At 41.8% G+C, this 285,366-nt stretch overlaps 10 protein-coding genes, 1 long non-coding RNA gene and 2 other non-coding genes across 49 annotated transcripts; 5 read left to right on the forward strand and 8 right to left on the reverse strand.

The window, feature by feature from the left end:
- Positions 1-3,375: 3,375 nt before the first annotated feature.
- ECM1 (extracellular matrix protein 1) lies at positions 3,376-9,352 on the reverse strand. The gene is given in 11 exon segments (XM_072769342.1): positions 3,376-3,671; positions 3,674-3,851; positions 4,263-4,350; positions 4,516-4,736; positions 5,250-5,624; positions 5,894-6,216; positions 6,918-6,995; positions 7,092-7,172; positions 7,335-7,436; positions 7,510-7,572; positions 8,740-9,352. Coding segments are annotated over 11 exon segments (1,629 nt in total). The 5' UTR covers positions 8,810-9,352; the 3' UTR covers positions 3,376-3,621.
- A 268-nt stretch (positions 9,353-9,620) lies between these two features.
- On the reverse strand, positions 9,621-23,482 carry TARS2 (threonyl-tRNA synthetase 2, mitochondrial). 4 transcript variants are annotated; one of them, XR_012004051.1, is made up of 18 exons: positions 23,334-23,482; positions 22,842-23,038; positions 22,408-22,531; positions 20,943-21,067; positions 19,881-19,998; positions 19,703-19,767; positions 19,360-19,438; positions 18,173-18,319; positions 17,916-18,014; positions 17,426-17,643; positions 16,777-16,939; positions 16,415-16,552; positions 16,164-16,241; positions 14,402-14,502; positions 14,096-14,193; positions 13,871-13,943; positions 13,174-13,288; positions 9,621-9,987 (listed from the first exon to the last, which is right to left on the reverse strand). XR_012004051.1 is itself a non-coding variant. In XM_072769341.1 (18 exons), exons 1-18 carry the CDS (start codon positions 23,397-23,399, stop codon positions 9,839-9,841), a joined length of 2,157 nt encoding a protein of 718 aa, XP_072625442.1. In that variant the 5' UTR covers positions 23,400-23,482; the 3' UTR covers positions 9,621-9,838. The 4 variants fall into 4 exon arrangements, 2 of the variants coding, with proteins under 2 accessions (XP_072625442.1, XP_072625441.1); XR_012004050.1 differs by having other exon boundaries at positions 23,325-23,474; XM_072769341.1 differs by having other exon boundaries at positions 14,096-14,197.
- On the forward strand, positions 16,723-21,537 carry LOC140600966 (uncharacterized). Of its 2 annotated transcripts, XR_012004053.1 has the most exons (4): positions 16,723-16,923; positions 17,184-17,260; positions 20,957-21,079; positions 21,402-21,537. It is a non-coding gene; the product is annotated as an uncharacterized lncRNA (long non-coding RNA). The 2 variants fall into 2 exon arrangements; XR_012004052.1 differs by lacking the exon at positions 21,402-21,537 and having other exon boundaries at positions 16,730-16,923; positions 20,957-21,362.
- Positions 23,483-28,485: 5,003 nt separating the features above from the next.
- RPRD2 (regulation of nuclear pre-mRNA domain containing 2) lies at positions 28,486-119,441 on the reverse strand. 7 transcript variants are annotated; one of them, XM_072769338.1, is made up of 12 exons: positions 118,184-119,441; positions 85,747-85,876; positions 60,755-60,855; positions 59,828-59,905; positions 58,480-58,532; positions 57,353-57,479; positions 55,591-55,766; positions 44,518-44,800; positions 42,106-42,366; positions 39,336-39,536; positions 34,761-35,180; positions 28,486-33,858 (listed from the first exon to the last, which is right to left on the reverse strand). In XM_072769338.1, the coding sequence occupies exons 1-12, from the start codon at positions 118,386-118,388 to the stop codon at positions 33,770-33,772; spliced, it is 2,124 nt and encodes a 707-aa protein (XP_072625439.1). In that variant the 5' UTR covers positions 118,389-119,441; the 3' UTR covers positions 28,486-33,769. The 7 variants fall into 7 exon arrangements, with proteins under 7 accessions (XP_072625439.1, XP_072625437.1, XP_072625440.1 ...); XM_072769336.1 differs by having other exon boundaries at positions 33,999-35,180; XM_072769339.1 differs by lacking the exon at positions 59,828-59,905.
- TRNAK-CUU (transfer RNA lysine (anticodon CUU)) lies at positions 109,875-109,947 on the forward strand. Its single transcript has one exon. It is a non-coding gene; the product is annotated as a tRNA-Lys (tRNA).
- A 9,279-nt stretch (positions 119,442-128,720) lies between the features above and the next one.
- On the reverse strand, positions 128,721-161,979 carry PRPF3 (pre-mRNA processing factor 3). Of its 4 annotated transcripts, none has more exons than XM_072769296.1 (17): positions 161,932-161,979; positions 149,553-149,742; positions 148,646-148,776; positions 147,288-147,383; positions 146,507-146,653; positions 142,013-142,096; positions 141,603-141,823; positions 140,469-140,775; positions 139,466-139,632; positions 138,627-138,706; positions 135,936-136,079; positions 134,929-135,028; positions 134,643-134,756; positions 133,439-133,557; positions 133,074-133,157; positions 131,954-132,015; positions 128,721-129,077 (listed from the first exon to the last, which is right to left on the reverse strand). In XM_072769296.1, exons 5-17 carry the CDS (start codon positions 146,522-146,524, stop codon positions 128,931-128,933), a joined length of 1,647 nt encoding a protein of 548 aa, XP_072625397.1. In that variant the 5' UTR covers positions 146,525-146,653; positions 147,288-147,383; positions 148,646-148,776; positions 149,553-149,742; positions 161,932-161,979; the 3' UTR covers positions 128,721-128,930. The 4 variants fall into 4 exon arrangements, with proteins under 4 accessions (XP_072625397.1, XP_072625396.1, XP_072625394.1 ...); XM_072769295.1 differs by lacking the exon at positions 161,932-161,979 and adding an exon at positions 153,098-153,156; XM_072769293.1 differs by lacking the exons at positions 147,288-147,383; positions 161,932-161,979 and adding an exon at positions 153,098-153,237.
- On the forward strand, positions 157,969-158,076 carry LOC140602055 (U6 spliceosomal RNA). Its single transcript, XR_012005094.1, has one exon. It is a non-coding gene; the product is annotated as a U6 spliceosomal RNA (small nuclear RNA).
- An 82-nt stretch (positions 161,980-162,061) lies between the features above and the next one.
- MRPS21 (mitochondrial ribosomal protein S21) lies at positions 162,062-171,023 on the reverse strand. Of its 5 annotated transcripts, none has more exons than XM_072769320.1 (3): positions 170,884-171,023; positions 170,335-170,449; positions 162,062-162,911 (listed from the first exon to the last, which is right to left on the reverse strand). In XM_072769320.1, the coding sequence occupies exons 2-3, from the start codon at positions 170,415-170,417 to the stop codon at positions 162,731-162,733; spliced, it is 264 nt and encodes an 87-aa protein (XP_072625421.1). In that variant the 5' UTR covers positions 170,418-170,449; positions 170,884-171,023; the 3' UTR covers positions 162,062-162,730. The 5 variants fall into 5 exon arrangements, with proteins under 5 accessions (XP_072625421.1, XP_072625424.1, XP_072625425.1 ...); XM_072769323.1 differs by having other exon boundaries at positions 170,656-170,899; XM_072769324.1 differs by having other exon boundaries at positions 170,522-170,886.
- A 5,208-nt stretch (positions 171,024-176,231) lies between these two features.
- CIART (circadian associated repressor of transcription) lies at positions 176,232-180,678 on the reverse strand. 3 transcript variants are annotated; one of them, XM_072769297.1, is made up of 6 exons: positions 180,541-180,678; positions 179,423-179,839; positions 179,177-179,252; positions 178,869-178,947; positions 178,638-178,749; positions 176,232-176,887 (listed from the first exon to the last, which is right to left on the reverse strand). In XM_072769297.1, exons 2-6 carry the CDS (start codon positions 179,786-179,788, stop codon positions 176,363-176,365), a joined length of 1,158 nt encoding a protein of 385 aa, XP_072625398.1. In that variant the 5' UTR covers positions 179,789-179,839; positions 180,541-180,678; the 3' UTR covers positions 176,232-176,362. The 3 variants fall into 3 exon arrangements, with proteins under 3 accessions (XP_072625398.1, XP_072625400.1, XP_072625399.1); XM_072769299.1 differs by lacking the exon at positions 180,541-180,678 and adding an exon at positions 180,389-180,486; XM_072769298.1 differs by lacking the exon at positions 180,541-180,678 and adding an exon at positions 180,095-180,186.
- A 1,534-nt stretch (positions 180,679-182,212) lies between these two features.
- Positions 182,213-191,393, reverse strand: C12H1orf54 (chromosome 12 C1orf54 homolog). 7 transcript variants are annotated; one of them, XR_012004047.1, is made up of 8 exons: positions 191,166-191,301; positions 189,151-189,233; positions 188,701-188,765; positions 187,470-187,519; positions 186,745-186,803; positions 186,238-186,343; positions 182,985-183,810; positions 182,213-182,299 (listed from the first exon to the last, which is right to left on the reverse strand). XR_012004047.1 is itself a non-coding variant. In XM_072769317.1 (8 exons), exons 3-7 carry the CDS (start codon positions 188,744-188,746, stop codon positions 182,988-182,990), a joined length of 396 nt encoding a protein of 131 aa, XP_072625418.1. In that variant the 5' UTR covers positions 188,747-188,765; positions 189,151-189,233; positions 191,166-191,292; the 3' UTR covers positions 182,213-182,299; positions 182,985-182,987. The 7 variants fall into 7 exon arrangements, 4 of the variants coding, with proteins under 4 accessions (XP_072625418.1, XP_072625417.1, XP_072625419.1 ...); XR_012004046.1 differs by having other exon boundaries at positions 186,238-186,348; positions 187,436-187,519; XM_072769317.1 differs by having other exon boundaries at positions 182,985-183,083; positions 186,238-186,348; positions 187,436-187,519; positions 191,166-191,292.
- A 115-nt stretch (positions 191,394-191,508) lies between these two features.
- On the forward strand, positions 191,509-195,152 carry APH1A (aph-1 homolog A, gamma-secretase subunit). The gene is made up of 7 exons (XM_072769315.1): positions 191,509-191,848; positions 192,392-192,562; positions 192,739-192,812; positions 193,047-193,169; positions 193,322-193,449; positions 193,881-194,004; positions 194,336-195,152. Exons 1-7 carry the CDS (start codon positions 191,736-191,738, stop codon positions 194,398-194,400), a joined length of 798 nt encoding a protein of 265 aa, XP_072625416.1. The 5' UTR covers positions 191,509-191,735; the 3' UTR covers positions 194,401-195,152.
- A 312-nt stretch (positions 195,153-195,464) lies between these two features.
- On the reverse strand, positions 195,465-202,309 carry CA14 (carbonic anhydrase 14). Of its 8 annotated transcripts, none has more exons than XM_072769300.1 (12): positions 201,656-201,813; positions 201,171-201,272; positions 199,215-199,238; positions 198,139-198,318; positions 197,615-197,757; positions 197,286-197,381; positions 197,036-197,102; positions 196,703-196,875; positions 196,487-196,607; positions 196,231-196,251; positions 196,047-196,131; positions 195,465-195,926 (listed from the first exon to the last, which is right to left on the reverse strand). In XM_072769300.1, exons 1-12 carry the CDS (start codon positions 201,672-201,674, stop codon positions 195,863-195,865), a joined length of 1,095 nt encoding a protein of 364 aa, XP_072625401.1. In that variant the 5' UTR covers positions 201,675-201,813; the 3' UTR covers positions 195,465-195,862. The 8 variants fall into 8 exon arrangements, with proteins under 8 accessions (XP_072625401.1, XP_072625402.1, XP_072625406.1 ...); XM_072769301.1 differs by having other exon boundaries at positions 196,718-196,875; positions 201,656-201,810; XM_072769305.1 differs by lacking the exon at positions 201,656-201,813 and adding an exon at positions 201,505-201,635.
- On the forward strand, positions 201,645-245,117 carry ANP32E (acidic nuclear phosphoprotein 32 family member E). 5 transcript variants are annotated; one of them, XM_072769309.1, is made up of 8 exons: positions 201,645-201,752; positions 223,365-223,537; positions 230,942-231,091; positions 231,855-231,977; positions 232,715-232,880; positions 234,417-234,592; positions 241,388-241,442; positions 242,595-245,117. In XM_072769309.1, exons 2-8 carry the CDS (start codon positions 223,412-223,414, stop codon positions 242,663-242,665), a joined length of 867 nt encoding a protein of 288 aa, XP_072625410.1. In that variant the 5' UTR covers positions 201,645-201,752; positions 223,365-223,411; the 3' UTR covers positions 242,666-245,117. The 5 variants fall into 5 exon arrangements, with proteins under 5 accessions (XP_072625410.1, XP_072625411.1, XP_072625415.1 ...); XM_072769310.1 differs by lacking the exons at positions 201,645-201,752; positions 223,365-223,537 and adding an exon at positions 227,868-228,302; XM_072769314.1 differs by lacking the exons at positions 201,645-201,752; positions 223,365-223,537 and adding an exon at positions 229,087-229,223.
- The last annotated feature ends 40,249 nt before the right edge of the window (positions 245,118-285,366 follow it).

Consider the following 285,366-nt stretch of genomic DNA (forward strand, 5'->3'; position numbering starts at 1 on the left):
GTAAAAATATAAAGAGAAAACAAGTAAACCTGAAGTATTTTAAAGCAGTGAAGTGGCCTGATAACATCAGTTAGCAGGTCATTCTGCCTGGAGAATGGATTGTACAGCACTAGGAAACTAGGGTTGGTAGAAGTTTGAAGTAAGTGGAGACTCTAGAGAGGTGAGGAATACTGTGTCCTTGGGCCTTGTGTTCATTTAACAACTCTGTTCAACTATATGCAGCACTATCTTTTTTTATGAAGTTAAAAATATCTTAACGTCCTACTGTTTATCCTGTTACATCCTGCAACCTACCATATACATATAAACTTGTACATACATTTTTTTGTACAGAGTTATGTACACAAGACTATGGCCACTGTCTTTTCTGGATACTTTAAGAGATTTCCAAAGGTTATGTTAACTATGTAACTTTTGTCTTATGTACTGACTTTAGAACCTAACCTTGGGGGAAAAAAAAAGAACCTAACCTTGGTGTAAGGTACAACTCCACTGTTGATGGTTTTAAGAGATATTTAGGAGATTTGGTGACTCACTGGAATAGAAGGAAGAGGGAGAAAGATTAATTGAAGAATGATATCCTCATATCTCTTGCCTAAACAACTGAGTAGATGGTGGGTGGGTCAGTTTATTGAGATGGGGCCCACTGAGGTAGGAACAGATGGAGGGTAGAGATGATTCCTTATTTTTCTCAATATTTTATGAAAAATTTCAAAAATGCAGAGAAATTGACAGATTATATAGTGGACACCCACATACCTACCATCAAATTTCTACAACTCACTTACTGTTATATTTTCTTTTTTCATATCTTCCCACTTACCCAGAGGAATTCATTTTTGAATATGTTGAATTTGTGGTATCTAAGAGGCTTCCAAGTATCATGTCTAGTAGGCTACTGATCTAGATAGAGTACAGAAGTACATTTAGAGAGCAGGCTGGGGTCACCTAGGTGGCTTGGTCGATTAAGCAACTCTCTTCAGCTAAGGTCACAGACCCTATGGATCTGGGATTGCGTCCACAAGGAGCTCCGGCTGAGGAGGGAGTCTGCTTCTCCCTCTTCCTCTCCCCTTCCCCATGCTTGTGCTCTCTGTCAAATAAATAAAATCTTTTAAAAAATAATAAAGAGGCTGCACAAGCTGCCATCTCTTCTTCACCTCCCATTCATATTCAATTCCCTAGAATTGGGTCTTAAAAAAAAAAAACGGTACTTATTTTTAAAGTAATCCCTACACCTAACATAGGGTTTAAACTCTTAAACTCCTGAGATCAAGAGTCACATGCTTTTCTGACTGAGCGAGCCAGGGGCCCATAGAATGCGGCGCTTTTTTTTTTTTTTTAAGATTTTATTTATTTGCGAGAGAGACAAAGAGCACAAGCAGGGGAGAGAGGGAAAGGGCAGAGGGAGATGGAGATGGAGGGGTTCAGGCAGACTACCCCGCCCAGGAAGCCGGACATGGGGCTCGATCCCAGGACATAGAGATCATGACCCAAGTCCAAATCAGAGGCCCATCTGACTGAGCCACCCGGGCACTCCTAGAAGGTGGCTTTAATCTTCCTTCTTAAGGTGCTTTCACTAAAGACACCAGCTCCTGAAGATCCAAAACTGAACTCATTATCATCCTCCTGTTAAAACCTGCTCCTCCTTTCGTTCGTTCTACCCAAGCCCTGATCCCTGGAACGAATTACTTCTTTGAACTCTCAGCTCACGAGGCTTACAGTCTAAGCGCCCAATACTCTTTCATGACCGCTGCTTCTGCCGCTCCCCCGGCTCCCTCTCAGTCCGTCCCTAGACTGACACCACTTAGGAGCTGGGAACATGGCCCTACCTTTCCGACCCCCCCTTCCCCCCCCGCCACGCAGCTCTTGGCACTGCGCCTTGCAAGTGCCGCCGTAAAGCATCTCCGAGAAGCTCCCGAAGGGAACGAGCCCTTTAGAGACTTCCCTGCCGGCAGCGCCGCCCTCTCCCCGCCAGCGCCAGTCGGACCCCCGGCCCGGTGCGCAGGCGTACCCGAGAGGTGAGGGGAGCAGGGGCCTGCCTCTCGTGCCTGGTCCCGGGTCCCGGAGGAGGCCGGAAGATCGCGAGACTTCCACGGACATCTGCGCAGGCGCAGTGACGCTGTTCCAGCGCGTGACCCCCCAGCGCTAAGGCCGCAGGGGCGGGACCCAGCGCGGCTCTCGCTCGCTGATTGGGCCTCGTGCCGACGGACAAGGCCACGGAGCGGCTGAGGCGCAGCGTGCCTAGAAGCAGTGTTCCGGCAAAGTATAAATAAAGTAGCTGAGAGGCTCCGAGGGAGCGGCGGGCGCCTGGGAGCCGTTGGGTTTCTGCCTGTTTCAGGGTGGGTCGGGACGGCGGTCTCTGCCTCACCCTCCTCCGCCGTGACTGGGGCCGGGAAAGCCCCACTTTCTGGAGTCTTCATTTCGATCCTTTCAGCTCTGGTTTCTTGGGGACAGCCTCCAGGGGCTGAAGAGTCCTGCCACCCTGTGGCCCAGCCCCCTCCCCTCAGGCAGGGGCCCGATACTTTCCGAGCTGGAGAGTTGGCTGGCTGTCCACTAGAGGTTGGAAAAGGCAAATCTGCTTGAAACGACCAGTGCTTCTGTGGGCGCCAAGATCCACTTTAAACCCTTGCAGATGAGGCATTCGTAATTACATCCTGCTTACGATGCCAGCTACATCTCCAGAGGAGGCCACCAAAGCCTCAGGTCCTCTCAGGCTTTGTGCTTCTCTGCCTGAATGGTCCTTCGGCCTGGACTGTCTCTGCCATTTGCACTTTGTACTTCTGGAGAAGCTCCGACCTCAATCCCACAGCTTTCCCCAGTGTACTCCTATTGCCCTCAGCCCTGCTCCCACTTCTGGACCATCTTATCTGGTGCCCCGAGAATACTGGCAATCTGACAGCCCTATACAACACACCTGCTAGGCTCCTGGGATTTGAGCAACTTGACAGAAGGAGCTGTTTTCTGGATGTATATCCTTTGGTCTAGCACAGTGCACACTAAATGTTCAATAAATGGATATCAAATGAATCAAGGCATGGACTATAAGGATCAAAAATGGAGATTTTAAAATGTTAGGCTTGGGGGTGCCTGGGTGGCTCAGTCCGTTAACCACTGGAGTCTTGATTTCATAATCTCAGGGTTATGAGATCTAGCCCCACAACCAGCCTTGCTCTCAGCAGAGTCTGCTTAAGATTCTCTCTCTCTCTGCTCCTCCTCCCCCTAAGTAAAACAAAGTAAAAAATATTAGGCTGGGCTGTGGTACTTTTGGAGCTCACCAAAGACACAAAACCATATGTTTTTCTTTAAATGATGATAGCTAGCTAACAAGGTGGCTCTCCTTTTGAAGTATGTGAATAAGTTCAAGATGACAAATAGTGAAGTTAAGCCGTTTAGTTATGGTACCATCATAGCCTATGGAATGGTTCTGCTCAGTCAGTAGGGGCAGGGCAGTGGGCCTCAGGGGCCAGTCACTGAAGAAAATCCAAGCAGGCTTAGGAGGGTGTGTTTGTATGTGAGATGTTAAAGACAATGAGGATGCCAAATCCAAGAGGTGTTTACTGTAATGAGTGTTCAAGGAGGGTGGGGTTCCCCCAATCTGATCCTCCAAGGCTCTGGGGTGACTCATTCTTCTTTGGGCTCAGGGGTGGGGCTGATATTTCTTCCCCGAGTTGGCCCTTCTCCCCCTGACCCTTGGCATCCCCATTGTCTCCAGCCACTAGAGCCACATTCCTCAGATAATAAGTGTTGAAGCAGTTGGTCTGTTCATCTCCAGGATTCAGGTTACAGCAGAGGGCAGAGTCTCGCCAGAAGTTACGTCGGGAACCACACAAGTCTGCAATGAAGGCCGATTTCTGAAAGAGAAAAGTAAAGCAGAGATGATGGGGTGGGAGGTGTCTGAGGTCAAGCATCAATACTTCGGTGTTCAAAGTTCCCCTTCCCTCAACTTCTAGTGCTGCCTCCTTGGAGCCCAGAGAGAGTGCAAGGCTGCCTTGCACAGCTAGATTCCTTGTGACAGATATAAGGGCACATCTGGAAATGCCTGAAGCTTGAGGCCCAGAAAAAGTGTAATAAGAACCCAGAGGTGGGGAGCAGATCAGGTCAGGAATGAAGATTTCTGGAATCAAGAAAAGATCTTCTCCACTAGTTCTTTCTGTGGGCAGGTCTGAGGTATTAAAGAGAAGGGGTAGCCTGCAGTTCTAGCCTTCTCTCCCCACTCCTCTGCCTTTCTTTGGAAACTATGACCTCCTGCTGCCCCCACTCACCTCCTCCTCAGCACAGCAGGCCTGCTCTGGAAATGGCAGGTCACAGCAGTGGGCAGTCATGTTCCGGATCAGCCCAGGAATCTGTTTACTATATTGATGGGAAAGAGGAAGGGGTCAGGGTCTTTAGGCATTCCTAGGCATCAAAATGGTGGAGATTATGGTTTTGCTCCTAACAAGAATGCCCCAGAGGGTGCCCCAGAGGAGAGGTTTGGGGGAAGGGAAGAGAGTTGAGGAAGAATTGGGCAAGACTCACTGCTTGGTGAGAAGTCTTCCATTTCCACAGAGATGTTGCATGAGGTTGGGGGTAACTTGGCTGAAATCAAGGGTCAGGATGTCCCGGTCATAGTTGGGGTATGGCGCCTGACGGGCAAAGCACTCATCGCGGGCAGGGCTAGGAGGGTGGTGGCAACAGGAGTGGTGGTGGGTCTTTATAGCCTGTTCCCGATCACAGTATCCATCAAGGGCTTCCTCCCACTGTGGGCCAGAGAAAGGGAAGTCAGATGCCTGCACGCTTGGTTCCTTCTCTTCTGACCCTCTGCTCCCCTTACTGCCCTATGCTATGAGATGAGGGACCTGGCCACAGGTGCCTAAAGGGAAGGGCAAAGAACCAGAGGGCAAGGATTTGGCAGCTGTGGATGTACGGTGTTGGGGAGGCAGAAGGATGGAAGCACAAATGAGGCTTGGAGCTGACCACAGGAGATGAGCTGGGATGGTAGACAAGGGGGTCAGATAAACCAGAGCTGGATGGATGGGTGGCACATGGGTACATGTGTAGGATCACGGGTGGATGAGGCCAGGAGTACAGGATGAAGGCTCAAGATGAACAGACTTAGATGACCAATACAATGGATGGACGGACACTTGCAAGAAGATGAACGGGCAGACGTGCTCACATGGGGAGGCGCATGGATGAACGGACCAGCAGGATCAGAAGTCGGAGACAGGCAGGCAGGCAGACAGGCTCTTGGGACTGGGACACCCACTTACAGCCTTCCATGTACAGGTGTGGTTGTTTCCCTGCCGACAGCAGCGCTGAAACTCCCCCTCTAGCTGGATCAATGTCTGCAGCTGTCTTTGGATGGGGTCAGTAGCTGGGAGGTTGCGTGGCACAGAACGGAAGCGTCTTAGGTGGCAGATGTTCTTGATGTTGTCCAGTGTGGGTACCCCCGGGGGGAAAGGCAGCTCAGGGCCCGAGGAAATACCAGGCTGGTGGCTGGGGCAGGCCCGGAGCTGGTAGTGTGGCCGGGGGGCTTCCTCCTGGAAGCAGGAGAATCGAGCCTCCCCCTGCTGTTTGCAGCACCGGTGGGGTCGGGTCTTGACCGAGAACTCGGCCTCACAGAATCGGGTCATTGCGTCCTCCCACTAGAGCAAGAGGGATGGATCAGCCCAGCAGCCCATTGTCCACATTCCTGTCTTCCTCCCAGGTTCCAGAAAAGGACCCTGGACAGGTAGATAAGAAAGACACAGAGGCTGTCCTCTGCCCTCCCAGCACACTGGGGAGGCCCAAGGGAGGGCCAAGAAAAGGGACCTGAGTTTCCTACATACCCAGGCCTAGGCCTCTAGTCCTTCAAACACACACATACCGTCTGGAGGTTAAAAGACACCCTTGGCATCAACAGCCCAATCCTTACCACGAGTTTTGCACAGTCCAAGCGGTTTGTGTGGCTGTGACAGCGGCAGCAGCGGGAATATCTAGTCTCCAGCAAATTGAGGGTTTCACCCTGGCGAGTAAGGTGGGAGAAGCCAGACTGTGGCAGGTTCCAGGGGCCATATACCACACGCTGACGATTAGGAAGGCAGATCTGGTCCACGTTGTCTGGAGATGGCTGCCCAGGGGGGAAGCCATCCAGCCGGTGGCCCCAGCCCCCTCGGGGTCGGCCCTGTTGGCAGTGTTGGGCTGGATTCCAAGACTCAGGCTCAGGAGAGCTCCAGTCCATGGGAGGAGCTGGCTTTTCTAGAACGGGAAAAACACCATGGAAAAGGGAATGAAAAAAAAAAAAGAAAAGAAAAAAAAAGAAAAGGGAATGAGTAGGGAGGCAGAGAAAGTCTGAATGAGCTGGTAGGATTAAAGGAAATTGGGGTTAATGAGAAAGGGTTGGGAAGATATGGGGGAGAAAGACATAGAAATGAACTGGTGGCTTTAACCTTCAGAATGACTGATGGAAAGGAAAGAGAACTGGGGCAAGAAACATGTTACCTTTATAGCCCCTACAAGACGCACCAGCTCCTGCCCTCCCTCCCCAGGATCCTGAGCACTAAAGCAGAGGGATGGACAGACCAGACAGGAGCTGTCACTCACCCTCTCTCTGCTTAGATGGGAAGGTCATTTCCTCTTGAAGTGGGAAAGGTGGGTCTACTGGGATAGAAGGGGATGTGTAAGCAGAAGCCAAGTTGGGATGGGCTCGAAGAGGGGGACCTGGCCAGTTACCACTCATGAAGAGGAAGTCAGTACAGAAGCAAGTGAAAAATAAATGCTACTTTTATGCCATTTAATCTCATAACTTTATAAAATAGGTCGTATTTCCTCATTTTTACAGATGAGGAAATTAAGGCTTGGAGAGGTGACTTACCCAAACTTACACAGCTAGTGAGGGGCAGAGCCTACAAAGCCCATGCTCGACAGGCAGGAGGTAAAGAGGAGAGGGAGTCACTTACTTTCCTCCTGTTCAACAGGGACCTGGGGACGGGGCAGCTCTTCTTGGGGGATGGCTTCCTGAGGGAGAGGGGGATCCACTACAAGACAGGAATGAAGGCACGAAGAAGCAAGGATCAGACTGAGGTCAGTAAGATGGTTGTGGGCTGAGAGGGAGGAAATGGGCAAGAACTCACCTTTCTTTTCCACAGGGAGCTGGCGAGGGGGCAGCTCCTCCTCTGGAGCACGGACAGCTTCTAGAGAGGGAAGGGGCTGCACTACAGAAGGGGAAGTGTGTGAGCAGACCACCCCTTCTTCTAATCAGGGCAAGGAGTGGGCAGGGCCTTCTCCCGCTCCCCACCTGGAGAATAGGAAGTGGTCCAGACTAGAAACCTGGGAGGGGTAACTGGAAAGGGTGTGAGGGTGCGTGCTGGACTTACCTTCACTCTGTCCCACAGAGTGAAAGTCATGCTGAGGGGTGGCAGGGTGATCCAAGGAGAGGGCTTGGGTCCGGGGTGGGGAGGGGGGTGCTGCATAGCCAACTAGAGGTAAGAGGGAGATGGTCAGAATTGAGCTTCTCCTGGTCCCCCATCCCATGCTCCCCCACACTCTTACCTTCTTGAATGTGATAGGCAAGGGGCTCAGGCCCCATCTCCCTCTTCCCTGGAGCCTTGGAGCCTGGGAGATGAAGGGTGAATCATGGGTGGTTTTGAGGAGCCCTTTCTTGGCTCCAAGCACAGGATACAAGGACAGTAGATGTCAAGAGTGTAGACAAGATGACTAAGACACCAGAAGCCCTTCTGTATTCCTCCTATCCCTTGTCTCCGGATGGATCCACTCCACCCAAACCGACCTAGGCATGACCAATCGGGTTCTGAGACAGCCTCACCTCCACCAGGCTCAAAGCCTTGGGTCTCCTGAGTCTAGACTAAAGGGAATGGGACATATTGGGTTAAGGGTAGGGGGTGTGGGGTGGTGGAGGCCCCAATCTCCTGTCAGTGTCTCTCCCTCAGGGCTTCTGGGCTTGCTTCCTCTCAGCCTCTCTCTGGACTTTGAAGTGGTTGGGGCTTCCTTTGCTCACCTCCTTAGGCCCTTTAAACATCTGTGGGCCTCCTGATAAGGAGCCCACCCTGAACTTTGTGCCTCCCCTACAGCTGGTCTCAGATCCTCCTTAGCTTAGGTCTCAATTTAGGACCTGGAGAGTGGGAGGACTCAGAATTTCTGAGGCAAATCGCCCCATAGCCACAGGGAAAGGAATCGTCTGTAGCTGATCTGTCATAGAAGACTAGCATGTAGGCGGGACAATGACACGGGTTTTACAGAGATACGGACCAAATATCAAGTTTCCCTTGGAAGCATTTTGTCCAGCATCCAGCAGAGGTGTCAGTGACTGCGTCTGATCCCCTGTGGATGGACACCCTCTCAACTCCTCTCCTAACCGGGCAAGGAGTCAGCCAAGGCTCTCTGGGTCAGTAAACCAGTTTTGAGCCGCCTGGGGGTCCCATTCCTTCTCCCTCCTCTGCCTGATGGCCCTGTATCTATCTTCCTGAGGCAGAACCTCCCTCACTCTGGGAATCCACCTGCCTACTGAAGAGCTGTCCATTTGACTTCAATTTCATGTCTCCCGGCAGCAATCTCTAGGAACTGCTCTCCTTTGGTGCACCTGCTCCCCTCCCTGGTTAAAGGCTCTAGGGCCCAGGCCCACCCTAAGTCTGCTCAGAAATGCAAGGCCAAGTATACAATCACCCTGCTGGTGATGAACCATTTAGGGGATGACTGGCCCCTGGCTCCAGGCCCACACTGGCCAGGGCCTCTTCCCAAGAGCTGGCTCCAACCCCAACTCACCTCCTGCAGAGGCTACAGAAGTAACAGCCAGACAGGCCAAGACCAAGGCTGCTCCGGACATGGTCCCCATCCTGGGGCAAAGACTGGCCAGTGGCACCCAGGAGGTGGGTCGTCTCAGGTAGATCTGGATTTGAAGGGCTGGGCTGCTGGGAGCCTGCTTCTCCAGTTGCTGTTACGGCTGTTGTGAACCTTAGGGCTGGTTCCTTCTCCTTTTATACGGCTATCTGGGGATAACTCCCTCCCTCCTATTTCCTGCCATGACTCAGTCCCAGCTGCTCCTCCTCTGGCAGCCACTCCTCCCAAATTCACCCTGCAGCCTCCTAAGAGGACTGAGGAGAACAGAGCTGAGGGGAGGAGAGCATTCTTCTGATCCCCAGAGAAATGGATTCTGAAACTCATGGAGTAAGAGATGGTGAGACATGGGGCACCTGGGTGGCTCAGTTGGTTAGGTGTCTGTCTGCCTTTGGCTCAGGTCAGGATTTCAGCATGCTGGGATTGAGCTCAGAGTTGGGCTCCCTGCTCAGTGAGCAGTCTGCTTTCCCTCTGATCCTCCCCCTGGCTTGGGCACCCTCTCTCTCAAGTAAATAAATAAAATCTTAAAAAAAAAAAAAAAAAGATGTTGAGATGTCATTTTATGCCTCAGTTCCTCTGTGCATGCTGCCCGCTGTGGAGCAGTACAACCTGCTAGACTGGGGTTGAGGAAACAGGGTACGAAGGAGTCCAGGGTGGGGGACAGGACAGCTACCCCAAAAGCCCCCTACTGGTGAGAGGCCACGGCTACCTCCTCTCTGTTTCGCCAGGGCCCCGGGACAAAAGAGAGAGGCAGAGTTAAACTCCCTTTTATCCTCTGCTTAGGAGTCAGAGATGAAGATGAAGACACATACCTGAGAGCTTCAAGTTTATTCTTTATACTTTCACTCTCCCCACATCCAAACAGCTACAGCATTCCCCACATCAAATGACTTTCCAGGAGAGCCAACTCATGCCTCCACATGATTCTGAGGGGGTTTGGGGGGGGGTGCCTCTAGATTCTGGCAGTGAGGTAGCTCTCCTGCATGGAGGGAGGCAGGCAGCTCCTGCCGCATCCATACACAAAAGCTCAGAACACTTCCTCAGCATCTGAGACCCTGGTGTTCTGGAGCTCCAGCAGCCGTTGCACAGCCTCAGTCAAGTCCCGCTCCCCGAGCTGGCGGTTATCTCGAGTCCGAATGTTCACTGTTTTCTTACTCTGCTCTTTCTGGCCAACCACTGCAGGAAGAGGGGAGGTGTGGGATTGTCAGGGTACACTTATCCACATGGAATATGCAAACATTCAAGAGACCTGAATCTTTAGGAAGAGTGAGAGCACAGCCCAGATATAGTTCAGGAAAAGGAGATACTTAGATGCCTCCTGCTCTCCAGTTCCCCGATCATCCTGATGAAATAAGGAAATGTTCCAGACATGCTCCACATGCCTTAGCACTTTTAGTAAGGAGCCTAGGGAGTACAGATAGTGGGGTAAGCCAGAGAAAGACAAACAGACCAAGAAGCAGACTCAGAAACTGTATGTTTGGACATTAGAGAGAGGGGAAGGTGGTAGGGGCACAAAGCTCAAGGCAAGTCCAGGGGGTAATGGGGCAACTTGCTCTAAGTGCCATTGGGTGAGTGAGAGTGTAAAACGAGAGAACTGAGTAACCTTAGTAAGAGGCGTTTCTGTTCCTTGTCTTCAAGACAGAGCTCTGAGTGGAGAAATGAAAAAAAGGAACAAGGTGGCCTGAGTTTACTCAAGGTCTTTCTCATCATTCCTTAGGGTTGACTCCCTCTGGGTGTAGAATAAACAAAGCTAACTAATTAACACCTTATTAATTTGTCCTGTCCCTTTCTCTGTAATGCTCCTTTGGTTAATTAACCTAACAGACATCAAAAGCTAGGATGAAAACTGTTTTCCTGGGATCCCTGGGTGGCGCAGCGGTTTAGCGCCTGCCTTTGGCCCAGGGCGCGATCCTGGAGACTCTGGATCGAATCCCACATCGGGCTCCCGGTGCATGGAGCCTGCTTCTCCCTCTCCCTGTGTCTCTGCCTCTCTCTCTCTGTGTGTGACTATCATAAATTAAAAAAAAAAATTAAAAGAAATCTTAAAAAAAAAAAGAAAACTGTTTTCCTGAAACCATAAAACTCCTAGAAGAAAACATAGGTGGTGATATCTTGGACACCGGCATTAGCAACTTTATTCTGGATGTGTCTCCTCAGGCAAGAGAAATAAAACCAAAAATAAATTACTGAGACCACATCAAGCTAAAAAAGCTTTGCATAGCAAAGGAAACTATCAACACAATGAAAAGGCAACCTATTGAATGGAGGAAGATATTGGCAAATGATATACCTGGTAAGAGGTTAATATTCAAAATATATAAAGAACTCCTACAATTCAACACCAAAAAACCCCCAACAGTCATAGTTGAAAATAGGCAGAGGGCCTAAATAGACATTTTTCCAAAGATGACATACAGATGGCCACCAGGCACTTAAAAAGATGCTTAACAACACTAATTATCACAGAAGTGCAAATCAAAACCACATGAGTTATCACCTCACACCAGTCAGAATGGCTAGTATCAAGAAGACAAGAGGGGCAGCCTGGGTGGCTCAACGGTTTAGTGCCGCCTTCAGCCCAGGGCATGATCCTGGAGACCCAAGATCAAGTCCCATGTTGAGTACCATGTCGGGCTCCCTGCAGGAAGCCTGCTTCTCCCTCTGCCTGCCTGAGTCTCTGCCTGCCTGCGCTGCTGCCTCTCTCTCTCTCTGTCTCTCCGTCATAAAGAAGACAAGAAATAACACGTGTTGGCAAGGATGGGGAGAAAAGGGACCCTTGGTGGGAATGCAAGCTGGTGCAGCTACTACAGAAAACAGGATGGAGGGTTCACGAATAAACAAATCTTAAAAATATATATTGCCAATATATGGAAGCAACCCCAAGTGGCCATCAACAGACACATGGATACAGCCAGGTACCCTGTATGATTTCACTTTTACATGGAATCTAAAACACAAAACAAATGAATACATACACACACTCTCCCAACAGAAACAGTCTCATAAATACAGAGAACCAAAAAAGTGATGGTTGCCAGAGGGGAGCAGGGTAGGAGCATGGGCAGAATAGGTGAAGGGGAATAGAGATATAAACTTCCAATTATAAAATAAGTAAACCACAGTGATGAAACATATAGCATAGAGATAGTCAATAATATAACATTATATGCAGATAGATGGTAGCTACATTTATTGTGATGAGCACCTAGTAATGTATAGACGCATCAAATCATTATGCTGCAAACCTGAAATTAACGTAACATTGTGTGTCAACTATACTACAATTAAAATTTTTAAAATTTAATTAAAAAAATAGATTAATGGGGCAGCCCCAGTGGCTCAGCGGTTTAGCGCCGACTTCAGCCAAGGGCGTGGTCCTGGAGACAGGGGATGGGATGGAGTCCCACATCGGGCTCCCTGCATGGAGCCTGCTTCCCCCTCTGCCTGTGTCTCTGCCTCTCTCTATCTCTCAGGAATAAATAAAATCTTAAAAAAAAATAAGATTAATGTTAAAGTTACTATGTATATAATTAAGAATAACCAGCAAAATATACAAAAATTAAAAGGATAAAACGTGAGTCTAAAAAGAAATGCTATTTTTGCAGCAAAATGCTGATAGCTTTGGGCAATATCCCCAGAGCCAATGTGGTTCACACTATCCCAGCTCAAGATTAAGGGGCACTTTAGGGCAGTCCCAGTGGCGCAGCGGTTTAGCGCCGCCTGCAGCCTGGGGCGTGATCCTGGAGACTCGGGATCGAGTCCCACATCAGGCTCCCTGCATGGAGCCTACTTCTCCCTCTGCCTGTGTCTCTGCCTCTCTTTCTGTGTCTCTCATGAATAAATTAATAAAAAAAAGATCTTAAAAAAGGGGGGGGGGGCACTTTAGTGGAGATGTCTGAAAATATGGGCCCAGCAGGTAAAATTCAAATACTGGCTGGCTACATAAAAACCCCAGCCTTAGTCTTGAAGGTGCTCACTATTTACCATATGTTGTAATAACCTAAATCTCATCAAATGTTTTCTCAAATGTCTGTGATTTTATATATATTTTTTGTTCTGCTGAGAATATTCTATACTACGTGTTAGTAAAAAAGTGCTTTTCGTGCCTGTGACATAATTCTCTATGACTTGGCACAAATGCAAAGAATAAATCAGTAGTAGGAAAAAAGAAAAATTCTTCTGAGGATTAGAACTGGTTGCCAGGGCGGTGAAGGACCCTAGGGTCCAAATGGCTCAGGTGTCCTGAATCCAGCTCAGTAATTAACCCAAATATGCAGATGACCAAATTTAATAGGAAAGAGCAGTGCAAGAGGCCAGTGGGAGAGTGCAGGGCTCCGAGTGCATGTGCTGTTGGTTTCTTACCGAACTGAAAGTTGTAGTGGGCGAGCTGAGCCCGGCGGACTCGCCGGCTGAGGGTCAGTCCTGAGTCGGCGTCCAGGTCACAAACCAGTCCTGCAGCCTGTAGCCTCTGCTGTGCCTGGGGCAGAGAGGCAGAGGTTTGATGACAGGAACTGAAAGCTGAGGAGCTAGAATAGTCTAAAACCAATCTTCTCCATGCACTGGATCTGTTCCTCCGTCCTCTGCCTTAAGCCTCTCATTTCCTGTGGACAACCACTCCTTGTTCATCTCTACACCAAGGCCCCTCCCTAGCCCTGTAGTTTGGTCTGCCTCCTTCTGGAGGCAAGCTTGTCACCAATTCCCCAATTCTGCCTGCTGTAGCCACAGAGCCACCCAACCAGCTACTTGACTCTGGTACCATCCATATTCTTACTTCTCTCTAGAAAGCAAACACAAAACCAACATTTCTCTAAGCCCCTTTTGTGCCAAGTACTCTGCTGTCAGAGTTTAACATTTGTTAATTTGTTTAATTTTCACGGATCTCCACAGGCATCTCTCGATGTGGAATTTCTAGCATAAAGGCTGGCAACCATTTGAGCCCAGCCTTGGGCTCCAAGTGCTAGTCTGTGTGAATAGCCCACCCCGGCCTACCCATTGCTCAGCCCTGGACTACAGCTAGTCCTGCTTCAGCGCCTGTGCACACAGCCCTGCTTCCCCTCACCTCCCTGGCATATTCCTCTTGCTCAGCTCCCACGGGGATGACCACTACCTGGAACGGCGACAGCCACAATGGCCTGGTGGAGACAAGAGGAAGGTAAACTATTTACTCTGGCTTTGACCATGAGTGTGGCTACAGAGTCGACTTGAGAGGAAAATGGAAGAGGGAGTCTGAGGAGACCAGGATCTGGAGCATGCACTAACAGAAATCTGGGGCCAGCGGTCTCACCATTTTCCCCCATAGCTTTCCGCCAGCACTCCCAACATCCTTTCCACAGAACCTAGCACTGCTCGGTGAATGAGGACTGGATGCTCCAGGACTCCCGCCTGCCTTGGAGGGAAAAAGGGAGATGAATGGAATAAAGAAAGTGCACAAAATGTGCACCCAAAAGGTTTCCAAGAAATATTCAGGTTTCCAAGAAATATTCAGCTCCAGCAAAGGTGTAGAGGATTGGGGTTTCATTTTTGGGGAAAGTTGATTTCCACCTATTCTGTTGGCAGCCAAGGGAAAAGGAGATGGGGCAAGGTTCTGTACCCCTTGTACTGGAGGTCAAATCTCAGAGGCAGCTGGAAGTCAAGCTGGATTGTGCCACACTGATGAGGCCGGCCCAGGGCATCATGGAGGTGCACATCAATCTGGAAGAGACAGACGGGAGGGCAGAAGAGCAACCAGAAGCAGCATATACCCTCTACTGAATGTACCACCCACCCTCTACCTACCCACATCCCAGGCTGTTTAGGGAGACTTATCACACAGCTTTAATATACTCTAATTCACTCATTGGGCACTCCAGCGGTGGCTCTTTCTACTCAGTAATGGCAGAACTTTAAGGGACATCAACACCGACATGAATGACCCACCCACACCCTGGCCTCTGAATTCCTTAAGCTTGTCATCTCAAAGATCTTCATGTGCACTCATGCATGGATACAGCCTTCATCTTGTCATTGCTCAGAATGGCTGCACCTCTGCAATAGTGCATCACACACCCTGCTCTGATTACTATCTTTTGGTCTTTTGGCTCTGACAATTATTCCTACCAATGGCTCTTCAATTTCTAGGTTCCTTAACTCCTCTTTTTCCTTCCCATTCACAGCCCCTACCCACCTTTCTTTCCGCATGCAGATGGAACCTGGTTCCCTTCTACCATTGTTCTCCTGTCACATCTCCATGGCAATACCCCAACCTGGTGGCACTCTTGCCTCCCACCTCCTTGGCCCTGCAACAGAACCCCTCAGAGCTGCCCAACATGTCCTATACCACACAAATGCATAAATGGGGACTGCTGCCACCATGCTAGTCCCTGTTTTGAACCTCAACTGGGCCCTCGCTATTGTTAGCAATCCTCTGCTGCCCAAGTCAGTTTTGTGTCCTGTTCTCAAGGATTTTCAAGCTTTCTCTTCTTCCTATTGTCATTGCCCTCACTGCCAACTCCCCCTCTGCCCTACTCCCATCTCAGCAAATGATCCTGTCTCCTATCTCACAGTGAAATCAGATAATGATGTCACGAGATGGAAAAATGTCTCCATTTCCTGTCACCACACCTAGACTTCCTTGCATGTACCCCCACCTTTCTTCCTGCCTCCGGAACAATGGCAAAGGTGGTCTCTTGAAGGCTCTCAATCCTACTCCTCAAGCCTCACCAGGAAATTCCCTCTACTGAAACCCCTCTACAACTTCTACTTCTCTTAGACCCAAACAGATTCTCTTTCATCTGAACACTTAAACATTCTCAAATTTCTCCCTTTATCAAAATCTCTTTTGACTACCCAGGCCCCTTTGGCTACTCTCCTTTGCTTTTTCAAGAGCCAAAATTCTCAAAAGAGTTAAGTTCATTTTTCACCTCTGACTCCCAACTCCAGCCTACTTTACCAAAAATGGTCCTTCAACATCTAACAGCCTTTTCACTGAACCTAGCAGACACTTTCCAGTCCTTTTTCCCCCTAACTTCTTCCAGCTTGCCCTGCAAGTTTTTACCCTGCCCTCAGCCTGCTCTGGAATTTCCCGTACCTGGCCAATAATGACCTTCCAGGTTATTATCCCGCAAGAAGCCTTTCCTGACCCTCCTGAGTGACATGCTTCCTTGATACCTATACAGTGTGGATTCGGTGGCCCCAAAATGCCTATTTACCTCCCACACCCTTCACAAGATCATAAGCTCCACGTGGGCAGGAGACATACTGCTCTTCTTTATATCCTAGACAAGTTTAAAAATACTCCTTTGTGCCTATTAAATATGTAATAAAACAAAACAAGAGATGAATAAATAAAACTCTTAGCAGGGTTCCCTACATACCTTAGGCCCATAAAATGCACCATCTCCAGGTTTGAGGTCCCAGGGTTCTCCAAATTCTTCCAGGGCCCGTTGAAGGACCTTTCAGAGGGAATGAGATAAGAGAGGAATGTGTCATCTTAGAGTTTATGAGCAATAGAGCCTTCCAGTCCCCAACAAATGACCTGCTTAGCATATGCCCCTAAGGAGGACCCTGATTACTATCTCCCCCACCCCTATGATGGAGTGGTTTATCTGCCTCTTCACCTGCTTACCTGCTCAGCCTGGTCCCAAAGGCAAGACTCTCCCAGGAAGCCAGACGGCCGGGTGGATAGTGCCAGGCGGAAGGAGAAGCCAAGGACAGCATAGACAGAACGCAGGAAATCAAGACAGCCTTGGATCTCTTCTTCAAGCTGGAGGCAGAAAAAACAGTGGGTGAGCTGTACACTACCAAGTGCAGGAATGATGGGAGTTTGGGGGAGGAAACACAAGGCAAAAACATAGAGAATGGTTAGGGCTCCCATGTAACCAAGTTGTAGTATACGAAGAGGGCGACTGGCAGTTGGGAATGTTGGCAGTTCGTACGGAACACAGAAAGTGGCTTAGAACTGCTCTGGTGGAGCTGGGGAAAGGTCACCTGATCTGGTGCACAGAAGATGTGAGCATCATCCTGCTGGAAGCACCGCAGCCGGGTCAGTCCCCCCAGACTACCAGAGGCCTCGGCCCGGTGCAGGACCCCAAAGTCTGCCAGTCGCAGAGGCAGCTCTCGCCAGGATCTGGGCCGGTGAGCGAACATCAGGCTAAAGATGGGGTATGGGAGGGTCAGGGCCACAGGAAAAAGTAGCCCCTGCAGACCGTCCCTCTATGTAATGTGCTTGCTTCCTCTCTCTGCCCCTTATTGAACAACCTCTCCAGCCTTGGCATGCCCTCCCACTGAGTCCTGTCCACCCCACTCAGCACAGTTTGAACCTGACCTGTTTGAAAGTTCATTTCTTAGAAACAACAGTAGCAGACCTCATTTACTGTGCTGCTATTCTGTTACAGCGACTGAGGTGAAAGAGGAACTTTGGACAGCAGTTCCAAACTCCAGACGTTACACAAAGGGACTAAGACTTAGGGAGGTAAGATGGTTTTCCCAACTCCACATGGTTAGCTGAAGGGCAGATTCAGAACACAAATCAGGTGTCCCAGGGCTCTGCCAAGGTGCTTCCTCTTACTTCATATTTGACAACTTGGTTGCCTATCCCAGCCCTGGGAGGACCTAGACCTCCTGACTCCTATCTCACCAATGTGCAGGGCAGTTCATGGGCTTGAGGGCAAGCGTGTCTGTGGAATGGCTGGTAGAGCAGACACTCAGGGAGCTGGCAAGCCTGTCAGAGCCTGGGGGCTGCAGGACAAACATATCTTCCTGATAATGTTCCCAGTGTCCTGACAGTTCCCAGAGTTTCGCCGAAAACAGTGTGGGGGTTTTCACTTCTGAGAAACCACGACGGGTGTACTCGGCCTGCAGAGGAGGATATAGACACAGGTCAGAGTGACTGGGGGAGGAGGCAGGGTGGCAGGGATATGATTCTCCTGAGATCTTAGCCACAATCTGTTAAGTACCATATTCTCTTTCTGCACTCCCATCCTGTGGACCACACATTCCTAGGACCTTGTTAAAGGTCACCTGCACTTTACAATGTTTATGTTTAATCTCGCTCTTTTAACACTTGCCTCTTCTGGGCCTCAATTTCCTCCCTGGACTTCCTTCTTCTCCACGTGGGTCCCCCTTACCCTGATAAAAGCCACCAGTGCATTATACACCCTTGTCCCTCGAGGCAGGAAGAAGCAGCTCCCGGGGCTCAGTTCATGAAAGAAGAAGAGCTCCTGTGCCTGTGCGCAGGAATGGCAGTGTCACTCAAGGGAGAAAGTGAGGACTTTGGAATCCAGAAGAAACTGATGGAGCTGCTCAATCTCTTGGATTTGGAATCTGCTCCCAACTTTGCCATCAGATTCCCTCACACCAACTCCCCTTCTCCCAATCTCTGTACCTTCCCAATGCGTCGGTGGTCCCGTAACTCCGCTTCCCCCTTCCATTCTTCCCAGGCCCTCAGCTCCTCTACTGTGGGAAAGGAGATCCCTGACACTCGTTGCAGTGTCTCTGGAGTACCCGAAGACCTCCACAGGGATGAGGAGTTCTATGAGAGGACACAGGGAGTCAAAGGGAAGATGGTGGGGGGGTGGGACTGCAGGCACCTAAGCTCTCCTTCAATGATGCTAATCTGATACTGAGCTTAAGCACAATTGTCCCGTCTCAGTGTTCACTCCGTTTCCCATTGCCTTCACCAGACTACTATCCCCCCAGACTCCCTGCCATGTTTATAGCCTTAGAGATGCTCCCGCATCCCCCAACTTCTAATCAGTGACTGCTCATGGGAGTAACTCTAAGCTCTGGTCAAATGTCCATCTATCCATCCACTTATCAATCTCCCACACTATGTCCTACTCTTCTTAGCCACATGAAATTCAAATGCCTCTGCTTGCTCTTTTCTTGAACAATTTAATAAGAAATTGCCTGTGTTTTATAGCACTTTTAGTTTTTCCTCACACTTTTTCCTGTGTTAACTGACTCTGTCTCAGTGATGTGGATTTATTGGCAGGAAAAGAATAACAATAACCTTATTTTGAGATGGGGAAAATGAGTAAGGAGATTCACCCAAGGCCATATACTTCACTGGTGGGAGAGCTAGGACTAAGCACAGATGGCTAGGTTTTCAGTCCAGGGCTTTTGGCTGTATATACCTGCCTCTCCCCTTGCTCCCAACTCCCATTCCACCTAATAAATAACTTGCCTGACCCAGGAACAGTATTTTCATAAAAAGCATGCCTTTAACTTACGGTATACTCCCTGCACCTTTCAAATGGTGTTGTATATACCCTCTCTCCACAGAAGCCTCCCCTATGTGACCTTGTCCAACTTGTTCACATATTCCCTCTCTATCTCCCTACCACCGAGGTCCAACTACAGAATGTGAATTGGCTTCTGGGCCCCAGCAGGGTGCCCAGCATCTGCCTTCAGACTGGGAGTTTGCAGAAGGTACGAATGAAAAATCTTTCTCCTTCTGGATTCCTCATTCAGCTATAAGAGGAAAGAGGGGCTAAGAGATCATCTTCCCTATTCCTCAGCTTATCCCAGTGAACACAGGAGTCTCAACCTAACCCTGCCCTCACAACTGACCGTTAGCAGCTTCAGTCCTCCAATCTGTCCAGTATGCCGAAGGTGGGGGCCCCGGCAAAGATCAACCAGCATGCCACACCTGGGAGAAAGAAGAGGCCACTTAGTGGTTCTCAAATTCTTGAGCTTCTAGTCTTCTCCCTCTCACGGCTTTTAGTAGACAGGAAAGAAAGTAAAGAACTATTCTACAGAGGGAGCAAGAACAATGGGAGATAAAATTATTTCTTGTTCCTATTCCTTTTCTGGAGGAACAGATTACTTTCTACCTTCTTTCCCTCATCCCATCTCTGGGCTTCTTTGGTGCATCCCGCCTCTCCCTCTTTCTGTCCATTTTGACAACTCTCACCCATATACTGTTGCTGTGGGACCTGTCACTTTCTCTTCAATCAGGCGAAGCTTAAAGGGGTTATCCTGGAAAGAGAGTGAGGATAAGTCTTTATTCCCATAAAGATGTCCTGGAAGAGAGCTACCTCTTCCCTCATGCTTCTGGATCTTCCTCCTAAATGTGTGCCCCTCTACCCTACCTTGAATAGCTGGCGAAGCTGATCCTGGGACACCTCTAACCTCCGGAAGGGGTGAGCAGCAGCTACAAGTTCTTGGCAAATCTGCTCCAGAGCAGGCAGCTCTGAGCCCCGGACTGTCCTGAAAAGAAGATAGTTGGTTGGCCTGCATCTGCTGAAAAGCATCACCTGGTGCCAAACCTGCTGATCGGAGGTGAAATCCTGCTCTCCAGAGACATTCAGAATTATTGGCAAAGAGAGACAAACTGAGAGAAAACATAATTAGGAAATCAGGTATAAATTTTCCAGCAGGAGCAAAAGCTCTATGTATGAAATTAAAAGCTGGACGCAGGCAATATGAATGGACAAAAATGGAGCCACAGTAATGAAGGATGAAGTAAAATTAAAGAATTCATAAAGACTAGAGAATTTCAAGCAGAGCTAGACAGGAAAAGAAAGGCACAGACCAGTGGAGAAAATGGCACCAATGTCACAGCTGAGGCCTTTAGAAGCCTTTCCCCAAACGTTCTCCTCCAAACTGAACATGCCTGACACCCCAGAAAAAGGGGGCAGAAACCACCCCTGTGAAAGGGTACACACTCAGTTATAAAATGAATCAGGTTTGAGGAGTTAATGTATAGTATGGTGACTATAACTGATAATTCTGTTTTGTTTATATATTAAAATTTATAAGAGTAAACCTTAAGCATTTATACATACACACACTTAATCAACCCAATTGTGAGAATCCTTTCACAATGTATACAAACATCAAATTATCAGGTTGTACACTTTTTTATATTTAAAATTTTGTTTGTTTGTTTGTTTGTTTATGTCATTTCTACACCCAACATGGGGCTTGAACTCACAACCCCAAAATGAAGTTACATGCTCTTCTGACTGAGCCAGCCAGGTTCCCCTCACATTGCACACTCTAGTATAGGTGCTATCAAAGTGAGCACTATACACTTTAAATATATTACTTTATGAATTATACTCTAAAAAGTTGAAAAATTAAATAAAACACAGTTAAATATCTAAAAAAGAAACCACCCCAGAATCATTCTCTTTTCTTGCACTACTCACCGCTCCTTTCCCAGGAAGAAATCATGGTAGAAGCCACATTCTGTACTTGGACCTCGGCAGAGGACAGCACCAAGGAGTTGTTCAGCTGCTGCCCCAAGGACGTGGGTGCTGGAGTGCCAGAACACCTGGGTTCACAAGTAAGGAATTCATACCCTCCTCCCTCAAGCCCTCAGAGAAGCTGGTGTGAAATCAGTATGGCTCTTCTACAGAAAACCCCCAGCGCCACTCCTTGGTGCTTCCCAGTCCTGGAGCTCAAAAGCACAAGCCGAATCTTCTTTTGTTGGTCCTATAACAACCCCCTTTAGGGCTTCAGAGTAAACTACCTTCTTAAGATAGGGCTCTGTTTGGTCTTTGAGTTCTATTTTTTTCTATCCCAGGAATCAGGTGTGATGCAACCCCTTTTCTATGGTTTGTCACCACTTGTAGGTGACAAAATTCCATTTTTCTGGATCCTAATAGATGAGGTCCATATTACCTAAGCTGACCTGAAGAAGACAAAGTGGGAAGGAGGTCAGCGGTGGAAGCCAAGTTAGAATTAAAAAATATATGCTACAGATAACTTATAATGTTTATGTCTATAAAATCAAATGGACTGAACTGGCATTATATCCTTCTATTTTCAGCTTATGATCCCTCCTCTCTACTAGCACAAATGATGTCTACTTAATAGACCCAGTCTGAAAACTTTCATCATAAGCTGTTTTTTAAGATTTTACGTTTTTATTTGACAGAGAGAGAGCGTGAGCAGAAGCAGGCAGAGTGGGGAAGGGGAGAGTAGGCTCCCTGCTGAGCATGGAGCCTGACTTGAGTCCTCAATCCCAGGACCCCGGGATCATGACTTGAGCTGAAGGCAGACACTTAACTGACTGAGCCACCCAGGCGTCCCTCATAAGTTTCTAGCTTAGGCAGGGCTAGTCAAGACAAGCTATCTGTGGTATGTCTCCCTCCTAATTGCAAATGGAGAAACTGAGGCAAAAGAAATACTAGAAATATGTCTACTTAAATATCACTTAGTTTAGGTACTCCTGAGTGATGCAGTTTGTTAAGTGTCCTATTCATGGTTTGGGCTCAGGTTGTGATCTCAGGGTCCTGAAATGGAGCCCTGTGTCAGACTCTGTGCTCTGCGCAGAGACTGCTTGGGATTCTCTCTTTCTCCCTCTGCCCCTCTGTACCTCCCCACATCTCTTTCTCTTTTTAAAATAAGTAAACCTTTAAATTAAAAAATACATATTGGGGCGCTTGAGCGGCTCAGTTAAGCATCTGCCTTCGGCTAAGGTCATGATCCCAGGGTCCTGGGATCAAGTCCTGCATCAGGCTTCCTGCTCAGCAGGGAGCCTGCTTCTCCCTCTCCCTCTGCCTGCCACTCTCCCTGCTTGTGCATGCTGTCAAATAAATAAGATCTTTAAAATATACACATATCCCTTAGTTTGGTTGTTATGGCATTCCCAAAAACAAAGAAACTTACTGCTTTGCCCTCTGCAGAACTAAATGTCAGAAATTTGAGGTCAGAATCTGTCTCCAAGGGTCGCTCCAGATCATAAAGCTCTCCATTCACCTGAGCAGCCACTACAGTATCTGCCACTGTTGAACTTGGTGGAAGGGAGGGGTGAGGATAAAGAAAAAGACATGGTTACAATCCACAGGGGAAGAGAGGGACTAATCTCTCAACAACTCCAAATTTGCAAATGGGGAAAGGTGTAACCAGAGCAACAAAATCTATAATTGCTTTTCCTGATGGATAATAAATGAAGGGTAGGCACTCTGAAACTAATGCAGATAAAAATGAAAACTCAGGAAAAGGCGATCTTGAGAAGAATGGAAGAGAAACAAACAGAATTTTCATTCCCCACTCAAGTCCTGCGAAGTACAGAGACAGGATACTCCTGGTGGGTCTGGTACCTCATCTGCTGGGCTAGTTGGTAAGGAGTCGTGTTCCATGCCACAGCGTCCACCTTTTGGCCTCCAGGGAGGGTTATCTTAATAGTCTGCCGTTCTTTCTGTGACCTGCTCGCTAACCTCTTCACCTGAGCAGTCCATAGCTCCTCAAAAAGGCCACGCCGCTCTGCCAACCAATGTGGAGGGTTCGGCACCGTTGCCTGGAGGGAAAGATGCTAGGAGGTAACAGGGTCCATCATTCCTTTTTGGGCTTGGGGCTGGTGGGAGATGAGGGCATGGAAGTGGTCTTGGTCCCGATCCCTCGTCTGAAAGAGGACTGGGTGACACAGGGCTGGGAGCCCTTGTTCCGCCACCCGTTGACCCTAGGGAAAAGATGGCTGCACCTAAGGACTTGGGAAGCCCGTCCAGGGGTAGGGGTGTCCGGCTGGGCTGAGAGCCTACATCTCCAGCTGGGCTGGATTCGAGCGGTTCGTAACTTTTGGGTACCTCACGCACCGTGCGTAGCCCGCAGATCTGCAAGACCGGGAGCCGGAGCTGCCGCCACCTGCGATACAACCCCATGTTCCTTCAGACCGGTGCCTACATCCTTAAACAAATTGTCGCCGTTTCTCCTTCACCGGATTCCTCATTGGCTGCTGGCCCAACACCGCCCATGCCTATGGGCTCCTGAGGCTGCCACTCTAGTCTGGGCCCGCCTTCAGGAAATCCGCAGAGGTACGCCCCACACAGAGCGAGCCGCGGTGCGGGTGGTTCCGGGTGAGCGGAAGACCTAAACTGTTACACACACCCGCAATCCCGAAACCTGAAATCCCAGCCCAAAGTAGCAATAACGTATTCTGCAACTTTGAGGACAGGGGCAGGAAAACGCCTGAGAAATGACAGTGGGAGAAAAACGGACGGGAAAGAGGAGCTAGTCATTTCCTTTTAACCATAGGTTTTTACATAGTCTTTACTGGCAGGTAGAAAAGAGGTAAGAGCATAGTCCTTGGAACCTGACACTGTAAATCTTAGATCTGTCTGCCATTCACTGTGGAATTTTGGGTGGATTGTTTAATTTATTCTAAGCTTCAATTTCCTCATCTATAAAATGGGAATAATAATAAAACTTCCAACTGCTGAGGTTAACTTTATGGAAACCGTGCCTCGCCACAATGGTGACAAGCAATTAGAATAAATGAATTCAACGACTTTGGGGCTGGGGCAGAGAATCTGCGGGGGGCACTTGTTGGAATCTCTTCACAGTCCTAGTGTTTATGAGGGACCTTAAAGACCTCTTAATCTTACAGATGGGAGACTTTAAGGTCAGAGAAGATAAGTGACTTAAGGTCAAAGAGTAAGTGCTGGTTCAAGATTTTGAATCCAATTCGTACACCCTTCTATCACACCATGCTTTCTCTAACAGTAGGGTTGATTTCCAATGTACTCCCCATCACTTCAGAAAGAGATGCCTGACCCCAGAACCTCAGCTGTCTGCTTCCTGCACAAGACCTTGCCTCTCATTTCCATCCTAGCTCTCCACTTCCTTGATCTCTTCTCTTCCCACTCCCTGCAATATCTAGCACAGAGGACTAGGCATGTTTGATTTATTTTGCAAAGTAAAAACTGAAACACGGTCACATTTGTGGTAAAGTAGGAGGGGAAATGGACTTGGGGGGCAGCTGTAATGTTCTCAATAACTCCCCTTCATCCCCTCACCTGGGGGTGGGGATGGTTAGAGATGGTTCTCAAGTTTCCAGTGCTGATAGAATCAAGGATTGTGTTGGAAGAGCTGTCAGAGAAAGCTGTTTAATCTAGGCTTCCAGAGGCCAGAGGTTCTTTCTGGTGAAGGCAGCAGTTGACTTGAATCACAGGCACCACTCTGGATCTGGTTCCATCTGCTGACACCCTGTAATACAAAAAGAAATAGACAAGACTGTGGAAGAGGAAGATTACTTGTGTGTGGGAGGGGTGGTCTGGAGGGTTGGTAAAAGGCAGACAGGATTTAAAATGACATTCAGAAAGTGTAACAACAGGCAGAACTTTTCCGATGGCTTTGCACCCAAAAGAATGGGAATGTTATATTGCAGGTAACAAAGTGATAGGTTCTCAATAATTATTGAATTAAGAATGTAACAATAACTGTATTGACCTAAAACTCCAAAGGATACATTTACTGACACATACATTCTTTAATCATTGTCCTCTTTTAGGATAGTAGAAAGATGGTAGAATAAATAGGCTACACAATCATGGCAGCTCCCTGTACTCATCCCTCAAACATGTACTGACTTACTGTGTGCAATGTCCTGAACTGAGGGCTCATAGGATGCCCATCAATCAATGACTAACATCATCACCTATGTAACTTGTGTGGCAGTGGAGGAAGGAATGTTAGGAGTTATTTTATTCTTCTTGTAGCAACAAGCCAGCCAGCCATCAAGGAATAGCAAGCTAGCTACAGCCTATTCATTAATCACCAGTTCTTTTACAATTTCTGACTTCTCACTGACTATCATGTGTCAGCCTCAGGAATTTTAACCCATTAGTCTGTCTGGAAAACGTCTATCCCTAAAATTGCTCTTACCTTCCACCCAGAATATCACTGAACACCTACTATGTGCCAAGTGCTACACCTATCATATTTAATTTCAAGAACAACCCTGACAATAGCTCCTCCTATGTTCCCTTTAAAACATGGAAAATGATCCTCAGAGAAGTCAAATCCTAGCCCTAGCTCTAGCCCATCTGAATCCAAAACCTGCGTTATGCCATGCCACCTTTCAGCAACTGGAATAGTCCTAATGCATCGCAGAGCTCTTTTTCTGCAAGGTACGTCACTTGGAGGGCCAAAGAGGCCTTAAATATACAGGGAGAAGATAAGCCAAGAAAAGCATCTAACTAGATTTTCTCTAATCAAAGTTAAGGAAAAGTAAGTATGAGAAAATAATGCCAGCAGATTTCAGAGTCCAGAGAAAAGGCAATCCTCAGTTAAGGGTATCCAAGAGCACTGGTCACATTTTTAAAAATTCTCAGCTTTACTCTTAGAATCAGCATCACAAATTAGCTAAAGCTTTGGTTGAACAAGTATTATTTTTGTATACCTAAACTATATGTAAGAATACTCTCCATTGAAGGTAAAGTCCAATTCCTCTTGTCATCGGCATATACCTCCAAGTCTATCTTAGCTCTTCGCAAAATTTCCCTGCACCCAAGAAAAGATACCAGAAGTGTAAAAAAAAAAAAAAAAAAAGGAAATGTAAGAGAGTCGAATATATAAAGAAAGGTTTATGTCATTGTCACTAAATACTTTTGAAGCCCAGAGAACTAGCCAAGTGGCTAAAAGTGCAGTAGGTGGTGTAGAGAGGTTAGATTTATTTAAAAGCAAAAAACAACCCCCCCCCCACACACACAAATTCCTTAGTGATGAGATGTAGGATGGGGACAAACTTTTAACTTTGCTTTAAGACGCCAAAAACAAACAAACAAACAAACAAACAAACAAAAGATGCCAAAAACAGTAAGTCCAGCCACATTTGCTGATAAAAAAGGAGGGTGAAGCTTCCTACCAAGGCACAGGGATGAGCCTTTGGCTTACCTAGAATCTCTACTACACCTTCCCTTCTCCAAGACAACTCTATTTGTCTGGCACCAGTGCAGGGATGTCAGCTTAGGTTGATGTTGAGATAAAAAGGCAAGCACAAAGTAATGTGAAAGGTCTTAGATACAACTCTATAAGGCAATGTACAACTAAGGCCCATTACCCAATAAAGTTTCAGATTAATCCTTTACTAATCTCTAGTGCCCATGACAATGATTGGCTATCTGGAAGATAGAGGATCTTAAGTGTAAAGGATTCCTAGCCAGGGAAGAAACAAGGAACTGGATGCTGCATCTCATTTCTTTCTACCCACTGCAACCAAAATACAGCTAGTAAAATGTAGAATGTTTCAAGTTCTCTGAGCTCCTTTTTCCCACAAATTATGCAGCAAAGGATTTGAGTAATTCACAAAAATAAAGGGGACAGAATGGGGATGAGGAAGTAAAGTTGCTGGAACATCGAATTTGCTATGACCCCAACAGACCCAGGGCCGACTGGTTTAGCCAGCACGCTTTTGAATCAAACAGAAACCTGCAGCCTGCACTTGTGTTTTCTGTTGGCCACTGCTCACTAGTCCCTCCACCCACATCTGTATTTTCAACTTTTGACTCTTGTTACAGTATGAACAAAGGGAGATAGAAAAAAGAAATAAAGGTATACGATAAAGTGCCATAAAGTAATTGCAGTATCAATTCCTAAATAGATCCCAGGCTTCTTACCGGCTTTCCTGCAGACTCTTAAGCATAAAATGTTTTCCTCTCCCCCTAACAGCCAGATGTAATTAGCACTTTGCTCCTTTCCTTTAAAGAGTGTGTGCTTCTCCTTACTTGTACAAGGGGGAAGGGAGAACAGGATGTTTACTTAAGAGCTGCTATCTCACTTGCAGGTGAATCTCTTGTGGCTTTGTCTATGAAGCCTTAATGAGTTATTACTCAGCAATTGTGAACAGCAGGGGATGGGACTCGTCTATACAGTTACTCATAAGCAAGTATGAGAAACGCCCCAATACCCCAACACCCATTTGGATGGTGTTTGTTACTGTCTACATACATGAGGGGTAACTCATCCCTCTTATGTAAGATTGGCTTAAATAAGACAATTTAGGGGGATGAAATTAGGCATTTTCAACACGCCCAGAAAGACCACTATAGAAGTCTAAAAGCTGTGGCTTCCTTGGAGATGGAGAAAGAAATCAGTTGGGCAAGTCAAGGTTCCAAGTGGGGACAAGAAAAAGGGTGAGCCAGATTCCAGAAGCAGCCAGTACAATTGTACACCCTATATATTGGGCGTGTTCCTAGGCTATTTCCTAAGTGTCTGGTGACACACACATGTAGCTTCATGTAACGAAGGCTGCTATTTAAAGCCTTCTACCCTGCCACTGACCCAGGTGGGCTCTAGATGTGGTGACTCTTTCTTTATCCTTTAACACCAACATTCCATTTATTAAACCTCACTGGGGTATGAAAAAGGGATGGGGCAAGAGAGGGGTTAAGTGTGGCTTATGTATGACAGATTGCCAACATACAGCAAGATGGGTAGATGTGGGCAAAGAATTGACCAGAAGGAACCCCTTACTACCACCACCCCTGCCAACTCTATGCGTGCTTTTAATCTTTTTTTTTTTTTTTTTGAGGGAGGTGGGCAGAGAATCTTAAGCAGGCTCTACATCCAGTGTGGATCCCAATGTGCGGCTCAATCTCAAAACCCTGAAGATCATGACTTGAGCCAAAATCAAGAGTTGGACACTTAACCGAGTCACCCAGGCGCCCCTTCTATGCTTGCTTTAAAAATGCTTCTTTGCTGGCAATTGTACAACTTTTTGAAGACATACACAAATAATTATCCATACAGTATTATCCCGCCTCATTATCAACCACTCCTTGAACATGATTTCACCCCACCCACCATCCCTTTCCAAAAGTGAGTTACACAAAGGATCAAACAGAAAACCCACAAGGTCATGGAGATCTGAGAGGCTCAAATTGCCTTCAGGAACACTGAATGCTGAAGTCAAAGGGGACACCTGGATGAGATCAATGTGTGTGTGTGTGGGGAAGCCAACCACACAACAAAGGAAACCATACTTTATTAAACTGGAGAACAAAAACATAGTATTGGGGACAAAGATAAAAAAGAAAAAAGGAAGAACGGCTGGAAGAGAGGCAAGGTCACAAAGAAGGGACAAGGGTGGTCTGTGGTATCTGTGTGCCTCAGAAATGTGCAGGCACACACATGGTCCCCTTGATACCCCTCGCATTTAGATCAAAAAGCTAATACAATCAGATCTTCAGAGATCTATCCAGGCTTTCTTTCTGCATCCTGTTGTTGGTTTCACCTTCAGCCCTGGACAGTCATGTAGTAGGGTCTTTGCCGTAGAAAATTTAAATTTTCCAACCATAGGCCCGCTCCGCAAAGCAGCAGTTTCAGCTTCCGGAGAAGTTCCGTTCTAGTTGCACTCACCACAGGAGCCAGGAGCCCTTGGTCAAAGCCCCAAATCTCAAAGAAAAATGTCAAACCTTCAGAACTAGTTATTTTATTAAATGATATTAATACACATTTCAAAAGGATTTCATTGTTGTTGCCTCTAAAGCATGTACTTGTTTTGTTTTCCACACTGAACACGTCGAGAGTATCATCCAACATATCTAATTTTAATCTTAACAGGCATTCCCGCCCATTCAAAAAAGGGGGGAAGGGAGGAAAAGGGGGAAAAAGCAGTAATTTACAGCGGCTTCAAAACAATTAACAGCTGAAGCTTAATTCTGCATGAACCGGTAACTTCAGGCTTGATAGTGAATATTCTGCAATTAGGAAGTTTAGCATATTCACATTATCTAGATAGGTTAGCTGTACCATATATATATCACAAACATTGTATTCCTGGGATCGGAAAGGATCAAAGTCCTACTCTCTGATCATTTTACCTTCCCTGGCATCAAACCAAATTCTATTTATGCTCACCTTTTGGGAGGGGAAAAGGGAGCAGGGAGAGAGGGCTCTCATCTAAGCTGACTTAAGAGTAAACTCTTATACAATACTTAAGGACTTGATTTCTGATAGTATCACTGAGCTTTAAGTGGTACCAGTGTATTCACGACCCCCCGACCAATTCTCTGTCTGTGATTTTACAGTGAGCACCAAGGACCTTAGTAACAACTTTGCATATTCTGCTTTCATATATATCATGTCCTTGCCAAGACACACTATATTATGCTTTCTTTAAAAAAATCTTATTTATTACATTTTTAAATTCAGGTTGAAATACAAAAGTCAGAGCATGGGCATGGAGTTTTAAATCACAGACACAGAAAGGATAAAACCCCTTTGTTTCATGTTATGAATACCAGAATTGTCTTTTTTGTTTCACTATATCACATATATACATTGTCGTCTTCATTTACTGCTGTAGACAGACTTAAAGTTAACAGCTGACAGTCACATACAAATCCTCACTTCCATCCCGAAACAAACTCAATGAGGATTTTGTAGCTTAAAAAACAAAACACCTTGCAAAAAAACACCAACCCTTTAAAGTCCATCTTTTAAACTGTACAAGGTCTTCCTTTCCATGTATTAGTCATCATGCTTTTGAGGACAATTACCCTGCCCCAACATTCAGGAAGCCACTTTCCTGACATCCCCACATTTTCTGATAAAATCAAATAGAGAGCCTTTTCAAGTAAACACTACTTTTAGCTTAAACAAGAGCAGCAGAAGGAATTCACATTCTTTTATTCTAGAATGAAAAACATCCCACTTAATTTCTGCAAAAAAAGTTTCAGTTTTGAGTCAATTAGAACTCCCCTCCCCTCCCCCAACCTTTACCCTTATTCTCAATCACACTTTCCCCTAAACAAATGTCTCAGGACTCAAGATAACTATATTGTTTCTTTGCTTTGCTACACTATATACCCCATCCCACACATAAAGTCATGGTATCATGCATTTTTGTGGGGAGAGCTAAAGGGCAGAGAGGCTGGAGAGGGTCAAAGACAGAACAGTTGACTTAAGACCAGAAATGCCATCAGGAAGATGAAGGACTTGCAGCCTCCTGACCACAGAACACATGGCAAGCCCAAATAAATAACATGGAATAAATTACACAAAAACTCCCAAACTAGGACCCACAACTGGTTTAAGCTGCTATCTGAAACCAGGTTTATTCTGACACAAAGAATCATCTTCTGTTGCTGTATTGTCCACTCTCCCCCATCTTTAAATATTTCACTAGAGGAATCCAAAACAATCCTCATACTTCCTACAGTTAGTTCTATGCTCCCTTGGAAGAAAATATGAAACTTGCTAGGATTCCCTAAAAAAACCCCACCACATACAGTTTTATTTATCTAGTTGGAGATTACCAGTGTGTATACCCTGGGGTAAGACAGTAAATAATACAAAATAATAGTAAAGCAATCTTTGCTTTTCAGTGTTCTTAAAGTTAACAGACACTAAAAGCATACTGATTGTCTTTTTTCCCAGTTTTAGTTGTAGAAATACAAAGAAGCCTTTCTGTTTGGGGAGAAGGAAAGCACACCCTTCTCGTGTAAAATGACTAAGGGCAGAAACATTATTTCCTATTGGGAGTGGAAGGTGAGGACAAGCCTTGAGCCTTAAAATGTGACAGATTGCTAGCTGTAGAATGGGGTAGTCTGGGTTTCTCAGGCCCTCCTGGTTCTCTGTAAAGATATGCATAGTAATACCCACTTGTCATTAAGACACACCTAAAGAGGTGTAAAGCACTGGAAGAGGCTATTGAACCTCCTCCTTTGAAATACGAAGAACAGGAGTAAATCCAGGACTAGGGCAAGGAGGAAAGATACAGACCAATAGTTCCTTTCCCCTAGTAGTTAACCTTTGCTAAAAATCACCAACAAATATCACATTAGGGAGGCACCATGATAAAAATGTCTACTTATTACATTAATAAAAAAATTAAGAATAATTTCAGTTGTGCCTCTGTATCAGTTGTCAACTTACATGGCTTTCTTTCTGGCCAAAGCAGAAATGAAAACTGAGAAAAAGTCATTCACAAAAAAAAAAAAAAAAAAAGCAAAAAAACAAACAAACAAACAAAAAAAGCAGGAAGCAAGAGCTTGGTGCAAGACATGTCAAACTAACTCAGAGTTTCCCATTCTCATTTATGAGGGATGGGCAGGTCACATCACACGGTTGATGGTTCCTTTCTGTAACTCTGTATTGGAGTTACACCTTATTTTAACCTGGAGATTATATCCAGCCACCGCTCTTTCATTCCAAGGATAAAGAGGAATAATTTTTACCGGGATAGAATGAAATCTGTATCTCCTCAAAGTTAGTCACTGATGGTTCTTTAGAAGAAGAGGCTGATTTTTTTTTTTTAATTGGGATTTTAGGAGAAAGGTAAAGAATCCAATTTCAATATGTCTTTAAAAACAAAACAAACTTGACAGGTCTATGGTTTCCCACCTATCCTCCCTTGCAACATCTTTTGGCTTGTCAGCAGGGCACAGAGCATACAGGAAAAGGAGCCACACTGGTCACAGTAGTTACTTAATGGGAGAGAGAAGGGGACAGGAATCCTTCTATTGGCTACTTGATAAGCCAAGCCCAAAATAACATCCCAACATAGCACATGTTATTCTCTGTACTGATGGAAATTTTATTTCAAATGTAGTAATACTCTTCAATAAATGGGGCAAAATAAGATTTGTTCCCCCACCCCCACCCCTCAAACCCCCAGCCAATGAAGTGGCTTTGGTTGTGTTTCTTTGCCCGCCCCCCATCCCTTTAAAATACAAGTAGCTTGGGGAAGGTTGGTAAGTGCAGTGGGAGGGAGGACTGAATGGAATAGTGAAATGTAAGCATGTATGACTTTTTAATTTGGAAGGGAGGCCCTTTGTCATTAAAAAAAAAAAAAAATCAAAGGTAGGAAAACAAAAACAACAATAAACCAAACTCCTACTTCCAATGCTCTCTAGACTGTTCAAAATGCTTTTCCCTTGGTTTCCATCAGTACCTGGGAGGGAAGAATGGGCGTTTTGGTGCAAAGAACGGAGGGCCCCTAGCAAAAGGTGGCCTGGGTCTCTTTAGACTGTGGAACGGGTCTCTGCTGAGAAAAGGTTCCCTAGGCCGAAAGTCTGGCCGGGGATTCCGCAAAATCATACCACTCCGGTTGATAGCGTCTCTGTGTGAGGGACCCAAGTGGGGGCCACTGCTGTTGTTGCTGCCTCCCCCACCTCCTCCTCCATGGGCTGGGCCCAGGTGTTCCAGAGAATGGGAGGGTAGGCTGAGGCTCTCTCGTACACGGCTAAGGCCAGGGCCGTTGAGGTCCCGTTGGGTGGGGCCCCCATGGTCCCTAGGTCCTGGGAGCACCCCAAAATGCTCAGCCAGGGTCCCTTGAAGGAGGGAACTATGGTCCTTGGGAAATACTGCCACAGCTCCCGCCACTCCGTGCTCTGCCAGTGGTGGGGCTGGGAAGGGTACAACCCCAGAGTGGTCAACAGGGGGTGGAGGAGGAGGTGGAGTAGAAAAGGGAACACCACTCCCACCGCTGCTGCTAAGTTCCCCAGGGGGTGGAGGAGGGGGTGGGGTGGGGAAAGGAACTCCGCTGTGTTCTCCAGGAGGAGGGGGTGGGGCAGCATGGGCCAGGGCCGCCTCCTTTGTGAAGGGATTCGAAAGATCCACAGTGGGTAGATGAGTGGGTGCATCTCGAGAGAAGATACCACCATGATCCTTAGGAGGGGCAGGTGGGGCAGATGACGGCCCCACTGGCTCTCTCTGGAAGGGTGTCCCATGTTCCAAGGGGGATGGGGGGAGATGATGCTCAAATGTTGAGTTGAAACTGTTGGAACGGAAGCTGCCGACACTTTCCTGAAATTGGGATGCCCGTTCCTTGTATGGTGCCGCTTTAAAGCCAGTGAGGCCTCCGCTGCCCCCACCCCCAAGGGATGCCAACTCAGAGGCACTTGAGGGGCCATTGTCAAAGGAGCTGCCTGAGGTGCTCAGATCAAACCAACCCACCCTTGAAGCCTCGCGCCCGTGTCCTCTATTTCCCTTCCCAGGAACTCGGACGGACTCTACGGTCTGTATGGGCTCCCCTGACATCCTCCTATTGGCTGCATTATGATAACCCAAGGTTTCTATAGGGGCCCCCTTCTCTTCGGTGCTATCAGGCAAGTCTAAGCAGGAGGACGAGACTCGGGTTTCTATGCGGTAGTGCTCTTCTTGTTGCTGCTGATCAGTGGCTGTCAAGCTGGGCTGGGTGAGGTTTGAGAGACCGCTACCGTCACTTGAAGTGCCCTTGCTGGGGGCCTGGCCAAAATGCTTATCATCTGAGGGCTTTCGGGAGGCGTTTTTAAGCATATTCTTAAACTCAATCGTCGACGTGGTGGAAATGGTGGGGGCCAGGACTTTCTCCACGCCTGGTGTGGGTGGGTGGCCCGTGGGAGCGGCAAGGGTATTCTGCGGAGAGAAAAGGGAACGATGTGGGACTGGGTGAGGAGGGTCTGGGTACTGCTTCTGTGGCAAACCGAGATGCCCAGTGGTAGACTGAGACAAGCTATTGTGGTTGGAGTCAGGGGTGAAAAATGAATCATTCTTACTCGGTGATGGCGACCGGTCAGCCCCCGGTTCACTCCCTCTTATGCTGAAGGCACCAAATAGCCCAGGGGAAGAGGAGAGATGGTCACAGTTCTCACTAGAGTCCAGGAGGGCCCTTACAGATGGAGGGAAGGCAGACTTTACCCCAAATTCTTGGGCCCTGTGGCTATAACTGGAGAGGATTGGCTGGTATTCGGTGGCATCAGAAAGCTTGCTTGACTTCAGGATAGACTTGGCTGGCTTCTTCTCTAGGTTCATCATGGCAGAGGGTGGAGGCCCTGAATACTCAAAATCTCGGTAATCCTCATCTTCCTGGAAAGAAGTATCTGGATAGAATTTTTCCTGTGAAGAGTCCATCAGGGAAGATGGTCTCTCCATTCCATCAGAAGGCTGCTTATAGGGTGATTCACTGCCCAAACCAAAAGGTCGATATGTAGGTACAGAATTGGAGAGTTCCCGGGGGTAGCTTTCCTCTCTCCCAGGGGGTGGTGATCTTGTACTGCTGGGTGTTGAGGAACCAGGGCTAATGATCTTAGAAAGCAGGGACATGGTGTCTACACTGCTGGATGTGGGCTTGTCCATCATCTCATCCTGGGTGGGTGTCCCACTCCTTTCATCCCGCACAGGGGTTCCATCAATGTTGTCGATTGACGTGCTAGTAGGGCCACGTTGGAAGTCTGAGGGGTGGCTTTCTGCTGGGGCACTGGACCCCAAGCTGCTCAGGATTGGGATGTTTAAGTTTAAGCCACTGAAACCAGGATTACCTTTTAAGAAGTTGTGGATCTTCATTTCCAGGCTTGGAGAGGTGGACTCGGACTCCAGCTTTGGCTTGGAGATCTCTGAAGATTGGCATATGGCAACTTCAGTAGGTGCGGCAGCCGGGTTTGCACTGTGGGTTCCTGTAAACCCCATCGAGTTGGATGGTAGCTTAAAAGTAGTGCTTGGAAGCCCTGGGCTTTGCCCAATTGAGGCCTTGCTGGCTGATGTTGAAGAGACTTCAGAAGTTGATGAATTAGGAGAATAGTTGAAGCTTTTGGGAATAAAGGATTGGGTATTGGAGGGCAAATTTCTTCCTTTTACACTAGAGACCGTGGTGTTGGCAGGGGAAGCAGAAGTGCTCTGGGATGCAGCTTCACTGGCTGGGACTGGGTTCCCAGTAACACTCTGAAGTAAAGATGACAGGCCTGTAGAAACAGATTAGAGGAGTTAAAAAGAACAACTGCCTACCTTATAATAAAAACAATGTAGGCTGATTAGATATTCTCATTCATTCCAGTGGGAACCAGACAGACATTAAAATATGAGGCCAACGGGAATCTAGACCAATCAACCAATGGTGAACTGTCATAGAAAATACTGGACCTATTTCTCAATATAAAGAGAGCAAATTATTGAAATGTTTGTAGTACAGCTATTAAGTAAGTTCAACGTGGCACAATAAAGGCAACAGGAAAGGGGAGATTTTCGTGTCAGAATCATTCATGTTTTAAACAAGACAAGGCAGGAAAAGAAAGGAGGCAAAATTATCCTTAAAATAACACTTTAAGCCAGTATTTCTTAATGTTTGATCTGTGGAACTGTTTCTCTAAGTGCAAATAGATATTCTGTCCAATCCTTCCTTTCCAGCCTCTGCAATTATCTCTAATAAGTTAATGGGCACTGTTGAGGGAAAGAGGGAGAGACCGGGCGGGGGTGTGTGGAGAGAATACGCATCACTGAAATTTATTTCTTTTTTTTTAAATGTCTTTTTAAAAGATTTTATTTATTCATGAGACACACACACACACACACACACACACACAGAGAGAGAGAGAGAGAGAGAGAGAGAGAGGCAGAGACACAGGCAGAGGGAGAAGCAGGTTCCATGCAGAGATCCCGACGTGGGACTCGATCCCAGGTCTCCAGGATTACACCCTGGGCTGCAGGCAGTGCTAAACTGCTGCACCACCAGGCTGCCCCTGAAATTTATTTCAATAGGGTCATTTTATTTCAAGTATCTCTTGCTAGACTTTGGGGAATCAATGCTTTTACCTATCATTTTTGGTTGTAAAATGTAGCAATAGTAAACATACAAACACACACTACAAAGAATTATAAAGCTAGACCACCTAATAGCTTAGAAAATTCACAAATTATTCATCTACCCAGGTTGACACTGATGAGATTCAACCCTACTCACTGATAAGACAAAACCTCAGAAGCTCTGAGAAAGAATTCTTTGGGGCAAAGGCTGAAGTCCCATCAAAGCAAACTGCTCCTGTAGAAAATTTTTTACAAAAATACTTGACAAAGTGTTTTGGAAAATTCGTATTTTGGAAAATTCACCCAATTTCTGGTTATAAATGAAAACTTTTTGTGCATACTTCACCAAAATTTATAGCTTTTAGTCATATACTAAAACTATTCCTTCATAATGTTATGGTCAAAGAAAATAGTATTTCATAGGATACTTTAATAAACAAAGAAACACTTCAAAATTTTAATTTTAATCCGATATTTACTAAGAGACTCAAGCTCTGAAGAATTCTGAGATCATTCCATCCTTGGAACAGTTTTTTTTTTTTTTTTTTTTTAAAGGTTTATTTATTTATTTTAGAGAGAAAAAAAGGAGGGGCAGGGGGAGAGGGAGAGTGTGTGCTAAGTGAGGAGGCTGACACAGGGCTTGATCTCACGACTCTGAGATCACCATCTGAGCCAAAACCAAGAGTCAGACACTCAACTGACTGCACCCACCTGGTCGCCCCCAACCTGGGAATATTTTTTTTTTTTTTAATTTTTATTTATTTATGATAGTCACACACAGAGAGAGAGAGAGAGAGAGAGAGGCAGAGACACAGGCAGAGGGAGAAGCAGGCTCCATGCACCGGGAGCCCGACGTGGGATTCGATCCCGGGTCTCCAGGATCGCGCCCTGGGCCAAAGGCAGGCGCTAAACCACTGCGCCACCCAGGGATCCTGGGAATATTTTTAACTGCCAACTACTTCTATATAATAAGTGCATGATTAGATATTCACTAATATCTGAATAATTGAAATATCGTTTATTTCAATTACCCCCAGAAAAAATAAAATCCACATTTCATTTCCAAAAAGTTCTCTGGCTATATAACTTTCCACCACTAACAGTTTCATTTAATTCTTAGTAGCCACTGTTCATACCAAAAACAGAAGTCCTCACGTACTAGAATGTGATATATGATGTCATATGATTTTTAAAAGATATTTTAGCTTATCTTTCGGATGTTGTGGGATGAAATCTTGTAAAGATAGACACTCTCAGATTTCTGGTAATAGGTGAGATAGTCTCTTACTACTAAATATTACTTTTCTTCAATCTCAATCATACTCTATGGACCTTTTGCCAATTGAACTCATTCTTTTGTATTAAGTATCTGTGAATAATAGCTGTGGGTGACACAATCAGATTGTAAGAGATCCCTTTTATAGTCTTTTAAGAATGCATCTATTTAAGCTGCTGGGCAAATTCTTTTAAAAGTCAAGAATTCTACTTTCCACAAGGAAATGAAAGGTGATGAACTATGCTGTTACTCCACAGAGGTTGTTTTCTGGGGTCTCCAGAAACACATTCTGTCAGAACACACCTAGTTCTGTTCAAATGTTGCCTGATGAGAAAGTCCACATAACACTGGTACAATAATCTACTGAAAGGAAAAGCTGTAAATATTATTATATCTATGTAAGAGGCTAATAAAAACAAATGAGTTCAACATTTTTACCATAACTGCAGGATGGTGACAGAAGAGGGCCTTGAAAGGAGAAATCAGAACCATGCCAATCCCTCAGACTAATTAACTCTAAAATTCATACTATTAGCTATGCTGTAGTACATCATTAATCCTTTATTGCTGGTGCCAATATATGGCAGCTGTGGATTACTAGTTAATAGTATTTAATTCTGTGTAACAGAATTCTCCAATATCTAAAGGCAAAGTTCACTATAATCTAGTGTGATCCATTTACAGAATGGATATATTTTATATTCATATAAAGCAGAGTTTTTCAACTTTAGCACTACTGGCACTCTGGGCTGGATTATTCTTGTTGTGGGGGCTGTTCTGTGTAATGCAGGATGTTTCATAGCATCTCTGGCCTCTACCTACTAGATGCAGTAGTACTCCCACCCCCACCCCAGCTGTGACAAAAGATGTGTTCAGATAGTGACAAATGTCCCCTGGAGGCTCCTGGATGAGAACCTCTATAGAGAGTTAAATGGCTATATATATATATATATATATATATACACACACACACACACACACACACACAATACATATATATGTATACATATATACATACATATATACATATGTGTATACATGTATATATATACCGCTCTGCTATATGAAATTCATTACGTAATTATACTTAGGTGCTAAATAAAGATTATGTCGGTATTTGTAGGGTCTGAGAAGAGAGAGCAGATAAACTTAATGAAAAAAAGTTAGAAGCAGACAGTTTTAGACACAAAGTACATAATTAGCAAAGGTGAATAGAGAGGTTCAAATAAGGTAGATATTATAGGTAGGTGAACACAAAAAAGATGTGCTGTACCTATAATAGAGGCCTCTATAAAACATTAGGATATGAAAAAGGAAAGTCATGCCTTATATATTTTTTTTTTGCCTTATAATATTTTTTTACATTTATTTGAGAGAGAGAAAGGAGGGAGGGAGAGAGGGGGAAAGAGGAGGGAGAGAGGGAAAGAAAAAAGGGTGGAGGGAAGAGAGAAAGACAGTCTTAAGTAGACTCTATGCTAAGTGCAGAGCCCGACACAGGGCTTGATCTCACTTCCCTGAGATCAAGTCATGATCAAAACCAAGAGTGGGACACTTAACAGACTGCACCACACAGGCACCCATCTCATAAGATTTTTGATAGTAGAGTGACCTTTTTAAACTTTCTTTAGATTTGGTTAACACTAAAAATGTAAATCTCAACATAGCTCCATAAGAGCTTACATAAATGCAGCCCCTGGGCAGGGGGGTGAGGGGTCATGCTGTAGGTCAAAGAATACTGTACTCCAGTCAAAAAACCTGGCTTTTAGTCTCAGCTCATCACTGAATAGATAAATGTGTGACCTTAAGCAGATCACATCACCTCACTAGCCTCAATCTCCTAACCTGAAAAAGAGGGGATTAGACTAGACAGTATTCTCTTTCAGCTTTGACATTTTCTAATTCTATCAATGCCATAATAAATATAAAGAAGATAATAAACGAACTGTACTATACATTTCATGGCTTTGGATTTTTCAGAAATGGAATCCAGGGTTAAGCCAAGCATTCACAACTCCAGTCCCTCTGGCCCATGTCAGTTTACCTTGCAGCGCAGGGGCCGACTGTGTCTGGGTTTTAGAAAGAGCAGACAGAATGCTCTCTGGGGTGATCTCCACCTTCGAGAGGATATTTGCCAGAGGGTTGTGAGATGTTGTTGGGGCAGGTGCAGGTGTTTTCAGGCCACTGCTGAGGTTGCTGGGACTTGTTGGAGTTCCTGGAGAAGGTCTTGATGCAGGACTGACCCCTGGTGGCAAAAAGAATAACTCAAGAAAATGCGACTCAAAATGACCATTAAATTTGTGATACTTTCCACTCACTCAAACAGGAATGCTTCTGTGACAGATCCACAAATAAGGCATATCATGGCTTGTACAAAGGAAAAACTGAAAATTAATTAAAATCTGCTCCTGTTGACTTGGAACACCCTTAAAATAAACAAGCTCTTTTCATACATATTTGTTTTAAAAGTCAGTAGAAAGAGACTAAAGGAAACTTTTCTTTTTTCTATACCAAGAACCTATACTTCAGAGGCCTATAGGAGCTCAATAAATCTTAATGGCTGATTATGATCAGAGCCATTACACCTGTGTAACTGAGTCACTGCATAATTCTATGTGATTAATAAGTTGTTTGCTTTTGAAATGACCTTTAAAATGAGATTATTATTTTTTTAAAGATTTTACTTATTTATTCATGAGAGACAGAGAGAGAGAGAGGCAGAGACACAGGCAGAGGGAGAAGCAGGCTCCATGCAGGGAGCCTGACGTGGGACTTGATCCGGAGTCTCCAGGATCACACCCTGGGCTGAAGGCAGGCGCTAAATCGCTGAGCCACCAAGGCTGCCCTAAAATGAGATTATATAAGCAACTTCCTTTACACCTTTACATTTTAATTTTTTTAAAGTAGGTTCCACACCCAACATGGGGCTTAAACTCACAACCTCGAGATCAAGAGTTGCATCCTCCAGGGACTGAGCCAGCCAGGCGCCCCTACATCTTTATATTTTAAAACACTGGGTTAAAATTTTTTTTAAAATTTTTTTCTGGGTTAACTTTTAATTTAGAAAAAAAAGGTATATAAAAAGATGAGAAAATATTTTTTGAGAAAATAATTTTTGAATGATCAAGAATATGAGCAAGTATTTCACAAGGAAAACTAAATGATAAATGAAAAAAAAAAGTTTAACATCTTAATCAAAGAGAGAGAAATTAAAACAAATGATGTTTGGAGAGGGGACAAGAGAGAATCTTAAGCAAGTTCCATACTCAGCGAGGAGCCTGACATGGGGCTCAATCTTATAACCCTGAGATCATGACCTGATCTGAAATCAAGAGGACACTCAACCGACTGAGCCACCCAGGCGCCTGACTTTTTTTTTTTTTTTAATTTATGATAGTCATACAGAGAGAGAGAGAGAGAGGCAGAGGGAGAAGCAGGCTCCATGCACCGGGAGCCCGACGTGAGATTCGATCCCGGGTCTCCAGGATCGCGCCCTGGGCCAAAGGCAGGCGCCAAACTGCTGCGCCACCCAGGGATCCCAGGGCGCCTGACTTTTAAAAGTAATCCCTACACCCAACAAGGAATTCGAACTCACGACTCTGAGATCAAGAGTTGCATGCTTGGGGCGCATGGCTGGCTGAGTCATGGAGCGTGTTACTCTTGATCTCCCCCATGTTGGGTGTAGAGATTACGTGTTTAAAAAAAAGATTTGCATGCTCTACCGACTGAGCCAACCAGGCATCTCCAAATAAATGACTTTTTAAGAGTGAAGTTGACAAAGTATTAAAATAAGACAAAATAGTGCTGCAGAGGTGAGGAACAATGAGAACTTTCATGTGTTTGGTACATAAAGTGGTACATTTTTTTGGTGATCATTTTAGTTATAACACAAAAAGATTAAAAACCTACATGATTTTTTGTCTCTATCTTTTAGAAAATTATATTTAAGCTTTTATAAAAAATGAAATTATAGGGATTTTCTTCCAAATAATCAAGATTGGGTAAGGCAGAGTAAAATAGGACTGGTCATGTGTTTTCTACTGTTGAAGATGAGTGAGGAGTACATGGAGGTCCTCTATTTTTGTATATTTTCATTAAAATTTTCATGAGGGATCCCTGGTTGGCGTAGCAGTTTAGCGCCTGCCTTTGGCCCAGGGCGTGATCCTGGAGACCCAGGATCGAATCCCACGTTGGGCTCCCGGTGCATGGAGCCTGCTTCTCCCTCTGCCTATGTCTCTGCCTCTCTCTCTCTCTCTGTGTGACTATCATAAATAAATAAAAATTAAAAAAAATTTTTTTCATGAATGGGGAGAAAAAAAGCCCTATATACTCAACCATTTAGGAAGGATTGTGCATAAAGTTTTAGCATCAAGGTTGTTCAATGTTCTTTATAATAGTGAAAACTGGAAACATACCAGATGCCCAGTAATAAAGGCTTAAATAAATTCATATATAGTATACTTAAATACTTCAATTATTGAAAGAAAAATTATTACAAATATTTAATCAACCCCCCCATTCTCTCTCACACACACACACACACACACACACACACGTAATGTTAGGCACAAGTAGTGTCCTTTGGGGGTAGCAGGACTGCAGATATTTATTTTATTCTCAATTTTTCTACAATGATCATGTATTGGTTTGATTTTGTTTTTTTATTTTTTTATTATTTTTTATTGTTATTGGTTTGATTTTGATTTGAAAAAATACTTTTAAGAAAAAAAATCAACAACAACAAAAAAACAGACTGATGGTTCAATTAGAAAGATGGAAATAAGCTTTTTATTCTCTTTATGGAGCTTACTTACCAGTATTTTTCATGACTGATGTTAGGCTGCTAAGGATGGAACTGATCTTTGCCAGATCCACATTAGCCAGGTTTGGCAAAGCCAATGCTGGAGAAGAGGACAGGAGAGAAGTATTCACAGGCTTTGGAAGAGATGGGGTTGCTGTCATGGTCACAGCTACTGGGGTACATGAAGAGGCCTTTGAGATACTTTCTGTTGGCTTTGTAGGTATAGAAGTAGATACAGCTGACTTCTCCACAGGTTTTTCTTTCCTGTCCTCTACTGTTTAAAGAAAATAAGTGATACTACATTATTGCTTTCCACACTCTGTTTCCAGGATGAAAGATTTCCTAATATTTCCTGATTTGGGGGTATAAAGCACTATGCTTTCAAGAAAAATCATTCACTTCATGATTTTAAAGAAGTCATACTCTTTATGTTCCTTCTCACCTTCAATATTGAATTAATTAATTCATTCATTTATTAAAAAGATTTTATTTATTCATGAGAGATAGAGAGAGACAGAGACAGAGACACAGGCAGAGGGAGAGGGAGAAGCAAGCTCCATGCAGGAAGCCCAATGTGGGACTGGATCCAAGGACTCCAGGATCATACCCTGAGCCAAAGGCAGACAATCACTGAGCCACCCAGGCGTCCCTATTAATTTTTTAAAAAAGATTTTATCTAATTCTTTGAAAGAGACAGAGCATGAACAGGGGGGAGGAGCAGAGGGAGAAGCAGCAGCAGACTCTCTGGGGCTTGATCATGACCTGAGCTGAAAGCAGTCAAACTTAACTGTGCCACCCAGGCACCCCTTAATACCTGCTTTAAATAAATTTTCCAGGGGCAACCCCGGTGGCGCAGCGGTTTAGCGCAGCCTGCAGCCCAGGGTGTGATCCTGGAGACCCGGGATCGAGTCCCACGTCAGGCTCCCTGAGTGGAACCTGCTTTTCCCTCTGCCTGTGTCTCTGCCTCTCTCTCTCTGTGTCTCTCATGAATAAATTCTTTAAAAAAATAAAAATAAAAATAAAAAATAAAAAATAAATAAATAAATAAATGAAATTTCCAAATTCATTTTTTTATCTTTTCAAAGATTTCTTTGCATTTTCTTACTGTGTATTAAATTTAGACATTTCTGGGATCATATTATTTGGTACACATTTGTATTCTTTTAGTAATGATATTTATAGTCATAAATTATCCTGTCTTTTCCTTTCATTAATCTTAAAGCTTTCTAAGACATAGGAACTGTACATACTTTACTGTATTTTCCTTTGACTTCCTGAAATTGACCTAATTGTGGGATACAATTATAAGCATTAACTTGAAACTGCAATAAATTGCCTTTGGAATATATTCCTTTTAATACTGTGGCTTTGGAATCTTGAAGGTCAAGAGTGACAGAGGTAAGGAATTCCAGTGTAAGTGCCCCTCTCTCCAGAACAGCGCTGTTCAACAGAAATGTAATTCAAGCCACACACATAAATTTAAATTTTCTAGTGGCTATATTAAAAAAAGTTATGTCCCAAATATTTTTTTCTTTCTTTCTTTTTTTTAAAATTTTTATTTATTTATGATAGTCACACATTGAGAGACAGAGGCGGAGACATAGGCAGAGGGAGAAGCAGGCTCCATGCACCAGGAGCCCCATGTGGGATTCAATCCCGGGTCTCCAAGATCGCGCCCTGGGCCAAAGGCAGGCGCTAAACCGCTGCGCCACCCAGGGATCCCCCAAATATTTTCACTTCAATATGTTACAAATACAAAAATAACTGAGATATTTTTACTTTTTTGGGATACTAAGTTCCTAGAATCCACTGTGTATTTTTATTTTTGAAAATATTTTATTTGAGAGAGAGAGAGAGAGAAAACACGTGACTGGGGGGATGGGCAGAGGGAGAGGAAGAAGCAGACTCCCTGGTGAGCAGGGAGCAGTCGATCTCACGACTCTCAGCAGAAGGCAGAGGCTTAACCAACTGAGCCACCCAGGTGCCCCTCCTCTATATTTTTTTAAATTAGAGCACATCTCAAGTTGGATAAGCCATATTTCAAATGTTCAATAGTCACACGTAGCTAGTGGCTACCATACTGAATAGAGCAAATCTTGAGCAATGATTCTCAGCCCATGTGGCATACCAAATCCTGAACCAGGATAATGATACCTTGCTCTTCTAATCTTATAAGGATTGATTTTTTTTAAACTTTTTATTTATTTATTCATGAGAGAGACAGAGAGAGAAGCAGGCTCCATGCAGGGACTTGTGGGACTTGATACCAGGGACTCCAGGACCATGCCCTGGACTGAAGGCAGGCACTCGACCTCTGAGCCACCCAGGCAACCCTGAACTATCTTTTAATACCAGCCTGTGATAGATTCATTGGTGGGAAAGCAAAATAAGGAGTAAGTTGCCTATTAATCACATAATGACATACCAATGATTTTTGACCCATCATCTTCCACATCTGAGAGTTCCATGTCTTCTACATCACGATTATCTGTGACAGGCTCAGGTGTGGCAGATTTCTCACTCTCCATGGCTGGTGATTGGGATTCCTCACCTCCCATTCCCTGAAAAGGAGACTCAGAACCAGTTGGAGAAGGAGCATCCATGCTTGGGGAAGGGACTGGTGATTCTTCAGGATCAGGAAGGGTTGACTTCAATTGATCCAGCTTTTTCTTTAAATTGTTCACTCGATTAGCGAAGGTCTTATATGCCTGAAAGAGGAAAAGAAGAGTTATTTCTCTGAGAAAAGGACAAAGATGCTACCATTCTGACTTTGACCAGGTTCTCTCTTTATTATTAACTATAATCTCTGGTAACTATAATCTCTGGTACAAAACAAAAAAATACCGTATCTGTCAAGCATGGAATAGCTTCCAATCTCTGCTTTTTGTACTTTCTGAATGAAGTATTACCATCCATGAAGTTGCCCAAGTTAGAAACTTAGATCCTTAATCCTCCTTGGCTCTCTTCTACCAATCTAACTAGCCCACTATTTAATGAGAGCCTAAATGTTTTAGCCCATCTTCTAGGTACTGGAGATATGGCAAGGAGCAAGCATACAGACAAAAAACAAATCCATAAATAAGGTACAGTCTGGGAAGTCAAATAGTATGGATTTTTTTAAAGAAATAAACTTTTGATTTTAGAACAGTTTTATATATAAAAAATTACTGTGAAGATTATACAGAGAGTTCCTAATTATCCCTTTTATTAAACTCTAACGTTAGTATGACACAGTTGTCACAATTAGTAAACCAATTTTGAAAATTATTAACTAAAGTCCATATTCTTCATGCAGATTTCCTCCGTATTATCCAATGTTCTTTTTCTATTTCAGGATCCCATGTGGAATACCACAGTACATTTAATAGTCATGTCTTCTTAGGTCTCTCTTGTTTGTGAGCTTGTTAGATTTTCCTTGTTTTTAATAACCTTGCTGGTACTGGTCGGGTATTTTGTAGACTGCTCCTCAAATTTGAGATTTGACTGATGTTTTTTCATGATTAGATTGGGGTTATAGGTTTTGGGGAGGAAGACCACAGAGGTAAAGTGCTACTGTTATCATGGCATATCAAGGTTACATATAATCAGTATGACATACCATTGCTCATGTTAATCTTCACCACTTGGCTTAAATCCTATTGATCTGATTATCTTAGTGTCAATACCTTAAAACTGTGTGTCTTTTTCTTTTGGTTAAGAGTCTTGGACCATTATATTGTGAAATCATTTTGGGTGGATGAATAAGAAACATTATTTATTATTTTAAAAATTATTATTATTATTATTTTTTAAAGATTTTATTTATTAATGAGAGACACAGGCAGAGGGAGAAGCAGGCTCCTCACAGGGAGCCCGATGTGGGACTCGAGCCCAGAACTGGGATCATGCCCTGAACCAAAGGCAGACACTCAACTGCTGAGCCACCCAGGCGTCCCTATTTATTTTATTTTTAAAGATTTTATCTACTCATTTGAGAAAGAGAGAGGGAGCAAGAGACAGAAAGCAAAAGTAGGTGGGAGGGGTTGAGGGAGAGGGAGCAGCAGACTCCCTGCTGAGCAGGGAGCCCAATGCAGGACTTGATCCCAGACCCTTGGGATCAGGACCTTGAGACAAAGGCAGACACTTAATCAACTGAGAAACATTATTTTAAAAAAGGAATGGAACAGGGCAGCCTAGGTGGCTCAGTGGTTTAGCGCTGACTTCAGCCCGGGGCGTGATCCTGGAGACCCAGAATCGAGTCCCACGTTGGGCTCCCTACATGGAGCCTGCTTCTTCCTCTGCCTGTGTCTCTGCCTCTCTCTCTGTTTCTCATGAATAAATAAATAAAATCTTAAAAAAAAAAAAAAAAAAGGAATGGAACAGAAAAGAATATACTAGAGTTGAGCTGTTATTTCTGGATATACTTGAGTAGCCTGAGGTAGAGCAATGCTCCCACCAAGAACAACTAGGAAAGCCAGGTATATAGACATACATACTTGCGTGTGCGTGCACGCACACACACATACATGCGCGTGTGTGCTTCAATGTGCTGGGTAGTGCTGATGCAGCCAAAACTTAAGTGGCAAATCCTACAACAGGGAGAAACCATGAGAAAAAAAAGCTAAGCTGACATTCTGCAGCTGCCTTTTCTCTCAGGGTTCTGCTGATTTAGGGAAGCCAGGTAAGAATCTGAGAATTCAGGTAAAGGACAAGGCAGAGGGCCACTACTAAATATGAAGAAAAAGGAGAACTTTTTAACAGTCTTGCTGGTCTATAGAGATAGAAATTAGAGACCTGAAAGGCCAAGATTCTAGTGAAAGAGAGAGGACAGAAATGGCTCAACATGTTACTTTATCCCTTCAAGGTATTTCTTGAATTCTGAAGAGGGAATTAAGAAGTTATGCAGAAAACTTCTGAAAAGAGTAGTTTAACACAGTCTCATGTACTAAGGAGACAAGGATTAGAGTTCAAATCATGCAGTAGAAGAGAGGTACTCTCTTCTCTCACCCCAGCCTCTCAGTCTTGGAAAACTCTTATGTTCTAGAAGCTGGGAAGAACCAGAAGACAAACTCATGCTCAGGGTACATACAATTCAGCCCAAGTCAGTTCAGTTTCAGATTGGATTAACATAATCAGCTCTCACAGATCTACACTCTAAAGGAAAGAGTTTTTATTTTATTTTATTTTTTTTAGGAAAGAGTTTTTAAATCATCCAGAGACTCTATAAACACTTTCATATACAATGTTAGCACTCGATACAAAATTAGCCAGCACATCAAGAGACAGGGTCAAATGACCTAAAAGAAAAAAGACACTGGAAACAGACTTATAACAAGTGAAGCCAGTATTGGAATTAACTGACAAAAACCAAATAGTTACGTTTCACATGTTCAAGAAAATAGAGAAAAATCCCTTCTTGAACACTTCACTCTGAAATTCATTAAGACTTGGTAGCCTAGAGCAAGATAATGGAGCCAAAATGGGGTGACGGAAATATATGCATGGCAGGAAGGCATTGCATGGGATGTTGAAGCCTAAGCAAGATACAAAGAAAGAAAACCCAGAGGTAGATAAGGAAAGGAAGTGCTAGGAGTCTGGCTACACACAGGGACTGATCAGATAAGTGATTATGTTGAAGATAGAGGAACAAGGTTGGGCAGCCCAGGTGGCTCAGCGGTTTAGCGCCACCTACAGCCCAGGGCGTGATCCTCCCACGTCGGGCTCCCTGCATGGAGCCTGCTTCTCCCTCTGCCTGTGTCTCTGCCTCTCTCTCTCTCTTTCTCTCTCTCTCTCAATTAAATAAATAAAAAAACCTTAAAAAAAAAAAAGAGGAACAAGGTTTTGCATTGTTAGAAAAAGCAATTACAAACAGGGAAAGAGAAAACCCGAATGAATCCTGTGTGTTGGACTGGGATTGGAGAGAACAGCATGAACTCATGGTTTTCAATATATACATAGATACAGAAATTAATATAGATGTAAATGTGTATGTGCATTAACATATAGATTAAAACGTATATACATATATCTATTTCTTAGCTCTGTATATTGATATGGTCTGGCACCTGTGACATCCCAAGATCAATGAGTATACCTAATACTCAGATGATTTCTTTTTTCTTTTTGATTTCTTTTTTTAAAAAAGATTGAGAAATTAAATCATGGGTTTAACAACAGATAAGGTCTAGAAAAAGAGAGAATTAATGAATTAGAAGATTAATAAATAAATATTTATTTATTTTAAAGATTTTTATTTATTCATGAGAGACAGAGAGAGGCAGAGACCCAGGCAGAGGGAGAAGCAGGCTCCACGCAGGGAGCCTGATGTGGGACTCGATCCTGGGTCTCCAGGATCACACCCTGGGCTGAAGGCGGTGCTAAACCACTGAGCCGCCTGGCTGCCCTAAATAAATCTTAAAAAAAAATTAGTCTGGAGGGAAAAAAGAATAAATAAAATAGCAGAAATCTAATACCACATGAGGTATGTAATTAAATCCTAGAAAGAGAAGAGAGAACAGAGAAGAAATATTTTAAAATATAATAGTCCAAAATTATATGAAAGGTACCAAACTTTTTTTTTTTTAAAGATTTTATTTATTTATTCATGATAGTCACACAGAGAGAGACAGAGAGGCAGAGACACAGGCAGAGGGAGAAGCAGGCTCCATGCACTGGGAGCCCGACGTGGGATTCGATCCCGGGTCTCCAGGATCGAACCCCGGGCCAAAGGCAGGCGCCAAACCGCTGCGCCACCCAGGGATCCCGAAAGGTACCAAACTTTAAGATCCAAAATGCTCAGTGAACCCCGAAGCAGGGTAACTACAAAGAATACATCCAGGCACAGTTGAATTCCCATTACAAGGGAAGCCAGATTAACATTTTTAGGTAATAAAAGAAAAAATGACCAATTTAGGATTCTAATCGAAAGAAAAATATTTCTCAGAAATAAATATTAAAAACATTGTCAGATAAACAAAATGTAAGAAATTCATCAGAAGTCTTACTCTATAACAAAAAATGCTAGAGGGAAATGATCCCAGATGGAAAAGTGGGTCTGTAAAATGGAATGAAGAACACCAAAAATGGGGCGGCCCAGGTGGCTCAGCAGTTTAGCGCCACCTTCAGCCCAGGGCCTGATGCTGGAGACCCAGGATTGAGTCCCATATCGGGCTTCCTGCATGGAGCCTGCTTCTCCCTCTATGTGTCTGCTTCTCTCTCTGTCTCTCATGAATAAATAACTAAATTTTAATTATTTTTAAATTATTTTTTAATTTTTATTTATTTATGATAGTCACACAGAGAGAGAGAGAGAGAGAGGCAGAGACATAGGCAGAGGGAGAAGCAGGCTCCATGCACCGGGAGCCCGATGTGGGATTCGATCCCGGGTCTCCAGGATCACGCCCTGGGTCAAAGGCAGGCGCCAAACCGCTGCACCACCCAGGGATCCCCAAAATTTTTTTTAATAAATAAAATCTTAAAAAAAAAAAGTGTACTGTTTAAAAAATTATAAACTATATAAAATATATGTAAATAAAATGATAACAAAGCACAAAGACTTGGGGAGAAGGAAATGCTATTATTTTAAGGGTCTTCAACTGCATATGAAATAACAATATTAATTTAAGATATAATAATAAGTTAATATTAAATTAAGATAATCTCATTTAAGGAAATGTTCGGGATGTATATTATAGTCCCTAGAGCAACCACTGAGAGTGAGAGGTGAACAGGGAGGAAAGGAGAGCAGGAAGGAGAGAGAGAAAATAAGGGAAAGAGAGAAAGCAAAAGAAAGATAAAATCAAACCTAAACACTTGATTAATCGAAGAAGAAGAAGGAGAAAAGGTTTAAAAAGGAAGCAAAGGACAATAGGATAAATAGAAAACTAGTCTCAAGATGATAGACTTAAATTCAAGCATATCAATAAATGCCATAAACACTCCAATGAAAAGGTAAAGATGGTAAGATGTAATTACATTATAAAAATTAAAACACAACAATAAAAAACAGGATTAAAAAACAACAAAACAAAAAGAGGATCCAACTGCATGCTGTTTTTAAAAGACAGATATTTAAAAAAATTTTTTTTTTAGGTAGGCTCCATGCCCAACATGGGGCTTGAATTTATAGCCCTGAGATCAAGAGTCAAAGTCTCCAGCCAGCTGCCACCCCCCCAATCCCCCGTGACTCTTAACTATAGAGAACAAACAGCAGAGGTGAGGTGGTGGTGGTAGAGGGGAATGAGTGAGATAGGTGAAAGAAATTAAAGACTACACTTATCATGATGAGCACTGAGTAATACAGAAATGTTGAATCACTATATTGTTCACCTGAAATGAATAAAAAACTGTATGTTAACTATACTAGAATTAAAATTTACAATTAAAAAATTATGGGATACAGCTTAGAGGGAAATTTATTGTATTAAATACATGCATACATTTTTTAAAAGCTGAAATCAATTACCTAAATAGCCATCTTAAGAAATTAAGAGTACAGGAAATAGAAGACTCTCTCAATGTACTGAACAAAAAAGGGTTAAATCTTGTTTTATGAAAACTTCTGCTGTATATATGTACATGCATGTGTGTACAGTTCTCAGTTTCCATGTAAAATCTTCCCTTATTCTGGATTGTGATAAAAAATCTTTTCGAAAATACTGCATAGAGGTTTCAGCTTTTCAACATAAATCAATCTGGATTATTTCAATAACCTCCTAACTTGTCTCCCTGCTTCTAATACTCTCCTATTCTCCATTCTGTTCTCCTGATTCTAAAATGCAAACTTGATCACATCATTAGCAAAGTTAAAATCCTACAACTGCTTCTCACTGCTTTCAGGGTAAAATTCTAAGACCTTATTTTTTTTTTTTTTAAGATTTTATTTATTTATTCATGAGAGACACACAGAGAGAGGCAGAGACATAGGCAGAGGGAGAAGCAGGCTCCATGCAGAGAGCCTGATGCGGGACTCGATCACAGGTCTCCAGAATCATGCCCTGGGCTGAAGGCGGCATTAAACCACTGAACCACCTGGGCTGCCCGAAATTCCAAGACCTTAGAATGAATACACACCATTCAGCACGATGTTCCTAAGCAATGCTCTAGTTTTATTTATTACTTCTGCATACATGCCCAGCTATAAAAAATTACTCTCAGGTCCACCAATTTTGCCATACTCTTATGTTTGCATGTTTTCAACTCTACTCTTCAGAGAATATGGCCTTTCATTTTTTTTTTAATTAAAAGATTTTATTTATTTATTCATGACAGAGAGAGAGAGAGAGAGGCAGGCAAAGACACAGGCAGAGGGAGAAGCAGGCTCCATGCAGGAAGCCTGACGTGGGACCTGATCCTGGGACTCCAGGATCACGCCCTGGGTCGAAGGCAGGTGCCAAACCACTGAGCAACCCAGGGATCGCCGAGAATATGGCCTTTCATTTAGCTAATTACTGTAATTTCAGTATTTAGTTCCTCTGAGAAATTTTTCCCCATATCCTCCATCTTGACTCCCAAATTAAAGCACCTATTCAATCTATTCACAAAGCATCTTACAGGTACCTCTATTATAGCATTTATCATACAGAATTGCAATTATGTGTACTTAACAAATCCTTGCTGGATAAACCTATCCCAGCCATTTGTTGAAGATCCTCTAAAGTAGCCTAAATGATTTCCTAATTAAGAGATCACAGGTCAGTATTCAAAAATTATTAAGTGGTCTTCTGGGTCAAAATGGTGAACTGACCACTCCCATTCATTGTCTCTCCCCCCGCCAGGACTCTTATAAAACGAACAGTTAAAAACAAAAACATGGGGATCCCTGGGTGGTTCAGCGGTTTGGTGCCTGCCTTTGGCCCAGGGCGTGATCCTGGAGTCCGGGGATGGAGTCCCACGTCGGGCTCCTGGCATGGAGCCTGCTTCTCCCTCTGCCTGTGTCTCTGCCTCTCTCTCTCTCTATGTCTATCATGAATAAATAAATAAAATCTTTAAAAAAATTAAAATAAAATAAAAACAAAAACAAAGGGATAAACAGGGGATCTCTGGGTGGCTCAGCAGTTTAGCGCCTGCCTTTGACACAGGGCACCATCTTGGAGTCCCGGGATCAAGTCCCATGTCGGGCTCCCAGTATGGAGCCTGCTTCTCCCTCCTCCTGTGTCTCTGCCTCTCTCTCTCTCTTTCTATCATAAATAAATAAATAAATAAATAAATAAATAAATAAATAAATAAATCTTTTAAAAAACAACAACAACAAAGGGATAAACAAATAACCAGAAGCATACCCAGGAAAAATGTTTCTATGAATTTTTAGAAGACAAAAGGAGGTTGGAAGAGTGAAAAAGAAGGGATGAGTCAGGGGAAAGGAAAATGAGGTTAGGAATGTACAGAGGGGGAGCTATACCTAAGAAAGCAGCTGATCTGACTTGCAGAATCCCTGAGCAGCTCTCATCTAAGGCATGATGAATATAGAAGGGTGGAGTGAGTGGTGGGGTTGAAATCAGGAAAATTAATTAAAAGCGTCTCTACCAAACAATACTACTTCTCTTGCAATCTCCACACTTGGCAGCCAAGGCACTATGCCTTGGGCAAAAACTGTGACTTTTCTAAAGAGTTAAAATAGTCTGGTAAGAAGACTCCAGCCTTCTTTTAGGGCTCCCTCCTGCCCCAAATAACGCTAGTTCCTCACCTACACAGACTTTACTAGTCAAACCCAAAAGTAAATAGTACCTACCTATGTACAGACAGCTTCTCAATTTTTTCATACCTCATTCTTAAATATGAGTGGACACAGATATTACGTAATTCTTAAAAAGATTTTATTTATTTGACAGCGAGTCAGGGAGCACAAGTAGGGGGAATGGCAGAGGGAGAGGAAGAAGCAGGTTTCCACTGAGAAGGGAGCCTGATATGGAGCTTGATTCCAGGACCCTGGGATCGTGACCTGAGCCTAAAGCAGACTCCTAACCAACTAAGCCACCCAGGGGCCCCCATTATCTGATTTTTGATGAAAGCCAGAATTATAAAAGCCAAAGATGGAGATAATGGGGGTGGGGGAGGAGGAAACCCTTAAGATCTTCCAGAAAGCAGTACAAAAAGATCAAAGTTGAGAAAACATGAGAACATAAAAGAGAAAGAAATTATTCCACAACTGAAGAACTTTTAGACAGAAAGCCCTCCAAGTAATCCATAATAAATGAAAAACAAAACCTCATATATAGGTACATCATGGTAAAAATTTCAGGACACTATAATGGGGTCCCTAAAAGCTCCCAGGCAGAAAAAAAAAAGTCACCTATAAATGATCTTGCAAAGATTTCACATCAATAATATTAAAGACAGGGCAGCCTGGGTGGCTCAGCGGTTTAGTGCCACCTTCAGCCCGGGGTGTGATCCTGGAGACCCGGGATCTAGTCCCACGTCAGGCTCCCTGCATGGAGCCTGCTTCTCTCTCTGCCTGCCTCTCTCTCTCTGTCTCTCATGAATAAATAAATAAAATCTTAAAAAAAAAAAAAAGAAACTTAAAAAAATAATAATATTGAAGACAATGAAGTAATGCCTTTTAAGCTGTTAGGGAAAGTGATTTTCAACCAACTAAACTACAAAAGCAAACGTGAAAACAGAATAAAAAGATTTTGAGATCCAAGGACTCGGAAAATTTATCTCTCCCATAAGCCCCCTCTATGGGGAAATTAACTGAGAATGTGCTCCATCAAAACAAGAAAGAAAACCAATTAAAGAAGACCTAGACTCTAAAAGAGAGTACTCAACTCAATATCAATAAACAGCAGTCCTAGAGTGAGATCTAGACACAAAAGGCTATGAGAAGGCAAAAAAATTCTAGGAAAAAATAAAAAATTATCTAATAAAACCACAGCTATCATAAGACTGTATGGTGTTCAATGTTTACACAGTTGTACCATAAGCTTTGTTTATAAATTTTCAGCCTTTATTATTTTTTAAAAGATTTATTTAGTCATGAGAGACACACAGAGAGAGGCAGAGACATAGGCAGAGGGAGAAGCATGCTCCCCGTGAGGAGCCTGATGTGGGACTCGATCCCAAGCCCCAGGGATCACGCCCTGAGCCAAAGGCAGATGCTCAACTGCTGAGCCACCCAGGCATCCCAAATTTTCAGCCTTTAAAGCAGGAAGTAACATTTAATTATGATTATAGAGTGAAATATAAATATTGTCAACTTTGATGATGTAAAAGTACAGTTTACTGAAGTTGGGAAATTGAAGGGATAGATGAAAACTAATAGTAAAGGAGAAAGATGTAAATAACCTCATTTTATAAAGTGAAGAGTCTAGAGTTAGTGGTCAAAAAATATCAAATATAGTAATCAACAGATTTAAAATAGTTACATAAGGCTATTGGGAGGAGGAGCAAGGCAGTGGAGTATAAGTTAAATCCTCATTTGTCGTACCAAGAAGTTAGTAGATATTTCTTAAATAGGATAAATCAAGAAAGAAATATAAGGCATATTATTCAGAAATATGAAGGCTAGGGCATCTGGATGGTTCACTCAGTTAAGGCATCTGTCTTCAGCTCAGGTCTTGATTCCAGAATCCTGGGATTGAGCCCCACACTGGAATCCTCGCTCAGCAGGGAGTTTGCTTCTCCCTCTCCTCCTCCTGGTGTGCATACCCTCTCTCAAATAAATATAAATAAAATCCTTTTTATTTTCCTTAAGATTTTATTTATTTATTCATGAAAGAGACAGAGAGAGGCAAAGACATGCAGAGGGAGAAGCAGGCTCCTCACAGGGAGCCCGATGCGGGACTCAACCCCCGAACTGGGATCACGCTCTGAGCCAAAGGCAGACACTCAACTGCTGAGCCACCCAGGCATCCCAAATAAGTAAAATCTTAAAAACCAAACCAAACCAAACCAAACCAAACACGGAGGCAAATGCCAAAAAAAAGGAGTTAAAACGGATTGCTTCTAGGAAGTGGGGCTGGTGGGATCTACTCTACCATCTGCTTTTATGACCATACACAGTGATTAAAACTATTATAAAAAAATCCAGAGTGCCTGGACAGCTCAGTCGGTTAAGTGTCCTGCTTAAGATTCTCTCTCTCCCTCTCTCTCTACCCCTCTCCCACCCACTCCTTCTCTAGAAAAATAAACAAAACTATAAAAAATTTCATTATAAAACAGTTCCTTTCTGAGCCCACTAGTAACAATGTTTCCATTCAGTTTTCTGGTAAGACAGTAAAGTATGTATACTTCTGCCTAATTCCCATATCCTGTAACAATAACCAGGCACCCTCTCTTTGAAATGCTATGACATAAGGCTTTAGTATAGATTAATGGTCATGGTACCCATGAGCTTTAGTGTCAAAAAGAGCCAGGTCTTAATTCAGACTCTTCCACTTGCTGGCTCTATTACCTTGTACAAGGCTACTTACCTTTAAAAGTAATTTTTTCATCCATGCCCTCACTGAGTTAGATAAATCATATAAACAGTCACTGATTTATAGTAAGTAATTGATATAAGATAGGTTTAATTATCACTTACATTGGCCACCACTTTTACTTCTTTGTACTGTGCTTCATAGAAAATTCCAGCATTTTCCAATGCTTCTGTTAGTGAAGGCCCATTTTTCACCTGCTTATCTAATCCATTCACAAATTCCTCAAGCTTGGAACTTGCCTCTTCAAATTCTTTGGAGAACTTCTTTCCACCTGTCTTATCTAAAATAAGAGGAAATATTCATTTTAGGATAAAACAAAATGTAAAAAAATTTAATGTTTTAAAGAAAACCCCTTTTACATAATCTGTGAACCTGTTCTTGCTGCCTTAGTCTCAGTTTCACCTTAAAGGAGATTCTCCAAGTTATAAAACCCACAAAACAGATTATTAAAACAATTCATGTGAATCTGCTAGGGTGCAGCCAATAGTATATCATGAAGTTTATCATTAAGGTAAAGAAAACCAAGCTCAACTGAAAGAAAGTCTATTAACTGGTTTTCTTCACAAATTGGATATTGAGCTGCTAATTAGGAGTAACAGGATGAGGTTCTATTCTGTTCCCTTAGATTCACGGTTGAATGTGAGAAAATGGGAGGTTCAGAAAAGTAAAGATAAAGTGACCTCTGTGTGTATCATACTCAAAATTCTTCTTTCCTCTCTGAAGAAGATCCCTGATAAGAATACAAACCATGAACGGTTTTTTCAACAATAGTGACATTACAAACTGTTACTTAACTCTCCCAAATATACATCTTTCCCAGTGACTACTGGATGTTAAGATGTGGGTACAAATTTTGGCTTTGCTTTTTATCAGCTGTAACTTGTGTAAGCTACTTATCTCTTTATGAAGCCTCAGATTTCTTATGTACAAAATGGAGGTCTTTAATATGCTTTTGGGTTGTTGTGAGGATTAAATTAGGTAAAAACTGTTAAAGTACGGTGCAAGAGCAAAACAGGCACCCAAATGAATAGCGGGCACCAAATGAATAGCGGGCAAATCGTTTATTCATGATTTAAAAAATATTTATCCAATGCCTATTAATGTATGTAGCAGGCATTGTTCTAGGTGCTAGGATACAGCAAGGAACAAATCAAGGTAATTTCTACCTTCATGAGATTTACATTCTAATAATTTATTGATACAATTATCATTTTTATTTTTATTTTATTTTTTGTTTTTAAAGATTTTATTTATTTATGATAGACATAGAGAGAGAGAGGCAGAGACACAGGCAGAGGGAGAGGGAGAAGCAGGCTCCATGCCGGGAGCCCGACGCGGGACTCGATCCCAGGACTCCAGGATCGCACCCTGGGCCAAAGGCAGGCGCTAAACCGCTGAGCCACCCAGGGATCCCCCAATTATCATTTTTAATTTACAATTAAGGACGAGAGCAACAAGCAAATTTTATAAGGCATTACAGTGATCTTATTAAAGAACATACCCAAACCACATTATCACACATGTGAAACACATCTGTCTATATGTAACCCAATACATTAAGAAAGCACTAGAAACAAGGAAAAGGACAAATTTGTTTTATTTTTTTTAGATTTTTAAAAATATTTTCTTCTGCTTTATTGAGATACAATCAACGTATAACATTGTGTTAAGTTTAAGGTGTGCAATGTGAAAGACAAGAATTTACTTATGAAATTTATATGCATGAAATTATGACCTGAAAAACGAGAAGTGCCACAACTGCTCCTAAAACCTAAGGTTCTCTTTATGGGAGAAGCCAGTCTGATGACTTAAAATGACAGGTCTGGGAAGAAAATCGGAGTTATTCTATTTAAAAAGAAGTATTACCTTTTAAACATTTGAGAGTTTCTGTGCTGCACACATCCACCCTCATGGTTGACAGCTGTTTCTCCTTCAATTCTATCTGATCTTCTGAGCGCTTGTACAGCAACAGTTCTTCAATGAGGGCCTGGGACTGAACACAGACCAGAGTCTTACTTTATTTTTGAAGTTATTCACTTATTCCATCATCCTCCGTTAACATAAAACATGTCTAAAACCTAGTAAAACCAAGGGGAAAGAAACCCTTTGCATTTCCTCATAACTGGGGATAGCAATATCAATATTCATGTCAAGACCATTGTTTTTAGTTACATACTTTAAAATATCCTTTCCTTAGTTACTCAAAGCTAATTGACCATATAAGGTTAAGACTAAGACAAAGATCTACTTATTCTTTAAATTTTAGTTAGATAAATATAGTCTAATTATGTTAACTCTAAGCAAGTTCTAATTTAGTAGGACTTCACAGAAGGATGAACATCTCGTTGGGGGGGGGTGGTTTCAATATAGAACTTGGCGGGTAATAGATAATCTGGAAGAAGGTTGATTCTTCCCTTAGGGGAACATATAAAACTCCAAGTAATCTGTCTCAATCTGGATTCCTTCAGAATAGTTTAAAAACCTGTTTAAAATATAACTGATGAAGGGGTGCCTGGGTGGCTCAATTGGTTAAACATCTGCCTTTGGCTCAGGTCATGTTCTATTCAGGTCATGTTCTGTTTGGCTCCCTGCTCAGCAGGGAGTCTGCTTCCCCCATCTGACTCTCTCCCTCGCTTGTACTCTCACTCTCTCTAATAAATAAAAAAAACTAAACAAAAAAAGAAGTACTTAAAACCCATATAATTGATGTACAACTGAATAAAAATTAATCTTTTTAATAAAGATTTTATTTATGAGAGAGAGAGAGAGGCAGAGACACAGGCACAGGGAGAAGCAGGCTCCACGCACAAAGCCCGATGTGGGACTTGATCCTGGGACTGTGGGATCACACCTTGAGCCGAAGGCAGAAGCCCAACCACTGAGCCACCCAGGTGTTCTGAATAAAAATTAATCTTACTGGACTATACAGGGAACTATAACAAAAGGGATGGGTGAATAAAGCTTTGGCATGTTAAATGTATTCTATAACTTACTCGAAATTCTGCAACTATCTTAGACTTGAGAGCAGCTTTTGGATTCGTGGATGCTGTTGAATTAAACAAAAAGTCATTAAGAATAAAGATACACAAAACTGGCTAATATTCAGGTAATTTTTCAGCTCTATAGTTAACGTGAACACTTTGAACATATGTCAAATATGTACATTTAAATAATAATATAATTCCTAGAATAAATACTCCTATAATATGAAATTTAAACATTCCCAAGGGTGGCCAATATAAAAATATACTATTTAGATAGGTCTAACCTACTTACCTCCAAAAAACCCTTTAAGTCATCAAGTCCTAGAGTTACTGATTTGGAGATACTGAGATACATGAAGTACCCTTTTTTCCTAGTCTGACTGAGTTTAAGAAGATCTCAGTATCTCAAATTAAGAGTGTTCAGGAGCAGGGCATCCAATTAATCCTGAGCACTGGCTGAAGAAAATTACTTATAAACATCAAGTCTATTCCTATGATTTAGCTTTGGATTTCTTTTTTCTGCTGACTCAATTCACAGCAAAAATAGGCAGGGAAAGTTCTAAGTACATTACCACTGTAGTTCAACTTTGGCTGAAATGACGACTCTTGCTGTTCCTAAGCATGCAACTTACGACCAAAGGATGTCAGAGGACTCCCTGAATCATGATGAATATCATATGAATATCAAGTGTCTTGTTTTATCTCCCAATTCTCACTGTCTTCTACCTTGTTCCCTCCACACCTTCAAGTCTTTCTCAATATTCCTCAGTTTGGCCCACAGCAGCCTATCACATGCAGTATTCCACTCCCTTGATCTCATGCTGGGTAAACATGATAAACATAAAAGGAGCTCCTGTTAGAGAATGAGCTTCTGGCCAGGATTTGAGGCCCATGTCTAATCTGGTAGAGGGTATCCCCAAATCTGAAGGATTTCATGGCTCCCACAGAAATGCTTCTTAATGCCTAGTCTCCTCTTCAGCTCTGTTGTTTAATGTCAGCTGCCTCTAACTTCATATATATTTTTCAACCTAGGAGTTAGCCTGGGCACTATCAAGCATTTGTTTTCTTCTTTCAATCCCCCAACTACTCTTGAATCTTCACTCATTTAAACCCCTTTTCTGCATTTTCTTTGTTTAAAAGTAGGTTTTTTTTTTTTGTTTTTTGTTTTTTGTTTTGTTTTTTTAAAGAAGTAACTCCATGATGGCTTGTTTAGTATAAGTCACTGGGTCACTCTCCCAGGCCTGGAAAACACAGGCTTCCCCATGGTTTATGCCAGGTACGATGTCAAATGGTCTACATTTTCTTCTGCTCCAAAAAGAGGAGGTAATTTTATATTAGTTGAGATTTTGTTCCTTACTTTGTGATTTCTTCCACTGCTTATTCGGTTGTTTGTTCAGATTTTCTTTCAGCTGCTTCTGAGTTTTGAAAGTGGTACCTGGAAAACATTTCAGTTTTTGCAATCTGGCATTATGGGAAGCTGTTTTGTCTGTCCACTTCAGTGTCAAAGTTGTAGCATTGAAAAAAGGCAATCCGAGACTGTGTGTTGTTTCTTTCTTTCCTTTTCTTTCATTTTTTTAAAAAAATAAAAACTCTCACCAGATCTAAGAAGCTGTCAAATAAACGTGATTTCTATAATCAATAAAACTACTGATTTTGAGAAGAACAGGGCAGGAAGCTTAAAAATACTAGTTAACACATTCAAAATAGAATTTAACAGCTTCTTAGAAGATGCTATTTTTAAAAGCTAATTTCTAGTCAAATAAGAGTCATGATATCACCAACTTATATTTAATGGCTCAACTACATGCATCTAATACATAGGAAATAAATAACTTTTTAAAAACAAGTACACAACTTACTGGAAATCTAAACCAAGAGATAAAGAATGTCAATATATGCTTAATATTAAATAACTTAGTGGAAACGGAAACCCCATTAAAAAATTCTCCAACAGTAATAGGACAGGGCAGTAATTATTAAACACACACAAAAATGAGTAGTTTAAAACACTCAAAGTAAAACAAATGCAGAAAAATAATCAGATAGCCACCATTCTTTAATATGCTTGACTTTCTCTAGTTAATATGAACAAAATCCAATCCTCCACAAACTAATTCTAATTAAATTTTAATTCAAACAGATTTTATAAGTACTTAATTTTAAATAAATAGGACCCAATCCAGAATTATATTTTTCATTATTAAGCAACAGGACCAGACCTATAAAAATATATATAAAGACTCAAGACTCAATTTTTTTCTTTTAGGAGAGAAAATACACTTACTCAAAGCTTCTCTCAATGCCATAATCATTTCTTCTGGGTACACATTTCTATCTTCCCAGATTTTGAAGATTCGTTCTATAGATTTAGAGACAGATGGATCCCTGAGGAGAAAAAGTGACAAAGACAATATAAAAATGTTAATTTATGTCTCAAACTAGAAATCAGAAAATAAAGTGGTCAATAAAATTATTTTCCAAATGTCTTCTGATGTTTAAGACTTTTTTCCTAGTGCCTAGCAGGACTAAAATCTTAAACACTCTTCTAAAAAATTTTTTAATTTAAAAGTTTTTAAATTGAAGTATAGTTGACACACTTTATTATTTTTAATTGAAGTATAGTTAACACTTTAGAATCTTAAATATTCTGGGGTGCCCGGGTGGCACAGTCAGTTCAGCATCACCCTCTTGGTTTCGGCTCTGGCCATAATCTCGGGGTTGTGAAATCAAGCACTGAGTTGGGATTAGCATGGAGTCAACCTGAGATTTTCTCCCTCTCCTCCTCCCACGCTTGTGTGCATGCTCTCACTCAAATAATACAAATAAATAAAATCTTAAACATTCTTATTTAATCCTCTTTATCAATGACATACATGAGGCTATGACAGCACACCAAGCTTTCTGATGTATATGAAGTTATGAGGGTTAGTCAATAAGCTCATTGATACAACTGGGATACCAAAAGGGAAGGTGAATTTAATAAAATGAAAAAAACTTTTAAATATTTTACTCATTTATTTGAAAGAGAGAGAATGCTCAAGAGAGAGCACAAGCAGAGGGGAGGAACAGAGGGAGACAGAGAAGCAGACTCCCTGCTGAGCTGGGAGCATGATGCCGGGACTGATCCTAGGATTTTAATTTTTCAAAACTGAAGTACAATTGACATATTCTATTAATATTTTTAATTGAACATTAAAACTTTCTTAAATGCTTCAAAGCTGTCAATTTACAGTTGTTTTTTTTTTAAAGATTTTATTTATTCATGAGAGACACAGAGAGAGAGACAGACAGAGGCACAGGCAGAGGGAGAAGAAGGCTCCATGTGGGGAGCCCAGTGTGGAACTCGATCCCAGACCCTGGGATCACACCACTGTGAGCCTGAGCCAAAGGCAGATGCTCAACTGCTGAGCTGAGCCACGTGGACGGGAGCTAAACCGTCCCACGGATGGTTTGTTTGAATCGGGATCCAAAGAAGGTCAACACATTGCATTTGGTAATGTCTCTTCAATCTCTTTTAATCTAGAGCAATTAGATTAAACTGTTCTCAGTTTTTTTCCCATGACATTCATTGATGTTACAGTCCAGCACAACATTCCACATTCTCCAGCTTTACTTATTTGCTTCTCTTGAGTCATTGAGCTTATTCCACTAATGCCTCAATTTTCCTCTGAAAATCAGCTGGATTTTCAAATTTGGGGGAGCAAATATTAAATAAATGATACTATATCGTTCATACTGCATCCCATTAGGACATACACAATCTCTTGATATCCTACCTTTAGTAACACTAAGCCTGATCAATGGAATAAGGCAGTACTTTCTCTTACGAACTGTGCCTATCTACTCACTAGCATGTTAGTGTTTATCTGAGGATTAAACAAGTTTTATACATAAAATATTATTTTGCCAACATCGCAAGTATCTTTTCTCCACTTTGCACTTTAATTTTTTTTTGCACTTTAATTTTTAAGTTACATTTTAAATCATATAATTTTAAAATGTAGCCTTGTTAAAATAAAAAGTGCTCTCTAGTGCCACTTTTTAAGTATAGGAAGCCTACCAGAAACTAAAAAATATAACTTATTTTCTTTTACTTTTCTTTTAACGATTAACATTTATAAAAAATTAAGTTGTGTAATTCATTTACAATCTACTGGGTACAGGGACAAGTGGATGGCTCAGTGGTTGAGCGACTGCCTTTGGCTCAGGTAGTGATCCCAAAATCATGAGATCGAGTCCTGCATCAGGCTCCCTATAGGGAGCCTGCCTCTTCCTCTGCCTGTGTCTCTGCCTCTCTCCATGAGTCTCATGAAGAAAGAAATAAAAATGTTTCTTTTAAATGAAATCTAGTTGATACAGAATGTAAAGCCAAACTCTAATCTAAACAGATTTCCTATTAATAGTTCCAATATCATAACTTCTCTTTTCCTCATTGATTTACTGCTTCCTCTAGCATATATTCAATATTAATCTTTTTCTAGGCTGTGAATTCTGTTCTATTAATCCATTTTTAAATTATACAATTGATCTTGAACAATGTAGGGGGGGTGGCTAGGGGCACTCTGACTCCAATCCCCCATAACTGAAAATCCACACATAACTTTTGACTCCCCCAAAACTTCACTAATAGCCTACTGTTGACTTACCAATGATATAAACAGTTCACGTGTTTTTGTACATTATATATTGCATTCTTATTAAACTGAAAAAAATATTACAATCATAATGAAAATACATTTACGGTACTGTGCCAAATAATAAAAGAAATCAATGTATAAGTAGATCTGAGCAGTTCAAACCCATATTTTCCATGGGTCAACTGTTACTGTATTATCTTCAAAACTGTAGCTTATCTTCTTCCCTCATTCCAATTGCATTTCAAAACATTTCTCATATTCTAATTTGCTTATTTTTCTACAGTAAATTTAGAATAACGGTAAGTTACAAAGAGGAAATTTTGGTATTTTTAATTTGGATTATATTAGGCTGATATATTAATTTGGAGAAAGTATTATCTATTAACATGATATAACGTATCACCACATTATCCTTCACTGCAGCAAAACACTAATATTTATGAATTTATATTCAACATTCCCAAATATAATTTATTCATATAGGTTTCAACATAATTCCTGTTAAGGCTTTTCCTAGATGTTTTATTTTACTGCCAGTTTGATTCACCAACCCTCCCTATTGCTAACTTCTCAGACTAAAACTGATTCAGAAGTCTGTTGATGGTGAATTATCTCAGCTTAGGTTTCTCTAAAAATATTTTTATATGATTTGAATGGTTCTTGAAAGGTTTTGCTTTGTATGCAAATCTATATCGACAGCTATTTTCTAGAAATGCTATGGAATACTTTTCATAACTGTCATCTGGCTTCCACAATTGCTGTTGAAAAGTGTGCTGTCAATCTAATTGCAGGTTTGTGTATGTATGTGATTTGTCTTTCTGTCTTTTCTCTTTGGCATTGCTTTTTATTTTTTATTATGGTAAAATAAAACGTGCCATTTTAACCCCCCCTTTTTTTTTTAACCATTTCTTAAAAGTACAACTCAGGGGTATTCATTATATTCACAATGTTGTACAACCACCACCATCTATTTCCAAAAATTTTTATTATCCTATACAGAAACTCTGTACCCATTAAACAATTAACTTGCCACTACCACCTCCCTCCAGCTCCTGACAACTTTTCATCTGCTTTCTATCTCTATGGATATATACATTCACATACAACATTCACACTGTTGTATAAGGACTCTCCACAATTCTCTTTACCTTGCAAAACTCAAACTCTATACCCATTGAACATCACCTCCCCCATTCCCCTACAACCACCACTATACTTTCTGTAAATTTCACTACTGTAGTTTAAGCAGAATCATACAATACTTACCTTTTTTGCGACTGGCTTATTTCACTTACATAATGCTTCAAGGTTCGTCCATGTTGTAGCATATACCAGAATTCTTTCCTTTTTAAGTTTAGATGATATTCTATTTTATGTATATAGTACATTTTACATATCCACTGCTCTAAAAATTGGTACTTGGTTTGCTTCTACCTTTTGGCTATTGTGAATAATGTTGTTCTGAACACTGGTGTACAAGTATTTGTTTGAGTCCCTGCTTTCATTTCTGGGGGTACATACCCAGAAGCTGAACTGCTAGATCATACAGGAATTCTACATTTAATGTTTTTGAGGAACCATCAAGTTGTATTCCACAGCTATGCTACCATTTTACATGCCTTTCAGAAACAGAACTTTCCCCTCATCCTAACACTTGTTATTTTTTGGTTTGGTTTGGTTTTGTAATTTCATTACAATGATTAGGTGTGAATTTCTTTTTAAAATTATCCTGCTTAGTACATGTTGTGGTTGCTGTAACTGCAGATTCATGTTTTTCATCACCTTCAGAGTCATCAGCTATTACCTCCTCAGACAACCTCAAAGGTTCTCTCCTCCTGGAAGCTAATTTGATGTTAATTAGGCCTCTCATTCCAATCTTTTTTTCACGTCCTTCTTCCTAATTGCTGCATTCTAATTTCTTCAGAACTAATTTCTAGCTTAATCTTTTTTTTCTTTCTAGAATTTTTTTTTTTAAGATTTTATTTATTTATTCATGAGAGACAGAGAGAAAGAGAGAGAGGCAGAGACATAGGCAGAGGGAGAAGTAGGCTCCATGCAGGGAGCCCAGTGCGGGACTCAATCCCAGGATTCCAGGATCACGCCCTGGGCTGAAGGCAGGCGCCAAACTGCCGAGCCACCCAGGGATCCCCTCTTTCTAGAATTCTTGTTGGTTCTTTTTCAAATCTGTCCAAACATCCATTGTTCATTTTATTCTATTAATCTCTTTAAAAGATTTTATTTATTTATTCATAAGAGAGAGAGAGAGGCAGAGACATAGGTAGAGGAATAAAGGGGCACCCTGTGGGGAGCCTGATGTGGGACTTGATCCCCGACTCTGGGATCACGACCTGAACCAAAGGCACTCAACCAGTGAACCACCCCAGTGCCCTTTTCTCTTTTTTCCTTTTTTTTTTTTTAATATTTTATTCATTTATTTGAGAGAGAGAGAGAGAGAAGCAGAGGGAGAAAAGGATAAGCAGACTCTGTGCTGAACACAGAGCTTGATGTGCGACTCAATCCCACCACCTCAATATCATGACCTGAACCAAAATCAAGAGCCAGACACTTAACCAACTGAACCACCCGGCACCCCTCTATTAATCATTCTTTAAAATTTCTTATATAGTTGTTTTATATATTCTGATAATTCTAACTTCTGAATCTCATGAGGGTGGGGGCAGATGAGCTAAATCTGCTGATTCTCCTTTATGGTGGTTTGTTTTCCAATGTGTTTGGTGATTTTTTTTATTGTAAGCACATATTTGTTTGATCTGGTGGAATTCCAGGTGATCTAAGTAGGTAATGTAGTCCTTGTGAGAAAATTTTATCAGAAGCCAAGGGGTTCTTATGACTCTGAGGAAACCCTTTTCTCCAGTCTTAATCTAACTGCCAGACCACAGTAGTACCACATGGTACTACTGACATAGGCATATTGGTTAATGTCATTCTTTTTTTTTTTAAGATTTTATTTATTCATGAAAGACACAGAAAGAAAGAGGCAGAGATATAGGCAGAGGGAGAAGCAGGCTCCATGCAGGGAGCCTGATGTGAAACTCGATCCCGGGACTCTGGGATCATGCCCTAAGTCGAAGGCAGAAATTCAACCACTGAGCCACTTGGGTGTCTCTGGTTAATGTCATTCTAGTATGTCCACTGTTGCTGGTGCAGCTTATTATTTTGTCAAGAATGTAACTGGGGCGCCTGAATGGTTCAGACAGTTAAGCGTCTGCCTTTGCCTTAGGTCATGATCTCAGGGTCCTGGAATCAGCCCTTGCATCAGGCTCCAGCGTGCCTGCTTCTTCTCCTCCCTCTGCCTGTTGCTTCCCCAGCTTGTGTTCTCTGTTAAATAAATAAAATCTTAAAAATAAATAAATAGTAACTGAATAAATGGCAGCTGGATCTTGTTACTGTCAAACCAAACTATTCTCTGTGTCCTTAAGTAAAATATGCTGGAAAAAAGAGCAACTGCTAGAAATTAATTCTAAACTCTATTGTTGACCTACAAATAACAAACAATTGGCTGACCTTGGAGAATTGCTAAGATATTCAATAGATGCTTCCTCAGCTAGCACCCCCGCCCCTTTACCTTTAAAACAGCAAGGTATTAGCAAGTTATTTCAAAGAGTAAAGCTGATGAAGAGTACAAGAGGAGGTGCTCACGTATCACTGTTAAAATAAATAGAGCTAAACAGCATAAGCTCATGCCTCACTCAGGGGAATAACTTTTCTTTATTAAGATCTTATTCTGGGATTCTTACTAAGTCATGTGCTAAGTCTTATAGATTCTTAGTAAATATTTGCTAACTAAATGGAAGACTAAAAAAAAAATAAATAAATGGAAGACTAAATAATAGGGCAACTTAAGGAAATAATCAACATTTAATAAAAAACCTTGGAGCTCAGAAATTGGATAGATTTTTTTCTCTAAAAACTTGCTATTCTGTGTCTCCTTAATAGTTCCTATTTATACAACTTTTCTTTTTCATTTGCCTATAACAAATATCTTCCCTAGCGTGTTACCTGTCTTTATTTTATGGTGTTTTCTATAATGCAGAAGTCTAATTTTGATGTCATTAAATCTGTAAGTATTTTCTTTATTGTACTGTTCTTTGTGTCTCTCTAAGATTTTTTTTTTAAGAGAGGGAATGCAGGGAGGGACAGATGGAGAGGAGAGAGAATCTTAAGGGGCTCAATCTCACAACCCTGAGATCATGATCTGAGCTGAAATCAAGAGTCAGATGTTCAACTGACTGAGCCACCAAGGTGCCCTTTAAAAGAGTTTTTAACCCTTATAGTCATAAAAACATATTTGTTTCTAACATTTAAAAAATTTCGTTTTATACACTAAGTAATTTATTTGGAATATATTTGTGTGTATGGTATTGAAAAACATTTAACAATAAATTGTGTTTTTTCTGGACGGAAAGCATATGTCCCAGACATCTGTCCCAGTTCATCTTTTCCCCCAGTGATTTGTAATGCAACTTCTCCCATATATGTATGGGTCCATTTCTGGGCTTTCTCTGTTTCTTAAATCTACCTTATACTGATACCAAATTCTTTTATAATTACTATAGCCAAATAATAAATCTTCATGTTCATAGGTTAGGTTCTACTTACTGTTTATCAAGTAGACTTGGCTACCTGGCTACTCCTAGACACTCTTTTATATGAATTTTTTAAAAAATATTTTATTTATTTATTTATTTGAGAGAAACAGAATGGGCAGAGGCAGGGAGACGGAGAAGCAGATGCCCCACTGAGTAGGGAGCCCAATGTGGGGCTCAATCTCGGGACCCTGGGTTCATGACCTGAGCCAAAGGCAGATGCTTAACCAACTGGGCCACCCAGGTGCCTCTTCTATATGAATTTTAGAATCAGTATAACAAGTTTCTCAAAATGTCTTGTTGGGATTTTTATTAAAGTCCACTATGTTTACATGCTAGCTATTACCTTTTTTGTAACAGTTTGTAATTTTTTCCAGACAGATCTTTTTTTTTTTCAGACAAGTCTTAATATGCTTTTATTCTAGACACTTTACTTTGCTTTTGTTGTTACTGTTAATATCTGTTCTTTTATTATATTTTTTGATTGGTTATTTCTGGTGCATGGAAATGCTCTTAATTCTTAGACGTTGATTTGTACCCCGCAACCCCGTTAAATCCTTTTTAGTCTGAATTCTCTGGGGTTTCCTATGAAGATGATTGCAAAATCTCCATATATCTTTTTACCCTAATAGGATCCCACTGATTACATTCTATTCTTCAACAACTACAAACTAGAATTTACTAATTAAATATAAAGCAAATACCATTCCTACTGACATTAAAGGGACTGACTTTGTTGAAACAAATTATAAATTACAATGTGAGCAAGACAATGTATACATTGCTTTTAATTTACCAACCCTTACTAATTCAATTATTTCACCATCTGAACTACTGGAAATATTTTCCATAGTGTATGGTGAAATCATTAATGTTTTCACTTGATGCAAACAATTATGTATATCTGTCCTCATTAGTTTCTGATAAAATACTGCCTCATGCCACAATGCAATCATAACAAAACCCCCAAAAACCAAAGAAAAAATGCAATCACAAATACATTAATACAGCCACTGAAAAGGAGTTGCAGAACTGTTCTGTAAGATAATCATACAGCTGATACTAAATATGCTTATAATTACTTTTGAATTATTACAAAATAAAATTTAAAAATTTCTTTCTCATAGACTAAGATATTTATAGACTACATCCTAGGAATAACTGGGGGGCCTGTAGTTAAAGACACAAGGCTTTTCAGCACTCCACAATATCTCCATCCCAACCAATCATCATCAGTCATCCATTTTGCAGGCATTTACCAATCACCTAGGAAGTGCCTGGCACTTCTATGAGCAGAACCTCAAAGTCAGAGGAGCATAAACTGGTGATAAAAAGCACTTGTATCAATTATAATGTAATATGTTAGGTGCCAGAATAGAAGAGACAAGGTATAATGGTAGCAAAGAATAAAAATTCCTTAATCCAGGGCAGCCTGGGTGGCTCAGCAGTTTAGCGCTGCCTTCAGCCCAGGGCGTGATCCTGGAAACCCAGGATTGAGTTCCATGTCGGGCTCCCTGCATGGAGCCTGCTTCTCCCTCTGCCTCTCTTTCTCTCTGTGTCTCTCATGAATAAATAAATAAAATCTTAAAAAAAAATTCCTTAATCTAGACTGAAACAAAGAAGTCAGGAAGGGAAAATTTCTTGATACTGAATCTCAAGGAGGGATGGAGTGAGTAAAATCTCACAGAGTTTATCACCTAAGTAGGAATACTGTACTGCTCTATGGGTTATTATATAATTTGTACTTACAGGTTGCCAATCCAATTTTTAAAAGGAATCAACTTATTTTATTTATTCAATATTGCAATTTAAAATTCATGTTTAGGCTGTAAAAAAAAAATCATGTTTAGGGACGGCCTGGGTGGCTCAGGAGTTGAGCGCCTGCCTTTGGTTCAGGATGTGATTCTGGAGTCCTGGGATCGAGTCTCACATCGGGCTTCCTGCATGGAGCCTGCTTCTCCCTCTGCCTGTGTGTCCCTGCCTCTGTGTGTCTCTCATGAATAAATATCACATATGTCATACCATACCATATATGTATTCTTTTATACTTGAAATTAATAATTTGAGATTTATCTATGTTGTTGCATATAACTGAAATTAATATTCTTTGCTGTCTGATTATTCCAATATGCCACAACACACTGATTTTCTTAAAGATTTTATTTATTCATGAGGGACACAGAGAAAGAGGCAGAGACACAGAAGGAGAAGCAGGCTCCTCGCAGAGAGCCCAATACGGAACTTGATCCCCGGACTGGGATCATGCCCTGAGCTGATGCTCAGCCACTGAGCCACTGAGCCACCCAGGTTTCCCAACACATTGATTTTAATGCAGAAAAACATTTGGATTGTTTCCAAATTCTTATTACCACAATGTTGCTATGAATTCTCTACCAGTGATCTTGCTCTATGAATGCAAGTTTCTCAGGAGCAAAAGCCTCTAGGTAAAATACTAAGATCACAGTGCATAAATAACAAACTTTTCAAAAAGGAGACTGTTTTATACCAATCATATCTTAAACCAACAGTATACGAGAGCTTCCACTGTGCCACAGTCTTGCTAATGTTGGTATCGGTAGACTTTAAAATGTATGCCCTATCTGGCAGCTGTATGTGCCGGTTATTAATATATTTCCTCTCAGTTCTAAACCCACCCTTCTTTGTGATAGATGAGCCAGACTGCAAACTCTTATTTCCCCTTGGTTCAATGTTAATCTCTGCCAATAGAGGTCCCTGGAGCCACACTGACAGGCTGAAAGAAGTGGTTGGGATTCTTTTTGGTGTTCTGTTCTCAAATGGATCATCATATAGGCATCCTGGCTGGATCTGAGCACAGTGCAGTGTTGTTGTTCTTGCAGTCAGTGATGAGGGCTCCCCAGCCAGTCTCTGCTGCTACAATGGCAGGTAGCATATTCTTGCAGAAATCCACCCTTTCCTCAGGTCTGAATCTCAGTTGGCAGCAGAGGACCCTTTCTTCACTTTCCCCTCAGGTCCAGAAGTAGCAGCTGCTTTCAGCACATACTATCCCATTACACCTTAGAGTTCTCTTATTCCTTCTAGTAGTAATTTACATTTTACCTACTTAGCAACTCTCTGTATTAAAATTTCCTTGCTTGGGACGCCTGGGTGGCTCAGCGGTTTAGAGCCTGCCTTCGTCCCAGGGCATGATCCTGGGGTCCCCAGATTGAGTCCTGTGTCGGGCTCCCTGCATGGAGCCTGCTTCTCCCTCTGCCTGTGTCTCTGCCACTCTCTGTGTGTCTCTCTCATGAATAAATAAATAAAATCTTAAAATAAAATTTCCTTGCTTAAATTACTGGGGTGTCATTTCCCTCTCTCTCTTTTTTTAAAATAGATTTTATTTATTCATGAGAGAGAGAGAAAGAGAGAGAGAGGCAGAGACATAGGCAGAGGGAGAAGCAGGGTCCATGCAGGGAGCCTGACACAGAACTCAATCCGGGGACCCCAGGATCATGCCCTGGGCCAAAGGCGGAGCCAAACTGCTGAGCCACCCGGGCTGCCCAATAAAATCTTAAAAAAAAAATTTTATCTTAAAATTTTTAAAGATAGATGATTTTGCTGTTTAAAATTGCCCCAAGAGAATATAAAAATTAGTGAAAGGGAATAAAGGGAAAGGAGAGAAAATGAGTGAAAATACTAGTGAGGGTGAGAAAACATGAGAGACACCTAACTCTGGGAAATGAACAAGGGGTAGTGGAAGGGGAAGTGGGTAGGGGGTTGGGGTGACTGGGTGATGGGCGCTGAGGGGGGCACTTCGCGGGATGAACCCTGGGTGTTATATGTTGGCAAATTGAACTCCAATAAATTTTTTTTAATTGCCCCAAGCATAGTAAAGTTCTTCTGTCAAAAGTTCCTTAAAAAAAAAAAGAAAGAAAGAAAAAAAAAAGGTTTTATTTATTTGACAGAGAGAAAGAGAGCACACAAGCTAGCACAAACAGGGGAGGGGGAGAGGGAGAAGCTGGCTTCCTGCTCAGCAGGGTTCAATCCCAAGATCCCAGGATCATGACCTGAGTCAAAGGCAGATGCTTAACTGACTGAGCCACCCAGGTGCCCAGGTGTCCCTTCTGTCTAGAGTTCTAAGCATAAGAAGGCTGTGATGTGCCCTACAGAAAACATACATGTATTAGATAAACTTTGAGAATTATGGTGCTGTTAGCTATGAATTCAATGTTAATGAGCCAAAAATATGTTAATAAATATATATTAAATAAGATAGCTGTATATAGAAACCTACATTAAATAAGGTTATGTACTGATCAGTTGATAAAAATATTATGACCAGGGAGTTTGCAGGAACCTAACTCTGTATCAGCCCCAGGAACAATGATTCAGTATTCACTGATTCACTGGGCAAGGCAACTTCATGGAACATAATTATTGTGAATAATAAGAATCAACTGTATCTCTCCCCCACCTCCCCAGTATAAAGAATTAAGATTTTTTTTTTTAATTTTCTTACTTTGTTTCTGGTATATGTCTAAAATAATTATCATTGATTTGTGTTCAGCAACCTTGCTCATCATATTATCTGCAGTTAATGACGATTTTCGTTTTTTCCTTTCCTAATCCTTTCTTTACACACTTTGCTCCCTCCCTCTCTCCCTTTTGCCTTACTATTCTGGCTAGGAATGTCATGACAAAGTTGAACAGAAATGTTGATATTGGGCATTATCCTTGCTTTGTTCCTTATATAGATAGCATGTTTGCTATAGGTTTTTATATTTGGAAGATACATGTTACTAGACTAGAAAAATCCCTTTTGGGGATCCCTGGGTGGCTCAGCGGTTTAGCGCCTGACTTCAGCCCAAGGTGTGATTCTGGAGTCCCGGAATCGAGTCCCATGTTGGGCTCCCTGCATGGAGCCTGCTTCTCCCTCTGCCTGTGTTTCTGTCTCTGTCTCTCTCTCTTTCATGAATAAATAAATAAAATTAAAAAAAAATTCCTTTCTATTCCTGGTTTTTATATGAATGGACTTTTAATTTACTTTTTCTGTATCTTTTGAGATCATCATACAATTTTTCTTTTTATTTTTAAGCACAGTGAATTATGATGAATTTATTTTCTATATTAAACCATGCTTCCATTCCTGGGATAAACCTCACATAGTTATGATGTACTATACTCTATGTTCCACTAGACTCAAGTTGTTCAGTAATAAGATCAGTTTATAATTTTCTTTCCTCGGGGATCCCTGGGTGGCTCAGTGGTTTAGCGCCTGCCTTTGGCCCAGGGCGCGATCCTGGAGTCCCGGGATCGGGTCCCACGTCGGGCTCCCGGCATGGAGCCTGCTTCTCCCTCCTCCTGTGTCTCTGCCTCTCTCTCTCTCTTTCTCTCTCTGTCTATCATAAATAAATAAATAAATGAATAAATAAATAAATCTTTAAAAAAAATAATTTTCTTTCCTCATATTTCCTAGTTAAACTCTGGCATCAAGGTTATGCTAGTCTTATTAAGGTAGGCTAAGGAACATCTTTTTCTTTTCTCTGAACAAGTGTTGATTGGAATTACTTCTTCAATATCTGGTGAACTTGTTGGTGAAGCATCTAGGTTAAAGATTTTGTTTTTCTCATTAAACTGTTTTAATGGGTCTCAAAATTCTGTGACAGATTTTTTTGGTCAGGTTGTTCCCACTGAAAAGTACCGATTTTGAAAACTAGTAACTTAAAACTGCCACACACAAAACAAATTGTCTACAAAATATTCTCCCTTTATTCTGAAGGTTTTATGATCTACTGTTACCATTAATCAGTACTTTTTCTTTTGTCCTGTCTTTTAGCTTTTATTACCATATAAGTGATAATTTAATTTAATAGACTTTAAAATTTTTATTTTATTTTTTAAAAGATTTTATTTATTCATGAGATACACAGAGAGAGGCAGAGAGACATGGGCAGTGGGAGGAGAAAGCAGGCTCCATGCAAGGAGCCTGATGTGGGAATGATCATGGCCCGAGCCAAAGGCAGACGTTCAACCACTGAGCCACCCAGACGTCCCTAGACTTTATTTTTTAGAGGCATTAAATATTAAATTATTATTAAGCTTGATGGCCAGCTGAGACAGCTTTTTTTTTTAAGATTTTATTTATTCATGAGAGACAGAGAAAGAGAGAGAGAGAGGCAAAGACACAGGCAGAGGGAAAAGCAGGCTCCATGCAGAGAGCCTGAAGTGGGACTTGATCCAGTTGAGCCAAAGGCAGATGCTCAACTGCTGAGCCACTCAGGCATCCCAAGACAAACAGTTTTGAGAAAGGTTTTCTACCACTGATTAAGAACAGGGTGGCACTGGGGTGCCAGGGTGGCTCAGGTCATGATCCCAGGATCCTGGGATTGGGCCCCTGTGTTGGGCTCCCTGCTCGGTGGGGAATCTGCTTCTCTCTCGCTGTCTGCCCCTCTCCTGTTCATGCTCTCTCCCTCTTTCAAATAATTAAAATCTTAAGAAAAAAATTAAAATCTTAAAAAAAAATAACAGAGGGGCAGATATTAGGGATAATATTCATTTAGCCTCCTGAGCTTTCTAGACAGAGCAGACTGGTGATCTTGCCAGTTCTGGCAGCCTTCTTGTTCACTGCTTTGGTAACACCCACCGCAATGGTCTCATACCACAAACAGCAAAACAACAACAAAGACTATCTCAGAGGAGGATAGCCAGAGAAGCTCTCAACATACTGGGCTTGCCAAAAATAGTATCAACAATTTCAAGAGTTTGGGTCCATCTTCCAGCTTCTTACCAGGATGGTAATCAATCTTCTCCTTCAGCTCAGCAAACTTATAAGCATGTAAGCTATGTGACAATCTGGCACTAATACACAGCCAGTTCTGATTTGGACCAGATGGTTTGGAATAACTATGTGAGCCATGAAAAACATCTCTGACAGGCACATCCTTGACACTGAACCCCACACTGTTCCCAAGAAGAGCTTCACTCAAAGCTCCATGGTGCATTACAAAAGATTTTACTTCTGTAACACTGACCAGAACCAAGAAGACCACTATGCTGGGTTTGAGAATACTAGTATCTAGTTGGCCAACTGGGAAAGTATCAATACCATCAATTTTGTAGTCACCCTAGAGTGGCAGACAAAGGGCTTATTAGTTGGACAAGCTGTGACAGAAGACAATCCACAGCTTTAAGTTGTGTGGTTCCACTGCATGGCCATCTTCCCCAGTGACTTTCTATCCCTTGAACCAAAGCGTATTAGTACTTGGTTCCAGCATATTGTCACTATTCCAACCAGAAACTGGTACAAATGCTACTGTATCAGAGTGGTAGCCAATTTTCTTAATGCAGGTGTTGACTTCCTTAATGATTTCCTTGTATATCTTCTAGCTGTGGTGTGGCTTGATGGAATCTATTTTATTAATACCAAGAAATAGTTGTTTCATATCCAGTGAGCAAGCCAAAAGGGCACGCTCATGAGTCTGCCCATTCTTGGAGTTACCTTCTTTGAATTCAACAAACACCAGCAGTAATAATCAGGATAGCACAGCTGGCCTGAGATGTACCTGTAATCACGTTCTTGATAAAGTCTGTGTCCTAGGACATCACTAAGGGTCACATAAATTGCTGGTTTTTAATTTCCACAGGGAGATATCAACAGTGATACCATGCTCACATTCAGCTTTCCAAAACCCAGGCATCCTTGAAGGAGCCTATTCCCACCTTGGCAGCCACCTTCTCAAATTTTCTGATCCCATCACATTTGTGATCAAATGGCAGTGAGTGGTGGACTTATTTTCCAATGACAATGTCGATATAAATATTTTCCTTTATGCTCTGGTTTGGCTTTAGCAGTGACTTTCACAACACTTGTGTTCTGGTGGCAAACCCACTGCAAAACAGGGGGATTTTTTTTTTTTTTTTTAAAGATTTTAATTTATTTACTCATGAGACAGAGAGAGAGAGAGGCAGAAACATAGGCAGAGGGAGAAGCAAGTTCCATGCAGGGAGCCCGATGTGGGATTCAATCCCGGAACTCCAGGATCATGACCTGAGCCAAAGGCAGATGCTTAACCGCTGAGCCACACAGGCATCCCCAGGGGGATGTTCTTATGGGAAGATTTCTGATGACTGAATGAATTTATTCAATGGTTATAGGATTATAAGGTCTGCAGTTTTTAATTTGAGCCATTAAAAAAATATATTTTATTTATTTATTTATTTATTTATTTATTTATTATTTTTTATTTTATTTTATTTATTTGACAGAGAGAGAGCCCAAGCAGGGAAGGGGCAGAGAAGCAGGCTCCCTGCTGAGCAAGGAGCCCAATGTGGGGCTTGATCCCAGGACCCTGGGATCATGACCTGAGCTGAAAACAGGCGCTTAACTGAGCCACCCAGGCACCCCTAGTTCGAGCCATTTTAGTTACTTATATTTTTGAGGAACTTTACCATTCTGTCTATATCTTCAAATTTATTGGAATAAAGCTGTTTATATTATCCTTTCATAGTCTGCAACATCTGTAATCACTTCTACCTTCTACATTTCTAATACTGTTTATTTATGCCTTCTTTTTCTTGGTCAAACTCATCTAAAGTTTATCTATTTTATTATTTCCTCAAAAAAGAAAAACAATAAAACATTTTCCTTTGTTGAACCCTTCAATTGTATGTTTGTTCAGTGTTGTGGTTATGGTTTTTCCCCATTTTTCTTTTTAATGTGGTAAAAGACATACAAAATTTATTATCTTAACCATTTTTAAGCAGCTTGGTAGTATTAAGTATATTCATATTGGGCAACCATCACCACCATCCATCTCCAGGCCTCTTTTCATCTTGCAAAACTGAAACTCTATAACTATTTAACAATAGGTATTAAACTCCCACTTCCCCTCTTTCCAGTCCCTGGCAACTACCATTCTGCTTTCTTTACAAATCTGACTATTCATTGTGTGTTTGCTTTTTTTTTTTTTAATTTCATGAGCTTCTGCTCTTATTGTATCTTCTTCCTTCCTTTGTCTTATTTTGTTCTTCTTTTGTGAACTTCTTGAGATACATACTTAGAGCTCACTAATTTTTGGAGCACTTTTGTGATCTAGATACTTTTAGAAGTGCTTTCCATATATTAGCTTATTTAATCCTCACAACAGTCCCAAGATACAAACTGTACTATCATTTTCATTTATAGGTGAGAGAACTAAAGCACAAAAAAATTAAACAGTTTAACATGTGGCTAACAAGAATTTGAACCTAGGCAACCTGATCCCAAAACTTGGATTCTTCTAAGTTTCACTGCTTCTCAAGAAAGGAAAAATATTCCAAGAAGAAAAATTCCCAAGCACTTGTATTAAGACACATTGTATGAGTGTTTGGCTGAGCAATGGTCATTACTGGAACATAGGAGAGCTGGTGACAAGGATATGAAGTTGACAACTGACTGTAAAGGGTTTTAAGTGCCTTCCCAAGGAGCTTGGAAAACGGGACTGCCCAGTAAAAAAACCCTACTAACATGATCTCACTCTTTCTTATTTTTTTAAAATGTTCAATTTCTTGTCTTGAAGTATCTTTTTGTCATTTACTTTATTATCAGTATCCTTATCTGTAAAATGAGAATAATATTCTTTGCCCCTACTTATATTATATAGTTGGGTTTGACAGTCAAACAAAGTAACAAACATGGGGGATGCCTGGGGTGGCTCAGCAGTTGAGTGTCCATCTTTGGCTCAGGGTGTGATCCCAGCATCGAGTCCCACATCAGGCTCTTTGTGGGGAGCCTGCTTCTCTCTTGGCCTATGTCTCTGCCTCTCTCTCCCTCATGAATAAATAAATAAAATCTTTTTTAAAAAAAGAAAGAAAGTAACAAACATGGAAAGGAATTTGTTAAATTATATAGTAATATAAAAATATTTTTAAAAGAATGATCAGAGCAGTGATTTGGTAACATTAACTTGTTAATAATAATTGTAGGAGTAATTGTCATTAATCAACCTCATTATCACAGCACCAGCTAACATTTATTAAGTACTCATTATATGCCAGTTGCTGTTCTAAGCACTCATTTTATCTTGTAGTATTAACTCATTTAGTAGTTCTTAAACTCTGTGAGGTGGGTACTGTAATAGCAGATATTTTTTTTTAAAGATTTGATTTATTTAGAGGCAGAGACATAGACAGAGGGAGAAGCAGGCTCTCAGGAGCCTGATACGGGACTTAATCCCAGAACGCTGAGATCATGACCTGAGCCAAAGGCTCAATCATTGAGCCACCCAGGTGCTCCTATTGGCAGATTTATACAGATTAAAAAAAAAAAAAGCTAATTTAAATTGTCTAAAGTTATATACCTGGAAGGTGGCAGAACCGGGATTCAAACCCATGTACAGTGGTGCCAGAGCCTATAATCTTAAATCATCATATCTCTAAACATCAATGTGTACATAGCCTGAAGTGAATGAAAAGGATATCAGACTATGAGAAAGTAGTTAGAAGCTATCTTAATAATATAAATATATCAAATAGAAATGATAATGGGAAATTTAAAAACAGAAAAAAAGAGGAAGAAATAGGCAAAGAATCAGCTTCTGCTAAGTGACTAAGAAATGAAGGGACAAGAATTTAAAATTACCTAGCGGCCATTTTAAGATCAAAACTGTAAATTAAGTTTAGGCAGACTCTATTGTAAAACAGAAATAAAAAAAAATAAATAAAAATAAAAAAATAAAACAGAAATAACAGGAGACTAAGAGTCAGAAAAATCTTAGTTCTATTTTCACCTCTCTTTTGGTATTTTACTTTGGGCAATTTCTTTTTTTTTTTTTTTTTAAAGATTTTATTTATTTATTCATGATAGTCACAGAGAGAGAGAGAGGCAGAGACACAGGCAGAGGGAGAAGCAGGCTCCATGCACCGGGAGCCCGATGTGGGATTCGATCCCAGGTCTCCAGGATCGCGCCCTGGGCCAAAGGCAGGTGCCAAACCGCTGCGCCACCCAGGGATCCCTGTTTGGGCAATTTCTTAATTGCTCTGGGCTTCAGTTTTCTCATTTTGTAAGAAGAAATAATGAAATTCAATTTGCTTACCTGCAAAGTTGGTTACCGTGGGTTTCATATAACATTTGTATAACAATTTCCCATTTATAACCTATTTTCGCATAAACTGGGGAACAGGGCTTTATATGAATGTAAGATATATTATTGTAGATGTTCTAAGCCGAATATCATCATATAATAATGAAGCAGTAATTCACAAAAAAGAGACTGAAGACATGGTCAAGGGGGGGTGGGCACATGGCTGGCTCAGTTAGTAGAGGCAGGTGACTCCTCATCTCAGGGTTCTAAGTTCGAGTCCATGTTGGGTGTAGAGACTAGGTAAAAATAAAATCTTTAAAATCATAACAAAAGGGACACCTGGGTGGCTCAGCGGCTGAGTGTCTGCCTTTGGCTCAGGGCATGATCCTGGAGTCCCGAGATCGAGTCCCACATCAGGCTCCCTGCATGGAGCCTGTTTCTCCCTCTCTCTCTCTGTGTGTCTCTCATGAATAAATAAAATCTTAAATAATAATAATAATTTTAAAAATGAAAACAAAACAAAATCCCCAAAATCTAGATAGAGAAATATAGTAGTTATTAGTACATGAGTAAAAGTTAAGTCCATGAGCAGATAAATCTCCAAGAGAATGTGTACAAAGAAAGAAATTGCAGCTGTCAGTTTAGTTAGAAAAATGGGGTGGCTCAGTCAGCTAAGTGTCAGATTCTTGGTTTTGGCTCAGGTCATGATTTCAGGGTCCTGAGATCAAGCCCCAAGTCAGGTTCCCTGCTCAAAAAACAGTCTGCTCGAGATTTTCTCTCTTTCTCTCCCTCTGCCCCTCTCCTCACTCACACCCACATGCACGTGTGCTCTAAAAATGAATGGGTAAATCTTAAAAAAAAAAAAAAGAGACAGAGAGAAAGAAATAAAACTGTCCAAATTCAAACTCCCAAGTGGTTTCAAGACTTTCTTCACTAACCAACAAGTAGCCATAAAGTCATAAGAAGCCCTTCTTATGGTGCTTTATTTCAAAGTACCAAGCTCACGGTTTCTCCCAAATATGTTATGACATCTTTTCCCAACAAAGGTCAGACATACATGCAATTTTCTCTACACCCTGAGAGTCAAAAGATATCATTAAACTTTAATAATAATTAGTATAAATTCATTTTTCAGTTCAATTAAGAAGAGAATTTTAAAAAACAAAAATAACTGCCTTTTATGAAAGCTTGGGATAGAAATAGGACTTAGGTAAGCTCCATCCATATCAAAGATATAACCCACTTTCACACGATCCTGGCGTAATACAAGTGGACCTTCAGTTTTTATAGGGATTCATCTACATATAACATGTATGCACACACACACATGCACATCACTGCTGGCGGCAGAATAGGCTATAGTTTTCCAACTCAACTCTGACATTCATAAACACTCCCTGTGCTTCAAAATGAATTTTCTACTGCTCTGTTCCATGATGTACATGTTCAGATGAATGGTATTTTTGTCCTTAACTGGGAGCTCTAGGACACAAATGGCAAAGCAAATACCATCAGGTTGGTTTACCTTCATTTATGTCTGGCCCTCTCACATATAATTTTCACTAGAATAATGACTAGTATGTCCAAAACAAAATCTCCAGGTTCTCACTCTATGGAATTTCAGACCAGTGAGGGAAGAATAAACTGAAATTTAATTTAAAAAGAGCTGGAATAATTAGATAATTATTTGGAAAGAAAAAGTTTCCTAAAAAAAAAAAAAGTTTTTAACCCATCTGAAAGCACTAATTTCCCTCTTTGGTCATCTCTCTTAACATAAGGCAGGAGTCTATTCCATACCAACTTTCAGTCAGGTGAAACCAAGGAATCCTTAAAGCGATTAAAGAAATAAAATGAATGCCTTAATGCAGAAGTCTCTAACAGGCTGCCTGTTGCCCTAGTCAACAGATATGTTTTGTTTGGCTAGCAATAACTTTTTTAAAAAGGTAATTCAGATTCCCATGTTTTAAAAACTGAAAGACGGGGATCCCTGGGTGGCTCAGTGGTTTAGCACCTGCCTTCGGCCCAGGGCGTGATCCTGGAGTCCTGGGATTGAGTCCCACATCAGGCTCCCTGCAGGGAGCCTGCTTGTGCCTCTGCCTCCCTCTCCCTCTCTCTCTGTGTCTCTTATGAATAAATAAAATCTTAAAAAACAAACAAACAACAATTGAAAGACTTCATATAAAACTCCAGATTTTGACCTAGCTTAAAAAGTGAAAAACTCCTGGGGCACGTGGATGGTTCTGTCGGTTGAGTGTCTACCTTTGGCTCAGGTCATGATCTCAGGATCCTGAGATCCAAGTCCTGTGTTGGGCTCCCTGCTTATTGGGAGGTCTGCTTCTCCCTCTCCCTGGGCCCCTCCTTCTGCTCCTGTGCTCTTTCTCTCAAATAAATAAAGAGAATAAAATAAAATAAAAAGTGAAAAAGTCCTTGGAAGGTTTAGCAGTACGTGTTAACACTGAATTCCTATTTCTTTATGGCCACGGGCTAGGCCTGAGTAGCGGCTGCTCCATTTATGTGGGTTCTTCGCATTCAACCCACCTCATTCATCTATGTGACCTGCCTGAAACTTTTGGTCATTTGCTTCTCCTGAATTAAAGGGATTAAAACAATAGCCTTAAATTAGGGAGAGAATTCACAAGACAAATGAATCTAGAGTCTGTGAATAGAAATTTAAAGAGGGTAGTAGTGTTTGGGATGGGATGTTTATGGAATACTAAAGCTCGTATCTTACAATCTCATCATATACTGTGTAACTAATTTCTTTATAAGCAAGACTATATTGTTTCACTGACACAGTCTTCTGCTTCTATTAGTTTTAAAGTATATATTACTAACTGATAGGGGAAATCTAGCCTTACTACTCTTTATAACAATTATCTATTTTATCCTTCCATATTAAACCCTATTGAGATTTTGACTGGGATTACGATGAATTTATAAATTACATACTGGGAATCTATTTTTTAACAATACCAAATCTTCCTTCAAAATGGTTACATATGTATCTTTTCATTTATTCAAATCTTTAATTCCCTTTCGTAAAATCTAAAAGCTTTCTTTATAAAAGCCTTAACATACCTCTTATTACCTTCACTCTTGAGTGGACTCTCTTTTATTCTGGGGCGGGGTGGGGAGAGTCCAGTACTTTTGTTACAAAAGGAATCTTTTCTCCTAATTACATTTTTAAATTGGTTATGGCTAGCACTTAAACTTGAATCTGACTATTTAACTTACCTCTCTTACTAGTTGATTCTGTGTGGGCTGGGAGTCAGCAAACTATGAACCACAGGCTGGCTGCTTATTTTTATAAATAAAGTTTTATTGAAACACAGTCCCATCCATTTGTCTACCTGCTATCTATAGCTGCTTTCATGCTAGAATAGCAAAATTAAGCAGTGGTGTGCTCACTTCAGCAGCACATATACTAAAACAGAATTAAGCAGTGGCAACAGAGATCCTATTGCCTACAGAGCCTAAAATATTTGCTATTTGCCCCTTTACAGAAAAAGGTTGCTCACCCCTGATGAAGGTAATCATATTATCTGCAAATAATGAAAATCCTCTCTTTTTAAATGTAGTTTTTGTTTATTTATTTAGAAACGAATGGGGGGCAGCCCCAGTGGCGCAGCAGTTTAGCACCGCCTGCAGCCTGGGTCGTGATCCTGGAGACCTGGGATAGAGTCCCACGTCAGACTCCCTGCATGGAGCCCGCCTCTCCCTCTGCCTGTGTCTCTGCCTCTGCCTCTCTCTCTCTCTCTGTGTGTCTCTATGAATAAATAAAGTCTTAAAAAAATTTAAAAAAAAAAAAAAAGAAAAGAATGGGATCTCCAGCATAATAGCAAATATGAACGATGTCAGAAGGCATCCTTGTCTCGGAATGCTTTTTCTAGTTCACTGTCAAGTCTTATGTTTATTCCAGGTTTCTGAAGGTACTCTCATTGAGCACTGGGGACACCTCAGTTGGCTGAGGATCTGCCTTCAGTTCAGGTCATTGTCTCAGGGTCCTAGGATGGAGCCCTGTGTCTGGCTCCATACTCAGCAGAGAGTCTCTGCTTGTTGTTCTCCCTCTACCCCTCCTCCCTCTCAAATAAATAAATTCAATCTTTTTTTTTTTTTTAAAGGACTGATCTTTATTCTGAGAATATGTCCTTCTCAACCTTTTTCTGGAAATCAGTTATAGTAAAACAAAGCAGTTGTTTTATTTATTTATTTATTTTTTAAATTTATTTGTGATAGTCACAGAGAGAGAGAGAGAATGAGGCAGAGACACAGGCAGAGGGAGAAGCAGGCTCCATGCACCGGGGCCCGACGTGGGAATCGATCCCAGGTCTCCAGGATCACGCCCTGGGCCAAAGGCAGGCGCCAAACCGCTGCGCCACCCAGGGATCCCAAAGCAGTTGTTTTAAAAAATATCTTTAGGGATCCCTGGGTGGCGCAGCGGTTTGGCGCCTGCCTTTGGCCCAGGGCGCGATCCTGGAGACCCGGGATCAAATCCCACGTCGGGCTCCCGGTGCTTGGAGCCTGCTTCTCCCTCTGCCTATGTCTCTGCCTCTCTCTCTCTCTCTGTGACTATCATAAATAATAAATAAAAGAAAAAAAAAAAAAAGTAAAAAATATCTTTACCTAGTAAAGTAAAAGCTGACAACCCTATATTAATCCATGAACTAGGTCACAAAATCTAAGTCTAGGAAACAGTAGGTTAAGTTATAAAAGGACTATAGTGGTATTTATAGCAGAAACTTTAAGTGGAAACCATCGCATACTGCTTTTCTTACTCAATATTATACTGGGTTTATATATATAAAGAAACAACACAGATTGTGGTTAAGTGGCAAAGAACATGGGTTTTGGGACCTAGACAGGCCTAGGTGGGAATTCTGCTCCCTCCCTACCCTCCCCCCAACCCTGCCAGCTGTGAGAACTTAGGCAAGCTACTGAATCTCTCTAAAGCAGTTTCTTCCTCCTTAAATGGGGACAACAGTAGTAGCCACTTTAAAAAGTTGTTTTCAATGGGGATCCCTGGGTGGCTCAGAGGTTTGGTGCCTGCCTTTGGCCCAGGGCGCCATCCTGGAGTCCCGGGATCGAGTCCCACATTGGGCTCCTGGCATGGAGCCTGCTTCTCCCTCTGCCTGTGTCTCTGCCTCTCTCTCTCTGTCTACCATAAATAAATAAATAAATCTTTAAAAAAAAAAAAAAGTTGCTCTCAAGATTCAATGACTTAAAGCAGACAAAGCACTCTATATAGCATCTGGTCAATTACAAGTGTTCAATAAATGCTAAGTGTACTTTTTTTTTAAGATTTTATTTTTAAGTAATCTCTACACCCAATGTGGGGCTTGAACTCACAACTCTGAGATCAAGAGTCACATGCTCTACTGACTAAGCCAGCTGGGTACCCTTATTTTATCTTCTTCGGACATGCGTGTAAATCTTTTAGCACATTCATGTAGTACCAAAATAAACACAAGTTAACAATCCAAAGGAAGGAAAAAGTATCATTCAGTTTTGTTTTGTTTTAAAACAGGATTTTATTTATTTTATTTATTTATCATGAAAGACACAGAGAGAGAGAGGCAGAGATACAGGGAGAGGGAGAAGCAGGCTCCATGCAGGGAGCCCGATGTGGGACTTGATCCTGGGCCTCTGGGATCACACCCTGAGCTAAATGCAGACACTCAACCACTGAGCCACCCAGGTGTCCCGGTCATTCAGTTTTGAATGGGTTAATACTAACAAATGGATTGATAATGTGTAATGTTCACATATTTATATAAATAAATAATATGTTAATGAGTTATAATTTGAGGAAATACTTAGCAATTTTGATTGTTTACAGAATTGTCTATCCTCTAATTTTGTGTGTATGTCTCTCGTACCATCTAAATAACTTGCAAATATGGATGAAAAACAAGGAAGACACTATTAATACAGAGTAAAAATAACATCAAATATAAGTAATCTAGCACTTTGAGAAATGATAGAGAAAACCTCAAGGATGAAATAAATCAATATGAAGTTTGCGGGACGCCTGGGTGGCTCAGTGGTTGAGCATCTGCCTTTGGCTCAGGGCATGATCCCAGTCTGGGGACAGAGTCCCGCATTAGGCTCCCTGTGAGGAGTCTGCTTCTCCCTCTGTCTATGTCTCTGCCTCTTCATGAATAAATAAATAAATAAATAAATACGAAGTTCAGGATGAAAATTTCCATTTCTTTTTAATTAATTATACAGATGTCATAGAGGGGGCAAGATTTCAAGAGGACTGAAAAAAGAAAGGAAATGTATTAAAAAAATATGAAAAACAGAAGTAGTAATTGGAACAAAGTACCAACAAAAAAGAGTATAACTAGGAGATATATATAGTCAAGGTAGGAGAGAAGAGACAGAGAGTAAATAGCAAGCTTTCAAAAAGAGAATAAATAAAACCTTATAAGAGAGAGAAGTATTTTTTTTTTTAAATGATAGTCACACAGAGAGAGAGAGAGAAAGAGAGAGGCAGAGGGAGAAGCAGGCTCCATGCACCGGGAGCCCGACGTGGGACTCGATCCCGGGTCTCCAGGATCGTGCCCTGGGCCAAAGGCAGGCGCCAAACCGCTGCGCCACCCAGGGATCCGAGAAGTATTTTTAAAAGAAAAAATGTGTCTATCAGTGGGAAAATTATTTTTTTTAATTTTTTTTATTTATTTATGATAGTCACACACAGAGAGAGAGAGAGAGAGAGAGAGAGAGGCAGAGACACAGGCAGAGGGAGAAGCAGGCTCCATGCACTGGGAGCCCGACGTGGGATTCGATCCCGGGTCTCCAGGATCGCGCCCTGGGCCAAAGGCAGGCGCTAAACCGCTGCGCCACCCAGGGATCCCCTCAGTGGGAAAATTAAATGAACAATTTGGACAAAATATCCTTGGATCTTCAAGCATGTATAACTGTTAACAGTTCTTACTGACAGGTAAAAAAGGAAAACTAAAATTCCTAATTTTCTAAGCTTAGCTTCCCCCAAAGCAGTAAGAATGTACTTACTTCACTAAAGCAGCTGCTTCAGGAAGGACATCAGCAAATGATTCACGAAAAATGATTGCATTTTTCCTTTTGCAGTTCTGTATGACATCATTGGCGAGGTAAAAGAGATTCAAACGGTGGGGATAGGCAGCTAGAGTTGATAAAACAAAATAAATAAAACCAAATGAGTCAAATTATACTGAATTCAGTTTATTCCAAATAAAATGTTCTCTAACTGTGTAACCACTATTACGTGGGTGGAGAATAGGCAAATGAACTAATGGATCAATTTATTGAAACTAAAAAATGTTCGGTTAATTTTCTGTTCAAGGTGCTCCCTGAGTAGATTTCCATCTCACTTTACAGATATTTGGCACTAAAAAACTTATTAACTCTAGAGAAGCTATAATAAAACAAAACTGTTTTCCCAAACATTTGTAAAGAAAAACTGTTGAAGCAGCTCAACTCATCGTGCAAACACCAGGGTTAGTGGAAAGAGCAGAGGTTTTCCAACCACCAAGAATGTATGACCTTAGGCAAACTGCTTAACCTCCTCTACATTGCAATTGTAGATAGACTCTTTTCATCAACTAGACCAGATACTCCTGGGGTACACCTAAATCCTGCCATCTAACTGGAAGAGAGGATCTGCTCCCTACTCTTAGCACCAGGTCCTGGGAAATAAGTAATTTGATCCCATATGCACAAGGAGGTGAAGTTTTTCAAAGGCCCATGACGAGGCCCAGTCAATTTGCTTTCAAGCAAAACCACCCCAAGTTTCATTATATCCTGGACAATTTTAATGTCCATTTGGATGATCCATCACATTTTTTAGTCTCTCAGCATCTTGATCTTAAATTCGGTGACCTCCAAGAACCACTGCTCTGTACATTTTAAAATCTCCCTTTCTGACCATAGCCTCTGTTTCCCCTTACATTTGTCACTGTTATCAAAATCTCAGTTCTATATTTTTTCTAACTTTACAGTCACTTTTATTTTATTTTTTTTTACAGTCACTTTTAGTACTCAATTTTTTCCTCTATCAATTCCACAGTCTTTGATTATTATTAAAGCCACTTTTTTTTTTTTTTTGAGAGAGAGAAAGCAAGCAGGTGAACATACATGCAAACAGAAGGAGGGAGAATCCTAAGCAGGCTCCATGCCTAGTGCAGAGCTCAACATGGGGCTTGATTTTACAATCCTGAGATCATGATCTAAACTGATATTAAGAGTCAGACTCAAAACACTGAGCCACCCAGGTGCCCAAAAACCTTCGGGTTTTGTTTTTTTTTTCACCTCTCCCCTTATTTAGCCTTTCTATCACACGCATTCGACAAAATCCTAAATCTGGATCAACTTAACTGGATACCTTTACTGCATCTTTATTTCTGCTCCTGGGTTCTGCTGAAGAAAAATCATATCAAGAGAATTGAAACCATATAAGTCTAGTTCCTTTAGCTGGGCCCTCATCAATATAATGCTACATTATACTGTTCCTTCTACATATTCTCTCTCTCTTTTTGGGTAAGATTTATTTATTTTAGAGAGAGAGGAAGAGCATAGGGGGAGGGGCAAAAGGAGGAGAGAGAGTCCCCAGCAGACTCCCTATGGAGTGTGACGCCCAACACAGGGCTTGATCCTAGAACTCAGAGATCATGACCTGAGCCAAAACCAAGAGTTAGAAGTCCAGTCAATGAGTCATCTACATACCTCTTTTCTGCAGGTTCTGTTCTTTTTTAAAAAAATATTTTATTTATTTATTTATTTACAGAAAGAGCACAAGCAGGGGGAGCTGCAGTGGGAGAGGGAGAAGCAGACTCCCCTCTGAGCAGAGAGCCTGACACAGGGCTCGATCACAGGACCCTGGGATTATGACCTGGGCAGAAGGCAGATGCTTAACTGACTGAGCCACCCAGGCGTCCCCCACATGTTCTTAATCAGCATCCTCTCTCATCTGCAGTAAGAGGGATCTCAAATTTTGACCACTCTTATCAAGTCCCCTATTTCACCACATTCCACATTCCTTCTCACTCTCAGCAGAGATAAGCTTACATGCTATTTCACAGAGAAAGCAGAAATCATTAGATGGAAATTCTGTTCTCTCAATAAAAATGTATCCATTATTTATATCCAACCAAATCAACTTACCTGAGTTAGTTAAGATCCTTCAGATTCAGGTATCTGAAAGAGTTCTCACTGTCTCCACTTTAACTCTGATTAACTTCATAACTGTAGGAACTACTATTTCCCCCTGTACTTAAAATACGCAATCTACTATGCTCAAGAGCTTTATATAAATTATGCCATCTCATTTATGTTGCCACCACTCCACTCAAACAAGGAATTACCAATAAATTCCAACTTATTAAATGTGATGAAATTAAAAAAAAAAATTTTTTTTAAGATTTTGTTTATTCATTTGAGATAGAGAGCATGAACAGGGGCAGAGGGAGAGGGAGAAGCAGAGTCCCCACTGAGCAAGAGTCTGATGTGGGGCTCGATCCCAGGACCCCATGATAATTACCTGAGCTGAAGTCAGATACCCAACCAAGGGAGCCACCCAGGCACTCCTGATGAAATTTTTTTAAATGTTATTTCTTTGTGGCTTCTGGCACACAGAATAATCTGTTATGGTAATTCCTCCTTCAGTTTGTCATAACCACTTTCCTAGTTTTCCTACCTCTCAGATTCCTTCTCTACTGGGTGGGCATGTGTAGATAGGAGATGTGACCATCCTCCTTTAAATGTTGAAGCTCTCCAGCGTTCTCTCCTAAGCACTCTTCTCCATTCACCCATGGCATCATGTTTAAGATTTCAGGTGTTTTTTTTTTTTTTTAAGAGAGATTTTATTTATTTATTTATGAGAGACACACAGAGAGAGGCAGACACAGGCAGAGGGAGAAGCAGGCTCCACGTAAGGATCCTGACGTGGGACTTGATCCCGGGTCCTCAGGATCACGCCCTGGGCTGAAGGCGGCGCTAAACCACTTAGCCGCCTGGGCTGCCCAAGATTTCAGGTTTTAAGTTAGTTTGTTCCATTCCTGACTGTCCCTTATTAGCTTTGGGGTTTTATACACTACTTGACTCTTCTATATGACACTTTTTTTCTTTGTTGTTACAAGAATTAAATGAAACAATGTATATAAAGCATTCAGGCCAGTGCTTAGCAGAAAATGAAATGCTATCAGCATAATCATCCACTTAACTCCTAACACGTATACATCAATGACTCCCATGTCTATAGATCTATAGATACCAAGCCTGGATTTCCTTTTCATCAGTCAAGGCACACATCCACATCCAAGTCTCAGAGGCACCCTGAACTTAATTTTTCAGTATTAGTAACTGTCCTCCTCTTCCATCATTCCTGCTCTTGTATTTAGTCAGAATTTTAGCAATCTTTTTTGACTCTTCTTGCTCCCTACCTGACCCTCTTCACATCTGATACATCTCTAAGTCCAGCCAATTTTGTCTCCAATAATATCTGTCAAATTTATCTCGTTTTCCTTCTCTTCTTACTATTGCTCTTTGCTTGGTTCATCATCTTTGACCTAGACTACTACTGGAGTACCCTCCTAACGTGATCTTACCTCTTGACTTAATCCCCTCAGTTACTCTCTAAATTTCTAAATTCATTTCTAATACACAAATATTATCCAATTTGTTTCTCATATCAAATCCATCAATGATTTCCAAATGCTTACTGGGAAGTGCCTAAACACCTTAGTCTCCATTTATGATCTGCATCTTACCTTCTCTTTTAGTCTCATCTTTTCGCTTTCAAAGTTCTATCTTTAATGAAGTATAGTTAGCAGAAACCTTGCATGTGCACTTTCTCTCTGAATTTTCCTTTTCTAAGATATCCCATCCTGAATATATTGTGTTTTCTACTCATTCATAGGAAAAAGTCCAAAATTGTAAATTAAATTCATGTCAGATTTTGCTCCCATCTTATCACTACTTCTTCTCCAAACAAACTACCCCCAACTATTTTAATGCAACTTCTTCCCAATGCATACCCTATACTCTATAGTCAAATCACTATAGAAAGTCAGGAGGAAATGAAAAAAATGGTGAGGTTGTCTGAGACGATGTCTAAAAGCAATGGGATTTAAGAAGACCCATCATGAATGCTTTTCCTCTGCAACCTAGTTCTTGCCTACGTGTTTAGCTTCAACTTTAGCTACTCTTCCTTAACAGCTGCAGTTTAGTGAGCTATACTTTGTTCTTAACATCAAGCCCCACTTCCTTTCCTTATCTTGCCACTTACTTCAACTGGCTAATTCTTTCTTCCTTCAATTCTCAGCTTATATATCACATCTTCCATGAAGCTTCCTGACTCCATAAGACAAGGCCTTTAGTGCATCCTGAAAAAACACATATCATATACTTATCACACTATAGTGTACTTGTTTGTATCTTCCACTAGAGTATAATCTCCTTAAAGGCTGGAATTCTGTCTTGTTTACTGCTATGTCCTCAATGACTGAGTATCAGACAGGAGCTCAAATAATATTAGTTAGGAGCCCTGGATGGATCAGGCAGTTGGCCTTTGGCACAGGTCATGATCCCAGGTCCTAGGACACCTGGGTGGCTCAGCAGTTGGGAGTCTGCCTTTGGCTCAGGGTGTGATCCTAGGGTCTGGGACTGAGTCCCAAATTCGGCCCCCTGTGAGGAGCCTGTTCTCCCTCTGCCATGTCTCTGCCTCTCTCTCTGTGTCTCATGAATAAATAAATAAAATCTTTAAAAACAAAACAAAAGGGACACCTGGGTGGCTCAGCGGTTGAGTGTCTGCCTTTGGCTCAGGGCATGATCCTGGAGTCCCGAGATCGAGTCTCACATCAGGCTCCCTGCATGGAGCCTGTTTCTCCCTCTGCCCGTGTCTCTGCCTTTCTGTCTCTAATGAATAGGTAAATAAAATCTTTTTAAAAAATTAATAAAATAATCCCAGCATCCTGGGATTGAGTCCTGGACTGGGCTCCCTGCTGAGCAGGGAGCCTGCTTCTCCATCTTCCTCAAATAAATAAATAAAATGTTCAAAATAATAATAATAATAATAATAATAATAATAATAATAATAATAAAATGTCTGATGAAGATGTTAAATTTTTGTAGACAGGAACAAAGGGGAAGAGTACTCCAGCAAGAACAAGTCATGAGTAAAGGTGCTGAAAACGATTATCCAATGTCTATCTTTGGTTTTACAGAAGGGAAAAATTTAGACAAAAAAAATTTTTTAGGATTTTATTTATTTGGGCAGCCCGGGTGGCTCAGCAGTTTAGCACCGCCATTGGCCCAGGGTGTGATCCTGGAGACCCTGGATCGAGTCCCATGTCAGGATCCCTGCCGGGAGCCTGCTTCTCCCTCTGCCTGTGTCTCTGCCTCCCTCTGTGTGTGTGTGTGTTTCTTAAGAACAAATAAATAAAATCTTAAAAAAAAAAAAAAAAAGATTTTATTTATTCATGAGAGAGACAGGGTGCGGGAGGGGTGGCAGAGACACAGGCAGAGAGAGAAGCAGGCTCCATGCAGGGAGCCCGATGCGGGACTTGATCCCGTGACTCCAGGATCAGGCCCTGGGCCAAAGGCAGGGACTAAACCGCTGAGCCACCCAGGGATCCCCTAGACAAGATTTTTAAACTTATTCAATAATACTCATAGCATTTTCTATGTGCTAGATACTGTTTTAAAGATGATACAAATATTAACTGATACCCTTACAACAATGCTGAGGTTAATACTGTTATATCCATTTAAGAGGTGGAATAATGGGGATCCCTAGGTGGGATAACTGGCAAAATTCAACCACAGTCGGTGCCTGGGTGGCTCAGTCGGTTAAATGTCTGCCTTTGGCTCAGGTCATAATCCCAGGGTCCTGGATCCGAGCCCCACAACCAGCTCCCTGCTTAGTGGAGAGACTGTCCTTCCCCCTCTACTCCTCTCCCTTGCTCATGCTCTCTCAAATAAATAAAAATCTTTAAAAAAAAAAATTCAACTATAGTCTGTAATACTGTATCAATGTTCATTTCCTGCTTTTGGTAGTTGTTCCAGATATTACAGAACCACCATTGCAATGTACTAAACTGTGTCTCCCCAAAATATTTATGTTGAAGCTCTAAACCCCAATGTGACTATATTTGGAGATAGGGCCAATAAGGAGGTAATTAAGGTTAAACGAGGTCATGACGATGGGGCCTTTAAGAAGGTAAGAGTGTTTTTATAAGAAGAGACACCAGAGATCTTTGCCACCACCAACAAACACCCTTGCCCACCACGTGGCCTCCTATAGAAAGAGGCCTTCTTCATTCAGGAAGAGAGGGACGCCTGGGTGGCTTAATCAGTTAGGCATCTGATTCTTGTTTTGGCTCAGGTCTTGATCTCAGCATCGTGAGATCAAGTACCCTGTCAGGCTCTGCACTCAGCAGAGTCTGCCTGAGATTCTCTCCCTCTGCCCCTCTCCTGATCGATGTATTAGTGCCTATGCTCACTCTCTCAAATAAATAAATAAATGAAATCTCAATATACATATGTGTGTACGTGTGTGTGTGTGTGTATATATATATATATATATGTGTGTGTGTCTCTCATGAATAAATAAAATCTTAAAAAAAAAAAAAAGTGTTTCCAATCTGCATGGTCTTTCCATTACAGAGAATAAGCATTATGGTATAATGGAAAAGGTACAAGCATGAGTCAGAAGACCCAAACTGTAATACTTGAAAAGGATTTTCTTTTTTCTTTTAAAAATTTTTATTTATTTATTTGACAGAGAGAAAGAGCACAAGTGGTGGGAAGGGCAGAAGGAGAGGGAGACGCAAGCTCTCCACGGAGCAGGGAGCCCGATGAGGGACCTGATCTCAGAATCTCAGGATCATGACCTGAGCCGAAAGCAGATGGTTAACTGACTGAGCCACCCAGGTGCCCAAAAGTATTAATTTTCATTATCTTTAGTCTGACTTATTTTGTAAAATGAGGATGTTGAAAGGAAAAACAGGGGTCCCTGGGTAGCTCAGACGGTGGAGTGTCTGACTCTTCAGTTCAGCTAAGGCTGTGATCTCGGCATGGTGGAACCGAGTCCTGTACTGGGCTCCATGCTTGTTGCAGGGCTGCCTGCGAATCTCTCCCTCTGTCCCTCCCTCTGCTCACTCGCCCTCTCAAAACAAAATAAATAAAATCTTTGGGACACATGGGTGCTGCAGTCGGTTGAGCAACCCACTCTTGGCTTTGGCTTGGGTACTACCACAGGGTAGTGGGATTGAGGTCAGCATGGAATCTGCTTAACAATTCTCTCTCTCCGCCCCTCCTACCACCCTGCGTGCCAGTGCTCTCTCACTTTCTCAAATAAATAAATAAATCTTAAAAAAATTTAAATAGGGCAGCACCAGTGGCGCAGCAGTTTAGCGCTGCCTGCAGCCCAGGGCGTGATCCTGGAGACCCTGGATCGAGTCCCACATCAGGCTCTCTGTATGATGCCTGCTTCTCCCTCTGCCTGTGTCTCTGCCTCTCTCTCTCTGTCTCTATGAATAAATAAAATCTTTAAAAAAAAAATTAAATAAATAGAATCTTTAAAAATATATCTATTTGTGAGGAGGGATGCCTTGGGTGGCTCAGTGGTTAAAAAAATATGTATTTATTTGTAAGGATACTTATTTATTATATTTATCCTATTATAAGGATTTTATTCACTTATTCATGAGAGACATACAGAGAGAGGCAGAGAGATAGGCAGAGGGAGAAGCAGGCTCCCTGCGAGGACCCTGATGTGGGACTTGATCCCGGGACCCCGAGATCACGCCCTGAGCCAAAGGCTGAGGCTCAACCACTGAGCCACCCAGGTGCCCCCACTCAACTGATTTAATTTCTGAATGACTAACTGTATGGAATTATACATAACCCATTACAGTATTCATCATATATATATATATATTTTTATACAAGGTGTTTACAAAAAAAACCCATGAATATTGTAATTAATGAAAAATTTGAAAGCAAATCCTTTTCTCTTAAGTACTGATTTTAGAGCCTGAGTCTTGAATAAAATGACTTGAATGTACATTGAAAGAGCCACATCTAAACTAAAAATTTCAAAGTAGTCTCTTAATATTCATAAGGTATCCACTTAGTTCTTTAAACAATTTGCCACTCAGGATGTGTGTTAAATATCATTATACACAATTATCTAGAAATCTACTAAATCAAATCTTCTCTAATCCTTTTTTTTCCCAAATTAAAAAAAAAAAGGATTTTATATATTTATTCATGATAGACACAGAGAGGTAGAGACACAGACATAGGGAGAAGCAGGCTCTCTGAGGGGAGCCTGATGCAGGACTCCCTCCCAGGACCCCAGGATCACGACCTGAGCCAAAGGAAGAGGCTCAACCATTGAGCCACCCAGGGGCCCCAAACCCTCTGTAATTTTTTTTAAAGATTTATTTATTCATTTATGGTAGAGAGAGAGAGAGAGAGAGAGAGAGAGGCAGAGACACAGGAGGAGGGAGAAGCAGGCTCCATGCAGGGAGCCCGAAGCGGGACTCGATCCCGGGACTCCAGGATCGCGCCCTGGGCCAAAGGCAGGCGCCAAACCGCTGAGCCACCCAGGGATCCCCTGTAATTTTTTTTAAATAAAGATTTTATCTATTTATTCATGAAAGAATGCAGAGAGAGAGAGGCAGAGACACAGGCAGAGAGGGAGAAGCAGGCTCCATGCAGGGAGCCCGATGTGGGACTCAATCCTAGGACTCCAGGATCAGGCCCTAAGCTGAAGGCAGGCGCTTAACTGCTGAGCCACCCAGGTGTCACACTTTCCATAATTCTAAACAGAAAACTGTTTGGTGTTATCAATGATCTATAAAGAGCCAAAAGAAAATTAGAATCTAAATATCCACCAAGAGTGGAATTGGTTTATTAAATTAACAAATTGATGGAACCATTAATCAAATATGAAGACCATACGAAAACTGTAAAATGGTTTAATAATGAATGTGAAAAACAAAAACGGTTTGCTGATCTTGACTCTTACTTCCCCCTTTTTTCTACATCTAACTCCTGTCAATCCTTCCTCCTTTTCACTGTATTTTACTGAATTTATGATACCACTGTTTATAACATGCACCATTTTATAAACCATGAAGAAAATTACAAAGTACTTCCAAATAACTCAATGAAACTATTGACTATAAAATACACACTGATTTCAAACATGTTAAAATGTGGGGAAAAAATGTGCAGCTTAGAATTGATAGAATCCATGATTTGTAATTCATTCTCTCCCTCCCCACTCCTTTTGCCACTGACTTACTTTAGTATTTCATCATTAATACTTCCTAATAAGTGATGTCTGCCTCTAGTTTGACCACCCTTCAATCCATCCTCCACATTACTGGAGAATTCATCCCACAGATATGCTTGCCCCCATGCACAAACTTCTGTATAAAAATACTCTCTGCAGCGCTAATTCCAACAAAAGCCTAGAAATATCTTGCAAGTCCATTAAAAGAAGATTGGCTAAATCCAACTAAATAGCACATAACTATTAAACACAAGTTTAGAATCTTCTTCAAGATATAAAGTGAAGGGATCCCTGGGTGGCGCAGCGGTTTGGCGCCTGCCTTTGGCCCAGGGCGCGATCCTGGAGACCCGGGATCGAATCCCACGTCGGGCTCCCTGCATGGAGCCTGCTTCTCCCTCTGCCTGTGTCTCTGCCCCCCCCCCCCCGTGACTATCATGAATAAATAAATAAAATCTTTAAAAAAAAAAGATATAAAGTGAAAAGCACAATGGTGAAGTATGCCACTATAGGTACACAAAAAATACAAACATATATTTTATATTCATAGAGAATACCTCTGAGAAGATAACAAACTGTTAATAATAATGCCTCAGCATAAAGAAACCAAGGGACCAAGAGAGGCAGGAGCAGTTAAAGTAGAGGAATTCATTTTTTACTATATACTTTTTGGAATTTGATTTGGGAATATATTTATTTACTTATTCAAAACAATACATTAAAAATAAAATGAAAATTCCACTATGTTGCTACACTTCATGTTCTTCCTTAATACTGCTTAAAACTTGTGCACAGATATGGTATTGTTCACTTGGAGTTGAAAATATTCATTAACAAATGTCTCCCCACCAGACCAAGAGATCTTGAGCACAGTGGCTTTGCATCTCAATGCCGATCAACTACTTAGCAGGTATACAACACTTTCGATTGGATAAATACTTACCAAGACCTCCCTCTAAAATCACCCCCATTCATGGGCAGCCCAGGTGGCTCGGCGGTTTAGCACCACCTTCAGCCCAGGGTGTGATCCTGGAGACCTGGGATCGAGTCTCACGTTGTCGGGCTCCCTGCATGGAGCCTGCTTCTCCCTCTGCCTGTGTCTCTGCCTCTCTCTCACTCTCTGCATCTCTCATGAATAAATAAAATCTTTAATAAAATAAAATCACCCCCATCCAGGCATCCTCTTCCCTTCTGCTCCAAACTATCTGCTTCTCTCTCCCAGATTTTCAGGGTTCCCCTAGATGACACTAAGGAATGACCTAATATGAAGGAGAAGGAATCTTTTACTCCTGTCCCTTGTTAACCAACTCCACCTTCTATGTCTGTTATTATAGAGTCTCAGATAATCTGCCCCAGGTTCTTTTAAAACATTTACTCCTGGGCAGCCCGGGTGGCTCAGTGGTTTAGAGCTGCTTCAGCCCAGAGCATGATCCTGGAGACCAGGGACCGAGTCCTATGTCAGGCTCCCTGCGTGGAGCCTGCTTCTCTCTCTCTGCCTGTGTCTCTATCTCCCTCATAAATAAATAAACAAACAAATAAATAAACAAATAAATAAATATCTTTAAAAAATAAAACATTTAAAAAAATAAATAAAACATTTACTCTTTCAAAGTTTGACCTAATTTTTCACCATTATGAAAATGATAATGAAAAGAGGAGTATCAAATAGTATCAAATAAGTAATGTAATCTGTCCCATTTTAAGTGCTAAGCATAATCCTATCTCAAATCCACATATCAGAATTCTCATTCCTTTCAGAGAATGGCTTTGGAAATTAGACGCAGATAGACATTAATTCAAACTGTACCTCAGTAACTACTAACTGGGTCATGACCTTGACTAAAATGACATGTCTCTGAGCCCTAATTTCCGTATCATCTTTTTTTCTAAGGATTTTATTTATTCATAGAGACACACAGAGAGAGGTGGAGACATAGGCAGAGGGAGAAGCAGGCCCCCTGAGAAGCCTGATGTGGGACTTGATCCCAGGACCTTGGGATCACATCCTGAGTCAAAGGCAGATCCTCAACCACTGAGCTAATTTCCATATCTTAAAATGAACACAATAGGGGTAGCCTGAGATGGCTCAGTGGGTTAAGTGTCTGACTTTGGCTCAGTTGTGATCTCAGGGTCCTGGAATTGGGCCCATCAGGCTCCTTGTACTCTCTCTCTCAAATAAATAAATAAATAAATAAATAAATAAATAAATAAATAAAAATACTTTAAATGAACGCAATAGTTCAAAATACTTTTGGAAGGAATAAATAAATAATATATGTGAAATATCTGTCTGTAGTACCTACTACTGTTACAGAACAAGTTAAATACTTCACTAAGTGTAGTTGTTTTCTCTCAGTTTTCTTTCTAGGTTGGTATGTATCAGGTAAGTATATGAAAAAGATGCCATCGAATTAAACTAAGTATGTATGACAAGTTTCTTACTTCTAACTCTGGCCTCTGAAAATGGAAAGAAAAAGGCTTTATGGTTTTTACCTCCTCCAATCCTACAACTCCCTTGCTCTGTTCTGGCTCTTGAAACATCTAGGCTGCAAAAAAATCAGAGGCCCAATCTCCTGGAAACTCTCATCTTCAAAGAAGTCTTAGAGCTTCAAGTCAATGGTCTTCTCAGGTGACCTCAAAAATGTTTGGTCTGCCTTGGTCTGCTATAGTAACACTAAATACAGAGATTTACATGAGTTATTTAATTACTTATACCTAATAACCACACAGAATAATAATTATGCACATATCATTTAATCAGCAAAATGTTTTAAAAAGTTGATTATAACCCAAACTCTGCTCATACATGATTCAATGTTGGTTAATCACACAGCTGAGCTGTTTGCTCATGGATTTAAAAAATTGTTCTGGGGCAGAGAACACCTGGGTGGTGCAACTGCTTGAGCATCTGAGCTCATGATCTCGGGGTCATGGGATCGAGCCCTACATAGGGCTCTGTACTAAGCACAGAATCTGAGTCTGTTTGAGATTCTCTCTCCCTATGCCTCCTCCTTCCCCCCAACCCCTGTGTGCATGCATGCTTTCTCTCTCACATACACACACAAAATAAGAAAATAAATCTTTAAAAACCATTCTGCAGCATCTGGCTGGCTCAGTCAGAAAAGCATTCAACTCTTGATCTTGAGTTTGAGCCCCACATTGGGTGTAGAGGTATTAATTTAAAATAAATAAATAAATATTTTAAAGTTCATACTTTTCTCTCCATCTAACATGACTTAGAGGGAGCACTTCGGTGGCTCAGGTGGTTAAGCATCTGCCTTCAGCTGGGTCGTTCGTGGTCCTGGGTCCTAGGATCAAGTCCCACATTGGGCTGCTTCTCTGCCTTTCTGTCTTTCATGAATAAATAAAATCTTAAAAAAAATAGCTTTGCTAAGTATACAATTCTCAATTGATAGTTGTTTTCTCTCTGCACTTGGAAGTTTTATCTTGTGTCTTCTAACTACTACTGTTGCTATTGGTCTATCTTCCTTTGCAAGCTATTTATTCTATCTGTTTTTAAGGGCCTCCCTTTGACTTTAGTATTCAGTTTAGCCACAGAGTGTGTAGGTATGCATTTCTTTTTATTTAATCTCCTTCATAGTCATTCTGCTTCCTGTACATTCAGGTCTTTCACTAATTCTTCAGACCTCTCAGCATTATTCCTTCAAGTATCACCTGTTCTCCACTCTCTCCTTCTAGGACTTCAATCACACATATGTTAGATTCATTATCATTCTTATCAACTTATCTTTCAACATTATATTCTGAGAAATTACTTTAGATTTTTCAGTCAATTAATCCATCCATTGGGCTTTTAATTTCAACAATTATATTTTTCATTTCTTTTTTTAAAAAGATTTTATCTATTTATCTGAGAGAGATGGAGAGCACTCATGATGGGGGGGTGGTGCTGAGGGAGAGGGAGAAGCAGACTTCCCGCTGAGCAGGAAATCCAATGCAGGGCTCAATTCCAGGATACTGAGAACATGACGTGAGCCCAAGGCAGATTGCTTAACAGACTGAGCCACCCAGGCACCCCTATATTTTTCATTTCTAACATTTCACTTGGTTCCTTTACAAAATCTATATAACCAAGTCTGAGAGTCTTTCATTTCCTACAGTATTTTAGATTCTACCTTTTATTGATTTAAACATTTTATATTTTATCATTCTAATAGTTTAAATCTTTAGGGGTTTCTTTCTACCAAATCTCACTCATACTGGCTTATTTCCTTGTGTTTGGTAGTTTTTATTATTATTATTATTATATTTTTTATTCTTTAATTTTGAATTTATATTTTGTTGAATTTTATCTGTGGTAATTCAGAGCTTAACCAGAAAAGGCTATTTCTCTTGGGGTTGCCTGGGTAGCTCAGTCGGTTAAGCATCTGCCTTCAGCTTGAGTCATGATCCCGGAGTCCTGGGATCAAGCCCTGTGTCAGGCTCCCTGCTTTGAATGGAGCCTGCTTCTTCCTCTCCCTCTGCCTGCCACTCCTCCTGCTTGTGTGTGCACGCAAACTCTCTCTGTCAAATTAATCAATCAATCAATCAATCTAAAAAAAAAAAGAGAAAAGAAAAGGCTACCTCTCAAAATGTATTTGCACTTGCTCTGGTGAACTGAGGATGGAAACTAGTCCTTGGTCCAATTTAGCATCCTTCCCAGAGGGTTCTTATATTTGCTACGGGCCAAAGACAACATCTCCCATTAATGCTAATATGGGCATCTGCCCTGGAGGCAATCTTGCCTTTTCTGTTGGCTCACTGTTCACTGTCCTGTTTTAGCGGATTCTTCACTCTTATAAGTGAGAACAGACCCTTACAGAGCATCCTTACTTTTTTAGCATGAATTAAAAACTATGAATGAATGAATTAAAAACTATGCATGGAACCAGTAATGAATTAAAAACTATGCATGGAACCTCCTATATAGAAGAATTCCAGGGATCCCTGGGTGGCGCAGCGGTTTGGCGCCTTCCTTTGGCCCGGGGCGCAATCCTGGAGACCCGGGATCGAATCCCACGTCGGGCTCCTTGCATGGAGCCTGCTTCTCCCTCTGTCTGTGTCTCTGCCTCTCTGTCTCTCTCTGTGTGACTATCATGAATAAATAAATAAAATCTTAAAAAAAAAAAGAAGAAGAATTCCAAATAATTTACATAGATACTGCCTCCTCAAGGAGATGAAGCATAACTCCCCACTCCTTAAGTGTGAACTGTGTACAGTGACTTCTTTGCAAAGTATACAGTATGATAAAAGGGGAAAAAGAATAACTTTACAGTGAAGAAACCTGATAAACACTGCCTCAGTCAAGGTTAGCATCATCAGTGATAAGTCGTCTTGTAGGATACTCTTGATATGGTGTGAAGAAAATAGCACTTTACCTCTGCATTCTTCTTCTCAAGAACCTATAACCTCAGCTAATCATGAAGGATGCTCCACAAAATAGCCAAATAGTACTGCTTAAAACTGTTGAAGTTTAAAGAAGCCTAAAGAAACATGACTAAATATAATGCAGAATTTTGGATGGGAGCCTAGAACAGAAAAAGACATGAGGCAAAAAGTACAGACTCTAGTTAATAATTATGTATCAATATTAAGTCATTAGTTTTAACAAAGACACCATACTATTTTAAGATGTTATTTTTTTTTCTATTGTAAGATGTTAACAAGAGCAGACACAGGTGATACAACCTTTATAACTTTTCTGTAAATTTTTTAAAAAGATTTATTTATTTATTTATTTACTTACTTACTTACTTACTTACTTACTTATGAGAGACATGGTGGGGGGTAGGGAGAGAGAGGCAGACACAGGCAGAGGGAGAAGCAGGCTCCATGTAGGGAGCCCAACGTGGGACTCGATCCTGGGTCTCCAGGATTACACCCTGGGCTGAAGGTGGTGCTAAACCGCTGAGCTACCCTGGCTGCCCTTTTTCTGTAAATCTAAAGCTACTATAAAATAAAAAGTTTACTGGGGCACCGGATGCCTCATCAGTTAAGCATCTGATGCTTTATTTTTGCTCAGGTCATGATCTCAGGGTTGTGGGATCAAGTCCTATACTGGGCTCTGTGCTTAGAATAGTCAGCCTGAGATTCTTTTCCCCTCCTTCTTCGCCCCTCCCCCTGCTCACATGTACCTGCTCTCTCTCAAACAAATAAATAAAATCTCTTTTAAAAATAAAATTAGGGGGCAGCCCTGGTGGCTCAGCGGTTTAGCGCCGCCTTCAGCCCAGTGTAATCCTGGAGACCTGGGATCGAGTACCACGTTGGGCTCTCTACATGGAGCCTGCTTCTCCCTCTGCCTGTGTCTCTGCTTCTCTCTCTCTCTCTGTGCGTGTGTCTCTCATGAATAAATAAATAAAATCTTTAAAAAATATAATTAAATTAAAAGTTTATTTAAAAAATTATATTTGGGGATGCCCGGGTGGCTCAGCAGTTGAGCCTCTGCCTTCAGCTCAGGGCATGGTCCGGGATCTGGGATCGAGTCCCACATCAGGCTCCTTGCAGGGAGCCTGCTTCTCCCTCTGCCTCCACCTCTCTGTGTCTCTCATGAATGAATAAATAAATAAAATATTTTTAAAAAATCGTATTTGTTGCAATTTATGCAGGATTTAGTTGTTTTGTTGTTGTTGCTTTTAGTGGGAAGATCCTACAAAATCTAATGTCACGTATCACCAGAAATAGAGGTCTTTCTATTTACCCTTCTGCCCAAAATAATCATGCTCCTTCCCAAAACCATCTCCACCAAAATTCCTCTGGCAAACTTTCTTTCCTTAGTTTCTGAAAAATCACTTTGTTCTGATCCTCTCACACCTACTTAGGACAACTCTTTTTCTGCTAACTTCTGAAACTCTGGTGTTACCCAAGATTTTTTCATTGGCCGTATTCTCTTCTCAAACACTGTTCCTTGAAGTGTTCATTCGTTAACTACTACCAATATGTCTACAACTCCCAAGTCTGCAACTCTAGTTCAAATCCCCCCCCCCCAAATACAGTAAAGTGGTTATGAACATCTTTCTTGAGTCAGAACCAGTTTCAAAGCCCAGCCCCATTTCCAACTGAATAACCCATTCTTTTTTTTTTTTTAAGATTTTATTTATTTATTCATGAGACACACAGAGAGAGGCAGAAACACAGGCAGAGGGAGAAGCGTTGTGGGACTCGATCCCATGACCCTGGGATCACGACCCAAGCCAAAGGCAGACACTCAACCATTGAGCCACCCAGGTGCCTGTGTGTGACCCATTCTAAACAGTGCTTTCCTCATACACAATGGAATAACAATCGTACCTATCCATTCAAAGGTTGTCAAGATTACATGACATAATACACATAGAATTTCTAGGACAGCATCAAGCCCATAACTATCAATAAATATTAGCCAATACTAGGATTATAAGCACCATTTATATGGCTAATTATCTACCAAACAACTCTTCTCAGATGCTCTCCAAACATTCCCAAATCCATATACTCAAGCCTACTTTTATTATCTATCGCTTCCTCCCAAATTCCCTGCCATCCAAGACAGAATCCACAGACTCTGTCTTCCAAGCTTTCCTCTTATCCCCAACATCCAGCTGGTCAGCCAGTTCTATCAAATTCCACATTTTAAATACCTTTTAGATCTTTTCTGCCTTCCCCATTACTGCTATACTAATTCGAATCTTGGTCATTTGTTGGATTTTATAATGGACTCCTGACATTTTTCCCGAAATATATTATTTATTTTTAGTAACTATAATCAGCTTCAGGTATTACAGTTTACTGTGCTATTTTAAATCCCAAAATACAACACTTTTTGTTGGCATTATACAAAAGCAGCTCCATTCATCTTCCTTGGTTATCTTTCCCTCACCTACTCATCCATCACCACCCCTCTCACTTTCACCACAAACTCATTACCCTATTTACTACCTAGCTCAGAAACTCCCTGGGCTCAGTCCCCTCCACTCTTCACACCCGCCCCCCCACTTATAGGGTGAGTCTGCATCTCAGGGCAAGAACCCAAAGGAAAGATCCTTGGGGAAAGAAAGGATTTAGATCTCCACTAGGTTAATCTTTCCAAAGTTGGTTAAGAAAAAAATTAAAACTTCAGCAATTTTGAACTACTGAACAGAGACAGATGGTTCTGAAAGCACTAGTCAGGGTAATTAAACATGGCAAAAAAGGTGCTTAAGTCCAATCTAGCTACCTATATCACACAGGGCAATTATAAAGGTGACTCAGGCAAAAAGACCAAAGTCAAAGGAAGCAGCAAAGCCAGGAGCTGCTAATGATTTATATTAGAAGATTATCTATATTTAATATAGTATAAATTTATATTTTACTTTATGTTTTAATGATAATATTAAAAATATGAACTATATTAAATCTCTGGCTTCACGGATTTGATTTCAATTTTTATTTTTATTTATTTACTCATAATAGACACAGAGAGAGTCAGGCAGAGACACAGGCAGAGAGAGAAGCAGGCTCCATGCAGGGAGCCCCAAGCAGGACTCGATCCTGGGTCTCCAAGATCATGCCCTGGGCTGAAGGTGGCACTAAACCGCTGAGCCACCCAGGCTGCCCTAGAAAAACTTTCTTTTTTTATTATTATTTTTATTTTTTTTAGAAAAAACTTTCTTAACAAAGTTTCCCAAAATGTGTTCCATGGAATACTAATCACGTGAGATGGTTAAAGAAGAAAGATTCCATGGTCAAGTAAGTTTGGAAAATGCTGAATATCTTTATCCCCTGCCTCTTGGAAATTCATAAAGCACCTTATTAACTGCACTAACACTCAGCAGCACGAAACAAGGTTTAACATGATAGTTCCTAAACTCTGATACTGACATGTAAATATCACTTTTGGGGAAATGCTACAGTTTGTAAAAAGTACAAATTCAGGGATGCCTGGATGGCTCAGCAGTTGAGCATCTGCCTTTGGCTCAGGGTGTGATCCCAGAGTCCCAGGATCAAGTTCTGCATCAGGCTTCCTGTATGGAGCCTGCTTCTCCCTCTGCCTCCTGTGTTTGTCTCTCCCTCTGTGTGTCTCTCATGAATAAATAAAATCTTTTTTTTTTAAATAAAATCTTAAAAAAAAAAAGTACAAATTCATACTCTTATTTCTGTTCACTGTCATTTTTATTTTCTCTGTATCTTTTCTTTTCTTTTCTTTTTTTTTTTAGGATTTTATTTATTTATTCATGAGAGACAGAGAGAGAGAGAGGCAGGGACTTAAATAGAGGGAGAAGGAGGTTCCCGGCAGGGAGCCCGATGCAGGACTTCCAGGATCACTCCATGGGCCAAAGGCAGGCGCTAAACTGCTGAGCCACCCAGGGATTCCCTGAAATACATAAAATCTTAAAAAACACTAAAAAAAAAAGGTAATTATGTGAGGTGATATGTTAACTAACCTTACTGTGGTAATTATTTTGCAATACATTTGTGTGTCAAATATCACAATATATACCTTAAACTTACACAATGTTATACATCAAATATATCTCAATGAAATTGGAAAAAAATAAGCACAATGCTGTTCGGAAACCATTACACCATATATAACATACTGCCTATGGAACACTACAAAATACCAATAAACTTGGAAAGAAGTGGGAAGCAATCTAGCACGATGGTGGAGTATACACTCTGGAGCCAGACTGCTTAGATTTGCGGGCTCCTGGGTGGCACAGGTGGCTAAGCATCCAACTCTTGGTTTCAGCTCAGTTTGTGATCCCAGGGTTGTGGGATGGAGCCTCATGATGGGCTCCACACTCAGTGAAGCATCTGGGTAGGTCTCTCTCTCTCTCTGCTCCTCCCCCAACCCTACACCATGCCTACTTACTCTCTCTCAAATAAATTAAAAAAAAAAAAAAAGATTTGGGGCCGCCTGGGTGGCTTAGTGAGTGAAGCATCCAACTCTTGATTTTGGCTTAGGTCATGATCTCAGGGTTGTGAGATTGATCCCTATGTGGGGCTCTGCACAGAACATGGAGTGTGCTTATGTTTTCCTTGTCTCGCTCTGCTCCTATTCACTCCTTAAAGAAAAAAAAAGGGGGATGCCTGGGTGCCTCAGCGGTTGAGCGCCTCCCTTCAGCCCAGGACGTAATGCTGGAGTCCCAGGATCAAGTCCCGCATTGGGCTCCCTGCGTGGAGCCTGCTTCTCCCTCTGCCTGTGTCTCTGCCTCTCACACTCTGTTTCTCATGAATAAATAAATAAAAATCTTAAAAAAAAAAAGTCTGCTTAGATTTGAATCCTAGCTCTACTGTTTACCATCCTTGTACCTTCAATTTATTTTCCCTCACTAAGATATGAAATATTTCACTTATCATTTATATTATTTTGCCTGTCATCAGTGTAGTTAATTGTACACTTACACAGTTATAAAAATTACACAGTACCTACCTCATGAGTTTTTATACTGAAGGAGATCACATAAGAACTTGATATATGTAGGCCACTTCTTTTAAGATTTTATTTTTAAGTAATCTCTACACCCAAAATAGGACTTGAACCCACAACCCTGAGATCTCAAGAGTTGCACATTCTAGTGTACCATTGTTAGCTATCATTAAATTTATTAGTGACATTTGTGAAGTTGACTATATAAATGACTGGAAATTAAATAAAGAATGTTGCTAAATAATAACAAAGTACTTGTAAGTAACTCAGGCTTTGAATCCACTGCATTTCTTTTTTCTCTCACTTTAACCTTCTGCCTATATAAAACAAACAAATGAAAATTAGCCTTACAGCTTAGCTACTCTGAAATCAGGTACGGTTTCCTTTTCCTTTTTTTTTCTTAAGATTTTATTTATTTATTCATGAGAGACACACACAGAAAGAGAGAGAGAGAGAGAGAGGTAAAGACACAGGCAGAGGGAGAAGCAGGCTCCATGTAGAGAGCGGGATGGGGCACTCGATCCCAGGACTCCAGGATCACGCCCTGGGCCGAAGGCAGACGCTAAACCGCTGAGCCACCCCGGGATCCCTGGTTTCCTTTTTCTATGCAATAAATGTTCTGACAATTTCCTCAAATAACCAATTAACTTTCCTCAATTTGTAAAATATTAAAGTGGGCGCCTGGGTGGCTCAGTGGTTGAGTGTCTGCCTTTGGTTCAAGTCATGATCCCAGGGTGCTGCGATCAAGTCCCCCATCAAGCTCCCCAAGGGAAGCCTGCCTCTCCCTCTGCCTGTGTCTCTCCATGTCTCACTGATGAATAAAAAAATAAAATCTTTTTAAAAAAATAGATAAAATAAAATTTTAAGGTAGGGTCAATTCATATCTTGCAAAGCTGATGTCAAGATTATAGGTAATACCTATGACAACTTCACCCCAACCAAAAAGTGATACTCCCTTCTAAAATGTTACAGCATATAAAAACCTCATACTATCAGACTTCCCAGAACCAGTTATTTTTGTTCAATTCCTAAGTTACTAAGAATTAAGTTCCTTATAATTCCAATACAGAGTTTTCCACAGAGCAAGCACACAGTATTTCTAACTTCATTTTCTAAATCCTCTGTATTTGGACATAGGAACACACTATAAAAGAAACCTTAATAATTCAAATAATGACTGCCCCCTGGACACAGAGATCATCATTTTAAAATAACGCATTATGCTACAATTTTTAAATTAACCTGATGGTAAAGGGAACACAAAAACAGTACAGGGTCCATTCTGGTATTTTTAAAATAAAAACTGGTGGTTGCTAACCCAGCCAGAGGAGCATACGACTCTTGATCTTGGGGTCGTGAGTTTGAGTCCCACATAGGGTGTAGAGATTAAATAAACTCAAATAAATAAATATTTTTTCAAAATGGTAAGCTCTAATTTCTAACATTAAAAGGTCTTTTCTGGGACGCCTGGGTGGCTCAGCAGTCGAGTGTCTGCCTTTGGCTCAGGGTGTGATCCTGGGATCCTAGGATCGAGTCCCTCATCAGGCTCCCTGGGAGGAGCCTGCTTCTCCCTCTGCCTATGTCTCTGCCTTCTCTCTGTCTCTCATGAATAAATAAATAAAAATTTTAAAAAATAAAAAAATAAAAGATCTCCCTGTAACAGTGCTACTAAAGGGTAATAAAGAAACACACTGTCTTTGCTAGTGGGTACCAAAGAACTATAGAGTCAAAGTGAAACTAACCACTAGAGAGTGAAGGAGGAAGAGAGGAGGGAAAGATAAAGGCCACAAACAAAATAAACCTAGCACACTGAACACTTTCTTTCATCAAAGACGCTCTATTTCAATGTTTGTAAGAATCAAAATTCATTTTTTAAAAAACTGTCTTATCTTAGAAAAACTTTCATGTTCCAAAGTATAGATGGGATTGTTGCCTTTTTCCAAAAAGAGTAACTAGGTTCTACTGCTTTCTCTACAAGATGTGCATTCCTCCAGTGTTCTATAATTAAAATCTGTGGGAGCAGTGGGATCTGAAAGCACTACAGAACACCAACTATTTCTTGTTTCCTTGACAAATGGATGAGAAACTCAGTCTAGCTGGTTTGTATAACACTATTAAGTTCCTGAGTAATTTTTACTAGAGTCTCTGAACTTCTTCTAGACATTAAAAAACCTCTTATATCCTTACTTCTCAGATAGTTGAAATATATTTTTTAAGATTTTATTTTATTTTATTTTATTTTTTTAAGATTTTATTTATTTATTCATGAGAGATACAAAGAGAGAGAGAGGCAGAGGGAGAAGCAGGCTCCTCTCAGGGAGCCCAATGAGGGACTCGATCCTAGGATCCCCAGATCACACCCTGAGCCAAAGGCGTCTCAACCATTGAGCCACCCAGACACCTCAGACAGCTGAAAAATTTTTTTTATTAAAGATTTTATACAGAGAGAGAAAGAGAGAGAGAGAGAGGCAGAGGGAGAAGCAGGCTCCATGCAGGGAGCCGGACGTCGACTCGATCTGGGGATTCCAGGATCACACCCTGGGCAGAAGGCAGGCGCTTAAACTGCTGAGCCACCCAGGCTGCCCAGATAGTTGAAATTTTAAAACAAATATAACTAATTGACAAAAGCTTAGGAGAAAAACTAATTTGGATGCATCTATTATTTATTAGTTTATGAAAAGCAGGAAGCCAATCACTAAAAATAAAATCAGTAACCCTCCACTCCCTAAGAAATTGTACACATACAGGGGTGCTTAGGTGGCTCAGCTGGTTATACATCTGACTTCAGCCCAGGTCAAGATCTCAGGGTCCTGAAATCTAGCCCCAAGACCCTCTGTGGGGAGTCACCTCCCTCTCCCTCAGCACCCCTTCCCCAACTCATGCTCTCTAATAATTAAAATTTTTAAAAAATTATACACATATACACACTTACCCTTTCTTTGCAGACAAAACAGTAATTTTGGTGTGACCTATTTGAGCAAATATTAATTAGCATTTTTCCACTGCCAATGAAATTTTCCTTTCCGTAACAAAGAATAATTTGAAGTTTGTCAATATTGTTTCACACTTTTAGTTAAAGGAATGTTTACTTGCTACATAATTTAACATTTAGCTTACTATGGAATATATAACAAAATTATGTTATATACAAGGCTTCAAACCCACCTAGGGCCACGTTTGTATCATCACCCTTCTGCAGTTGAGAGACAACCCAGCTAAATGAAGAATATAATGACTGATTATAAAGTATCATAATCCAAGTAAAAAAAGCTCATTTAGTACATACCATTGCAATAATTATATGTCATAATTAGGTAGTTCATGTTTTCAAACACTGTCAGGAAACATGGAAAATATAATCTACATCTCTATGAATTTAGGGCAATAGAATGAAGAAGAAGTGATCTTAGCATCCAAAGGACAGAGAGAGAACCAGTTATGCAATAATTTTATAGTTGGTAATTATGATACAGCTACTGCCTAACTAATCCATAAGTGCTTTTTAGCCTAAACCAAGAGTAGAAACATTCAAGAGCTCAAAATAGATTTATTACTTCTTTGGGGAACTAAAATAAGGTTTACCTTAAACCTCAAAAAGAATCTAAGCCAAGAACACATTAGACTAAATAAGCAGAAAGAGGGATCTGAAATACTGAATGCTCTAAATCCTTCTCTCCGGACCTCTTCTCTATCTACACGTATTACTCTATCTATACTTAATTCTGATGTAGATCTCTTCTAGCCCTGCGGCTCCAAAGACAACCTATACATTAAACACACACACTGTGGTGACTGTTGCCTAATTCTGTGAATATACTACAACTGAATTGTACACTTTACATGAATGAATTTTATATTTGTGAATTATATCTCAATGAAGATATTTTAAAACATAGGCAATCCAAACCTAACATTCAAAACTAAATTTCTGGGCAGCCCGGGTGGCCCAGCGGTTTAGCACCGCCCTCGGCCTGGGGTGTGATCCTGGAGACCCAGGATCGAGTCCTGCATCGGGCTCCCTGCATGGAGCCTGCTTCTCCCTCTGCCTGTGTCTCTGCCCCGCCGCCCTGTCATGAAGAAGTAAATAAAATCTTAAAAAAAAAAAAAAAAAAAAAAAAAGGACTAAATTTCTGATCTTCTTACCAAAATCTGTTCTACTTACAGCCTTCCTCATATTAATAAATATCAACTCTTTCTAGCCAGGCAAAAAAAAAAAAAAAAAAAAAAACCAGTCATTCTGGATTTCTTCCCTCTTACCTGATGTTTAATCCATCTAGAAATCTGATTAGATCTACATTCAAAATAGATCCAGAATTAAATCACTTACACAGGCCACAACCTGGTCCAAACCACTAACATCTTACTCCTGGATTACTACAACAGATACCTAACTGGTTACTACAACAGACACCTAATCGGTATCCCTGTTTCTGCAACAATCGGAATGACCTTTTAAAAACATAAATCATGGGGGGTGCCTACTTGGCTCAGTTGGTAGAGCATGAGACTCTTGATCTCAGGGACATGAGTTCAAGCCCCACAGAGGGCCTAGAGCTCACTTAAAAATATTTATCAGTTCATATCACTCCTTTGCTCAAATAGCTCCCCATCTCACTCAGAATGAAAGCCAAAGTCCTTAAAATACCTATAAAACATTGTGATGTGCCCCTTCTTCCACTATCACCCACCATAATCTGAGTTCATCTGCTAAACTACTCCTTTTTCACCACAAAAGCTTTCTTGCTCTTCCTTAAACTCCCCAGGCACATCTCAGGACCTTTGTATTTTTCTGTTCTTTTGTGTTAGAACATTCTCTCCTCACACTCTCATTATCTATATTGCTTAATACCTCATCTGTCTGCACAAATATCACTTTCCGAGTAAGGCCTTCTCTTAACCACCTAATTTAAAACTGCAAACTCCTATAACGCTCTGTATTTTCCTATCCTGCTTTATACTTCTCTACAGTACTTCTAATATTTTTACTTTCTAATATATTTTACCTATTTATCTTGTTTATTGTCTCCCCTTATTGGAATATAAGCTCCAAAAGGGCAAACATATTTCTCCATTTTGTTCACATGCTGTATCCCCAGTGCTTAGTACAACAGGTATTCAACAAATATTCGTAAAAGAACTGAATATAAGCCCGGGACTTATAAGTAAAATTCATCTTGATACTCAGAGTTAGACTTCGTATCTAGTCCCCCTGTATTACTCGTTCATATACATATGACATGTAATTAAAAAGCTTTACACCAGGCACCTGGGTGGCCCAGTTATTAAGCATCTGCTTTCAGCTCCAGATCATGATCCTGGAGTTCCGAGATTGAACCCTACACCAAGCCCCCACCAAGCCTGCATCAGGCTCCCTGCTCAGGAGGGAGTCGGCTTCTCCCTCTACTCCTCACGCCTCTCATGCTCTTGCTCCCTCAAATAAATAAACAAACAAATAAGATATTTTAAAAAATAAAAAGCTTTATGCCTATGACAATGTTGTTATATATTCTAAATATCTAGCCTACATACCTGCTACAAAGGTCGGATTACAAAGAAAATAAACAGTTAACTATGCCAGCTGCTTTTAGGCTTTTGCATTTGTTTTCTGTTTTTAGGCTTTTGGATCACAGCATAGAAACTCACAACTATTACCCTGTGACTTATTAGGTAGATACAGATATTACTAAGTAGGAAACCTAATATACTCAGTATCTGGCACTTGAGATATTGCTTTTTATTTATTTTTTTGTAAAGATTTTACTTATTTGTTTGTTTATTTATTTATTTTTATTCATGAGAGACCGGGGGGGGGGGGGGGGGCAGAAACACAGCAGGCAGAGGGAGAAGCAGGCTCCATGTAGGGAGCCCAATCTGGGACTCTATCCCGGATCTCCAGGATCACGCCCTGGGCTGAAGGTGGCGCTAAACCGCTGAGACACCCAGGCTGCTTATTTTTTTTTTTTTTTTTAAATATTTTACTTATTTATTTGACAGCACAAGCCGAGGGTGCAGCAGGCAGAGGGAGAGGGAGATGCAGGCTCCCCACTGATCAGGGAGCCCGATACAAGGCTTGATCCCAGGACCCTGAGATCATGACCTGAGCAGAAGGCAGATCTTAACCGACTAAGTCACCAAGGTGCCTCAAGATACTGCTTTTATTGTTGGAGGTCCATATCTGTGGTTGACCTCTGTTGTTGTTTTTAAAGATTTTATTTATTTATTTAAGAAAGAGAGAGAGCACTAGCCGGGGAGAGGAAAAGGGAGGAGAAAACTCCCTGCTCAGCAGGGAGCCCTGTGCAGGGCTGGACACCAGGACCCCGAGATCATGACTTGATCCCAGGGCAGATGCTTAACCGACCAACTGAGCCACCCAGGCATCCTGGCCTCTGCTGTTTGAAGAAAAAAAAAAAGTAATAAAAATTCTAAAATCTGTGCCCAAAAAAAAAAAAAACAGTAAATAAAGAAGTAACTACATTTCAGAAACCAAAGCAGCAGAAATGGTCCCAGACCCTCAGATTTGTGGAATATCAAATAAACAAAAGCAGACCACACTCCCCACTTATCGGTATTGCGCTTCAAATTTTTTTGTCAAGAAAACCCTTTTATGGGGTACCTGGCTTGCTCAGTCTGTATACTGTGTGTCTCTTGATCTTGGGGTCATGAGTTCAAGCCCCACTTTGAGTGTACAGATTACTTCAAGAAAAAAAAAAAAAAGAGAGAGAGAGAGACACCTGGGTGACTCAATAGTTGAACATCTGCCTTTGGCTCAGGTCGTGACCCCAGGGTCCTGGGACCGAGTTCCACATGGTGCTCCCCGCAAGGAGCCTTCTTCTTCCTCTGCCTATGTCTCTGCCTCTCTCTCTGTGTCTCTCATGAATAAATAAATAAAATCTTAAAAAAGAAAGAAAGAAACTACTTTTATTTTATTTTTTTTTTTAAATTTTTTTCTTTTTAAATTTATTTATTCATGATAGTCACACTGAGAGAGAGAGAGAGGCAGAGAGAGACACAGGCAGAGGGAGAAGCAGGCTCCATGCACCGGGAGCCCGATGTGGGACTCGATCCCGGGTCTCCAGGATCGCGCCCTGGGCCAAAGGCAGGCGCCAAACCGCTGCGCCACCCAGGGATCCCAGAAACTACTTTTATTATTTAATCCAAATGCACCTCACATTTAGAAATTTTTATCTAGTAATCAGGTTTCATAGCTAACAAGTTTTCAAGCAAAAACAAAAATGCCTATCAGAACTCAAAATTCACACAAGATAATCAGCTGTGTCACAGAAAACAAAAACAAAACACCCACAAAGATTTAAAATCTCAACATTCTGGTTAATCTATATGGCCTTCTCTTAAATAAATGAGCAAGTAGTCTAGAGTTCTCTACGTGGTATGAAATATTTTGTGAATCAGAATGGCTGTATAATATAGTGGCTATACACACTCTAAATCCAGAATTCCTGGATTGAATCCTAGCTCTATCATGTAATAGTTCTGTAACCACTGGCAAATTAATCAATCTCTTAGTGTCCCTGTTTTCTTATCTGTAAAATGCAGATCATAACACCTACACTTCAAAGAGCTGTGAAGACTAAAATTAATTAGTATGTATTAAATACTTTGAAAGGTGCCTGGCACATAGGAACCACTGGATAAAAGTTAGCTATAAAATTATCACCATCTTCAGGGTCTATCTAAGGATCCCTGAGGCCCAAACTGAGAAACCACTGTCATAAATTAAAAAAATGGTAACACACTTCGTAAACTTTCTGCAACAATTTAATCCTGTAAAAAGATAATTTTTTTTTTTGCTAGACTATTTCTATATAACAACTTCTTTTGCGGGATGGGCAGGCCAGGTGGCTCAGTGGTTTAGCACCGCTTTTGGCCCAGGGCCTGATCCTGGAGACCCGGGATCAGGCCCTGGCCCACGTCAGGCTCCCAGCATGGAGCCTGCTTCTCCCTCTGCCTGTGTCTCTGCCTCTCTCTCTCTCTCTCTCTCTCTCTTTCTCTCTCATGAATAAATAAATAAAATCTTAAAAAAAAAAAAAAAACAGACTGTACTGAGAGTTCCTTCAAGTGAGGGGGAGGGGGAGGGTAAGGGGAGTAGAAGAAAAAAAGATTGGTCATTAAGGTGATAACTACTAAAATAGGATACTCAACAGAAGGTCAAGGTTGGGGTGTAAATACTTAAAGTTTGTATCAAAAATAACTGAAGGGACTTAACAGATTTTTAGCTCTACAAATTATACTACTCTCCTATATCTCCATTTTCTTCAAAAACTCACTTAAATTCTCATAACACCTTCTAAAACAAACCAACTCATTCAAGGGTTAGAAGACATGGAAATTTAACGAACACAGTAATTTCGATTTTGTCCTACTAGTTCTTCAGAGTACTTGCTAATTCATTACAGAGTCTGGTCCAATCCATCTGCCCCTAACTGGGAATTTCCAGCACTATACCCAAAACAAAGTTCTGCTGTAATTATTCTGGATACTCAGGATTTTAAGACAATCTTTATCTGTATTATCACTGTCATTATAATAAATACTCTGAATGTTTTTTATATGTTACGACCTATTTTCATTTTTTTTTAAGATTGTATTTATTCATGAGAGACACAGATTGAGAGTTAGAGACATAGGCAGAGGGAGAAGCAGGCTCCCCATGGAGCAGGGAGCCTGAAGTGGGATTCAATCCCAGGACCCGGAGATCATGACCTAAGCCAAAGGCAGACGCTCAACCACAGAGCCACCCAGGCACCCCTCACCCAGGTATTAAATGAAGGAACTAAGGTCTAAATATAGGTCTAATTCTTATGTCTGCATTTTTCTACATTGATTCCTATTTCACATTTTAAAATGAGAAATAAATGAAGTAAATGAAACGAAAATCTGGTCAACTGCACATCAAGTCCAAAAACAGCCATATCTAGAAAACAAATAAACAAAAACAAAACAAAAAGAACCATATCTTGAACCTGACAACCATAATTAACATTTCTTTCACTGAATTACAAACATTTCTTTCTGATAAACAGAAATTAAAACAATGCAAGTTCTTGATTAATACACAAAATTATGCTGACAAGTATTTATTGACTGCTTACATTGTGTTAAACATTGTTCTAGTTGCTTGAGGATATAGCAGCAAAGAAGACCTAGCTCTGTAATCTGGTGGGGAAAAGATAAACAAAAAAAATATAAACAAATAAACAAGTAATTTCATATACTGAAAATAATGTGAAGTGACGGAAACCAAGTGCAGGGACCACCTGGAATAAGGTTAAATAAGAGAAGGGCCTTTCTGAAGGTAATACACAAGCTTGCATCTAAATGATGCAAAAACAGAACTGGAAGAAGTCTGAGAGGTAGTAGGCAGGGCAGGTGGTGTGGGAACTTGTAAACCACAGTAAAAGAAGTTTAGATCTTGGGACACCTAGGTGGCTCAGCGGTTGAGCGCCTCCCTTCAGCCCAGGGCAAGATCCTGGAGTCCTGGGATCAAGTCCCACATCAGGCTCCCTGCATGGAGCCTGCTTCTCCCTCTGCCTGTGTCTCTGCCTCTTTCTCTCTCTCTCTCTCTCTCTCTCTGTGTCTCTATGAATAAATAAATAAATAAAATCTTTAAACAAATAAAAAATAAACACAATTCCTAAGTAATGGATGCCAGAACAAAAAAGAGAGGCAAAGTGACATCAGGAAAACGACAAAGTCTGGGACCGTCAGAGAGACCTCCTTCACAAACTTGCCTAAAGCTGACTTAGAAACCAAACTCAAACTAAAATAATCCCAACTGTAAAGAAATATGAAACTAAATGAGGCTTAATGCATAAACTATTTTCACTGTGCCCTTCATCACTCTCCTGAAATTTTATCTCAAAAGGCTTTATTTACCCTGAGATAGATGTTCATTAAATGTAAAGACAAAATGACTACAAATAACTCTTAACAGTTTAGGAAGTTCTATTCCACTAAGGAAAAAAAAGAATCAAGTTTTTAGAAAGCCTAATGCATTTACCTATACAAATTATATATAATGCACTTCAAAATGAAGTATTATCTAACTACAGCAATCACTTTTTCACTCAAGATATCAATACAAGGGAAATAAGCTCAGGCAAGATATCAACAATAGTAGAGGCAGAAAACTTCTGGCTCATCTCTTACTGCTAACTAGAAAAAAACTCTAATTGTCATATGAAATCCCACAAGACAGGTACAGGGACCAACTCAGTCTTGCAAATGATGTAACCATACAGTTAAAGCACCAGAACTCAAAGGTAGGAAACATTAAATGTTTGTATAATTTAGTACTAATGTTTTAAAAAAAAGAGAGAGAGAGAGAGAGAGAGCATGTTCTCAGACTCACAGGAGCATTTGCTACCACTAGTGTGTCAAGCACATTAAAGAACAATCTTTTCTTTTTTTTTAATCTTGAAACCATGATTACAAAGTTAAATGTGGTCACTGTCATCTGATATGGTGGAGTCAAATCCTAACTTCACCCTTTTTCTGTGTAACCTTAAACAATTTACCTAACATTTCTGGGCCTTAGTTTCCTCACCTGTAAATCAATGATTTAAAAAATCTACCTCTGGGGGCGCCTGGGTGGCTCAGTCGTTGAACATCTACCTTGGGCTCAGGTCCTGATCCCAGTGTCCTGGGATTGAGTCCCGCATCAGGCTCCCCTCCCCATAGGGAGCCTGCTTCTCCCTCTGCCTATCTCTCTGCCTCTCTCTATGTCTCTCATGAATAAAGAAATAAAATCTTAAAAAATAATTTAAAAAAATAAAAATTAAAAATCTACCTCTGGTGCCTGGGTTGCTCAGATGGTTAAGTGGCTGCCTTCAGCTCAGGTCAGGATCCCAGTATCCTGGGATGGAGCCCCATGGGGGGGAGGGGAGGAGAGTCTGCTTGAAATTCTCTCTCTTGCCCCCCCCATACCTCTTCCACTAGTGCTCTCACTCAAATCAATAAAATCTTTAGGGATCCCTGGGTGGCGCAGCGGTTTAGCGCCTGCCTTCAGCCCAGGGCATGATCCTGGAGTCCTGGGATTGAATCCCACATCGGGCTACCTGCATGGAGCCTGTTTCCCCCTCTGCATGTGTCTCTGCCTCTCTCTCTCATGAATAAATAAATAAAATCTTTAAAAAATAATAATAAAATAAAATAATAAAATAATATAATAATAATAAAATAAAATTTTTAAAGAAAGATAAAAAAATTTAAAAATCTACCTCTTAGAGTTATTTTAAAATATAATGAAATAGATATATTGTAAATGGCAATACACATAACAGATACTTAATATGTGAGCCTTTAATGACTGTTACCGTATTTTATATTGTATGTTCTTTTCCTTTTTTTAAAAAAAAGGAGAAGTAGGCTCCTCGCAGGGAGCCCGATGCGGGACTAGATTCCGGGACTCCAGGATCACGCTCTGGGCTGATGGGAGGGGCTCAACCACTGAGCCACCCAGGCTGCCTATATTGTATGTTCTAATTTTGCTTCTTGGAAAGTAAATATAGGTAATCTTGTCTTGGTCCTACAATCTTTTCAGCATATATTCAAAGTGGCACAAAACATCTCCACCAATAATAACTTTATATACACAAATAGTTTGAAGATTGGGGCCTATGATTTTGTAAGTTTTATCCATCTGTTCCCCAAGACGTAAACACAAATCAAAACATTACAAAGACAATGGTAGAAGTGGAATAAGAAGAGTAACTGGATGATGGGTCTCACTGGTAACATGCCATAGGCAAGAAGCAACAAAAGACCTTAAAGTCAAATAGATATATATGGATTTAGGGTTAACCCCTCTTCTCAGCAGGAAACAACAATGATTTTTCCAACACTTACTGCAAAGAGATTTGAAATGTTTTGGAAACAATCCCTGCTTCCTGACAGTTTACTATACCTCCTTTCTGTAGTAAAGAAGCAAAGTGGAAAAAAATCTCTGATGGATACAAAAAAGCAGTAACTTGGGGGGGGGGGGGGGAGTACTATACAGTCAAAAAGCCCATTTCCTGATTTCCTGTTTTACCTCTGAAGGCAAACCCATTTCTTTAAAAAGGTATTTCAAGTGACTGAAAAGTAGCTGGACATGTTTTCATTCTAAGGTACTAATGATGATACCGACTACAGTTATTTCTGGCCAGTATCAAGAAGCCCGTATTTATTTGATTGCAGCAAACTCAGGTACAAGGAAACCTCCCAGGTGGTCGGCTCAGTTCTAAGTAGAGCTCCTGTTACTTCGTAACATTCATCCAAGTAAGGCCCTTCCTATAACACCACGAGTTTTAGGTCAGCGTAAAACAGAGCGGTCCAAAATATTCCAACCAAGTGAGTGGCTCTGCTATTGCTTGAACCATAGCTTGTCCATCATCAAGAAAACCAGAAATTAGCACGTCAAGGCCTCTGTGAAATAAACGGACGCGATAATTTCCGCGAAGGTTCACTAAAGAGAACAGCACCTTAAAAGGCTCTGAAATGAAATAATACCTAAATTTCTAAAGATCTGGGCCCAACGGCCCAAGGTCACACACACCAAGTCAGTTAAGTAGCTGATAAAAAAAAAATTCAAGAAACGATGAGCCTCCTGCAGCTCAGGACAACCCTACCTAGGAATGGAGTCTGGGTTTGGGAACACTCGCGTCAAAGCTTTAATGTGAACAAGGCCAACCGAATGCAGTGGCTCCGAGGGAAAACCCCAGGCGTTTCGGGAAGGATTTCCTCCCATTTCCCCAGTCTCCCCTTCCCTAGTCACCCCCGACACTCACATCTCCGGAGCCACTTCATCCAATGGTAGACGATAGTAGTGTGGTGTTTCTTGTTCTCTATACACCAGGACGACAAGCCTTGAATAGATTCCATGGTGTTAGTTACCGACTGGAATTTTCGATCCAACGAGGACTCCAGAGCCCCTGCCGAAGAGGCCGACGAGGAGGAGGCCTTACTGCTGCCTCCGCCGCCGCCGGCCGCCATCTTCCCGGTTTGCACAAGCGCTGCTGCTCCTCTGGCGGCGGCGGCGGCGGCGGCGGCGGCGGGGCGGCGGCGGCGGCGGGAGCGGGAGCCGGAGCGGGCAAAACAATCACTGCGAGTGCGTGAAAGCCGCAGGTGGGGAGGGAGGTCAGGGGGTGGGGAGGGTACACGCGCTAGGCTCTTCTGGAGGTAGGTCGGGAGGACCAGCTGCTGGGCACGCTGGTGACTCCTACACGCTGTAAGGAGGGGCTGCGGGCATCGAAGGTTTATCAGAATTGTTCAAGGGGTTGTGTTTAAACCAGTCAATAGTCACGGAAGAATTGCGCAGAAAACAGATCCTGCAAAGCCTTTCAAAACGCCTGGCCCCGAAACTAATGGTTTTACACTCTTCAGCTCTCAAAGCTAAGGCTCGTCCCCACTCCTATCGCCACACTCCTGTAAGGGTAGGCGTTAATACCTTAAATTTAATACTATCCGATTGCCCCTTCAGTTGCAGAATCTTTCTCCTTTAGGTCCTCTAGCACAGAAAAGGCCCAAGGCTACCTAGTCAGGATTTTTTTTTTTGCAACGCAATAGCAGCAAAGGGACAGCAACAGTATCGCGCACGCGCTGCTTCGCCCCGCCTCCCCGCTTCCTTCACAACCTAGAAAGCGGAGGAGGCGTGATGGCGGGGCGGCCTGGCCAATCAAAGGACAAGAACGAGAAGCGCGCGCAGAAGGCTGCAAGTCCCAAGGACCAAGGAGGCGCTACGATTATTTGTGCGCCTGCGCAGCAGACCGGCGTGTAGCGGGCTAGGAGGAAAAACCGGAGGAAGGGTGAGGGAATTGGTCAAACTTAGGAGAGGTTGGGGGAGGGGCTTCACCGCTCTGTCCTGCCCTTAACTTCCTAGCGAGGTCCCCCTCTTGGGGCTGTCCAGCTCCCACAACAGGCCGGGAAATTCCCACCGCTCAGAGGTTACTGTTACTTTCTGGTAGCTGCCGCCGCCGCCGCTAACTCCTTGGGGCACCGACGCGCGACAAAGTGGCTGGCAGCCATCTTGCAGTGTCTCAAAAGGTGCGCATGCGCCAGCTCCAGTGAGCCGTTCACTACGCAGACTCCCAGACCAAACAATATTTTACACTCCCCTTGGACGATACCATTCATAGCCAGTAGGTTCTTTAGATGTGGTAAGAGGAAGTAAGTGAAGCGAAAAATTTCCTAGCAAAATTTTCGAGACGAGGAAAGAATAAAAAGCAAGATGTGATCTCACCTTCGCCGGTCACTATGGCATAATACATTATAGTTTACAAGAGTCCTGGCTATTCTATTGATAGGCACAACCTGGATGAACAATTCCATCGTATCTGCCTATGTAAATCCTCTGGACAGATTTGGAGGCTCATGTGTTCCACTGAGCACATGCAATTATTTAAGTCTTTTACCTCTCCCCCGATGGATTCATCGCTTCTTGAGGCAAGGAACATGTTTTGTGAAGCTCATCTCTAGTATTCATTCATTCATTCATTCATTCAGATAAAAGTTCTTGAATGTTTTGTGTCAAGTACAGTTCTAGACATTGGTAAGTATAACAGCAAAACAAAAATCTCCCTGTGGTGCTTAGTTGCAGGAGGCCATAAGCAAATATGTATCAGGAAGTAACAAGTTCTATGAAGAATTCTGAAGCAGTGTAAGGAAGAGAGAGGATATTGTGTGTGTGAGCCTATATGGGAAGGGAAATGGTTTGGTGATCCAGCAAGGCTTCTGGAAGGAAATGACAATATCTGAACGCTGAGAATAAGATAACCAACCAGGTATGGGGAAGGGAGAGAAGAAGGAACAGCAGCTGGCAGAAGGAACAGCCAAGGGCAAAGGACTTAAAACTATATCTTGACATATTTGAGGAAGAAAAAGGAGACTAGTGTGCCTGGGAAAGAGTAAGAAGGGGCACAAGTAGCAGAATATGAGGTCTGAGGTGAAGAGGGAGAGTTCGTGTAAGACCTTGCAGGCCACTGTAAGGATTTTGGCTTTTAAGTTGGAGATGGGGAGACCCTTTAAGCAGTGGAGTTTTAAGAAAAGTAACAACGCGGGGATCGGATCCCTGGGTGGCTCAGCGGTTGAGTGTCTGCCTGCAGCCCAGGATATGGTCCTGGAGTCCCGGGATCGAGTCCCATATTGGGGTCCCTGCATGGAGTGCATGGAGCCTGCTTCTCCCTCTGCCTGTGTCTCTGCTTGTCTCTGTGTCTTTCATGAATAAATAAATAAAATCTTTTGAAAAAGAGAGAAGTTACAAGGCCGTGTAATTTTTTAACTGGTTGCAATGTTGAAAACAGATTTAAGAGCCACCAGTCAAGGAGGCTATTGGAATAATCCAGACAAGGAAATGATGGATTGTACAAAAGTGGTAGCAAAAAGATAATGAGAAATGGTGTCAGATCCTGGATATATTTTGAAGGTAGAGAGTCGAAAGAATTGCTCATGGGGACACCTAGGTGGCCCAGCGATCAAAGTGTCTGCCTTTGGCTCGAGGCCTGATCCTGGGGTCTTAGGATGGAGTCCCAGGATCGAGTCCGCATCAGGCTCCCTGCGTAGAGCCTGCTTCTCCCTCTGCCTGTGTCTGTCTCTCATTAAAAAATAAATAAAAATCTTTTTAAAAATTGCTCATAGATTTAAGATTATGAGAAAAACAAATTGAGTCAAGTATGATACCAGGGTTTGTGACCTGAGCCATTAGAACAGGGGTTTCTCAGCCTTTTTTCATTATTGTTATCCCTAAAGTTCTTTTTTAGATGTTTTTTCCTAATCTTGCAGCCTACAGTGAATTTAAATGCCACAGATACACTGTTTATCCGTTTATGTGCTCTATGTTTTAGTCCATGCAAAGATAAGAAGTACTAAAATCTTTAGGGTGCCTTGGCTGGCTCAGTTGGAAGAGCGTGCAACTCTTTATCTTACGTTTGGGCCCCATGTTGAGTGTAGAGATTACTTAAATGAATACTTTTATACTAATATTAATATCTAATACTAATACTAATATCTTTCAGTTAAAAATTAAATATTTATGGGATGCCTGGGTGGCTCAGCAGTTGAGCACCTGCCTTCGGCGCAGGGCGTGATACTGGAGTCCCGGGATCGAGTCCCACATCGGGCTCCCTGCATGGAGCCCGCTTCTCCCTCTGCCTATGTTTCTGCCTCTCTCTGTCTCTCATGAATAAATAAAATCTTTTAAAAAATAAAAAAGTTTAAAGATATTAATATTTAAAATCTTTATAACTGCATTTGCTGAGTAAACTTTGTTTTTTTTTAAATATTTTATTTATTTGTTTGTTTACAAGAGACACAGAGAGAGTGGGGCAGAGACACAGACAGAGGGAGAAGCAGGCTCCATGCAGGGAGCCCAGTGTGGGACTCAATCCCCAGACTTGGGATCACGCCCTGAGCCAAAGGCAGACGCTCAACTTCTGAGCCACGCAGGTGTCCCTGGGTAAACTTTAACGTAATTTACTTACATAAATTGCAATTTGTGTAATTACATTGTAATATGCAAATTAGTGGTTTACACAAATACATAATAGCAGTGTAATCATTTACAAATCATTCATAATTGTTTATATTCCCAGCAAAACAATTAAAAAATAAATTTCTTCAAAAATTTTAATGAACTTTATTTTTTTAAGATTATATTTATTTATTTACAAGAGACACACACAGAGAGAGAAAGAGGCAGAGACACAGGCAGAGGGAGAAGCAGGCTCCATGCAGGGAGCCCGACGTGGGACTCGATCCCGGGTCCCCAGGATCAGGCCCTGGGCTGAAGGCGGCGCTAAACCACTGAGCCACCCGGGCTGCCCCTGAACTTTAAACTTTGATTTGACATGAGAAAATTACTGTCTGCTTAATCATTCAAATATTGACGTTCTTTCCTTTTCAGCATTCGACAGTTAATGATAAACTGAAAAACAAAAATATAATTAAATAATTAAATACAAACTATTTTTCTTTCAAAGATTTTATTTATTTGATAGAATGAGAGAGAGCACAAACAGGAGGAGCAGCAGGCAGAGGGAGAGGGAGAAACAGGTTTCCTAAAGAGCAGGGAGCCTAATGCAGGGCTGGATCCCACGACCCCGAAATCATGACCCGAGCCAAAGGCAGATATTAACCAGCTGAGCCACCCAGATGCCCCAAATACAAACTATTTTTATTTGCTCCTCAAAGGCCAAGTCATATGCAAAAACACTCAGAATCAAACATGATTTTCACAAGGCATTAGATGACAGCCAAAAAATCAGATATAGACCACTTCTTGTGTTTATCTACTTTTAAGAATTATTCATTCTTGAGAAAGAGAGGCAGAGACATAGGCAGAGGGAGAAGCAGGTTCTCTGTGGGGAGCCTCATGTGGGACTCCATCCCAGGACCCTGGGATCATGACGTGAGCCAAAGGCAGACTCAACCAACTGAGCTACCCAGGCGCCCCCACTTCCTGTGTTTAGAATTTCAAAATGAAGGGAGAGAAAGTTCTCCAGTCACAGCCTCAAAGTTTTGTAGCGCTGACTTTGCATACATTTTGTATATCTTCTATGAACTCAATGTTCTTGTTGCTTGTGTCATATCAAAAAAAAAAGAATTTTTTTAAAAAGATTTTATTTATGTACTCATGAGAGACATGGAGAGGCAGAGACACAGGCAGAGGGAGAAGCAGGCACCATGCAGGGAGCCTGATGTGGGACTTGATCCCGGAACTCTAGGATCATACCCTGAGCCACCCCCAGCATCCCAAAAATAGAGAATTAAGTAAGGAATAAGACTGTGTTGAGTAGAGGAACCTGGGTGGCTCAATCGGTTAAGCCTCCAACTCTTGGTTTCGGCTAGGTTGTGATCTCAGGGTCATTTTGGTCATTGGATTGAGCCCCAACACAGGCCCAGGCTCTGCAAAAAATCTCCTTGTCTCTTTGCTTCCCCCTCAGCCCCTCCTTCTCCATGCACCAGCTCTTTCTCTTTCTTTTTTTTTTTTTTTTAAATGTTTATTTATTTATGATAGTCACAGAGAGAGAGAGAGAGAGAGGCAGAGACATAGGCAGAGGGAGAAGCAGGCTCCATGCACCGGGAGCTCGACGTGGGATTCGATCCCAGGTCTCCAGGATCGCGCCCTGGGCCAAAGGCAGGCGCCAAACCGCTGCGCCACCCAGGGATCCCGCTCTTTCTCTTTCTAAAGAAAATAAAATCTTTGCAGAAAAAAAAAATGTGTTGGGTATATTTGAGTTTTGGAGGGTTACAAACCACCGTAAAACAAAACAAAAAAACAAACCATAATATCTAAGATTTCTTCATCACCAAAGAGCAAATTTTTCCCTTTTGTGGAATGATATTGCCCCCATTGAAAATGCATAAAGTAGAAGAATGGAGTTTCCATTTTCTCAGATGGAAGAGGAGAAGAAAGATGGAGGAGCAGTTGTGTGAGAAATAAGCAGGACTTAGAGGACTTCAGCTACAGACAGCTTGAGTTTGAGATATTAGATACATAAATGTATCTCTTTCATGAGAAAGATCTAGGCAGGAAACATCAATTTAAGAATTGTCAGTATTGGGGGGCTCCTGGGGCTCCTGGTTGGCTCAGTTGGTTAAGCATCTGATTCTTGATTTCACTTTTTTTTTTTAAGATTACATTTATTAATGAGAGACAGAGAGAGAGGTAGGAACACAGGCAGAAGGAGAAGTAGGCTCCATGCAGGGAGCCCAATGTGGAACTTGATCGCAGGACTCCAGGATCACACCCTGAGCTGAAGGCAGATGCTAAACCACTGAGCCACTGGCATCCCTGATTCTTGATTTCAGCTCAGGTCATGATCTTAGTGTCCTGCAATCGAGCCCTGAGTCAGTCTCCATGCATTGCACAGAGTCTGCTTGAGATTCTCTTCCTCTCCCTCTGCCCCTCTCTCCCCTCACTTTCACTTTTTCTCTCAAAAATAAATCTTTAAAAAAAAGTCAATATTGGAGCTTTTGGGTTGGTGAACTCATGGAGATTTGGAGAGAAGTACCCAGAGAGGGCATGAAAGCTGTGTGGCCTTCCCCATACCTGGCCCTGTGCATTTCTTCACCTGGCAATTCTTGAGTTGTATCTTTCTATGATAAACTGGTGACCTGGCATATCGTGTTACCCAGAGAACTTTCCAAACAAGTACCAAAAACCTATCTTATGTCTGAAGAATAGAGGAGACTTGGTATGTAACAGAGTCCAGGCTGGGTTGATTGCATGATTCATGAGCCAGAACCACATGTTCTTCTCTTTGGATGACCTCTTCCAAAAGATCAACAAATAAGAAGTAGATCAATTGAATCTTTTTCAAATTTAATGTATGTGTGTATAAGGTAGTAGTCAATGAATGTACAAATGTTCATCCATACCTGTGCAGATGTAAAAAATGTACAAATTGTTCATCCATACCTGTGCACAAGCTATAGTCTTCACAGCCACAGAACTCAGTTAAATGCAAATCCAAGTAGGTTACTGTAAGATGTTTAAGATAAAGTTCCTTCCATGCAGTTTTTCTCTTAATATAAGTGCCTGTTTGACCTTGTTTGTTACTTTTGTTAAATAAAGTCTGTATGTTACATTTAAAAAAATTGTCAGTATTTAGGGGTGCTTGGCTGGAAGAGCATGCAACTTTTTAAAAATTTTTATTTATTCATGAAAGACACAGAGAGAGGCAGAGGGAGTAGCAAGCTCCCTAAGGTTCCCCTAAGGAACCCCTAAGGGACCGATGCAGGACTCGATCCCAGGACCCCAGGATCACACCCTGAGCCAAAGGCAAATGCTCAACCGCTGAGCCACCCAGCTGTCCCTCCAGTGTATTATTTACAGGCTTCACTTTCCATTTTTCTGATAGCATAATGGTTAAGAGCAAGACCTCTAGAACCAGACTGCTGAAATTCAGCCTCTGCCACTTACCAGCAGCAATTTTAGGTAAATTTCTTAACCTCTGTGGTGCTGTAATTATTAAATAAGTTAGCATAGCACCTGAGTCAGAAAAGGTTTGATGATGATATCATTATTACACTTAAGCTTCCTTTAAAAAAAAAAAAGATATTTATTTATTCATGAGACACAGGGAGAAGCAGAGATGGGGAGCCCAGTGAGGGACTCGACCCCAGGACCCTGGGATCATGACCCAAGCCAAAGGCAGATGCTCAACCACTGAGCCACCCAGGTGCCCCTACACTTAAACTTTTCTTAAAAGTCATTTCCTTTTGCTTTTGTTAAATGTATAATCCTTAATCAGATTGTAGTAAATTGATGGCTTCTTTCTCTGCCCATTGCTAGTTTTCTTACCCTGGTTTGCCAGAGTTCCATTCTTTAGCCCTTTAGTCATCTTTCTCCTTACCTTCTCCTAAAGATTAAATTTTATCACCTGCATTCAGATATATTCAAGTTGGATAGTCTGGTTATCTTTGATTCCACCTCTTCCATCTAGTTATCAAATCCTATAGACTTTTACCAAGAAATCTCTTGTATCAATTCCCTTTCCACTTCCTTTGCCCTCTACTTACTTTTATGGTTATTACCATTCTAATAAACTATGTTTCAACAGCATCACAATTAGCTTCCCAGTCTCTTTAACTTCTACATTATTACTAATGAACATTAGTCCCTTCCCCTCAAAAAACAAAAGTGTTCCTCGTTACCTATCAGATTAAATAAAAGCGCTGGCTCCTAAGATCCTCCATAGTAGGATCCAATCTAACTTCCCAGTATTATCTCAAATGCCTTCCCTCCATGGTTCCCTGGGCTCCAAACTGTTATTTTCTTTAAACGTATCTGGTAATTTTCTATTTATAATTCTGCTCTTTCTGCCTAAAATGTCCTTTTCTGTTATCAAAATTCTACCCATCTTTCAAGAGGTATCTTAAATTGCTTTAAAAAAATTTATTTATTTATTTATTCATTTATTTATTTAGTTAGTTAGTGACACAGAGAGAGAGGCAGAGACACAGGCAGAGGGAGAAGCAGGCTCCCTGCAGGGAGCCCAATGTTAGACTCGATCCTGAGTCTCTAGGATCATGCCCCGGCCTGAAGGCAGCACTAAACTGCTGAGCCACCTGGGCTGCCCAAATTGCTTCTTTCATGCAGACTTCCCTGATCATTCCAACCAAATGGAATTTCTCTGTACAGTAACATTTTCTACCCTGAGTGCAATTATTTGTATTTTCTTACCTCCCAGAATACTGCATTGAATAACATGGAAGAGCACCTTGAAAACTGTAAAATGCTCAACAGCATTATTACTGAATTGTCTTATCCAAAAATAATTATTCGAAATATTGGAATATTATTGAAAGAACATAGCTCTCCCTACCTCCTTGTTTCACAAACAAAGCAGCTTATGTAGGGGCTAAGAGTTTGAGCTCTAGTCAAACAAACCTGGGTTCAAACTCAGCTCCATTACTTACTGGCCCTAACCTTGCACAAATTACTTTCTCTAAGCCTCAGATTCATCTTTAAAATCTACTTTTCTCTTAAATTTGTTCTGATAAAGGAGGCAATGCTTATGGAACACAATGCTCAATACAGCATGGGGTCAAGAAAATCTAAAGACAATCAAAAACATCATGAGGCACAGGGAGATTGAAGATTTGCTCAAGGCATGGTGAAGTCTTACTATACTACTATACTTTATATCAAACAATTGTGTATTATAGTATAAATATTCCTTTTAGGCCTTGTGCAATACATTTTTGAAGTTGTATATAAATTATTTACACACATTGTGGTAAACCCTTTAATAAAACCAAAAGCACTTATTTCTATGACAATGAATTTTTCCCCTGGATTTGCTTAAGTCAAGAAATATCAAAAACAAGTTCAATTCTCTGGCTTCCATCTCATATATACTGAGATGATTCCTATCAAGTACCCAGTTCATTGCTGAGGCTTGGTGAGCTTTTTGGATTTCATCCTGCTCCAGGAATAACTTCACCTGTCTGGGTTATAGTTTACTATCTCTAAGAAAAGGTCATACTACTTTATCTTTAAGGCCTTTAGCAGTCTTTGTCTGCTTTCCACTTTTTCTCCTAAAGCTCTCTCATACTGCTGTAAGATTGGAACTCTAGGGATGCCTAGGTGGTTCATCGGTTGAGCATCTGCCTTTGGCTCAGGGTGTGATCCTGGGGTCCTGAGATCGAGTCTCACATTGGGACACTGGGCTCCCTACGAGGAGCCTGCTTCTCTCTCTATGTCTCTGCCTCTCTCTCTCTCTCTGTCTTTCATGAATAAATAAATAAATCTTATAAAAAAATTGGAACTCTAACTAGGACCTGAAACACTTTTTTAAAAAAATATTTTATTTATTCATAGGACACAGAAAGAGAGAGGCAGAGACATAGGCTGAGGGAGAAGCAGGCTCCATGCAGGGAGCCTGATGTGGGATTTGATCCTGAAATTCCAGGATCCGCCCTGAGCTGAAGACAGACGCTCAACCAATCAATGAGCCACCCAGTCGTCCCAACACTTAACTTTTTTAAAAGGGTTAATTTTATAACACAGAATGTTTTAACTTCTGATCAAATATCCATTTTGCAACACCACTTTGTGGTAAGCTCAAACTACAGGAATTTATGGGAGGACTAATGGCTCCTGTGTTCAATGCATTTCCAGCCATGTCCTCAACAGGCAACATGAAATGGAAGTGTAGATGTGGCAAGAATTTTGGATTCTAATGGATACTTATGCTGACCTAAATACTCCTAAAATCAAACCAGAAGCATTAAATTCTTAAACAGAATCACACTTAGATTCTTCAGAAAAGAAAAAAGAAACTACACATTGCTTTTTAGAAAAAGATTTTCTTTCGTTTTTTTAATTAGTAAAGAGAGGAAACAGACTAAATTCCTGAATTCTATTCCATTTTACAAGCTGACCCATAATGTCCTCCTTGGACTCTCCCTGTGCCCACTTCACTCACAACACACCTCATATATACACCTGCTTGAGGAAATGACTTCCTGTTAAGATTACTTAGCCGAGATCAGAGGTAATCTACCTTGTGACTTTACTGAAGGTTAACAGATGGACACTCATTTGTTCCACCCTCTTTTACCCACTTAACACCTTCTGCTTCATTCCGCTCCAGGAAAACAGTATTTATCACTCTTGTTCCAAGATGAGGTCAGAAGTTTCCATTAGACATCAAAAATACATATTCATCCATTCATCCACCCACCCATTCATCCATTTATATATACACAGATATCAGTGATAAAATTTTCTTTTTCCACAGCAATTTCTAGAAGTTGGGAGAAAAGATCATCTGAAGACCGAAACTCCAATACCTATAAGTGTGTGAAAAATATCATACCAACTTTAAAAATAACTCTTTAATCATATGCACATAAGGGGAATAAAGGGCAGCACCAGGCTGACTGGGGAAGGGACTAAGGTGTTTTTCCTTTGTCCCAATGTCAGCTTGGCACAGTTCTGAGATCACACACACAAGTGGGACTGGGCTGGGAAGTAGAATAAGAGGACTGAAGAGACAAAGGCAGGAGGGGAGGCAAGGGCTCACAGTAGTCTCAGTCGGTAGACTCCAACACAGATTCACTCAGCGCAAGGTCCCAGTAGTGTTCAGCCCCATGCTTTTTGAAGTGTTCTCGAGCCATGTTCTCTGTAGGACACTGTTTGAACTTCATTTCCCCAAAGCTCCGGTCTTTGGCTGTACCCTGGGAAAGAGACAAAATCTGTAATAAACATGCTGTAAATTTATAAAAAATATTTTAAGTAATCTCTGTACTCAATGTGGGGCTCCAACCTACAACCCCAAGATTGAGAGCTGTAGGCTCCAACTACTGAGCCAGCCAGGGCCCTAAAACACTGCAATTAAAAAAAATTATTTATTCATGAGAGATGGGGGGGGGGCGCAGAGACATAGGCAGAGGGAGAAGCAGGATCCCTGTGGGGAGTCCTATGCAGGACTTGATCCTGGGACTCGATCCCCAGACTCTGGGATCACGACCGGAGCCGAAGGCAAACGCTCAACTGCTGAGCCACCCAGGCGTCCCAACACTGCAATTTCTTTTTTTTTTTTTTTTTTCCAACACTGCAATTTCTAATCTAAATCAGATATAGCTAACTCTTTCAGCAGGGAGTCTGCTTCTCTCCCTCTTCCTCTGCCTCTCCCCTTGCGTGCATGCACACACACACAGACCGACTCTCTCAAACAAATAAATGAATCTTTATTATTTTTAAAGATTTTATTTATTTGACAGAACATGTATGCACAACTTGGGGGGAGGGGCAGAGGGAAAGGGAGAAACGGACTCTCCGTGTCCCACAAACAGCTCCATTCTAGGACCCTGCGATCATGACCAGAGCCAAAGGCAGATACTTAACTGACTGAGCCACCCAGGCAACTCTTAAATAAATGAATCTGTATAACCTAATAACATTTTCATAGCAATATGCCTAGTTGAGCATGAGTTTATGGTAAAAGCTATTTAAACCTCCACTCCCTTAGATGTTCGCATGAGTCTTCATGAATTTATTGGCAAAAAGGTTTCAGGTCTTTTTTTTAACCAAATGGAGGATGAGGAATTCTGTGCTCTGATATCTGGGTAAAATGGGATGAATACTGGCCCACCAGGCACCTCTAGGCCTAGATTTGAGCCTTTAAGGAGAGAGAACTGGAGGCTGAAAGGACTCTTTCCACAAGACTCAGTGAGGTCCTGTATGCAAGCAGAAGGCTGTGGGGCCCACTGACCAAGAACAGTATAAGGGTGAGCTAAAGAGGGGAATGGGAGCAGTGAGGGAGGTACCTGAAGAAAATTACAATAGAAAAATATACAGTACTGGGTGTAACCACGTTCTCACCAAAGGTACCAGCAGCAACGGCAGTCATGAAGTATACCTCAAGAGGCTTTCAGGGATCAAATTCCAATAAGCTAGAGTAGAACCTGGCTTATTTCTGAACCTGAGATACAATTTCTATGGATTCTTACAGATAAATGGAAGAGAAATTGGAAGAGATGTAGGGGTTGGGTTCTTAAATATGCAGGTGGGGTATTATGGTTATTATGGCCTAATTTGTATGCATAAATTAGAGGAATCTGGGATAAGACAAAAGGATACATGAAGAACAGAAACAATTGCCTATAAAGAGTGGTCTTAAAGAATCAGAGAATTGGAAGGGGACAATTTCAGTTAAGTGCTTTTCTGTGTTATTAGAACTTTATATTTTTTAAGATTTATTTATTTATTTATTCATGAGAGACACAGAGAGAGGCAGAGACACAGGCAGAGGGAGAAGCAGGCTCCATGCAGGGAGCCCGATGTGGGACTCAATCCCAGAACTGGGACCACACCCTGAGCCAAAGGCAGATGCGCAACCACTGAGCCATCCAGGCGTCCCTAGAATTTATTTTAATAAACATTCACCACTTTTAAATAATGTAATACTTTTATAATAAAGAACTAGTACTAAACATCAGTACTTTTTAAAAAAAGGATATATATGTACTCAACATAAAAGAATAAAATGAAAACATTAAATCAACATAAAGGTACAAAATATTTACAATGTAAAAAAATGTATTTTGGAGTGGGAATAAAAGAATTACTGCAAAACATCAGGATAAGAATATAATTAAGAAAGAAAAAAATTTTAAAGGTTTTATTTATTTATTCATGAGAGAGACACAGAGAGAGGCAGAGGCACAGGCAGAGGGAAAAGCAGGCTCCTCGTGAGGAGCCTGATGGGGTACTTGATCCCAGGACCCTGGGATCACACCCTGAGCCAAAGACATACGCTCAACCGCTGAGCCACCCAGGCGCCCCAAGAAAGAAATTTTTAATGCTTCCTGGAAAAAAACAGGATGGTATTTTATGCTTCACAAACAATGAACAATCCTTAATTCACATATTGGCCTGAATAAGCCTATTCATTAATTCATTCTTCAGAACTAATACTGATTCACTAAGATTTCAGGGATGAGGGGAACTAATACTGATTCACTAAGATTTCAGGGATGAGGGAACTGTATAACCATAAACAAGCTCCATTTTACAGAGCACTATTACATAGTAATCTAATCCTGCTCTCAGAAAAAACTGACAAAGAGAAAAGAATATCCACATTTTGTAGATAAAACAACAGTAATTGATGTTAAGTGTCTTGCCAAGTTAAAGAGCTAGTGAGTGGTAATGCCCAGACTCCCAACTTCATATTGTTAAGTCTAGTACTTCTTTCATTATATCCAGACCAAAACAAAACAAAACAAAATCTCACAATGATTCATTTCCCTCTTTCCACGTCTCATATCCATGACTGTGAAATAAACGAGTTGGTAGAGAATTTGTATTCTTTCCACCAGTTTTTCATACTCTTCCCCAGATGACATATCCTATATACTCATCAATTTCACTAAAATATAATCAGGAAGAATCTGCTGCCAAACATTTACCATGGGTTCCAAAAAGAAACATGAATTACTTAAGGAATCAGTAATTGCATAGTTGTACCATCCCACTGCTCACTAGAATGGTATAAACAACCAGGAATTAGCTAACAGTCTGCTTCGGTGTTTAACAAAAAATCACCTACCTCCCAGACTAGTACACATTTGTTGGTTTTCTTCACAGCTTCCTCATCAGATTCCTCATCATCTGGAAAAGACAATATAGCTAAATCTTGCTCTAGACTTACACTAGAGACCAAGGTTTAGGTTCTAAACAAAGAGTATTCAAGGCTACCCCAATTCTTTTAAATGTTCCTTTGCCATATATCAGAATCAAATGTCTTGTATTATCTTTATTTCCCCCAAATTAGACTGAAAGCTTCAAACTCAACATTTACTGAGCACTACAATATATCAAGAGCTGCATCAGGTACTGGGAATAAGGAGATAAATAAAACACAGCAATTAACAAGTTTTTATTGTTAATAAAAAGTTGTCCTAAGCACTTTGAGACAGCAAGGCTTCAGATGCCAACATGACAGCATCCCTTATCAAGGACTTTCTAATCTAATGAAGGACAGATAAACCAAATGAAAATATCTTAGAAACCTTGCAAAGCAAAAGAAAATATAGATCAGTTTAAAACTGTCCTTTAAGTAGGGCACAAAAATAAAGACAAAAAACATAAGATGATCTGCAAAGTTAGGTAAAATTAAGAAAAGTAAGGTAAGCACATATTGCTAAAGCAGGGCTTCAAAGAAGGTAAGAATGAATATTGATAGAAGAATAACAGGAGGGTATCAAATATATACATGTATTTTATATTTTTTATTTTATATCTATATAAAGTTGGGCTAAAGAAAAGTGTGTGTGTATATATATATATATCTGTATATATATTTTTTGCCTTTAAAAAACTTTTAAAAACTTCTTTAAAAATAGTATAATATAGACAATGCACATATAAATGCATAGCCTGCTAAATTTCACAAACTAAATATATGCCCATAACCTGTGTAAATATAGGCAGACAGTGAAACCAGCTAATAGAAAGGCCTTAAAGGTCGGGCAGAAGAATAACTAACCCTCACACATATCACCACATAATAAAAACTCTATGAATGTCTACTATGTTCATAGTCCAAACAGGTCTTTCTAAAATTCCTCCACAATATGTAGTGTGATCAAGTTTCAGTGGGAGGGAATAGATGAATGGACAGAGTACCATCCCCACCTCCCACTTAATCCCCTCTAACCCCCATTCACCATCTCCCTTTGTGTTAGATGTCTGTTCATCCCACTTTATCCGATGCAGCATAAGACGCTTAAATTTCTTCTGGGCCTTGGGGCCTGGAAACAGAGAAGGAGAATTTTGCCAGAATGGTGGAAGATGATGAAGTAGAAAGAACCTCTGAGCTCATTTGTTACTCAGACCCTAAGGTGGTAGTTGCAATCTTGGAAACCACATTTTAGGTTCTTCTACTCCAATAAACACAGAAACAGAAACCCAGGACGTTATACCTAGGCGTGGCTCTAAAACACTTATCTTCTCCTCCTTTTCCCCACCATTCTATTCACTTCAAGGCCTAGGGTTGTGTGGGGACAGTCTCCCTCAGTTTTTTCGGACTCACCCCCTTCCACTACTACCACGTTGACATCCTTGTGCAGTACAACCACCCCTGTCAGGTACAGTTGCCCAGCATTGGCCTCAATCTTGAACTTCTTGGCTGGATTGCTCAAATTTCGAACTCTGGAGAAGGGAAAGTTTAATTATGGCTTTTGTTTTAGCATCAGTAGCTGCCTGAATGGAATGGCAAATAAACAGATGTTCCACAATGGGTTTCTCTCTACAAACAACAGCCTCTGGAGTAAGCACGTACACTAACGCTTGAAAGAAAGGCAGAATCAGTAAGTCTTGAAGTAACTCCACTGTCTTATACTTCAAAGACCAGTATTGTACACACACACAACAAATAGCAGGTAATCAAAATTTACTCTAAGAAAGAAGAGGTATTACCACTATCCAAAAGTACTTGCAAGCTAATTGTTCTTGACAGTGTAATGATCAACAAATTCTTTGCCTTCTAGATGCTTATAATGTCAAGTTACCAGAATGCTATGCATGGAAAATTTCTAGAATTTTCTAGAATTACAAAAAATTGTTAGTAGCAATTATCTACAGTAAGCAGTAAGGGATCAGAGAGCAAGAAGGGGACTTTTTTCAGTAAAGGCCTTCTATACTGTTATATTAAAAAAATTCTTAAATATTCATTACTTTGTAATAATGTATCACTTTCATAATAAAGAACTAGTTATTAAACAAGAGCACTTTTAAAAAATGGAAGGTACACATGTACTCAACATAAAAATAAAATGAAGACATTAAATCAACAAGAAGGTAGAAAATATTTACAATGTGCAAAATGTATTTTGTAGTGGGAATAAAAGGATTACTACATTACATGAGAATAAGAATATAGTTACTGAAGAAAGAAACTTTTGATGCTTCCTGAAGAAATAGATTATATTTTATTTCACATAGAGAATGATCCTTAGTTCATATGTTGGTCTCACCAGGTATATTCATTCATTCATTCATTCATTCATTCATTCATTCATTCTTCAGAACTAGTACTGGTTCACTGAGAAGCTCTCAGAGATAGAACAGTAAGTCTTTAACCCTCCCTCATTATAAAAGATTTACTAGCTCCTGATTCATGTTGAGGTCACAGAAGAGAGTTGGGACTGATGTTAGACCACAGTGATTCTGCCTCAAGCACTTGGAAAAGTTTTTGGTATTTCTAAGGCAAAGGCTGGCCCAGTTTGGACACCTACCTATATACAGATATGTGTACCCCCTGTGAAATGTCTTCTTTAAGCTTTTTAATTTTCTTGACCTTTCTCTGTTCTGCTGTAAGTTTTCGGGCAGCGTTGGCCTCTTCATGCGCTCTGTCGTGACAGGAAGGACATCCACAAGTGAGAAAGGCATTGAAGATCAGAGGCAAAGCTGAGGGAAAGAGAGAGCAACAGAGGACTCTCCCCTCCCTCCAAATATGGATCCCCTCAGAAGAGTCTGGGAAAGGTACTTGCCCGGGTTTCCACCCAATCCCATGGCACTTACTTCTGTCTTTTTGCCATCTGAGCTCTGACATGGGCTTCTACCTTCGTGGGGTCTTGAACAGCCTCTGTTCCTAATACTCGCATTAAATTTGAAATTCTCACTGCAAGTGGAGAGAGGATAGAAAACAATGAATTCTCCAGCTGGGATAACTTGTCACCTTTTCTCAATCAATTCAACTATTTACCTATTTCAAATCTCTGCTCCAAGTTTATTTCCTCCAAAAACCCCTACACCTTGAAAAGCCCATCCAATTAACTCAGTATTTGTGGAAGGTCACACACAATCTATACAGTTGGTATACATTTATTTACACTGCTTGAAAATTTATGATAGATAAGGAACTTTAATTTCGTTGGTATTTTTCACTCTGATCACAGCATTTTTTTTTTTAATAAAGATTTTTATTTATTTATGAGAGACTCACAGAGAGAGAGGCAGAGACACAGGCAGAGGGAGAAGCAGGCTCCATGCAGGGAGCCAGATGTGGGACTTGATCCCAGGTCTCCAGCCCATTAGAGGATCAGGCCCTGGGCTGAAGGCAGCGCTAAACCACTGAGCCACCTGGGCTGCCCCTGATCACAGCATTTAATAAAAGATCCTACACATAACAGTGCTCACTCAAATATTACTGAGTGATAATGGAAACTACAGGAGTGAAGGTTTCTTTCAACAGTATTTTCATTTTTCAAATATTAAGAGTTATGTACAAAACACTCTATGCAAACACTGTAACTACTATCTTCATGAATTTCAAGACCATTACTCTTCCAGGAAGATCAGTGTTATATATTTTTACACTTTACAAATAAACCTTAAATGACCTCTACACCGAATATGTTGACCTGTCTTAACAAGATTGTAGAAAATTTAGAATAGGAAGAAAAAAATCAATGAATGATTCAGAGAAAACAAAAAGCACCCAAATACAGAGAGATATAAAAGTCCCTCTAGAAATACAGGGATAAACAAATGTACCACCCTTTCTTCTTTGCCTCCAAGATACATACCTTTGGGTTCTGGAGGAGGCATCAGGCCCAGCCTGACTTTCTCTTGTAGTTCCTTCTGTGCTTCCCTCCTTGTTTGCCTTCGAAGTTTCTTCTGTTCCTTCTTGGTAAGATATACCCCCAGAGTAACTGGTGTGTCATTGTCAACTGCCAGGTAGAGAAATGAAAGTATAAAAGCAAGAAGCCCATTAGAGGAAGGTAGGTGACAATCAATCACTCACATTAAAAGAAATTTGCTATTTTTAAGTTGGATAATGGTAGTATGTTACATTTTTTAAAAGCATCCTTATCTTTCATAAGTGTTCTAACTTGTTTTTTCTTGAAGCAGGTGAACGCTTTAATCAACTGAAAAGTAGCAAATACAGAAAACAAAATTAGAGCTGCTCTAGTTGCTCTGCATGAGTATTTGGGTTAGGTGGGGCCAAGATGAAATTTATAATTTTGGAGTTACAGGAAAATCCTCTGGACTCCCAAAGCAGTTTATTTAATTTTCTTAAATTTTATTTATTATTATTATTTTTTAAAAGTTTATTTAAGTAATCTCTACACTCAAAGTGGGGCTTGAACTCGCAACCCTGAGATCAAGAGTCTCATGCTCTTTTGATTTGAGGCAGCCAGGTGTGTTCTCAATCTTTTAGTAATATTTTTTAAAGATTTGTTTATTTAGGGATGTGGCTCAGTGGCTCAGTGGTTAAGCTTCTGCCTTCAGCTCAGAGCGTGATCCTCGAGTCCTGGGATCGAGTCCCACATCGGGCTCCCCGTGTGGAGCCTGCTTCTCTCTCTGCCTGTGTCTCTGCCTCTTTCTGTGTCTCACATGAATAAATAAATAAAATCTTAAAAAAAATTGTTAATTTATTTTATAGAGAAAGATCCTGCACACATGCTAGTAGGGGGAGGGGTAGAGGGAGAGAATCTCAAGCAGACTCCCCATTGAGCCTGTAGGGCTCCCCTCGATCTCATGATTCTGAGATCATGACCTGAGGTGAAATCAAGAATTAGACACTCAACTGAGTTGCCCAGGCACCACTCACTTTTTAAAACAAACAAAATCCCCCATGTTCTTCTAATAATTCACAATGATGACAACTAAGTATACTCTGATTAACTAATATTGAATGATTATCATACATTGTAACACCTCAAGGTCTTTTTTTTTTTTTAGTATTTTTTTAAATTTTTATTTATTTATGATAGTCACAGAGAGAGAGAGGCAGAGACACAGGCAGAGGGAGCAGCAGGCTCCATGCACCGGGAGCCCGACATGGGATTCGATCCCGGGTCTCCAGGATCGCGCCCTGGGCCAAAGGCAGGCGTTAAACCGCTGCGCCACCCAGGGATCCCACACCTCAAGGTCTTAATCTATTTTTCCAAATTTACTAATTGAAATATTATCTCTTCTATTCATCCCAAATCTGATCAAAGTGTAAAAATCTTTTATGACCTACATAACTCTTGAAGAAGGTATAACAGTTAATATTATCTCTACTTATGAGAAAGTTCTGTGTGCTAAGTGATTTACCCAAGGGATTCAGCTAGTTAAAAACACAGCCACAACTAAAACCTTTCTCTTTTGAGTGAGCCAATAGGTTTTTGCTAAAAAAATGATAGAGAGAAAGGCTAAAGACAAAGATGACTGAAAAAGAGCAGGTATTTAGTAAAAGTATACAAGACTGGAGTTGGGAGTCAGAGATAAGAATGTTTTTTATTTTTCTTAAAATAGGTTCCATGCCCAGTGTGGATCCCAATGTGGTGCTTAAACCCATGACCCTGGGCAGCCCGGGGTGGCTCAGCGGTTTAGCGCCACCTTCAGCCCAGGGTGTGATCCTGGAGACCTGGGATCGAGTCCCACATCGGGCTCCCTGCATGGAACCTGCTTCTCCCTCTGCCAGTGTCTCTGCCTCTCTCTCTCTCTCTCTGTGTCTCTTATAAATAAACAAATAAACAAATCTTTAAAAATAAAAAATAAGGGCAGCCCTGGTGGCACAGCGGTTTGGCGCCACCTGCGGCCTGGGGTGTGATCCTGGAGACCCGGGATCGAGTCCCGCATCGGGCTCCCTGCATGGGACCTGCTTCTCCCTCTGCCTGTGTTTCTGCCTCTCTCTGTCTATGAATAAATAAATAAAATCTTAAAAAAAAATAAAACATAAAAAATAAATAAATAAACCCATAACCCTGAGATGAAGACCTGAAATGAGATCAAGAGTCAGATGGTTAACTGACTGAGCCACTCAGCCACCCCAAGAATGTTTTTTAAAACCTAACTTGTAATATATATCAGTGAAACTATCTTTAGATTAAGCCTCAGTGCTCTAGAGCTACACTGTCCAATATTGTAGTCAATAGCCACATATTCTATCTATTTTTAAAGATTTCTTTACTTTAGAGACAGGAGAGAGAGAGAGAAAACACATCAGACAGAGGGAGAGAGAAGAATCTTAAGCAGGCTCCATACCTAGCAGAGCTCAATCCCACAACCCTAAGATCATGATACATACACTATTTAAATTGAAATTAATTAAAATTGAATACAATTTAAAATTCAGTCTTTCAGTTTTATTAGCGCAACCCAATTTTCAAGAGCTCAAGTCACTAGTAGATAGTGGCTACTATATGGACAGCACAGGTAGAGAACATGTCCATTATCACATGAAGTTCTATTTAACTAGAACCTTAGTTGAGTAATCTACACATTACCTGGAGGGTTGAGTTGGGCTGGATGTTCAACAAGATTTGTGATTCCAAAATAATCTTCTCTCTTGGGATTTTCCTCTGTACTAAAATTGGAGGAAAAAGGGAAAACAAGATATGTGGGTAGAGACAATTCCAAGAGAGGGAGTCTCAGAAACACAATGAAAAAATGCACTCTTCACAATGCATTCTAGTAGTTTTTAGCGTTTGCATATCTACAACATGTAATTATATTACACATAATTTTTAAGATGAGAAAACTGGGTCCCACTAAGGTTGGACATACTCTCCACACTAGTCATTCTCAACCTTTTTCCTACCCTAACATCCCTGATGGATGTAAAATTCTCTAACAAATAACAAGAACTCCCTGGGACAGTGGTTGACAAAAGAAGGGAAAGGAGAAAGGCTGAGACACGGTCTCTTAAAGCCATGTATCAGAATTATAGAACAGATATAATTAAAGCTCTCCAAATGTTTCTTAACCATTCTCTCCTGAATCAATTATCCTTCCTCTTGTTCTAGGAACAGATCTTTAAGAAATGTAAAAATCTATTATAAGTAGCAAAAAAAAAAAAAAAAAAAAAATCATTAAGAAAACAAATAATTATGTATAACAAAACCAAGTACAAAATTTACATCCTTTCCCTTTTAGATTTGTGCCTATTCCTTCCTCTGTTAACCCCCAAAACTAAAGAAACCTATACAACATATTCTTCACCAATACATAAGCCTGTGTATGGTTACCTATTTCCTCAGGATTTTAAGATTTTACTTAATGCATGAGTATCATCTCTCCCAATAAAATTCTAGCCTTATTAAAAAATATTAACTAACAAACTCACAGGTCAAAGCCATTGGGGATGATATAAGAGTCCCACCACTCAATTTCAGGGATATCTCCTTCCTTTAGCTCTTTTTTAGGAGCAATGAGGGCCAGCCTAGTTGAAGTATGGATGCCTGTTTTTCGAGCTGCCTGTGAGATCTCTGCCTGCAGCTTCTCCAGTTGAGCCTAAAGACAAGATAAACCAAGATGCGAAGATAAACCAGAATCACAGAAAACAAGGACATGAAAGAATCCCAAATTTTAAAGCACCCTCGTTGAACTGTTTATGTCTAATGCAAAGAATTCATAATTTCTGAAAACTCTGAAGAGCCATTCTACTTTATTTTATCCTTAGTTGATTTACATGCAACTACCCTCATCACCACCTTTCACCTGTAGCAAAATACAAAAATTGGCATTTTATGAAAACCCCATTCTAAGAAGATAAAAACAAGAAGCAAAATTCACTGAATATATAGTCAGTTTAACTCTTCACGTGTGGAGTTATTTATCTGCAGTAAATGTTAAGACAGGCTAGCTTTCCTCAGTCACTCAGAGCATTTTGAATTATTTCCTTCCACTATTTTTTTTTTAAGATTTTATTTATTTATTCATGAGCGACACAATGAGATAGAGGCAGAGACATAGGCAGAGAGAAAAGCAGGCTCCATGTAAGGAGCCCAATGTGGGACTCGATCCCGGGACTCCAGGATCACACCCTGGGCTGAAGGCAGGTGCTCAACTGCTGAGCCACCCAGGCATAACCTCCTTCCACTGTTTATAGGTGAATTTTCAAACTTTCCTTTTCACGTAAGTAGAATGTAATTAAGAAGACAAATCAGCTAAAAATCAAGTATTCCAGGAATAAATGAAGTTTTTAAAAATTAGTCATTGCTTTATTACTTATGTATCTAACTGCCTAAAACTTAAGAGAATTGAATTGATACTATTTTAGGACTGTATTAAATTTCCTCTGTCCCCTAACTTCTTTGAAGTTCTAGGTTATATTCTAAACCAGATACCTTTGTCCGTAATCGTTGGGCAATCTTCTCAAATTTGCCCTTGTCATGGAATTTAAAAGTGCGTCTTTGGCGCTGAGAAGGGGCAATTGAAACTCGGGGGTCGAAAAAGGTGTTAGACTCCATGTCTTCTGAAGGCTTTTCTTTCAGCTGTTGTTTGAACTGCTCCCTTTTCACAGCACGAATGTTGGCCTTCAGAGTAGGCATGCGGTGTGTCAGCTCAATCTCCTTTCCTGTTGCATCTACAGTGCGACCTTGCTCGTCAAGAATCAGTGGTGTAGGTTTAGTTTGATCTTTTAACTCCACCTTCCTGAGAAATAGTGCACAAATAAATAAATGCCATATGGGACAATATAGCAAACAAAAACAAACAAAACAAGCCGAATCCAACAAAGAGAATAGGTTACACAAGTCTAGGGAACATAAGCTCATCAGTGAATAGTAACACTCTGATTGAAAACATCAGACTAAATATTTGAGTACAGACTATAGTCTGATGAAATGAATTGAAATTACACTGACGAGAATTTGTAATTCTATTTCACTCCTGAATTTCTAAGTCAGACAGTATGCCAAATCAACTGTATATGCTAAAAATGGTTTATCATCTTTATCCAATTGTAGAGAACTCTCAGATCTGGTATCAACTCACTGTGGTTTAATGGATATAGCTCTGGAGTTAGGAACCAGGAGACCTGGTTCTATTCCTAGCTCCAACAATAGATGAATAATCTTAACCTCAGTTCTACCAATTGTAAAAAAAGATAAATTCTGCAACAAGGAAGCTAAAAGAATTCAATTAGTATTTATTTATTTATTATTTTATTTATTTACTCATGAGAGACAAAGAGACAGGCAGAGAGAGAAGCAGATTCTGCACAGGGAGCCCAATATGGGACTCAATCCCAGGACCTCGGGATCATGTCCTGAGCTGAAGGCAGATGCTCAACCACTGAGCCTCTCAGGTGTCCCTCAACTGGTATTAAACATATGTAAGAAATATGAAACTGTAAGAAATGATGTAGGCTCCTTGAAAGAAGAGGATCAATAACATTCAAAGTTGTTGTTTTCACTTTCAAAAGTATTTATTGCTCCAGCTTCAGCAATAAAAAGGGGTTCCATGAAACAGATACTCACGGGGGAGCAATGCCCATGGCATGGAGATTAGCCAGGCCCACCATATTGGCATTACCAATGAGCCCTGGCTTCAGTGCCAGCTGGGCTTGGATGCGGGCTTGTAGTTCAGCTGCTTTCCTTGCCTTCTCAATGGCATCATTCATGAAAGTGGCAGCCTGGGAAGGCTGAATAGTGTTGCCAATTGGAAGTCGCTCTGGTTGAGAGGAAGAAGGAGTCTTTGGCTGTGAGATAGAGAAAAAGAAGTCAGAATCAGAAGAATCAGATAGGTCACTTACACACATATACACACAGACACACTCTGGTAGACTGTGGGGTGGAACGTGCAGTAACCTTCCAGACTCTCAAATGAGTGGATGGCAAGAAATGCTTTGCTACATAGTCTTCTTTTCAGAGTAACCTGGGCACAATACCTGAGGTGTAGGGGGGCTAATGAAGCTCAGCTGTTTTTTCCTCTCCTCAATTTGCCGTGTAGCTGCCTCCATCATCTGTTTGATCTGTGCTCGATGGGAGAAAAATTGAAAAACTGTTAACATCTCTTTTTTATTTCTCCTGCATAAGTTCCTAAATGTAAAAGGCTTTCAGGTCTAGAGAACTAAAAGTTTTCGAATGAACCCATCATATTCTGCTCGTACCACTGGCTAGAATATTTAGTAAAGATAAGCCTACTACACTGGGCATTGAAACTTTTCAACCCATCATTCTGTGGCAGGATTGGCACGTTAGGCAGTAACATAATTTGATGATTAAGACTCAGGTTAAGGGGTGCCTGGATAGTTCAGATGCTTAAGTGTCTGACTCATATTTTGGCTCAGGTCATGATCTCATCTCATGAATCAAGGGATGGAGCCCTACGTCGGCTTGGGATTCTCTCTCTCTCCCTCTTCCACCGTCCTTCTCCCACCTCTCTCAAAATAAAGAAATCTTTAAAACCAAAGAAAGGCTCAGGTTAAGAGAAACTTGAGCTTGAATTTTAACTCTCCCATTTACTGCTTATGTGACCTTTGACATGGTATTTAATCTCTAAAACTCCAACTGTCTAAAAAGGGTAAAAACAGTACCTACATTATACAGCTATTATGAGCATTCAAAACAGAATCCACACAAATTATCATACTTTTTGTTTTTAAGTTTATTTACTTATTGGAATTTCTACATCCAACATGGGGTTCACACTCAGGACCCTGAGATCAAGAATCATATGCTCTTCTGATTGAGCCAGCCAGGTGCCCCAAATTATCCTACTTTTTAAGAATTTCTGCTCTGGGTAACTGGAGACAACAAAGCAAAGACCTGCCTTTGTAAAACCCTTCTTTCAGAAGAATTTTAAAGCGTCAGGCTCCCAGCATGGAGCCTGCTTCTCTCTCTGCCTGTGTCTCTGCCTCTCTCTCTCTCTGTCTTTCATGAATAAATAAATAAAAAATCTTAAAAAAAAAAAAATTCTAAAGAATATGACAATGACAAACTCTGAAAATACAATTAAGTAACTCTTGAATTTTCTAAAAAAGACACTGTTGTGTCAAGGTGCTTCAAGATTTTTTTTAAAAGATTTTACTTATTTAGGGCAGCCCCGGTGGCCCAGCGGTTTAGCACTGCTTTCAGCCCGGGGTGTGATCCTGGAAACCTGGGATTGAGTCTCACATTGGGCTCCCTGCATGGAGCCTGCTTCTCCCTCTGCCTGTCTCTCTGCCTCTCTCTCTCTCTGTGTGTCTGTCATAAATAAAATAAAATCTTTAAAAAAATATATTTTACTTATTTATTTGAAAAGAAACGGTGAGAGCATAAGCAGGGAGGCGGCAGAGAGGGAGAAGCAGATTTCCTGCTGAGCAAGGAGTCTGATGCCAGGCTTGATCCCAGAATCCTGGGATCATGACCTGAGCCAAAGGTAGAGGCTTAACCAACTGAATTACCCAGACGCCCCTCTATTTTTTAAAATTTACTTTAAATTATTTTCAAGATTTATTTAAGTCATCTCTACATCCAACTTGGGGCTCAAACTCACGACCTCAAGATCAAGAGTCACATGCTTTTTTCAATGAGCCAGTCAGGAACCCCTGTAAAATTTACTTTCTTAATATTTCTTTTGAGTAGTTCAAAATGCAAAAAAGTACAGTAGGGTATATTATTATTTCTTCCACCTCTATTCTCCATAAAGCACCAGTTATCAGTTTCTTTCCTTGCAGAACTATCATCTACAGATACAAATAAGCAAATTTAGGGATGCCTGGGTGGCTCAATTAGTTAGGAGTCTCTCTCTTTTTTTAAGTTATTCATTCATTCATTCATTTATAGTGGGCGTGCACGCACAAGCAGGCAGAGCAACAAGCAGAGGATGAGGTAGAACAAGCTCCCTGCCTAGCAGAGAGCCTGATGTGGGGCTTGATCTCAGGACCCTGAGATCATGACCTGATTTGCAGGCAGAGGCTAAAGCAACTGAGTCACCCAGGTGCCCCAAGAGTCCAACTCTAAATTTCAGTTCAGGTCATGATCTCAGGGCCAGGAGACTGAGCCCAGAGACAAGCAACGTGCTGGGTGACAGGAGATGCAATGGGCATGGAACCTAATTAAGATTCTCTCTCTCTCCCTTTGCCTCCCTCACCTTAAAAAAAAAAAAAAAAAAAAAATTCATTCACCATTCACCCACCGATATGCATATGTATATATTCTATTTCCCTTCCAGGAAATCTTAAATGGTTGAAGAAGTATTTACTGTTTATATGGTATCAAACCTGTTTGTTCCTTTTTTTATTCTATATATTTATTTATTTATTTATTTATTTATTTATTATTTTATTTTATTTTTTTATTTTTTTAAGTAATCGCTACACACAACTGGCTTGAACTCACAACCCCAAGATCAAGAGTTGTATGCTCCACTGACTGAGCTGCTCAGGTGCGCTAGTATCAAAATTGTTTTAAGAGAGCCCATTTTTAAAAATTAATTAATTTAGGGCAGCCCCAGGGGCCCAGTGGTTTAGCACCGCCTTCGGCCCAGAGCGTGATCCTGGAGACCTGGGATCGAGTCCCACATCGGGCTCCCTGCATGGAGCCTGGTTCTCCCTCTGCCTGTGTCTCTGCCTGTCTCTCTCTCTGTATGTCTCATGACTAAATAAATAAAATATTTTTTAAAAATTTACTTTAATCTCTCTTTTTTTAAGAATTTTATTTATTTATTTGAGAGAGTATCACAGAGAGCACAAGTAGGGGGGATAGGCAGAGAGAGAGGGAGAAGCAGGCTCTCTGCTGAGCAGGGACCCCCATGCAGGGCTTGCTCCCAGGACCCGGAGATCATGACCTGAACCAAAGACAGATACTTTTTTTTTTTTTGAAGACAGATACTTAACCAACTGCACCACCCAGGCACCCCAAGAAAGTCCATTCTAAAAATATAGAAAATTCCTATTAAAAACAAAAACACAAAGTCGGGGCACCTGGGTAGCTGAATTGGTAGAGCGTCTGACTCTTGGTTTTGGCTCAGGGCATGATCTCAGGGTCCTGGGATGGAGCCCTGCACTGACCTCAGCAAAGTCCGCTTGGGATTCTCTCTCTCTCCCTCTGCCTTCCTCTCTCACTTGTGCATGCTCTCTAAATAAGTCACATCTTGGAGGATCCCTGGGTGGCTCAGCACTTTAGTACCCGCCTTCAGCCCAGGGCATGATCCTGGAGTCCTGTGGTTGGGTCCCACATCAGGCTCCCTGCATGGAGTCTGTTTCTCCCTCTGCCCGTGTCTCTGCCTCTCTCTCTGTGTCTCTCAATCACATATTTAAAAAAACAACAATTTTAAGTCAACTTAAAATTATTTTAGTGGGGGATCCCTGAGTGGTTCAGCAGTGTGGCGCCTGCCTTTGGCCCAGGGTGCAATCCTGGAATCCTGGGATCGAGTACCGCATTGGGCTCCCAGCACGGAGCCTGCTTCTCCCTCCTCCTGTATCTCTGCCTCTATCATAAAATAAATAAATAAATCCTTTTAAAAAATTATTAATAAAAAAATTATTTTAGTGGGTTATACTGTCTCTGCATTGTATTTAGAAATTCTCCTCTGCCATCAAGCTGAGTTCTGATTACTTCAACAATTTTTTTTCTTTTTAAAGATTTTTATTTATTTATTCATGAGAGACACAAAGAGAGAGGCAGAGACACAGGCAGAGGGAGAAGCAAGCCCCATGCAGGGAGCCCAATGTGGGACTCGATCCCGGGTCTCCAGGATCACACCCTGGGCCAAAAGCAGGCGCCAAACCGCAGAGCCACCCAGGCGTCCCTACTTCAACAATTTTCTCAATGATCCAATGAGGTACACAACTGGCTAAATGATGTGTGTAATACACCTTGTTTGCCACATAATAGGTACTCAGTAAATGCAATTTTTTTTTTTTTATTTATGATAGTCATACAGAGAGAGAGAGAGAGAGAGAGGCAGAGACAGAGGCAGAGGGAGAAGCAGGCTCCACGCACAGGGAGCCCGACGTGGGATTCGATCCCGGGTCTCCAGGATCGCGCCCCGGGCCAAAGGCAGGCGCCAAACCGCTGCGCCACCCAGGGATCCCAGTAAATGCAATTTTTAAAAAAGATTTACTCATGACACATAGAAGCAGAGACATAAGCAGAGGGAGAAGCAGGTTCCCTGTGGGGAGCCCGATGCAGGCTTGATCCCAGGACCCTAGGATCACAACCTGAACTAAAGGCAGATGCTCAACCACTGAGCCACCCAGGTGCCTGAGTAAATGCAATTTCAATGGTCTTCATTGGAATACTCCTCGTTAAACTGAGAAATGACAAAACATAAAACAGGAAATAAAAGTTCCCGATGCTAAACACTAATTCAAATTAAGGTCACAATGAATCTGGACCCATGCATCTCTTGCTTCTTCAACTCATAAAATCACTGCTTTCAGTTCCTAATTACTCACCTGGAGCTTAGTCAGCATGCCAGGACTCTCTGAGGGAGGCCCAGGGATCACTTCAGGTTCCTCTTCCACCTCCTCAAAACGGGGTATCCGTCGCTTCTTTACTCCTGATGATTCCTTGGAGATCTCAGAGTCATCACCAAACACTTCCTAAGGAAACCCAAGACAAAATAAGAGTTGTCTCCCTGCCCACGGGACAAAGGAAGAATCATCCTAGTCCCTATCAGCATTTTGTGGCTTTTCCCAGAGGCCTCTAGACCCTCCACCAAATGGACCATCTCACCCAACTTCATCATTCTCCTACTCCAGTCAAGCAAATTTCATCTCCATGTCCTTATAAATGTTCCCATCTCAAAGTCTTTAGAAACGCTACTACCTACAGTTGTAATGATTTTCCCTCAACTTTTCATATCCCTGTTCCAAATCCTGCCTAAAACTCACCTCCTCCAGGAAGTTTTCCTCATTAATAATCTTATCCCACTCTGATCAAACTGTTGCTTCACATCCTCTTAGAATTTAAGACCTGGGTTCATACTACATAAAATTACATTGCTGATATTCTGCTTGCCAAGTGTTAAGTCTTTCAATGTTAGTACTTTCTCCCAAATAGAGTCTAAGCTTTTCCAGGACAGGGGTTTTCTTTTTCTTCTTCAGTATTCCCCAGTAACACCTGTTCTCATTAAACAATGGGAACTCAAATATGTTGACTAATTTGCAAGGTGAATTTAACAGGACGAAGAGTGGCCAACTGGAAGGGACAATGGGAAAAAGCAAATGTACACACCGGTGGTAGGCTTTGGGTGACATCCCCTCTTCACTAGGAGGGCTCGTGTTTTGCAAGGACATATCCTCGGCCAGGGGCGAGCGCTTCCTGGAACTCCTACAGTTCAAGAAAAAGGACTCTCCCATAATATATTGTGTGGGGTGGGGACTTGAATGGACCAAAATGGGACCCATATCCCAAAGCTATCTAGATACCTCCTTCAAGAAACCATTTTTATTAATCCCACCCAATGTAGTCACTTCATTCACAGCATGCCTCAACACTTTCATAGCCACACACCCTATTATAGCATTAACTTCACTCCATAGATCTGTGTATATTGTGGATCAAGCATTCCTTCCCTAAACATAACAAAATTCAATGTCAGTCTGACTGTCTGGTCAACTCTAAAATTTACAAGAAACTGCTACTTAGATTTTATTTATAATTTGTGACTTTATTTTGTTGTGCCCTCCCTCCCCCCCAATTGCAAATTCCTTTAAGGCAAGACCTATTTCTCATTCCTCTGAACACCTTACAATGCCTTAAACACAAAAGGCACACAATTCTCTATTTCTCCTGGTTCCACAGCCTGGCCAGGGACCAGCAGACATTGCTTATTCACTCTTTGTGCCTCAGGAAAAGCAACAGGATAGCCAAGGTATCAAATGAACTTTGGAAGGTTTGGTGAGGGTCACAGAAAAGACATTTTTAATGGAAGAGACAGAAAAGATATAGAGAAATGAGCCTCTTGACGCTGCTAATATGAAAGAAAGCCTGACAAATTAGCAACTACCGAATAAAAAATGAAGGAGGTCAGATAGTAATGATGGTCTTTTTAAGTACTCCACTCATGGGGCCAGATGACCAGCAATATGCTATGCTATACAGCAAACGGTAAGCTCTCAAGACATACAGTAAATAATTTTTGTTAGGTATCCCATCTACAGGTCCATTGCAGAGAAACCTCTGAAAGGAACAACAGTGAGGTCTATAGCTGTGGAGTCACATTCTCAATCAATCTATTAGTTATCAAGTAATCCAAAGCATAAAACATTAAAGCAATCAATGTATAGGTAGTAGCAAAGGAGAGAGTGGAGGAGACAAAGGGAAACATAAGAACCAAAACCCTAACTGTACACGAAAAAGGACAAAGCTACCAATTGTTTCCTTGGAATATTTCAACCCATGAACTTAGGTGGTTTATCACCATGAGATGATGATAATACAAGTTCACCTCTCTCCTTTGACTTCTAAGTACCTCTCTTGAATATTATGTATTCTAATAGTGGATATCAAAGTGTAAGCCGGGTAAGCTCAGCAACTTTGTTACCATTCAAAACACTCCCAAGCTCATTAAATAGTTAACTGTAACCTACCTTTAGCTCTCGTTTTCTGCTCCTGTCACTGCTAGACTTGGAATGTCTAGAGCTTCGGCCTTCCTCCACAGCCTCAAACAGTTTGTCCACAAATCGGAGAGTAGAATCATCAAGAAAAGGTTTCAGATGGTCTGACAGGATAAAAAGAGGTGGTAGGGTTGAAAAAATAAAGAGTACTTAGTCCAATACTAGGCATATAGCAGATGCCAACACTGCAATTTTATCCCCAAGAGGGAGGGAAATGTTTTCGTTAGTTCTTTGTAGGATTCCCATAAATCCTTTTACATTGAAAGACTTTACCTTATGAGGTAAAAGTACAGTTAGAATTTTTTGCAGTAGGAAGTAGCATGGTCAGAGCAACCTATTCAGGTCGAGCATCAAAGTTTATGATGAATAATCACCCTAACTCTTCCCAAAGAGTAAGCTATAGGGGACTACCATAAATTCTGCTTTCCTCAACTTTTTTGTTTTTTTCAGACTTCGATATATTCAGATGTCAGTTTGAATCTGAATATATCTATATGACTTTAGCATATTTCCTAAGTAAATATAACTTAGCCAGTTCAATACATTGGTCAAAGGAAGTCAGTATGAAATTCAAAGTAGATCACAAAGGGGTGCCTAGGCTGGCTCAGCTGGTAGCAGGCATCTTGCTCTTGGGGTCATGAGTTCAAGCCCCACATTGGGCGTAGAGTTTGCATTTAAAAAAAAAAAAAAAGTCATGAATAGTATAAAAAATAAGAAAAAAAGCAAAATTCATCATTAGGCTATTTCCATTATTATTCAGGAGAAAATAAAATGTGGCCTGATCTTTTTCAGATACTTCCAATAGAGAATTTGGGGAAATTCAAATCAATATTTGTGGTCATGCTGTATGTTAAGCTCAAAGATTCATAAAAGGACATACCAGCTGCCTTCTTCTTGTCCATGCCCTTCCCCACACAGTTCAGTGCTGCTGTGACCACTGTGGGCTCTGAGAAACCCAGCACCCTCTTCACGGTCTTCTCTATCCATGGTTTCAGCTCATCCAGCTCCCTCTTAGACAGAGCCATTCTTCAGGAAAAGTATGGTAGCTCAAATCGGATTCGGTACTGCACCTAAAAAGAAACCAGGAAAAAGTTCTGTTAGAGGATAGGAAAAGACCATTCCAGGCAATATTTAGTACATCAAGAATGTCATCTCCACCCCTATTCTCAATCCTTAGGTGAGTTCTTGTACTTCATTTCAAGCCAAATACTTTTCCTAAAACCTATACTTCAAAGCAAAAAAAACTATGTTCTATTTGTAACCCTAACTCAGTAAGTATCAGTGGATAAGTGAAATCTGTGGAATAAACAAGCAAACCCCGGGAATAACCCAGTCTGAGAAATGAGTTCTAGCTTCTTTTTTGATCCTATCATAACAAAGATTGGCAAACATACAACCTGAAAACAAGACTGAAAAAGCCTACCCAAAGACCAACTTTTCTATTCCTCCTACTTCCAGGCAGGTATTCCTTAACCCAGCCTTGACCTGTAGGTTTCCTTTTTTTTTTTTTTTTTTTTAACTTATTTATTTATGATAGTCAGAGACACAGGCAGAGGGAGAAGCAGGCTCCATGCACCGGGAGCCCGACGTGGGATTCGATCCCGGGTCTCCAGGATCGCGCCCTGGGCCAAAGGCAGGCGCCAAACCGCTGCACCACCCAGAGATCCCGGTTTCCCTTCTTTTTAGAGATGAAAAAAAAAAAAAAAAGAAGGAGGGCTTATCCAGGTAAGCCATCCAATATTAAACTCTTAATCTGGACAGCCTAAGTGGCTCAGTGGTTTAGTGCTGCCTTCAGCCCAGGGCCTGATCCTGGAGACCCAAGATCAAGTCCCACATCAGGCTCCCTGCATGGAACCTGCTTCTCCCTGTGCCTGTATCTCTGCCCCCCGCCCCATGAATAAATAAATAAAATCTTAAAAAAAATAAAATAAAGCTCTTAATCTGGGGTGGCTGGGTGGCTCAGTGAGTCAAGCATACGACTCTTGATTTTCAGCTCAGGTCATGATCTTGGAGTTATGGGATTGAGATTCCTACACTGGGCTGCACACCTAGTGTGGAGCTTGGGATTCTCTTTCTCCCTCTCCCACTGGCCTTCCACCAGGTTATTTAAAAAAAAAAAAAAAAAAAAAAGGCTCATCATCCTGGGCACCTGGCTGGCTCAGTCAGTAGAGCATGCAACTCTCAATCCCAGGGTTGGGAGTTCAAGCCCCCGCATTGAGAGTGTGTTGAGCCTACTTCAAATAAATAATTTTTTTAAAAACAATAAAGTTCATAATACCTAAGAATGTTGTCACATTTCTCTGTAGTCATAGTCATCCCCGTGGAAATTCTGTACCCAGATCATTTTATGTTCTACGAGATCTCTATCAGTTGACTTCACAAAATTAATCCCTCAGCTCAGAAAAGAATACCCTCATTTTGGATGTGCTTTCTCTCCCTTTTCTTTCTTTCTTTTTTTTTTTTTAAGATTTATTTATTTGAGACAGAGAGAGGCAGAGACATAGGCAGAGGGAGAAGCAGGCAGCCTGATGCAGAACTCAATCCCAGGACCGTGGAATCATGACCTGAGCCAAAGGCAGACACTCAACCACTAAGCCATCTAGGCACTCCTCTCTCCCTTTACATCTTTATTCCTTTCTTTTTAGCTTTTAGCTTAGCAGAGAAAACATTATCATAAAGAACTCTCTATAACAAATTTTAATTATTTACCCAAGTTAGCAATTCTTCAAAATTATTCATGTTTACATTTTGCTCTCCTAGTTAAACAGTAAAGCCTGGAATGCCTGGGTGGCTCAGTGATTGAGCGTCTGTGTTCAGCTCAGGGAGTGATCCCCCCCAGGTCTGGGGATCGAGTCTCACATTGGGGTCTCTGCGAGAAGGCTGCTTCTCCCTCTATGTCTCTGCTTATGTCTCTGTGTCTCTCATGAATAAATCTTAAAAAAAAAAAAATAGCATAGCTCATGAGCAGAGAGAAAATGTTATTTCCCTGATTTTCTCACTAAGTGCCTAAAGCTAATAAACAGCACTGACCTCAATTTTCAAGCTAACTTCCTCACAGCAGTGCTACAAATCAGGGTCTCTGAGAGTCAATCTTTCAAGATTTTTTGTTTATTTTTTAAAGACTTTATTTGAGAGAGAGAGAACATATGAGCGGTGGGGAGAGGCAAAGGGAGAGGGAGAAGCTGAATCCGGACTTGATCCCAGGATGCTGGGATCATGACCTGAGCTGAAGGCAGATGCCAAATTGACTGAACCACCCAGGCACCCCTCAAGATATTTTAAGACATCTTTTTTCTCTTAAAAGATGGTCTAATTAACTTCTACTTTCTTGGCAGGTTTATTCTCTATAAGACCTGTTGCTAAACTGTGTATTTAATTTTGGTATAACCACTGGAAGCTAGTAGATTAACGTAATGAAAATAGGAGTGAAAGATTTTGTGTGCCTCAGGACATGTTATATGAATAATTCTATGGCAGCTCTACTCACCTCTCATGATATAGCAGTATAGTGTATAAATCAATACATATTAAATGTACGTTACTCAAAAGAAGCAGATTCAGACCCCAAAATGAGTGAAGAAAAGAGTTCACACTGAACATTTGAAATATCGAACTCTTATTTGGCAAGTAATTCCTCTGAGCCTCAGTTTACTTGTCGTACAAAATGAAGCCAATTGCCATATCTAAATAATCCTTAATCATTCAATAAACACTGCATAAGTACTAGGTCTCAAGCAGTGTACTGTGTGCTGAGGATACAAGTGAACAGACAATCCTCGCCTTAATGGGGCTTATATTCCACCAGAATTGAATCATGGGCTAGAAAGGGTAAGCAATTTGAAAATCCAAAGAACAAATCACGTACCGCTCTATCAGATGAAATGTGTGCTCAAGTACCATACTAACAAATGTATTCAACTTCAACCCAATCCTCTAGGAAATTAAACAGTCAGTGGGCAAAAATAAAAGTTTCAAACAGTAACTAGCTTTTTGTCACTAATCAAATGTTCGACAATAACTGCCTCGGGCGGGGCGGGGGTGGAAGTAGAGGAAGGCAGGATCTCTGAGCAGGTAGGAGAATCCAATCTTCTGAAAAATTTCCTTACTCCGTGTTCTTCCCTGCTAACCTGACTTTCCCCCCTGCAACTCCCATTCTTCTGTTTGCTATCTCCGACCGGTTCCCTACCCCACCCTGTTCTCCCCAAACTCCTCATCTTACAGCTAGTCTCCCCACCCCGTCCCCTTCCCGCCCCCGCCCTTTTCCTCCTCACAATCTCACTCCAACCCATTCTCCCTCAGAACCCTGTACTTCTCTCAGCTTCCTTCCCACTGAACGTTCCCGCTTCGGTCCTCCCCGTGGGCTGAGTCCCGGCCCTCGCTGCTCAGACAGGAGGATACCCTCAAAGGGCCCGGGGCACTACTCACCTCACAAACTTCAGCCTCTGAGACGGAGCCCGAACGTTACACCGGAACCGGAAACCCTCGGACCGCCCTACGGCCTGCCGTCGCTACCGCCACAGCTGCCGCCACGCCGCGGTCCCCCACATGTGACGGCGAAGGGCCGGGCCACCGATTTGCGCAGCCGTAGTAGCTACTTTCTCTGCGGCGGAGCGCATGCGTGCCAGGGCAGTAAAGTTTGCGCATGAAAGTTCCTGCGTCTTTGGGTTTCTCCAGCTAAATCTGGTAACTAGATTACTGCGAAGTTAATGTTGCCTGAAGCAGAAATTGGGCTTGCAGTACTCACAGTGTGAATAAATGCGCTAAAAGCGAGGCTTCTGGGACGCCTGGGTGGCTCAGTGGTTGAGAGCCTGCCTTGGGCCCAGGGCGTGATCCTGGAGACCTGGGATCGAGGCCCACGTCGGGCTCCCTGCATGGAGCCTGCTTCTCCCTCTGCCTCTGTCTTTGCCCCCCCCCCCCCATGATTAAATAAATAAAAATCTAAAAAAAATTTTTTATTATTATTTTTTTTTTTAAAAAGCGAGGCTTCTGGGTTCGGGCTAAACTGAGCCTTTCTGGTAGGCAGTAAACCATCTTGAGAGGCGGCACCCCTTTAACCTTTTTCCCTTACTTAAGTGTAGTGTCAGAGACCACCAAGAAAAATGACCAACATAGGACGACTCCGAAGATAGCATGCCCTCCATCTGTGCCTTTTATGGTTTCATTCATTCATTGGCGTAATACTTATTGACTGCCTACTGCCATATGCCAGACATCCTCTGAAAATCGATATTGCTTAAACTAAGGACAGGGGCTTTAAAGTCAGACTGCCGAGATTTGTATTCTAGATCTCACGCGTTAGCTATGAAAGCAGGCAAATTACTGAAGCCCTGTTTCCTCACCTGTTAAAAAAAATTCTCTTCACAGGGGCTGCTCTGAGGTCAACAATGACAGAATGAGGGTAATGCACTTAAAACAGTGCTTTTCATAGAGTTAAATAAGCTATATTACATATAATAGTCAATTGCCTATTTAGTCTGGAACACATCTTAAGTTTACACGATAATGAAAACTAAACTCATGATTTCACACCGCATCCGCCCTGCCAAAATACCAGCTCCAAGTCTTCATTCTCAGTTAAGAGCAACTGTATTACAGTTTCGGCAGGCCAATAATCTTGGAATCATCCTGGACTCCTGTGTTCTGTTGGTCCTGCTTTCAAATACATACAGAACCCACTTGTTTCTCACCACCTCCACTACTCTCATTTTTATGTTTCGATTATTTTAGGAGCCTCCTGCTTCCAGTCTGTCCTCCTTTTGTCTCATAATGTAGGTTAATAAGCAAATTATCTAGTACTAGAAAGGCAGCTATTATAGTGACCATGTAAACACCTCAGAAAGGTCGTTATGTCCTTGCTTAAAACCATTTCTTGGCTCTTCATACAATTCAGAGTAAAATGTGCCACTCTATTACCTCTGTGATTTCAACCTACCACCACTCTTTCCCTCACTCATTCAACTCCAGAATCGTAATCCCTTTTACTCCTTGAACATGCCAAGGATAATTTCACCTCAAGGTCTTTGGATTTGACGTTCTCTACATGGATTGCTCTTTATCCAAGTATAGGATTTGCTTCCTCCATCCCCTTCAAATTTTTATTCAAATATGACTTCAGTGAAGCCTTTCCGATCACCCTGTTAAATTCTGAATCCTGTTTGGCACTCTCAATTCCCCTTATATTTCTTTTTTCCATAGAACTTCGTACCACCTACCATATCAGTACTAGTTTATTTATGCTTACTGCTTATCATTTGACTCCCTCTGCTAGAATATAAACTCCTTAAAGAGAGGAATCATTGTCATTGATATATCCTAAATGCCTACAGAAGCACCTGGCACAATTAAACAAATATCTGTTGAAGTAAAGAATGAATATTTTTTGGCAGCAGATCTTGCAGGATTCAGAACCTGCTGAAGTCTGTTTTTCACCTAAAGAAGAAAAAGGCCTAAAGGCCTAAGGCATTTTATTTCACATTGTCTTTATATCTCCAGGACCTAGGATAGTACCAAATAAAATTAAAAGGCTCAAAAAATGATGAAACAGTAAGACTTGCCAGAACTTGTTTTCTCATTCTATCAGTAAGCCTGCATTTTTCCTTTTCTTCAAAATAAGGCTCTAAACCCTTTAAACCACTGCTTCTGAAAAGCACATATGTGGGCAAAGTATAATTTGGAAAAAACACATCCAATATTAGGCACATTTTCATATGTGGAAAATAAACCATTCTGTACCAGATTGCAAACTATAGAAACTAAAATTCCAAGTTGTCTTCTTAAATGATAGACTCACCAGGAAATGCAATTATTCTCTAGGGAGTTATTAGACTTTCCCAGAGAAGATTTTTATATCTAATGGCTGGCTTTAAAGAAGTTTTAGAAATACATACCAAGACCCACCTTCCCTGATGGTGCACCATGACATAATGGAATAAAGCTTGGTTTTGAGTAACAAACTGAAGGAGCTCCACTACGTTAGCTCAGCTTCCCCATTGTAACTATGGCATGTAACACCAATGTCTCCCAGAATATTCAAAGTCTGCTGAATGGGTTAATGAGTCCAACTGCAAAGTTGTAAGTTTATTCTGTTTCAGTGCTTTTAACTGTCTGGGTTCAATTCTCCAGAGGAATATGTTTTTCTAGGAACTGATTTTATTTCTTTTTTTTTTTTTTTTGATTTTTTTTGATTTTATTTCTAATGTTTGGAATTGGATGGGTTTAAATCCTTAGTCTCTCAGTTACTACCTATGATTCTTATGAAGAGTAATTAACTCTTCTGAGATTGTTTCCTCAATTATAAAATAAAAATCTCTACTTCAAAAGAATATTCTAAGGATTAAATGCAATGTATAAAACAGTTACTGTGGTACTGACACAAGGGCAGCCATGTAGAACAACAGAACAGAACAGAGCCTAGAAACAAACCCCACATATATGGCCAGCTGATTTTTGACAAGGGTGTCAAGACTATTCAATGGGAGGACAGTCTGCTCAACGAATGATGCAGAAAAAAATGGGTATCCACATCATATACATAACTGGGTATCTGCACATCATATACATAAATCAGCACAAAATGGATCAAAAACCTAAACTTAAGGACAAAAACTATAAAATTTGTAGAAAACATAGGGGAAAATCTTCATATCAAATTTGACAGTGATTTCTTGGCCCTGGCACCAAAAACACATGTTAACAACAACAAAAAATAGATAAATTGTACTTCACCAAAATTAAAACCTTTTTGTACATCAAAGGACACTATCAAGAAAGTGAAAAGACAATCCATGGAATGGGAGGAAATATTTCTGAGTCATATATCTGATAAGTTATTAATATCCCAGAGAGTATAAAGAACTCCTATAATTCAACAACTATAAAAAACAACCCAATTCAAAAATGGGTGAAGGGCAGCCCAGGTGGCTCAGTGGTTTAGCGCTGCCTTCGGCCTGGGGTGTGATCCCAGAGACCCGGGATCGAGTCCCATGTCGGGCTCCCTGTGTGGAACCTGCTTCTTCCTCTGCCTGTGTCTCTGCCTCTCTCTGTCTCTCATGAATAAATAAATAAAATCTTTTTAAAAAAATGGGTAGAAGGACTTGAATACACATTTCTGCAAAGATATACAAATGACCAATAAACACATGAAAAGATGCTCGACATCATTAGTCATCAGAGAAGGGCAAATCAAAACCCACAAGGAAAAAAAATGCACAAGGAGATACCATCTCACACTCATTAAAATGACTACTATCAAAAATATAAACAAAATGGGTGCCTAGATGGCTCAGTTAAGCATCTGACTCTTTTTTAATTATTTTTTTAAAGATTTTATTTATTTATTCACGACAGAGACAAAGAAAGACAGAGAGAGAGGCAGAGACTCAGGCAGAGGGAGAACCAGGCTCCATGCAGGGAACCTGCTGTGGGACTCGATCCTGGGTCTCCAGGATCACGCCCTGGGCTGAAGGCGGCGCTAAACTGCTCAGCCACCCAGGCTGCCCAGCATCTGACTCTTGATTTCAGAGTCATGAGTTCAAGCCCCACGTTGGACTCCATGCTGAGCGTGGAGCCTACGAAAAACAAACAAACAAGCCAACAAAAAAAAGCCAAGCCTCCAAAAACCCAACAGAAAATAACAAGTGTTGGTGAGGATATAAAGACATGGGGGGAGGATTGGAACCTTGTACACTGGTAGTGGAAATGTAAAATGGTACAGCTGCTATAGTACACAGTATGGTGGTTTCTCAAAAAATTAAAAATATAATTACCATGTGATCCAGCAATTCTCCTTCTGAGTATACACAAAAGAACTGAAAGCAGGGTATCAAAGAGATATTTGAACACCCATGTTCACACCCATTATTCACAATAACTAAAAAGTAGAAGCAACCCAAGTGTCCACTGACAGATGAAAAAATAGACAAAATGTGGGGATCCCTGGGTGGCGCAGCGGTTTAGTGCCTGCCTTTGGCCCAGGGCGCGATCCTGGAGACCCGGGATCGAATCCCACATCGGGCTCCCGGTGCATGGAGCCTGCTTCTCCCTCTGCCTACGTCTCTGCCTCTCTCTCTCTCTCTGTGTGACTATCATAAATAAATAAAAATTAAAAAAAAAAAAAATAGACAAAATGTGGTACATATGTACAATGGACTATTGCCATTAAAAGGAATGGACTTCTGATACATGCTACATCATGGATAAACCTTGAAAATATGCTAAGTGAAATAAACCAGACACAAAAGGATAACTACTGTATGATTCCAAATATATGAGCTATCTAGAATAAACAAGTAGAGAGAGTGTTCGCTTTGGCAGCACATACACTAAAATTGGAACGATACAGAGAAGATTAGCATGGCCCCTGCACAAGGATGAAACAAGTAAAGAGAGATAGAAAGTAGAATAGAGGCTACCAAGGGCTGTGGAGAGGAGGTGTCGAGAATTATTTCTTAATGATGACTGAGTTTGTTTCAGGTGATGAAAGTTTTAGAAATTGATAGTTCTGATAGTCACACAACATTGTGCAAGTACTTAATGCCAATGAATTATACACTTAAAAATGGTTTAAATGGTAAACTTCATGTTATGTATATTTTGTTACAATAAAGAAATATTTAGTACAGTGCCAGGCACATAGTAAGACTCAATTGATTATTACTATTGTCATCTGTTCCTTCAAGAAATATATATTGAGGGGCGTCCGGCTGGCTTAGTCAGTAGAGCATGTGACTCCTGATCTCAGGGTTTTAAGTTTGAGCCCATGCTGGTTGTAGAGAGGACTTTTTTTTTTCTTTTTTTTTTTAGAGAGGACTTTAAAAAAAAAAATCTTTAAAAAAATCTTTATTGAGCATTTATTTTTTTTAAAGATTTATTTATTTTAGGGGGAGCAAAGGGAGAGAATCTCAAGCATAGAGCTTGATCCCACGACCCCAAGATCATGACCTGAGCCAAAATCAAGAGTGAAATGCTCAACTGACTGAGCAACCCATTGCCCCACTTATTAAGCATATAAATGCTGGGCATTATTCTAGGCACTGGGAATATAGTGGTTCAAAAAACAATAAAGACCCAACCTCCAGTAACTGAAAATCTAATGGAGAGAAAAAAGCAAATAAGCAATACATCACAACAAATTACAGAAATCAACTACTAATATAGAAGTAAGCTTGTAAAGATAAATTCAAGACACACACAAAAAAAGGAATAGAAAAAGAAAAGTTGGTAGAGATCAGGGAAGTCATCTCAGAGAACAGCCAAACTCAGAGCTGGTGTAGGCAGAGGGAGAAAACAGCATGTCCCAGGAGTTCATTGGAGAAGACAAGTGGCTAGACAGAAAAACATGATTCAGTCATGAAAGGCCTTAAATGCCATGCTAGTATTTTGGACTTTATCTTGAAATTAATGGGAACCGGGGATCCCTGGGTGGCTCAGTGGTTTAGCGCCTGCCTTCAGCCCAGGGAGTGATCCTGGAGTTCCGGGATCAAGTCCCACATCAGGCTCCCTGCATGGAGCCTGCTTCTCCCTCTGCCTGTGTCTCTGCCTCTCTCTCTCTCTTATGTGCCTCTCATAAATGAATATAAATAAAATCTTAAAAAAAAAAAAGAAATTAATGGGAACCAATTACTTACTTAGCAGAAAAGTGAAACGATCAGGGTTGCATTTTAGAACATTCTGACATAAGTAAGGGTGAAGGGTTTGAAGGCCAGGCAACACTGATGCAAAATAGTTAAATGGCTATTGTGGTACTTTAGTCTTCAACACAGGAATTAAGTGAATGCTAAGTATGGCTGAGTGTGGAGGAGGACTCAATGACCAGGCTTCTGTCTGGCACAACTGGCCAGAGATTATTGCTAACATTTATTAAGATCTGTGCCAGAAACCACGCTAAGCATTTGACATGCATGAGCTCATTTAATTCTCTCCACAAACCCCTATGTACAATTATTCTCATTTTACAGGGGAAACTAAAATTTATGTTAAATAACTTGCCAAGATCATGATTAAATCTAGATCTTTCTAAACAAAAAGCTTAGACAGCCCTAGTGGCTCAGTGGTTTAGTGCCGCCTTCGGCCTGGGGCGTGATCCTGGAGACCTGGGATGGAGTCCCACATCGGGCATCCTGCATGGAGCCTGCTTCTCCCTCTGCCTGTGTCTGTGTCTCTCTCTCTCTCCGGTGTCTCTGCCTCTCTCTCTCTCTCTCTCTGTCTCTCATTATTGAATTAAAAAAAAAAAACAAAAACTTAAATACACATAGTGCAAGTCCCAATATCTTCCTTTCCCTTCAAATACCTACATTTAACACATCACTCCATAATTACTTTATCTTGTTAGTATTCAGGGAGGTATTATTCCTTAATGTTTTCAGTTAACATATAGGCAAACTCTCGTTTCATACTTAATTCACTTCTGAAAATTTTAAAGTACAATGTCAGTTTCACAACAGAGTCCCAATTTTAAAGCAGTACCTGTTTCCAGAGCACTAAACATTTTAAGATTCTTAACTTGTGATTGGAATCGACCTGTCAGAGGCAATCCAGTGCACGTCGAAGAAATGTCACAGGTGCCTAAGATCAGGATGATCAGGATATGAGGTACTGCATCTACCTCTCTGCAACTGGGTAAGCACCAAACCACCACTCTCCTGAACCCAATGCAAGGATAAAAGGATTAGGGAACTTTCTATTCATTTTATGACCATAAGGTATCTTCTAGCTTCTCAGAGCAGGGAGTGGAAGGTCTTTCTCCCTGCCATGACAGCACAAACTGATTGGACTTCAGGCAGCTATCCAGTTACCCTCTTTACACATGAGGCCTCTCAACTGGTTATTTGCTAAAATCCATCATTGTTCACTGCTCTGAGGGACATGGACAACGGTCAGGAAAGTGACTAGAACAAGCAGGGGATATTACCACTCCTTGGTATTTTGGAGGGGGCTCAGGAGAAACTGTAATCTCAGAGGAATACTGCCAAGTAACAGGCCTGGCTCTATTATCACAAACGGTACCCTACCATTTTGTCAAAGGCCAGAACTTTATTCTTCAGCAGCAGCAATTGGCCAGAGGTGAAACAATGCCTGGACTCAAAATCACTCAAAAGTGACATTAAAGACCACATTCAGGGCAGCCTGGGTGGCTCAGCAGTTTAGTGCCGCCTTCAACCCAGGACGTGATCCTGGAGACCTCGGATCGAGTCCCGCGTCAGGCTCCCTGCATGGAGCCTGCTTCTCCCTCTACCTATGTCTCTGCCTCTCTCTCTCTTCTCTGTGTATTCGCATGAATAAATAAAATCTTTAAAAAAAAAAAAAATGACCACATTCAGAGACTAAAAAGGGACCTAACTTGAAAATGAGGTTGTACAAAGGTAACAAAATTGAACACCACCTATATACAGAATTTTTTCAACCACAGTGTAAGTTTCTGGAGGGCAAGGATGAGATCTATTTCTAAGCTAAGCTACTTCTATGCTGTACCCTATAATATGCTTTGTTCACCTTGGGCCTTACTGATGAGGGTAAGAAAAATGATCAAGTACTGAAAGGCAAGGAACAGTGGTTCCAGCATATCTTTTTGCAGGCCTGCCTAAGTCAATTAAGTATGTTAACTGTGAAAGGGAAAAAGGATATTGAAGACTAAAATTAAGACCAGAGAATTGGATTTCATGCACTTATAGCACAAGGGGGCAGTGTTTGAACACTAGTAATCTGGAGTGCTTGGCAGTCTGTTTACCCTCCCTCCTTTTTAAACACCATACTGAGGGCTGGAGCCTTGGTAAGGAGAGATGGGCTAGTCACTCCACCTACCCACTGTGTTCTCCTACAGAGGTTGGCACCAGCTCTCCTTATACTAGCAGCGTAGCTATCAGGGAGCAAGGCCAAAGGAAACAAAAGGAAGCAGAGGAGCTAGTCTTCCCACAGAGATAACATACGAAAGAGTGCTTGTTGAACAGGAGTAGAGGAGACAGTAGGGATCTCTGCCTGCAAACTACTTTGAATTGGATGGGCCAGGGATTCTCAAACTTTAACAAGCACCAGAATCACTTCCAGGGCTTGTTAAAATAGATTACTGGGCTCTAACCCCAATTTCCAATTCAAGAGAGTCTAAAGTAGGCCCCAGAATTTGCATTTCAAACAATTTCCAGGGTGATGATGATACTGCTGATCTGAAGACCAGACTTTGAGAATCACTGCTGTAGATATTTCTGGCTCTGTGCCCTTATATTTCTTAATATTCGCTCATTCTCTCTTTTCTACCATCCACCTACCGCTTTATTTCTTCTTTACTATCCCTTCATTAGCTTCCTTTAGGAAAACTGAAAAAAAGACAGAAAACAGGAGCGAATGTTAGGTTTGTCTTAAGATTTCCTCTGGACAAGGACTCCAGCACTAGTCTGGTTGATGGGTGTTTCAGTGGCAATTTATTCCAAATACATAGATGCCTCCTCTCCTTTTATCTAACAGTTGGTAGAGGGGGGACAGTTCAGTAAAGAGTAACAGATGCTTTTCCAATAATTTCCTGCTTTGGGTTTCATAAGAATTGGGTAGGAAATGGTAGATATATTTCACTACATTTTAGAAAAGTTCCTCACCTCTCTTAGACTATTTAATAAATTTTTCCCCTCCTCCCCCTTTTTGTCCCTCCCCAATAAATTTTTATTATAGCTAAATATATAGGAAATTTGCCATTGTAACCATTTAATGTACAGTTCAGTGGCATTAAGCATATTCACAGTGTTGTGCAACTATCACCATCATCTGTCTCTGGAACTTGTACAGCTTCCCGAACTAAAATTCTGTACCCATTAAACACTAACTACCCATGCCCCACTCCCGGCCAGTGCTTGGCAACTACCATTCTACTCTTAGACTACTTTCTGACTTACTTTCTTTTTCATGTAATAAAAGACAGAGTCCATTGTTAACTATGCGACTGCTTCTATGTATGCAGGCCTTCTTACATATATGTGACTGAATTTATTACAAGAAAAGTAAGAGAAAATAGGATCAGAGAAAGAAAGATTAGCTGGATAGGGATTTTCATACTGGGCCTACTATCCACAGGCCTCAGCAGCCCTGCCACGGATCCGGCCGGTTCTTTCGCATCAAGAAGTTGATTTTGCGAGCCATTTCCATGTTGTAGATACGCCGGCAGGTTTCATAGCTTTCTCTTTGTCTTCGGCGACAAGGCTTTTCATAGTACCGTCGTCGCTTAATGTCCTCAATGAGCCCATCCATGGTGAGGATTCTGTATTAAAGCAGGCAATGAAGTTAGAAATGTGGGCTCATTATTATTCTTTTCCAATTTCACAGATGGCCAGAAGTCAACTGACAAACAATTGGTGTCTATAAAAATCATGATGTGAAATGGTGGTTATATAGCATTAACTGCCTACATATAGAGGTCCTATATAGGAATTTGTAAGAAATAGCAAAGCAATTAATTACACAGTCCTTGCTCTTGGTAAGTTTATAGTCAGGATATTTCTATCCTTTTTTCTACCACAGCACGCCTGAGGAATGTGACACAGTCCTTAAGAACAAGGGCTCTCTATAGCAATGATTCTCAACCAAGGGGTCATTTCAGAATCTTCAGATGGGATGGGTCATTTGGAGTAGGAAAAACAAATCACTAGGAGTGATTCCTAGACAGCAAATGCTGTCCCATCTCTAAAGTTTAACTGACACAGCTGAAGTTCTGTAGGCCCGAGATATCCCCGGACCTACTTAATACAAGGAAAGAGGCTATCACACCAATGATACAAATAAGAGCATTAAATAAAAGCCTCACCCATCATTTTTCCATGTACCATAAGCTCCAACCAGACTACTTTGCTGACTACTCCCTAAACACCCTTTGATACCAAGTCTTTATTCATGCTGTTTCCGCAACCTAGAATGCCACCCCACCTCCAGTTGCTAACCTTCTGAAATTTCCCTCATCTTCTTGATGCCAAGCCTAGACGCCACCTTTCCAGAAGTTTCTTATCTTCTTAAAGAAAATCATTTCTTTTGTTGCAGAACTACTTAGCGATTGTTTCATTCCTCCATTCTAATAGTTATTTATATAAACATCTCCCTCATTAGACTCAAAACTCTCTGAGCAGGGAGCCTGACTCAGGGCTGTATTCCAGGATCCTGAGATCATGACCTGAGCCAAAGGCAGACACTTAACCAACTGAACCACCAGGTGTCCCAACAATATGCACTTCTTGTACTGCTTTCCTAGATAATCCCGGATAACCCCAGCCACAAAGTATGAATTTTCTAAATTCATAAAGAAGCCAAAAAGAGATCTTCACACCTCAGGCCCTAAGCTTCTGGAACTTGAATCTCTTCGTATATTTTTGTTTCTAACCATTCCTCTTCTTTCTGATCAAATTCTTTCCTTTTTAATATGTAGTTCTTTTTTTTCCAAAAGCTATTCCTAAATTGTTCTAATACCTAAAATAAAGTAAATAGAAGTAAATAAAAGTAAAAAAAGTAATGCCACACTTTTTTAAAAAGATATATGTATTTATTTTTGAGGGGAAACCACAAGTAAGGGGAGAGGCAGAAAGAGAGGAAGAGAGAATCCTCAAGCAGACTCTTGGCTGAGCAAGGAGCCTGACGTGGGGCTCGATCCTAAGACACCGAGATCATGACTTGAGCCAAAATCAAGTCTGCCACTTAACCAAATGGACCACGCAGGTGCCCCAGAAATGCTATATTTCTTAACTAGGATAATTGAGTGTGCCAAGAGTACAATCCAGAGACAAAAGTCTCTGGATAAAGTTGATACATTTGCCCAAAGAACCAATTTCAGGGACGCCTGGGTGGCTCAGCGGTTGAGTGTCTGCCTTTGGCTCAGGGCATGATCCCAGAGTCCCGAGGTCAAGTCCCACATTGGGCTCCCCTCCAGGAGCCTGCCTCTCCCTCTGCCTGTGTCTCTCACAAATAAATAAATAAAATCCTAAAAAAAAACCCAACAATTTTAACTTGAACAGGGGTGGAGGTGCTACCCTTAAAACAGATGCAATGGCAATGAATTAAAAAAAAAAAAAAATCACCTAAAAAAATCATGCTTGGGTAGCTCAGTGGTTGAGCGTCTGCCTCCGGCTTAGGTTGTGATCCCAGCATCCTGGGATAAAATCCTGCATCTGGCTTTCCACAAGGAGCCTGCTTCTCCCTCTACCTATATGTCTCTGCCTCTCTCTGTGTCTCTCATGAACAAATAAAATCTTAAAAAAAAAAAAAAAATCACCTAAAATTTTCATTAAAAAAAGAGAAACTTCAAAGAGAACCCATGTTTGCTTATAGTAGCAGAAACCCTATAGTTCTTTCACTCTCCTTTGCTGTTAAGGATACCTTTGGGAAGGTCTAACAAACATTAAGAGATTGACAAAAGATAAAGAAACATTTACATTCATTAAATAGACACTTACTGAGAGCTTTCTATGCGCCAGACATTTTGGCAAATGTAAGGGATATAAAAATGAAAATGCACAGGTCTCTGCTCTTAAGAAGTTTATTACAATCCTGGCTCAAAACTAAAATCTCATGGGACATTTTAAAAAATGCTGCTGGTCAGATGCCACTGCCCAGACTTAGTCTCGAGGGGGGCCTTGGCATCAAGAGGTTTTTTAAAGGTTCCCCAAGTGATTCCAAATTGGTAGCCAGGGTTGAAATCCGCATGGTGTCACACTGGCCAGTTTCCTTCGGTTTCTGACTAAAATTAGCACTTATACCTAGGAAAAAAGTATGCACAAACTGCCATTCACCTACAAAGAGAATCTTAAAAGAAGTATGGGGCTGCTGTTTAACAAAAAGAAGAATGAAAGAAAGAAAGACAAAAAAAGAGCAATATGAAAACAGATACCTAAGAACAAGATCTGAGATAGTGCCAGGCCAGGCCAGATGGCAGAAAACCAAACATGCCTCACCTTCTGCCATGTATTTATTTTTCTCTCACCTACCACCCATTTGCACCTGGAATCAGGAAGGATTTTTAGAGAAAATTTAAAAAAGGAAAAAAAATGGAAAAGAAAAACTCTAATGTTAATTAAAATAAAAATATATTGGCTAAATACGGATTTTGGAAGATGTAGATATACAGATATTTGGTTCTAAGTTAATTAGAAAGATCCCAAAGACACCAGAAAAGTCTTCTCTCAGAAGGTAGAGAAGGCCTAATGTTTTCTTCAAGTCTAACATCAATGGAAAGAGGATCACCTTCACGGAGGAAATTAGAAATATTCTGTTTTTCAGTGTTTTTGGTTTTTTTTAAGATTTTATTTATTTATTCATGAAAGACACAGAAAGAGAGAGGCAGAGACATAGGCAGAGGGAGACGCAGGCTCCATGCAGCCTGATGTGGGACTTGATCCTAGAACTCTAGGATCACGCCCTGAGCCGAAGGCAGACGCTCAACCACTGAGCCACCCAGGAGTCCCTGTTTTTCAGGTTTTAAATTTTTGTAACTGGAAATGGAGATGGGAAAGCAGAGCATACAGGGGGAATAAATGCTATTATTTCAAAATAAGATTAGCAATAGGCTAAGTAGAGGAGCCTTGGTTGGGAAGTATCACTATCTATAAGAAAAGTCCTTCCAGTATCAGCAGCAAACTGGATCATCATGACAAAAAAAGGCTTAATTTTCTTATCTTTTCATCTTCAGTCCACCTTGAGCATAACCTGATGATCAAGGAAGATAGAGAAAAAACAGCTACAGTAAATTTTTAATCATTCAAAATAAATAAACAGGGACACCTGGGTGGCTCAATGGTTGATCATCTGCCTTCGGCTCAGGGAGTGATCCCGGGGTCCTGGTATGGAGTCCCACATCAGGCCCCCCACAGGGAACCTGATTCTCCTCTACCTATGTCTCTGTCTCTCTCATGAATAAACAAATAAGCAAAACAAAAATAAATAAATAAGCAAACAAATCACCCACAAAGCAAAACCAAAAGGGTAAAAATCTTCCTTGCAATGACTTCCAAATTATGAAAATAACTAACACACAATGCCTACTATGTGCCAAGCACTGTTCTAAGCAATTTAATCATATTAACTAATTTATTTTTTTTTTTTAATTTTTTTTTTTAATTTATTTATGATAGTCACAGAGAGAGAGAGAGAGAGAGAGAGGCAGAGACACAGGCAGAGGGAGAAGCAGGCTCCATGCACCGGGAGCCCGACGTGGGATTCGATCCCGGGTCTCCAGGATCGCGCCCTGGGCCAAAGGCAGGCGCCAAACCGCTGCGCCACCCAGGGATCCCCATATTAACTAATTTAATCCTCACATCCACCCTGTGAGGTAGGTGCTATTTTATTATTAGTTCCACTTTACAGATGAAGAAACTGAGGCAGAGACATTAAGTAGCTTACCATAGATCATGAAGCTAATAAATGGCAGAGCTGAGATCTATTTGAACCGGGCAGTCTACTACAGGGTCTGTGTTTTGTTTTGTTTTGTTTTCCTAAGATTTGTTTATTTGAGAGAGAGAGCGCATGAACATGCAAGATGTGAGGAGAGAAAATGTCCAGCAGACTCTCCATTGAACGTAGAGTTTGACTCAGGGCTTGATCCCATTACCCCAAGATCATGACCTGAGCTGAAATCAGGAGTCATTCATTCAACCAACTGAACCACCCAGGTGCCCCAGGGGGCTGTACTCTTATATTCAAGCCATCATCAAAGCTTTGGTCAAAAGTTTTAAAGTTGTAGCTACTTCCTTGATACAAACATAAAAAATGGTTCAATAAATAATCCTGCACCATAAATTATTTTTTCATTCCTTGCCAAAGTAACTCATTTCTTAAAAATCAAAATTTTGAGGGCACTTGGGTGGCTCAGTTGGTTGGGCATCTGCCTTGAGTTCAAGTCGTGGTCCCGAGTTCTGGGATCCAGCCCCACATGGGGCTTCCTGCTCAGTGGGGGACCTGCTTCTCCCTCTCCTCCCCACTCATGTTCTCTCACTATTTGTCTTTCTCAAATAAATAAAATCTTTAAATTTTGATTTTTTAATCAAAATTTTGCTTTTGTGTTATTTGCACTTTAGGAACAGTGGAGGTTAGTGGAGCTAAAGCTAAGCCTTTATAAATTTGTTTTACCATCAATTAATGGCTAGACTTTGACATCCCTCAATAATATAAACATCTCAATCACCCTGGCTAATAGACCCATCTAAATCCACCAAAATAAATCATAGGAAGACTTACAGGTAAAGATCAGAAAAACAATAGAGGAACCTGCATGACTTCCTTTTCCCAAATTCAGCATTTAATCTCACTAGCTAATTCACTATGGAGTCTATAAAGACATTCAATTTGTGCTTATTCTACAGGGGCAGAGAAAAGTTATTAGATACATCAACCCTCTCACAGAGGTGCCACCTGGTCTGAAATAGGAAAGAGTTGGGAATGAGCAGTGATAGAAAAAAATGATACAGGGAAACCTGGGTGGCTCAGTGGTTGAGCACATGCCTTCGGCCCAGAACATGATCCTGGGGTCCTGGGATCGAGTCCCACATTGGGCTCCCTGCATGGAGCCAGCTTCTCTCTGTGTGCCTCTCATGAATGAATAAAAATATTTTTTAAAAAAATGAAAAAAAAATGATACAGGGAATCTTCCCACATAGTACTTAACTGAGTATCTTTAGGGGACAGCTTCTGCCCAAGGATACAACTGGTATGCACACACATAGAATGAGGTAATGGGGCTGATCTAAGACCAGATCCTTCTAACAGACACACAATCAGGGCACCTGGGTAGCTCAATCCATTAAGCGTCTGCCTTTGGCCTAGGCCATGATCCCGGAGTCCTGGGATCGAGCCCCTATTGGACTCCCTATTCAGTGGGGAGCCTGCTTCTCTCTCTATCCCTCACCCCACTCATGCTCTCTCTCAAATAAATACAATCTTAAAAAAAAAAAAAAAAAAAAGACAATACAGAAACCATCTTGAGCCTGCAACTGCTTCTCACAGCACCTTCGCCCTCATTTAATATGGTCTTCTGTCATCCAACACTCCACACCTACAACTCTGCTAAGAACTAGTTTCTCTTTCATTTACCCTCTCAGACCCCAACAACCCTAATAAGCCCAATCAAATATTCTTTTTTTTTTTTAAGATTGTATTTGAGAGAGAGTGAGAGAGAGTACAAGCAGAGTGGAGAGAAGCAGGCTCCCTGCTCAGCAGAGAGCCCCACATGGGACAACTCCAGGACCCTGAGATCATGACCGGAGCCGAAGGCAGACACTTAACTGACTGAGCCACCCAGGCACCCTCAAATAAATAGGTGTCTACATCTCCAGAGGAACTAGAACACTGCATAGAAAGGTGTATTTTTTTTTTTTTTTTTTTTATGATAGTCACACAGAGAGAGAGAGAGAGAGAGAGGCAGAGACATAGGCAGAGGGAGAAGCAGGCTCCATGCACCGGGAGCCCGACGTGGGATTCGATCCCGGGTCTCCAGGATCGCGCCCTGGGCCAAAGGCAGGCGCCAAACCGCTGCGCCACCCAGGGATCTCTAGAAAGGTGTATTTTACACCCCTCTCCACCATTCAATAATCATGTGATCCAAGAAACATAATTTACATGTCCTAAGCTTCCCTTACTTGTGTAATAAAGCTACCATTTTATTGGCCTTAAGGTAGAAGGCCAGCTCATATATTCTCTTAAGATCTCTTTCATATAATTCTTTGATAATTCAATTCAACAAGCATCTGTTTCTTTCATACTGGAGAGAGAAAATGATGAAGCGAGACAGAAAATCAAAATCCTTATAACCAGTGATAAGGGAAGACTAATTAACTATTGGCCTGAGAACATATGATGGTAAGGTATTCTTTATTACAGCTCTTCTACACCTCTTTAGTCTAGCATTCAAAAACCTTTCAAAACAGGGCAGCTTGGGTGGCTTGGCGGTTTGGCGCTGCCTTCAGCCCAGGGCCTGATCCTGGGGAACCGGGATCGAGTCCCACGTCAGGCTTCCTGCATGGAGCCTGCTTCTCCCTCTGCCAGTGTCTCTGCCTCTCTTTCTGTGTCTCTCATGAATAAATAAATAAAATCTGGGCAGCCCGGGTGGCTCAACAGTTCAGCACCGCCTTAGGCCAAGGACATGATCCTGGAGACCAGGGTTCGAGTCCCGTGTGGGGCTCCCTGCGTGGAGCCTGCTTCTCCCTCTGCCTGTGTCTCTGTCTCTATGTCTCTCATGAATAGATAAATAAAATCTTAAAAAAAAAAAAACCTTTCAAAACAGCTCTTCGGATACTCCTAGTTCATTTCCACCTTTGTTTTTGCTAATGCTGTAACCTTTCTCAAACCTGTTAAGACTTTTCCATCTCTTGCTCGTTTCTCCAAGATCCCAGATCTGAATTCATCTACTAGCCTTGTCCGACACCAATCCCTCAACTTTATATTTATCACATACTACGTTCCCGCTGTCCAGTTACATTTTGATTTTCCCTTTGGGCTCCTTAAGTCTTGGGAGAGAATTCAGGCTCTGTATAAACAAACTTCATACTGTTAGGTTTGGGGGAAAACTTCATTTTTAAGATAATAAACTAAGGGGCTGAAAAGTTTCAAGAGACTCTGAAGACCTGGCTGATGTAAGTTTGAGAACAATCTATGACAGGGGAAGGAGAGAATAACTACCGAAGCACTTCCCAAGAGAGCTTGTTTCTGGTTACCTGTTTAGGGTCCTGTATGCACCTTCCACGTTCCCTTCCTGTACCATCACAGTCCTGGCAACGAACTTCAGATGTTTTGCCATGACCTTGGAATTAAATCTTCACTCCGCAGGGCCTAAAGGGTGATGGAGAAAGGGAAAGTATAGAGACCAGGTAAGAAAAGGAAAACAGCAGAATGCACACTTACCGCGTGGCTTACTTAGGATCTGGAAAAGCAAGGACCTTGGAAACAAAGGACACAGAGCACGTGGAGTCTTCACATCTTAGAGAGTATACGCTAATCATAACCAAGACTGCCTAGTTCTCTTTGCGGATACAAACCCTAACTTAGGGGAAGAAACGAAACTGGAGCAGGGCGTCACCACGGAGATATACGAAGCCCGGACGGGAGGATCCGGAAACGCCACAGGGTGCTCCAGGTACCGCTCACCGCCCCAGGAGCGTTTGGGGCGAGAACTGGGAACGGAGTCTTTCTCCGTCTTTCTCGCGCAAGTTTCCCCTCCCACGACACCCGTCCTGCTCTCCCCATTCCCATCCTCCGCTCCTCACCTCACGCCCTCAGCAACCAGCAGCCGGGAAGGTGGCGCGCGGCCGGAAGCGGAAGCTACGTCCTCTCCTGCGCGGCGCGTGGAAATTCTGGCTGGAAGGAGGGCGGAAAAAAACCAAGAAACCAAAAACAAACCCGAAACAGCTTGGAAACCATAGCAATTCTTTCTGGCTCGAGTTGATTGCTTCTCCAGGCTCCCCACCCCCACACCCCCGCCAGACTCCCCAAGCCTCCAGCCTGTACTCTACACCCGACAAAGCACAATACTCGTTGCCTTAAATTCGCCCAAAACAGTTTGCTCGTTTTCTCATGCTTCGGTCTTTGAGAAGGTCAGTGTGATTCCGTACTCCCTGATCCTATCAAATCTGTAATAGATATTTACTTTTTAAAAGATTTTATTTATTCATAAGAGAGAGAGGCAGAGATATAGGCAGAGGGAGAAGCAGGCCTCTCGCAGGGAGCCCGATGTGGGACTCGATCTCAAGACCTCCAGGATCACTCCCTGAGCCAAAGACACGTGCTCAACAGCTGAGCCACTCAGGTATACCTGTAATCGATACTTAAATAATTTCTTGAAGGAAAATGAGAGAAATAGGCAAAGCTTCCTAAACATGCTTCCTGTTTTCTCAAAGGACACAGATTCTTTGAGATCCGCTCTCCGGAAAAAAAAAAAAAAAAAAAAAAAAAAAAAAAAAAAAACAGCTTTACGCCCCTTATCTGCTTAAAAACTAAGGAAAAGAAACAAAATGAACATACCATGAGTTTCCTATAGCATCATCTGCCTAGGCATTTCACTACATAAACTGAAATCACTAAATAAATTGGGAAACGCCTGAAGATTTTAGAATTGAAGTTGTTTGTTTGTTTTTGTTTTGTTTTAAGATTTTGTTCTTAGCAATCTCCACACCCAAGGTGGGGCTGGAACCTACCACCAAGATCAAGAGTCCCATGCTCCACAGACTGAGCCAGCCAGGCATCCTGAATTGAAGACTTTTTTTTATGTCAACTTCTATCCCTTTGCCTCCCAGTGAGACCTAGTGGAAATATCTCCTTTATTTCTTCTTCACTGTGGAAACAGCTTTTCTTTTTTTTGTATGTTATTTCTACATATCCATCTCTGGTTTGTCACATAAATTCAGATCTAGCGTGTACTGGAAAACAGTAGAGAAAGGCTCAAAAGAAGAAAGGTGCACAAGCAGGTACTTGTGTTATAAGGTAAGCCAGGTTCAACATACTAAAATAGAGCTAGATTAGGACATCATCATGCTTATTAACAAACTTTGTAAATGCCTACTCTTTGTTTTTCATACCATTCCAGTACCTCTTGGACCACTAGAAGACAATACAGTAGACATTAAAGTTAAGTAGTAAAACAAATTAGCGTATGATAAATACAAAGTAAGTTATATAGGCAAAAGGATAATATGATGGAAAAGCAGTGGATTAGAAGTCGAGAGATCTGATTTCTTTTAATTTTTTAAAAAAGATTTTATTTATTTATTCATGAGAGACAGAGAGGGGCAGAGACATAGGCACAGGGAGAAGAAGGCTCCTCACAAAGAACCAATGTGGGACTCCATCCCGGGACCCCAGGATCATGCCCTGAACCAAAGGCAGACGCTCAACCACTGAGCCACCCAGCCATCCCAAGAGATCTGATTTCTATCCAAATTCTGATAGTCATAAGTTCTGTGTCACTTGAACCAATAGTCTGAGATCTATGGCTTATAGATAAAATCCAGTTCAACCCCTGTTTTTGTAAATAAAACTTTATAGGAGCACAGTTGTGCTCATTTGTTTACATATTAGATATGGCTGTTTTGGGCTACAATGGCAGAGATGGGTAGTTGCGACAGAGATGTATGGCCCACAAAGCCTAAAACATTTACTATCTGGGTCTTGCTGACTCCTAACAAACTCTTAGTCTATTTTCTCGTCTGTAAAATGAGACCAATGTCTGCCCTCAATCACGAAATTTGTCATGGGAATCAACTGGGATAAAATGGAAAATTCTTTTTGAAATAAAAGCAGAGGGAAAGTAACATTTTTGAGAGCCTGCTATATGCCAAACCTTGTATGGGCACTTTATGTGCATGATCTCATTTGATGGAGGAAAGGGCCCAAGATGGCTTATACATCATGTTTAGTGGAAAGAATAATTGGGAGAAGGCCTTGAGTGAGTCTCTTAAAGGTAGGATTTAGTTGACAGACGCAGGAAAGACTGGGCAAGGTGAACAGCATGAAGAAGAGTTCAGAGTTAAAAAGTCTTACAGTGTTCATCAAGGGCAAATGAAAAAGTAAACATAGGGATCAAGTGGGGGAACAGAAGGAGAAACAAAGACTTTGAGAAAAGTCTTTGAACTTCTCAAAGCACTGAGGAGCCATTGGAGGAGTTGAATAGGAAATGACATGCAAAGCACTGTTCTAGGAAAAGTAATCTGGTATCAGTGAGCAGAGATGAGAGGTAAGAGAGACTATTCCTATAGTTAAAGTTCAGACCAAAAATGTGGCAATGAAATGGGTAGGAAGAGGGCAGTTTTAAGTTTAGTTATCTAGAAAAATGATGGTAGTATAGTGTTAACAGAAAAAAAAGAGTATAAAACAGCAAAACAGGACATCTTTAAAGGAAAGATAATATTTTGATTGGTGACCACTGGAAAAAGCACCAGACTGGAAATCCAGAGTTCTGTCCGCATGTTGTGTTGTCTTGCATAAGCCACCTAAGTTTCCTCATCTAAAAAATGAGGAGGAGTGGTGAATGATACCTCTTGGTTCTAAAATGCTGAAATTTTCAACAATATTTAGGTACTAATAACATGTAAATAGAACTGTTCAGCAAAGATGTAGACATTCAGTATGTCTTCTAGGGGAGAAATTGGGATTAGAGATGGAGATTCAGAAGTCTTTTTTTTTTTAAAGATTTTATTTATTTATTCATGAAATACGAGAGAGAGAGAGAGAGAGAGAGAGAGGCAGAGGGAGAAGCAGGCTCCATGCAGGGAGCCTGATGTGGGACTCGATCCGGGTCTCCAGGATCACACACTGGGCCGAAGGCAGGCACCAAACCGCTGAGCCACCCAGAGATTCCCAATTCAGAAGTCTTGAAAGTTGAGGCAGTAAAGCCATGAAAGATGAAATTTTTAAGTGAAAGAATATAGTCAGAGAATAAAGGATCAAGGACTAAGCCTAAGGGAATGCCCACACCCTAGATCAGGCTTAAGTGGGACCATTACAAGGTATAGAAGTTGCTGCCAGGAAGGTAAGAGGAGAATTAGGATAGTGGATAGCATGCTGTCATGGGATCCAAGGGAGGAGAGTTTCAGTAGGTAACATCAAGCGTGTCAGATGCTACAGAGAGCATGGAGCACATAGCCTTTGTGCTTGGATCTAGTTATTGATTCGGTGGAAAATATATTAGAATACTTGATACTGGGGGTGCCTAGATGGCTCAGTTCATTAAGCATCTGCCTTTAGGTTTGGATTATGAGTCATGATCTTGGGATCCTGGGATCAAGCCCCACATTGGGCTCCCTGCTCAGTAAGCAGTATGCTTCTCCCTCTGCCCCTCCCCACCTGCTTATTTGCATGCTCTCTCTCTCAGATACATAAAATATTTTTTTAATTTTTTAAGATTTGATTTATTCATTTGAGAGGGAGAGAGCACGAGTGGGAGGGGGGCAGAGGCAGAAGCAGACTGCCTACTGAGCAGGGAGCCCCACACAGGGCTTGATCCCAGGCCCCCAAGATCATGACCTGAGCCACCCAGGTGCCACCCATAAATAAAATCTTAAAAAAAAAAGTAACTAATTTGGTGTGATAATTAGTGACCCTGGAAGGTACAGTAGAATAGTAGCTGCAAGAGGCTAAGGATTGAGTGGTAGAAAAGAGAAAGATTAGACTGTTAAAAATATGAAGATGACAAAAAAGGACAGACTTAAGAGATGTTTTCCAGAAGGGGGAGACCTGATCCAAACTTGTGGGAGGAATAAATACTACTTGTAGGAGACATAAATAAATAAACAATTCAAGAACAACGTGAAGTTACAAGTGATAAGTGATACAGTAAAAGTTCCAGAGGAGAAAGGTAATCAAGAGCACAAATGGAGAGGTTTGCCTTAGAAAGGAGGTCATGTGCCTGGGTGGCTAAGTCGGTTAAGTGCCTTTCAGCTCAGGTCATGATCTCAGGGTCCAGGGATCGAGTCCTGATTCTGGGCTCCCTGCTCAGTGGTGAGTCTGCTTCTCTCTCTCCTTCTGCCCCTCTCTCTGCTCATGTGCTCTCTCTCTCTCAAATAAATAAATAAAACCTTAAAAAAAGAAAAGAGGTCATTTTCTCTCTGAAATCAAGAGATAATTATTCCCTGAGAACAGAGTACTTGGGAAATAGGGTAAAGATGTATAACTAGCTGTGAGAAATATGCTAAGTAGCCAATAAACAATAACTAAAATGACCAAGTGGTCTGATACACTGCCAAGGCTTAGGATGGGAGAAGACATGGTTTTGGTGGAAACTGGGATATATGAGTTAGAGTAATAAACAGAGAAGGGTATTAGATAAATTCACTGACTTTCATGTTTGCCTCATGATAGCACTGGGTAGCTTTCCTTAGTCTTGCATAGGTTTAGCAGCTGCAGGTTTTTTTCTTTGTTGTTGTTTTAAGATTTATTTATTTATTTTACTTGGGGAGGGGCAGAGAGAGAGAGAGAATCTCAAGTAGGCTCTGTGACCAGCATGGGGTTTGATCTTACGACCCTGAGATCATGACCTGACCCAAAATCAAGAGTCTGAGGCTTAAGCCTAACGGACTAGGCCACCCACCCTGGCGCCCCTCCTGCAGCTTTCTGAATGAACATGTGGCCCAGTGTCTGAGGAGACTTCCTACTCTGACAGTTCTAGTGCACCCCTTCCTCTTCAAAACTGGCCACCACAGTGGCTGTTCTGGCTCTTCTATTCCTCCTCTGGCTGCAGTAGATTACATATGTATTTATCCACGAGCATCAACAGCTCCCATCAAAGCAAAGAGCTATCCCAGAGCAGAAAAAACCTGCTAGTCTGGGCCAGCTGGAAGATTACAAAAGTGAGAGACACAAAGTGAAAGGTATTAGTCTCTGAAACTAAATGAAAACATAAGCCCAATTCTGAACCCTGTAACCATCCCAAGGGTAGTCCCTAGGAAGCCAGCAGCAGAGTCCCATTTCCTCTTCACAGGACTTCTGTCATCCCATCCAGACTTCTAACTTGCTGGAGATTACTTTCACAAATATTCTTATCCCCTTTGTCTTTTCTGCGGCTGAGAAGCCCAATATTGGTATTTGAAGCAGAAGGTTTCAATTTCCTCCAACCAACAAACTGTTCAGGTATAAAATTTCTTTAATCAAAAAGGACTTCTCTTCCCTCAACACAAATGTACACATGAAAAGTAAAAAATATATATGAGAGACATACATTTACACAAATTAGAAACCACAGTCTCAAGTCCTGGATTAGGGGTTGAGAGAATGGACCTCAGGAGCAACTGGAGGATGGCTTCTCATTTGCTCTAGATGTCCCATGGTCATCTCTCTGGCCATAGTGGGTAGACCAGGGCCAGACAGGGTACAGCTCCAGTCTGATGGCAGAGTTGCTGGCAAACTGTGGCAATGAGGTCCCTCTCTAGAGAGTTTCTTAGGATCAACAGGGATGACAGGAGACGCTGTGGTGGGCGGAACTGGAGTGGTTGGGGCAGAGTGGGTGAAAGGCTGCATTCCATGCTGGACAAAAAGGATGACACCAATGCTGGCTCCAGTGCCTAAAGGACCATGGCTAAAGGAAATGGTACCTGGGGAAATGAGGGGGGGGTTGCAGATTGGAGTGGTGTGGATCCAAGTAAGGTGCATAGTTGGCCATTCAGTGAGGTGCCAAGGCTGCTTTGGTTTAAGCAGTAGATGTCCTAACTGTGTCTTGTCCATCTTTTCCAGGGGAGGTGCAGGAGAAGAAGCAGCTGAGTAACTGTGGGGGCTTGGAAAATGCTAGAAGGGGGAGATGAGAGAAAAAAAATATGTGAGAGAGCTTTCAGGTTAACTCCACTTGGTTGCTTAAAACTTTTCTTTCTGGGCAGCCCTGGTGGCGCAGCGGTTTAGCGCCGCCTGCAGCCTGGGGTGTGATCCTGGAGATCCAGGATCGAGTCCCACATCCATCGGGCTCCTTGCATGGAGCCTGCTTCTCCCTCTGCCTGTCTCTCTCTCTCTCTCTCTTTCCTTGGGGACTCTGTTTGCAATGCAAACATACCTAGTCTTATGCAACAGATCATTTCCTGCCAGGCCAAGATCAAATAAAACTTTTAGTAGCCTAATTATACTTTCATTTACTTAACAAATACTTGAAGGCCAATTGTGTACCACACACTAAGTTAGGCACTGGACATCCAGAGAGGCAAAATAAAACAAACAGTCCCATAGGTTCTCACTATTTATAAAACAATTCATTTTAGAACTTTTTTATTTTATTTTATTTATTTTTATTTTATTTTATTTTATTTTACTTTTTAGAACTTTTTTAAAAGTCTGTTTTTAACTGGGATCATCATTTCCCAGTTTCTGCATTTTATTTATTTATTTATTTATTTATTTATTTATTTATTTATTTATTTATTTATTCAATTTCTGTATTTCAAATTCTAATTTCCCTTTGTTGAGTTTCTTAAGAAACGTAAATTAATATAGGCAAAATCCTCCTGCTTATGTTTAAATGAGTTATTCCCACACCAATAATAACTGTGGTTGACTGAAAATAAGAAGGGCTATCCATTATCTATAGAAAACTTTACCCTCCCCATCATTTGAGTACCCTCATAAATACCCTATTATTTGAAGGCACGGAAAATAGGTCACTTCCACATTAGGTCTAAGAATCTATCCAACACTCCTTCCATGGGTGTCCTATGGGTGCCCTCCTCCCCTCCCTCTTGAAACCCACACTTTCAGAGGATTTGGTAAGGATGCTTGGGTAGGAGAAAAAAGAGGGAAAAGGAAAAAGTTTTATGGCAACAGAGGAAAAAGGAGTTGTAGAGGAAAGCTAAGGACTCTTCCTGCATGACTCATTTGTTCAGGTAAAAAAGCCTTCTGTATCTATGCAGAAAGCAGATAAGCTACAACATGAGGGATAGGGTTAAATTTCATGGAGTTCTTAGTAGTGATCAGAACAAAATAGAATGGGGACGCCTGGGTGGCTCAGGGGTTTAGTGCCTGCCTTCAGTCCAGGGTGTGATCCGGGAGTGCCAGGATTGAGTCCCATGTCAGGCTCCCTGCATGGAGCCTGCTTCTCCCTCTGCCTGTGTCTGTGCCTCTCTCTCTCTCTCTCTCTGTGTGTGTCTCTCATGAATAAATAAATGAATAAAAATTTTTAAAGAACAAAATAGAACAAAAATCATACACGAATCAAGACAATGAGGAAGGTTAGGGGACGCCTGGGTGGCTCAGCAGTTGGGTGTCTGCCTTTGGTTCAGGACGTGATCCCAGAGTCCCAGGATTGAGTCCCACATCCGGTTCCCTGTGAGGAGCCTGTTTCTCCCTCTGCCTGTCTCTGCCTCTGTGTGTCTCTCATGAATAAATAAACAAAATCTTAAAAAAAAAAAAAATGAGGAAGGTTAGGCATTTCCTCCCCTGAAAAGAAACCTGTTTTGAAAAAGATGAAAAGACTCAGAAGAAAACAAAAGGATTTCTGCATGTACACTTCATTTCCTCATTACCCTATTTCTCCCTCAGGTTTGTATGTTCTTACCTTGGTCAGCTGGTGCCTGCTACTACTCAATGATGACTTCTGGGCAGCTATATGAGGAAACCAAGTCTTTAACATCCCTTCTACCTGTAGCAAGGTTCCTAGATAACGCTCCCTGTGGAAAAAAAATTTTTTTCTTTAAAAAGCCATTAAGTGTGAAAAAAGCAACAAAACAGGATTGTAGATATCTCCTTTTTTATGAAGTACTGAGGAAAGTACCAGGGGGGAACTTACCCCATTTGTGGCTTCTGCAAAATACCTACAATACGCTGGATTCTGTCCATTGCCACACTCTGCTGGAAACTGCTCAATCCTGGGATTAGGGAGAGAGAAAAACATCAAAGGTTGAGATTCAAGAATTTCATCAGGTAAAGGAAGGACAAAACAGGGTTAAAATAGATTCAGCTAAATAAATTAAATCACAGAAGCACAAAAGGAATAATGTAGGCTACAAAGATTTAAGAGAAATAACACATTTAAAACATTGAGAGAAAGACAGAGATTAATCTAGCCCAAATAAGTGCAACTTATTAGATAATCACCTCTCTCAAATCGACCCATCTTCAGCCCATTCAGTAGGTCTGTGAGAGGACGGATAAATCCTTGGAGCTCTTTACACTGTAGGAAAACCGGACAAAGGCTATGAGAGGACTCACAGAATTGTCCACACAGTACTGTTCTTCCCCACCTCCACAGCCCAAAAACAACACTGTCTTCATAGGGTCCTTACTCATCAGCTGGGTGCTAAGCCATTCCAGTATTGTCTCCTTTCCCCTGCCTTTTCTTACCTTCTGAGCAAAGAGCAGGTCTCCTTCTGTGGTACAACCTTGGATGTTTACGTTGGTCTGTAATTCACCATCTCTTGATTTTTTGACCCCAGATCCCACCATAGGAGAGGCCAAGCCCCGCTGTTCCAGGTGAGATGCTGTATGTTGGTTGCTGGAAACCTTGGTTCGTTGCCTGCAGCGGATAGGCCCCGGGCTGGGCCGAGAACCTCCCCTCTGCCCAGCAGGATCTGACCTGGGGCCATGGGCCCCCTTGTCCTCCCCCTCACTATCTGACGGGAGGCCAAAGTCACTGTTCACTGGGGAGGTGGAAAGACAGGAAGACAGAGAGTAGGAAGAACAGGAGTAATCGCTAGCTGGAGAATCCATAGGTTCAGAAGCAGGGGCTGAACAACTCCCGGAGTACCCAAAGATCAGAACCTGCAAGTGAAGAGCAAAGCCAGAAATCTGTAACCATCATCTGAAAATTAGAAAATAGACTGGGGGATTGGGGTGTACTGGATAATACCTCCTCTCTCCTCCCCAGCATTACATGTCTCCGAGAAAATAGAAAAAGTCACCTCCTCTGCCTGCCCCGCTCAGCTAAGAACCTGGACTGCCCCTCTGGCCTCCGCAGGCAGCTTCTTTATCTGACACAAGACTGTCCTTTCCTCCCCTCCGTTCAGAGTAAATTACCTGACTTGACACCTTCCCCCGACAGTTGTTCACCAGATCTGCTCCCAGCCTGACCCCCGCAGCGAGGGCTACCGGTGAGCCCACCTAGTGACCCTGTAGGGAACGCTCCCCACGGTAACCCCACGCCCCTTCCCAATCTCTGAACCGTATCCCAGCGCCGGGACCCTCCACAGTCGCGCCTGCCACGTGAGGCTATTCCTCCCAATACCAAGCTCCGCTTTCGGTCCCGAAACCTACTCCCTCGGGTCTGATCCTCAGGCGCGGAACGCTCCCTCAGCCCACCAGCCCCCGCACCTGTACCGGTCCGCCACCTGGCTGTCTCCCGCTCCTTCTCCAACTCTGCGGGTCGGGGCTGCCCACCTCTGCCTCTCCCCGACTGGTCCCGCCCCTTCCCCCCTCCCAGACACGTGCGGCCGGGCACGTGCCTTCCCCCTGCGTACACAGACCTCGCGGCCTCATTGGTTGGCTAGTCGGCGGCGCGTGACGCATGTTATCCAAGTTCGCATCCCATTTGCTACAGCCTCCAGGGGCTCGGCCAATAGAGGCACAGCTAGATGACGATTGGCTGGAAGGGAAGCATTCCGTGCCCCGCCCCTACATGCGGCTCGCAAGAAGGACCCGGTGAGGAGAAAAGGAGGAGGATGGAAAGAGTGGAAAGGGCGGAGCCCGTGGCCTTAAATAGGATGGTGGTGGGCAGGAGACGTGCAGTTACTGTGTGCAGACTGGTTGTGTGCTGGGAGGCGCGCGTGTTGGGATGTGGGAGTAGGACTCCGGCTCCCCCTCAGTAGCAGATCCACCCCCCCCTCCGGTCCCGTCCCCCCTCCCGGTTGAGCGCCTCCTCTCACGAGGGCCGCACGTGGAAGCCATCGGCGACTTGGGCGTGCAACGTGCGAGAGAACGGATGGACGCCCCTGTGTGTCCTCTCGTCTCTCGGCCGCCCCCGGGGCCCTCGTGACCCGCAGGTCCGCGCTTCACCGTCTCCGCCTCTGCCTCCTCCAGGCTGGCTGCCTCCTGCCCTGCAGGGTGGGAGGGTGGGAACTGCCGCCGAGAACACCGCGTCCTCTCGCGCACTCCCACGGGGGTGGCTGCTCCGGCCCTTTCCTTACATAACCCGCCGCGCACGTTACCAGCTCGGATACCAGCCAGCCACGACTCCAGAGGTCAAAGCCCAGCTCGCTCGTCCCTGACTTGCCTATGCGGGCTTCTCTGGCCCTGCGCAGGGAACGGAGAAGCCCGCGTAGGTTCCTGATTTCCTAGATTAAACCTTTGTCCGGCTTCATTTCTTTACGTGTTCCCTGGAGAAGATTCGAAAGGCCCGGAAGGAGGGAAGGTGCGCGTCCGTAGTTGACCAAGTCTGGAATTTACTACTTGGTGCTCCTCGCAGGCCTGGAAGTACAATGCCGCGAAGGGGACGGGGGCTCAGGGACGACAGGCCGATTGACGCTGTGACACCGAGGAGACCGCAAGGGGGCAGCCCCGTTCTGATTAGGGTCTCGAGGACGGAGAAAGAATTAAAGTGTGTCCCTGCCTGCCCTAATTACGAGCTGGAAAAGGCACATTGTTGGGGGTTGGGGGTGTAAGTGGAGGAGGGTGTGATTTTTAAAATCTATTCTAAGTAGTTTTTAATATTTTACATATGTTTAACAATGTGCTTATTTTATAAAAAGAAAAAAGTGTTCTACATAAACCTCAACTCTCTTTTCCCAAACACGCGGTCTCAACATGTGTAATAAAGTAATAGCATTAGATGAAATTAACTGTCTGTTGGTGCTCTTCTCCATTCTTCACATTTCAGGTTTATTCACAGTCCTAATTATTCCCTCTAATTCTACTGCTATCTCACTCCCCCCCCCCCCCTTTTTTAAAGATTTTATTTACTTATTCATGAGAGACAAAGAGGCAGATTCACAGGCAGAGGGAGAAGCAGGCCCCATGCAGAGAGCCCGGGACTCAATCCCAGGACTCCAGGATCAAGCCCTGAGCCAAAGGCAGGGGCGTTAAACCACTGAGCCACCCAGGGATCCCCTATCTCACTCTCTTTCTAATCTACCCTTCCTATCCCCATATCCTGGTGCTCTCTTTAGTGTTGTGAGATTAGAACAGACCCTCATGAAGGAGTAGAGTAGCCAAATTATTTCATTTATTTATCTTCCAATTTCCTCTTCCCAAATCCCCATCCAAAGAGTTGTAGCAGGCTTCTTTGTCCTAAAAAAAGCAAAGAAAGGGAAAAACACCAGGCTCAGGTGGCTTAGGAAGTCCCTGAAGCCCCCCCGCCCCCCCCCCCCCCCAGCCTCTGTGAAAACTCCCCAGATTTCATATTCTGGGCTAGATTTCCCCCATGAGATCTCCTGGAAGATGTGTCCCCTCCCCCTCCTCAGTCCTTCCTCTGATAAATTTCTTCACCACTCTCCATAGTTATTTAGAATCCCAGTTTTAAAATTCCTATAGCACAGGCTTCTCTCCCCTCCTTGCCTCCACCATCTCTCCTCTACTTTAGGGAACCAACCACCACCCCTTCTGCCTCTGAACTTTGGCTCTTGACTTTGCCAAGTTGTAGGGCTCCTCCCATTATGCCCTCTGGCAACTGCCATATCTTAAGCCACCTCCAGGCTGGAACCAGCTTTGATTCTTCAAGGCAGACTGGAAATGGGGAGGTCTGCTTCTACTGCCGGAGGTCCTGAAGTCCTCCCAGTTCAGAAAAAGTAATGACTCTTGTTCAAAAAGTCTTTGCCTCAACATCTCCTAAACCTTAAAATTAGATAAGATCATTCTAAGTGGGATCCCTCATCCTTCAAGCAGCTGAGACTTGACCAGGCTGGAAACATTAGCCAGAGATATTTGTAAAAAATGACTTCACTGACTTCCCCAAGGCCAGTGGCTGCACTCTCACCTTCTACATGAAATACATCCCCCCCTGAACGAGGGCCCAGGACAGGAGGAGGGGAACAGGACTCTGCAGACTGGATACAGCATCGTTCAGATCTGGACTCTGCTAAAATACAGACATCCCCCCATGGTAGGGCAGTGTCATCCTTCCTACCATCCCTCCTCCCCCTGTGGAAGGATGGCCATCTTTTGACACCAACCTCAGTCTTCCTTTCTTCTGAGTTTACAGAAAGATACAGCTCTCCTCCCCATAACTATGAGGAATTCCTTCCTCTGTGCCTTTCAGCCTCCTGACCATACTAGGGAGGCTCAACACAATTCACTGATGTGTATTTTTTATCTGTTATGTGCATGACAATATGCTTAGTCACTGTGCTAGGTGCTACAGCAGGATAGAAATGTGACTAAGACATGGCTCCTTTCTTCAAAGAGTTTACAATTTAAATGTAGCCTACTATATACCTTAAAATATTTGCCTGTCCTTGTCATCAAGCACCAACTTTCCATTCCTACCGACTCCTCTCCTCTGTTTTCAACTATATTCAGGCTACCCTTTGGTCCTGTTGCCCTTTCTGGCTGTTGCTTCTCTTTTTTTCATTACCAGATTCCTCAAGCGATTGGTCTATACTTTCCCTCCCTTCTTAAGAAGGTACTTCCTGGGACGCCTGGATGGCTCAGCGGTTGAGCGTCTGCCTTCGGCTAGGGCCCTGATCCAGGGATCCTGGATTGAGTCCGGCATCAGGTTCCTTGTGGGCATCAGGTTCCTTGTGGGGAGCCTGCTTCTGTCTCTGCCTCTCTCTTTCTCTGTGTCTCTCATGAATAAATAAAATCTTTAAAAAACAAAAACAAACAACAACAACAAAAAACCAATGTACTTCCTCTCTAATTCCACAAAAACCTACCTTTTGCTCAACTCAATTAAAACTTCTTTCTTTGGAGCTACCAATGACCTCCTTTTCTTTGGCCTCTTGGTAGCTTATTGATTATATTAAACTTCATCTTCTAGATTCTATAATACAGACTTGCCTATTTGCCAACCTCTTCAAACAATTCTCCATTTTCTTGATTTATTCCTCTTCCTCCTCCTTCTTCTAAGTACAGGCACAGTCATTGGCCTTTTGGTCTTCTGTGTACTGGCTCTACTGAGCTTGTCTACTTTTGTAACTGTGACTTTGCACTTCAAACTGTAGCTCTGATCGAGTTCAGCTACCTTTAGGACACCCTCATAGGGTTGTCACCATAAATTCAGCTTGGCCAATACCTAAATTATAACTTCAGTCCTAAACTGCTCTGACCTTCCACAGTTCCCATTTTGGTCAGCCATTTACCCAGACGTCCATATTCAAATGTGTAAGTTATTTCAAATCTCTCCTCATTTATTGCCCGCTGCATTTCTTCAAAATCTTTTTTTTTTTTTTTAAGATTTTATTTATTTATTCATGAGAAACTCAGAGAGAGGCAGAGATGTGAGACTCAATCCCAATACCCCGGGATCACAACCTGAGCCAAAGGCTCAACCATTGGGCCACCCAGGCACTCAAAATCTTTCTTATTTTTCTCCTCTCCATTCAAAACGCTACTTCACTAGTCCAAGCCTTTAATGGTTGTTTCTGGAATGATATAAGTCTCATGCATCTCTCTCCACTTCATTGCATCTTGCATACAACCAAATAGTTCTTCTAAATTACCACTTTCACTGTATCTTTACCACACTGGAGAATTTACTAGGCTCCCGATTGCTTATATGTCCAGTCTTTAGCCCGACATTTCAGATTCTCTTGTAATTCAGCCCTATTTTCCCTTACCTATGTGAAATTACCAAGCAAATATTAAGAGCCTTGTAGATTTTAATTTTTTTCTTAATTTCCCACTGTTCTTTCCCATCTACCTTCTCCTTCAATCATATCCTATCCACTAAACAGGCCATGCTTGTTCCATCTCCTCACCAATGCAGCTCTTTCAACTTCCATTCTTTCTTCTAATTGTTTTCATATGTTCATAACTTACTACCAATCAAAAGCTCACCTATCTTTCAAAGTGTATCTCAAACACAGTCACCTAAAAGTCTCCCATGCAACTCCAGCGTATACTGATCTCCGTCCTTCCACTGACTAAAAACTTGCCTATGTCATATGCTCTCAATTTATATGTAACTGAACATTGTTATGAACCTTTTTCATTTTGTTCTGTTTTGTAAATTTTTTTTTTAATTTTTATTTATTTATGATAGTCACAGAGAGAGGGAGAGAGGCAGAGACACAGGCAGAGGGAGAAGCAGGCTCCATGCACCGGGAGCCCAACGTGGGATTCGATCCCGGGTCTCCAGGATCACGCCCTGGGCCAAAGGCAGGCGCCAAACCGCTGTGCCACCCAGGGATCCCAATTTTTAAAAAAAATTTTTTTAATTTTTATTTATTTATGATAGTCACAGAGAGAGAGAGAGAGGCAGAGACACAGGCAGAGGAAGAAGCAGTTGTTCTGTTTTGTAAGTGAGTTTTATACATACTTTGAGGGCAATAACAACATCATAGATTTCTTCTTCATCATCATCAGCATCCTTCACAGCTTTAGTCATAGGTTACATAAACATTTAAGTATTATTATTATTTTTTTTAATTTTTATTTATTTATGATAGTCACAGAGAGAGAAAGAGAGAGGCAGAGACATAGGCAGAGGGAGAAGCAGGCTCCATGCACCGGAAGCCCGATGTGGGATTCGATCCAGGGTCTCCAGGATCACGCCCTGGGCCAAAGGCAGGCGCCAAACCGCTGCGCCACCCAGGGATCCCACATTTCAGTATTATTGAACTGAAATTTAACTGCACCAAATCTTCCCAGGTTTCTGAACACAAGGTTAGTATTAAATCTCAATGGAGGGGCTCCTGGGTGGGCCAGTCAGTTAAGTGGTAGGCTCTTGGTTTCAACTCAGATCTCAGGGTTCTGGGATCTAGCCTCATGTCAGGCTCCACACTCAGTGGGGAATCTGCTTGAGGATTCTCTCTTTCCTGCTCCCTCTGCCCTTCCCCTGCTCTGTCTCTCTCTCTTTCTCTCTCTCAAATAAATAAATAAATAAAACTTTAAAAAAAAAATCTCAAAGAAAAAAAAAACTCAAAGGTATGATTGCTCAGCTGAGCTGGACACCTGCATTGCTGTATTAGTTATCTGGTTCCTTCTTCCACCGAAGCCTCCCTCTGTTCTGTCTCCAGCCCTGGGATCCCCCACCCCACTACCCACCCCACCATCCCCAATCCACTCACTGGTTCCACTGTCATTGGTTTCAATGTTTCAGGCTTCTGAGGGTCTGCACCTTCTGTTTCATGACTAATGGTAGTCTCTGCTGCTTCCCTTACCTCTTTATCCAACCTGTTCTGCCCTCAGTAGGATCAAGAAACACAGAGTTATCATTGCTTCCATCCAACATCCTCAGAGATTATTTAGAGTCCCTCTCTCCTGCACCCCCACCCCCCAAAACCTAAACTCAGGAATCCTCCCTACTTTATGTTTGCATGGATTATGTACCCATCCCATTCACCAATTCCCTTGACTCCAAGACTGCCCCTCCCTCTCAATGTCTTAGCAAACCTACTGAGTTCTGGCTTTATTCTTTTCCTCAGCTGTGGTTAACAAAGCTGCTTTGGGCCTACTTCCCAGTTTCATTTCACCTAATTGATTTTTATTTCTGCTAATCATTTACATTTCAACATTGCCCAGTTTCCTTTTAACTGTTACCTATCTTGACCCGCTTAGATGTAGAGGTTGCTCACCAGTCTGTCCTCAGATTCAAACATGGAGTAATCAACAGTGAAATTTGCACCAAAGTCATCTGGGAAGGAGAAAAAAAAATAGTAATGACAAATGAAAAAGGTAGCAGTAGGTCTAGAAATGGAGAGAGGAAGAAATTGCTCAGGATACCTTTAACTTGCTCAAGTTGTAAAATCTACTGGTGTAATCTAATTCTAATGAACTTTAATGTTAAAGAGGCACCTGGGTGGCTCAGTAGGTTAAGCATCTGCCCTTGGCTCAGGTCATGATCCTGAGGTCCTGGGATCAGGTACCACATCCAGCTCCCTGCTGACTGGGGAATCTGCTTCTCCCCTTCCCTCTTCCCCTCTCCCCCCACTCATGTTCTTGCTCTGCTTTTTCTCCCAAATAAATAATCTTTAAAAATATGTTTGTAAATGTATTTGCATTTATATTTTCTGCATTTATATATTCAACCTGATAGCTAAAATAGTTTACAAATATGAAAATCTTCAAATTGTTTCAACCAGTTTCCAGAGAATTGAAAATCACTAGCTTGAGAAATAACATCATGAGCCTTGAAAAGCTCTTTGCTCATAGCCAAATTTCTCTCTGATTTAGTTGTTGCAATTGCATAGAGAAAGGGAAAGTCTCTGAACTAAGTATCCCCCAAACCTCTGCCCATCCTGTTCTGGGTCAGAGCCTTATACATACCATAATTGGGGGTGACTGTATAATAATAGACCACCTGATAATAATCATCCTCTTCTAGTCCTTCTCCATCCTCATATTCTTGTCCTGCGGGGACAAGGACTAGAAGTCAAGGGGTATTTGGAACTCCTTAGCAAGAGGACACCTGAAGTTGACCTCAGCTCTATCAATTTCTTTTCTCTCTGCCTCCCCTCCAAGGGTCTTACTATCTCACTGCCCGTGTACCTCTAAACCCTTCTCAGTCTTTGGAGCTCCGTATCTGTGATGAGGCCTGTTATTCCATGCCCTTTCAATTCAGGAACTCCTAGAGAGAAAACGGGTCCCTTCACATTCTGTAAACTCAAAATGAGAGCTAAAGTTAATAAGCAGAGATGCCAGAAATGAAGAACTCCAAATCACCTCTCTAGCATTCCACAGACTGTATTGATTTCTCTTCTCAGTGGCTCTCGCACCCAACACAAACACATCCTTAGGATTTTAGACTTTAGTTCCGGATCCACTGCTAACTAGCAGAATAACCCTGAAGAAGCCACTTAACATCCGCTCTCTCAAAATGAGTCAGCTGGACCAAATGACCCATCTACATTAGTTTTTCTTCCTTCCCAGGACTAAAAATATGTGGCTTTGACATGATTAGATCAAGGACTCCAGGCCTCCTTATAAACACATCCCTAAGCTCCTTGAATGCTCTCCCCAAACCCCAGGCAATGACACACACATCTGGAGGAAAAGGAAACAATGAGAGTACCTGGCAGACTGGGAACAAAGGAGGGAAGGAGCCAAGCTACTTTTGGGACTCTCTCCCAGAGGGAAGCCAGTCCTCCACTACTCTAAAGGCCACCCCCCATTTCTGTTTCCTTACTAATATGATGGTTTTTCTCCAACCTTCTGGGAAAGGAGATCCCCGGGCTTATCTCACTATTTTCAGACTGCCCCACCTTTCAAGAGCCTCACCTCTCTCCTTCACCCTGTCAGTAGTCCCTTTCCATCTTGTTCAACACTAGTGATGGAGAGCTGAAGTGATTCTTGTTAGGTCACCCATGTGTCTGGGGCTCCATCCGCTGTCAGCTGTCTCTTCTTTCCTCCCCTTCTCTTGGCTCTACTTCCCAGATCTCTCCCTCTCGCCCTGATACTGGACTCTGGCACAGATCAGTGTATCACTCCCCATTAAATTGCACCTCTCACTCTCTCTTCATTTTTCTTTTCTCTCACCGCACTTATGATAAAAGACCTGGCCAAAAAAAGCTCAGGGAAAGAAGTAAACTTACCCAGGATAAGTGGCACGGCAAGGATGGCTACGAAGAGGACATCCATTCCGGATTCTGCACTATTGCTGTGAAAGTAAAAAAGGAAATTACAGCATTTCTTACCAAACTTACCCCGCCTCCCGCCCTCCTCCAAAGCTGCTGCAACTCTTCTCCCAGGGGGTAGAATTCCCCACCCACTTGCTGACCGATCTTCAGTTTACTACTGGTCAGCCAAAGCTGCCCAAATTAAGAGAGGCAAAGTAGGTTTTGATGCGAATGTGTTCACTCTGCTCCCCCAGCCCTAGACTAGATCCAGTTCAGATTAGATCCGATGCCACCACCAAAACAAACAAACAAACAAACAAACAAACAAGCAAAGAGTCAAAACAAAACAAAAAACCCTCAGCCTACCCAGGAGTCTCCCCCCCTCCTCCCCTCCTTCCGTCCTATAAATCCTCACAAAAAGCTCACCCTCTTTCTCACTGTTCGTAGCTGACCACCACCAAGCGGACTTGAAGCTTATCTACAATCGCTTTCTTCACAGTCAAAATGTTCTGAGGAAGGGATGAGCATTTTTTTCTAGACGGAAAAAACCACCCTCTCCTCTGCCTGTCTTGGACTATGAAGTACAGGAGCAATGTCAACATCATTGTCTGATACTCAAAGCGCTTGAGGCATTACTTCTGATAAAAATCTCTCAGCCAAAACTAGTTTATTTCCTTTCTGGTAAGTACCGAACTCACTTCATTTCTTTCTCTACTTTCTGGTTACAGGATGGAAGAAGGGAGGAAGCAGCCTCTCTTCCTGTGTAGATGCCACCCCCTTCTCCCACTTTCAGCCACTTGGTATGCTCCCTTCATTCCAGCCCACAAGGATAGATTTCATCTCACCCTTTCTGCTTTTATATTTCCCATTTTCATTTAATCCAACTCAGAAGCATTTAGCAATGTATATGCTAGGCCTACTCTGATAAGCAATTCAGGGTTCACAGGTAAGAGAATAAGAATAGTTATGTTTTGGGACACCTGAGTGGCTCAGTGGTTGAGCGTAGGCTCAGGGCAGGATCCCATGCGGGAGTCCCATGTCCCGTCCCTGTTCCCTGCCACCCCCCCAATCGGGGTCTCTGCATGGAGCCTGCTTCTCCTTCTGTCTTTGTCTCTGTCTCTCTCTCCCTGTGTGCATGTGTCTCTCATGAATAAATAAATAAATCTTTAAATTTTTTTTTTAATTTATTTATGATAGTCACAGAGAGAGAGAGAGAGAGAGGCAGAGACACAGGCAGAGGGAGAAGCAGGCTCCATGCACCGGGAGCCTGACGTGGGATTCAATCCAGGGTCTCCAGGATCACGCCCTGGGCCAAAGGCAGGCGCCAAACCGCTGCGCCACCCAGGGATCCCATAAATAAATCTTTAAAAAGAGAATAGTTATGTTTTTAAAAAGGAAGTTAGTAAACATCTACTTAATGTCTACTAAGAGCCAGGCACTATGAGAGTCCCTGTGGAACCACTTGCGGACAAGACACATTTGGAGCCTGCTCCTAGCAGTCAGAAGATGCTGCGGTAATGGCTCAAAGGAGAAATGAGAAGACTTGTTATACTCCTATTTCTTCCCCTGACTCGGCCTGCTAGGCTCAGAAGCAAGACACACTGGAGTTTTGAGCACTGACCAGGATGTTTTCACCCTCTCAACCTTTTGGGGGGAGGATTTGCTTGGTGATGGTGATATTCCATGTAAATCTATACAATCTATGCCTCCAGGTCCTTTTGAGAATTTCCTGGGGAAAAAAAAGTAAAATGCTTGTGTGGATGTGCCTGTATGCATTAAGTCATAAATTGCTTCCAGGACGGAAAGGAAGCTGGTTCTCTTTGAACAATTTCTATAGTTTTTTGGTACTTTGATTAATCTCTCAAAAACAGTATTCCAGATTTCCTTACTTCACCATCCTGGTACTCTTTTACCTAAACATCCTCTCTAAAGACTGACCCTACCCCCATCCAAATGAGGTTACAATACCCTCCTCTCCTACTTTAATTTCCTCTCACTGTAATACCCACAACCTCTGTGCCTTCCCCCAGTCTGAGGAAAAGACACCACCGAGGTTCATTTTCAGAAAATAAATGGAGGAAGTATGACCTAAAAGGAACTGTGATTTGGCTGGTGTGTGTGTGTGTGTGTGTGTGTGTGATTTTCCTTCAACTCCATAGCTGGAATTACTTTTTACCAACAGTCTTAACTTTCAATCTTAACACCGAATCCCATGTAACCTCTTTCCTAACACTTCTGTCCAGGCTCCTCGTTTCTCTGACTCTCCAGTCATGGCAGATGAAGGCTTCATTAGCGGTAACACTCGCTGAAGTGCATATTTCCTATACTAGCCTGTTGAAAGAGCTCTTACTTTTAAGTCTAACCTTCACGTCTTAGGCAGTAGCTCTAGCTCATTTCCTGTCATTCAAGTAAGAACAATACGCGTCCCTATCTCCCTGTACCTTCTATCCTGTGCTTTCTGTGTATTCGTCCTTTAGAGGTTCCAACAGGATCTTCCCCGCCCCCCACCCCCTGCAGCTCTTCAAGAAGACGTAGAATTGCTACCACCCTTCCCCCACAAAATCACGAAAGGGAACGGCAGCCAAGGTCCAACGGGACCCAGAAACCCCGGCCTGGCCCGATGCGCTCCCTTCTTTGACCCGTTGGAGCCACTCCCAGAACCCAGATCCGAGGCTAGGGAGGGCAGAAGGACTACAACTCCCAGCAGGTAGTACTGCCACGCCCCCTCCGCCCCGCCCCCGCCGGCTCGCCATTGGCTTTCGGGATTGGATGGGAGGTGGCCATGGGGCTGCGGCCGGGATTTGTTCCCTCCTCGGCTTCCGTAGAGGAAGTCGCGCAGACTTGTATCTGGGGTTTGGGTGTCCCCCTCCCCTTCCCCGGGGTCCGGGGGTGACATTGCACCGCGCCCCTCACGGGGTCGCGCCGCCACCCCAAGCGGACTCCCTAGCTGGCCTGCTTCCCCGCTCCACCCCTCTCGGCTAGGCTTCCACCCTGCCCCCAGCTGCTCAGCCATGGGGGCCGCAGTGTTTTTCGGATGCACTTTCGTCGCTTTCGGCCCGGCCTTTGCGCTTTTCTTGATCACTGTGGCTGGGGACCCTCTTCGCGTCATCATCTTGGTTGCGGGGTGAGTAAGGGGGTCGACAAGACGCGGGAGGGCGCCAGAGAGAGATCCGGAAGGGGCCGGGCGAGCTTGGGAGCCTGAATTGGGGGAGACCAGTCGGAGGTGCAGATTGGAAAGGATCGAGTCAGGGGTCTAGATGATTTGCCTTTTCCCGCAGTTGGTTTCCGCCTTCCAGGGATCGCACAGATTCCTCCTCTTCTCCCGGCGACGTCAGAGGAGGCCCAAGGCCAAGACTTATGAGGGGGGTGTGCTGACCTCCGCCGGCCTAAGAGAGGATCCAGGAATGGACACCTCTCACCACTGTGCGCGTACATTCTGACTTTCATCGTTCTAAAGACTCATTAATCAGATTTCTAGCCCTTCCCCTGCGCTCAGATCCCTAAATGACTCCCTCAGTGGAGTCACCGAGCCTATCTCCTCCCAGTCTCCCTGACCATCCGGAAGTCTAACTTACACTTTCCATGCTGCAGCCTTGATTGGTTCTCCTCCTTGATTTCTCTGGTTCTCCCTACCCTGGCCTGTCTGATTGCCCTTGTCTCTCCTCAGGGCATTTTTCTGGCTGGTCTCCTTGCTCTTGGCCTCTGTGGTCTGGTTCATCTTGGTCCATGTGACCGACCGGTCAGATGCCCGCCTCCAGTATGGCCTCCTGATTTTTGGTGCTGCGGTCTCTGTCCTTCTACAGGAGGTGTTCCGCTTTGCCTACTACAAGCTGCTTAAGTAAGAAGATGGGATGGTTCAGAGGGGAGAAGGGCAGAGGACTGCATTATGAGAAGTGGGGCAGCCCCTGGGTGGTGGTTTGGAAGAGGAGGCACTAAGGGAGGACTTAAGAGGGAAAGGAGCATTTCTGCCCTCCCTCATATTTCCCCTACCCCACCTCACCCCACCCACCCCAGGAAGGCAGATGAGGGGTTAGCATCGCTGAGTGAGGACGGAAGATCACCCATCTCCATCCGCCAGATGGCCTATGGTGAGCCAAGGGAGAGGGACTGGAGGAGGGAGTTGGACACCCCCTTCTCCTGGGGAAGTCAAAAACACCCACATGTTCTAAGTGGCTGCTTCTTTTCCTTCATATCTGACTTCCAAGGAGAGGTGGTCTGGAGGGAGAGTAGGTGTGGGGGAATTGTGACTGGGAATGGGGCGGCATCACTGGTAATCAGGCTATAGTAATCTCTGACATTGATGAGACCCTCCTTCCCCCCAGTTTCTGGTCTTTCCTTCGGTATCATCAGTGGTGTCTTCTCTGTTATCAATATTTTGGCTGATGCACTTGGGCCAGGTGTGGTTGGCATCCACGGAGACTCACCCTATTACTTCCTGACTTCAGGTAAGGTCTGCATTCTGTCTTGCCTTCATGCCCCATCCATCCCTGGCCCTCTCTTATTTATTGGCCTTCTCTGGGAGACTTCTTTGGCTCAACATCTCAGGAGGCTGGGAGAAGATGAGGGATGTATCTCATCCCCATCTCCCTCCCTGCAGCCTTTCTGACAGCAGCCATTATCCTGCTCCATACCTTTTGGGGAGTTGTGTTCTTTGATGCCTGTGAAAGGAGACGGTACTGGGCTTTGGGCCTGGTGGTTGGGAGTCACCTACTGACATCAGGACTGGTGAGTTTGGGACAGGGGCCCGAGTTAGAGAGAAAAAAAATTTAATGGTGAGTGGGATGGAGGGGAGATATATTCTTACTTCTTAACATTTTCAAACATGCCTAGGGAGGAGGCAGACAGGTAAGTGTTTAGAAGTCTCTCACCTCTGCATCAATTGTATAACCTACTGTGGGGATGCTCTGGGAGGAGTTTGAATGGATTGGGCAAACTGTAATACAAATGGCCTGAGGTGAACAGGAGGGGCAGAAACCTCTGAGGGAGCTGAAAAATCAAAAGTCCTCTTAACCACAAGATGTTGGAGCCTTGAAGGGAAGGACTGGGGGATTTGAGTGAGTCACCCGAGGGGAGGTTTGGGTCAAAGGCACGAAGAGAATGCTGGGATTAGATAGAGGGAGAAGCTAACCTCTTTTCTACTCTAACCCCATCCCTAGACATTCCTGAACCCCTGGTATGAGGCCAGCTTGCTGCCCATCTATGCAGTCACTGTTTCCATGGGGCTCTGGGCCTTCATCACAGCTGGAGGTTCCTTCCGAAGTATCCAACGCAGCCTCTCGTGTAAGGACTGACTACCTGGACTGATCGCCTGACAGATCCCACCTGCCTGCCCACTGCCCATGACTGAGCCCAGCCCTAGCCCAGGTCCATTGCCCACCATTCTGTCTCCTCGTCGGTCTATCCCACCACCTTCAGGGTTTTGCTTTGTCCACTGGTGACCTTTAGTCTCTAGGCTTTACCAGGAGCAGCCTGGGTTCAGCCAGTCAGTGACTGGTGGGTTTGAATCTTACTGATCCCCACCATCTGGGGACCCCCTTGTTGTCCAGGACTCCCCATGTGTCAGTGCTCTGCTCTCACCCTGCGCAAGACTCACCCCCCTTCCCCTCTGCAGGCCGACGGCAGGAGGACAGTCGGGTGATGGTGTATTCTGCCCTGCGCATCCCACCCGAGGACTGAGGGAACGTGGGGGGGAACCCCTAGGCCTGGGGTGCCCTCCTGATCTCCTCGCCCTGTATTTCTCCACCTCCAGTTCTGGACAGTGCAGGTTGCCAAGGAAAGGGACCTAGCTTACCTGTTGCTGTGGAGATGAAATTAGTGGAGGCTCAAGGGTAGACGAGCTCTCAGTTTCCCAAGTACCTCCTCCCCAGACTGGGCATCTTGGTCTTTTTCTCAGGTCTGAGGGGAACCATTTTTGGTGTGATAAAGACCCCAAACTGCCTTTTTTTTTTTTTTTTTTTTTTTTTTTGAGTAGGGGGCAGGGAAGGGAGGAGGTGTGTTGGAATTCTCCTACCCTCCTTGAACTATATTTTCCTTCCTCAAATTGCTCCTCCTGGCGGGGCTTAGTTCTATCCACCTTTCCGCTTTGTCCCAGGCCTTGGGGGAAAGGAAGGAAGTGCATGTTTGGGAAACTGGTATTACTGGAACTGTTTGAACCTCCTTGACCACCAGCATCCCCCCCCTCCCCAAGGTGAAGTGGAGGGTGCTGCGGTGAGCTTGACCCACTCCAGAGCTGCAATGCCACTGGAGAAGTCAGACTACCATGACACACAGGGAAGGAGGGCAGATTTTTTTCTAGTTTTTAATTGGGGGGTGGGAGTGGGCTGGCAGGGAGGTTTTCTATAAACTGTATCATTTTCTGCTAAGGATGGCATGTCCCATCCTTTTAATCAAGGTGATTGTGATTTTGACTAATAAAAAGGACTTTATAATTGTGGGGGAACTTGGCTTTTAAGGGAGGGGATAACATGTTAATTGAGATTTCTTTGTCCTTCCACATCTCTTATCCGACCTCCATTGTAACCTGGCAACCTCTGATTGTACGGACAGACATATGGGCTGGTGGTCTCACATGTCAGGAACTTTGGGTTAAGTATTTTCCAGAGGCGGATCTCCCCTTGCAAGACTGTGGTAAAAAGAGTTATTCACTCATGCTTCTTTTCCCCTGTCCTTTGCCCACCTCTGTCACCAGAGAGATTAAGGAGCTCCCCCACTCTTAAGAGTCCCCAAAGTGAAACCATAGGTAGGGTTAGAAAGTTTAATTTCCAGATATACTGAGCAAAAAAATATAACCCTAACAGCAGCAACTCTTTTTCCTAAGGGGAGGTCCTGTTCTATATCTAGGGAAAGAGACACAAGGATAGGGGGATGGAGGACTTTGGGGTACATCTTCAACTTCCCCTACAACTAAACATAATTTGCCATCTGCATTGTCCTGATCTACATGTTTGAGAGGCCGAAGAAGGCTATCTGTTACTCCATGAACAAGAGCCTGTCCACGCCTTTCTGTAGGGGCTGTCTACAGAAAAGAGGGGTGACTACCCACTACTCCTACAGTATTTTCTGGCCAGTCCCTGCACCTCATTCGAGAAGCTCCCTGATATCCATGAAGGGAGAGCATCCATAATGTTGGCACAGGAGTCTATGCCTCTGTGGTTCGTGCTGAGGTGAAGACCACGGTTTTCCGGTTTCCTAGCCTCTTCTTCCTAGAAGGGGGAATGGTTCATGAAAATGACTAGTATCCTAGGTGAAACAGATTAAAGGTGGAATAGAGTGCTTCCTAGTAGGAAAAAAAAGGACCAAAGAAATGAAAAGTAGGACCTCACCGAATCTTCCTGGCGATGAAATAAACAGCCAACAGAAGGCAGAGACAGCCAACCAAGATTCCCACTCCCAGACTCAGCATTTCGCCTGGGAGAGAGAAACACAGAAGGTGTCATCCTGGGACTAACAGATAATGAGACTTTCCCTCACGTGACGCCCCCGGCCCCTCCTACCTGGCTGTCTTACCTGTAGTATACAAGGATCCCACTGTAAGGGAAGAAGACACTGGTCAGTGGGCCTTGCGCTCCCCATCACAGCTGGGAGCAGCACACTCTGCCTCTGTGCTGGGGAAGATCATCTGGCACTCAGGGGTGGAGGGATTCCTGGTCCAAGCAAGTCCCCTTCCCCTTCTAGCCTTCTTTTTTCTCCTCCCAGGGTCTCCCATTTTCCTGCCATTGAGTCCCCCAACTCCTGTCTCCTTTTCCAAGCCCTGTGCAGTCACCTTGGATGAAAGAAGCAAAGACTGTTCGCTGATTGAGAGGCTGGGGGGCTCGGTAGTTCCGTACCAGTAGCTTAGAGGGCTCTTCTTCTGTGGAAAACAGCGTTTCCTGAAGCTCTTCCAGCTGAGGAGTAGAAGAGTGGGATTAGGGGAGAAATGTCACTCACTTTGTGGAATGGGAAAGGGTCTGAGGCTCTAACCATGACCCTGCTGCCTCACCTCTCCACCGCTCACCTGTCCCATGGAAATCTGAGCCCTTCGATTGAAGACTGTCCAGAGCACACTCTGGTAGCAGGGGGGTGTGGTGAGCGAGCCATTGTAGCGGAAGAACTGGTTCAGCTGTGGGGGGAGCAGCTCTCCCACGTTGAAGGGAGGCACTGAAGTCTTCTGATCTGGGGGAGAAGAGACTGGGACTCTTCTCCCCCTCATTGTACCCCAGCTTACCCAGATAGGGCTCCCAGAAGCCAAACTCCTGGCCCCTAACTCACTGTCATCCCTGGCCTCATAGGCCTTTGTGAGGAAGTGCCCCCTGAAGTCTAATCTCAGGCTCACCTTTATGCCTGATTTCATGGAGGTGACTCAGAATATGTTCATAAACTGGATTCTTAGCCTCACCCACCTGGAAAGGGAGAGAGTTTGGAATGAGTCCACATTTGGCGTAAGGTGTTCATATAGAGAAAAAATGATCAGAGTAGGCTGCTGCCCAGCTAAGGGTGAGGGAGCAGCAATAGACATGGACAGAATTGGATTGAGGGGTGGGGACAGAGTGGGGAGAGGCTGGGAGGGATTGGGGACCACTGACCTCAATGAGGATGCCCAAGACAGCCAGGCCCTGCGGCTTTGGAGCAGCCTCGCCCAAGCTGTCATAGGAGTCAGAATCATAATGTACAATGTGGAGCTAAGGGAGGGGAGAGGAATGAAATCACTTAATGTTCCTCCACCACCCCTTTCCAAAGGCTTTGACCCCAGCTGCCACCACCACCACCACCACCACCACCGCAATATTCAGCATGCCTTAAACCTGTCCCACAAAAGTTGGCCTTATCCTCCAAGGATGACTTTTCCCAGTTTCCAGAGCCTTCCTTTCCCTGGCACCAACCATGTCCTAGTGCAAGCTTTGCTCCCTGGTACCTCGGCCGCTGTGGCTTCACCGTTGATCTGGTGCTCTGATCCCCTCAGGGATCCTGTCTCACCCCAGTGTAGGTGAAGCTGGGCAGCTACATATTTTCGGGGAAGTCCCTCCAGATACATGGTAGGGGGCAGAGAGAGTTGTACTGTAAGGAAAAGAGAGCAAGCTCAAGTCGGTGGGGGAGTGTGGTCACATTCTCACTCCTCCATAGCCACTGCTCCTTGGGAGACTTGGCCAGCCTTTTCTGCCTCCCTCCGCTAGCAGCACCCAGTCCTTCTCACCACTGCTTTTCTAGCATCTCTTCCCCCTTTTCAATGAGGATCAAGTTGACGTTATGATGCTAAATCCACCGATTGTAGACATTCACTCCCCGCCTTTGGCTATAAGGAGCTTCATTCCCATTCTCGCATCTCCAAATTTCTAGATAAAGCCATCTGAGAATTTAGAAGTTAGGCAAATGCTTCTTTCCTCAGACTCCTTAGATTGGAACTGGAGTTTATGCCTCCTTGGAGCCTGGGCTTTTTACCTGTATGGCCATTATTGTGCAGGTCCAAAGGCTCAGTGCCAGGCTGGTCGTATCCTTGGAGCTGCAGAGCAGGCAACTCGGGGTCAAAGGTCACACTGTCTGTCTGGATATCGATGGGGGATTGGGCATTGCTGCCACACTCCGGGTGAGAGGCTGGCCAGTGGTCTTGACCGTGTGGGCCTAGTGGGGATTACCATGGACATCTGTCCTGCCCTTCAAGCATCCTGCATCCTACAGGATGCCCCCCACTCCCGACCCAGGCAAAGACCCCAGTGGTGCAGGGCTTGGTGAGGCAGGGGTCCCTGCTGGACTGGCTGCTGCAGCACCCTTCACCTTCCCTGAGGCACTGATGAATCCCAGCTCTGCTATCCTGATAGCAGGAGAGTAGTGGCTTTTACTTTTCTGTAGTTTGGGGATAGAAAACTGAATAAGGAAAAGGGAATGGATAGAAGACCTGCATGCTGGAGAGGTGAGTCTAGAAGTAGGGAAGCTGGGGAAGCAAAAATGATCCTTGAAAGAGGAAGTCTCCTTAGGGGCGCCCCTATTAAGCGGCCTCTGGATTCCATCCCCTTACTGACTTTCCACCACTCATTTCTTGCGATCACTCGATCACTTGGGGACCTTGCCCTGACTCTGGAATTCACATATGAGTCAGAAGTTCAAAGGAATGGAGTCCACCTCCGCCAGGATCATAAAGTATCCTCCAGGCTCTTCCTCACCCCCCGACCTCAGGCTCTGTCCCAATTCCAGGTGCAGGTGGGATCCCTGAGTCAGAGATAAGCCAGAAGTGATGGGCGCTGAGCTCAGTGCTCCTTTCCCCACCTGGTCCCCTCCCCACTCCAGCTGCCTCCTTCCCACACAGGCTGACGGAGGACACCCCTGGCTTTCGGGGCCCCACCGGCACGTGTGGGGCTGGGCGGTCAGGGCTGGGGCTGGGAGTCCTCCAGGTAAACTTGGGGCCTGGGGGCCCAGAGCGGGGAGGAGCCGGGCGGAGGCTGAGGGGAACTGCCCGGCGCTCGGCAGGTGGAGAGGCCCGGGTGGGAGAGGGCAGCGGGGGCCCCTGGGGCTGCGCTCACCCACGTACGTCCAGTGCTGCCGACCTGCGGGGGAGAAAGCGCGGCTGCAGCCAGGCGCGGGGGCAGCGGCCTCCCGCCCTCGGCCGCCCCCCTTCCCCTAGCGCTTCCCGGAGGAAGCCCTGAAACCCGACACCTCGGGGGAAAGGTCGGCGGGGAGCCCTATTTAAAAATCTGCGGCGGGGTTGTGCGGTACGTGCCGAGCCGAGGGGGAGGAGACCAGCGCCGAGAGCGCCCGGGACTAAAATTAACCTGCACCCGCCGGAGCCGCGCGCCCCGCCGAGCCAATCGGACCCTTAGACGAGGCCGAGGGCGGGGTGTGTGAGTGTGAGGAGGGGACTGAGCGGGGGTGGGGGCGGGGGAGCACGTGGGGGTGCTCCCCGTGGGGACTGGCCGTTATTCATTTGCTCTGAAGCGTCGGGCGAGGTGGGGCCCCCGGCTGTGAATTCGCAGGGAGGTTTCTCCTCCGGTCCTAGGAGCTCTGGGGGAACTTTCCCCATTGCCCGGAGCCTCGGCTCCCTGGATCCCTAGATGCCCAGGGAAGGTGGGAGCCCGGGCAGGGTCCCCGCCACGCTGAGGCTGGTGGGTGGGCATAGGCAGCCAGGCTGAAAGTGAGGCATTGTGTGTGGAAAGGAGAGCTGCCAGCTGGGTCACATGCCGGCTCTCTGCAGTCCTATCTCAGGCCTTAGGGTCCCTTCTTACCCAGGGCCAAATGGCTTCAACGAGAGAAGGAAGGCTTTCCTGCAGGTTTTCTCTGTTATTATTTCTCTATTATTCCAATTCGAATTCTAATTCAAATTCTGGGGGAAAATTCTAAATTCCTTCCTCTCTCTCTTTCATTCCCTCAAATTCCTCAGACTTCTGAAATATCCTTGAACTTATCCTTGGGCTCTTGTCTTGGCCCATCCCTTGGTTTAGACACCTCTTGAGTAGCAGCCCAGGGGGGAGGGCTGGAGGCAGCCTCTCACTCACCAGCATCCAGGGACACTCACACAACTCGAAACCCACTCTCCTCAGGGAGTTAGGTCCGGGCTGACAGCCCTGCCTTCCCCTCCCACCAGATCCTCAACATGCTAGTTCTTTAGCTCTTCCCCTTTTTTCCCTGTTGGTTTTTTTTTTTTTTTTTTTTTTCCCCCCTTTTCCCTCAGAGGCAATTTCCAATTCTCCATTTGGCTGGTTCCCTCACCCTGTCACCCTCCCTGCATTCCCCTTCTGCTCTCTGGGCCCTCCTCCTCCCCCTGCTCTTCCAAAGGGATTTTAATTACACACCTACTGTGTACCCAATACTGTGCTAGACAAAGGAAACTAAAAAATGAGGGGTAGAGGTCCTGGGGACTCTTTGGAGCACTGGAGCCTAGTCTCCCAAGTTCTCCTCACCTAGGAGCTTCTGAAAGTCCTTTGTAAGCTTTAAAGGGCCCAATGGTGTTGACTATTATTGCTACTGCTTTCAGGGAGAAGCTGGAAATCCGTGGCCCCATATAGAATCAAGAGAGAATATTAGCTGGAGGTTCATAGTTGGGGATCCAGGTCTGACTTACTTAGAAAGTGTAGGGGTATGCCCCCACCCCCATCAGTCCTCTATCTTTTCATGCCCTGCTTTCTTGGCTCCCTAATTAAGGGAGTTCGGAAAATAAGAAGGCTGGGAGGGTCGCCTGGGACCAGAGCAGTGAGGGAAAGAGTGGGGAGAGAATCTCGAGACTGCGAGGAGATTCCCTGCAGTGTGTACAGTGTGCATACACATTCTGCTCCCCAGCCCTCCCCCCATCCCCACAAACAGTAAGCCTGGACAGGCAAAGGGGGAGGAAGGAAAGTGCTCCTCTCCCCATTCCTGTCGCTTCCCCCACATTCCTGAGTCCATTATTCAAGCTCCTTTTATACTCCTCCCACCCCCCCCTCCACTCCATTAAGTAAACCTGAAGTTGGGCACCGACAGACACACAGACATCCAGATGTACCTACCCCCTTCTGCAGCCAGGATCCAAATCACCTCCAGCAGGAGACTGAAGAACAGCATGGTATCCCCAGAAGAAGCAGGTACTGGGAGTTTGGGGACTAGAGGGACTAGGGTTGGCCGAGAAAGAGTGTGGGGGGGGTGGGGATGAGGGAGAGAGGGGAGAGAGGGGGGAGGGAGGGAAGAGAGAGAGAGAGGAGTTTCTTGGAGCTGAGCTGATTGTATTTATCTCTTTTTCTCTTGCTGTCTTGTGGGCTTCCAGGGGATTTGGTTTTCAGTAGGGTACTGTAGGGTTTTGGATCCCTAGGACAAATCTTTCGTTGCCTCTTTTTAAAAATCTACCTCTACAGTCTTCAGTCCACTTGCTGGCCAGCGACTTCACAATTGCCTCCTGCTTTTAAGGTGGCTCTGGACGGGTGTACAGGGTGGGGGTGGGGGGGCTGCCTGGGTTGCTGGAGAACAGCTCCTTAAATAGCCGATTGGGCATGCGGACCTGGAGTGTGCAGCTTCATGGGAGCCCTGGCCCTGGCTCAGGAGCCCAACTGGGGTGAGCTCTTCCTTCCTCTGTTCTTCTCATCGGCACTGTCCAGGTAGGTGTCCTCTGGGGCAGCCGGGGCACGGGAGGAGGGCTTCGGGGTCCAGTCCAGCCCCCTCAGGGGGGACACTGTGTTCTCATTCCCCTTGTGGCTTCTCTAAGGGGCAGCTCTCCTGGGTGGTATGGGGCAGAGTGGGGGAAGATCTATTTCCTGTCGCTGCAGAATTTGAGCTGCCCTGGAATAGGAAGAGTCCAAAGTTTGGAGATAGACAACCTGGAGGAGCTGGGGACTCGGGGTGCAGGTGGAGGGTAGGAAGTCAAGGGCTAAAAGCTAGCTCATGAGGACTCCTGGGTGGCTCAGCGGGGGGCATCTGCCTTTGGCTCAGGGCATGATCCCAGGGTCCAGGGATCGAGTCCCACATCGGGCTTCCTGCATGGAGCTTGCTTCTCCCTCTGCCTCTCTCTCTCTCTCTGTGTCTCTCATGAGTGGATAAATAGAGTCTTAAAAAGAAAAGAAAATAAAAGCTAGCTCATGGAAAATAAAGAAGAGAACTGAGGCAAGAGACCTTGCTTGGAGCGATCTCTTCCTGCGCCTGTCACCACCCGCTTCCCACGGTGAGGCCTGGGTCCACGTGCCTGTGTGGCCTGGGTTGGGGGGGAGGTGGTTTTGTTTGCTGTATAATGCCCATTTGTGTGTCCAGTGGGGGAGGGGCTGCTGCAGCAACATAGAGAGACAGCGGCTCCAACTGCCAGGCCCAGCTACCTCCTTCCCCAGGGAGCCCAGATCTAGGGCGGTTTTTGTCATTGAAGAGGACACTGACCCCTGGCAGGGAGGCCAGGGCAGGAGGAGAGATCGGAAGACCTCAGGAACATCATTACCACCGTAAAAAAAAAAAAAAAAAAAAAAAAAGGTAGACTCTAGAGAAAGGGTGGGGAGAGAGCAGAGAGAGAGAGACCATGTGATCTAGTTGGAAGTGGGACCCAGGGTCTTCCTTCTTGCCCAACAAAGGGCTGAGGCAGGACAAGTAGGACTGATAAAATCTGCCACCAGGGAGTTGGATGAGTAGAACACAGAGCCTGCTGAGTCTCAGGAATGTGGGCTGGTGCTTGTTTCCCCACGGGACTGGAAATCCCGATTGGAATGTACATCTTAAATCCCTCATTAGAGAATGTGAAACACACAGATAATTTCAAGCCAGCCGCTGAGACCTCTTTCTCCTCTGTGCCCTTCACCAGAGTCAACAGCCTTGAGGATGCACCCATTTGAACTCACTCTGCGCTTGTCCCTCCTGCCAAGGAGCAAGAAGAAACCAAAACAAAGGGAGCAGAGACTAAATGAGGGAGCAAGATAAATGCCAAATGAACAGAATAATGCATGTGCTGGATCATCCGGGCCTCCTGAGGCAGGAACTGCCTTGTCTTTCTGTGCCCTGTGATTGATCTGCAAAGCAAAACCATTTGCCAGATGTCATTTCCTTCTTCATTTGATGGATGTGATGTGATGACCTGTCAGAATTATTTTTCCCTTACAGATACATTTTATGTTTTGAGGTTCCCCCAAAGCCCCATCTCATCCAAGAAGAATAAAAGGTATAAAGTGTAAACTAAACATCCTGGAAATCAGGATAGTTAACACAGAGAAACAGAAAAGAAGAAAAGCAGAGACATCTACTGCACAGGGTGGTGGTAGAGGGGAAGAATAGGCCTGGACAGAATGACCTCTGCCGGGTCAGAGTTCCCTTTCAGTGGCGCCTGGAATTCAGCTTCCCCAGGCAGGTAGTGTCTTGCCAGGCGCCACCTCCTGGTTGTCTCGTGAATTTTTAAAAAATTTTAAAATCTTATTATTAAAACGTGTGACTGCTTAGGGGAAGTGTTTCACTGCTGATGGGATTTGGGATTTTGCCTACAGAAATAAACATTGTTTCACAAAAATGTCTTAGCCCCAAATCAGCACCTTCCCACTTCTGAGTGAGCAGCCTCTCCAGGCCCTCATGCTTCCCAAGTGGACAAAGGCCTTGGTTTCTGGGAAGGAGGGAGAAAGGAGGCAAGCACCATCATCCAGGCACTTGCCTTTATTTTGATCTTTTGTTCTACCATGAATATTTCTGTTGTCCCCGAGGTAATTTGGAGTAGGTGTCAGGAGGGTCCTTACATATTAAAACAAAATAAAATGCCACCCCACTACCACTCCCTTCAACTTAGTAGCCTTCAAACTCTGACTAATTGTTTGTTTTAATTCCTACTTCTGTCTCCGGGACATTCCTTAACCTGGGCTTGGCTAAACCCAAGGCATTGCACTGCCTTCTGGCGCCATCTCCTGTCCTTTCAAATGCAGTGAAATGTGAACAGGTCAGAGAATCAGGTATCCAAGTGTGGTGGCTTTCTGGTTTGTTTTTTTCTTAAAGGGTTATTATTATTATTATTATTATTATTTTAAAATATTTTATTTATTTATTCATGAGAGAGAGGCAGAGACACAGGCAGAGGGAGAAGCAGGCTCCTCTCAGGGAGCCCAATGTGGGACTCAATCCCAGGACCAGGATCACACCCTGAGCAGAAGGCAGACACCCAACCACTGAGCCACCCAGACTTCCCTATTATTATATTTTTACTTAAGTAATCTCTGCACCCCACACGTGGCTCAGTCTTACAAGCCTAAGATCAAGAGACATGCTCTTCCAACTGAGCCAGCCAGGCATCCCATTAAGAGATCTTTCTAAAAAGGATATTTAAGCTCAATAAAAGCCCTAAATAGTCTAAAACACCTTACAGGAGTTCTCTAGGTGCTCTGAGTTTGTGTGGTGGGGTATATGAGAGTTCAACGTGGGAGGGAGGCAGATCACAAAAGAAGAATGACCAACATAGGAACTTATTCAAACAATACGGGTGGTTACTACATTACTGAGAAAAGAGAATCAATGCAGAGACAATTAGATGGAATTCAATTTCCTTAAAGAGCAAGCAACTTTGTGCCATGAAATAATGTAGACTCAGAGATATTCTAATTTGGTAGATAATTATATTTATCATCACATGCTTGTCTCCTAACACATTAGTACTGAAGCCTCTTAAGAAACAAGAGTTTTCAAGAATTAAAATCAAAGTAAAAAAAAAAAAAAGAATTAAAGTCCAAATAATCTGAGGGGGGTTGGTCAGAGCTCTGGATCATTTTCCCAGTTTTCCAGTTCATATTGCACAACAAATGCAATGTGAGACTATTGTAGACAAAAGGGAAGTTTGGGGTCTGAAATCTTACAACTTTAATTAAAAAGGAGTAATTTTGAGGGGCCTGGGTGGCTCAGTTGGTTAAGCATCTATCTTCCTCTCAGGGTCCTGGGTTAGGGCTCCCTGCCCAGAAAGGAGTCTGTTTCTCCCTCTGCCCCTATCCACCTCTGCTTGTGTGTTCTTTCTCTCTCTCATAAATACATAAAATCTTTTTCTTTTTTTTTTTTTAAAGGAATAATTTTGTGTCCGGCATTGATTCCATGCCCAGATCACTGCCTGGTACATACATATTTGCTGACTGACTGAATGAATCTAGTCATTGGAGCATTTATTTGTCTTCTTTCTGTCTTTGGTATTTTACAGAATTTTAGACCAGAAGGGTTCTCAGGCATCATTCCAACTCCTTTGTTATACCCTGTGAAGACCGAGTTCTGAGGGGCTTAGGGATTTTCTCGTGATTAGACACATTGCAGCTAAGCTGACAAACCAGACCAAGGGCACAGACACCATTGGACTTACTGCTACATCACCGGTTCTTAAACATCAGTGTGCATCAGAATCACCCGGACAACTTATAAAATTACAGATTTCTGGGCCTCCTCCCCACCATGGTTTCTGACTCTGTAGGTCTGGGGTATGTCTGGAGAATTGCATGTATAGCAGGTCCTCAGGTGATGCTGATGGTCTGAGGGACCACACCTAGGAATCAATGTCCTACGCCACCTGGAGTTGGGGAGGTAGTAGGGAGTTTGCCATTCTTTGTAGAGCTTACAGCCATTTGGAATTGTTATTTGCAGTCATCTTTATAGAGATGAGTCACACAATACCTTCACTAGTTCTAGATGTTAGGCATCATGCCATGCTAGAAATAAAAAATTAACAAGAGGTAATTTCTGCCCTCAAGAACTTCACAATCTCTTAAGGGCTACAGATATCCTACCCAATTACTAGACTACAGCCAGTGAGGAGTTTTTGTTTTGTTGTGTTTTTTTTTTAAGGATCTTAGTTCATTCATAAGAGACACAGAAGCAAAGATACAGGCAGAGGGAGAAACAGGCTTCCTGTGGGAAGCCCGATGTGAGACTCCATCCCAGGATCATGCCCTGAGCCAAAGGCAGATGCTCAAACCACTGAGCCACCAGGTGCCCCAGCAGTGAGTAGTTCTAAATAGTGGTGGAGCAAAATATTATGGGAACCAAGAGAGATCGGCAACTAGCAGTGAGATTTTCTTTACTTGATATCAACAGTCTTTCCACAGAATGGGAGCATAACTAGGTCCTAGAGTTATATATAACAGCATGAAAATTCCACTCCAAGGCAGGCAGATTCATGCTTCACTGTCTTGGAGACACTGTCAAAGCAGGATTCTCCTTAATGTATCTTATAAATTGCTTCCTCTGCAAGAAAGGAGGAAAAAGAATAGCATGGTGCCCTGGAATTGTAGTTGTTCTTTGTTCCATCTGCTCTGGTGGCTGCCTCATTCTGCCTGTCTTCTTCCTTTTCTCCTTATTTTCTACCATTCATCTAACTCAAATGAAGGTCGTATACCAACCCAAGCAAAAGACATTGACATTTCTACCATTTCCCTTCCTTGGTGAGATAAAGACATTTTTTCTTTGTTTTTAAAGGAATTGTTATGTTTAAATCCCTATAGGAATAAGAATCAGAGGAATCTGATTAGGATCAGAGAATTATATGACATAATCTTGTTACACTGGGTACCTTATTACTGGTTTATATCATCCCCCAAATAAGAAGTCTGTTCTGATTGGATTGTGACAAATGGTTTGGAGTTCTTTGAAACTTTATAAGAGAAAGAACTTGCAGGCAGCCCTGGTGGCTCAGCGGTTTAAGCACCGCCTTCAGCCCAGGTCCTGATCCTGTAGACCTGAGATCAAGTCCCATGTCGGGCTCCCTGCATTGAGCCTGCTTCTGCCTCTGTCTGTGTCTCTATCTCTGTCTCTCGTGAATAAATAAAATCTTAAAAAAGAGAGAGAGAAAAAGAATTTGCTGTGTTTTCATGGACATCTTATCTGATCTCAAAATAGCTATGCATTTTTAAAATTTTTATTTTTAAAAATATTTTATTTATTTATTCTTGAGAGACAGAGGGAGAAGGAGAGAGAGGTAGAGACACAGGCAGAGGGAGAAGTAGGCTTCATGCAGGGAGACCGACTGGGACTCGATCCCAGGACTCCAGGATTACACCCTGCACCGAAGGCAGGAGCTAAACCGCTGAACCACCCAGGCTGCCCTATGCATTTTTTTTTTTTAAGGACATGATTCTTGGGGCACCTGGGTGGTTCAGTTGGTTAAGTGTCTGCCTTCAGTGCAGGCCACGATCCCAGGGTCCTGGGATGGAGCCCCACATTGGGCTCCCTGCCCAACAGAGAGTCTGCTTCTCCCTCTGCCCTTCCCCTGCTTATGCTTGCTGTCTCAAATAAATAAATAAAATATTATTTTAAAAAAGGATATGAGTCTTAAAAGGTAAAATGACTTGGCTGAAGTCATATAGAAATATTACTGGGACAAAGAATCAGGTTCTGACTGATCCCTCACCCAAACCATGTTAAAATACTTTAAAAAAATCTTTAAGTAAAATAGAGGATTTTAAATTTATTTTTATTTATTATTATTATTATTTATTTATTTTCTTTTAGTAGAGGATGTTTCTGGTTCTGGCTGCTGTTGCTGCCTCAATTAATTCCCTGTAGTAGTTGAGGAGACATTGCTCAGAGGAGGAACTCCAAAAGCCAAAAAAAATATATTTTTTAAAGCTTCAAGTCATTTCTTTCTTTCTTTTTTTTAAAGATTTATTTATTTATTTATGATAGACATAGAAAGAGGCAGAGACACAGGAGGAGTGAGAAGCAGGCTCCATGCCGGGAGCCCAACACAGGACTCGATCCCGGGACTCCAGGATCGCTCCCTGGGCCAAAGGCAGGCGCCAAACCGCTGAGCCACCCAGGGATCTCCTCAAGTCATTTCTAAAGCAACATCTGCAAAAGTGAAATGCAGCTATTAATGAGCTCTTAGATTCTGCACTCTATTGTTCTATCCAATATACTTATTAGTTCAGGTATTACATATATTTTAATTAAATAGCACTCTCACAGGTTGGTTATACATCCATTTACATTGGGAAAAATTGATATCTTTGCTGCTTTTTAAAAAAATTAGAAGGAGGGGCATCTGGGTGGCTCAGCCCATTAAGCCTCCAATTCTTAGTTTCAGGTCAGGTCTTGATCTGAGAGTCGTGAGTTTAAGCCCTGCTTTGGACTCCATGTTGGGAATGCAGCCTACTTAAAAAAAATAATAAAAATAAAGGAAATGGTTACTTGGAGTTGGCTCTAGAATGGTAGAAAACATCAGATCTTAGCAATGGCTTGTCACTTTTCCACTTAATTTTCCTTATTATTATTTTATTTTTTAAAATTATACAAGTAATACCTGAGGAATTTAGGGAAAATAGAAAATTCAAGAAAGAAAAATATTACCATGATTTGCAATTCCTTCAATAAGAGATAACTGTGTTAACATTCTGGTATCTTATAAATGTTTTTTTTTATTTTATTACAAATGTTTTTTAATGAAGTTACATCTAAGTGCATACTTTTTATGTGTACATATATTGTACTTTTTAAAAAACTGGAACCAGGGCAGCCTGGGTGGCTCGGTGGTTTAGCGCCGCCTTCGGCCCAGGGCCTGATCCTGGAGACCTGAGATCAAGTCCCATGTCAGGCTTCCTGCATAGAGCCTGCTTTTCCCTCTGCCTGTGTCTCTGCCTCTGTGTGTCTTATGAATGGATAAATAAAATCTTAAAAAAAAAAAAAGTGGAACCATACTCTACACGTAATTCTTCTGTAACCTTTTTTTCTAACATTATTTTATGAACATTCTTTTATGTCAATAAATATGTACCCCTGTTTTTCTTTCTTTTGCTTTAATGGATGGCTTGTTCCTTTCTTTTTTTTTTTTTTTTTTTTAATTTTATTTATTTATGATAGTCACAGAGAGAGAGAGAGAGAGGCAGAGACATAGGCAGAGGGAGAAGTAGGCTCCATGCACCGGGAGCCCGACATGGGATTCGATCCCGGGTCTCCAGGATCACGCCCTGGGCCAAAGGCAGGCGCCAAACCGCTGCGCCACCCAGGGATCCCTGTTCCTTTCTTTAATTACAAAAGGAATGAGACCTACATTTTAAATTATTGAACACATATAAAACCAGTATATATTCATATTCACTAGAGCTATCAGAAAATTCTTTATTTTATTTTTTTTTTTAAGATTTTGTTTATTTATTCATGGCAGACACAGAGAAAGAGAGAGGCACAGACACAGGCAGAGGGAGAAGCAGGCTCCACACAGGGAGCCCGATGTGGGACTCGATCCCAGGACTCCAGGATCACACCCCAGGCCGAAGGCAGCACTAAACCGCTGGGCCACCGGGAGTACCAAGAAAATTCTTTAATTATAATTCACATTCACTTCTTCCTCTACTAATCTATTTATCAATATTTTAACTAAGCAGAACAGCAATCTCACGTTTGTTTCTGGAGTTACTCTAAGCACCAGATATGTTTGGATTTTCTGATAGTGAAATATTTATACTTCACAATGAACCCAATTATAGAAAGAAGTTTACTATGAGTCCACTCTCCCCTTCTCTGTTATCAATTTAAACTTCATAGTATTGTGTAGAAATAACCTGATATATTTAATCACATCTCTGCCTTGGGATTGTTAGAGGTTTTTTTTTTTCTTTCTGTTTTTATCTGTAACATACTTTAATGAGAATGGTCTTGTTCGTATATATTTACACATTGTCCAATTGTTTCCTAGAATTGCAAGAGGGTCTGTGGACTTTCTTTTAACTTTCTATTATGAAAAAGTTCAAACTCAACCCTTTTTAAAAAAAAGACTTCTTTATTTATTTCAGAGAGAGAGAGAGGGAGTGTATGTGAGCATGTGCACACACATGCACATGGTCAGGGGAGGGGAAAAGGAAGAGGGAGAGAGAGTCTTTAGCTGACTCCAAGCTGAGATTGGAGCGTGATGTGAGGCTTCATCTCAGGACTCTGAGATCAGGACCTGAGCAGAAACCAAGAATGGGGTGCTTAAACAACTGTACCACCTAGGCGCCCCCCAATCTTTTTTTTTAAAGTCAGGTTTATAGGGGTATAACTTACAGACAGTAAAATTCATCCTTTAAAAAAAAGATTTTATTTGAGAGAGAGAGAGTGCAAGCAGCGGGGAGAGGCAGAGCGAGAGGGAGAAGCCGACTCCCTGCTGAGCAGGGAGCCCGATATAGGGCTTGATCAGAGGACCCTGAGATGACCTGAGCTGAAGGCAAACGCTAAACCAACTGAGTCACCCAGGCACCCCCAGTAAAACTCATCCTTGTTAGTGTACAGTTCTATGTGTTTTGACAAATGCATACAGCCATGTAACCACCATCATAATCAAGATACAGACCAGTTCATCCCCCCTGCCACACCATAATTCCCTTGTGCCCTTTGTAATCAGCTTCTCTTCCCACACGCATCCTTTGGTAACTACTGATCAGTTTTCTGACCCTATAATTTTGCCTTTCCCAGAATGTTTTATGTATGAAATTATACAGTATGTAGTCTTTTGAGTCTGGCTTCTTTCACTTAGCATTCATTCATGTGGTTGCATATCAGAAATTTGTTGCATTTTATTGCTGAGGTTTTCTCACTCTCTGGAAGTACCACAGTTTGTTTATTCATTTACCAGTTGAAGAACGTGTGGGTTGTTTCTAGGTTTTAGCAACCAAGAATCAAACCACCATAAACATTTGAGTACAGGTTTTTGAATGAATCTATTTTTTTAATTGTTCTTGAGTGGGAGTAGTGAACACACTGTGCTGGGCTGTATGGTAAGTGTATGTTTAACTTTATAAGAAATGGCTCAACTGTCTGTCATAGGGGTCATATTGTTTTTCTTTTTTTTTTTTTAAGATTAAAAAAATGTTTTATTTATTCATGAGACTCAGAAAAAGGCAGAGACATAGGCAGAGGGATAAGCAGGCTCCTTGGGGGGAGCCAATGTAGGACTTGATCCCAGGATCCCGGGATCATGACCTGAGCCGAAGGCAGATACTCAATCACTGAGCCACCCAGGCGTCCCAATGTATGTATTTTTATTGATTCATGAGAGACACACAGAAAGAGGCAGAGACATAGGTCTCTTTAAAAAATGATCAGAGGACCTGAGATGACCTGAGCTGAAGGCAAACACTAAACCAACTGAGTCACCCAGGCACCCCCAGTAAAACTCAGTAAAACAATTTTTTAAAATCTTTAAAAAAAATGTATTTATTTATTCATGAGAGACACACAGAAAGAGAGAGAGAGAGAGAGAGAGGCAGAGACACAGGCAGAGGGAGAAGCAGGCTCCATGCAGGGAGCCTGACATGGGACTCGATCCCAGGTCTCCAGGATCAGGCCCTGGGCTGAAGGCAGTGCTAAACCGCTGAGCCTGAGCCACTCAGGCTGCCTGAGATCCATTCAATTGGAGGAAATTTTGGTTTACAGATGAGGAAGTCTACATTGGTGAGTGTAGCAAGCTCTTCAAAGACAACATTGAAACAACAAATGAGAAACAAAAAAGGCACAAAAACAAAACAGCAAATAAAAAAGATACATATTGAAAGTAAATCCATCATTTTGTAAGAAATAATAACAGCAAAATAATTTATCCTAACCCAAAATACTACCTGTCAAAACAGCTCAAATAACCAAGCAGTGAATTAAATGGACCACATTGCACCAGTCACCCAGCTTCTATCAAATTTCAATATATTTCAGTAGAATTGCATTTAACTCTTGGGTTACAAAGACTTTGTTTTTATTTTGTGGAAGCTATTGATGTGATTGAACTAAAGTTAAATGGAAACCCAAATACAGCCTTGGCAAAAATCTAAACTGTATTAAGAAATAAACAAGAGAACATACTTATTGAAATACATGGCAGAAGAATATACCAAAATCCTGTCAACAGGCATTGTGCGTTGAATGAGCTCTCTATCTTGTAGTAGGTTTGGCTTTGGCATGCTAAACTTCTCCATAACAAAATGTATGTATATTCTTGTCTTTTAGTACAGAATAAGAAAAGCATATATTGGCTTAAAGACAGCTGAAACACTCAATATATTTTCTTGTCTTTGTAGAAGGTCCACAAGTCAGTTGTTAGCTTATTATTATTATTATTTTCTAGAGAGGAAAGGGGGGAGGGGCAGAGGGAGAGAATCTTTTTTTTTAAAGATTTTATTTATTTATTTACTTATTCATGAGAGACACAGGAAGAGAAACAGAGACAGAGGCAGAGGGAGAAGCAGGCTTCCCAAGGGGAGTCCGATGCAGGACTCGATCCCAGGACCCCGGGATCACGACCTAAGCCAAAGGCAGACGCTCAACCACTGAGTCACCTAGGTGCCCTGGAAGAGAGAGAATCTTAAGCAGGCTCCATGCCTACTCAGAGCCCAATGGCAGGCTTGATCTCATGATCATGAGATCATGACATGAGCTGAAATCAATGTCGGACACTTAACTGACTGAGCCACCTAGCTGCCCATATCTCATATTGATTTTAAATTGAATTTTTAATTTTATCAAAGCAGTACAGGTACATAATTTAAAAAGCCAAATAGATTGATAAAAGTCATAACACTCACTTTTTCACAATGGGTTTGGCACCAGAACGCAAGTGTCATGAAAACCACTACTAAACCTAAACCAAAACGGGAAAGGAAAGAGTCACATCAACATCATTGTCATTGGACATGTAGATTTGGGCAAGTCTACCACGACTGGTCATCTGATCTACAACTCTGGTGAGATCGACAAAAGAACTATTCAAAAATTTTGAGGAGGCTGCTGATATGGGAAAGGACTCCTTTACATATGCTTGGGTCTTGTATAAACTGAAAGCTGAATGTGAGTGTGGTATCACCATTGATACCTCCTTGTGGAAATTCGAGAACAGAAAGTATTATGTGACCCTCAGTGATGCCCCAGGACAGAGATTTTATCAAAAACACCACTACAGGCACATCTTAGGCTGACTGTGCTGTCCTGATTGGTGCTGCTGGTGTTGGTGAATTTGAAGCAGGTATCTGTAAGAATGGGCAAGACCCATGAACATGCCCTTCTGGTTTACACACTGGGTGTAAAACAACTGGTTGCTGGTGTTGAAAAAATAGATTCCATAAGCCACCCAGAAAGAAGAAATACAAGGATACAGCCAGAAGAAATACAAGGAAATTGTTAAGGATGTCAACACCAAAAAAAAAAAAAAAAAAAAAAAAAAAAAAAAAAAAAAAAAAAAAAGGATGTCAGCACCTACATTAAGAAAATTGGCTGCAACCCTGACACAGTAGCATTTGTGCAAATTTCTTTTCCTTTTTTTTTTTTTTTAAGATTTTATTTATTTATTCGAGAGAGAGAGAGAGAGAAGGAGAAGTAGGCTCCATGCAGGAAGCCCGATGTGAGACTCCAACCCGGTTCGCCAGGATCAGGCCCTGGGCTGAAGGCGGCGCCAAACCTCGAGCCACCCGGGCTGCCCCATTTGTGCCAATTTCTGATTGGAATAGTGACAACGTGCTGGAGCCAAGTGCCAACATGCCTTGGTTCAAGGGATGGAAAGTCAACCGTAAAGATGAGAATGCTAGTGGAACACACTGCTTGAAGCTCTGGATTGCATTCTGCCACCAATTTGTCCCACTGACAAGCCCTGTATCTGCCTCTCCAGGACGTTTACAAAATTGGTGGTATTGGGGCACCTGGGTGGCTCAGTGGTTGAGTGTTTAGCTCAGGTCATGATGCTGGGGTCCTGGGATCAAGTTCTGCATCAGGCTCCCCGCAAGCCTGGTTCTCCCTCTGCCTGTGTCTCTGCCTCTTTATCTGTGTCTCTTGTGAATAAATAAAATATTTTTTAAAAAAGAACATAACTGGGCAGCCCCGGTGGTGCAGCAGTTTAGCGGGACCTCCCTGGGATCGAGTCCCACATCAGGCTCCCTGCATGGAGCCTGCTTCTCCCTCTGCCTGTGTCTCTGCCTCTCTCTCTCTGTGTCTCTATGAATGAATAAAATCTTAAAATAAAAAAGAACATAACTGTTAAAGATATGCATTGTGGCAATGTGGCTGGTGACAGCAAAAATGACCCACTAAAGGAAGCAGCTGGCTTCACAGCTCAGGTGATTATCCTGAACCATCCAGGCCAAATCAGTGCTGGATAGGCGCCTGTGCTGGATTGTCACACAGCTCACATAGCTTGCAAGTTTGCTGAGCTGAAGGAGAAGATAGATCATCGTTCTGGAAAAAAGCTGGAAGATGGTCCCAAGTTCTTGAAATCTGGGGATGCTGCCATTATTGATATGGTTCCTGGCAAGCCTATGTGTGTTGAGAGCTTTTCTGACTATCCTCCTCTGGGCCATTTTGCTGTTTATGACATGAGACAGACGGTTGCTGTGGGTCTCATCAAAGTAGAGGACAAGAAGGCAGCTGGAGCTGGCAAGGTCACTGAGTCTGCCCAGAAAGCTCTGAAGGTTAAAAAGTATCCCTAATACCTGCCACCCATTCTTTTTTTTTTTTTTAAGATTTTTTTACTTATTCATAAGTAAAGGCAGAAACATAGGCAGAGGGAGAAGCAGGCTCTCTGCAGGGAGCCAGAAGTGGGACTTGATCCTGGGATTCCAGGATCACCCCCTAAGCTGAAAGGCAGAGGCTCAACCACTGAGCCACCCAGGCGTCCTGCCACTCCATTTTTTGTATATATTTTTATAGTTAATTTGCCAACATATAGCATAACACCCAGTGCTCATCCTGTCAAGTGCCCCCCTCAGTCCTGCCACCCAGTTACCCCAAACCCCCTCCCACCTCCCTTTCCACTACCCCTTGTTCGTTTCCCAGAGTTAGGAGTCTCTCATGTTCTGTCACCCTCACTGGTATTTTCACTCATTTTCTCTTCTTTCCCCTTTATTCCCTTTCACTATTTTTTTTATATTCCCCAAATGAATGAGACCATATAATGTTTGTCCTTCTCCAATTGACTTACTTCACTCAGCATAATACCCTCCAGTTCCATTCATGTCAAAGCAAATGGTGGGTATTTGTCGTTTCTTATGGCTGAGTAATATTCCATTGTATATATAGACCATATCTTCTTTATCCATTCATCTTTCGATGGACACCGAGGCTCCTCGCAGTTTGGCTATTGTGGAGATTGCTACTATAAACATTGGGGTGCAGGTGTCCTGCCGTTTCACTGCATCTGTATCTTTGGGTAAATCCCCAGCAGTGCAATTGCTGGGTCATGAGGCAGTTCTATTTTTAACTCTTTGAGGAACCTCCACACAGTTTTCCAGAGTGGCTGCACCAGTTCACATTTCCACCAACAGTGCAAGAGGGTTCCCCTTTCTCCACATCCTCTCCAACATTTGTTGTTTCCTGTCTTAATTTTCCCCATTCTCAATGGTGTGAGGTGGGATCTCATTGTGGTTTTGATTTGTATTTCCATGATGGTAAGTGATGCGGAGCATTTGCATTTTCTCATGTGCTTTTTGGCCATGTCTGTGTCTTCTTCTGTGAAATTTCTGTTCATGTCTTTTGCCCATTTCATGATTGGATTGTTTCTTTGCTGTTGAGTTTAATAAGTTCTTTATAGATCTTGGACACTAGCCCTTTATCTGATACGTCATTTGTAAACATCTTCTCCCATTCTGTACGTTATCTTTCAGTTTCCTTGACTGTTTCTTTTGCTGTGCAGAAGCTTTTTATCTTAAGTCCCAATAATTCATTTTTGCTTTAGTTTCCCTTGCCTTCATAGATGTATCTTGCAAGAAATTGCTGTGGCCAAGTTCAAAAAGGGTGTTGCCTGTGTTCTCCTCTAGGATTTTTTTTTAAAGATTTTATTTATTTATTCATAGAGACAGAGAGAGGGGCAGAGACACAGGCAGAGGGAGAAGCAGGCATCATACAGAGAGCCCGACGTGGGACTCGATCCAGGGTCTCCAGGATCACACCCTGGGCTGCAGGCAGCACTAAACCGCTGCACCACCAGGGCTGCCCTCTCCTCTAGGATTTTGATGGATTCTTGTCTCACATTTAGATATCTCATCCATTTTGGTTTATCTTTGTGTATGGTGTAAGAGAATAGTCTAGTTTCATTCTTCTGCACGTGGCTATCCAATTTTCCCAGCACCATTTATTGAAGAGACTGTCCTTTTTCCAGGGGATGGTCTTTCCTGCTTTATTGAATATTAGTTGACTATAAAGTTGAGGGTCCACTTCTGGGTTCTCTATTCTGTTCCACTGATCTATGTGTCTGTTTTTGTGCCAGTACCATACTGTCTTGATGATCACAGCTTTGTAGTACAACCTGGAAGCTAGCATTGTGATGCCCCCGGCTCTGGTTTTCTTTTTCAATATTCCCCTGGCTATTTGGGGTCTTTTCTGATTTCACACAAATCTTAAGATGATTTGTTCCAACTCTCTGAAGAAAGTCCATGGTATTTTTTTAAAAGATTTTATTTATTTATTCGTGAGAGACAGAGAGAGGGAGAGAGGCAGAGACACAGGCAGAGAGAGGGAGAAGCAGGCCTCATGCAGGAAGCCCGACATGGGACTCGATCCAGGGTCTCCAGGATCACGACCTGGACTGAAGGCGGCGCTAAACCACTAAGCCACCCGGGCTGCCCAGTCCATGGTATTTTGATAGGGATTGCATTAAATGTGTCAATTGCCCTGGGTAGCATGGACATTTTCACAATATTAATTCTTCCAATCCATGAGCATGGAATATTTTTTCCATCTCTTTGTGTCTTCCACAATTTCTTTCAGAAGTGTTCTGTAGTTTTTAGGGTATAGATCCTTTACCTCTTTGGTTAGGTTTATTCCTAGGTATCTAATGCTTTTGGGTGCAACTGTAAATATGATTGACTCCTTAATTTCTCTTTCTTCAGTCTCATTGTTAGTGTATAGAAATGCCACTGATTTCTGGGCATTGATTTTGTATCCTGCCACACTGCCGAATTGCTGTATGAGTTCTAGCAATCTTGGGGTGGAGGCTTTTGGGTTTTCTATGTACAGTATCATGTCATCTGTGAAGAGGGAGAGTTTGACTTCTTCTTTGCCAGTTTGAATGCCTTTTATTTCTTTTTGTTGCCTGATTGCTGAGGCTAGGACTTCTAATACTATGTTGAATAGCAGTGGTGAGAGTGGACATCCCTGTCGTGTTCTGATCTTAGGGGAAAGGCTCCCAGTGTTTCCCCATTAAGAATGATATTTGCTGTGGGCTTTTTGTACATGGCTTTTAAGAGTCTCATGCTCTACCGACTGTACATGGCTTTTAAGATGCTGAGGAATGTTCCCTCTATCCCTGCACTCTGAAAGTTTTTTTTTTAATTTTATACTCAATTCTTACATGCCAATTTTATTTTATTTTTTATTGGTGTTCAATTTACCAACATACAGAATAACCCCCAGTGCCCGTCACCCATTCACTCCCACCCCCCGCCCTCCTCCCCTTCTACCACCCCTAGTTCATTTCCCAGAGTTAGCAGTCTTTACGTTCTGTCTCCCTTTCTGATATTTTCCACACATTTCTTCTCCCTTCCCTTATATTCCCTTTCACTATTATTTATATTCCCCAAATGAATGAGAACATATAATGTTTGTCCTTCTCCGATTGACTTACTTCACTCAGCCACTCTGAAAGTTTTGATCAGGAATGGATGCTGTATTTTGTCAAATGCTTTCTCTGCATCTATTGAGAGGATCATATGGTTCTTGTTTTTTCTCTTGTTGGTATAATCTATCACATTGATTGTTTTACGAGTGTTGAACCAGCCTTGCATCCCGGGGATAAATTCCACTTGGTCATGGTGAATAATCTTCTTCATGTACTGTTGGATCCTATTGGCTAGTATCTTGTTGAGAATTTTTGCATCTGTGTTCATCAGGGATATTGGTCTATAATTCTCCTTTTTGGTGGGGTCCTTGTCTGGTTTTGGAATTAAGGTGATGCTGGCCTCATATAACGAGTTTGGGAGTTTTCCATCTCTTTCTATCTTTCTGAACAGCTTTAGTACAATAGGTATGGTTTCTTCTTTAAATGTTTGATAGAATTCCCCTGGGAAGTCATCTGGCCCTGGATTTTTGTGTCTTGGGAGGTTTTCGAAGACTGCTTCAATTTCCTCCCCGGCTATCAGCCTGTTCAGGTTTTCTATATTTTCCTGTTCCAGTTTGGTAGTTTGTGGTTTTCCAGAAATGCATCCATTTCTTCTAGATTGCCTAATTTATTGGTGTATAGCTGCTCATAGTATGTTTTTAAAATCGTTTGTATTTCCTTGGTATTGGTTGTGATCTCTCCTTTTTCATTGGTGATTTTATTAATTAGAGTCTTTTCTCTTTTGTTTTTAATAAGGCTGGCTAATGGTTTATCTATCTTATTAATTCTTTCAAAGAACCAACTCCTCGTTTGTTGATCTGCTATCCCATTCTTAATCAGTGGTGGAAGAACGGTCTCAGAACTGTTTGTGTCAATTGGCCATTTAAGTTTAACAGTAAAAGACTGGTTAATGATAACAATGCATTGTAAAACCTTCAAAAGGAAGGGAGAATGTTTTGTGGACCGTTTTTTTTTTTTTTTTTTTTTTTTGTTTGTTTTGCATGTGTGCGGCACTTTTAAGTTATTAGTTTTTAAAATCAGTACTTTGGGATCCCTGGGTGGCGCAGCAGTTTAGCGCCTGCCTTTGGACCAGGGCGCGATCCTGGAGACCCAGGATCGAATCCCACGTCAGGCTCCCGGCATGGAGCCTGCTTCTCCCTCTGCCTATGTCTCTGCCTCTCTCTCTCTCTCTCTCTGTGTGACTATCATAAATAAAAAAAAAAAATTATAAAATCAGTACTTTTTTAGGGGCCCCTGGGTGGCTCAGTCGGTTAAGTGTCTGCCTTCATCTCAGGTCATGATCCCAGGGTCCTGGGATTGAGCCCCTGTCAGGCTCCCTGCTCAGCGGGGAGCCTGCTTCTCCCTCTCTTTCTGGCCCTTCCCACCTACTTGTGTTGTCTCTTTCTCAAATAAATAAATTTAAAAATCTTTAAAAATAAAATAAAATCAGTACTTAAAAAAAGGATTTTATTTATTTATTCGTGAAAGACACACAGAGAGAGGCAGAGACACAGGCAGAGGGAGAAACAGGCTCCACGCAGGAAGCCCGACGCAGGACTCGATTCCTGGTCCCCAGGATCACTCACTTGGCTGAAGGTGGCGCTAAACCGCTGAGCCACCTGGGCTGCCCAGTACTTTTTATTTGTAAAGGACTTGACCAAAAATCTGTCACAGAATTTTGAGTCCCACTAAAACAAATGTTTGATGAGAATAAAAAAATCATTACACTCTAGAACTTCAAATTTTCAAAAACATGTTCGTACTGCTATTTCTTGATTTTTCAGTTTTAGATTTTTCTCCTCCTCCTTCTTCTTCTTCTTCCTCCTCCTCCTCCTCCTTTTTCTTGTGGGCTCCATGCCCAGCATGGAGCCCAATACAAGGCCCGAACTCACCACCCTGAGATCAAGACCTGAGCTGAGATCAAGAGTCCACACTTAACCAACTGAGCCATCCAGGGGCCCCAGGTATTATTATCTATTAACTTCCAACTACAAAAGATGAGGATTTACATCATCATGTGTTACTCCCCAACATATAGTTCTACCCTATCCTCCTGATATAGTTATTATATAATATTTTTTATTGAAGTATAATTAACATAAAAGTGCTCTGCTAGTTTTAGATGTATAATACAGTGATTCAACAATTCTGTACATTACTGTATTCATCAAGGTAAGTGTGTTATTATTAATCCCCTTCACCTATTTCACCAATCTCTCCACCCACATCCCCTTTGGAAACCATGAGTTTGTTCTCTGCATTTACATCTCTGCGTTTTGTTTTTGTTTTTGTTTTTGTTGTTTTTTTGTGGGCTCTTTGCCTCCGCATAGTGCACCCACCTCCCTTTCTGCCTCCACTGCCACCCTGGTGCCCGTGGAAAAGCTTGTTGGGGGGGATCCCTGGGTGGCTCAGCGGTTTAGCGCCTGCCTTTGGCCCAGGGCATGATCCTGGAGTCCCGGGATCGAGTCCCAAGTCGGGCTCCCCGCATGGAGCCTGCTTCTCCCTCCTCCTGTGTCTCTGTCTCTCTCTCTCGCTATCATGAATAAATAAAATAAATTAAAAAAAAAAAAAAAGGAAAAGCTTATGGGGAAGGGCGGCAAAAAAAAGAAGTTCTGAAGTTTACCCTTTTTTAAAAAAAAAAGATTTTATTTATTTATTCATGTATCCGGAGAGGTGCCTGGGTGCCTCAGTAGGTTAAGCTACCACGTTTGGCTCAGGTCATGATCTCAGCATCCTGAGATGGAGACCCGCATCCACAGAGCTCCACATGCCACCTCCCTCATTGATGATTCACTTTTCTACTGCATGCATTGAGACCCCCCCACTCCATGGCTTGAGCCCCACATACGTAGAGCCTGGGCTTTCTGCTCAGTGGGGAGTCTATTTCTCCCTCTCCCTCTGTGCTCTTTCTCTCTCAAATAAGTAAATAAATAAATAAAATCTTTAAAAAAACCCCTCATTTATCTGCAATATTTTATATGAGTTCTTGAATAAAATTTGGGAACCAAAAAATAGTCTGTTTTTTGGGGTCTCTTCTTCATTTGTTCATTTGTTTTATTTCTAGAATTCCATGTATGAGTGAAGTCATCAAATGGTATTCGTTCTCTGTCTGACATTTCGTTTAGCATTATACCTTCCAGGCCCATCCATGTTGTCGTAGATAGCAAGATCTCATTCTTTTTTATGGATGAAAACTATTACATTGTGTTATATACCACATACACCACAACTTCTTTATCCGTGAATGGATACTTCGATTGCCTCCATATTTTGGCTATTGTAAATAACACTGTAAACATAGGGGTGCATATATCTTGTTGAATTAGTGTTTCTGTTTTCATTGGGTACATACCCAATATTTATTTATTTCAGAGAGAGAGAGCAAGAGCATGCATGAGCTGGGAGGGGGGAGCAGAAGGAGAGGGAGAAGCAGACACCTAGTTGAGCAGGCAGCCCAATGTGGGGCTTGATCTCAGGACCCTGAAATAATGATGTGAGCCGAAAGCAGATGCTTAACCAACTGAGCCACCCAGGTGCCCTGATTTTTAATTTTTTGAGAGGCCTCCATACTGTTTTCCACGTCAATTTGCATTTCTACCAACAGTTCATGAGGGTTCTTTTTTCTCCACATCCTCCCTAACACTTGTTATTTCTTACCTTTTTGATTTTAGCCATTTGACAGGTGTGAGATATCTCATTGATCTCATTTGATTTGCATTTCTCTGGTGATTAATTATTGAATCATAATGTTAGCTAAATCAGCTTTTAGATTATCATCAATATTTACTCAGAGCTAAGCCAAGCAGTCTATATTTCTCTTCTTATACACATTTATTTTTATTTTTAAAAGATTTTTTAAAATTTTAAAAGATTTAAAGAAATTTATTTATTCATGAGAGTCACAGAGAGGCAGAGACATAGGCAGAGGGAAAAGCAGGCTCCATGAAGGGAGCCTGATGCGGGACTCCTCCCCAGACCCGGGATCATGCCCTGAGCTGTAGGCAGACGCTCAACCACTGTGCCACCCAGTGCCTCTATTTTTTTAAGTGTTTTATTTATTTATTTATTTATTTATTTATTTATTTATTTATTTATGAGAGAGAGCAAGAGAGAGAGCATGAGCGGGGTAAAGGGCAGAGGGAGAAGCACCCAATTGTGTACCCAATTGTATGATGAATAGAGGAGAGAAAGGTATTGGTTTGTTGGGGAGAATTCTTACTGTTTGAAATGGAGATTTTTGCTTTTCCTGCCAATTTGCATTACAGGTGTTTCTGAGTCTAGAATACCTTATTTTGACTTCTGTGGGTCAGAGTTGGGAAAGAATTCAGTTGGTTTTAATATGAACTTCAACCAAATCTGTTTTAGCCCTACCCTTCCCTTATCTTCAAAGGTTCATTGTGCTTCCAAATTCAGAATTTTTTGTGTGGTTCTTTTTTTTTATGATTTTATTTATTTATTCATGAAAGACACAGAGAGAGAAAGGCAGAGACGTAGGCAGAGGGAGAAGCAGGCTCCAGGCAGGGAGCCCGATGTGGGACTCGATCCTGAGACCGAGGATCACGCCCTGACCCAGGGGCAGGTGCTCCACCACTGAGCCACGCAGGCGTCCCTTTTTGTGTGGTTCTACTGTAAATCAGTTTGTCTCTCAATCTCTGGCAGGCAGTTAGGTTTCAGCTTTCTCCTCTCTTCTAAGATGATCACTTCTACTCTACTGGGATCTCTGAAGGGGATCCCAATAATGGCATTCCTGCTTCATGCAGGGGTGCTGAACAAGTTGAGAGATAAAGCAACAGGCAAATATGAAGGTAAACATATCGACTTTATCACTGTGGGAGGCTAAATTGGAGGTGTACTTTGTCTTTCTCCTTTCTTTCTTTCTTTCTTTCTTCTTTCTTTCTTTCTTTCTTTCTTTCTTTCTTTCTTTCTTTCTTTCTTTCTTTCTTTTTTTTAGATTTTGTTTATTTATTTGAGAGAAAGAGAGTGGAGGGAGGGGCAGACTGAGAGGGAGAAGTAGACTCCATGGTGAGCAGGGAGCCTGATGAGACATGAGGCTCCATCCCAGGACCCTGGGACCATAACCTGAGCTGAAGGCAGATGTGTAACCAAGTGAGCCACCCAGGTGCCCCGGAAGTGTACTTTAGTATGAGAGTTTATGGGCCTGCTAATTGTGCCCAGAACCAGACAGCCTGGACTGAGGCCTACTTCCCCATGGAGGAGCAAAGCAGAATTACGTGTCTGACAAAGACTTCCTCTTCCAAGAGCAAGGAGGATGGAACAGGGTGGAACACTCCACTTAGAGTGGGTGAATAAAGGAATAAAAGAGGCCCAGTCCTACTGCCTGAACTTTTTCACAAGAAGTAAGACATCAGGAGTAAGGAAGCATTTCTGAACTACATGGTACATCACTTTATAGATGCTAAGATTTTGTTGAACTCTCTCAGCTTTCCTTTCTTTCCTCACTCTATCTTTTGGGTTAGGTCTTTAAAAAATTTTTTTGAGATATAATTGATATGCAATATGATACTACTTTTAGGTGCCTAATATGATATAATATAATATAATATAATATAATATAATATTTGTATATTTGTGAAATACTTACCATGTATGTAATTAACATCCATCTCCACACAGTTACAAATTTGGGCTTAGGTATTATTCTTTCGAAGTTATTTTAGTAAGGTTTGGTAAGAAATGAAAGTAAATATGTATATTAAATTCTCTGCCTCTTTTTTTTTTTTTTTTTTTTAAGATTTTATTCATGACTGAGAGAGAGAGAGAGAGGGAGAAGCAGGCTCCATGCAGGGAGCCCGACGCAGGACTCGATGCCAGGTCTCCAGGATCAGGCCCTGGGCTGAAGGTGGTGCTAAACCACTGAGCCACCTGGGCTGCCCGAATTCTCTGCCTCTTAAACAGAGGTTTCAGGTTAGTGTTTTGAAAGTAATTTTGTTGCCAGGGTTACAAATTTCTTTTAAGACAACTATTTATTACTTGTGCTACTAGGTGAATACAGTGATGCAATAATTCTTAGATTGCAAAATCTCTAAATCATTTGTATTTGCTATTGCAATATGTATTTATTTTTGGGAGACTTACTCTGACAATTTTGTTTGACTTTGGTTAATGTTAAAACTAGGTTGCATAATGTTAACATATAAAGAGGTGACTCAAACTAAAATATCTCAAGCACAAATTTTAAATTTTTGTAGATATTCCATCAAATTTTGCTTTCACAGAGCAATAATAAAAAATGTACTGTAATAATATATATGCTTCCCACTTCAGCATTTACTAACAATCCTTAAAGTGAAAAGGATCCCAAATTAAAGAAAGAATGGAGTGCCTGGGGTGGCTCAGTCAGTTAAGTGTCTGTCTTCAGCTTAGGTCATGATCCCAGGATCCTGGGATGGAGGACCCCTGTGGATCTCCCTGCACAGTGGGGAGTCTGCTTCTCCCTCTCCCTCTGCCCCTCTTCCTGCTTGTGCTCTCTCTCAAATAAATAAATAAATAAATAAATAAATAAATAAATATCTTTAATTTATTTATTCCAGGGATCCCTGGGTGGTTCAGTGGTTTAGCGCCTGCCTTTGGCCCAGGGCGTGATCCTGGGGTTCCAGGATCAAGTCCCACATCTGGCTCCCTGCATGGAGGCTGATTCTCCCTCTGTGTCTCTGCCTCTCTCTCTCTCTCTCTGTGACTCTTATGAATAAATAAAATAAAATCTTTAAAAAATTATTTATTCTTGGAAAATGTAGGGTAGCTCAATTATAGTATTCATAGTGTTAAGCAAAATCTTTTCTAAAAAAAAATCTGATAAGTATCTTCAACTAAGGCTTAATAGAATAATCAAGTTTACTTATTAGTTACCCTGGAGTTTTTGTATCCTAACAGGCATCATAACATAGAATACCTATTTGTGGCATTTTGGGCATCAGTAGGGCATAAGAATGATGTTTCAGGGAGCAGAACATTTTGTGCAACTACGAATTAAACAGGATTATAATGGTCCCCTTTGGAAAATGATTTTTTAAAAAAAAGATTTTATTTATTTATTTGACAGAGCGAGCGAGTGAGAGAAACAGAAAGAGAACAAGCAGACAGAGGGAGAGGGAAAAGCCGACTTCCTGCTGAGCAGGGAGTCCAACGGGGCTCCTCTATCCCAGTACTCTGGGATCATGACCTGAGCAGAAGGCAGACACTTAACCAACTGAACCACCCAGGTGCCAATGGAAAAAGATTTTAACTTTGATCATAGGAACTGGATTTGAGATTCATCTTTACAAATTACTAATCTTGGGATGCCTGGGTGGCTCAGCGGTTGAGTGTCTGCCTTCGGCTCAGGGCATGATCCTGGAGTTCTGGAATCGAGTCCCACATTGGGCTCCCTGCACGGAGCCTGCTTCTCCCTTTGCCTGTGTCTCTACCTTCTTTCTGTGTCTCTCATGAGTAAATAAATAAAAATCTTTTAAAAAATTACTATTCTTAGGACCTTGGGTATACCCTTGTTTAGTTATCCATTGTAATAAATCACCTCAAAACTGAGTAGTTTAAAACAATAGTCATGCTTGATTTACTCAAGATTCTAGAGGGAATAAGTCCTACCTTCCTGAAGGAAAATCTGGGTGGTACACCATTGTGGTCACCACAGGATCTGTGGCTTTTGGTAGAGAGACACAGCCTTCTTGTAACGACTTGGCATGAAGGAGATGGGGGCTAAATACTCCAATGTCAGTCCTCCAGACTTCCAATCTCCTGCCAGTGCCCTCTCCCACGGACCAAACCCAGAAGTCATAGGACTCTGTGGGTTTTGAGTCACAGGGCAGGGTGGAGAAGGGGGAAGAGTAGATCTAGAGGGGCAACAGAAGATATTCAGCAGCAGAAAACAAGTTTAGTTGTTGAACACTAAAGGCATGTTGAGTTAAATAATATCCTGATGCATACTTCTTATTTGTGGATTAGAGGAGTGTTGGAGCCACCCTCTAATTCATTCCCTTCCTTGCTCCTTTGCTTTCATCTACCTCCTGATAACTTCACTTTTCATTCTACCATTTAAAATAAACTCTGGGGATCCCTGGGTGGCGCAGTGGTTTACCGCCTGCCTTTGGCCCAGGGCGCAATCCTGGAGACCCGGGATCAAATCCCATGTCGGGCTCCCAGTGCATGGAGCCTGCTTCTCCCTCTGCCTATGTCTCTGCCTCTCTCTCTCTCTCTGTGACTATCATAAATAAATAAAAAATAAAATAAAATAAACTCTGCCTCATTACTTCAGCTTAAAGCATGTTCTAGTTCATGAATTTGGCTTTTCTCCTGACTCTTATTTTTTCATCCTTCTTTTAGTATCATATACCCATCTCCTAGTCTGGTAATGTTCTTCAGCCAACCTCTTCCCAGGCATCTTTCTTTCTATACAGCAGCCCTCTGGAGAATCTTTCTTCCCCCAGCCTCTTATCCTGGCTCCTTGATTAAGACTAGAAAGATCTGGTTTCAAGGTATTGAAGTAAGGCACATTGAGAGATGACATGAGAGTGAGAGCCACGGGTGGGGAAGGCTCCCTTTGGTGGATCCCTGTCTACAGTGTACTTTCTGAAGCTATTATCCAGTGGTAAAATGAATTCATGGCCTTTCCTCACATTCCTTATTTCCAACATAGTCTCCCATTCCATCTAATGTGTTCTGATATAAAAGTCCCACCATTTAACCTCAATAATCATCTATTCCTTGAAACTCTTTGGCTTCCATGCATTTTTCCCCTGAATTCACTTTTTTTTTTTTTTAACCTATCCCTCAGTTTCTTTCACTACTTTGGTAGACGATCCCTCTCACCTCTTTCCCCTCAATCTTTTATCCCTTCCTTTCTTAAAAAACAAACAAACAAACAAACAAAAAACAAAAAACCTCTTCCTCAATCTGTTTTTTCATATCATCCTGGCTTCCTTTAGCCTGTGTTAAAACAAACTTAACTAATGCCAAATTACCCCCCAGAGATGTCATTTTTTTCCCAAAAGCTCTCCCTCTTCCCCTCTGTATTCATCTTCACAAAATTTGCTTTTCAAGAATACAAAGGAAACACTTCTCCAGAAGAAGACAATCACTATTTTGTTTTCCTTTAAAGTATTTCACATGCTAACTACGAAGTGTTTACATTTTAAATGTAAGCCTAATTGAAGAATTGTGTGCCTATGTGGGAGGAGGAGGGGCGCGGTGGTAAAGTGGTGAGTGGTGAGTCTGTTTGAAACCCTAGTCTCTAACCCGAGAAACTGAAAAAATAGTAAACAAGCACTCCACTCTGAGGTTTGGACTAATTCACTCACTTTCTTCTCGAAATTATTTAGTTTTTTTTTTTTTTTTTTTTGGTATTTATCTTGAGAATAGTGTAAGGGAATGAAAAGGACAAATTTAAGCAAGAACTAAGAAGTTAGACTCTTAAGACAAAATTAAAAAAAAATTCTTATCTCACTCTTTTGTATCCCCACATTCAGTCTTTTAAAAGCACGTTTAACCTACAGATATCCATGGAAACCAACCAAAGGGAAATTAGAAAGGAGAGGCATTTCAGTACCAATTCTATGCGAATTGATGTTTGATTTTCATTAGTCCAGCACTGTTTTTCCTCCAATGTCTTAGTGTTTATTACAGCAACAATTACCTCAGTAACAAATCCTCCAGGGTAGTTTTGTTTAAAGGTGCCTAACTTATACACTTCACCCAACTGTTTTCAAAAGTGTTCAGTCCTTCATGTTGCAAATTAAAATACTATTTTTATCTCGGCTCTGGTTCTGCAGCAGAAGCCTGTCCCCAGCAGGGCGGGGCCAGGAAAGCTCCTGTGCACGTTTAAATCATGTGCACGTTGCTGTGCATCTCGGCCACAAGGTGCTTTAAAACTGCCAAGAACCGGTGCATGCTGTGTGCCAAATGATCAGTCCTGCGACCTGGACACAGAAGAAGGATGGATGCTTTCTCCCTCCCTCTCACACTAAAAACAAAACAGAAAAAGCAAATCCAGCAGGCATCAAAACCTTCCGAACGCCTGGGGAAAGCGCGCCAATCACACAAAGAAAAGGAGGGGGGCTACTGGGATTCAAAATCCTTTCCCCAGGACGAACACCCTCCCTGACCTATCGGAGTTAACTGCGCGCTCGGTCGCAGCCAATAGGCATGGCGCTCCGGGTTCAGGCCCACCCTGCAGGCTGACGGACATTCACGCAGCCCAATGAGACAGCGCGATGCTGGAGAAGGAACCAGTACATTAGGGAGGGGGGCGGAGTGTAGGCCAGGGGGTTGGCGGTGCCGTGTCATGGAGGCTCAGTCAACGAGCAGCCATTGAAGGGGAAGGAACTGTGGCGTGCGTGTGTGTGTGCGCGCGCGCGCGCGTGTGTGTGCGTGTTTGTGCGTGCGTGTGAGTGCGCGCGAGTGTGTGGACGAGGAGGTGGGGGCGGCCGACTTAAGAGTCCCAACTCCTTGGACTCCATTTGCTATTCTCTTCTTTCTCCCCCACACCTATCTGGAGGTAGTGGGCGTTTATATTTGCGTTTCTTTTCATTCATTTCCAGATCTTTTACAATTTAAGGGTTGGGGGTAGTGGGAAAGGCAGGAAAGGGTCAGGGAAGGAGTAGTAGCAGCCGAGCAGGAGGAGGACATGGAGATGAAGAAGAGGATTAACCTGGAGTTAAGGAACAGAGCCCCGGAGGAGGTGAGATGACTCAGCCCCCTCCCCTTCCCCGCCAGACCTGGATTCGGAGGGTCGGGTTCTGGGGGTCCCGGTGGCTGTGCGGGGAGGGGTCATGAATGAACCCCCGACTCGGGTTAGGGTTAGTGGGGAATATTTAATTTTAAGTGTAAAATCATTAAAATCTTCTATTTAAAATGGCGAAGGGTTTGAAGTTTCTAGGGGCGTTTTTGTGTGTGCCTGGGGGCTTAGCCTCCGCAGCTTGTCCTCGAGTCGGAGTCCCGGCCTGGAGGGGCGGGACGGGTGCCGGGGGGCCGCTCTTTGGTTGGGTCCTGCGCCGGGGCAGGCGGCGTGGGCGCGACCCCCAGTCCCACTCGCCCCTGCCGCAGCCGTCGTCGCCTGAGAAGTTAGTCCAACTTTTCTGCGATGCTGCCAACTCCTCCTTTCTTCTTAGGGGCGGGGGGTGTGCCCCGGTCTCGAGGCCCCGGGTGTCCGGCGCGCCGGCCGGGGTCCCCTGCGGAGGATGAGGTCGGCGGTCGGCGCCCCCGCGGCCTCCGAGTCCTGGGACCGAGGCGGGGAGGGCGCGCGGGGCGGAATCCTCTTGGTTCCCCCCGCGCTGGGACGGTATTCGGCGTGTCATGTCGTCGCGGCCGCAACTCCGAATTGGAGCCCGGGAGGAGGAGGTGTCACAAAACTCAACACATGGGTCGTAGTAGTTCTGTGCTTTAAAGATGGATTCGGCGAAGCGAAATGATGCGCTCCTGCCGCTGTCGCCTTAGTTAAAGAGACGGGCTGGGAGGGGCCACGTGAGGCTGGTAGCGGTCAACTTCTGGGGGGTCGGACCAGGCGTTTCCGCCTCCCGGTCGAGGGCGCCTCCCGGGCTGGCCCAGCCCTCCCCGCCCGAGGCCAGGCGACCCCGCTTCCCCGGCGGAGCCCCCGCCCCGCGTGCGTTTTCCCGCGGGTCGGGGCGGCGGGCGGCGAGAGCGGCGAGGGTCTCGGTGACTGCGGCCCCCGAAACAAACACTGGGAGCGGAATAGCAGGGATCGGGCTGTTTTCGCAGGGGTGGGGCGGTGCTGTGCACACCAGTGCTGGAGGCGAGCGGGTCTGCTGCTGGGATGTGCGGCGGACTGGGCACCCGAGGTCTTCATGCACTTATTTATTTTTTTAAGCCTTCGTTTCCCTGGAATTGGCAAAGGGCAGGGAGGAGGAAACAGTGCTGCTATCATCCCAGAGAGAGCTGGGAGTTTTCTAGGGCCTACTTCTTTGGGGGCTTCAGGAAAACAAGATCAAACACTGCCTTTCAGAAGCACACATTTAGAATACTTTTGTGTGTCTGGGGTTTGGAAAAGTGAATTTGCTGCCCCGCATGCCCCCTTCCGTTTACCTACCCTACCCGTAGTAATTTCCTTTACAATTTTGGGGAGTGCCAGACGTTCGTTGTCTTTTTGCAGCCTCCCCTTCCTCCCCTGTGGTGTAATAACGGTCTCTTATATTTGTATAGCTCTTTACAGTTTACAGAACGCTTTTTGTGTTTGTTATTTACCTTTCTACTTCGGACAGACTTGTAAGGTAGATTGTATTGTTCTAGAATCCAAATTAGTAAATGGAGTCCCAGGGCAGTGAAATTATTTACTCAAGTGGAAGAACTGGTTTTCTGACACCAAATCTAGTGGCCCTCTCTCTCCTCCGCTCAGCTGGACTAGGAGTCAGAAGACTTAGAGTGGAAGCATAGCTCTGTTATACTGTGTGACGGTAGCCAAGGCATTCTTACGCTCTGGACCTTGGCTTCCTTAACTCTAAACAGATCATAGTCCTTCTCTGGTCTCTAAAATAATTATGTCAAAGTCATATTGAAATAGAGAAGGGGGCATTGCTCCTTGTTAATTTTTAGCTCTCAAAATCCTCAAACATATTTTTTTGCACTGGGAGTAGATATCCAGGGTCTCCTGTCTCCCCCTTAGGATTAAGTCCTCTTAGGTCCACACCAGCAAGTTTTGTTGTTTGACCTGATAGGAGGATGCTTCTTCCCCCAATGAGGAGAAGTCTACAAAAATGCTACCAGGGTGTTACAGAGAAATAACATTTTGTCAATGATGTATTGTCCCGAGTGACATTGCTAGGCCCTGCTATTAAGAACAAATACCTCTGAAAGCCAGCTTTCTCAGAATGAGCTTTCGAGCATTTCTTCAGAAGGGTAACAAAAGTATTTTTGAGTTGTGGTGGCATTTATCAAGCAAAGATAAGGGGGTTTAAACTTGAAATGTGAATAAAATAGTTTCCTTTCTTCTCCCTGCTGTTTTGGGGCAGCTCACTTGAATCCTATCCCAGTAGCCTCTGCAGCCCTTCACTGCATAAATATATGCCTTGATGTTGTGAATCCTTATTAGGGGCAGAAGTAAGTTTCACATGGGACCTTTTTCGAAGTTTTATTTTTTATGCGTCAGTGTTGTGAGCAGGCATTGAACTTTTGGTTTAAGTTTAAATTTAAAAGATTAACTTATAATGATGACTTTAGATTGTATTTCAGTTTTTGGTTAGGGAGGAGTGAATGGAAGGGATCTGTGTAAGGGAATTAGTGGTTTTAATATTCACATTGCCAGTTGTCTTGACCCGTCTTTTGCTAAACAGACTGCAACATAATCATTCATTTTCTATCTTACAGGTGACAGAGTTAGTCCTTGATAATTGCCTGTGTGTCAATGGGGAAATTGAAGGCCTGAATGATACTTTTAAAAAACTAGAGTTTCTGAGTATGGCTAATGTGGAACTAAGTTCACTGGCCCGACTGCCCAGCTTAAATAAACTTCGAAAGGTAAGTTGGTATTAAGTGTGAAATCATCATAATTTTGATGCCGAGGGCTAACATGTCTAGGTTTTGGCCAAATGAAACAACCGTTCTGCCTTCTAATTAGAAGTTTCTGAATTTCTAGAGATAAGAGAATGGGTTATGCAGGATTTTAGAATCAGCTCTAATACTGCTTTTAGAAATTTAAACATAATAGTGAAATTGCTTTATGACATGAATGTGGATTTATTTATTTTTTAAAATTATTTGTTTATTCATGAGAGACAGAGAGAGGCAGAGACACAGGCAGAGGGAGAAGCAGGCTCCCCGTGAGGAGCCTGATTTGGGACTGGATCCCAGGACCCCGGGATCACAACCTGAGCTGAAGGCAGATGCTCAACCCCTGAGCCACCCAGGTGCCCCATGAATTTGGATTTAATATCTACTAAATGTTTTTCTCTGAAACATAAAATCTACCTATAACCCAACTGGAACCAAATTTGGGGTAGAAGCTTATTATATAGGGGTTCCAATACATTATTTGGTGATTACAGGTAGGAATTTGGAAACTAATAATTTGTAACATTTCTTCTTCAAATTGATATATTTTAAAAAACTGGGGGCGCCTGGCTGGCTCAGTTGGAAGAATGTGTGACTCTTGATCTTGGCATTGGGTTTGAGCTCCATATAGAGTGTAGAGATTACTTAAATAAATAAAAAACTTAAAAAATAATCCGATCTGCCCTAAGCCTTCACCATTGTTTGTTTTTTCTCCATGTTGAATATATAGTTGGAACTTAGTGACAATATAATTTCTGGTGGTTTGGAAGTCCTGGCAGAGAAATGTCCAAATCTTACTTACCTCAATCTGAGTGGAAATAAAATCAAAGATCTCAGTACAGTAGAAGCTCTGGTGAGTGGAAAGTCTCTGGACTTGCTCTTTTTTGGTTGATTTTCTGAGATTTGCTAGTGTTTTTATCTTCACTGATTTATATTTCACTCTTTGAAACTTCTGAATTTCTTATACGTTTTTAAAAGGATCTGCCTTCTCTTCTTTTAGAGTAAACCATTCAGATAAATTTTTAAATCTCTGAGAAATTTATTTTATTAATAACCTCATGAGTTGAATATCTGGTTTTAAACTTCCCAGTATTTTCTTAAATTCTATTCTTTTTCCTTCTTTCTTGATTTAATTTAATTTAATTTAATTTTATTTTATTTTATTATTTGCTTCTTTGTTTCCTGGAATGAGATGAAGTGAAACTCAGAAAATTGTTGTTCTGATTTTAAAAAAGCTTGGCAGGAGGTTGAAATTGTTGACAATAAGCTTGACTGGGTTTAAAGCTAACCACATTATTATTGTTGCCTATTTATGCACATATATGGTCAACAAAATATATTGAGTGGCTACTACAGGAAGACTCTAAGCCAGGTGTTGGAAATACAGTGGTGAACAAAATAAACTTCCTATTCTTGTGGAGTTTACATGCAGGTCCTCATAAAGAGAATTGATACGATAACCCTTCTTTATAAAATTTGAAAAATCCAAAAATCATTCTTTTAATATATGTTTTCAGGTCCATGAAATAAAAAGAAATAACATAATATTTAAAATCTTGAAATGTAAGCTTTAACTTTTTACTTTTCCAGCAAAATCTTAAAAATTTGAAAAGTCTTGACTTGTTTAACTGTGAGATCACAAACCTGGAAGATTACAGAGAAAGTATCTTCGAACTGCTGCAGCAAATCACATACTTAGATGGATTTGATCAGGAGGATAACGAAGCACCAGATTCAGAAGAGGAGGATGATGAGGGTAATCATTCTTAATGCTTATAAATACAGGCTCCAGCCTAGCCAGGCAAGTTAGATTGGGCCTGGATATTTAGGTGATAAAAAAAAAAAAAAAAAAAAAAAAAAAAAAAAGGTGTAAAACAAGAAAAATTACAAAACCCACAGCCCTAATCCTGTATTTCTTATTTTAGATTGCTGATAGCTTTGGGGAATTTAATGATTATTATGCTATCAAGCTATGTGAAATTTTTTTTTTTAAGGATTTTATTTGAGAGAGAGAACAAGAGAGAGCACAAGCAGAGGAAGTGGCAGAGGGAGAGGGAGAAGCAGGCTCCCCATTGAGCAGGGAATCCCATGTGGGGCTCAATCCCAGGACCCCAGGATCATGATCAGAGCTGAAGGCAGATGCCCAACTGACTGAGCCACCTGGGCGCCCTCAAGCTCTGAAATTTTGTATCTGTATGAACTTGTTTAATGACCACCTAGTAAAAGTGGCAACTTTTAAAATAGTACTTTTTTTTTTTAAAGGAATCATTTCTTGTAGTGTTATCCATAATAGTCAAGAAATAGAAACAACCCAAATGGCCTATCGACTGATGGAGAAACAAAATGTGATATATCCATACAGTGAAACATTATTGATTCAGTCATAAGAATGAATGAAGCACTGATACATGCTCTTGCATTGAAATCATTCTATGAAGTAAAAGAAGCCAGACACAAAAGGCTACATTTTGTATGACTCCATTTGTATGAAATGTCCAGAATAGGCAAATCCATAGAAACAGAAAGTAGGATAATGGTTGCCAGGGCTGGGTGAGAGGAGAATGGGGAGTGACTGTTAATGACTGGGTTTTTTTTGAGAGGGAGAGGGGAGGTGATGGAAATGTTCTAGAATTAGGTAGTGAATATATATGATTGGATAAGTGGGTGACTAACAGATCAGATGATGGAATGGCTGTTGTTAGTAATGGGACACTGATTACTCTTGGTTGAAAATCATTTTTACTATAAAAAGAAATCTGATGGACAAACAATATTAGAAAATGATAGAATGATAGAGAAGTGGGTTTTGAGATGTCCATAAGGTAAAACAAACTTTAGTGCATGTAATATTTTAATGAAAATCTGTACGTTGGAAATATTTCAGTATTTAGAAACCATAGTTCTCAAATAGTAAATATGGATGTTGTGAAAGGGAAATCTTTTTTTTTTTTTTTTAAGATTTATTTATTTATTTAGAGAGCGAGCGAGCGCACACAGGTGAACAAGTGGGGAGAGGGGCAAAGGGAGAGAGTCAAGCAAACCTCCTTACTTGAGGGCAGAGCCTGAGACCATGACCTGAACTGAAATCAAGAGTTGGACACTTAACCATCTGAGCCACCCAGGCACCCCCTGTAAAAGGAAAATCTTAAAAAAAGAAAATATCCCTGAGATAGTTTCCACCTTCCCATTGGCTTTAGAGTTTGAAGTGATTGGGGCAAGGGCAGATAGGCTTAAGGTACTAGCAAGAAACATTTGCTCAGCCACTCACTCATCTTTTAAAATATTTTTAAAGATGGAGATGAAGATGATGAAGAGGAAGAAGATGAAGCTGGTCCACCTGAAGAATATGAAGAAGAAGAGGAGGAAGAAGAGGAGGATGAGGATGAGGATGAGGATGAAGCGGGCTCGGAATTGGGAGAGGGAGAAGAGGAAGTGGGCCTATCATATTTAATGAAAGAAGAAATCCAGGTGAATAGGCATTTCTTTATTACTAAATAAAGTAATTATTTAGGCATAAAGCCAAGGTCTATAAATAGTTCAGTTGTGAAGAAATCTGAAAATTGTTACTAACTTGCAGGTCTGAGCGTGTCTATCTGTCATTTTTCCTACTGTCCCCTGGCTCAAACTGTATCTAGGGCAGCCTGGGTGGCTCAGCGGTTTAGCGCTGCCTTCAGCCCAGGGTGTGATCCTGGAGACCTGGGATCGAGTCCCACGTCGGGTTCCCTGCATGGAGCCTACTTCTCCCTCTGCCTGTGTCTCTGCCTCTCTCTGTGTGTCTCTCATGAATAAATAAATAAAATATTAAAAAAAAACAAAACTGTATACAGATCATCATAAGCACCTATGGTTTTACCACCTAGGTATCTTGAAAATCCATTCTGCCCAGAGCAGCAGGGTTCATGGAAACATTTTACAAAAGTTTCTGAGCTTCAGCTTCTGCATTTATAGAACTGAAAATAATATCAACCTCTTAGGCTCTTTTCAGGGTTTAACAAGAGAATATAGGTAAATTATCTAGTCCCTGGCACATCGTAGGCCCTCAGCAACACTTTCCTTTCCCTCTAATTATTTTTTGTTTATGGTTTTGTTGTAGTTTTCCAAATGGCCTCTTAAATACAGTGTCACCACTTAGGTGTATCCTTCACAGTCTGTGCTTGCTTGCTTAGTCTGAATGCAAATGTGATCATATCACTGCCCTGCTTGAAACAATTTAATGTTTCCCTGTTGCCACCAAAATATATACAAGACCCATCACTATCTAGTCTCTGTTTGCCTCTCTAGCCTCTTCTCCCTCAATTTTATTTTATTTATTTTATTTATTTTATTTATTTATTTTATTTTATTTTATTTTATTTTAATTTTATTTTATTTTATTTTATTTTTAAAAATTTTTATTTATTTATGATAGCCACACAGAGAGAGAGAGAGGCAGAGACACAGGCAGAGGGAGAAGCAGGCTCCATGCACCGGGAGCCCGATGTGGGATTCGATCCCGGGTCTCCAGGATCGCGCCCTGGGCCAAAGGCAGGCGCTAAACCGCTGCGCCACCCAGGGATCCCCCTCAATTTTAAATTAAATCCTCACACTAAGCTGTTTCTTGCCTTTCTGTCTGAAGATACATTGTTTACTCTTAATCTGAAATGACTTGCTACTCATGCTCTCTGATGAATGCTTTTTTTTTTAACTGAGGTAAACATAAATATAGTTAAAGCCTGTAAAGTGCACGGATTTTATGTACAAGTTCACATTTTACTTATGTGTATACTTGTATGACTACCACCCAAATCATGACTCAGTTCTGGAGTTGCCTCATTATTGAAACTTTAATTTTTTTTTTTTTTTTTTTTATTTATTTATGATAGTCACAGAGAGAGAGAGAGAGGCAGAGACACAGGCAGAGGGAGAAGCAGGCTCCATGCACCAGGAGCCCGACGTGGGATTCGATCCCGGGTCTCCAGGATCGCGCCCTGGGCCAAAGGCAGGCGCCAAACCGCTGCGCCACCCAGGGATCCCTCATTATTGAAACTTTATCTATAATTTTTTATACTCCTTCCTTCATTACCTTTTTTTTTTTTTTAAAGATTTTATTTATTTATTTATTTTTTTTATTTATTTATTTTTAAATTTTTATTTATTTATGATAGTCACACAGAGAGAGAGAGAGAGAGGCAGAGACACAGGCAGAGGGAGAAGCAGGCTCCATGCACCGGGAGTCTGATGTGGGACTCGATCCCAGGTCTCCAGGATCGCGCCCTGGGCCAAAGGCAGGCGCCAAACCGCTGCGCCACCCAGGGATCCCAAGATTTTATTTATTTATGAGAAAAACAGAGAGAGAGAGAGAGGCAGAGATATAGGCAGAGGGAGAAGCAGGTTCTCCGCAAGGAGCCCAGTGTGGGACTCGATCCCGGATTCCAGGATCAGGACCTGAGCCGAAGGCAGATGCTCAACTGCTGAGCCATCCAGGCATCCCCCTTCGTTACCTTTGAATCTTGGTTAGTCTTCTCTTGCTCATAGATACTTTTGTAAAAACTTGTTTACTTGGCTACTTTCTACTAGATGGCGAGTTCCATAAAGGGAGGGTCATCTGTCTTTATATCTCAGTGTCTAGTACATTAACAGGGACATAGTAAGCTCACAGGAAGTGTCAGTTGACTTGAATAAATGATCTTTTGCCCCTGGGAATTACTATTTCCTCCTAATGTTTTTAAATTACTGAGTTTGTTTGCATAATTCAGAGTTTTTTATTAAAAATATCTCTTACTTAGGGCAGCCCCGGTGGCACAGTGGTTTGGCGCTGCCTGCAGCCCGGGGTGTGATCCTGGAGAACTGGGATCGAGTCCCGCGTCGGGCTCCCTGCATGGAGCCTGCTTCTCCCTCTGCCTGTGTCTCTGCCTTTCTCTCTCTGTGTCTCTATGAATAAATAAATAAAGCCGAAAAAAATATATCTCTGATTTAGACTAGAAATTATTAGTATTCTTATTTGTTCTCCTAAGGACTTTTACATTGGTTAGATAATATCCCTGATCAGTGATAATTTTTCTCTGATACCATTTTATTTTATTTTTTAATTTTTTTTAAGATTTTATTTATTCATTCATGGGAGACACACACAGAGAGAGAGAGAGAGAGAGAGGCAGAGACACAGGCAGAGGGAGAAGCAGGCTCCATGCAGGGAGCCTGACGTGGGATTCCATCCCAGGTCTCCAGGATCATACCCCAGGTCGAAGGTGGCTCTAAACCACTGGGCCACTGGGGCTCCCTGTTTTTAATATTTTTAATTAGTTGTGTTGTAACCTTATGTTTAGAAGGTGAGAGTCAGTAGAAGCTTCCGAGACTATCAAGATTCAAAAAAGAAAGTAGAAGGAGATAGAAATGGGATTTGATTAGCTATTTTTGGTTTGAGTATTCTTTTTATTTCAGTTACTCTTCAGAGGTAAGGAATTAATATGTAAAAAGATGGACTTTATGTTTGTGTAGTACACTTCATTAAAAATGGGGGTGGAGGCTTTAGAAGAATTGGAAATAGTGGTGCTCCTGTACTATACATAGTATAGTGATGAAACATGGATTTCCCATTAGTTAGGAAGAGACCATAGTTTCTACTGAATAAGCCTTTGGTGAAAGCAGAGTTTTTATTGAGGGATATTATCTAAAATGATATTAAAAACTAAAGGCTTAGATGATGGCTATACTTGGCAGTGAGCATAGCTTTAGGTAAAGACTTGTTGAGTCACCCTGTTGTACACCTGAAACTAAGGTGACATCGTGTGTCAACTATATTTCAATTTAAAAAAAGGCTTAAAAATGTGAATCAGTTAATGTAACCATATATATATATATTTAAAGATTTTATTTATTTATTCATGAGAGACACAGAGAGAGTGAGAGAAGCAGAGACATAGGCAGAGGGAGGAGCAGGCTCCATGGAGGGAGCTTGATATGGGACTCGATCCCAGGACTCTGGGATCACACCCTGCGTCAAAGGCAGACGCTCAACCACTAAGCCACCCAAGTGTCCCCATATTTTGTTTAAAAATCTGGAGAAGCAATTAGCTATTGAGAATGAGAGACACACAGAGAAAGGCAGAGATGTAGGCAGAGGGAGAAGTGGAGAAGTAGACTTCCTCTGGGGAGCCCAGTGCAGGACTCGATCCCAGGACCCCAGGATCACACCCTGAGCCAAAGGCAAATGCTCAACTGAGCCACCCAGGTGTTCCTATGTTCCTTTTTATTAAAAAAAAAAAAAATATATATATATATATATATATATATATATATGATAGAGCACAAGCAGTGGGAGAGGGAGAGGGAGCCTGATGTGGGTTTTGATCCTAAAACCCTGGGATCATAACTCAAGCTGAAGACAGACACTTAACTGACTGAGCCACCTGTTGTACCCTTATTGTGGTTCCTTTTTATATTATTGGCCTACCCCATTTATTCCTTTTCTTCCTTGTATCTTTTTATGTTTTTATTTTTACTTTTTTCCCCTCCTTGTATTTTTTTTTTAAGGTTTTATTTATTTACTCATGAGAGACACACACACACACACAGAGGCAGAGACACAGGCAGAGGGAGAAGCAAGGTCCATGCAGGAAGCCCAACGTGGGACTCCATCCTGGGTCTCCAGGATCACGCCCTGGGCCTAAGGCGGTGCTAAACCGCTGAGCCACTGGGGCTGCCCCGCTCCTTGTATCTTGATGATGTCCTGGTATAGAATGCTTTTCAGTGTTTGAACTGATTGTATAAGATTGATTTCTTTTTTTTCCAGATAGATAGATAGATAGATAGATAGATAGTGTTTGAACTGATTGTATAAGATTGATTTCTTTTTTTTCCAGATAGATAGATAGATAGATAGATAGATAGATAGATTTATTTATTTATTTATTTATTTATTTATCTATCTATCTATCTATCTATTCATTCATTCATTCATTCATTCATGAGAGACAGAGAGAAAGAGAGAGAGGCAGAGACACAGGCAGAGGGAGAAGCAGGCTCCATGCAGGGAGCCTGATGTGGGACTTGATCCTTGGTCTCCAGGATCAGGCCCTGGGCTGAAGGCATCGCTTAAACCGCTGAGCCCCCCGGGCTGCCCTAAGATTGATTTCTGATAGAAGTGTTGTGCAATTGAGTTTCTCAGGATTCTCGCTACGTGGTGGGAAATTAGGTTCTGTTTAGTATTTCTATTTTTTTATCCTTTTTTTTTTTTTTTTTTTAAGATTTTATTTATTCATAGAGACAGAGAGAGAGAGAGGCAGAGACACAGGAAGAGGGAGAAGCAGGCTCCATGCAGGGAGCCTGATGTGGAACTAGATCCCAGGACTCTAGGATCATGCCCTGAGCCAAAGGCAGATGCTCAACCACTGAGCCACCCAGGCATCCCGTTTAGTATTTCTAGATACAAATGGGGCTGTGGATACTGTAAAAAGGATGTGTTGTCCAAGTTTTCCCCTAGCAACCCAGCAGTTCTTGACATTTGCCTATTAAAGTATTTTAAGGAGCATACTGCTTTTGTGGGGTTGGAAGGGAAACCCTAGATTGGTTCCCCCCCTTTTTTTTTCCCCAAGCATATGTAGAACTCAACTGTTTGGAACATGGCAGTAAGTGTAAAAGGCCCCTGAGTAGCCAAAATATAGTAACAAAACACATTTTCTTTCCAGGAGCTGTTATTCTAAACCTATTTTCTCTTCTATATTCAATATAATAAGCTTGTCGATATATTTTCTGAATCCAAAGCAGATTAAAATTCAAGTGGTAACTTACTACAAAAGAGAAGACATGAAAACTAGGAAAAGATACAATTCAAAGAAGAGGCCAGGGTCATTTTTAAAAGGAGAAAACTAGGGCAGCCCGAGTAGCTCAGCGGTTTAGTGCTGTCCCCTCTGGCCCAGAGTGTGATCCTGGAGACCCAGGATCGAGTCCCATATCGGCTCCCTGCAGGGAGCCTGCTTTTCCCTCTGCCTGTGTCTCTGCCTTTCTCTCTCTCTCTCTGTCTCTCATGAATAAATAAATAAAATCTTAAAAATAAAATAAAAGGAGAAAACTGTCCTACATATATTGATAGGCTCCGAAGGAATCGGCATATACTAATTAGGTTTGTGTTCATGATCAAATGATTATGACTGAGTATTCAAGAGAAACGTTTGTTTGGTTTAGCATAAAATGGTAAAAGTGCAGTTTAGAGATTTGTATCCCAATTGGTTAAAGTAAAAAAAAAAAGTTTTGATGTTTCAAGGCTATGTTTACATCTTAGCTATCTAGAACAGCTCCTTCCACAAAAGTTGTAGATCAAGTTTTGTGATTTTATTGACATTGCTATTTCGACGTGTAGATTTGTATTTATTTATTTATTTTCTTAAATAAATAAGTTTATTTCTTTTCTTAAAAGATTTATTTATTTATTCATTCATGAGAGACACAGACTGAGAGAGAGAGAGGCAGAGATATAGGCAGAGGGAGAAGCAGGCTCCTCACAGGGAGCCTGATGTGGGACTCAGTCCCGGATCCCACGATCATGACCTGAGCCGAAGGCAGGCACCCAAACACTGTGCCACCCAGGCATCCCAATGTGTAGATATTTAGATGTAGAAGGAACTTATACATCTTCTGGATGAATACTGTCTTTTATTGTTTGGAAAACTACGGTCCAGGGAGATTGAGTGATTTATTCAATGCATATAACTATGTTGGCGCTAGGATTCAGGTAATTCCTGTCTTACTCTATAAAATAGAAAACTTTTCTTTGAAATTGTCTAAAGTTACTCTGTCCATTATAGTAGTCACTGAGCACATTTGGTTATTTAAGTTCAAATAAAATGAAAAATTCAGTTCCTCATTTGTACTGATCACATTTTTTACTTTATTTTGTTTAAAGATTTTTTATTAAGTAATCTCTACACCCAATGTGGAGCTTGAATTCACAGCCTTGAGATCAAGACTTGTATGCTCTACTGAGCCAGCCAGGCACCGCTGTACTGGTCACATTTTAAGTGCTCAGTAGCCACATGTGGACAGTACAGATACAGAACATTTCCATTGTTGCAGAAAGTTTTTTTGAACAGTGTCAGTCTAAAATATAACTTACTTTCATAAACCAGATTTAGTTGGGTTCTTAAAGAAGACCTATATAAGTTAGGTAGAGGTTGTTAGAACACAGGATAACTATAGTTTTTTTGTTCTTGTTGGAATGAATAACTACCAAACAGTGAAAAATGTGTCATGGCTTTTTATTCTCAAACTGAATATTTGGTTTTTAAGGATGAAGAAGATGATGATGATTACGTTGAAGAAGGGGAAGAAGAGGAAGAAGAGGGTGAGTTACATTATCTGCAAAAAATCCCAACATTAAAGTTATAGCTATTATTCACGTACTTTAAAGAATGAGTTTATAGTTCAAATTATTACTGATCTTTGATTTGATTTTGGTAACATAGAGCACTTTGAGGGATGTAAAACCTTTTTTTTTTTTTTTTTTTTTTTTTGAGAGAAAGAAAGAGCATGAGTGATAATGGAGGTTGGCAGGAGAGAGAGAATCTTAAGCAGGCTCCAGGCTCAGTGTAGAGCCTGATGTGGGTCTCGATCTCAAGACCCTGAGATCATGACCTGAGCCGAAATCAAGAGTTGGACACTTAGCCCACTGAGCCACTTAGGCACCCTGAGATGTAAAACCTTTCTTGAAAGAGTAATTTTCTCAAGGCATTTAATAATTTCATTTAAAAAAACCACCCAGCCTATAACATTTCTTTCTTTCTTTTTTTTTTTTTTTAAAGATTTTATTTATTTATTCACGAGAAACAGAGAGAGACAGAGAGACAGAGAGAGAGAGGGGCAGAGACACAGGCAGAGGGAGAAGCAGGTTCCATGGAAGGAGCCCAATGCAGGACTCGATCCCGGGTCTCCAGGATCACACCCTGGGCCGAAGGCAGGCGCTAAACTGCTGAACCACCCAGGGATCCCCCCCCGCCTTTTCCCCTTTTTTCTTAAAGATTTTATTAACATTTATTTCTATAACCGGTATGAACAGAGATAAGAGAGAACCTTGAGCTTAATTTATTATTTTCTTAGGTCTTTCATTTTGAAGAAGGTGAAGCCATATATCTAAGAGAAGAGCTGTTTTATTTCCAGATTACAGCCTTTTCAGATTTGCTTTCTAGTACTCATTACCTAGGCCTTCCATAATAAATTTAAAAATTTACTAATGATTCTCTTTTATTGACAAGCCCCTGGGTTCTTGATCTGTACTTCATGATTTGGCCACAAGGGTGCACAGCAAACTGTCATTGTTTATGGATTTCTAAATCTATTAAGTCTGTTCAGTACACTGAAGTTAAATTCAGAGAGGAAACAATGTATAATTTTTTATGCCAGTAAGTTTTCACTAAGATAGATTCAAAACTTTGTAATTTAGCAGATATTAATTTGGTAAAATTGAGTATTTTACTGGTTTTTTTCACTCTTTTTTCAGAAGAAGAAGGTCTTCGAGGGGAAAAAAGGAAACGAGATGCTGAAGATGATGGAGATGAAGAAGATGACTAGATCATTCTAAGACCAGATTCCCTAATGTTCCTGGGTGTGCAATAGAGTGATCACATCTTCTTTGTTTCTTCATGTACCATAGCGATCCCTACAGAAGATAACCTGTAACTTTTTATAGGAAAAGTGTGGTTTTACTATTTTTGCCTTATCATTCCAAATAAGATTTACTAGTCTGTTAATGATCATATTGTATGTAGAGAAAAAAATTTTCATTGACCCCATTGTGAAATTCTCTAGCAATTTATTTAGAATCTTCATTTTTCTCATTCAAGCTCACTGTATTAGTTATTTTTAGCCCATAATTAAAAACATGATCACTTTTACACAGGCGTAGTTTGGTGCATTTCATTTATAAGGTTTTAAAGTTATTTATAAGTTAACTGAAATCACAGTCGGCTGGAATATGAAATGAAAATAATCTCTTGACTGATAAGTTGGTTATATTTTTAGAGGTGACCCAGAGATCTCTAGCTTGAAGGCAATGACCTTTTGGGGGAGGGCTAAGGGTATTTGGGTGCTTTTTTGTCACATCAGTAACTTAGAAAGTAGGAAAATAGCAAAGGTTCTATTCAACAATATAGTTCATGGCTTTTGTGGAGGCTTCTGAAACCTTTTAAGCCAGGTGACTAATATTTTATTTTTGAAGGAAAATTGCTTATACTAAGTTCAGATTCATGCAGCTGAGCCTTTGTTTTTCAAGCTGAAGATCACAAAATATCAACGGTTGTTTATTTTGTTTTCAAGTGCACATTCTTTATTTTCCTCCCAGCTATTCCTTTATGATGACTTCCATTTCTTGTTTCACCCCCCGCCCTTTTTTTTAAAGATTTTATTTATTTATTCATGACAGACACAGAGAGGGGCAGAGACACAAGCAGGCTCCATGCAGGGAGCCTGACATGGGACTCGGTCCTGCGTCTCCAGGATCAGGCCCTGGGCTGAAGGCGGCGCTAAATCGCTGGGCCATGGGGGCTGTCCCCCTCCCTCTATCTCAAAAATGTTGGGAAACTTATGGCTACCAAGGAAAAACTTTATTTAGTCTTTTACACTTTAACCACCTTTTCAGACTGTCTCATTTTTAAATAAGCTAAGTGAAAAAAATAGAATATTTTCTGAGATACAAATATTATCAATACAGTATTTGCAATAGATTCTGCTTATTGTAAATCTTTCTTGGTTGAGAAGATGTACAGACTGTATTAATAGGGTAAAGAAGGAAAAGCAGAGGAAGCTTTCAGAAGCAGCATTAATGTTCCTCAAAAGTCTGAACAATTGCCTGCCAATAATTAATGAGACATGCAAGTCAAATTTTCAAGTTAGCTTCCCAAATGATTTAGATACCACACTTCAAAATATTTCTAATTTTTCTGAGTAGAACCTTTAATTATTCTTCCTATAGTTTTAAGGTATTACCAGATATAGCATTTAATTGGAATATACTGGGCAGTTGGAAAAATATTTGAAAGTAAATATTAAAATTAAGATTTGTTTCCAAGTGGAAGTCCATTAAAAATAGAAAGATATTTGGGTTGGGTGTGTTTCTTTACATGGCTACTAAATATAATAATATGAGTAGACAAGTATATCTCCCTTTTTTGTTGTGGAGGCTCCATGCTCAAGGCAATTGCTTTTTAATACTTGGCTAAATTGTTTTCCCCTTTGTTTTGAATATCTGTAAGCTTTTTTAAAGTTAGCATCAGCAAATTAATTGAAGTTATACTTCTATACTGGGACACATTTAAATTACTGAGTAAAGAATTTATTTTTCAGTTTCAGATGTATGACTTGGGGTTTTAAAGTAAAAATTACAAAGTTATTTGTGAGTAAACTAAAGTTGCACAAGTGACTGAAATAAAACTTGTGGAATAGGTTTAGTGGGGGGATTGAAATCTCCAAAAGGCCAACATTTTACTCCTTTTTTAATAGTTGAAATACCCTGTTTTAGTCCCTAAGAATTCTCATTGCATAGTATATGCCAGACTATAAAATACTTATTTTTAAAATGAAATCTATATATTGACTTTCTTATCAATCATCTTATTGTGCAATCAAAATTAGATTTCTTTGATTTGAAAACAACATTTAGAGCCTCCAAATAACTTTTCAAAGACTTATTCAGCTTTGTGGGTGGTATTTTCATGCAAACAAGTAAGGGTGGGTTTTATATTTTGTAGAAGTTTTTGGTCCTATTTTAATGCTCTTTGTATGGCAGTATGTATATAGTGTGTTAAATTCCTCAAAACTCTTCTTTAAAAACTTTGAAGTTAATACTTTTGTGTAACTGTGTTTTGAATAAAGCCATGACAGTGTTTAAAAAAAAAAATGCAGCACTCCTGATTATTTTTATTGTTTCTGACTGTTTCAAACCTGTTTTTTTTTCTGTGACTGCTGTAATTTAAATTAAAGTTTTTGAAATTGAATTGCTTCAAATAAATGGAAGATTTGTTGTTAATATTAGTTTCAGTGTATGACATTCACTTTTTGAACACCACTACTGGGGACTTTGAGGGTCTTTTTAAAAACAGAAACAGCTTGGGAGGTAGGCATTACAATTTTTTTTAAATTTCTTTATTTATTTATGATAGGCACACAGTGAGAGAGAGAGAGAGGCAGAGACACAGGCAGAGGGAGAAGCAGGCTCCATGCACCGGGAGCCCGACGTGGGATTCGATCCCGGGTCTCCAGGATCGCGCCCTGGGCCAAAGGCAGGCGCCAAACCGCTGCGCCACCCAGGGATCCCCGGCATTACAATTTAATAGTTTAACTCGTCATCTGCCTTACTAACTTTTGTCCAAGAAGGAGAAAAAATTCTGGATTCCCTTAATTTTCCTTTTGGAGTTGCAAATTGAGCCAGTACCTTTTTTTTTTTTTCCTTAAGACTTTATTTATTTATTCATGAGAGACACTGAGGGAGAGGCAAAGACATAGAGGGAGAGGTGGGCTCCCTTTGGGGAGCCCGATATAGGACCTGGGTCCTGGGATCATGACCTGAGCCAAAGGCAGACGCTCAACCACTGAGCCACCCAGGTGCCCTGAGCCAGTACTTTTTGTATTTTGAAGTAATAACTGGGCAGCCCTGGTGGTTTAGCGGTTTAGTGCCACCTTCAGGCCAGGGTGTGATCCTGGAGACTTGGGATCGAGTCCCAGGTCAGGTTCCCTGTATGGAGCAGACAACTCTGGAATGTAACTTACAAAGTCAAGACACAAATACAGTAAGTAATGTTTTTGTGATTGCTTACAGTGTAATATTGAAAAGGCATTAAAAAAAAAGATTTTATTTATTCATGAGAGAGACAGAATGAGAGAGGCAGAGACATAGGCAGAGGGAGAAGCCGGCTCTTCACAGGAAATCCAATGTGGGAGTTGATACCAGGACCCAGGATCACACCCTGAGCTGAAGGCAGGTTCCCAGCTGCCGAGCCACCCAGGTGTTCCTATATGGCATTTTTTTTTTTTTAAGATTTTATTAATTTATTCATGAGAAACAGAGAGAGAGAGAGGCAGGCTCCATGCAGGGAGCCCAATGTGGGACTCCAGGACCATGCCCTGAGCCAAAGGCAGATGCTCAACCGCTGAGCCACCCAGGGATCCGAAAAGGCATTTTAATTACAGAACTTTGCTCCTCGAGAGATGGAAAATATTGAAGTATATCTCAATTACAGAAATCGTTTATTAAACAATTTTTACATCTTTAAAATTTCAAAACCTTCTTCCTTCCCCTTGGTTAAAGAAAATGATGGAACTACACTAAAAGTCTTTTTGGTGGTGCTAAACAATGAGGCAATTCTGTGAGAGATTGTGATTCAAACCACTTTAGTAATGCTTATTCCTTCTGTATTTTATTTTATTTTTTAAAATATTTTATTTATTTATAGAGACAGAGAGAGGCAGAGACACAGGCAGAGGGAGAAGCAGGCCCCATGCAGAGTCCAGGGTCTCCAGGATCACGCCCTGGGCTGCAGGCGGCACCGCTGTGCCACCGGGGCTACCCTCCTTCTGTATTTTAAAGAGAGGCGTTGGAACATGTGACATTCTCCCAGTTGCTGAAAATTTCCTCTATGTTCCTAGTACTGGATGCAAAGATTCTGCAGCTGTTTCTTAATAATTGCATTCTACTACTGCATTCCTTTTCCATGTACTAATCAGCCTAAGATTTGAAAACCTGGCTTGGGTAATTTGGCCTGAGGCAGCTATTTGTGCTAGTCTGTTGATCAGCCCTAACTTGAAAGAGAATGGGTTATGCCACAAAATGGAAATTACAAAGTGGGTTGATCTCCAGGAGCATCTTTAAAAAGACTTTATATACTGGTAAAATAGTTTTATTTCATACAGATCTAATCCTTTTTGGGTGGTAAGACTGAAGCAGGGCTACCCCATAACAGCAATTCTGATTAAGCATCAGAAGCAACTACGACTTACTCAAATTTATGAATACAAATAGTCAAATTTTTGCTTCAGGCATCATTTGGACCTGGTTACTTATAAAATGGGCACATCCACATTACTGGTCAGTATTGATACAGGCCATCAAATAGGCACATAGCACTGGTGAAAAAAAAAAATTCCAGCTGTTAAGTAGTAACTGAAACTGGGGTACCTGGATGGCTCAGTAGTTGAGCATCTGCTTTCAGCCCAGATCCTGGGATCAAGTCCCACATCAGGCTCCCAGTGGGGAGCCTGCTTCTCTCTCTGCCTATGTCTCTGTTTCTTCCCTGTGTGTCTCATGAATAAATTTTTAAAAAAATCTTTAAAAAAACTGGGCAGCCCAGGTGGCCCGGCGGTTTGGCGCCTGCCTTCGGCCCAGGGCATGGTCCTGGAGACCCAGGATCGAATCCATCAGGCTCTCTGCATGGAGCTTGCTTCTCTCTCTGCCTGTGTTTCTGCCTCTCTCTGTGTGTCTCTCATGAATGAATAAATACAATCTTTAAGAAAAAAAATCTTAAAAAAAGAACTGACATTAAACTCTTCCTTATTTTCTGTAATTCTCCTATTAAATATTCAGATGGCACCACCTTGTGGATGAAGGCCACGATCTGTGCCTCCACTTGAGTTGGATAAACTCATTCCACCACCCCAGAATTAGCTCACTGAAGCTACTGGGTTTCTCTACGTGGAGGTATTTTCTTCCAGTCTTCTCTTGGCAAAGTGTGCTCAGGGGAGCTTACTATCACTTCTATGGACAGCTGTGACTGAGGAGGACTGGAGTTGATAGAAGAACCTGTAAGGGTAATGGAAGGAGCTGCAGTTGAAGCGACTATACTTACTTAAAGACCCAGTGACAGCAGCTCCAGGGAAAACTAACATCTGCAAGGGGAAGCAGCAATTACAATCACTCTGCAACGCCTGCAGAAAAGTCAGTGCAAGTCCAGCACTTTTAACTATCCCTCCCCCACCCCCCATTCCATATGAGAATATTCTGAGTTAAGAAGGAATTCATTTCCGCTGTGTGGAGGATTTATTATTTGTAGGAAATGAATGAAATTTTCTGACTTGGATTCCAGGTGAGGGGTCTTACTTTTAGCAAGCTTTCTGTAATAGGTTATATGGAGAGTGATATCTTGTTTTAAAAAATTGTTTTGACTCAGTTGTCATTTGATCCTTTTGCACCTTTCATTCCCCACTGCCAAGGTTCCTGGGCTGTAGATGTAGCAGTCAGCATGTGAAGGATTAGAACGGTTCAACTTTGCCTCAATTCATTTTTCTTTTACTCCACTTCCCTCTCACGTCAAGGACTTTAGCCTTAAGAGTGAGTTTCTCCAAGAACTGTTTCCTGTCACACTCCTCTGGGGCTTACCAACCACACCTTATTCCAGCATCTCTACTTTAGATTCTTTTTTTTTTTTTTTAATTTCATTTATTTATTCACGACAGACCTACAAGCAGGGGAAGAAGCAGGCTCCCTGTGTGGGGCCTGATGCGGGACTGGATCCCAGGGCCCCAGGATCACAACTAGCCAAAGGCAGATGCTCAACCACTGAGCCACCCAGGCGTTCCTGAGGGTACATTTTTGAGGGAAGTTATCTATCCTAGTCCTATGGAACAGCTGTCTCTTTAAATTTTTACCTTAATTTCCCCAACCCTCAATTTCTGAGATAGAGATAAACCAGTTTTTCTTTTTTTAGAGTACTATTTTTACCACAAGGCCCCCTCCTGGGATTCTGGAGTCTCCAGCAGTAGAAATTGGATTTGCGCGTTTTAGGGAGAGCGCAACAGTCCCTGAAATTAAGGAGCTGACACACTCTAATGACGGAGAAAAAGAAAAAAAAAAAAAAAAAAAAGCGCCAGTCACTCCAGACTGTGCCCCTAATGTGATCTGCGGGACGCAGGACAGAAAGTGCCGCAAAACAAGCTTCTTAGATCCGACAGCGCAACCGGGAAGCCGGGAGATTAAAAAGAAGTCAGGCCTCCCCGGTCGAACCGGGGCTACCCGAATTGTTCTGCAAGGGCGCTTTCCGGAACGCCTTGGATTGGGCCAGAAATGCCGCAATCCGGGTCACGTGCCCTCGCCCCGTCCGCCCCTCCCCCAGACTAGCGCGGGCCCGCGCGCTCCCGCGGCTTTCAGTCACGAGCTGCGCACGCGCAGGCTGAGCGGCAACGCCGCGCCCGCAGGTCGGCGCCAACGGTTGGCGGAAGGGCGGCCCGGCTCTGGCTTACGCTTCCTCCCTCTTCCGCGGTCGGCGGGGCTAACGCGGGCAGAGCTCGCTGCTCGGGTCCTCAGGACCTTCCTTTTCTTTGTTCTTTTACGCTTTTGCCAAACTTCGCTTAACGATTTTCAGAGTTTCTGTTTTCTTCCTAATTTAATTTGAAATTTGAATTCTTGGTCGCACATTCATGAATATCATTCAAGTTAGCAAGTGTAAACGTTGGTGGGTTGTTTAGGTTTTCAAGGTTTCTACGGTGGAAGTGCAACTGGAGGACACTTTTTGCTGCTTTTTGATTGTGTAGGTTCAAGTTTGCCCTCCAGGGGCCTTTGTTCCGTGAGCTTTGCTTCTTGTCTGTAGGAGCTAGCCCGCTCTTTTGTGGTTTTCCTATTTTCATTTTCCCGATTGAATGCCAAAATTGCTGGATCTTAGTCTTCATCAATTTGGTGCCTAAGGACAAATCAGTTCTGGAAAATATTAGAGCAACCATTTACTCGTGGATAAAGCACTGAAAAATAACACTTAGACCACATGGAAAATGATAAAGAGATTTAATATAGGTTGAGGGTTGTTTTTTTGTTGTTGTTGTTGTTTTTTGTTCTTTCTCCTGAAAGGGAAGAGTGGTTCCAGTGGGGAAGTTTTGTAAAGGTCAGCAAGCTTGGGACTTTTTCCAATTCTTTTAGGTTGGGCAACTGAATTGCAGTTTGTTAGAAGTGTCTCAAACTATTGGAGAAAAACTCATTAAATTATACTTTTCATTAGAATTAGTCACATTTCAGAAAATATTTGTGTGTACACAATTTTTATAAAAACATCAAAAGACAGTGGGGCACCTGGATGTCTCAGTCTGTAGAGCATGTGACTTTTTTTTTTTTTTTTTTTTACATTTATTTATTTATTCGAGACAGAGGCATAGGCAGAGGGAGAAGCAGGCTCCATGCAGGGAGCCTGATGCAGGACTTGCTCTGATCCGGGGACTCCAGGATTATGCCCAGAGCAGAAGGCAGATTCTCAACCACTGAGCCACCCAGGCATCCTGAGCACGTGACTCTTGATTTTGGGATTGTGCATTTGAGCCCCCCATTAGGTGTAGAGATTACTTAAAAATAAGATCTTACCAGAAAATTTAGAGTTGCTAATTCTATAGAAACATAAACCCATCCATTAATTTTTTAAAAATTATTTTAAAGTAATCTTTACCCAAGGTGAGACTGGAACTCAAAACCTGAGATCAAGAGTCACATGCTCTAGAAACTGAGCCCCCCGCAACACCCATATGTTTACACGTAAACCCAATGTTTACATGTAAACCCAATGTTTACAAATAATCTAGTAAATCTAATGACAGTAGTTTCTCAGGCTTTTTCAATGGCTTTTATAAAAGTCACAAAATTGGGTTAAATGAAGACCAACTACTTCATTTAAAATAAGAGATAGGCACATACCTGGATTTTAAGAAGTCAGGATTTTCTGTTGGGTACCAGCATTTCTCAGGAAAGGATTTTCCTTCTGACAGGTTAATATTTAGGAGGAAGGTTTTTGACCCCACCGCCGCCATATTGAGAGATTGTGTTTTCAGCATTGTTTTGTTGCTGTCATAGTATTCAGAAATAGTTATTAACAGGGAAAGTTGGTAGTGAATTTGTTTTTTTTGCAGTTTTCAACTAAACCTTGTGAAACTACTTGCTGAGAAAGCAGTTATTGTTATCTGGTCTCTCTATATATTTTAAAGATTTATTTATTCATGAGAGAGAGAGAGGCAGAGACACAGGCAGAGAGAAAGAAGCAGGCTCCTCAAAGGGAGGCCAAAGCAGGACTCCGTCCCCTAACACGGGATCAGGCCCTGACCCAAAGGCGGACGCTCAACTGCGGGACACCCAGGTATCCCTTATCTGGTCTATGTTAAGAAGCCAAAGCATCACACATCTCATGATAAGTCTTTCCTTTTTGTTTCATCTATTTTCCCTTCCGCCGCTATTCTGTATCAGCCATGAGGTTGCTGTTGGAATTCAGGGACAAATAAGAGGTCATATAATATAGGCCATTGCATAATGATGAAATATCAATTCTGTAGTCTGTCTCTAAGGCTCTGTCCTTAATAATAAAATACATTGTGCTGTGATGGTTGTAAAGCTATCACTCCAAGTTAGATATTAATTATTTTTAATTCACATGATTGTGATTTACTTTCAGGTTTTTATGTGTTCAATCTTCAAGAATCATTTACGTTTACCTGGTAAAAAAAACAATGGAGAGGTTATGTTCACAAGCTTTTTAAGGTAAGGAGGCCTATAACTATGATCAAAGGCATAAGATGTGGAAGAATGTTTATTTAACAAACTTTTTTTTAAAGAGATTTTTTTTTTTTTTTTGAAAGGAAGCTGTATACCCAGCATGGGGCTTGAACACAACCCTAAGATCAAGAGTTGCAGGCTCTACCCACATGAGCCAGCTAGGTGCTCCTAAAAAACCTTTTAATACCTTTGTTTAAGGCACTGAAGTGCTAGGAAAACAAAGATGAATAATACACAATCCTATCCCTCGAAGAATACAGTCTAACACAAGATTATGAGCCAAGAGAGAAATGTTAGGAGGTAGACAAATAGTGGAGCTAACAGCTTATGCCCAGGAAGCTCAGAGGGTGCCGGAACCTTAATTTGCTCACTTCATTGAGGATCTGATTTTGTCATTGCAAATATGAGGGCTAGACTTGTGCCATGAAAACTCAAGAGACTGCTGTCTAAACCTGGTGTCAATTTATTGGTTTTTAGGGAGATTGTACATTTATATTGATTGCAGTATTCTTGTTTAATGTTCTAGATCAGTGTTCATCAATAAAAAGATAATATGGGGATGCCTGGGTGGCTCAGTGGTTGAGCATCTGCCTTCAGCTGAGGGCATGCATGATCCCGGAATCCCGGGATGGAGTCCTACATTGGGCTCCCTTCATGAAGCCTGCTTCTCCTCCCTCTTCCTATGTTTCTGCCTCTCTCTCTCTGTCTCCTGTGGGGGGAAAAAAAATACTATCCACAAATGTGAGCCACAGAAGTAATTTAAAATTTTCTAGTATCCATATTAGAAAAGTAAAAGGAAACAGGTAACAATAATATATTTAACCCAATATATCCAAAATGTTCTAATTTTAACATATAAATATGTAGTTATTGCTGAGATATTTTGCATTCTTTTTTTCATACTAAGTCTTTGAGATCTGGGGTGGTTTTTGTACTTAAAGCACATCTTAGTTAGGATTAGCCACATTTCAAGTACTCATGTGGCTACGTGGAGTTCTAGAATAACCCCTTCCCAGAAAAAGATAATGGGGAGGCCAAGTTATAATCAGAGCATGGAATTAGAACAGAACATGCTAGATGGTGTTGAGAGATATTTTGTTGGTCTGGCAAGCATGATGAACCTACCCTGATCCACATCAGAGTATATCTTTTTCATGGTGTTAGTGTTTGTTGTATTTAGCATGTCTTGCTTCAGAAGTACAAAACTAATATGGCCAAATTCTCCTGATATTGTGTAAACTGCTTTCTTCTATTAACATAATTTGTTTTCAGACAGATTTAAATTTTTTTTACCTTATTTATTTATTTATTTATTTATTTTTAAAGATTTTATTTATTTATTCATAGAGACACAGAGAGAGAGAGGCAGAAGCACAGGCAGAGGGAGAAGCAGGCTCCATGCAGGGAGCCTGATGTGGGACTCCATCCAGGGTCCCCAGGATCAAACCGCAGGCTGCAGGCGGCACTAAACCACTGCACCACTGGGGCTGCCCACCTCTTTTATTTTTTAGTTTTGTAAAAGATGTATTTATTTGAGAGAGAGTAGAGGGAAGGGCAAAGGGAGAGAATCTTCAAGCATACTCCCTGACGAACTTGGAACCAGATGCCTGGGCTGGATTTCACCACTCAAGAGATCATGACCCAAGGTGAAATGAAGAGTCGGACACCCAACTGACTGGGCTACCCAGGTACCCCATACATCTTTTATATTTGGTCACATTTGAACAGAGACTAGTTAATTTTTAAACTTTATTTATTTATTTATTCATTCATGAGAGACACAAAGAGAGAGAGATAGGCAGGGGGAGAAGCAGGCCTCCCATGGGGAGGCTGATGTGGGACTGGATCTCAGATCCAGGGATCATTCCCTGAGCCCAAGGCAGACACTCAACCACTGAGCCACCCAGTCATCCCACAGCCTAGTTAATTTTTTATTTATATATCTCTTTATCCAAGCAGTACTTACTTTCATGAGGTTAATACTACATCTGGCTAACTTTATCCATGATGTGTTTTTAAAATATAAATATTTTTTATTATAAATGCATTTTAAGAATGTAAATTACATGGGGTACCTGGGTGGCTCAGCTGATTAAGCATGTGCCCTTGGCTCAGGTCACGATCCCAAAGTCCTATGGGATTGAGCCCCACATCCGGCTGCCTGCTCAGTGCGGAGTCTACTTTTCCCTCTCCCTTTTCCCTCACTGCCCTCATGCTCTCTCTCTCAAATAAATCTTAAAAAAAAAAAAAAGAAGTTAAATTATAATATTACTAAAAATTAGAGAAAAGCAAATAAAAACTACCACAACATAATTGCTTATTATAGTACATATTTTTGAGTTTATAGACTATAAATTAATATTGTTTATTTTTCTCAATATAATAATACATAAAATATTTCCCCCATATTACTATAATTTCAAATGAAATGGTTTTCAAAACAAATGGATTTTCAAATGAAATAGAATTTTAATCTGTGGATATGGCATACTTTATCCAATATTTTTTATCTATTTGTTCATTTCTCTCTTTCTCTCTCTCTCTTTTTTTTTTCTGGTATAGTGAACAGCTTAACACTGTGATTGCATTCCTATATTTTAGGATAGTTCCTAGAATAAAATCCAAGAAATGGAATTTCTAGATTAAAGGGCATTAATATTGTTATGATTCTTAATTGCCAAATTATTTTCCAGAAGCATTTAATAAGCTATATTGATAATGAGAATAACACTTTTACTTCACTTGTCCTCATAATGGTTATTATCTGTCTTAAAACATTTACTCAATAAGTTTATACATTCACTTATTCATTAAATATTTATTGAGTACTTACTATGCTCCAGGCAATGTCCTAAACTCTCATGACACAGTAGTGAATAAAAGACAAAAGTTCCTGTGCCTACTAAAAAAAAAAAAAAAAAAAAAAGTTCCTGTGCTCCTAGATCCTCTTGGATGAAATAATCAACTAAATAAACAAAATATATGTGTTAAGAAATAAAAATAAAGCAGGAAGGAGTGTGTCACTGGGGTGAGCATTTTAATTAAAGTGACTAGTAAAGGTCTTACTGAGTAAGTGACAAAATTTTAAAAATATATTCTAGATTTAAATCACAAGCCTACAGAAAACTTGCAAGTATAGAAGCAAAAATGTTTTTTTCTGAAAATTTGAGAATTACCCATCTAATGTCCCTCCTCTCCAAATACGTTAGTGTTTTTGCTACAAAGACATTTCTCCTGTATACCCAAAATATACACACCAAAATAAGAATAGTTAATACTGAGATATCAATATTCTTATCCTCATAACCCAGATTTTTGCCAATTGTCTCAGCATTACTGTCTCAGCAAAAATCGTAGAAAAGGACCCAGTTCTGCATCAATTTGTTGGTTTTAGTTATCATATCCCTTTAGTATCCTTCCGGCTGAAACCGTTTCTCAGTGTTTTTTCAACTCTTGTGACCTTGATGCCTTTGAAAATTCCTGGCCACCTACTTTGTAGAGTATCCCCTAATTTAAGTCTGTCTGCTGTTTCCTCATGGTTAAACTTAGGGTTATTCATTTTTGGCAGGACTATGACAAAAACAGTGCTGTGGTATTTTTTTTTTTTGTGGTTTTTTTTTTTTAATTTTTTTTTTAAATTTTTTATTTATTTATGATAGTCACACAGAGAGAGAGAGAGAGGCAGAGACACAGGCAGAGGGAGAAGCAGGCTCCATGCACCGGGAGCCTGACGTGGGATTCGATCCCGGGTCTCCAGGATCGCGCCCTGGGCCAAACAAAGGCAGGCGCCAAACCGCTGCGCCACCCAGGGATCCCTTGTGGTTTTTTTTTTAAAGATTTTATTTATTCATGAGGGACACACAGAGAGAGGCAGAGGCAGAGGCAGAGGGAGAAGCAGGTTCCCTGCAGGGAGCCCGATGTGGGACTCAGTCACCCCCTGGGCCAAAGGCAGATGCTCAAGCGCTGAGCCACCCAGGTGCCCCCAAAGCTGTGTTCTTATTGCATCATGTCAGGTGGCACATAATTTCTTTTTGTTCCATTAGTCATAATGTTTACTTTGATCACTTGATTTTGATGGTATCTTTAAAGCTTGTCCACTGTAAAGTTCTTTTTCTCTTTGTAATTAAGTGTTTAGTGGGGAGAAGCTCGATCACATTCCTCATCCAACTTTCATTTTGTTTGCTTTTATGTATATGAGCTCATAATTTCCTATTTTAGTGAGTGAATGTCATTATTCTGGTATTTAAATTGTTCTTATATTTTCCCATTGGAAGCCCTTCAAGCTTAGCTTCCTTGTCCTTTGACATGCCCCCATCATTCTTTGAGCACTTCCCTGTTTTCTGGCATACCAGTATGTTCCAGGCTTATCTTGTGCTTTCCTGGCCCCATCCTGGAATCAGCCATTTGTCCCAGGAGCCCTTGAGAATGCTATTTTGAAGTCACACTCTAGGTGCTAGGCATGCTCATTACTATTGGGGTTGAATGGAGTTGCCCCTCCCAGACCCTCTTAATGGACAGAGAATATATGTGTTTGTGTATATATGTATTTACATATATATGTAACATATATACACACAATATACACAAAATTATGTCTATATATTTGTATTGAAAACCATGAATTCACTTGAATTTCAGTCTAACACCTCGGGTTCATTCTAGTTTTATCCTGTTTCCGTCTTTGTGTCTCTATAATCTGACAGTGAGAAATTAGCTCCCTTCATCCTCTATTTACTTATTTGATCAAATCCTCTGTATATTATCAGTCTCTTCCTCTGCTGCCACACCTTTCCCTGCCTCAATACCATTCTAACCTCACGCAGCATGCCCCCACCTCACTCAGGTCTGACATCCCATGCATGCCAGGCCACCCCTCTGTGGGGGTGTCATCTTATCCTTCTTGGCTCTGACACACCACTATGCACTAGTGTACCTAGTTCTGCCCCATCCTCATGTCTTTAGGACTGAGTTATTTAGAAAGGCAAGAGAAAGGGAGGAGGAAAAGTCAAGGAAAGTTTTTAGTAAAGACCCAAAGGAAAAGGAAAGCCAACTGTTTGATACCTTGGTAAGACCATTCATTTTTTTTTTTTTTTTTTTATTTGATAGTCACACACAGAGAGAGAGAGAGGCAGAGACACAGGCAGAGGGAGAAGCAGGATCCATGCACCGGGAGCCCGACGTGGGATTCGATCCCGGGTCTCCAGGATCGCGCCCTGGGCCAAAGGCAGGCGCCAAACCGCTGCGCCACCCAGGGATCCCAAGACCATTCATTTGATGATAAGGAATAGCAAGCAAGTGTAAAGGCTGTGTAGTAGAGCATGGCTGGTGTGGTGGAGGGATGTCAAGGCCATATGGCTAGAACAGTGTAAGCAAGAAGGATGGCAATATTAGATATTGTCTTGGAGATAAGGAGTGGAGCAGGATAAGAAGGGGATAGATCGATCATGTAGGGCTTGTAAGGTCTTTAGATTTTACCCTTTATGAGAATAGGCAACATTTGGAGAGCTGAGCAAAAAAGTGACAGCATCTGCCTTACGTTTTAACAGGTTCGTTCTGGCTATTCTGAAAACAGAGGAAGAGGGGCAAAGACAGGAGCCAGGACACAAGTTAGGTGGCTATTGCAATAATCCAAGTGAGAGATGATGGTGGCTTGGATCCTGGTGGTGATGGGAGAAGTGAATTGAATTGTGGGTGTATTTTGGAGGTAAAGCTGACAGGAATTTGCTGACTGTTGAGATGTGGCATATGAGGGAAAAAGCGTAGTCAGGGTGATACCAAGATTTTTGGCCTGGGCAACCAGAAGAATGGAACTGCCGTTATGTAAGAAGGGGAAGGCTACAGGCAGAGCTGGCTTGAGGGAGAGAGGTAGTATCAGTAGTTTACACTGGGTACATTTTCATTAAGTTTGAGTCACTTGTTAAAAATCCAGGTGGAAATGGCAAGTAGGCAGCTGGGTATTCTAGTCCGAGCTGGAAATATAAATTTTGGGACTCATTGATAAATAGATGCTATTTAAAGCCATGTGACTGGGTGAGATCATTAGGGAATGAGTAGAGGTAGAAAAAAGAGAAGTCTAAGTATTGGATTCCTGGAGCACTTGAACATACAGAAGTTGAGGAGATGAAGAGCAAAAGAGGCTAAGATGGAGCTGTCAGGAGGAAAAGTAGGTAAAAAAAATTACCTCATTATTGCTTTCATTTGCTTTTCTTTGATTACTGTTTGCAAGTTCCTTTGTAGATTGTTTATAACCTTACCAAGTGGGCTTTTACTGTTTGATTAAAAAAATCAGTTGTATTAATTTGTTTATGTAATAGGGATATTAACCCTTTGTCATACTAGATAAAAATATTCTATTCTTCATCTTTTTATTTTGGTTATATGGATGTTCAAAATATTTATGTAGTAAGAGAATTTGTGTTTTTATTTGTGAGTCATTTTATTCTATGAACCCTAGAAACGTGTCTCATCCTCCAGAGATTTGATGATCATTTAATTCTATTTTACTCTAGCTTTTCATTGTCTTGATTTATTTTTATTGACTTGTGGACCACCTGGAATTAGTTTTTGTGCATAATGTGTGGTCAGAGTTTAAAGCTATATTCCCTCAAGCAAGAGGGCTCAGGCAAACACCAGCAGTATTATTTGGTTTAAGCAGGAATTGATAAATAGAAGGGCCAGCAGGATGCATGGGGCCAGGAGAGTGGTGTGCTTGCTAAGTGTACCAGACACACTGTGGTCAAACATGGGAGTGACCTTGAGAGTGGAGCTGATTTGGAGTGTCAAATAGCCTTAGCTTGGGTGCCAGCTCAGAAAGCTTCTAGAAATGATAGCTGCCCAGCACTTGGATAGTTTAGGTGAAGGTGAGATCAGGTACCTCCAGATATCAGCCAGCTCTTTGTCAGGTAACCTTTGGAGAGCCCCCTGGATCATTCTTTGGCAATTCTGTTGTTTCTCCACACCCCCAAATTGTTAATTATTCCAACACTACTTATTATTGAATAATCTATCTCTTTACCAGTGATTTGGAAATCTTTTAAAGCATATATTAAATGCTTATATTTTACATATGTCTAATTATTTTAAAATATTAGTATCCTTAGGGATCCCTGGGTGGCGCAGCGGTTTGGCGCCTGCCTTTGGCCCAGGGCGTGATCCCGGAGACCCGGGATCGAGTCCCACATCGGGCTCCTGGTGCATGGAGCCTGCTTCTCCCTCTGCCTGTGTCTGTGCCTCTCTCTCTCTCTCTCTGTGACTATCATAAATAAATAAAAATTAAAAAAAATATTAGTATCCTTAACATCAGGATATTAACTTCATTAAGTTAAATTTTAAACATGTATTAATCTAATTTGTAAAACTTGCTATCATGTAATACAGGAATAAGTTAGGTTTTTTTTTAAATTATTTATTTATTTATTTATTTATGATAGTCACGGAGAGAGGGAGAGAAAGAGAGACAGGCAGAGGGAGAAGCAGGCTCCATGCACCGGGAGCCCGATGTGGGATTCAATCCCGGGTCTCCAGGATCGCACCCTGGGCCAAAGGCAGGCGCCAAACCGCTGCACCACCCAGGGATCCCATAATTTAGGGTTAAGAGAAAGCATTGTTATATGTATTTACCATTCCTATTTGTGAGATGTCTTAAGTTCTGCCTCTAATATCAGTAGAATTTTCTTTCTAGCTCGAATGTTTCAACAGTAGAGAATTTTCAAATAAAGACAATGCTTAAAATAATGGTTTTCTATTTGATTAAAGCAAAAATTTGCAAGTAGCTTTATTTTCATTTCACTTTTTTTTTTTTAAAGAGTTATTTGACAGAGAGAGAGAGTACAAGCAGGGGGAGTAGCAGGCAGAGTGAGAGGGAGAAGCAGGCTCCCCCCTGAGCAGGGAGCCTGATGTGGAGCTGTGGGGCTCGATCCCAGGACCCTGAGATGATAACTGTGTTGAAGGCAGACTCCTAACTGACTGAGTCACCCAGGTGCACCTTCATTTCACTTTTGAATACATTTGATTTTTGTTACACTCTTGAAGATGAGGTATTTTTTAATTATTCCTTTGTAATTGTAAGTGGATACTAATGTTATGGTTTATCTTTTTAGTTACCTAAAATATACCCTCCTAATCTGAAAATAAAATTATCCATTGGAAGACAAAAACTAGTAAGGTTAATACTGACTACTAAAAATGGGTCTTACCTATAATATATTGAAAGAATAATTCAGTAACTGAGAAATGCTTATCTTAGAAATTTGAGGATGGTTCAATAATAAGTCTAATCTTAAAATACTGAATATGAAAAATACAAGATGCTGAAAAGTTATCTGATAAAAATGAACATTCTATTTTAAGTACTTACCAGAAATGAAATAGAAGGACAACTCAACATGGTAAAACCTTTTTCAAAATAACAATACTGTTTTTGTTGGCAAAATAATTAAGAATATTTCCATTAAAATGAGGAGCAAAATTAAGGGATCCTGGCTGTTGCCTGTGCAAATAAATGAAGACCAACCGAATAAGAAAAATAAAGACTATTTATTCTGAGTTTGCTCTAGCAAGGGAGTTAGCTACCATCACTGGAGTTTTGTCAGTTACTCTAAGGTAGGCAGAAGATTGAGAAAGCTTTATAGTAGAGAAAAGGGAAGACTTAATCTGTGTTTACCTGATTGAAGGCTTGGCACGGGGAAGCTTGTAGACAGGCTAACTAGAAATGAGACATCCTATGTGATTTGTTAGTGATGCATATTTTTCTGTCTGCGGTTGGTCCCACATTGGATGTTGGGACCAAATTAGGGAAGCTGTCAGTTATTAATGAAGTCATGGTCATTTTGGGCAGATTGTTATAGAAGTTATTGTTTAGCTTCTCGGATTGTCACTGTAGATAGCAGCCTGGCTTCCTGTAAGTCTGACTTGTAACAGACTGGCTTCCTGGGTTGTTTATTATAGATAAGGAGTTAGTTTCCTGGGCAGGTGGCTGCAGATTGTGGCCAAAATTCTGTTTTCCATATGGTCTGGCCATTGTCCATTTGTGTATTTAATCTCTCAAACACTGTAATTTAAAATTGTTTTGAAATTTCTGAATGCAATAAGATAGTAAGCAAGTGATTTAAATATAGAGGGTGTTACTTAAAAAATTACTTAAAAAAATAAATAAACTTGGGTGTGATATGGAAAGTAGATGATTGAATTTTTTGTTAAACTAAATGTTTGAATTAATAAAGTCGTTCAGGAAAAAAACACTCCACTGTTCTGGCAATAATTAGGTAGGAAATGTAACGAAAAAAGATTTCAGGGCGCCTGAGTGGCTCAGTGGTTGAGCGTCTGCCTTTGGCTCAGGTTGTGATCCCCGGGTCTTGGGATCGAGTTCTGCATTGGGCTCTCCTCAGGGAGCCTGCTTCTCCCTCTGCCTAACCTCTCTTCCTCTCTCTGTGTGTCTTTCATGAACAAATAAATAAAATCTTAAAAAAAAAAAAGATTTCATTCACCATATCAATGAAATTTATACTTATGTTCTCAGTGAAGAGTGTTTTTGATCTATATAAGCCAAACTATCAAATTATTACCAGAGACAAAAAACACTGGAAACACCGTTTAATAGAAACATCCTTCATTTTCACCACTGAATGAAAGGAGAGGCGTACTGAGTTTTGGATAGAAAGCCTAAACATTGTAAATATTTCAGGCCATCTTAAATCAACTTAAAAATTTAATACAATTTCCAATGCAATTTTTTGGGTGGCAACTGAAATTTTTTTCTAAAGTTGATCTAAAAGAATAAGAGCAAGACATATTTATTCATCTAATATGTATTTATTGATTCCTGTATTCCAAACTCTAGGGGTACGTTAGTGAACAAAGTATTAACATTTTAAAGTAATCAGATATAAGTAAAAATGTGTTTTCTTCTTTTCTAATGGATTGTTATCATTAGTAAGTTTGATTTTATGAAGATGTAGACCTGATATAAAAAAAGTTATAAAACTTGTTTAAAACAAAAGTAGAAGTGTTATATCTCTTTCTTACTGAATTCCTGTTACAGCACCACTAAAAGGAAAACTCCTGGAGGGCAGGAATTTGCCTTTTCTACCTTTTGTAGCAGTGTCTTGTTTATAATATTTTAGATTTTTATAATCCCCTCAGTTATTAGTTGTCCATTACAGAAATATAAGAAGGGAAAATTTTCAAGTATAGGTTAAAAATGGCTAGAGTTTACTTTTCTTGACGTATTTTCCTTTGAACTCACATTGTACTTGTCTTTTAGACATAAAACATAAGGTTGTCTAGAGACATTTTACCCTATCAAGGAAGGAGAAAAAAAAATCCCTTAATTACTATACAGATTTAATCTATATATTGCCAATTCAGGTTAAATTGCTTAGTACAAGGAATACCTTGATGTCCACATTGATACCAGCCTAAAATAAAGAAAATGTTCTGTATTGAATTAATGATCTCTGTGGACACTAAGAAGCAATGAACACATGTTCCGATTGAAAGGCCAGATGATATTGAAACAGGACAAGAGAGGATGAAGCAAGATAATTTCTGAAGCTTACTTTTTTAAACTGCAAGTGCTAAGCTAAACTGAATTCTTACATTTCAAATCAGGGAAGAACACATTTTGGCCAATTTAGGAAACAGCATCTGGATTAAATATTCTTGTTTTTCATAAGTACTTTGGAAAAGATGTGTACAGAATTTTCTTCGTAAAGTTTCAAGGATCAAAATCATAAGCAATAATGAACATTATGTTTGGAATTGTATCTTTCCAAATTTGTCAGTGGGTTGGCAAAGGAGGGAAAGTTGTTTTCTTTTGGAAGTGTATGCCAGTATTTTAGTTATTTGAAGGTAGATTTTAATTATAATTCCTTGAGTGTCTGAATAATACCTCTACAAGGGAAGGAGTAGTGTATGGATGCTTGCCATCAGGACTATTGCATCAGAATGAGGCATAGCAGGCAGGCACTGTGTAGGGAATCTCCATAGTGGCTGCTTTCACCATTAAAATGCCAGTGAAATGAGGTGAGAATACTTTGTTAGCCTATTCCCTCTATCTACATTAAGGGGATAGGCCCATTTTTCACAATTTATCAAGCTTCATTCTCTTCTACAATGACCTAACTTGTTTCTGCTAAAGGGTCACATCAAAGTAGCATTGTTAACTTTGTCATTTTTGTGTCCTGAAGTCAGATTCTATTTTCTGAATCAAATATCAACTTGTTCAACAGCCACTGTGGTTGCACCACTGGATTTATCTCTCTCTTGAGATTTCATAGGTAGCTATTGCCACATACTTAAATGCATGTGTCATGTTTACTAAATTTGTCTTGCAGCACTAGAGTGGGTGCTCCTCACTGTATGTCTATTAGCCTCCAAGTTTTAATCTTGGGATATGTTGTTTAGCTAAAGATAAATAACAAGTGTGTTTTAGTGAAAATAACGATAATAATTAGTGAAAAAAATGATAATAATGATAGTTATTAGCAACCAGAGAAAGAGAGCACACATTTTAAAAACACAAACATGGGCAGCCCCGGTGGTGCAGCGGTTTAGCGCCGCCTGCAGCCCAGGGCATGATCCTGGAGACCCCGGATTGAGTCCCACATCAGGCTCCCTGCATGGAGCCTGCTCCTCCCTCTGCCTGTGTCTCTGCCTCTCTCTCTCTAGCTGTGTCTTTATGAATAAATAAATAAAATCTTTAAAAAAACAAACATGATGAGATGTGATTATTCAAACTCTGAGATGCCAACTTAATGAGATATTAAAAATAGTAAAAGATTAATGAAATGTTTCTGTATTAGTTTCCTACTGCCACTATGACACATCACCATAAACTTAGTTACTTAAGACAATACAAATTAATTTTCTTACAGTTCCGGAGGTCAGAAATCTGAAATGAGTCATAGGAGGCTAAAATAAAGATGTCAGCAGGGCTGTGTTCCTTCTGAAGGCTCTAGTAGAGGATCACTTCCTTGTCTTTTCCAGCTCTTATCCCTAAGCTCATGGCCCTTCAACTTCACAGGGAGCCATGGTATCACTCTGACTTCTGTGATCATTTCTCTTCTGGCTTTCCTGTCTCCTTTCATTTATAAGGACCTTTGTGATTGCGTCGTGCCCAGCTAGATAATCCAGGCAAATTTCTCCATCTCAAAATCTTTTTTTTTTTTTAAGATTTTATTTTATTTAATCATGAGAGATACAGAGCAGGAGAGAGAGGCAGAGACACAGGCAGAGGGAGAAGCAGGCTCCATGCAGGGAGCCCGATGTGGGACTCGATTCGGGGTCTCCAGGATCACGCCCTGGGCTGCAGGAGGCGCTAAACCACTGCGCCACCCAGGCTGCCCTCTATCTCAAAATCTTTAACTTAATCACACTGCAAAATCTCATTTACCATGTAAGATAACATACTCTGGGGATTGGGACATGGAATTCTGGCAAGTGGTAGGGCGGTTATTCTGACTACTACAGTTCCTTTAAATCAAAGCCCAAGGAAATACTTCTTTCACAGAGAAGTTTAAGGTGATGTGAAATTAGTAATGAACATAAACTAATTTCTAGGATGATTTGCCTTTTTTTTTTTTTTAAGATTCTATTTGTTTGAGAGAACATGTTTGAGGTGGTGGGAAGGGGCAGTGGGAGAGAGAAGCAGACTCTTCATTGAGCAGGGAGCTGGCATCATGACCTGAGCTGAAGGCAGACGCTTAACCGCTTAACTGACTGAGCCACCCAGGTGGCCCAAAAATAATTTGCTTTTTAAAAGTTTGTGAGTGGCACTGAGTGGCTTGGTCAACTAAGATCTGCCTTCTGTTCAGGTCATGATCCCAGAGTCCTGGGATTGAGCTTTGTGTTGGGCTCCCAGCTCAGTGGGGGGGTCTGCTCCCTCTCCTGCTGGTCTCCTTGCTTGTACTTCCTCTCTCTTTCTCAAATAAGTAAAATTTTAAAAACAATAAATGCAATACATTAATAAGTGATATATTCTTAATAATATAATAAAAATTGCTTATTGATTCTTACTGTCTTTTTTCTTTAGTAAACCCAGTTAAGTCAGTGAGAAATTTAATGAGGGGAGGAAGTTACATTCAGTGCCAGTCCAAGCCTGGGTAGCTTAGTTGGTTAAGCATCAGACTCTTGATTTCCAGGTCATCTCAGAGTTCTGGGATGGAGACAGTGATCAGCTGATACCTCCTTGGGCTCCCAGCTGGGGGTAGTCTCCTTGTCTCCTGTTCCTCTGCCCCTCCCCCTGCTCTGGTGGGTGCTCTTAAATAAATAAATAAATCTTTAAAAAAAATCAGTCCTCAGTCATTTGTAGGTTTTAAATTCACAGAATCAGGATTTATAAGCATAATGTGCTTTAACACAGCAGATCTGAATAAACCCTCTTTTTTGTTTAATTTTTATTTATTTATTCATGAGACACACACACACACACACACACACACACACACACAGAGAGGCAGAGACACAGGCAGAGGGAGAATCAGGCTCCATGCAGGGAGCCTGACGTGGGACTCGATCCCGGGTCTCCAGGACCAGGCCATGGGCTGAAGGGGGTGCTGAACCGCTGAGCCACCCGGGCTGCCCTGAATAAACCCTCTTAATGTAACTTTCTAAAATCCAGATTTGAAACTTCTTTTGATATTTTTTGAGAATTTTCATATTATGTTTATAATTATTATGTTTCATATTATGTTAGAACATAGTACAGATACATTCCCCCCCCCCCATTTTTCCTGACATCTTTCCTATACTCAGCTAGAAGTACAAGCTTTGTTTTCTAAGCACTTTGAAGGGAAGTAAACAGATCTGAGAAGTAAAACTGGAATATAAAGTTAAAGGTGTGAAGAATTTCCCACTAGCCAGGACTTTGTGGGGTGTGGAGGAGACCTGAAAACCGTAATTCTTTATTTTTCTGTTTAATGCAGAAATGAAATTCTCCTTTATCTTGCTTTATTACAAGAAGACTTTTTCTGCTTATAATTTTCAGAATTAATGTGAATATTTTGGACAACCTTTAGCAATACTTGATTTTCAGCCAGAGGTGATTTTGCTCCCCTGGGGACATTTAGCAAAGTCCTAAGACATTTTTGTCACAGCTGGGGTTGAGGAGTGTTCCTGCATCTAGTGGCCAGAGGTCAGGGATGCTGCTAAACATCCAATGATGCAAGGACAAAGACTTACTGGCCCACAATATAAATAGTATGAAATTGAAAAATTTTGGGTTAATAGGATATTATTTAATTTTTGACAGGTTTTCTGTGGTAATGATGTGGTGTTTAAAAACTTTATTATAAAAGTGTAAGCACTAGAGGGCAGTACCTGCCCAACAATCGCAACTGATTTTACTTAACTTTGGTGGGGGAGGGGAGGATCTTTAAAGGAAAAAGGAGCTTGTGATTTGGGTAACTTGAAGATAAGTGACTGAAAGATCCTTAAAGAAGTATTTAGTAATTCTAGATCAAAAGACAGTTTTAACGAGTACTATTTCTGAAGTCAGTAAAAGCAGAGCAAGAAAGGTTTTTTTGTTTTCCTTTTCTTTTTATAATTATATCTTGTGACCTGTTGCCAGAGAAAGGGGAAAATTCACGTTAGGTTTTCACACACTGGAACACTAACGGCATTGCCACTTACACTTCTATTTTCTGTCTTGAAGCAGGTGATGGAAAGTCGTTATTCCTAGGGCATATGGATGACTGTAATGTAATGTCTAGAACACGGTAACTTAGAAAGGCAAAGTGATCGAACCCATTAGACACTTGAGTCTGACTTAATTCTGTGATTCTGTGAAACAGATAAATAATACCCAGTTTTTTGCTGGAAGTATTTACATTAGCTTTCTATATAAGAATGCTGTACAATTTTCTATTTTTTTCCCTAAGAGTTGGTCTAGCTTTTTTTTTTTTTTTTTAAGATTTTATTTATTTATTCATGAGAGACACAGAGAGAGGCAGAGACATAGGCAGAGGGAGAAGCAGGCTCCCCACAGGGGATCCCAGGACTCAGGGATCACTCCCTGAGCTGAGCCACCCAGGTGTCCCTGGTGTAGTTTTATTATTTTTTTTTAAAGATTTCATTTATTTATTCATGAGAATACACAGAGAGGCAGAGACACAGGCAGAGGGAGAAGCAGGCTCCATGCAGGGAGCCCAACGTGGGACCCAATCCCGGGTCTCCAAGATCATGCCCTGGGCTGAAGGCCGCGCTAAACCACTGAGCCACCTGGGCTGCCCCCTGGTGTAGTTTTAAAAATGAAACAATTGAGGTAGGTGGTGAACTCTACATCTGAAACTAGTGATGTACTGTGGGTTGGCTAATTTAATTTAAATTTTAAAAAATACAGAAAAAATGAAAATGAAGCAATTTTTTCTTTTTAGTATGAGACATCCAGGCTTTGCCTGAGTTTTGGGGATTTTAATAAAAATTGAATCCCCTTCCCCAAACAGGCATGTAAGTGTTCTATAATTTGTGCTTTTCCTTCAACATTATGTCCATGTTCATACAAATAGCTCCAGTTATATCAACATTTATTATCTTTACTATTATATTTAGATTGTTTCCAGATACTTGATAACACAAATAATGATGTTATGTACATTTTTATATAGTTGTTTTTGTGTACATGTGTGCATGCTCTTTTTTTTTTTTTTTTTTTTTTGCTATTTTATCAATTACAACTAATTTTTAAAAATGCAAAACTGGGTGCTTGGGTGGCTCAGCAGCTTAAGCATGTGCCTTCAACTAGGTCATGATCACAGGGTCCTGGGATTGAGCCCTACTGCTCCTTGCTCAGTGGGAGCCTGCTTCTTCCTCTTCCCCCTGCTCTTCCCCTGTGTGCACATGCACTCTCTCTCTCTGTGTCTCATAAATAAATGAATGAATAAATAAAATCTTTTAAAAATGCAGAACCCTATAATCTGTTCCATCAGACTGCATATTTTCTGAAAGTCTTAAGAAATATGAAGTGAATTCTCTGAGTCTTATGCTTTCATTTGGTTTAAGTAATGAGCTTAAACACATCTTTGTTGTTGCCTCTGGGGCTAGGAAGAGGTTAGTAATTGGTGTAGTGGTACAGAATACCCATTAGATGTTTCTTTTGAGAGGGTGCTAGGAATGGAGAAAAGACTAGGAAAATAATGGGCTCATGTGATTTTTTAATTTTAATTTTATTTTTTTAATATTTTAATTTTTAAAATCTCTTTTAAATATCCACGAATAAGTCATATAAAAATAAATAGTTCAGACAGACTTTTTTTTTTAAAGATTTTATTTATTTATTAGAGAGAGAGAGGCAGAGGGAGAAGCAGGCTCCACGCAAGGAGCCTGACGTGGGACTCAATCTCAGGTCTCCAGGATTAGGCTCTGGGCTGAAGGCAACGCTAAACCGCTAAGCCACTGGGGCTGCCTCTTCAGACAGACTTTATTGGTCTGGACTGGCTTTATTGCCTTCTACTAGAATGTAAACTCCATGAAAGCAGTAATTTTTGTCTATTTTTGTTTATACTTGTAAAAATGCCTAGCATATAGTAGATGTTAAAGGAATATTTTAGTCGTTGAATGAATGAATATATAGAACATAATCCATCTTAATAAACACTTAAAATTCACTGAACTACTATTTAAAATACATCAGTTAACACTAAGCAATATTATACTTAGAATTATCAAGATATTCTTGTTTTTCATTTAGATATTTTACACAGTAAAGACACAGTTGACTTTGTTCTCCACAGTGAATAATAATGAAAATAGCTAACTCGGGACACCTGAGTGGCTCAGCGGTTGAGCCACCTGCCTTTGGCTCAGGGCATGATCCCGGATTCCCGGGTTAAAGTCCAACATCGGGCTCCTTGTGTGGAGCCTGCTTCTCCCTCTGCCTGTGTCTCTGCCTCGATCTCTCTCTGTGTCTCTCATGAGTAAATAAATAAAATCTTAAAAAAAAAAAAAAGTTAACTCTAGTGAGTAAGGGCTAGGCACAGGGCATCACAATCTTTTAATCCATGTAACAACTCTATGAGGTAGGTATTATTCATCTCCATTTTTACCAATGGAGAAACCAAGCAGAGAGCTTAAATAACTGTCAGAAAGCTAGTAAATATCAGAGCAGAGATTTAAAATCAGTTTGGAAGAATGTTATTGTTTAAACCTGGCAGTAGGGATATTTGAAGTCCTAGAGTCCAGTCCTTTTAAGTCAAGCTCTGTAATAGAAACATAACATGAGGGGCGCCTGGGTGGCTCAGTCAGTTAAGCATCCGACTCTTGATTTCTGCTGGGGTCTTGATCTTGGGGTCATGGGATCAAGCCCCATCTTGGAGCTCAGCAGTCAGTGGGGAATCTGCTGGAGATTCTCTCCCTCTCTCTCTGTCCCTCCCTCCAATCATGCACTTGCACAATCTCTCTCAAATAAACAAATCTTTAAAAAATATATAACATGAGTCACTTTTTAAAATTAAAACTTTTCTAGTATAATATTTAAAACAGTAAAAAAATTGGTGAAGTTAATGTCTTTTTGGAATTAAAATCTTTATTACCAGGCACCTGGATGGTTCACTGGTTGAGTGTCTGCCTTTGGTTCTGGTCATGATCCCTGGGTTCTGGGACTGAGTCTAGCATCGAGCTCCCCTCAGGGAGCCTGCTTTTTCCTCTGCCTGTGTCTCTGCCTCTCTGTGTCTCTCATGAATAAATAAATAAAATCTTAAAAAATATCCTTATTACCAGTAACCTCCAAGAACTCAGGAATATAACTACATGCAAAAAGGTCCTCCAAGCAGTTTGTCATTTTTCTATGATGATACTGATTGTGAGAGGTTTTGAAGGTGCAATAGAGAAATATGGCATAAGTTTTCCTGTAAATATATCAGTGAATGTATATAAATATGACCTGCTATTTGAATTATGAAATGAATCCTTGCCCAACTCATAGTCCAGAAAGATGCCATTTCACTTGACTTGTACTATATGCCATGGACCACATATATTAGTGGACTGCCAATATTGCCAGCAGCCAGTGTTTGGGAATGATGATATAAGAGCATTTCTGGGGAAAGATTTCTGAATTGAGGTCCATTTAGTCAGTGGGCATTTATTTATCTGCTGAATATGGCAAGAGTAGTAATATACTTCATGAAAGACACACAGAGAGGCAGAGACATAGGCAGACGGAGAGTCAGGTTCTCTGCGGGGAGCCCGATGTAGGACTCAATCCCAGGACCCTGGGATCACAACCTGAGCCACAGGCAGATACTCAACCACTGAGCCACCCAGGTGCCCCTAAGATTTATTTATTTTAGAGAGAGAGGGTGCATGAGCAAGACTGAGCAAGGGGAGGGGCAGAGGAAGAGGGAGAGAAGTAGATTTCTCACTGAGGTACCCCAAAAGATTTTTTATTTTTGAGCAATCTCTGTACCCAACGTGGGGCTTGAATTTATAATTCCGAGATCGAGTCTCATGCTGTGCAGACTGAGTCAGCCAGGCACCCCCAAAATCATGAACATTTCAAAAAAATGTTCACAAATATAATTTAAAATTCCGATGTGCCAATAGTGTGATGTGCCAAAGTTTTTCACAATTTCTTCAGCTATTTAGACATAGTTAGACATTTATTCTACTTTTCCATACAGGTATACTTTGGAAATATTGTGAATTTGACCCCAGACCTCTGTAATAAGTGAGTCCAATGAATTTTTTGGTTTCCCTCTGCATATAAAAGATGTTTATGATATACTGTAGTCTAATTAGTATACAATAGCATTGTTTCTAACAAAATGTATATACTGGAGCGCCTGGGTGGCTCAGTTAAGCATCTGACTTTGGCTCAGATCATGATCCTCAGGTTGAGCCCTGAGTCTGGCTCTGTGCTCAGTTGGGAGTCCACTTGTCCCTTTCCCTTTGCTCTTCCTCCCGCTGGTGCTGTCTCTCAAATATATAAATTCTTTTAAAAAATGTATATACCTTAATTAAAAAAATACTTTATTGGGGATCCCTGGGTGGCTAAGTGGTTTAGCGCCTGTCTTTGGCCCCAGGGTGTGATCCTGGAGACCTGGGATCGAGTCCCACATCGGGTTCCCTGAGTGGAACCTGCTTCTCCCTCTGCCTATGTCTCTGCCTCTCTCTTTCTCTGTGTTTCTCATTAATAAATAAATAAAATCTTTTAAAAAATACTTTATTGCTCAAAAATCCTAACCATTATCTAAGCTTTCTGTAAATCATCTTTTTTTGCTGGTGGAGTCTTGCTGCAATGTTGATGACAACTGACTGATCAGAGTGTTGGTTGCTGAAGACTGGGCCGCTGAGGCAATTTTTTTTTTAATATTTTTTATTTATTCATAGAGACACACACAGAGAGAACACAGGCAGAGAGAGAAGGAGGCACCATGCAGAGAGCCCGTTGTGGGACTGTGCCACAGGGGCTGCCCTGCTGAGGCAATTTTTAAAAATAAGACAATGGGGTGCCTGCCTGGCTGGCTCCGTCAGAAGAGCATGCAACTCTTGACCTGGAGGTTTTAAGTTCAAGCCCCACGTTGGGTGTAGAGATTACCTGAAACATTTTTTAAAAACTTAGATAAAAAAGACAAAGTTTTTTTTTTTTTTTTTTTTTTTTAAGACAACGAAGTTTGCCACATTGACTGACTTCTCCTTTCACAAATGATTTCTCTAGCATGTGATTCTATTTGATAGCATTTTACCCACAGTAGAACTTTCAAAACTGGAGTCAATCTTCTCAAATTCTGTTGCTTATCAACTACAGTTATGTAATATTCCAAGTCCTTTGTTGTCATTTCAACAATCTTCACAGCATCTTCATCAGGAATAGACTCCATCTCTAGAAACCTTTCTTTGGTCATCCCCGAAGAAGCAGCTCCTCATTCCTTCAAGTTTGATCATGAGATTGCAGCAATTCAATCACATCTTCAGGCTGTACTTCTAATTCTTGTTCTCTTGCTGTTTCCACCACCCTGCAATCATTTCCGCTTCTGATCTTGAACTCCTCAAGGTCATCCATGAAGGTTGGTGTCAGTTTCTTCCAAACTTGTTAATGTTCATTTTTGACCTCCTCCCATGAATTATGAATAGTCCTATGGCATCTAGAATGGTGAATCCTTTCCAGGCAGCTTTCAATTTATTTTGTCCAGCTCCATCACAGGAATCACTATGGCAGTAATATCCTTATGGAATGTATTTCTTTGTTTAAAAAGATTTTATTTATTCATGAGAGACACAGAAAGAGAGGCAGAGACATAGGTAGAGGGAGAAGCAGGCTCCCCGAGAGGCGCCTGATGAGGGACTCAATCCCGGGACCCTGGGATCATGCCCTGAGCTGAAGGCAGACGCTCAACTGCTGAGCCACCCAGGCATCCTGTATTCCTTAAATAATAAGATTTGAAAGTTGAAATGACTCCTTGATCCATGAGCTACATACAGAATGGATGTTGTGTTAGCAGGCATGAAGACAATATTAATCTCATTGTACATCTCCATCAAAGCTCTTGGGTGAGCAGGAGCATTTTCAATGAGCAGTCATATTTGAAAGGAATCCATTTTATGAACAGTAGTTCTCAAAAGGTGGGCTTTGTTTCATTTCTAGAGCATGGGCAGAGTAGATTTAGCATAATCCTTAAAGTTCTAGGATTTTCAGAATTGGTAAATGAGCATCGGCTTCAACTGTAAGTCACCAACTGTATTCGCCTCTAACAAGAGAGTCAGCTTATCTTTGGAAGCTTTGAAGCCTTGACGGCTTCTGCTTGCAGTGACTTCTGCTTTCTAGCTATGAAAGATCTAGGTGACGTCTTCTAACACAAGGCTGTTCCATCTACATTGAAAACCTGTTTAGTGTAGCCACCTTCATTGATGATCTTAGCTAGATCATCTGGATAACTTTGCAGCTTTGACATCAGCACTTCCTACTTTATCTTACACTTTTATGTTATGGAAACAGCTTCTTTCCTTAAATCTCATAAACCAACGTCTGCTAGCTTAAACTCTTTGGCAGCTTCCTCACCTCTCTTAGACTTCACAGGAATGAAGAGTTAGGGCTTCGCTCTGGATCAGGCTTTGGTTTAAGGGAATATTGTGGCTGGTTTGATCTATCCAGACTACAGACAGACTACCACTTTGTCCATATCAACAAATAGGCAGTTTTGCTTTTTTATCATTCATGTGCTCACTGCAGTAGCACTTTTAATTTTCTTTTTTTTTTTTTAAAGATTTTATTTATTCATGAGAGACACAGAGAGAGGCAGAGATGTAGGCAGAGGAAGAAGCAGGCTCCATGCAGGGAGCCTGATGTGGGATTTGATCCCAGGACCCCAGAATCACGACCTGAGCTGAAGGCAGATGCTCAACGACTGAGCCAGCCAGGCATCCTTGCAGACAATTTCTTTTTTTTTTCCCCCCGACAAATTCTTTTTTTCTTTTAATTTTTTTTTATTTATTTATGATAGTCACACACACACACAGAGAGAGAGAGAGAGAGAGAGAGAGAGAGAGGCAGAGACATAGGCAGAGGGAGAAGCAGGCTCCATGCACCGGGAGCCTGATGTGGGATTGGATCCCAGGTCTCCAGGATCGGGGCCCTGGGCCAAAGGCAGGCGCTAAACCGCTGCGCCACCCAGGGATCCCTCCCCCGATAAATTCTTAAAGGAATTCCAAAGGCAGAAGATGCTCAACCACTGAGCCACCGAGGCATCCCTCCTTCAAGAACTTTTCCTTTGCATTCACAACTTGGCTAACTAACTTGGCTCTAGAGACTTAGCTTCTGGCCTGTCTTGGCTTTTGCTATGCCTTCCTTACTAAGTTCACTCATTTCTAGCTTTTGATTTAGAATGAGAGACATGTGACTCTTCCTTTCTTTTTTTTTTTTTTTTTTTTTTTTGACTCTTCCTTTCTTATAAGTACTGAGGGGCCATTGAAGAGTTATTGATTGGTCTAGTTTTAATTTTATTGTGTCTCAGGGAATGGGGAGGTCCAATGAGAGAGAGAGAGGCAGGTGGATGGTTGGTCAGTGGAGTGGTCAGAACACCTGCAACATTTATAATTAGGTTTTCCATCTTACATGGGCATGGCTTATGGCACCCTAAAACAATTACAATAGTAACATCACAGATCACTATAAGAAAAATAATAATACCGAAAAAGTTTGAAACATTGTGTGAATTGCCAAAATATGACAGAGACATGAAGTGAGCAAATGCTGTTGAGAAAATGATGCCAATAGACTTGTTCAATGTAGAGTTGCCACAAATTCTACAATTGTAAAAAATTCAGTATCTTTGAAGCTTAATAAAGTGAAGTGCAATAAAAATGAGGTATGCTGGAATTTGATGCTTCAGTGGCCATCTTTTTTCATATTCAGGATTATTTTTTCTATTTCTTTTTGGGGGTTCTATGCTCTATTTATAAAAATATTCTATTTCATTCTAGAAATTCTAGTTAGTTAATATATATGTAAAAGTGTTTTCAGGTGTAGAATTTGGTGATTCATCATTCACATATAACACCCCAGTGCTCATCACAAGTGCCCTCCTTAATATCCATCACCAATTTAGCCTACCTCCCTTCATCAACCTTCTGTTGTCTATAGTGAAGAGTTTTTTATTTTTTTTTTATTTATTTATGATAGTCACAGAGAGAGAGAGAGAGAAAGGCGGAGACACAGGCAGAGGGAGAAGCAGGCTCCTTGCAGGGAGCCCAACGTGGGACTCGATCCCGGGTCTCCAGGATCGCGCCCTGGGCCAAAGGCAGGCGCCAAACCATTGCGCCACCCAGGGATCCCTATAGTGAAGAGTTTCTTATGGTTTGCTTTTCTCTTTCTTTCTTCCCTTCCCCTATGTTCTTCTGTTTTTTTTTCCCCCCTTAAATTCCACATGAGTGACATTGTATGATATTTGTCTTTCTCTGGCTGACTTATTTCACTTAGCATAATAATAATACACTCTAGCTCTACCCACATCATTGCAAATGGCAAGGTTTCTTTTTTTTTTTTTTTTTAAGATTTATTTATTTATTCATGAGAGACACACACAGAGAGAGAGGCAGAGAGACACAGGCAGAGGGAGAAGCAGGCTCCTGGCAAGGAGCCCAATGTGGGACTAGACCCTAGGACATAACGATCACACCCAGAGCCTAAGGCAGACACTCAACCATTGAGCCACCCAGGTGCCCAAGGGTTTATTTTGATGGCTGAGTAATATTCTTGTGTGTGTGTATACCACATCCTTTTTTTTTTTTTTACAATTATTATTTATTTATTTTATTTATTTTAATTTTTTTTTTTTTTTTAATTTATGATAGTCACACAGAGAGAGAGGCAGAGACATAGGCAGAGGGAGAAGCAGGCTCCATGCACCGGGAGCCTGACATGGGATTCGATCCCGGGTCTCCAGGATCACGCCCTGGGCCAAAGGCAGGCGCTAAACCGCTGCGCCACCCAGGGATCCCTATTTATTTATTTTAGACCTAGTTTGGGGAGGGGGAGGGAAGAAGCAGAGGGAGAGAGATAAGCACACTCCACATTGAGTGCAGAGCCAACATGAGACTTGATCCCACCACCTCAGAACATGACCTGAGCCCAAATCCAAAGTCTGCTGCTCAACCAGTTGAGTCACCCAGGTGCCCCTATACCACCTCTTCTTGATCCATTCATCAGTCGATGGACATTTAGGCTCTTTCCATAATTTGACTGTTATTGTTAGTGCTGCTATAAACATTGGGTGCATGTGCCCCTTTGAATCGGTGTTTTTGTGTTCTTTGGGTAAATACCTAGTAAGTAGTGCAATTGCTGGATGGTAGGGTAGTTCTGTTTTTAACTTTTTTGAGGAACCTCTACAATGTTTTCCAGAGCAAGATTATTTTCTTTAGATCGAGTTCCTGCAAATGGAACTGCCATTCTGAAGAATACAAACATTTTTAAGGTTCCTGATATATTTTGACAAATTGCATACTAGAAGGGTTTGTCCCATTTACAACTCATCGTATGTGAAAGGGCCCATTTCATGACAGTCACCAGCACTGAAGTACTCTTTTTTTTTTTTTTCTAAATTGAGGGACAAAATGTTATTGTTTTAATATCAATTCTTTGGTCACTATTATTCAGTATGAACATTTCCTGATATTTATGGCTATTTTCTATTTATGTTATAATTTACTTTGCTATTTTCTCGGGTTTTTCTTTTTTTTTTTTTTTTCCGGGTTTTTCTTATCAGTTTGAGTTCTTATGTATTAAGTAAGACATTGTTAATTTTTTAAATGAACAGTGTTGACAGTTCCTTTAATATTCCTTTAAACAGGGATCCCTGGGTGGTGCAGCGGTTTGGCGCCTGCCTTTGGCCCAGGGCGCGATCCTGGAGACCCGGGATCGAATCCCACGTCGGGCTCCCGGTGCATGGAGCCTGCTTCTCCCTCTGCCTGTGTCTCTGCCTCTCTCTCTCTCTCTCTGTGTGTGTGACTATCATAAATAAATAAAAATAAAAAAAATATTCCTTTAAACACCAATTTTCAACATTAAGGTTTTTGTTAAAATATGGGGAGAAAGATTGAAGAAAACATTTAGTTTCAATGCTTTTATTTTTTATTTTTTTAATAATAAATTTATTTTTTATTGGTGTTCAATTTGCAAAATACAGAATAACACCCAGTGCTCATCCGTCAAGTGCCCCCCTCAGTGCCCTTCACCCATTCACCCCCACCCCCCACTCTCCTCCCCCTTCCACCACCCCTAGTTCGTTTCCCAGAGTTAGGAGTCTTCATGTTCTGTCTCCCTTTCTGATATTTCCTACCCATTTCAATGCTTTTAGGTGCTCTTTTGAACTGCTTTCTTATATGGTCAATGGATGTGGGCCCAATTTCTACAAAAAATGTAGGAAAAAATGCTTTTGGGAAAAAAATGCCTTTGGGAATATTTACTTTGGGTTATCTTCACCAACTCTTCAGAGTTGGTTGCATGTGAAGATTTTTAAAAAATTAATTTATTGAGATGCAATTTACATATGAAAAGATTTTTAGATTCAAATTTTGGAAAGTTGTATTGTTTGATTTGGAAAGGATGGATGGGCTATGCACCTTTTGTTTTGTTTTGTTTTTGTATCTCAAAACCTGAAGAGTGCTTTATTGTTAATTCCCAGTGCTCAGGGACTGACTTTCTTTCTTTCTTTTTTAATTAGTGCTGGTTTCTGTGGGTTGCAGACTTTTCTCCAATAGCTGAAAACAGAGACTTCTGGGTACTTTTTCTTCTTTCTTCACAGTTTTTAAAGAGCCCCTTGCCTCCACTGTTTGTCATTATGTGTCCTGAAGTACAGAATAGAAAATGCAAAACAAGACAGCTGTACAGGAGGTTTTTCTTTTTAAAGAAGTTGATGGACAAATAGCACAAGGTTCACTGTTCTCGCCAGCTGAGAGCTGAGCTTCCAGAAAGCGCTACTTTAAGGGAACAAGTGAAGTAGTGTGGAAGGTCTGAAAGGCTTCATTGACACAACAGCCGGGAGTCTCTTGTACCATATTGTCTGGTATTCACTGCCCTTCGGAAACCAGCTCTTGAGACTTCCACGCCTCCAACATCTCCCAAAGCTTAAAAAATTAGTTTTTTTTTTTTTTCTGTTTTTCTGTGTATGGGTATCTTTCTTTCTTTCTTTCTTTCTTTCTTTCTTTCTTTCTTTCTTTCTTTTTTTTTTTTTTTGCCATTGTAAGTGGTTTTCTAGGTGAAATTCCTGAAAAGGTGTTTGTTTTTGTTTATCTTTGACCTTTGGGTGTTGTCAATGATTTACATAATCATGTGGCTTACCTGGTGAGAACAGTGGGAGTCTGGGCAGTAAGGCATGTCTCTGACAAATCAGTGGTCTAGTATTTGTTTTCTGAGCCAGAGTCTAAGGGCTGCAAGCAAAAAGGAGTACCACAGTGGGGGGGGACATAAGGCAAATCTGGAGGTGATGATTTAAACCATTATTGATAGTTTCTCCGTTCCCTTGAAGGTTGATGTGGAGAGATTTAAGTTTGTTTTAAGAAATAACTTTCCAGTGGAACAAGATACTAAGAGTTATTAGGTTTGTATCAGTGAAGCTGTATACTCATTTGTAAACGTAGACAGCCCTTCAAGGAAGATAGTCATCTGTAGCATGTTGGTTTGGTATCGAAGGGCTGGGGCCAGGCAATCTCTTCATCAATGGCTTTCATTCAAGTCTTAATAGAGCTTCCATTATGTATCTTGGGAAAGGATGTGGCCTGTGCTCCTGAACTTTGAGGAGCTCAGAGTCATAGACCCACAGACTGGAAGATCCTCAGAGATCAGTACTCCACCCTTATTCTGCAGGGTTTACTGAGGCCCAGAAAGGTGATTTGCTCTTGATTACATGGAGAGTTCGTGGCAGATTCTTGGCTCTCTGGAAGCTAAATCTTTTTACTCCCAGCTTGGTATTTTTCCATTCACCGTTTGTTTAAAGTGCTTTCTAGCTGTTAGAGAACAATTCAGAGAATAATTAGCTGTAAAATTTTAAGATTTTATTTATTTATTCATGAGAGACATGGAGAGAGAGGCAGAGACATTAGGCAGAGGGAGAAGCAGGCTCCCCGTGGGGAGCCTAATGCGGGACTCAATCCCAGGACCCCGGGATCATGACCTGAGCCAAAGGCAGATAGATGCTCAAACACTGAGCCACCCAGGTGTCCCTAATTAAGCGTTAATTGAATAATCAGTTGCCATCACATATGGGGAGAGTTCATTGTTAATTGGAGTTATCTGGACGGATGACAGATTTTGAGGAATGGGTGTGGTGTGAACATTACAAAAGAACCAGAGAAATCTGGTCTCTGTTCTGTGCTGCTGGGGGACATACATGAAGAAATGTATATCCTTAAGTATGATTCCGAAGCCTTTGCAGATAAAGAGAAATAAAAAAGAAAAAAAGAAAAGAAAGGAAAAGAAAGTAGATTTTACCTGAAGGGCAATGGAGAATATTAGTATCATTTAAATTTTAGAATGTTCAGGGACACCTGGGTGGCTCAGCAGTTTAATGCCTGCCTTTGGCCCAGGGCATGTTCCTGGAGTCCTAGGATCGAGTCCCCACATCGGGCTCCCTGTATGGAGCCTGCTTCTCCCTCTGCCTGTCTGTCTATCTGTCTCTCTTTCTGTGTCTCTCATGAATAAATAAATAAATCTTAAAAAACAAACAAACAAACTAGGGGGCAGAATATTTACTACTTGGAGTGGGAAGCAGGGGTTTTCTGTCATGGCATCTGCCATCATGGGCCTGTTTTGATTCAGCTGTTGGATGCTGCCAGGACAGGCCTCTCACCTTCCTGATAGCTGCCCATGATTTCCTCATTGCTGACCTCCAGGCATCCTGTTACAACCTAACTAGCTGGCTACTCTAACACAGGCATACTTCAGAGATGTTGTGGGTTTGGTTCTAGGTCACTGCAATGAAGCAAGTCAAATGAATTTTTTGGTTTCCCAGTGCATCTAAAAATTATGTTTACACTAAACTGTAATCTATTAAATGTGCAATAGCATTGTGTCTAAAATAAATTGTACAGGTTTTAATTAAGAAATACTTTCTTGCTAAAAAAATGCTATCTGAGCTTTCAGCAAGTTGTAATCACTGATCACAGATCACCATAATAAATAGAATAATAATGAAAAAGTTTGAAATATTATGAGGATTACCAAAGTGTGATAGAGATGTAAAGTGAGCAATGCTGCTGGAATGATGGTGCCTATAGACTTGCTTGATGCAGGGTTGCCACAAACCTTCAATTTGTAAAACAGGCAATATTTGCAAAGCACAATAAAACGAGGTATGCCTGTTATTTCTAGTATTTTTGCAAAAATAATATTTATTCATATTAAAATGAATATTAAAACATTTAATATTTCTCTTTTTATAAAATGGGAACATACTATGCACCTTGCTCTTCCCTTTACGAATTCACCCAAGCATTATATTGTGGCAGTTTTGCCACATCTACTTTATTCTTTTGAATGATTCCTTAATGGTCCATTGAATTAATGTGTTATAATTTACTTATATTGGACTCCAAACTTATGGACTTCAGGGCGGTTTCCAATTTTTATTTTTTATTTTTTTTTTAAATTTTATTTATTTATTTATTTATGATAGTCACAGAGAGAGAGAGAGAGAGAGAGGCAGAGACATAGGCAGAGGGAGAAGCAGGCTCCATGCACTGGGAGCCCGACGTGGGACTCCATCCCGGGTCTCCAGGATTGCGCCCTGGGCCAAAGGCAGGCGCTAAACCGCTGCGCCACCCAGGGATCCCGGTTTCCAATTTTTAATATTTGAATTAGATTTTAAATAAGAGCAGACACATAATGAAGGAAGAATTCATAGTGAAAAGAGGTTTATACATAAACAGGGACCCCCTAGCATTTTTGTGACCAAGGAGCTGTTCTTGACTTGCCTAAGCCTTAAGATGACAGATTTATGAGGGTGGAGGTGGGAGTGCAGTGGTGTTTATGCAGACCTTCAAGTCTATGTGTAGAATTGGAATGTGACTTAAGAGCTGGGCATTCTAACAGTACGCACTTCTTCACCAGTTAAAGGTCTTTCAGGGGAGGAGGTGTGAACACTGACTGTGTTCCCCTCCTGTAGAAATGCCTTGTTGCCCATCCTTAGCTGTCACCTCATTGCATTCTAAATCTGCCTGGTATCATAATTGTTTCTCTGGGCACCCCAGCCATAGTGAGAAACACGAAGTATTTGTAAAAGACAGAAAATAGGCTTGATGGCGTGAATAGAAAGTTATGTCAGGGAAGAATGACAAATGGGCCATTTGTGTGAGGCCACCTCCTTTCATCTAAGCACATTTGTCCTCTCCCACTGCTGTGGGAAGAGTCCATTCCAGATGCACTCATTTACCAGTTGCATGATTCTGGGGATGTGTCAACATCTCTAAGCTTCAGTTCCCCTATCAATAAAATGGGCATAATAATTCCTGATTGGCACAAGTACTGGGAAGGTTGAATAAGCTAATGGATATGGAAGGGCTTATTTTATTTTTCCCAAGGCCTTCACAGAATGGAATTTGTAAGGCAATATGTGATCCAATCCAAGACAGCGAGGCATAATCTGTTCTTTTCTGGGATGTGCCTGACAGGGGCCAGTGTAATCCTCTCATACCCTGACCTTGTGTGCTTTATTTAAACTACTCCTGAAAATTCACTGCCTTTAAGAAAATATTACCAAATTTCTTTATAATTGCATATCACTTTGTGACTGGCAAAAAGACCTTAGCAACAGTGATCTAATATAAGCCTCCCAGCAAACTGTCCAGGGTAAGTAAGACGTGTATAACTCCCAGGTAACAGGTGGTATAATAGGCTCAGAGAGGTTGATACAAAGAAACTGAGACTCAGAGAAGACAAAAATAATAAACAGCAGAGAGCAGGAATAGGTCCCCTCTAGACTACTTACAGGACTGATGAGGTGAGAGATAACTGCCCTGCTCTCAATCTGCCTAGGCTAGCAATGCTTGTGTCTGCTTCCCCAATTTTCCCCAATCATATTTTACATCCTAGTAAAATGCCTGTCACTTAAAAAAAAGATTTTATTTTATTTATTTGACAGAAGGAGAGAGAGCGAGCATACAAGCAGGGGGAGCAGCAGGCAGAGGGAGAAGGAGAAGCCTCCTCTGCAGGGAGCCTGATGTGGGGCTCAGTCCCAGGAGACTGGGATCATGACCTGAGCCAAAGGCAGATGCTCAACTGACTGAGCCATCCAGGTGCCCCTGCATGTTACTTTCAAAACAAATTTTCATTGAAAAAATAAATACTATTGGCAAGATATTTTACAGTTTGCAAAACACCTTAAAATCCATGGACTCGTTTGATTCTTGACAATAATGCTATGAGGTAAGCAGAGCAAATAGGAGTAATTCCACTTTGCGGATGAGGAAATAGATTTAGGAAATGAGACCTTCCCAAGGTTAAACACCCAGTAAGGAACAGAGCCAGAACAGGAACCTGGCTTTTTGGTCAACGGTATCAATGCCTTTTTTTATACTTTCATTATTGTTATTAGGCTTTTATTATGCCTTTGTGACTATCTTTTTCTGAAATTCAAATTAGATAACCTTGTGTAGACATTTATTACAAAACATTTATTGAGCACTTTTGTAAACTACTCAGCATCAAGTTGGGAAAAAAGTAAATAAACAGTTACAATCAAAGATAAAACATACTGGGATCCCTGGGTGGCGCAGCGGTTTGGCGCCTGCCTTTGGCCCAGGGCGCGATCCTGGAGACCCGGGATCGAATCCCACATCGGGCTCCCTGCATGGAGCCCGCTTCTCTCTCTGCCTGTGTCTCTGCCTCTCTCTCTCTCTCTCTGTGACTATCATGAATAAATAAATAAAAAATCTTTAAAAAAAAAAAAAAAGATAAAACATACTTTGAAATTTGGAGATTTAATAAATGGTTTTTAATGATACATGGTGATAGTTTTTTCTCAAAAGGTAATAATCACAATTGGTTTTTGTAAAAAGTGGGAGAAAGGGGCAGCCCAGTGGCTCAGTGGTTTAGTGCCGCTGCCTTCAGCCCAGGGTGTAATCCTGGAGACCCAAGATTGAGTCCCATGTTGGGCTCCATGCATGGAGCCTGCTTCTCCCTCTGCCTGTGTCTCTGCCTCTCTCTGTGTGTCTCTCATGAATAACTAAATAAAATCTTAAAAAAAAGAAAAAAAAGTGTGAGAAAGAAGCCACACACATACATACTCATGTGTGTGATGCATAGCCCCCTGCCCCATCAGTGAAAATCATCTGAATTTTACATTCCAGTAAGTAACTGGCATTTTCTTGGCATGTTAATCTGTAGGAGATTTTTTTTTTTTTAATTTATCATAGTCATCACAGAGAGAGAGAGAGAGGCAGAGGGAGAAGCAGGCTCCATGCACTGGGAGCCCGACGTGGGATTCGATCCCCGGTCTCCAGGATCGTGCCCTGGGTCAAAGGCAGGTGCGAAACCGATGCGCCACCCAGGGATCCCCTGTAGGAGATTTTAGACTGCAGGTGCTGTAGCGTATCATCAGAGAATGTCAAGTAGATTACAGTATTATGTTACTTTGATGTCACTGCCCAGCATTGTTTTGGTCTTATCCTTGCTAACAGATACCACAACATCATGTGATAAAAGAGAATTTGTAATAATTTCCTTTGTAAACAGCATATTTCTTGCTTGATAATAAAGACTTACTTGGGCAGCCCTGGTGGCTTAGTGGTTTAGTGTCGCCTTCAGCCCAGGGCGTGATCCTGGAGACCCAGGATTGAGTCCCACGTTGGGCTCCCTGCATGGAGCCTGCTTCTCCCTCTGACTGTGTTTCTGCCTCTCTCTCTCTGTGTGTCTCTCACGGATAAGCAAAATCTTAAAAAAAAAAAAAAAAAAAAAAGAAAAAGATTAGACAGAACAGTATCTTTAGTGCACTAGATTTGGAATTTTAAAAAAGAAGAGCAAAACTCCCCTGTATAGTGAAGAATTAACTTTACCCAAAGTAAAGGGAAGAGTTGAAGCAGAGGTATGGCTTTTGCCTTCTGCTACTGGGAGGTGATCTCTAGGCACCTAGAATGTCCTACTTCATAAGAGTGTCTTTGCTCTGGGGGTGGGATTGGCCACTGGACAGTGTGATTTGTGATGGCTCTGGAATAGAGGAGCTGGAGACTATGGGTCAGCAGTGTGGGCGGTGTGAGATAGATCCCCAATAAAAACTTTGGACACCAAAGACTTGGATAAGTGTCACTGGTTGGCAACACTTGAGTATTGCCACACATTGTAACCAGGAGGAGGTAATGCCATCCAGGACTCCAGAGGAGGTGATGAGAAGCTTTGTGTTGGGGCCCCTCCCAGATTTCACCTCACCTGTCTTTTCTTTTGGCTGGTTCTGATTTATGTTTTTTGTTATAATAAAACTTTAACTATGGGACGCCTGGGTGGCTCAGTTGGTTAAGCATCTGCCTTCGGCTCAGGTCATGATCTCAGGGTCCCCGGATGGAGCCCTGTGTTGGGCTCCCTGCTCAGTGGGGCTCCACTACTTCTTCTTCTCCCTCTCCTTCTGCCCCTCCCCCTACTCATGCACGCGCACGTGCTCTCTCTCTCTCTCAAATAAATAAATAAAGTCTTACAAACCCCCCCCCTTAATTGTAAGTAGAATGCTTTCCTGGTTCTATGAATAGTTTTGGCAAATTATCAAACTTCAGGAGGCAGTGGGACCCCTGAACTTGTGACTGAAGTGAGGGCAGCCTTGTGGGGACTGTGCCCTTAACCTGTGAAATTTGGTCTACCTGTGGTAACTGGTGTCAGACATCATGGAGTTTCCCAAAACCTGATTTTAGATTTAGATTCGGGCACTCTCTAGCTTGATTACTTCTGTCAGCTTCAGGGTGTTTTTTTTTTTTTTTTTTTTTTTTTTTTTTTACCCTTAACTCTTGTTTTCCTCACGGGGTTAATTCTTAATGTGAGTAAAATAATATGCTATTTAAATACCATGATGGGCCATCAAGATCTATTAATATTACTACAATGGAAGTAAATGGTGGGGATGACTGTAGCAGAGGTGTGGGTGGGATAGGAAGACTATTCAATCATTAATTCCACACGGATAATCATTGTGTTTGTATATTGTGTGCAGAGTGCTAGGGAGACAACTGTGATTGAGTCAAGGCCCTGCCCCTGTGGTTCCCATATTCTACTCAGGCAGAGAGAGAGAAGGAAAAAGCAAAAGTGGAAAATGATTAGGCTGTGGTAACTGTTGGAAGGACTTGAAGGAGGCAAATAGCGATATGTCAGGAAGCAATCGGAAGGGGTGTTTCCACTGGAAGAGACAGAGTGACCAGTAAAGAGCTCTCAGAGGAACTGACATTTGAATAAAGATTTTCAGGAAGAGAACTAGAGTGTTGTTCGGGCAGAAAAATAGCAAGGGCAAAGGGCCTGAGGTGGGATTTTTATTTTATTTAAAAGTGATGAAGCGGGGATCCCTGGGTGGCGCAGCGGTTTGGCGCCTGCCTTTGGCCCAGGGCGCGATCCTGGAGACCCGGGATCGAATCCCACATCAGGCTCCCGGTGCATGGAGCCTGCTTCTCCCTCTGCCTGTGTCTCTGCCTCTCTCTCTCTCTCTCTCTCTCTCTGTGACTATCATAAATAAATAAAAATTAAAAAAAAATAAAAGTGATGAAGCTTAGACGATTTTAAGTAGGCAAGTTACATGAATTGCTTTAAGAAGACATTCCAGCTGCTGAATGGGGAGGAGTTGAAGCAAAGAAGAGAGGATTCAGGTGAGGGTCTGGCAGAGGAGAGCTAGAGAAATGGTCAGATATTAGATATGCTTTTAAGTAGAGCCAAACACCTTGCAGATGGAGTAGATGGTGGTGCTGGGGAGGGCAGGAAGACACAAGGTGTGCTGGTTGCGTCCTTTGAGAAGCAGATGTTGAGGAGTCTCACTCAGTCCCCACTCAAAGCAACAACTTTGTGTGTCACCCAGGATATGGGCCACGATGAACATGTCATCTCCAGAACAAAGAGGTCCACAAGGTATTGTGTTTCCTTTGTGGATGCAATACACAGCAGTTTGTCTTTTCTTCCTAGGAGGTATCCTAGCATGCCTCTGACTGCTGGATCCCCCAAACTACTGACAGGAGGAGGTCCTTAGAATCTTCGTAGAGTTTATTTTATTTTATTTTTTCATAGAGTTTATACAGCACCGTCTTGAGTGAGTGTGTCTTACCAAGGCTTTCAGATGCTAGCCACCTCTTGCTTGTTCTCGCCAATCAGCATAATGTCATT

The sequence above is a fragment of the Canis lupus genome, chromosome 12 (genome assembly GCF_048164855.1).
Source record: "Canis lupus baileyi chromosome 12, mCanLup2.hap1, whole genome shotgun sequence".
NCBI lineage: Eukaryota > Metazoa > Chordata > Mammalia > Carnivora > Canidae > Canis > Canis lupus.

Bases quoted from the DNA above. Each gene is read 5' to 3' on its own strand.
- APH1A (XM_072769315.1), top strand. From the start codon at position 191,736: ATGGGGGCCGCAGTGTTTTTCGGATGCACTTTCGTCGCTTTCGGCCCG. The intron at 191,849-192,391 runs GTGAGTAAGGGG...GTCTCTCCTCAG, and splicing joins GTCATCATCTTGGTTGCGGG to GGCATTTTTCTGGCTGGTCT. The intron at 193,450-193,880 runs GTGAGTTTGGGA...CCCCATCCCTAG, and splicing joins ACCTACTGACATCAGGACTG to ACATTCCTGAACCCCTGGTA.
- RPRD2 (XM_072769333.1), bottom strand. From the start codon at position 118,388: ATGGCGGCCGGCGGCGGCGGAGGCAGCAGTAAGGCCTCCTCCTCGTCG. The intron at 55,767-57,352 runs GTAATACTTCTT...CTCTTATTTTAG, and splicing joins AACTCTCAAATGTTTAAAAG to ATAAGACAGGTGGAAAGAAG. The intron at 42,367-44,517 runs GTATGTCATTAT...TTCTTTAAACAG, and splicing joins TGATGGGTCAAAAATCATTG to TAGAGGACAGGAAAGAAAAA.
- PRPF3 (XM_072769293.1), bottom strand. From the start codon at position 149,697: ATGGCTCTGTCTAAGAGGGAGCTGGATGAGCTGAAACCATGGATAGAG. The intron at 142,097-146,506 runs GTGAGTAATTAG...CATCGAGCACAG, and splicing joins GCATGCTGACTAAGCTCCAG to ATCAAACAGATGATGGAGGC. The intron at 133,158-133,438 runs GTGAGTCCGAAA...CTCTGTTTCCAG, and splicing joins CGTGGTAGTAGTGGAAGGGG to GCCCCAAGGCCCAGAAGAAA.
- TARS2 (XM_072769340.1), bottom strand. From the start codon at position 23,399: ATGGGGTTGTATCGCAGGTGGCGGCAGCTCCGGCTCCCGGTCTTGCAG. The intron at 19,768-19,880 runs GTAGGGTAGAGG...CTCTCTTTCCAG, and splicing joins AGCTTCGCCAGCTATTCAAG to GATAACCCCTTTAAGCTTCG. The intron at 16,940-17,425 runs GTGAGATAGGAG...CCCCATCTTTAG, and splicing joins ATGAACTGCCCTGCACATTG to CCTGATGTTCGCTCACCGGC.
- C12H1orf54 (XM_072769316.1), bottom strand. From the start codon at position 188,746: ATGGATGTCCTCTTCGTAGCCATCCTTGCCGTGCCACTTATCCTGG. The intron at 187,520-188,700 runs GTAAGTTTACTT...TTGTCCCCGCAG, and splicing joins TGCCGTGCCACTTATCCTGG to GACAAGAATATGAGGATGGA. The intron at 186,349-186,744 runs GTGAGCAACCTC...TACTGAGGGCAG, and splicing joins TTGAATCTGAGGACAGACTG to AACAGGTTGGATAAAGAGGT.
- ANP32E (XM_072769309.1), top strand. From the start codon at position 223,412: ATGCAGGGAGCCCGACGCAGGACTCGATGCCAGGTCTCCAGGATCAGG. The intron at 231,092-231,854 runs GTAAGTTGGTAT...TTGAATATATAG, and splicing joins GCTTAAATAAACTTCGAAAG to TTGGAACTTAGTGACAATAT. The intron at 241,443-242,594 runs GTGAGTTACATT...CTCTTTTTTCAG, and splicing joins GGAAGAAGAGGAAGAAGAGG to AAGAAGAAGGTCTTCGAGGG.
- CIART (XM_072769297.1), bottom strand. From the start codon at position 179,788: ATGGATTCTCCAGCTAGCGATTACTCCTGTTCTTCCTACTCTCTGTCT. The intron at 179,253-179,422 runs GTAAGAAAAGGC...GTTTTCCTACAG, and splicing joins ACCTGCTCTTTGCTCAGAAG to TGTAAAGAGCTCCAAGGATT. The intron at 178,750-178,868 runs GTAAGTTCCCCC...TTTTTTCCACAG, and splicing joins TTGCAGAAGCCACAAATGGG to GGAGCGTTATCTAGGAACCT.
- CA14 (XM_072769300.1), bottom strand. The intron at 197,382-197,614 runs GTACCAGGGAGC...CCCCTCCCTTAG, and splicing joins GTGAAGCCACAGCGGCCGAG to CTCCACATTGTACATTATGA. The intron at 195,927-196,046 runs GTGAGGTCCTAC...TCCCCCTTCTAG, and splicing joins TTCATCGCCAGGAAGATTCG to GAAGAAGAGGCTAGGAAACC.
- MRPS21 (XM_072769320.1), bottom strand. From the start codon at position 170,417: ATGGCAAAACATCTGAAGTTCGTTGCCAGGACTGTGATGGTACAGGAA. The intron at 162,912-170,334 runs GTAACCAGAAAC...GCTTTAATACAG, and splicing joins GCATACAGGACCCTAAACAG to AATCCTCACCATGGATGGGC.